This window comes from Epargyreus clarus, unplaced genomic scaffold (genome assembly GCF_041222505.1).
Source record: "Epargyreus clarus isolate Ecla_fem2 unplaced genomic scaffold, WU_Ecla_fem_2.2 ptg000004l, whole genome shotgun sequence".
In the NCBI taxonomy this organism is placed as follows: Eukaryota; Metazoa; Arthropoda; class Insecta; order Lepidoptera; family Hesperiidae; genus Epargyreus; species Epargyreus clarus.
In genome coordinates, this window is record NW_027332212.1 from 3,897,329 (window position 1) to 4,157,783 (window position 260,455).

The 260,455-nt window shown below is 35.3% G+C and overlaps 2 protein-coding genes across 2 annotated transcripts; one reads left to right on the forward strand and one right to left on the reverse strand.

The window, feature by feature from the left end:
- Positions 1–19,384: 19,384 nt before the first annotated feature.
- 128up (GTP-binding protein 128up) lies at positions 19,385–25,101 on the reverse strand. The gene is made up of 7 exons (XM_073092942.1): positions 24,895–25,101; positions 24,604–24,724; positions 23,879–24,054; positions 22,873–23,112; positions 22,059–22,227; positions 21,284–21,536; positions 19,385–20,694 (listed from the first exon to the last, which is right to left on the reverse strand). Exons 1-7 carry the CDS (start codon positions 24,934–24,936, stop codon positions 20,592–20,594), a joined length of 1,104 nt encoding a protein of 367 aa, XP_072949043.1. The 5' UTR covers positions 24,937–25,101; the 3' UTR covers positions 19,385–20,591.
- Positions 25,102–25,749: 648 nt separating this feature from the next.
- LOC140757303 (uncharacterized) lies at positions 25,750–205,178 on the forward strand. Its single transcript, XM_073092943.1, has 7 exons — positions 25,750–26,139; positions 29,597–29,999; positions 201,427–201,609; positions 202,008–202,195; positions 202,682–202,901; positions 203,757–203,985; positions 204,366–205,178. Exons 2-7 carry the CDS (start codon positions 29,765–29,767, stop codon positions 204,838–204,840), a joined length of 1,530 nt encoding a protein of 509 aa, XP_072949044.1. The 5' UTR covers positions 25,750–26,139; positions 29,597–29,764; the 3' UTR covers positions 204,841–205,178.
- Positions 205,179–260,455: the final 55,277 nt, after the last annotated feature.

Consider the following 260,455-nt stretch of genomic DNA (forward strand, 5'->3'; position numbering starts at 1 on the left):
TACATTGTAAGGTTTTGTATTTCAACTTCGACAAACAAAGCTAATTCTCGGATCCACATTTAAAGTAACTGGAAAAATATATGATAAGTAATGTAAAAAGTTGAAAAACTCAATTAAATTCGAACCAAAATACACAGTAAAAAGTATTCCACAAAGCGACGAGTCCTCTCAATCCTTTATGAAACGCCAAATTCGATATCGGATTTTTCTGGACTTAATCTTGTATTCAAATTTTAATTATATCATTCTGGCGTTTGAATAAAAACGAACTCATTTCGTGCCGTCGGTGAATAATAACGAGCTTTCGAATTATTACGCTGTGTGTTACACTGTGGTGTAACAGGGTGACGGCTGATTTTTTCTAGTCTGTAGATTTTTGTATAAAAATGGCAGATATCGCAAATAAATATGTTATACGTAGCAAACGAGTATGCTGTCCAACATGGTAATTATTGCTCATGGACATCTGTTTTCAACCTCACATAGAATTTATATTTGTCCTGCCAAATATCTCCCACATGCAAAGTTACTTCTGAGCTGGGCAAACGAACATGCTATACACCTAATGGTAAATGGGAACGCTCACTCAAGGATATCATATCTATAATTCACCCCTAAGAATATCTCACCTGAGGACGACAACAGATGCGTTGCTGCCCTTGAGGACTAAGTCGTAATGCGTACGAGACATTGCAAACCAAGGATAGCAAAGCAAGGGCTTGCGCTTGTTGTTGCCATGTTTTCAAGACCAACAAAGACAGTTGACAAGACAGACATACAGAAAACATCAAACTCAGCAACTTAACTAAGTGTAATAGTATTTTGCGTTATATAGTTTTCTTGATGACCAAAGACGATCTAATATTTTACAAAAAAAAGCAATTAATTATTTAGGTAGGTACGTAGACATTTGATGATTACTCGAACAACATTACGATTCGATGTAACACACATCCATGGTTATGGAGATCAACAATTAATTCCTATCTCTGTATCCGGAAAAGCACTTTCCATCAGCTCATATGCATATTAAAATTGTTCTTCGTGATTATTATGTTTAGGATATCTGAATATTTGAATCGAATTACAATAATAAGTGTATGAATTGTGCCTAAAATAAGATCTATGTGGAGCTAATATCAATTCAGTAATGCTGCAGGTATTTTGAATAAGATAAAGTGGCCGAAATTCTCCTGATAAAAAATACGCTTTCTACACATACTGAGGCAGTAGGAAAAACACAATAGGATTCCCTGTATCATGAGTAGCATGAAGTGCCATGTACACACATAGACAATAAAAATCTTAATTCATCATTTAGATATCCCCGCCTAGCCGCGGATTGAACTCGGGACCCTCTGCGCGTCAGACCGTTGTGACGCCCGTTCCGCCACGTGGGTCTTTGTTTAGATTGCGAAAACATAATGGACATATTTATACGGTGAAGCACTTCTTACGTTTCAGCAGAATTCTATAGATATTGGTAAGATTAGGCAGAGGCTACAGACTATGGAATATGGACTATTTAAATCCCCGGTCACACTACATTTTAATAACAACTGTTATGTTACTGTTACGGACAACAACTGTTACTGTAAAACAACTGTTATGTTACTGTTACGGACGTAGATGTGAAGTAATATATGAAAAAACTACATATGTCAAGCTAAAGTTTTGATACTAAACTACCGACCCCATCCTAACTGATATCGACTACAATTGTTCACAGACGGCAACGACTACTAACCAACAGGTAGACTACATGCCCATTCATATCAAAATTTCCTAAAATAGGAATCACAAAAAGACGTAAACCATCCATTCTCGCTAAAACCCTTTACTGACATAGTTAGCAGCTCTTAACAATACCAATAAAACTTGAAACGTCCGGCGAAATGGCGCTCGCAAGAAGAAGACGACATTACTAACGCAATCTGTACAAAGGGCACGCCCGCTTATAATAATACTCGTCAATAATAATTTCATTAAAATGTAGATCTAGTTAAAAGCATTTTTTCTGATTAATTTTCAGTCGCGGGCGCGCTCTTCTTTTTTTAATTGAATATCAGGCCACTTTGATGGCGCGTCGAGAGAAAAGGGTTGAAAAAAGTTCGCCCTCATTTGAATAAAATAACACCACTCGCACTTTGCATTTACGGAGATATTTCAAATTATATCTGGACTCTTTTTGTGTTTAATTTTTTTTTGTTCCTCGTATTTATTTTATTTTTCCATCTGCCTCCCTATCTAATTGAGTTAGGCTTCCAAATCGAAAATGTCGATCGAGTTGTAATTCAATTTATTTTTGTTTCTAATGGAGTTGGGAGCTTTTATTTTTTACGCTGTAATTTTAAATCATTTCTTGTTGGAGCTGTAAGTACGAATACTGTTGCGAAGTCTAGATTGAGTTGGTCTAAGTTTTTAATGTTTGGAGTTCGAAACACGTCAAGAACGACTCCTAGTCAATGTACTCGTAGGTAGGTTTAATACTCATTTGTAATTTGAAAAGTGTCACTAATACATTACTTTTTAATACATACTCGTATATAAAACATCACATGCAATTATCCACTTCAGAATTAACTACTTAAAATTGTGTGTTATGGCAAAGATAAGTGTGGAAATGTGACACCAATATAGAGAAAATAATCGTTGTAAAATTGAATATACGTATCGACTGATTGAAATAATTAAAAGCTTATCATGTAATATACAAATGCTACTACAACATACTAAAACATTAAAATTATTATAGCTGCCTATCCGAGATATGAACCCAGAACTAACACAGTCTAATACGTTGACACGTCTATTTACCATTAGGTACCTCCCAAGTCCCTATCATCACCCTTAACTAAAACATATATCTAAGTTAGCAAAATTTACGGAAAACTTGACAATCTCAAACAGGGAATTAACATAACTAAATCTTTCTTAACAATAGCTATAGTTTCCTTCAGAACAATTTACCTGTACACTAAACATAGCTTCAGTAAGTCGATTCCTCCCCGCAATTAAGCGAACGATAAAGCTATAGTAATTACGTATGCTAATCTTGGACTTAGTACTTCCACCGAGATATGCTGCCCTGGTACCTGTAATAAGAACCAGTTGTATTGAAAACACACCTTTTTTGTTTACATTGTATTATGTAACATGTATTTGATAATTAAGATATTGCATTGTTCAAATTCTAATCTCATTTATTCAAAATATTTGAACTTCAACAATCTACCGCCGCTTTAGAAGGTGCTTCGCTATGGAAAAGAGGCGTCGCAAGAAAATCCATTGTATTATAATATCTTGTTCTATCACCCAAAAGAAGAACAATGACTCTGTAATCATCAATCGGTCATCCCGGAGGGTGGTCAATTCTTTAGTGGTTCATCTTCGGAGGCACCAAAGCCCTTATATAGTCCTTCCTATACCATTATAATGCAGCACCTTATATAGTCCTTCCTATACCATTATAATGATATAATATATCCGCCTCATAACAGTTGTTACAGTACTGCTGCTACTGTGTTTTAGGATCTTGGCTCGTCAACCCATTACTGTCCCACTGTTGGGTCTCTTCTCTGAGTGAGAAGGGTTTAAGCCCTAGTCAACCGCACTAGCCAAGTGCAAAATGGTAGACTTCACACACCATTGAGAACTTTTTTTTTTAATTCTAAGTCTACCAGTCTGCGTCATTTTCTTAACCGTTCAAGCAAAAGATAATTCATTCCTAATTCGCACATAATTTTGAAAAATCAGAGGTGTGTGTCGGGTTCAAATCTCGTACGCCCCGATGAAGAGGCTGAGTAACAACCACTAAGCCACTTACATACTGCATGTAAACCTAAAGAAGTATAACTTAAAAATCCTCGTACTCATTATCAATGTTATATTGATACAGATCATAACGGCAAACCACCACGTTCATAGCAACGGAAATGACTACATGATTGTATCAATGAATACACGCACGGAGCCTGAATACTGATTAACTACCAGTTGCTATTCCTAATTGATTCTGTTAATGCTGTTTTTAGGATATTTATCGTAGTCTACTAGAAAAGTAGAACCAATATTCGAATGTGGTAGAACTTTGTGGTCCGACTCCGGCGGCACCATCGGCACACCTATTTCTGCCTCATAATAGCAACGTTAAGCGCTGCTGTGTTCTAGTCTGAAGGGTGTAATGGTAAGGGAGACATACTTTTCCGAGGCGTTCCAGCTTAGTCCTCAGGGGTAGCGGCGCATCTATGGCCGACCTCAGGTAGGAATATCTAATCCTATCTGGGGTTGATTACAGATGTCCATTAACGGCAGTAGCCACCAACAGGCAGTACCATCAGGTGGTCTGCTACTCCTATGTTATAAAAAAGTTTACTAGAAAGGTAGAACCATTATATTTCGACCGAGGAGGTACCAATACCACACCTTTTTCTAGATTGAAGCGGTTCCGCGTTTCGGTGGAAGGGTGTGGATGACGATTGACTTACATATGAAGTAACTGCTTTAGTTCTCAAGAGTAAAGAGTAACGCAGCTGTGATCGGCTTCAAGTAGAGCGAGTAGAGCAAGTTATAGATTCGCGATTGTGACTTTTTATTATCAGAAGGCTAGCTCGCTTGCCACTCCATTCTTATAAAAAGAGTATATTCGGTGGCGTCCATCGTCACACCTATTTGTGCTTTGTTAAATATTTTAGCGGTAACAACGAGGTGATGTTTGTGTTTGAAATGTGTATTAAGATAAAGACAAACAAGTTATTCTAGGTTTTTCATCAATAAGGTAAGGTAGAAACTACAATAGTATTAACGGAAAGGGACAGATGACCAGAGGTATAATCATCATCATCAACAACGCATTATTGTCCCACTGCTGAGCACGGGTCTCCTTTAGAGTGAGAAAGATTAGGTCATAGTCCACCGCGCTGGCCAAATGCGTATTGGTAGACTATACATACCTATGAGATATATATTTTTTTTAATAAATCTCAGGTGTACAGGTTTCCTCAAGATGTTTTCCTTCACCATTTAAGCAAGTGATAATTAATTTGAAACCAGAGGCGATATTGGCCATATACCACCAAACATTCGGCAGGAATAGAATCCACAGCCTGTATATGTCGTGACTACTACAGTATACAGAATAATTCGATAGTATCCGTTACACTGCACTAGTAACATTGTAACTATTTAATTTAATATCACTATGTCCTTTCTATTTAATTATACTGACACAAAATCAATAAAATTATTTCCATCAGAACTCAAGGTAATGCAACGATTCATACCACTTACTAGCTTAACCACGGCGCGACGCGTTGCGTTTCAATACGCGTACACAAATGAGCTGCGTATCGCGTGTGCAAATGAGCCGCGTATCGCATAAATACATTACGGCGTATGGTTAGTTGTCGGTAAGTGGCGAACACCGGAATCGCATCCGATCCATTGACGCCTGCTCAAAGAATTGATTATCTCTATTAGCTCGTCCACTCCAAATGTTTATTTCTGAACTATTTGCATATTTGACACTCGGTTCTCTTCGCGGTTTTATTTGAGCACTGATTTTCGAATGTGTCTCTCGATATTTTATTTCTGCCGAAATTATTGACAATAAGTGAAGTGTTAAAAATTTATTAAGACATTTAATCGAATGGAATGAGAAAGATTACTTATAAATAACAAAAAAGTACCTATCATAGCAAACCATTACTTATAAGAATAAAATGATGATTGATTGTAGAAAGACAAAAATATTTTCCTCAAGAAGTAACATTATGCTTTTGAACACATTTAAAATTGTGATTATTTCTAATGATAATAATACCTCAACAAAAACATTCCAAGCCAATAAATAAGGACCACGAAAGGTTTTTCCATCTTTTCTTATTATAGAAGGAGCGAATGTGCATGTAGGTAGTTGGTAAGTGGCAAGTGCGGCCCATGGACATCAATAATCCACCACGGGTAAGTTTAAAGTCTTACGTAGGTCGACCTCAAATGACTTGCGTCCCTCAAAGATAAACTTACAACGCCTCGTATAAGTCTCTCATTGAGTCCTTTACCACACCATTCAAACCAGACAGCAACGCAACACAGATAGCCGCATAAAAATAATATAATCCGTAATAAATCACAGCACGAGCATCCTATTAAAACGCGGACCGTTCATAAAAACGGGAGTGGCTATCGACCGCAAAAAACTATCTGTACACTGAATAGAAAAAATTACAAAAAAAAATTTGGTGCACTCAAAAAGAGCGTAGATTGTCGCGGTCGGGCCCAATGCCGTGCAGTTATTAATTCTTGGGCAGTCAGATCGGCCTGACCACAGACAATCGAAAAATAAAATAACTATCATTCATTTGCGTCCGATCATGTTTATAAATACGGTGAGTAGCTTTACTCGTTCAATATTGCGTAATAAACAAGGCCTTTGTATGATTTGGATAAAAAAATGTAAGTATTAGTTGATTTTTGTTTGTACAATTTGGATACAAAAATATCCAAAAACTTACTATTGTGTTAAATAAAGAATTTATTCGAATAAAAATAAACTATAATTATTAGTATTTAAGTATTTAGGTACTCATATCAAAATGTTAAGCAAAATAATTGATTTGAATAAATATTAAATTATTAGTTGTTTATTCAATAGTAACAGTTATAGTCATTTTTTATTTTTTTTATAACGGTATTTAGATACATCAAAATATCTGGCAAAAGGCATCGTAAGAATGCTTTCCTACTGCCGTTCGAAGTATGCAAAATGCTTATAAAACTCTTTTATAGTTACTTCAAGATCGTATTATGTGGTGCCATCTATTATCAAGTTCTGGGAACTAAGCATAAATCCACATTACCTCTCTGATTTTTACTAACTCCATCTAGCAGCAAAAGACATAATTTAGAGAAACAATGATATCTTATATGTATCAATGATATAATATCAATTATCATTGCAAGTGATAGTTAAAATGGGGTACTTGATTATAAAATACTGTTCCTGTTCCTGTTACATGTTCATATTTTTTAATTTGAACAGAAATATTCATATAAACACTTACCTATATTAACCTTTGTTGTTATTTTTATGAATAAACATAAACATAATTAACTTCGAATAGAATATGAGTACCACATGAAGTTAGTTTGGTAAAGAGGTAAGAGGTTGAGAATGGTGGATCTCTAAATATATATAACTCAAAGGACTGACTGACATAGTGATCTATCAACGCACAGCCCAAACCACTGAACGGATCGGGCTGAAATTTGGCATCCAGGTAGATGTTATGACGTATGCATCCGCTAAGAAAGGATTTTGATCAATTCTACCCCCAAAGGGATAATATTACTTCGTAACGCGAGCGAAGCCGCGGGCAAAAGCTCGTTGTGTAGGTATATCTCCCTTACCTTGTTCAAACAGAACACAATACCGATTAGAACTGAGGTAGAAATTGTTGTAGCAGTTTTGCTTTCGTAGTCGAATCTGGAAGGGACTTTTACCATGCATGCGTGCACATTTGCTTCTATTTACATAAAAATCCGAACGATGTAAGCTCGTTACCGTGTGTGGAGTTGTTGTTATAATTAGCATTGTTTTGTTTGTTTACATTCGACTAGATTTTAGATTTACTTTTTACATTTACATCCGATTTGACAGAGTAATTCGTGTTGGCGTGGATTGTAAACTTTTGGTATTAGGTACGCATACAAAACAAAAAAAACACACACACACACACACACACAATAATTATGATAAATTGGTTATCTTATCCTTATAAAGATGTATTACACAATATATATTATTTTGTTTATGGATAGTCCGCGCCAAATTGCTAGTCCGCTCTGAAGTTGTTGCGAGCAGGTGTAGTCATACAATTTACTATGGCGATTCATTTCTATAGTCAGAGAAGACTAACAGTTTTACGCGGAATATACTTATTTAACCTTTAGATTAATTCATAAAATCAAATTGTGATATTACACAATATTCAAAGTCTCTTTCTATTTTAATTTGTTTAACCGAAAATCGAACCCGCACTATTCGCCACCCACTCACTCCGCCGCTACTTTCCAGTAATGAAGTTCAAAACCAAAAACGTCAACAGCACGCGACGAGAGCGCCATCTGCGTTTTGAGATCGTTAATATTGTTTATCTGTGCTATGGCTGAGTAATCTTTATTTAATAGTCAGATTTATTCAGGTCATATAGCGAATGTACCTACAAGAAACGAAATAGCTCTGATTTTCATAGAGATTTAATTTGTTTCATAATATAGGAGTAGCAGACGAGCATGCAGTCCACCTGATGGTAAGTGGCTACTGCCGCCCATGGACATCTGAAATCAACACCAAATAGGATATTCCTACCTAACTTCAGCCACAGATGCGTCGCCACCTATGAGGACTAAGCTGGAACGCCTCGGAAAAGTATATCTCCCTTATCATACCCTTCAAACCAGACAAACCAACACAGCAGCGCCGCTGCTGTTATGAGGCAGATATAGGTGTGACGGTAGTGCCGCCGGAGTCGAACCACAATGGTTTCTACCACCTTCTAAAAGTTGTTTTTCACATTTTAACAGTGGTAGATCTTTATTGACCTGCATTGAAGGAGCATGGTAGAGAACAAGACCCATGCCCTGTAGTTATCTAACTAAATCTTTACAGTTAAAACTATTTGTAATTTGACTGCCAAAAACAATGTAGTGTGCCTGTTTTCTGATCAGAAGAATATGGTAAGGTATTTAACTTACATAAGGCGTTCTAGCTTAGTAGGTAACTTAGTCAGCTGTGTAGCGCGGCTGTGTTCTGGTGTGAAAGGCGATGAAAACACTTACAGTTACATGAGATGAAACTTAACTGGAGTGCTAACTTAGTGGTAGCGAAGAATTCAAGTTCAGGACAGGAGTCCCGTTTTGAAGTCAATGTCAATGACCGACATATTCGTGTTATTAGTGAGAAAATGGTAGTCTTAATTACAGCGATCATATCGAATGTCAATCAGTCCTGATTTGCAAGAAACATCGTATAACATCTTCACAAAAAAAACTAGATGATGATTCATCAGCATAACACATCTGATGATGTTCTTAAACTTAGAAGAGTTAATCAGTCACAAATTAAGGTACCTAACCATAATATACACTACTTATATATTTAAACATTGAACAAATTAAAAGATAATCCTTGCGAAGGAACTACAAAAATATAAATGTATAATGCAGCAAACAATATATCCGTGCAACAAACCTCATAAATAATAGAGTAGACAAAAAACCGTCGTGACTTATTCATACATCGCAAACAAGGTCCGTCTGTCAAGCAAATCCGTCACTTATTGCGGTGGGGCGACTCGCTTTCGCCGCATTAACATTTTATTAACATTTCCCGTGCGTCATTAGAGGTGAAATTTGAATATCTTTGGATCGGAAATGCACAAATTAAGCGAGTGATCTGTTGGCAGTGCTGTAATGAGCTGAAAGGTACGTAATGACGAGGAGCGAACAAAACAACACTTGCTTACCTCAGCGGGCTCGAGTAACGAACGGAGCGAGGTAGTGTGGAGACGGCTTCTGTTTTTGACTCGAATACTAGGGCCTTTGTGATTTGAAACGCGAAGAAACGAGAAAGCGATATTAAAAAGAGATACATACATCTATAGGTCTGCGATAAAATTGATAAATAATGCAATATACAGTAGCCTCACTCTCGTCGATTTCTTAAAAAAGTTTGTGTGAACTACATAATATATGGTTTCTTTCAAAATTAAATCATTTTTTTGGTATGTCATTATAGTTGTTGACGTGTTATTATCCCATTGCTGCTCTCTTTTTTATATTGATAATAAGTAGCCACTACCGCAATATGCGAGGTCTACTCCAGTTAGAAATTAAGTCCTACCAAAGATCTACCATAAATGTATTAGGACTGCTCCTGGAACAATGTTGGCTTTGTATAAGTGCCTTTCATTTACGACAACAAAGATTTTACTTCAATAGGTTAGAAATACTGGCTATAAAGTAATTAAAAGCGCATATCGCGAGTACCCGTTATAAAATGTCTCAATTCCGTGATAACAATAGTCTAAGGTCATAAAGAATAGGTGTGCCACAAATGTTTTTTATCAATGTATTCTGACCACGACTTCACCACAATTTTAGTTTGGTTACAGTAACTGCAACGGTTACAGTTACAGTTCTCTAATAGGTAAAGTGAAACCCCCTTCCCCTCTCTTTTGTTCTTCTTTATTCTGTATTATAACGGTCTTAACTGAGGAGTAGACTCCGACTCACTCAAGTCCCAACCAAAAGTTGAAGGCCAAACGTAAGTTCTCTCCACAGTAGCGTAGCCCCAATGCTCTTATTAATAAGAAACGGTAGCTCGGCGCAGACGGACACGCGGACGGAGCGACATTTGTAATGATACTAAATAGTTGCGCGCGGTAGGTGCCCTGCAAACGAGTAATGCGTTCCGAACCCGGACAGTGGTATGCAACATGTGATAATAAATTATTTTTATAATGTAAAAACTAGGTGTTTTTATTATTTGAAATGTGGTACAGTCAGTACGGTTTGATCGAGGAGGTGCCCCTACTACACTTATTTCTTTTTATTTTTACATTGAAGTAGCTAATAAGCATGTAGGCCACCTAATGGTAAGTGGCTTTTGCCACTTTCAGACATCTGTATTGAACTTCAGGTAAGATTAATTTCCTGAGGTTGGCCACAAACACTGAGGATTAAGATGAATCGGATAAGTCTCCTCTAACACAGCATCGATTAGCACTACTGTTATTAGACAGGAATAATTGTGGAGAAGGTATCTTCGGAATCAACTCCCAAAGGAATAGACACCAGCTGGCTAAGATCAGAACAGAGGATCAACATATTATGCAGTCCTCATGATTGACAATGCATCTGTTATCGGCTTCGGATTTCCTGTTATATATGGATTTAGTTACAGACATCGTACGATACGGTAACCACAATAAACATATTTACAATAATAAAAAATAAATTAAATTGAATAAATAATGTATTTTTTCATAGTAACACATTGCATAAAGCCACCCAGTCAAATATAACTACAATAAATACCTCAATAAACGACATTCTATAATTTTAATTTTTATTCTAAAAAATCCTAATACCAACACATTGCATAACGCCGTCCAGTCAATAAGTCAGAAGCAGCTATCGGCGTAATGCCTGCAACATTTACATATTTTAATGAGCCGCGCTATCTCGCAGCTCGCGCAGGTAGCCTAGATCGCCAGACCTAGGTTCGAGCTAAACTCGGGTCTATGTTCGTTCATTTGTCTCTAAATGTCAGAGTATTAGCCGAGTTGCGGAATTTACTTTGTTTTCTAACGATTTGGAGTTGTTTTGATTGAGGATTGTTTCATATTATTTTAATAAAATTGCATTATTTTGTCGATTATTTTCTGTAGAAAGAGCGTGCGGTCTTTTTTTAAGCTAGCAGGGCAAGTTTGATGAACGTAGAACCCTTTTTGTGGCTCGACTGGAGCCTGTCGTCTAATAACAGCAGTGTTCAGCGCGACTGTGCTCCAGTTTGAAGAGTGTGGGAAGAGAGACTTACTTAAGTGGGACTTTTATCTTATCTGGGCTTAGTTACGAATGTCCACGGGTAGCAGTAGCCACTTACCATCGGGTAGACTGCATCCTGGTTTACTATGTTTAAAATATGCCCGCGTCCGTAATCAACCAAAATAGTATCTATTGAAGTCCTGAGGTCCTGATTGAAGCCTAAGTTAATGTCTCATTCATGTCAAGATATCCGATACGGTTTGGCCACTGAGCTCTACCTTCCTTCCTTCTTGCAACAATACGTATTGAAACACGGCAATATTCAATATTCTCTGCTTCTCAAGTTCTCAAGTTGTGGAGAGTGACGTGACCACAGCAATGAGGCATAGAGTTTCATCCATAAATGCATTCTTATTTTCAAAACAATAAACTATCTAATCAGAATTAAATGTGGAACAAAGAATCGCGCACGGACTCGCAAAATCGCCAGCGCAATTAACGTTGCTTATATTAATTCAAACGATAAGCTTAATAAGCCGGAATTTGAATAAGGCAGTCTCACGGTAGGTTTACTGGTTCAGTCCATGTAAGATATATACGATGTTTGAATTATTCATTATAATCAGTGCACTTAGCCAGTTTTAGTCTTCCCACGCAAATGCTTAGCTTCGATAATATTATATTAATAAGTTAGGACCGCTAACGAAGTGCAGTTGCATTGAATTAGTAAGTAATAGGAGGCTAATGTAGGACGCGAGTCATAGGCCTAATAGGTACATTTGTTTATTTGTGAAGTAAATTATATCAGAAAAAGAAGATTTACTTGGTATCATAATTTAAAAATATTGTGCTGTTATAGCCTAGTGGTTAAGAAACTCGGCGTCTCGATCGAGGGGTCCGAAGTTCAAATCCCAGGCACCTCTGACTTTTCAAAGTTATGTGCGTATTAGAAATTAATTATCACTTGCTAAACGGTGAAGGAAAACATCGCGAGGAAACCTGCATACCGGGGAGATTTATAAAAAAATCTCAACAGTATGTGAAGTCTACCAATACGCACTTGGCCAGTGCGGTGGACTATGGCCTAATTCTTTTCAGGAGGACACCTGCGCCCAGCAGTGGGACAGTAATGGGTTGATGATGATAATTTAAAAATATTTGTAGAAGTTATGTATTTTTCTTTCATGATTCATTTTTAATTTATTAAGTTTTTTTTTTGCATCAAATACTAAAAGTGTTTGACAATAAACATTAAAATTCAATTAAATGTAATTTTAATAAGCATTTATTTTTCTAGATTTTTAGGAGCTTCTAAAACATTTTTTTTATTTCGTCTGTTTATGTTATTGTTGTAGGACTCGTCGGTTCTTAGTTAGATATATTATTTTGTTATTGTCAATGAAATTAATTATCTAATTCGACTTCATAATTAACAGTTATTACAACATACAGGTCTGTGATTACAACTCATCTCATATGCAACTCTATTGATGTTAAATTAAATAAATCATCAAAGACATGTCGTGGTAAAATAGGATGCAAGTCGTGGTAAAATAGGGTCGATCACCCGTCGACGCCTTCAAGAAGTAGATAGGTACCAACAATGTATGTCATGAGTTATATTTTTTTAAAACTAGATATAGGTAACAGAGGTATGAATCCTTTCTTATACTTTTTCACTTTTATTTTAGACTTTTAAGAAAGCTACGAGAAAATTTATAATCTGTACGTTTAAGATATATTCCATGTTATTATGTTATTATGTTCCATAGTTTTATTTTACCACATAACAAATGTGTTTTATAAAGATTTTTATTTTATAATATAAGAGTAGCAGACGAGCATGCAGTCCACCTGATGGTAACTGGCTACTGCCGCCCATGGATATGTGTAATCAACCCCAGATAGGATTAGATATTCCTACCTGAGGTCGGCCACAGATGCGCCGCTACCCTTGAGGACTAAGCTGGAACGCCTCGGAAAAGTATGTCTCCTTTACCACACCCTTCAAAACGGAACACAGCAGCGCCTAACACTGCTGTTATTAGGTAGAAATAGGTGTGGCGGTGGTGCCGCCGGAGTCGAACCACAAAGGGTTCTACCACCTTCAAAGTATATAATGGAAGTAAGTATAGAATGAAATGTCATTAACAAAGCAACCTAATAACTTCCCCTTGTGGGGGCCAGGGGGTCAGGGGGTCAGCCGGGGGTTGACACAGCCTGTAATGTGCTACTGTTGAATTGCAAAAATCTCATTATGCTCTAACTGTCGTTATAGGAGTAATTAACTGCTGCGGACAGAGAAATCGGTGGAGTAGAAATGTTAGATATTAGAACGAGTGTTTTGAATAGAATATGTAGGTACAATAAACTCTTTTTTTTTAGCACAAGTATAATGCACTCACTAAACCTTTGTAATCCATCCATATTCACTTTACCTAATTAGTGTTAGGTAATATTTTCAGAAGCATTAGTCTGTACCTACCTAGCTTAACCTTGTAACTTTTTTATTATGTATTTCCAGTGGCGGATTTACCAGCAGGCTGAGTAGGCTTCAGCCTAGGGCGGCAGATTTTTGGGGCGGCAAATTTGGGGACTGATTTTTTTTTTTTTTTTTGGTAATTAGGAAACTAGTTCGTTCATGCCGTAAACGTGTCATGAACTGGCGTGTCGAGCAAAAAAATAAAAAAACGGGAAACATGTTCTGGGCCGACGTGGCGAGCAAAAAATCCGCCACTGTGTATTTCGCTAAATACATAATAAAAAAGTAATGATACTAAAATATTAATTTAATTATGTAATAACTAAAGACAACTCATTATAATCATGGCTTATACTTGGACTTACTAAAATATTATATTACGTTAAAATTAGGTGAATTTTATGGTAAAAACAATCATGACTCAAATAAATTGCTGTTTCTATTGTATTATACCTACACAAATGATTCAACTGTTATGTCTTATATACCTAAGTCACGATAAATACTTTATTTTGTTTTCTAAACACCCTCTCCACACATGTCACTGTGCACGGATAATTGTGTTTCGTTATAACGAGTTTTTTGGCGGCGTCCCGCGGTCCGCGCTCCACACTGTGTTATCCGTGTTTAATATTGTTTATTTTCTATTACTTACATACCTAGCACATTTTTTGTGTTTAAATATAAGTAATTAATGTCACTAAAGTTGAAAAGATGAATATGATTGGTACCTATTTACATATTACAATCAAATTAGAAGTTGTGAAGGATTGGTCAAATACGAAAATAAAGGTTGGTATTTTTATTTTAATCGGATGGAAATAATGAGCATTTTAATCGTATTAAAGCTTTGAAGTAGATTTTAGTCTTGTAAACAAAATTAAGAAAACTTTAGAAATTAAAACACATAATTAAGTTGAAAGTTTTTTCTGTCATTCCCCAAAAATATACCTACCTACCTATTAAACTTAGTTTTAAAATGACTAATGTTATGATATGTCAGAAAATATTTACTCCTATTATATTCGGACTAGATAAACTCTATATTCCACATAGTTAGGTATCATTATATGAATGGGACTTTTTTAATATTTCTTGCAATTCACACTTAGTTTCATTTTCTGTGTAACCAATAATATGTTCAGTTATCAAAAATCAGACAGCACCACATGTAATCTACGAACGTAATATGTTTCAATTAGGTGTATCATGTGGCTAAATTCAGAACAGGAATTGCATAAATAATACTTCATCCCACGGTTAGTTAGTGATTCAGAATCGAATTTAAATTAAAATTGGTGTTAAAATGACCGGAATCCAATTCATTATTTCGGAATGCGTTGCGTGATGACGTCGTGCGAACACCTAATCATAATATTAAAGCGTAAATGAAATTGTTCATGGTGTGAGCTATGGATAATATGGTTGTTAAATGACGTTACATGCTTTTGAATTGATAAGAAAACTATTTATTGGGCAGGTGATTGATAAATAAGTACCTATTCTAGGTGGTTTATGGAGATGGTAGAAAATTTCGCTGAGAAGCTTACCGCCACAACTATTTCTGCTTAGGGGTAGCAATACACTTGTGAGTGACCTTAAGTAGACAGCTATACCTTCGATCACTTACCATCAAGCACTCCACAAGTTTATACAGTACCTAGTTCAAATGTACATTATGACGGTTATTAACATGGTATTAGCATTATTATTGTAGTAGGTAATTGGTATTGTGAGATGAGCGTAAATCACACGGGCACCGCGCTTAGATGACCGGCGCGTTGCGATGGAAATCCTGGGTTACCGAGCACTGACGGCCACCCCACATAATTTGGTGACGCTCCCACTACACCGGGTACATTTTAAAGCTTAATAGTATAAAATGTAAGAAGTCTGATAATCCGCACTTGTGCCGTTTGACCATGGCCTAATCCAGTTATTCTCAAAGTGGACGATATCGGTCATTGTGAGCATTAGCACCCTACAAGGGGGTGGTGAAAAAGCATAAGAAAATCGGGGTCGTTAAAGCGGTTTTCGAGGGCGATAGTTGTTTTGTGCTTTACTAAATAGTCTAAATGTGAATGACATTAAGGCCTCTTTTATTTCCCAGACAGAAACAAAAGGGCTTCGAAAATTGTCGACACTAGAAGTGGCCAATACACAAAAATGTTTGAGAACCTCTGGCCTTATCACTTGAAAAGAGACCCATCAGTGGAGCAGAAATGGATTGATATTGATGACTAATGAACAAATTATCAGTCGCTAAGGGTAAAAATCCGTGAAGCTGTTAAATCCTCACGCCTAACATATTTTTATATAAAAAAAACTATGGATTTATAACAAGTTTTTCCCATTATTAATGCTTATAATTAATGCTTATAATTAAATATTTTATTATATCTAGTAACTAGCCATTGCTGAGAACAAACGAAGTGACTAATAACTAATATATTGAGGATTAATTACAATTTGCGATGTAACAGCGCCCTCTGGTGACATGACTTCATTAACAGCCGATACCGAAAACTCAGAGGTGTTTATTTCAGTCTTTATTAAGAAGTAGGTAGTTACAAAATTATTGTGTTTGGTAAATCAAAGTTTAGATGAAAAACATTTTTGTTTTAGAAAGCGAGTGAGTTTTAGAGGCAAGCGAGACGGTGGTCAAACCATAGTAAAGCGCGTATACTATTTGGGGTTCTCTATACCTAACGGGACTTCTAACTTGGACTGAACAAAGCGTAGAAGTTAGAACTTCAGCTGAGGAACAATTAATTTGATGAAGTCAATGTGCCCTTCTGGCTTAAAGTAATGGCGCGAATTGGTTGGTAAACAACACCATCTAGTGCAATTACTTTGAATTATGGATAAGTTTGAGCACAACGCCATCTGTGTTCAACGTAAATAATCACCAAAAATAAAGGTACGTTTAAATGAATGCAATTTTTAAAGAACTTGTGTGTGCGGAACTTTTAATGGCGTTCAAGACTTGTTAGTATAATTACGGCTATGTCCATAATATAAATCCGAAAACTTTTTTTTAATAATATAAGATTTGCAGAGGATGGTAAGTGGCTACTGGACCATGGCCCATGGACATCTGTAATCAACCCCAGATAGGACTAGATATTCCTACCTGAGGTCGGCCACAGATGCGCCGCTACAGCTGAGGACTACGCTGGAATGCCTCGGAAAAATATGACTCCCTTACCACACCCTTAAAACCTGAACACAGCAGCGCTTAACACTGCTGTTATGAGGCAGAAATACGTGTGGCGGTGGTGTCGCCGGAGTCGAATCACAAAGGGTTCACCCACCCCCAAATATTTAAACATTCCATAGCACATATTTAAACGCCGTGAAAAATAAAACAACTTGATAATAATAATATAATTTATACTTAAATGAGCATTCTGTACAATATACTTTGAAACATCCCAGTTTTAACAATCATAGAATAACGTACCTAATTTTACGCAATACAACTTAGGATATTTTAGAACACTATGTTTGGCGTCTTAATTATACATACATAATTTACAATACACACAGTAGTTCTTAACGCCACATGCAAGTGATAAAATACTTGTACGTTTTATATAGATATATATATATATTACGAATTTCTTCAAAAGCAGAGAATTTATAGCTTATATAAATGCAATACATTTAACTGGGTTATTAACAAAGGTAAAAAATACAAAAACAAAGACAAATACAGTAAATTGTAATTCATACACAAACCACGCATCAACATTATGCTTTTTTCATTACAAAAGAATACTAGTCCATTGAAATGTTACAAATTTGGGATCCTTAGTATGAGTTTTTACGTTTGCTCGAAAACGTTCAACGTTACGAATTCACTCACACAGCGCTCCCGTGGAGCTTATCGGAACTAAATTTTCGCATTATGAGTTTTAAAAAATTGAATAATCAATTGTAACGACATTTATTGACGTGACAACGTCTTAAATTAGGTTGCGGCTGGGAGTCACTTATGAAAAAGTGTAACGCCCGGTAACGTTACGATGAGTCACCGAACGAGAGAGAGGCCCGCCGAATCCCTTGCGTCTCTCTCCCACTCAACTATGATCGGTCTGCCGCGCGCGCAGCACTAGAGACTAAACAAAATATATTTCTATAGTTAAAATTTGTGCAATTCTTATTTTCATTCAATTCCTTGTTCCTATTGTGCAATTTAATTATATTCATATCAATAAATATTCTACCGAGAAAAAGACGTTGTCACGTAAAATCTTCGCCCGTAAAACCGACTTTACAGGCAACCATTTTTTTTTACAAATATAAATAGAATGCATTTGTTTTTAAATTTTTAATTTAATTTTGATAGCGTTATATTTCCGTTTTTTAAACTTTTACTGCGGAATTTTAGTTCCGATACGCTCCACGGGAGCGCTGTGTGAGTGAATTCGTAAACGTTGAACGTTTTCGGGCAAACTTAAAAACGTACTAAGGGTACTGAACGTGCAAAAGTCAGAGGACGCAATTTTATTTTTTGAATGTCAAGTTTGTCGGGTCACAACTCTTGTCCCTCGGTAGCATCTTGAAAAAGGGTTTTCATGCTCTATCAGGCGAACTATTCGTCGCACAGAAAAATTGTAAGAACATTACGGTCTCAAATTAAATTATCTTCTACTGTGGTTTCGTAACATTTTGTTGTAAAACGAAAAATAACAAAGTTAATAACGATTGTTATTAAAACTTGTTCCCAAGTTTTGTAAAAAATATATTTATTTGTAACAAAAGTATATTTATTGGACTATGCTTGGGTACTTCGGATTATATGTATATACCTTCAAATATTGTAAGAGTTAAATATCGTTATATGAAAAGTGTGAGCATTAATATGAGTAATATCATATACACTGTATAAGTATTTGTAATATTGAAAAAAATCTTATAAATATAACTTTCACGCACTTTTACAATAAAGTGACAACTCAAAATTACGTTTTATTCATAAACTCGTATGATTTAAAATAGTGACACTTTTCATAGGCGATGAAAAGTGAAACATATTTTTGGTTACAGCTGCCTTATTAAGTTACAATTTCATAAAGCTAGCAATTTTATTCTTTGTAAAAATAAAACCAATGCATTCTAAAATAAGAGATGAGGTAAGTTGAAAGTACGACACTTTTTTTAACAGAAATGTATTGGGGTTAAAAAATAAACCTAATTCATAATACAACAAATACGTTTGCTGGGTATTCATCTTCCAAAAAGAAATTATTACGTTTTATATGCTACTTCCATCAATAGATAATTCATTTTGATTAGAATGTCGAAAAGGAAAAGCTAATTATATATTTTATTTTATGAATAAAACTATGGTTTAAAATATTCAGTTGTCACTTTAATTCTAATTATTATACATATAATAATTTCTTTACTTACATAGTATGTAGGCACATTAAAATTAAGCATACAGAACCTTGAAAACTTGCAACACTGATATGATCACTTGAATATTAAATAAGTCAACAATTTTGATAAATTTTGAAAATATTAATAAGTTTTTATACTGACAGTTTAAAAATCTCTGGGATATTAGGTATAACTCTAACACACAATGGCCTTAGGATTAAGAGATGCTATATAAACTATTAATGGGTGATTTATTATTACCAGACCAATAAATTATTCTCTGAAAGAGTATTAAAAATAAATTACAAAAATATATGTGTACTAGTTATTATTTTGATATTAAACAAAAACTCGACTGCTTAAAAATCATCAACATTCATGAAAAGTAATGTAGCCTATCTCATTAATATAATTTAGACGAATAGAACGACACCTCATAGGTAATAAACCGTCAAGCCGTTTGGGCTGTAGGGCTTGCCAAAGACAAAAATAGGGCTATGGTATCCTCTGCCTGTCGTAAAAGGCGACTAAAAGGGGGCTTCCGGGGTTGCGGACGGTAAGAGTGGGAGCTCGAACCGCCCGGCCAGCGACCCCGGGAAGGACGGTGTATGTGTGGTCGCATACCGTTGTGCACACCAGATGGTGTGGCAAGCGGCAAGCTCACGGGGCCCGACGGGGCACCGCGCTCAGAGGACTCCGGTTGCGTTCCGTTGGAGATCCCGGAGTCCTCTACGCAGCGCCGAGGACGGCCACCGGGGGGTTTTAGTGCGGTAAGAGTCCCACATAACCCTGTGGCGCTCCCACAGCACCGGGTACCTTTTGAAGGTTCCCCCTCGTTAACAAAAAAGGTGTTGGGTAATTTTTTTTCATAGATTTATGATATTGGCAGCTTAGATAACACACAAAAATATACAACACATTATTTTATGATATTTAATTTTCTTTTGTGATATGATTATTTTGACATTTCAACTCAACTTGTCATTTTTTCTTCATTTATCCCATTATATATTCAAAGTACCTGACCTGAACAGAACATGGAAATAAATAGGCACTTTACAATGATTATCTTTCATCCGTCATAATTATATACAATATATTGAGGCCATTGAGTGCTAAAGTTATTTTTGATGCATAAAAATATACTTGTATTTTGCACAAAGATGGTTAGTCGCTAAACTTTCTTCACAATTTGAACAACATCTTCATCAGCTAAAACATGATCTATTCCTACTTTTTGCGGTTGATGCTTCACAGAAGATCCCCACACTAAGGCACTGGAATAAAAAAAGTACAATGTTAGGAATTATATGGTTCGACTCTGGCGGCACCACCGCCACACCTATTTCTGCCTCATAAAGCTTCTGTTAGTTAAGCGCTGCTGTATTCTGGTTTGAAGGGTGTGGTAAGGGGAGTTTCCGAGGCGTTCCAGCTTAGTCCTCAGGGTAGCGGCGCATCTGTGGCCGATCAGGTAGGAATATCCTATCTGGGGTTGATTACGGATGTCCATGGGCGGCAGTAGCCACTTACCATCAGGTGGACTGCATGCTCGTTAGCTACTCCCATATTAAAAAGAACTAAAATTATATGGTTTTGAAAGTAAGTGTGTTATAAAATATAGATTATTTTTTGACAACAGCTGAACTATAGGGTACATTTAAAATTATTGCCAAATTAGCAATAAAATATCAGTCGTTAAAAACTTGAAATCATCTGTTATTACTTCAAAAGAAAAATATGAAATATTTATTTATAAATCAGATTTTTTTTTATTAATGTAACTTCAATGCAGATGAGAATCTTCTTATTACACGACAATATTACTGATTAATACCTTTTCAATAATTGTATTAATTATATACTTACTACTTAAACTCCTTAACAATAGACCTATGCAGCTTATTACAAAAGTCCTCAACCGACGTCTTGTCTGCATGCAGAACCACCGGTGAGTTGTAGTCTGGCAGTTGACCTTTGGGCTTTGTGTATATCCTGATGAGCTTGAGGTACTCCCACATCTTCTCTAACAGGTCGTCGAAGTTCCACTTGTGATGAGCGGAGATTGGTACGCAGTGTGGAATCTTGTAGATTACGTCCAATTCCTCTATGCTAATTTGGTCTGAAAATTAATATTTTTTATCATTAGTTACGTGATACCTTTGAATGTTAGGGTTAACCCTCACAATGGCGGACCCATGGAGTATACTATGACATGGCTTCAATTGAATTAAGTTAGAAATGAGTTAGCGACCAATCAAGTGAGGTAGTATTATAAGACTCAGCAATTTCTTTCTTATGCTAATGTCCAACCCCAATCATCTGATGACTTTCGATGCAACTAGTAAGCCATGCAACTGCTTGTTTTTTTAAATTTGTAGGTCAGTTGGGATCTACAAAGGTTGCGTAACATTTATTCACAAATTAGTTTTAAAAAGACTTTGTTATTCAGATAGAGAAAACACCATTGCTACCTTCTAGCATTGTTGTTGTATTCTGGTTTAAAGGGTGTAGAAAAGGATCCTTAATTACACTAGACATTTTAAATTAGCTCTCAGAGATTTTTTGATTCAACACTCATTTATGCCACTTACCATTACTTTCTTATTATCATCAGGAATTTTATTAATTTCAATTAACTCACCAATCTTATTAAGCAAGTAGATACAAGGTACGTATATCCTATTCCCTTCAATAACGTCGATCAAGTCGTCACTGTTAGCGTCGTATCGTAGCGTGATGTCAGCATTGTGGATTTTGTATTCAGAGAGAATTGTCTTCACAGTTTCTAGGTCTAATTCGCTTTGGGTACACTAGAAGTGAAAAAATGTGAGTATCATATAATTGTAATTTAAATGGTTATAATTGTTACAAACTTCCATATATGTGGTTAGTCATTAAAACTTAGTTTTATCTATACATATGAATATATATGGTACATACACCAAAATAAGTTTATTATTTTGTCGTTTGTTTGTTGAATTAAATTTTGTCTGTCTGTTTGTTTTGGCTAATCTCTGAAATGGCTGAACCGATTTTGACGGGACTTTTATTGGCAGGTTTTACTAGCTATGCCCCGCGGTTTTACCCGCATTATTTATTTTTAACACAGGTGAAACCATGGGGCACAGCTAGTTTTAAATAAATAATGATAACTTCATAAGCATTGGCATGCCATATCATGGCTTGCCACACATTAATGGCAATTTTTTTATAATGTAATATTAAAAGGTGATATCAAATAATACCGCTAAGGTTACTCCTACTCTTAAGAAATTCCTGCACAAAGTACCTAAATTTATTTTTTTTAAATTTGTAACATACAATTTTACATATTCAGTTCGTTTTCATTCTTAGAGGCAACCCAATTCTAATGGAACAACTTTACTGACAAAGATTAGATGATAATAGAAAACTTCTTGCAACAGTACATTAATTCCATAATCTGTTTTACTTACAGTTGTATTCAAATTGATTCCACCTTTGTCTTTTTTCCTAAAGTGTATGTTTGGTGGTTGTTTGTTCAACCTTAGCCCAAAGCCCTCCAATTCGTGTTCTAGCAGTTTCTTGTGTTGCAAGGGTTTCAGGACGTCTAGGACTATGAAAATCAAGCTGCAAGTACGCGCCACAGCTATAACTTGTCGACCTCGACCCTTGCCGTCCTTAGCGCCCTCTATGATACCCGGTAGATCTAATAACTGCAAAGGGTAAGTATTTCTTTAATAATGTCACTAGCACTTTTTGAGATATGTAATCAACCCCAGATCAATTTGGAACTCAAAAAAGTAGGTCTCCTAAGAGAAACTTATTTGAGGACCTTCAAACCATAACATTGCTGTGGTTGGGTAAAAACAGATGTGACGGTGGTGCCTGCAAATGTTTGCAATTTTTTTATCGGTTTTATTTACATAGATAATGAGAGCATACATTTAACACAAGTTGATTAACAAGTAATGAAAAGTAATATTTAAACAGTTGCTCACATCTTTAACATGCAAATGAGAGTAAAATTATAGATATTAATTATTTCAAGGTTCAGAGTGTTAAAAAGATGATGAAAGGAGATACATGCAATAATCTTTAATTTTTATCCATTCTGAAACAATGAATAAACTCATCATAATTTTCATTACATTCTATTTGTTGAGAAAATGTATATCAAAACAACCGCTCTTACATATAATGTCATAACTGCAAAATGACAACTTTACAGGAGAGCGTTTCAAAGTTTCGAATATGCTAAAATGCAAATAAAAACTGCATTTCTGCAGATATCTCTATAAAATTTAGTATATATGTTTTATTTTATATGCTTTATAATGAAACTTGTGTCGATAAAACATGTTATCATATGGCAATTTATAAAATAAAAACAAAAAAGTACTTTTGAGGGTTACAATATTATACATACGAGGGGTCGAAATAATGAAGAATAAATTAGTTCTTTAATAAGATATTACTAACCTGTATTTTAGCACCCTTATATTTAATACAACCAGGTACAGTAGTCAGTGTCGTGAACTCGTATGCTGCTACCTCAGAGTATACTCCGGCTAAATTGGATAGTAGGGTAGATTTACCCACGGAGGGGAAGCCTACAAAACCGATACGTGCGTCACCGGTTTTGGCGACGTCGAAACCTGAAAGAGATGGGAATTTGCATTATACTAAGAAGAAATCTAAACTAATAAAATTAAAATATCTGTTTTGAAATGTAAAAATAGCAGCTTTTTACTAATTCCATACAAAAGTATGTATGATACTTAAAATAAAAAACATTTATTAAAATTTTTGTCTGTAATTTGGTTAATTAGGACTGTGCAAAAATTGAAAACAAATGAAATCTCCATTATATTTATACTTTTAAATAAACGCAGATGAAACTGAGGGGAGCAGCTCAATAAAAAATAATCAAAACTACTTTCAACACATTTCAGTATTGGAAAACGTAACTATTTAACAACTAGTCGTAGGAATTCATATAATGGGATATAAAAACTGTATTGTAGCAATAAGTGCAGTAGCGGTGTGATATGCTACTAAAAAAATATTCAATGGATCGTTCTAGTATAGGGAAAAATTTAAGCTAAGCACGAAACTGGACTTACGGACAGTTCTACAACCAATATTTTTAAATATTTAAATTTCAAGATCTTGTTTTCAAAGTTCAAGTATTGGCCAAACCTTACCTTCGCCGGTAGCGGCGCCGCCACCTTTCGGTGTGATCAACTCACGCCTTAATTTAGCTAACCGAGCCTTTAGAATACCCAAATGAAGCGCTGTGGCCTTATTTTTTTGGGTCCGAGCCATCTGAAAATCATCCATAAAATTTTTGACTTTAAATCAATTTTAGGTGGTGTACCATGAATTGTAAGACCAGTGCATTGCAATAGGAGATACAAATGTATCATTTTTCAGGTGCTTATTACAGTTTTTAGCTCTAATTCAGCTAAGTATCAGTTATAACCTCATCTACAAACCTCGGACTCAATAGCGGCGATTTTCTCTAGTATTGTACTCATTTTTGCGGTTTTGTTTTAGGTTTATTGTAATTCACCAAGAAGCGGCGAAATATTATAAGAATAAATTACTTATTTAACTTAAAATTATTAGTTGAAAGCGTGTCAGTTGACTTTTTTTGGTGGATTCTTCCGTCAATTTCTTCCACAATACTCCACATCTGTAATTCTGTATACTCTGTGGAATAGAAATGTTACCAGATTCTCAAGTAGAATTTCAATGTCAATAAAAGTTTATTAAAAAAAAAACGAAACTTACTACACAGTATTTAAAAATACCTTAAATCACATTTTTTATTTAAAAACTGATTTAGTGAATTATATAAAATGTCTACATTTAAACTTTAAATGTTTTCCTTACATATAAATACCGTTATTTCATGAAAACGATATTATTTAATAAGTTATTTCAGTAATTAAAGAACTTGTTTTATAATATGAGACTAATATTACCACATAATTTGGGAAAGTTGTTTTATTTGGCAACTCTATAACAGATAATGAATAAATGCGTAGTAAAGGTTAAAAATACTTTATAGGTTATAATTTTTAGATATTTGTTATAAATAAATAATATTTTTATTGCTATTAATTTAAGTATCTACTTATAATATGTTTTTCATTATTAATTTTATAGGAAAGCTTATTTATAAAAAATAATAAACTTAATGTCATAATTAAGTACTCACATATTCAACAGATGTCGCTACTAAGAAAGTTACTTTACAAGTAACTAAAACAGTTTCAAGCTGAGGCAAAAGATGTCACTACTTGTGCTGTAAATAAATGAACAGAACTAAACCACGTGGAAATGCCTTCCCGCAGGTTTGCGCAACGTAAACTATAGCGGGGAAGAAATGGTGGAAAACCGTTGGGGTTTTCAAAAGCCTTCAGTACTACGTTGAACGTTGGAAGGGGTGGGTGTTCAACCCCTTTATCGTATGAACTATTTACGTACTTCGAAAATAGATTCTTGAACGGAGTGTTGTAAAAATGTATGAATTACTTGTGTTAGTTTTATATTACGCTAGTGCAAGTACTGTAGAGTTGTGTAAATAATTTAGCTCACATTTTAAAAATTTAAAAACTTCGGAGCCTTCTTGGCTACTTTAGTGCAAGTAAAAGTGTTCAAAATTAGAACATCTGGTCAAAGTAAGCACTCACGTACGGTTTATGCCTCCTACTTTTTAGTGCTTTTGAATTATGGTAAGTGTCTTGAGATATAACGCAGACGTGGGAGACTTTTTATTCCTTTTATGAACTTAAAATATATTACCTACACATCACATATTGTATGCTATAATTATATATGTTAAGTCTCTATGTTAAAAGTAATATTTAGGTACATCTTTTAACGAGGGGAAACCTTCAAAAGATACTCGGTGCCGCGGAAGTAAACCGGATTGTGTGGTATTTTACCCATAAAACTGCCTGGCCACATATTCACCGCTACGTGAAGAACTCTGGGACCTCCAATGGAACACAGCCAGAGTTCTCCGAGCGCGTTGCCCCTATCTCTGCCCAGTTGAACATTTGTTGTATTCCTTCCCTAAATCACCGGTTGGCTGGCGGTGTAAGCTGGCGCTCTTGCACCCTGCAATCCTGGAAACCTTGTTAGTCGTCCCGTGGGATTAGATTCCGTAGTTCTATTATAATATTTCTATTTATAGAAGGACGTTATAGTTTAATTAATAACTAATTCCTTTTTGTGCTTTTTTTTGTATCAACGTAAAATATTCTATAAATGATAGATATCCTAGTAATGGACACTTGTTATAAAATTAACCTGTAGGGAAAAAGTCTTAGACGGATATAGGTACGGTTTTTATGTAGGCGTTTCGACTTAGTCATCAGGAATGGGAATAGTTATTTTAGTCCTGCCGGAGGTTGATTAGGTATTTATAAAAGTAGGTATATGAGCCGCTTTTACCACTTACCGTCAAGTCATTATGAAAAATCACTAGATTGGTCAACCTTCGATCAGCGAGTGTGGGAAATAGACTACCAAAAGTATGTAGATACAAGGTTGAAAAAAAACCTAGGATAATTTTTCAAGATATGGAAAAAGAAGTCGGTTGACAGCTAACAGTTGATAAAGTGAAACGCGCGATGAGTAACGTTTTATCTAGTTCATAATCAATACAAATAAATAAAATTGACGTGTCTGTTTCTCTTTTTGTAATGTAAAAATAGCCTTTTAATAATCGCGTATGAAAATAAACGCGATATTTATAAAAAAAAAGAAACATCTATTTATTCCGGCTAATCTCAGGAACAGCGAAACTGATGTTGATGCCCGACTTTCTCTAACAAGTAGCTGATGTTATAAAGAGTAACTTAGGCTACTCTTACATTAGAAAAAGAAAAAGAATTAGGATTCGGTGGAAAAAATTAAAACCCATGAATTTTTTTGCGCGTTCACACTTAAACGCAGGTGAAACTGCGGGGCACGGCTTTATAAATAAAACGAAATCTAAAATAATTAGACATCCAATTAGGCTTTCACATTCTGGGAATTCCCGTTGAACATTATTTATGTAGTACATTCCCTGTCTGATTCTGTTTGAAAGTTTAGTAAGTGAATTTAGTAAACAAGGGAAAATTGCTCGTAGGAGCGAGTACCAGTTTGTGGGGGCACAGGCGCAAATCAGAGGAGAAGATGTGCCGGTTTTAAACTGGTCGAAATGGCGCAAAAGTGGGTGTTTTTTTATTATAGAAGTACCAAATGAATATGCACCTAATGGTAAGCAGCCATTGCCCACGGACATCTATAGTCAACTCCATATTTAGTCCAGTCTTAGTCCTCAGGGACGCTTCGTATGTGTATCTACCTTACCACACTCTTCAAACCGGAGCACAGCAGCGCTGAACCCTGCTGTTATTAGATAGAAATAGGTGTGGTGTTGGTGCCGCCGGAGTCGAACCACTAAGGGTTCTACCATCTTTAAATTGATGTTAGACTTCTAAATTCTTCGAAATTTGTCAGCTCAAGCTACAACTTCTGTATATAATCTTTTTGCAACCCTGTTCTGTATATATAGATCTCCTTTGTAAGATTAGGGAAGAACGAAAAACATAGGTGTTTTGTTTCCTAAGTTCCCATCATTTTTTCGTCGATATATCATTACGTGACATTTTCCCGTTAAATTATGATTTATTACGATAAACGGTCTAGTTCCTTCTTACTCTTCAAATTTTTTGTTATAAAATGTTTATTTCCAAAAGTAAGTAAACTTGTTATACAACTTGTTATACTTGTTATACGTATAGAAATATATTTTTATAAAATGTTGTTACTAAACTATTGCTAAGAATTTTTTCGTATATATTAAAATGTTAGTGCCTACTTAGTACCTTATATAATTTATGTATTTCTTCGTCTTCTATAACTTGTTTACATTTAGTTTTTACTTATCGTAACTTCAAACGTTGGTTGTACCTATATTTCTAGAATATGTTGCTTTCTCAAAAAAGGATCCACAATTTAAATTAAATTTTGTATTCAGGCAATGCTTTACTTTCGAATTGTACCTAATTAGGTATCATTTCTGAGAAAATTAAATAAAATGATTAAGATAAATTGAAACACTTAATTTCATTTTGTCACGGTGAATAATTCTATCTCGAGTTACTACTAATATAAATTATGTTATAACAGTCATCAAAATCTTTTATCATTAACCTACTTCTATCCCACTGCTGGGCTCGTATCTCCTCTTGAATTAGGTTTTGGCCTAGGCACGTCCACCAAGCAAACCAAGTGTCAATAAGTTAGACTTCACAAATCTTTGAGTTTTTTTACAAAACTAAGATGAAGGTTTCCTCAGGATGTTTTCCTTCGCCGATGAAACAAGTATTCTTTCTCAACCTCATCTCCATCCAGTAATGATGAAGACAAATATAGTTAGAAAAATCCCTTGATTCTCCGTGAATGTGGCGTTGACGCCGTCATAATCCAACCACATAGTATTTCCCTGCCAAAGGATACCTTTATCATAACATTTTAATTATACCTGAATTAAATGCGTACCTCCATGTCATGGTTACGACTCACTGAGCTGAATAAAGAATAGCAGTGCAGTGTTTTGGAAATAGGATGGTACATTAAAAAACTATGAAATCGTATACGTACATCTTCTGTGTGAATCTAATTTCTAATTGAATTTTGGATTTGTATGCAAGTTAACATTTATACTTCTGTTTTTCTTCTATTTCCTAAACTAATAACCTATGACGAAAAAGTTAAATAGGTACTACTTACTAGTTTACTTCTTTTGATCCTAATAGTATTTATGTTACGTATCTACGTATACAATATGAGTTATTAAAGTTTAAGTTAGATTGTTACAACAAGGATCGATAAAACTATAATATCTTCATAGTATAGAAAATGCCTATACATGAGAACCAAGACACGAATAAAAATAAAATGTAGGTTCCGCACTTAATACCTCCTACCGAAATGGACTGTTAAACAGGAAACGAATATCAAATTTCCAATTATGAAAAGTTATTGTTGCGGTAAAAGGTAATTTTACTGGCGTTCCTAAAACGACTATAAAACTCCAAGAAACCGTTCATTGCCCGAAAAAACTGTTCAAGATCCATTATTATTGAGTTACGACGCACTTTACTTAATTAACAGGTTTTCTCTTTGTTTCAGATAACCTATAATGGATAAAGTGTTATCGAATCTAATCCAGTGTAGAAAATAAAAGAAAATAGTGTCGAAAGATGTAATAAAAGCGAAATAAAAGAACATAATTTGTGTCGAAAGATGTAATAAAATAGTGTAAAATGTTAATAGATAAAAAGTAATTAATTTTTTACTATGTCGTCCGAAGTGTCGTTGGACGGGCGCGAACAGCCGGGCTTGTTCCGCCGCGCGCTGGCTGGTTGCGTCAAAGCTGCTTGTTCGCAAGTCGGGCTGGTGGCGCTAGTGGTCGTGTATGTGCTGCTTGGAGCCGTGCTGTTCGAGTATCTGGAGTCCGGCCCCGAAGTCCAGAAGCGGTCAGCAATACAGCGTTCGAGAGAGGAGTGTTTGAAAGAACTCTGGGCTATAACAGGTAAGTTTTATTATTTTATTAAATGTTATTAGCGTTTGAAGAGCTTGTCCGCTGTTTTATCAGCGTTTAAAGTGCCTGTAGATGGCAATCTTATAAAACATAACGTGCGAAGTAAAACCAGCAAGACATTTATGGTGTTTTCATGATCTATACATGGAGAATTGGTTTTAAAATAATACAGAATACTTGGAACCTAGTAGTACTGAATTTTCTTTAAGCTTTACCCAACATTTTATTTGTCCAAACCTACTGTATTACTGTATAACTTGTTTCAATTAAGACTTTATTGCAAAATGGTAACATATATATTAGTTCCCCCTCATTTTCTGTAACTTCAAAAATACAAAAGCAGAGATTTTGAATTACATTCTCTATTGAAACTTTATTCCACTGTCTTTTCATACTGACCTCAGCAAAGTTGTTTTAGGATGTTACATCCGAATGTTTTACATATGAAAAAGACCGCATAAAAAGTAGGGATGTTACGAATACAAAATTTCGGATCTGGAAGCGGATACGAATATATGAAAAATATTATATTGGTTTCGGATACTTTTATGGAATAATTTCGGATTATTCGGTAGTTTCAGTAACGAATATTAGAATTAAGGAATTGTAAAAGTAAATTAAATACAATTAGGTAATGATTTACCTAATCATTACCTAATGACTTGCAAACGGATTGAATGTGGTAGAACTCTTTGTGGTTCGACTCCGGCGGCACCACCGCCACTCCTATTTCTACCTAATAACAGCAGTGTTAGGCGCTGCTGTGTTCCGGTTTGAAGGGTGTGGTAAGGGAGACAGACTTTTCCGAGGCGTTCCAGCTTACTATTACGTATTTTTACGTATTTTTACGCTCCGCTTCTATCCGATTCGGTTACAGTTTCGGATTTTTCTTTTGGATCCGATAGTTTCGGTTAAAGTCAGCTCCATAACAACCCTAATAGAAAGGTATTTTATTCAATTCCGTGACTGTACTGTAGACTTCAAAGGATGTCTTGTGATGGATGTGGCTTATCTAACGTCACTCGTTATCGCCAGAAAGGTTGGTAATCTTTGACACTAATTATTATTTCAAAATGCGTTTTGTATGCTTTGGCCTCTTGCTTGAGTTCTCTTTTTTTATAATGTAAGAGTAGCAGACGAGCATGCAGTCCACCTGATGGTAAGTGGCTATTGCCGCCCATGGACATCTGTAATCAACCCCAGATAAGATAAGATATTCCTACCTGAGGTCGGCCTCAGATGCGCCGCTACTCCTGAGGACTAAGCTGGAACGCCTCGAAAAAGTCTGTCTGCCTTACCACACCCTTCAAACCGGAACACAGCAGCTCCTAACACTGCTGTTATTAGGTAGAAATAGGTGGGGGGGTGGTGCCGCCGGAGTCGAACCACAATTTAACGCTATTCGATTAAAAATGTTAATAAATATCGCTTGAAGTGCTTTAAATAACTTTGGAAAGTAAGTTTGACCTTTAATAAGTTGACGTGAAATCGTTATTCAAATCAAATATTGATTGTTGGATCCAATTAATTCTAATTTCCGACCTTGGTGACCTTTGTACTTCAAGGATTGAATTCGTCGGTTATAATATTTTACCGTAACGACTCGTCGACGAATCCGTTGGAATGAAAGGCGACGAAATAATTTCTTGCTATAAATATATTGGTTAGCTATTTTCGCTGTACAATACTCGTAATATCGACGCTTCACGTTGGAAATGCAAGGTTCAGAGTTCGATCTCCGGCCGAGTAAGCATAAAGGGATTATATTTATTATTTTGGGTTTTACATATAGGAGTAGCAGCTGGTCACTTCGTCCACCGGATAGTAAGTGGATACTGCCGTCCAGTGTCATCTTTAGGCAATCAACTTCAAGTATGGTTAGATTGCTATTTCCCATGACACCCTTATCAAATCCTTCAAAACAAAATACAGCAACGCAGAAATAGATGTTGCGGTGATGCCGTCGGAGTCGAATTACAAAGACTTTTAATCCATTCAAAAGTGTAAAATCGACATTATTTATTTTTTACTGAAAGTAATCAAGTGTTTTGAATCGAAATTCGAATGTGTGCGTAATTGGATAGGTAAAATCGGTATGTTTTAATTTTTTTAGCGACGAATTTTTGATACAATTTATTAAAATATTTTTAAGTCACGAGATAAAAGCATTCTTATGAAGCCTTAGTGATCATTCAGGATTTGTGACATTAGGATTGTCTCGGTTCTTCAATGTTTGATTGAATTTAGCTTTTCAGTTAATCTTCTAATGCGATTAGTTTTCTTTGGATAATGCCACTGTTTGTGGATTATAACTATTTTGCACGACTCATGATGCGAAGCATCAGAGAGTGCTTTACGATCGAAAAATTGTTTTCGCTTCATTTTGGCGGCTATTTTTATTATTATAGCCTTGATAGTTCACGGAATCAAGATATTTTGCATACTATTGTCGAGATAATTTAATGGAGATTTATTCCATACTTTTTAAAAATTGATTTACTGCAATAGAATTGGAAAAAAACACCAAAATAGGAAAAAAAAATTCCTGTCCGTCATGTGTGAAACCTGAAAACACTGTAACTTGTGAAAAAATCCATCATTTGAGTTATTTTTTTTTTTAAATTCTAATCGACGATTGTAGGTCACTGAATGCGAATGATTAATTAATTCAGTGTCGTTTAATTGCAATTAATAAAAAACGAAAACTACAAGACTGTATATCTATAGATATTATGTACATTTATTCCACCAGGGGCGCTTGTGCAGTACCTTCTTCCTTTTTTTTTTATATTTCATAATTAAATGAGCATTATGAGTCGTGCACTTTTGGATTTTCCAAACTTTTGCTACAATACTATTGACGAGATGTGTTATGTGAGTGAATACTTAGGAAATTTATGGGTTTTAGTGTTTTTGCGCAGAACCCCAATTTTCTATTTTTAAATGAAGATAGCTTAAGTTACTTCTTATAACATCAGCTCACTGCTAGTAAAAATCCCGTCAAAATCTGTCCAGCCGTTTCGGAGATAAACCGAAACAAACAGACAGACAGACATATTTTTATGGGTGTGGTGGCTCACTCTTAACATGGTGTTCTTAATCTTTAGGCGCAATGAAGCGATTGTGGTTGAACTCCGGTAAGACTTCAATCAGGGGTTTGATTAAAGTCTTCCGTGACAACTTACCATCAGGTGCAACATAGATATGGATATTGGATTAATTATCACTTGCTTAAACGGTGAAGAAAAACATCGCGAAGAAACCTGCATACCTGAGAGATTTATAAAAAAAATCTTAAAGGTATGTGAAGTCTACCAATACGCACTTGGCCAGCGCGGTGGACTATGGCCTAATTCTTCTCATTCTGAGAGGAGACCCGTGCCCAGCAGTGGGACAGTAATGGGTTGATGATGATGATGATGGAACATAGACTACACGTACATTTGCTATTTTAAGGTTAGCAAGTCCCAAAAAAATTTTTTCTTTATTTATCTTTTAAAAAATACAATATTCCACCGCAGAGCATTTTAGCACCTGAAAAATATTCCTGCTTATCCAGGCTTTGGGTTATTTAAAAGGCAAAATAAAGAGGTGGAATTGAATAGTTAAAAATGCAATAACAGGGCGGTGAAGGATTTACCGAGCAATTTCCTGGGCTGAGATAAGATTTTTTAATATTCACAACACATCACTTGGTGGGTGGGAATTATGTATGCCATTTCCTTATGCTGTGCCCTTAGATAAAAAAGAGTACGCCTTGCGGTAAAAAGTGTTTTTTTTATAATATAGAAATAGCAAATGAAGTAGTTAGTAAGTGGTTAATGTCGCCCATGAACATCTGTAACCAACCCCAGATAGATTAGATTCCTAACTAAAGTCGGTCATAGGTAGGTAGTTACCCCTGAGGACTAAGTTGGAACACTTCGGATAAGTATACCTTCCTTACTACACACCCTTTAAAGCGGAACACATCAAACCATATTGGTACCTCCACCTTCCTTGATCTTTAATCATCATCGACTTGGTAAAATTCTATTGACTAAAAGACACCGAGCAACTTACACTGGTGGATCAAGTAATGTGAAATTGATAATTAAGAAAAGATATTTGAAAATGATCTTTTAAAGTGGTTTAATGTATAAAAGCATGAAAGCTTTCAAATAAAGTACGAGTATTTCTTCCTCGACGTTGCGTAGTGGACTCCGGGATCTTCAGAGGAACGCTACCGGAGTCCTCTCAGCGCACTGCCCCGTCGGGCTCCGCCCAGGTGAGTTTGTATCACCACACCGTCTGGTGTACATGACGGAATGCGACCACACACCGCCGTCCTTCCCGCGGTCGCTAGCCGGGCAGTTCGAGCTCCCACTCTTGCTGCCCGCAACCCCGAAAGCCCCTTTTAGTCGCCTCTTACGACAGGCAGGGGATACCGTAGCCCTATTCTGGTCCCGGAACTACAGGGACAGAGTATTTGTTAACCTAACAAACAGGTACGCGAAATATTCCATTTAATATAAGACATTTACGAGTATTCTCCATACCCACGCCGACATTAACATTTCATAACGTATCCATCAAACGAAATATCTTCATTTGTAGGTGTTATTATTGTACATACACAATTTCAGAACGGAATATCAAATAACACGCCCGTCTTGCTCACAAGCTTTAATTTACTGAAACTTGATACGTCATTCAAAAACAAATAAACACCCACATACAACAAAATGTGACTCGAAACCTTAGCAGTTACGCGATGTATTTCCGAATGTGCTCCTATTTCGATATCCATTGCTGGTTTTAAACGTAATGTACTGAAAATGTTGTTATATGACATTGAGCAATGTATCGCGAACAGTTAGAAGGAATCGTGTTAATAGATTATCACAGTAAGGGCCGCCAAACGAAGGCTTCTGTGTCAATGCGTATTTGTTTAATATCTTGTAAATCTCTTTCGCTTCTCTTGAGCATTTTGCTGGATTTGTTTTGTTACAATTTGGCGCGGTATTCCCTTTGTGTTATTAAGAAAACAAATCGCCTGTAACTTGATATTCGTCGTTTTCCGTTCTGTTTAACGCCCGCAGGAATTTTTGTTTATTTGTTGGAAAGTTATACATTTCTCCTCTTTTAATATATTTGTCATTAATTTTAGACGTATGTAATCAAATAGAAATACAACGTTGTGTTTGATTAAAGTCTACATTTCCAATTCCTTCTTTAACGTCTGCAGGATGTCTGACGTTTTATAATGTGTCAAAGATTATTTAAAATAAACTTTGTGCTTTAACAGGGACAAATCAAAAACATATAAACAAAAACCCGACTGCTTTAAAATAACATATGACACTGCAATAATTTAGACGAAGCCACCTCACATGTTACATGTCGTCAAGCCGTTTTGGCTGTAGGTTGCGCCAAAGAATGACATACTCGTATAGGTACATTTAAACTTACCTGTATAAAAAATATGTGACGGTGGTGTCGTCATCGTCCAACCACGAAGAACCATCACATTTTGATTATGAGTAAAAAATGTATACGACACTCAGTGTCGACACTCACCGAGTGTATCGGTGTCTTATCTGTATATTTCAGTTACGTACGAGACCACTTCATCGGAACGAACAAACGAACTCGTTAAATCCACATAAATGGATACATTGTCTCATCTTGCTCAAGACAAAGGGACATGTTTACTGCTTTAAGGGCTCTTATATCACTCCTACAGAACCTTGGAGAAAAGGGTTTAATCTGTCTATACAAATAAATAAAATTGATGTGTCTGTTTATCACGTCTAAATAACAGCTTTTTATTGGATTTTAAATAGTTTTTGAAATAAATTTGTTTGAGTTAATATTGAAGAAATGTGTTTAATTTTTAAATACGAATAAATAAAATTCGAGTGTCTGTTTCTCATGTCAACAAACAGCTTTTTACAGAATTTTTAATACTTTTGAAATAAATATGTTTAGATTTTGTCATGTTACAAAAATAGCTTTATACAGAATTTTTAATACTTTAAATAAATATGTTCAGATGTAGAAATAAATCATTTTAACTAGCTTACAAACATTGACGTCATTCACAAAAGAAATTATAAGTAGTGGACTCTTAAATGGTCGCCATTCACGCACAAATTCTTTTTGTATTTCCTGTACAAAAAATACTATAAAGTGTTACTAGTTTGTGTTTAACGAGCCTTTATAATGGTCGTAAAATAAAGAATATTATTTACTACTACAAGTATTTTTGTACTGGTCAAGTTTTAAGGGTCAGTCACTTTAGTCCATAAACAATCCATACTAATTACACGCTTTATATTAGCTTCACTTGTATGTTTGTCAGTGAGTAACTCCGTTTTTCAGTAGAAAGAGCATGCTTCCCTGCATGTATGAAAGAATGAAATAGAATACCGAAAGCTTTTAGTTGATTTTATCATAAAAGCGTGTTTTTGAGTTTTTTGAACTATATTTATTTTATATATGAGGAGGTTATTTAGTTACTTTTTTCGGCTAAAACACTCAACTAAATTTGAAGAAATTTGAGGTAATTTAAGACCTGCGGAAGGATAGGGAAGGAAGGATGGCTATATTTTCAAAATAATATCCTGGAGAGCTGTAATAAAATGTCATTTGTTTTTAAACATACAATCATTAATAGTAATTAACACACATTTATAAAAAAAATAACATCCAAACTCAGAATATAATAATATATCTAAATTTTTTACCTGACCGGAAATCAAACCTTGCACATAAGTTCGCATAGTTGCCTTAAAGATGACTGAAGTTAAGAAGCTCCTATAATACCAAATTCTGCATATCAGGCTGGGTGCGCATGGAGATATAGTCAAAGACTACGTCTCCTGCGGGAATACTCTTTACTAAAGTTTGAGTTCAGGTACAGGTTGATAAATTCTGTTTAAACATATCATGCATTTTGTTCCTTAAGTCTCAAACAAAAGACTGAGAGAGCTTTCGTGTTTTTGTGACCACGCAGAAGCTACGTGAAGCGCGGGCGCAACTCTGACGCTCAAAGTATGTCTGCAATTCCTTATTCATACAGATGCGGCGCGCAACAGGTCGCCTTTGTACCGTTTGCTATGTAGGTTAAACAATTCGCATCGCAGTCATCCGCGTCTGACATGCCTTCCATTGGTTCGCGCCTCAGGTATCAAATTCCTAGGTTAAAACTTGAAATTGTACAAGTTTACATCTGTCGCACGGTAGTTCCAGCGCCTTGTGTCTAGTGTCAATATAGCTTTAGGCCAGAACACACGTGCGACTAAACGCGAGTGCGTAACTCCGACTTAAAGGCAGATGCTATGTTGACAAAAAACATTTATAGAACTGTTAATAAAATTAACAACTGTTTATGTAATATATATTTATAGAAATTTATACAAATTGATATAAATTATAATACGAGATTTTGACATATTAGATGTCGTTTGATTCGTCTAAATTGTTAGAGAGACAAAGACTATACAACTTCCGTTTTCGGTTAAATATTTTTAAGTAGTCTGTTTTTTTTTTGCTTTTATAATATTAGTAGTCAAAATATAAACTTAAAGAGTATACAGATGGCGTTACTGGTCCTTATTTGTGGGTAACTGTAACAAATAATACCCATGACAATTCGAGACATATTAGTGCCGTTTAAAAAACTACATGTCGTCAATGTGTTTCAGGTCTAATGTTTGCTAACGACGCCATCTTTGATAGCGACTAATTAAAACTGCTAGTTCAACAACCGAACTTGGTGAATCTACATCTAGGCTCTTGTTTGTGCCTTAGACATTCAGGATGGACTACTTGTGAACGTAACTTCAAATTTCTGTGATAATTTCTCTTGGATTTCTAAATTTGTACTTTTTACCCGACTGCGAAGGGTTTTGTTTTTCGAGCGTATGTATTTATGTATGTATGTATGCATGCATGTATGTATGTATGTAACTATGTCTTATTCTTTGGCACACCCTGCAGGTCTAACGGCTTAGCAAATTTTAACATATGAGGTGTCGTTGGATTCATTTTAGTTGTGAGAGTGACGTAAGATATATTTTAGAGCAGTCAGGGTTTTTCTTCTTATAATATTTCTGTAGTTATCAAGTGGTAGCAAAAACTGCAAGAAGTTTACGGTTGCGACACTTGAGTGTTGCGACTGTCACCACCACCTAGTGAATTATATTACAAGGATTTACTTAACATTAAATATTTTAACATAAAATTCATAAATAAAATCAATCATAGATTAAGTAAGTTATACTCGTAGTACCATACATACAACATATATTATGGAACCTTATATTTTATTGAGTTCTATAGACAATTGCTAACAAATGGCACGAAATACCCTAATAAATTTATAGTCGTAAGTAGAAATAAATTCAGCAATTTGCGATCCTTCTAAGCTCACAACTCGTAAGGGCCTAACAAACTGTAATGGTGGAGAAAACAAAGGAGTAATGGCATTTTTTCATTACTCCACCCCTTAGCTAGCTAGGCCACCCTGTTAAATCAGTACACACTGAATAAATAATGTGAGATGTCTCCGTCTAAAAATACAGGCGCATAAAGATGCATGCCGCGGCAACAATAAACTTAAATGGTATCTAAATATATATAACTCAAAGGTGGCTGACTGACATAGTGATCTATCAAGGCACAGCCCAAACCACTGGACGGATCGGGCTGAAATTTGGGATGCAGGTAGATATTATGACGTAGGCATCCGGTAAGAAAGTATTTTGATCAATTCTACTCCCAAGGGGATAAAATAGGGGATGAAAGTTTGTATACATCTTCTTGGTTAATTATATTACTTCGTAACGCGAACGAAGCCGCGGGCAAAAGCTCGTTAAACTATATAGTTTATTATACATATGTATATGGTAAGTTTTAAGCAGTAGAAGTATTTAATGGTCTGATTGCAAAGGCATTTGTTATAGTATTAAGTTAATTCCTTATAGCTAACCCACTTCTTTTAACAGTGATTGTGAGAAAATTACGTTCCGGGAGTACTTATGAATTATAGGTTAGGACCATAGATTAGTAAAGATTACTCACTCCTAACAAGAAAATGTAACCCGTTTTGAGAATTGAAATATTTGCGTAAATAAGTTTTGCCACATCTCCGTGCTAAAATGCCCCTAAAATATTTGAAATTGTTATTTATTTATTATGTAAATACAGTATTAGTTATTTATTCGTAATTTTTTTCTAAAATGTTTTTTATTTGTCAATCATTAAAAAATTATAACTGACAAATCAGCCTTTTGGCTTCATTCCATTTCAAGGCGGCGAAATATCTTTACTAATCTATGGTAAAAATAAAAATAAATTGATAGATATAATAGAGATTATAAAAAGATAGATATTGCTCAAATATATCACGAACATATAAAATTAACTAACATAGTTATTAATACTAAGTATTAATACTAAGGCTTATAGTAATGTGTTTCATATTACATTTGGAGACCAGCCAGAATTAGGTACTCATGCTATAATATGGATGCTTGTACATATATATATATAATATTGTTATAGTACGTCATTAATTATTACATTGTAATTAGTCACGATACATGAGCCATGATGTTAGATGTTCAGACATTTCTTATTACAGAATGTACTTACCTTTTTATTAATATACAGTTAATAGATAGTAGGTACTTAATAAACTTAATGGCAGTGATAGCCTAGTGGTTAAGAAACTCGGCCTCTCGATCGAGGGGTCCGAGGTTCCCAGGACGATCCCAGGCGCTTACCTCAGATTTATCAAAGTTATGTGGGTATTAGAAATTAAATATCACTTGCTAAACGATGAAGGAAAACATCGTGAGGAATCCTGCATACCTGAGAGATTTATAAAAATAAATCTCAAAGTTATGTGAAGTCTACCAATACGCACTTGGCCAGCGCGGTAGACTATGGCTTAATCCTTCTTCTAATTGTGAGAGGAGACCCGTGCCCAGAAGTGTGACAGTAATGGGTTGATGATGATGATTTAATTAAATGAATACCGGCTTACTAACATATGAAGCGGCCGTCCTTAGACTTCAGGATTGGCATTACACAGCCTTGCTTATTTCTTCTCCCTCGTAACCTTGTATTTGAAGGTGGTAGAAGTTTCTGCCAACCACCAGCACCGCTGCCACACGTATATAACGGTTTTAAGCGCTGCTGCGTTTTTGTTTGAGGGCTGTAGTCCTCAGGGGGAACGGCGCATCTGTGGCCGACCTCAAGTAGGAATCTAATCTCTAATCTAATGTAAGAAACCATTTCTTGTGAATCTGAGCCGATCTATAGGATTAAGTTCAATTCAATTACAACTTCAATTGTAAATAAGAAAAAATATTAAGAAATAGAAAAAAACAGTACATAATTAGAATGCGAGCTTCAATGTCGAAAATATTGTCATTTAACGTTTAAGTAAAGAAGTGAAAAGCCCATTATAAACTCCCGTGTGTTTACACTTTACGTATGGCTTCAGAGTAAAGTGAAACAGGATAAAATGAAATGGATAGATTAAATTATTATCTGAGGAGACCCACACGACCCTCGCAAGAGGTCAGAATCTTATTACCAGCCTCAAATTTCAAGGTTACCATGGTTTGTTAGGCAGGTCATTTATTATGGCTTACTTTACTTAGCGAAACCACGGTGGGTTCGCTTGCCATCTACGCTTTTTTATTTTTTCCTAAAATTGAATGTATTTTTAACCAACTTAAAAAATTTAAATATAATACAAGGCAAACACTTCACTTGAAATGTTTTATATCCATATAAAATATCACCAAAATTCCAAAAGTATTAATTCATATTACGTGAAATCTCATCGAAGGAAATCTCAATATATCTCACTGGATCACGACGTAAACAATGTGTTTAATATAAGCGCCGACAAGAATAATGTACTAAGCCAACAATTATTTAAAATATTTTCTTTATTTTTTTTTTTTTTTTTTTTTAATATAAGAGTAGCAGACGAGCATGCAGTCCACCTGATGGTAAGTGGCTACTGCCGCCCATGGACATCTGTAATCAACCCCAGATAGGATAAGATATTCCTACCTGAGGTCGGCCACAGATGCGCCGCTACCCCTCAGGACTAAGCTGGAACGACTCGGAAAAGTCTGTCTCCCTTAGGGTTGAAGGGTGTGGCCTTCAAACCGGAACACAGCAGCGCCTAACACTGCTGTTATTAGGCAGAAATAGGTGTGGCGGTGGTGCCGCCGGAGTCGAACCACAAAGGGTTCTACCACCTTTATGTTATGGAACACTGTTTTATTTCGCCATTTGTTTTAGTAAGTATTTCTTAATTTTATTTATATGGGAGACAGTAGTAAATGTATTATGAAAATTTATATTTCTATTATATATCAATAGTTAGTAAGAAAAATATCAAAGTACGGTATCTTGTATAGATCCTTCCTCTTATATTTAGCTTTTCATTTTTAGTATTTATTTTATAGAGGAACTTTATGCAAATTTAAAGTAGGTACCTATCTATCTATTACGTTTCAAGATAGAGCGCTGTGACAGTCGGAAAACAGCAGAGGCTTAGTAATAAGGTTCCGTTTGTACCCTTTTCGTACTGGACCCAAAAACATTATTCGATGATCGCGCAATTGTGTAAATAGAACTCTAGTTTATATTTTCTATTAACAAAATCAAATATACATTACGCACATTTAATAGCTTTTAGTTTGGCTCTTTATTGAAATATTCTATTCAGATATTGCGTAGTGAAATAGGCCCAGATTAATATTATTGTTTCTACCGTAATAGAAATTTAATTTAGCTGGAATATGTGCTTACACACTGTGAAATGTGATAGACATCTTTAATAAACCGTACGTATATACAATATTCGAATAAATGGTTGTTTATTAGGATTTGAGTGTAATGCTAGAATAGCTACGCTACTAATTTACAGTTAATAGAAGTAATAGCTAACTAATGGCTATCACTTTATGATGGTGGTAGAATAACCCTTTATCGTTCGACTCCGGCGGCACCACTATTTTTGCCTAACACCTGTGTTAGGGTTATGGTTATGGTTTGACGAATAGATAAAGATTGTAGATGTTTGGGCGGCGGTAGCAATATAATCTTTTTTTATAATATAGGAGTAGCAGACGTGCATGCAGACCACCTGATGGTAAGTGGCTACTGCCGTTCGTGAACATCTTGAGGTCGACCGCAGATGCGCCGATAACCCTGGGGACTAAGCTAGAACGCTTCGGCAAAGTATATCTCCCTTAACACACCCTTGAAACCAGAACACAATTATGAGGCAGAAATAGGTGTGGCGGTGGTGCCGCCGGAGTCGAACCACAAAGGGTTCTACCACCTTCATTATTATTATTGGAATAATTTGGGTAAGATTCCTAGACTTAATTTTCGTGGAAATGAAATATTATATTAATTTTCATTTAATAAGCACTTAATTTAACATTTCATATCTACACCATAAATCTTTATGAAAAATTGTATCTCTGATTTAGATATGTCGCAGAAGAGTATTCGTAGATTCCGGGAATATCACGGGACGCGGGATAACATTAATCATTTGTATAAGTCCGTAGAAATATTTTATTGGAAACAATTAATGCAAGTTTTCGTGTTTTAATCCACAATCAATTATTACTGTTTAAATGTTAATGGGATGAAATATGAAATGTTTTATGAGGTAATTTATTTTTGTCATATGTTATTTTTATTGTTATGTATATTTGTTTTTCTGTTAAAGAAGCAAACGCATGCAGCCTACACGGGGCCCACCTGTAACCAACCCCAGATAACATTAGATTCTTATCTGAGGTTAGCGACTGATTCATTGCTACCCTTGAAGACTAAATTGGAACGCCTCAAATAACTTTATCTCGTTTATCTTTTAAACCTTATGGCGGCAGTGCCTCCGGGGCCGAACCATAAAGGGTTCATCTTCAAACTCAACCCTCTTACTTAAATTTGAAAAGAAATTTTAAGATTTGTTATTTTAAATCTTAGATGATTGTTTGTTGATTTTAAATCTTAGAGTTCTACTTCTTGCTAAGCATCAGGCTAGGCATCATCTATAAAGGTAAACTTTAAGCTATGTATCCTGTCAATAAAACAATATGGCCGTTATTCCGCGTTTTATCATTCAATGCTCGTAATAGCTTTTAACGTAAATAGCAGTAAAATGTGTCTAAGTGTACCATTTCATGTTTGACTGAATGTTATGGAGGGCCATTACGAAATTATATCGATTTCAAGGAGACATGTAGGTTGCGTAGTAGGCTCATGCACCTATATCTACTATGTCCATTTTTACCGAGCTTAGGACCCCAATACACCGTCCGTGTTGTTCCGGGAGTATAATAGGACTACGGTATCTCCTGCCTGTCGTAAGAAGCGACTAAAAGGGGGCTTCCGGGGTTTGCCACAGAGTGGGAGCTCGAACCGCCCGTCAGCGACCCCTGGAAGGACGGCTGTATGTGTGGTCGCATACCGTTGTACACACCAGACGTTGTGGCGAGCGACAAGCTCACCTGGGTGGAGCAAGACGGGGCTATGCGCTAAGAGGACTCCGGTTGCGTTCCTTTGGAGATCCCGGAGTCCTCTACGCAGCGCCGAGGACGGCCACCGGGGGGATTTTAGTGCGGTAAAAGTCTCACATAACCCGGCGTCACTCCCATGACGTCGGGTACCTTTAGAAGGTTTCCCCGTCGGAAAAAAAAGGACCCCAGTACACGTGCTATTTTTAGCATCGACGGAAGCTCTTCGGGAGCTGGATGCAGCGATGAGACCACAGTTCTGTATTATAAAACGCTACACTGTGCGCCGGTTTTTTCTATGGGGAACCCCTTTTATTTTTATTCTTTTTCGTTAAAGCGGCCATAGCAATACTCATTACACACTTTGTAAAATTTTCAAGTGACTGTCTATTATGGTTCAAGAGGTTAAGCCAGTGGACATACAGCGAAGGCTTAATAAAGAGTTCTGTTTTTACCTTTTGTGAATGGAACCCTTAAAAATGTCATTTTTAAATTTTCAAAACATTTCAAAAATGTTATTACCAGTGAATAGTCTGTATTTGAATAGACAATAAATAAAATCTGCTATATAAACGTCGCAGAATGTTTCCATGGAACGCCAAACGTAATTTAATTTAAAAACTGAAGCATCAAACTTTTCAAATCTCTTTGTCACACGGAAAATGTACGGAAAACCAATTTCCATCCGCACAATACACATCAGAGTTGAGCCGTGACGAGAAATACATTGTGACGCTCAAACTTTGCAAAGTAAACAGTTGTGTACCCGGGTACACAAGAAAATTACACACGTGGAAAAGGATTATTTTGTTTGAAAATTAATGGAGCTCTATAATATTGGTTGTGGCAACCAATATTATAGAGCACCGACTTCAGAAATATGTACTAAACCAACATTTATTTGAATTATTTTTTACTTTGTAGTGACATAGAAGTCGGTTGTATTTTTTGTTAATTTTTTTTTTGTAAAGTCAAATAAGACACATTTCAACGACTTATTCACTAATCGGTGAAAAGAAATGTGTCACGAAAGGGCAATTAATCAGAGTCTAAACTAAAACAATTTGCATATGACGCCATTACCGTCGCGTGTGCGGCATCATTACCATAAACTATCTGCTTTTGAATTTTATTTAAATTCTCTTTTGGCTCATAATAAGGATCAGCACTCGATCCTCGATAGAGTCCTTCGACGCACATAAGTGCTCATATCATTTATGGAACACTTATTATAATTCATCTAAAATTCGCCATATTATGTATGGACTCACTTAACAGGTCGCTTGTCGTTCATAAAAGTCATTGTTACCCTGCCTTTTGCAGCACTAATGCATTGTAGCATAATTTTTACAACCTAAAATCATTTTCTCATAAAGTCAAATAAGACACATTTCGACGACTTATTCACTAATAGGTGAAAAGAAATGTGTCACGAAAGAGCGATTAATCAGTGTGTAAACAGGAACAATTTGCGTATGACGCCATTACCGTCGCGTGTGCGGCGTCATTACCACTGTCGTTACCATAAACTATCTGCTTTGGGATTTTTAATTCGCTTCTGACGTTTTTCAGTTTGCCTCATTACCTGTGCATTTGGCTACCTTCATATGGATTAAAACTACTGTGTATTTTTTCGATCTCATATGTTTTAAATATTAAAATTCCTAAAAATTAAAATTCCTTGTTTACTCCTTGTCATAATTTGGTATCATCATTCTTATAGGTACATATATTATTTTCTGGAATTCCTATAGGTACATATATGGAACAGTTAAATAAAAATTGATTTCTAAAATTTTGGGTACCTTTTGAAGATTTCACCCCAAACCAAAAAGTCGGAATAAATTTGAAAAAAATCTAAAACGATTTGGTTATTACTTCTAAGTAGAGATTGAGATTTCTCATGATTATTTTAACTATGCACATGTATTTTAAACTATTTAAAAGGTATTTAGAAACTAAATCGTAAATCAAATTTAAAAGGCCTATTTCTTTGAATACAAACTTCGTGTGAATATGTAATTTGAATTGGACCTATGAACACTGTGTAGCTCCAGGGGGCTATAACGATGTATAATTCATAATTTGGGTTGGTATCACACCTACGGGGTCTTATTTCATATTTCTAGCTGATTAAGTTGTTCAGGGGTGCCGCTTTTTAAAAATTAAACCTCTTTTACTTAGCAATTAACTAAGAAAATACTTAAAGAAGTTAAAATATTCGAAAACTTAGTGCAGGTATATGCGGTCTATGGGTATGTCAATACTTCAGCAATTTGATAAGCTTTACACAGAAGGTACATAATTATAATGCCCACAGAACTTTAAAAAAATTGCGTTTGGGATTCGAACCTCGATACCCTCAGGTAGAACCGACTTTCGAACTACTGGACTATCATTGCTAGTTATAAAATAAATATTTATCACTTGCGTAAACGGTGAAGGAAAACATTCTAAGGAAACCTATAGTCTTGAGAGTTCTTTATAAAAAGTTCTTAATGTGGCTAAACCCCTCTCATTCTGAGAGGAAATCCGTGCCCAGCATAGGGGCAGTAATGGATTGACGATTTATAAAGTACATATTTGATATACATACCGATATTATAAATGCGATAGTTCTATGTCTAAACTGAAACTCATTCTATATGGTACTGTTCCTGTCTCTTAAAATCGTCACAGGCGAAGTCGCGGACAGAGCTCGTAACATAAATGCTCCAATGTGTGCATTCTCACGTCATTCTCATATTCCGGTGAAACAATACACAAAATATTCAAAAGACGCTCCCAGCTGTAATGTTTTCATGTTTCAAAACCTATATCCTCCTCCTCTGGTTTCCATTTCCACTATTTGCAGCTTCTCTTTAAACCAAAATATATTATACTATTTTATTGCAAGATACAGGTATGGAGGTGGTACTGCAGAAGTATTTGGAGCCTATCACTCTTAAAGGAATCTACTACTTATTTACTTACAGGCTTACAGGCTTACTTATACATATTTTTACTTATATAGGCTTACAGGCAAACAGATACGTGAGTACCACCGTCCACAGACATTTGTAATCAATCACAAATAGGATTAGATTCCTACGAGGTCGCCCACAAATGGCTTACTCGACCGCTAAGGACACGTTGACACCCCTGTATCTCTTACATCACATTTCAAACTAGAACATAACAGAACACACGGATCTTACTTTTGTTATTTTTCTTTGTTCCCACAACAAAAACTATCCTTCCCAAATATATTCCGTCTGCACCAACCCTTACAGGTAATAAATGTGAGGACTTAAGTTAGGAAAAACTGCGTCGCGGGCAGTGTCGCGTGCGAATTATTTCCCCTGAATAATGTGGAAAGCGCGTACTGGTAATGTAAATGCGGACCTTTCGTGTAGGCGGGTTTCACACTGGGCGTATAACACGTTGCTACTTATCGAAGTAATACGAAATACGTATAACATAATGTTGTTATTATTAGCTATCGACATACGAGTTATGTACTCGTTACTTTATTACTTTTTGCCTATGCTTCTCATATTTCATCGTTTTCTACTTAGGGACTTATCCTAAATGGTGCATTTGTTTCCCATGAAAATCCCATTGAAATCGGTTTCATTGATTCCGAGTCGCTAACTAGCGACAATAACAAAATATGGTTAAAGTTTTTAACCGACTTCCCAAGGAAGAGAGGTTATTTCTTTTTATTTTGTCGTCATACAGTACAGTCATACTAAATATTTCACGTTTTAGTACCTACGACTTACATATAGACCAAATCGTCTTTATTGACAATATTTTATTTAATTCGCAGTGTATGCATGTATATCAAATCTTGCAAACTAAATTTGACTACCCACTATCCGAATGAGCTGATTTTCTTTTCTAATTTTATTTTTCACATATCTAACAACCGTACAGTGTGGTTACGCCTTAAGAGCGTTATGCTTCTGTGAATTAGACCTTTTAACGAAATAAGGCCTGTTTAAACTTACACATTCGTTTGACATTTTTATTAGGTTAACGGATTTGCTGTAGAAATTAAGCGGCGAGAATTTTAGTGTCTTTTTATGTGGTGGGGCTGAGTTTTATTTTTCTGTGGTTTTGCTCGAGGCCTAAATTAGTCCGAGTTTATACTTTTTATTTTTCGTTTGACATCTACTTTTTAAATGACAGACGATGACAATAAATGACAATAAATAAATGACAATAAATGACAGATGAGCAAATGATTAAATGAGAAATTACCTAGCGGTCATTCATCCCGATTATTATTCGACTACGGTAAAAGGTGGATTATGATTTTAAACGGTATGTGTATTTGAGTTTGGACGTTCATCTGTTCCCTTATAACTTCTGACTTATTTATCATAATTTGACAAATGAAATATTGTCTGAAGCTCTTTTTTATAATGTAGGAGTAGCATGACGAGCATGCAATCCACCTGTTGGTAAGTGGATACTGTCACTCATAGATACCTTGTTTTTTCGAGGGGGAAACCTTCGAAAGGTACCCGACGATGTGGGAGTGACGTCGGGTTATGTGAGATTTTACCGCACTAAAACCCCCTGGTGGCCGTCCTCAACGATTTTTGGATATCGTAACCCTATTCTGGTCCCGGTACTACCGGGACAAACGCATAGACACCTAAGCTAGACTAAGCTGGAATGCCTCAGAAAAGTGTCTCCTTTACCGCATCCTTACTATACGTATGAATTAAATTTAAGCAACAGATCTCAACTATACCAATGACTACAGCTATACTAATTACCTGAAGAGATCGAGCTTTAAAATGTACGTAGTAACAGACTATGCCCGGAAGACTCGTCTAGAAGTAAGTTTCTTGCCACTTCCCTTCACGGCCGGCAATCGTTGAATAATAAATTCACCTTCGCAGACTCTTTGTTAGAGTTTTTAGAGCAAAATGTAAGGTGGGAGCTATGAGGAACAATAGGATCAAAGTTTGGTCCCCAAGGACCCTGGTTGTGTGAATTTACACATTTTGTTAAGTAACGAGTAGTCAAGATAAGATTTTTTATATAGTACCTACTATATAAAGGGTGGTAGAAGCAGAACTCTTCGTGGCTTACCTTATAAGACCACCATCACATGCATTTTTGTCCTGCAACAGCAATGATAAGCAATGCTGTGTTTTGTGAAGGGTCTGTCATGAATAGGCATACACGAGGCGTTCTCAATTAGTCTCCAGAAGTACAAATGCAGCTATGATAAGCCATAAGTGTCATTGCTGTCCTAGTTTTTGAAATTTCGTTATATATCTTTTTCGATGCGTACCAGCTTAGTCCTCAGGGGTAGCGGCGCATTTGTGGCCGACCTCAGATAGGAATATCTAATCCTATCTGGGGTTGATTACAGATGTCCATGGGCGGCAGTAGCCACTTACCATCAGGTGGACTGCATGCCCGTCTGCTGCTCCTATGTTATAAATAAAAAAAAAAATATTCAGCAGCATCAGGAGGTCATGAGCGCTCCTGGCATTTAAATGTTTTCGCTCATGACAAGATTAGAAAGTACCACTGGCAAAATTTGAAGACTATCTCCTTGATAATTTGAAGCTTGCGCCCTGCAAAACGTTTTCTAGAAAAATACTTATCCTAAACAATCAAGGTTTTAAATGTTGATGAGTAGGCCTGTGGCAGCAACCACCAGCTGTTCTCAGGTTGCAGTGGATAATTGACATTAGATGATCTGGATTCCCATTTACTACTTCTATTACGCAAGGCTACCTGCTCTTTTGCATACAAGAAGATTCTGCTTAAAAATGAAATGTGTTTCGGTTTGATTTCAAAGAAAATTATGTTTATAACATTTTAACCCCTCATACATGTCGTTTAGTCAATATGTGTTATGCGCATTCAGTATGCTCAAAATCAATCTGGTATTTGAAAAGCCGATATTTCTCCAGCAGCCGTCCATTGTAATGAAATGTTCGAAATCGAATTGCGAATTCTTACAATGTAATATGTAAACGTAATGACGTAATCACGGCATAGGAAAATGTATTCCGTGGTATATAATTTAAATATGTCGCCTCCATGGTTGGCAATGTCATTTCAGTCTTTTCCGTTGAGTTTAAATGTCGAATGGTATATTAAATAAAGAAGATGGATGGGGTCTTAGAAAAAATTTCATTTCTGCTGACAACAAACGAGCCAAGTGCAATTCTAATATATTTGCCCAAATATTCTTAGCATTGGTAGATACATATACTGTATATAAACACTTTAAACCCTTTGAAGTGTTAAGGAAGCCATACGGCTGACATAAGACTGCCACAAAAGGTCTTGTTTAAGCTAATGACAGCGGCGCCAAAGAATGAATTTTTTAGCACAAGAATGAATTGTTTAGATTCTGTGGAGATACAAAACGATAGTCACACTGAATGCCACCGAAACAATGGCATTGATGTAAGCGTCTCAAATTTACCATGAAACACGTAGTGAAAGAGTTCTTCAAAGCTTGTCTCATTCCTTTCGGGAACGTGAGATTCTGCGCTACCTCAAAGTAAACGAATTCCTCCCTTCTCCTTTCCGTGATAAAGACCAATGTTGTGTAGAATTTTTGCGTACACAAATAATCTTTCAAGTATTACAACAAAGGGATTTTATGCGTAAAAGACATTCGCCGTAATGCGAGTTGTTTGAAGTGATTTCTTTTTCATGGCAAAGTGCTCTTTCCCATTACAGTTACAAAGCAGTTAACAGTTTAGGGGACACTAGATTAAATATGAGTTCCGCCTTATCCGTGGTTACTAAGAACCTTCATTAATTATTTGTAGAAGCACACCTTCCCGGGGTCAATTTACGAGGAACGATTATAAAAGGTTAATCTCAGATCTCTCGGAGAGTATTCAACTTGAAAATTATTTTAAAAAAGATATCTTAGAATTTTAGGATTAAGGATGTGTACGTATGCGTGTAAATAAAAGAATTGTTATAGCCAAAACTTTCCTAGAAACAAACAGATCGATTGACAGGCAGACAAAACTAGTTTTTATGACTTTCAAGTGAGATTGATGATGAGCATACAAAATACACAAACATGCACAGAAATGAGATAATTTTTACAAATACAAAAAACCTTAAAATATAGCATAATTATGTCACTCCTACAATTTAGACAAATTCAACTATACCTAATATTAAAATCTGTTACGCCATTTGGGCTGCAAGACGTGCCTAAGTCTGAGACACACACCACACTCAATAAACATTACCCTCCGTTGTCTGTTTATTAAAAAGCCGCATTTTTTCATTTACAGGAAGATATAAACGCTAAACGCTTTCTACACTCACAGCCCCACACTAGGATTCCCTGTGTCGTGGGTGCCATGGTCACACACATAAACAAATACACAAACACCCAGACCCAGAAACAGAAATCTAAATTCATCATTTAGACATCTGTCTGGCCGGGGATCGAACCCGGGACCCTTTGCGCGTCAGACCGGTATGGTGGCCGCTCCGCCACGCGGGTCGTCCCCCGAAGATATAACTTTTTTTATTTAAATATATCATGTCATTTTATTCATAGACCATACTGCACTCCACATAGCTAACCATAACAGCATACTGCACTCAACGGGCCACGTAGCTAACCATGTGTAGATCTTAGATACGCAAAAAACTACGCACAAATAAAATTATTGTTACTAAAACAATTTCAATCTAAAGTGTTATTTCATTTTCATAAACCCGTTAATAATATAACCTAAGGAACTGGTCGCGAAATTTAATTTCACGAGTATGAGTCCGGGTTTTATAAAATTCATGGCTCTCGGGATAATCTGTGGGATCGCGGATATGAAATATTTCTATTATTTAATTCAACTTGAGATCTTGCGGCCGCTTGTACAATCTTATCGGCTTTTCGCTTTTTGTTTCAGAATTTGGCTTATTAATGTTTGACTTATATTTCAATAAATAAATCTAGAACTCTCTTTCTGCATTTTTAATTTGTGGTGAATAAGATTGTTTTTTACAAGCGTTTCTTTAAGTTGCCTTTGGTTCGTATATGTTAAATAATAAAGGTAAAATCTTGCAACTGAATGTTAACAGTAACCGATTAAGCTTCAGTCAATAATCGTCGAATTTGGTAGAATCCTTTGTGGCTCGACTCCGGCGGCACCACCGCCACACCTATTTTTACCTAATAACAGCAGTGTTAGGCGCTGCTCTGTTCCGGTTCAGAGAGTGTGGTAAGGGAGACAGACTTTTCCGAGGCGTTCCAGCTTAGTCCTCGGGTAGCGACGCATCTGTGGCCCACCTCAGGTAGGAATATCTAATCCTATCTGGGGTTGATTACGGATGTCCATGGGCGGCAGTAGCCACTTACCATCAGGTGGACTGCATGCTCGTCTACTACGCTTATATTATAAAAACAAAAAAAAAACGTTCATTGACGTTTAATTTAGATGACGTTTAATTTAGATGAGAATGCAAGATTAACTAAACATAGCGGGCGCTCCATCATGGCGTCCATGGCATTTCTAATGTACAGTCACGAGCATAAATATATGACTATGGGTAGATCAGCAAAAATATGTGACCCAATAACGAGTTCAATAATATATGCCTGCACGAACGCAGCAAAAAAATCTGACATTTATAGGCAGCAAAAATATGTGATGATAACGTTTATCAAATAATTGTGACATGTGTTATGACATGTGACGTCAACTAAGGTGCAATAATATCTGACATAATTTATAAATATCTTTGATGTAAATATATCAACCTACCGGTCAAAGGGGCCAATGTATTTTTCCGGAGAATATGAGTAAAAAACACGTTATAAACATTTTCTCATATTTTTTTTTTATTTTAGTAAGAACAAATCAGGGTTAAAGACAAAGACAGGACAAGAAAACTAATACTGCATCATTAGTTTTTAGGGTATACTTATTTTTATAAAATAGTAAATATCTGGTGGCGAATTATTTAAAATATCCTATATACGGGAATCGAACGAGTTCATTTTGAAAAAAAAATACACACCTTATATTATTCCACTGTCGGATAGTGTCCCTTATACGGATTAAATTCTGGGAGTTAATGACAAATTATGGAAAAAGCTTCAATTTCGCTCTGTATACAACAATATTATATCCTTACTAATATTATAAATCCGAAAGTAACTCTGTCTGTCTGTCTGTCTGGTTGTCTCTTCTTCACGCCTAAACCACTGAACCGATTTTAATGAAATTTTGTACAAAGATAGTCTGAGACCCGAGAAAGTACATAGGATAGTTTTTATCCCGGAAATCCCACGGGAACTAGGGATGGCTATCTAAGATCGATTAATCGGAGAATCGATCTTTTGGACCCAAAACATCGATTATTTTAATCAATATTAGTAAGCATTGAATCGTAAACTAAGCATTTGATCAAGTGATGATCTTTAGAAAAGTTGAAGATACGAATTTTCAGTTTTATGTATGTTCGTATGTTATATTTATTAACGCGGGCGAAGCCGCGGGCGAAAACTAGTAGATTATATATTATTAAACTAAAATGGTTATGAATATTCTGATAAGACAAAAATATAAAAAAGAAGTTACCGCAACAGTTAATTTATACATGTAACTTTAATTATTTATATTAGCAATACCAAGTTCTACAATTAGCAATATTATCGGAGAAATAGGTTCTATCTGTTTGATATTGCTTTGATATATTTTTATCGTTAAAAAGTGGGTAGTAGATCTTTTTATCCAACGCTGCCGTGTAACGTTTCGGAATTGTTTGATAGTGTATTATTAGAAACCAATTCAATTTCTTTTTATTATAGTATTATTTTAATTAATTATTTTGTATTACTTTCATGATGTGGTATTTTTATAATAATAAGTTCTTATTTATAAAGTCACTGGCTGACACGATTTTATGACAGCATTAAAAAGAAAAAGAACGCGGTTTGACGTTCGAGTTGTATTTTTAGCCGGAATAACAAAAGTGAATAGATTAATATTGTCAGATATTTTTGCTTCGTAAGGTGGTCACAATTATTTGATCAACGTTATCATCACATATTTTTGCTGCCTATTAATGTCAGATATTTTTGCTGCGTTCTTGCAGGCAGATATTACTGAACTCGTTCTTGAGTCAGATATTTTTGCTAATCTGCCCATAGTCATATATTTATGCTCGTGACTGTACCTACATTCTTTCACCCCATTCACATGAGGAGTATATGAAAGGGATTTTTGGGTAAAATACGAAAAAGCTTGTTAAAAACATACATTTATTTCTCTACAGCATTTTTACCCAAAACTATAAATAAACTTACTGGAAGTTACTGATTTCGTAACGACACTCAAGTACTTCTTAATTGATAACATCATTAATATACATTTAAACACCTTAAAAAGATAACTACCAGAAAAATTAAACAACTGACAAATAATGATACTTTATTGGGCACCTGTCATATTACTACTTACTACGTGATTATTAAATCTTATATTTAAAATTCTTGTGTCACAATGTTAGTTACCGTACTCCTCCGAAACGGCTGTACCGATTTTCACCAAATTTTATTTGCATATTCAGTAGGTCTGAGAATCTGCTACTATCTATTTTACATACCCCTAATGGATAAGGGTTGTTCCCCCTAACATTTTTTTATCTATGTGGTAACACAACGTTTGCCGGGTCAGCTAGTATTATTGTATGATTGTATTAATCAATGTTATGCCTAACTACCTTTCAATAGAAACTATTATGTAATATTAATCAAATATTTAAATGTTATCCAAAAACATTATTAATACCATTTGCTATACCCTCGAGAATTCCTGGTGACCTGCCTCCTACAGGTCTGTTTCCCATAGGATTAAAACCCCCTTCCAATCCTATACCAAATCCTAACCCTCCCGTTGGTCTGTCTCCAGTACCTACAGGGTTATAATTTGGGTTCCTAAAACCTGGTCCGTTGTCTTTAAAGTGATTATTACCTACTCCGAGGTTTTCATCTGAGTCACTGTTAATACTAGGTTTTTTATTTAAATTGGTCAACATGCAACATTTTGACTTGTAATTTAACAAACAACAATCGTCCTCTACACTATACTCAGGGTAGAGGTCATCCTCGTTTGAAATGCTTCCTAGTAAACCATCATAATTGTTTGGTTTGTTACCAAAACCATCACCCATAACTGGATTTTTATTACTTGGACCACCACCCTTGTTTGGACCGATGCCTGTTGAGTCTTCATAGTTTACGTCTTGGTTAGGTGTATTAGACGAGCTATCATCCTCACCTGGCCTATTACCAGATAAACCGCTGTCATTGTTTTGCTTGTTATCAGATGAACCACTATCCTTGACTGGCTGATTATTTCCTGAGGTACCGTTCTTGTTTGGTTTCATAGCATTTGATACTGTGTCATCTATGTCTTGGGTAGGTTTATTAGGTGAATCTTCGTCCTCACCTGGCCTGCTATCTGATGAATCATTTTCCTTCAATGGACGACTACCAGATGAATCATCATTTTCGTTTGGTTTTGTAACAGATGTATCTCCGTAGCCTGTGTCTTCTTCTTCAGGTTCACTATCTGAGAAGCCACCGTCATTGATTGGTCTACTATCAGATAAATTATCGTCTTTATTTGGATCGATATTTGGTTCCTTGCTAGTCGAATTACTGTCGTTCTCCGAACTGCCTTCATTGTTTGGGCTATTACCAGATGACCCTTTGTTGTCGTCTACCTTGCTATCAGTTGTACCAACATCCTCGTCTGCTCCAATATGAGATGAATCATCGTCCTTATCTGCGTTTGGTCTGGTACCAGATGCGTGTTTGTTTGGTTTATTATTCGTTGTACTTGGGCCTTTGACGGCATTGTTATCAAGCATACTACTGTCCTTGTTTGGTTCATTACCGAAAGAACCATCTTTTTCTGGACAATTTGAATCGTTGTCTGGTCTCCCATCAGATAAACCGCTGTCTTTGTCGGGTCTAATAACAGACGAGTCTCCGTCACCTTTGTTTTGATCAGGTCTAATCTTTGATGAATCTTTACTTTGATCTGAGTTGCTATTAGATATATCACCCTCCTTATCTGGTTTTATTCCAGATAAACCACTACCTTTGTCTGGTTTGCTTGCAGATGATTCACCATCAGTCTCAGGCTTAGAATCAGATGTGGTGTCATCGTTTTCTAGACTATTGCTATTATAACCATCGTTAGTCTCTGGTTTGTTATCACTTAAATTACTATCCTTATTTGGACTGTTAGTATTAGGACTATTAACTTTGTCTTTATTTTTGTCTTTTTCAAGATTACTGTTTCCATTATTACTAAGTCCATTGGAGCCCGTTGAATTTGTATTCGACAAAGTACAATTCACGCCGTGGTTTGAAAAATGTTTGCATGGTACTTGTATAAAACCTGTTCCAGGTAATCCTAAACCAAGTCCGGTGTCCGGAAGGCTATTTCCATTTCCTATACCAATTGTCACATTTATGTTAATATTCGTTTCATAATCAAGAGGTGATCGATTGTAACCATCATTGGGTCTGTTATTGTTATTGTGATTGGGTTTATTTCCAAAAGATTTTTTGTCGTCACTGTTTTTATTAGGTTTTTTTGAACTCGGTGAGCGTTTCTCGTTATCGTTGTGATTGGGTTTACTTCCCAAATAATTTTTGTCTTCACTGTCTTTATTAGGTTTTTTGGAACCCGGCGGTCGTTTCTCATTATCGTTGTAATTGGGTTTACTTCCAAAAGAGTTTTTGTCGTCACTGTCTTTATTAGGTTTTTTGGAACTCGGTGGTCGTTTGTTGTTATTATTATTGTGATTGGGTTTATTTCCAAAAGATTTTTTGTCGTCACTGTTTTTATTAGGTTTTTTTGAACTCGGTGAGCGTTTCTCGTTATCGTTGTGATTGGGTTTACTTCCCAAATAATTTTTGTCTTCACTGTCTTTATTAGGTTTTTTGGAACCCGGCGGTCGTTTCTCATTATCGTTGTAATTGGGTTTACTTCCAAAAGAGTTTTTGTCGTCACTGTCTTTATTAGGTTTTTTGGAACCCGGCGGTCGTTTCTCATTATCGTTGTAATTGGGTTTACTTCCAAAAGAGTTTTTGTCGTCACTGTCTTTATTAGGTTTTTTGGAGCTCGGTGGTCGTTTGTTATTATTATTATCGTGATTGGGTTTATTTTCACAAGATTTTTTGTCTGTGCTGCCTTCATTGGGTTTTTTACTACTTGGAGGGTTTGTTTCACTGTCGTGACCTAAAGATGTTCCATCACTTTCACCTGATTGAAATTCGTTTCCATTGTAATCGGGGTTTTCACTAGGCAAGTTAGTTTCTACGTTTGGTTTTTCATTTATGGTGGGCTTACTGTTGTCATGTAACGTATCGTTTGGTTTCTTATTTGAAGAGGAAGGGTCTTCAGGTGTTGGGCGCGTCCCATGTTCTGTTTCTGGTTTATCATTTGATAAATTTTCATCCGAAACTTGTTCAGATGTATTTTCGTTTGATTTTTTATTTGAAGACGAATCATCAGATGCTGGAGTCGTATGTTGATCTGTCTCTTGTTGCTCACTTGATAAATCTTCATCAGCCTTCTGTTCAGATATGTTTTCTTTTGATTTAGTATTTGATGTTGTATGTTCTACTTCTAGTTCATCATTGGACAAATCTTCGTCACTGCCCTCCTCAGATATATTTCCGTTTGGTTTAGCATTGCACAGTGGCGAGAGTTGTACATTTTCACTTTCTTTAAGAACTTTAGGTATAGGTAGAGGTTTTGAACAACTTTTAGGCTTATTTTGTGTAGAAAATGTTGTACAAATCATTTTTAACGTATCTTTGGGCGTTCCGATTGTTATAACTTTTTTTCTATTTCGAAGTTGAATAGACGGTGTTTGTTTAATTTTTAATCTGTAGTATTCCTTATCGGCCGTTTTAACAAAATCTCTTACTTTCTTTTGGATGCATTTGGCTAATTCTCTTTTATTTATGGGTAAAGATTCCATACATGTTTCAGTTGAATTACCACTGGAGATACATTTCAAAAATGTCGCTTGAATGTAGTTATTTTTTCTTGTTTGTAAAAGAACACATTTCCTCGGTCCTGATAAGTTTGCACTATCCTTAAAGTGGTACTTGATTCTTAAATTAGACCCAATGTTTTCTATGATCCATGGGTATTGAGTTTTGAAAAATCTCAGGTCATCTTCATTGCAAAAGTCAGCAAAGATTTTAATTGTTTTAGTAGCACTTGTTGGTAATATTAGATTGATTGACACGAAAACTATTAGAAGCCACGGGTTCGCCATTTTAACTAACACGAGATGCAGTAACACCGTTTTATATATCAACGTATTGTGGTTTTATTTGATGACCAAAATCATTATTGCTTATAGGTTGTTATTACGACTCATTAGTGTAATTTCATTTTATGATAATAATAATTGATAGATAGATAAGTTCATAACACATTATCAATCAAATACTACTTAGCTAGTCTGCTGATGTTATTTAAATGTTAATTTTACAAAATTGAGTGATCGATATTGGTGAAGTTGGAAGGGTGATATAACACATATAATAATAAAAATCAAAAGTTATCCGTGTGGTTGTTTAATAGTTGTTTAATACGAAGCGTGTTATTGTAATCTACATTAGACAGTGCAATTGTATTTCTGAAATGTACTTACAGTAGTATACATTTCCACATATACAATCTTTTAAAACAATAACCTTTTATTTCCCACCTGACGCGTTTATTGGTTTTATGGTGGGAAAGAACTATGTTTCATTTTCTTAAAGGGTTTCGGGTGTCTTACGGGAGAAAATAAAGTGAGCTACATAATTCTTATCAACTACGATAATATATAAAGTATACATAATGGAAAATGATATTAGTACAATTTTTCTGCATACTAGTGTACAGTTTTTAAGACTACTTAGTATTGTTAATTTGGTAGCTCTTTAAAATTAAAAAAATAATTTGATCAAGTATTCTAAAACAGACAGCAATCAGCATACAATTATAAATGTTAACCGGAGACATGATTGTGTAAATGTTGTAATGTATTTTGTGGACTGCGGTCTAAAACTCTTCTCATTATGAGAGGGAATTCATATGAAGAAACGAGACAGCAATGCGTCGATGGTGAAAAACTCAAAAAGGAAAAAGATTTGATGAAAGGATTTCGTATTATGTGCATTATGATTTTTGAATAAACAAAAGAGTATGGTACAAGCTTCTCATTACTTCGGGGTAGGGTAACCATGATATTTTAAAATTAGGACAAAAATGACACATGTTTTTTACAATATTTAATTAACAAAAGAGTATGTCCACATGACAGTAAGTGGCTACTTCCACCACAAGGACATCTGCAGTTAATCCCGGATAAGATTAGATTCCTGAAAGACGTTGGCAACAGATCCGTTGCAAAGGATTAAGATGGAACGCCTTGGATAAATACCACCACACCACGCCTTTCAAACCGGAACACAGCAGCGCTGAACAATGTTCTTATTAGGCAGAAGCACAATGATTTCTGCCAATATAAAAAAAATATCTAAATATTTTTGAGTTGTGAGTCACTGAAAGTTACTTAATTGATAGCAGATTCCGCCATTGATTGATACGAGTACGTTGATAACATATAGTTCTCCAAGTGACATAAATTACTAAGCAAATCAAAAGTTACTAGACACACCAACTACTGAATGCACTTTAATTACCGTTGCAATTCGGAACACACGATTAAGTTCGTCAAACTAAAGTTTACTCTGGAGAGAATTATGATGGAGCTATGTGTGTGTGTTGTTGAAATTGGCACTATGAACCACTATATATGCTAAGTTAAGAGTGCAAACATTGCTATGAGAAGAATTAAAAGAAATACCTTTATGTTTTGAAGAATTGTTGAAGAACGTAAGAAGAAGTAAGAACAACTGTAACAATGTTTAGTGCTGTTTTTTTGGTTTGGAAAGTGTGGTAAGTTAGAAACATTTACATGACGCGTTTCAATTTAGTCCTAAAAAGTCTGTGGTAGATTTGAGTTGACGGAAGTGGTCCTATAGCACCGCGTGGACTACATCCTCATTTGCTATTTCATTTTTTTAAATAAAGAACGGTATTCTTATGTTTCCTCAAAAAAATTACGTAGAATTTTCTATCATTTAGTCCTACAAAAACATTTATGATAGTCACCCTAGCGTCAAGCATTTTTCTTTAGCATTTTTCAACGAAATTAGTGTGGCGAATCACGAAAGGAATCCCTTTGTTTTGTGGGGAATTATGATAATAAAGCCATTAAATGCAACCTCGTGGCATGACTGAGGCATATTTACAATTCCATAAATATCAAAATTATACGTAAATGGAATATAATTCCGGGCATAGGATGTTTAAGTTGGAGTCTCGATGTTAATCTTTGATAAATACCCCGTACTTAGTTATTAAAGGTGATAGAACCCTGTGGTTCGATTCCTGCGGCATCAGTTGTTCCTGCCTTATAACAAACGTGGCAGAACCCTCTGTGGTTCAACTGCGTCACTACCGCCACACCTATTTCTGCCTAATAACAGCAGTGTTAGACGCTGCTGTGTTTTGGTTTGAAGGATGTGGAAAGGGCGAATTCCTTTTTGAGGCATTCCAGTTTAGTCCTCAGGCGTAGCGGCGCATTTTCGGCCAACCTCAGGTCGGAATCTGGTCTTGTCGGGGGTTGATTATAGATGTCCATGGGCGACATCGTGATTCGAGCAAAAATTCGTTGCTTCCCCTAAGTTAGACTTAGTTGGAACGCCTCGGAAAAATATGTAACCCCTACCAAATCCTTTCAACCAGAACACTGTTAATGCTCTGCTGCTCTACACTTCTTTTATTAGGTAGAAAAGGTGCGATGAGGGTGCCTCCGAGCCATATAGGGTTCTACCATCTTTATCATTTAAATTACGTAACGTTAAAAAATTACCTGGGGTACCTGGGTACTGTCTCTTTCCGCTTCTAAAAATCTAAATGCAACTCTACGGTACCACTCTGAAAACATCAGTGACATACGAGTAGTTGTGGTAATTAAAAGTTTAGGTACCGCAGTGCCAAAGTGGCATAGACACTAACTTTACGTCCTTGTTAAGCCGTGTCCCTTACGTCCACACAATAAGGTACATTATTTACAGAGTCGCTCCGCCCTACATTTCTAATTGCACCCTTTCGTCCCACCTTAATGAGTTGCCCAATTTTCGGGATTTCATTTTAAAACGAACTCGCAAGTCTTTGTTGGAGTTGAGGTGATAAATATAATTTATGGACTTACGTCGACAACTTAACTTTAGGTGATTTAATTCTTACTGAGTAATTATACATTATTCATGATATCCTACTTCGTCTCGAGTTTAATGGAGATGGTGGTGGAACAGAAAAGTTTAATGTACCAGCATCTCTCAATCCTTAAGGTAAACATAATGTGTTATTCTTGCGATATTCTAAGAAACAGTTGATTTTTAGTCATAAAATAAATTATTGAAATATATTTTTTAAACAACTTGTTGCAATAAAATTTTTATAAGTGCCAATAAAGTCCTTCCGTTCCTCCTCTACTCGAATATTTTAATATACATAATCGCAATACGAAATTTATAATAACAGTATTTTCAAGAACTCGGAGACGACCTGTACCCTTACCATGAGTTTTGACGTTTTGACAAATATCACTGTTTTGGTATTTGTTAACGTATTGGCCCATACTATTTCCAAGTTCAGATACAATCCGCTAGGGGCGCTGATTGGAAATTGTATGGGCAAATACGTAAACAAATACCAAAACAGTCATATTTGTCAAAACGTAAAACTCCTGGTAAGGGTATTATGTAGACCCTAAACTCTATATATTATTGCATATTAGTTAGTTAATATTATCAGACGTTATGTTGCGGAAATCCATGTTAAAAAGTTAAATAAAAAATACGTGTGGCACTCGGAGACTGCCGCGGTAAAGCTATTGCATAGCATTTTTTATGTTATGAAAACGCTCAGAAGGAATTCCAGAAATACAATATATTCTTCCATAATCATCAACATTTACATTAATACATCTTTATCCACTATTTTATCATATCTCCATTATATAAGACATTGCAAATATTAGCTGACATTTCATAACTCCAAGCAAGACTGAACATTCTAAAATATAAAATAGAAAGTATTTAATAAGTGACATAAAGTATTAACAACCAGCAATATAAATGGATCAATGCGATGTGCCTGTGACATTTGGCCGAATGTTACAGGTACATCGCATTTTTCATTAATAAATGCACTTTGTTTATTCATATTTAAAACACTTTGTACACAAATTATTTGTACCATAAATCATAATGGCGTTTTGATTTTGTGCTGTCAAGTCTGTCAATTGTAATTGTACGTTTAAAAATAACAAACACTCTTTTACGTTATTTTATCAATCCAGAATTCAACATAGCTTATGTTGATAAAACATATTATTTGGATAATATGGTAATATAATTTTGAATTTTATAATGGGAATATAAAATATACTTCACGCAATTTTAAGATTTCTGCACGGATTATAAAAAAATGTGTATTACTGCCATCTGTGTTCAAGTTGACGAATTAAGGTTATCAAATAAAATTATAAGAAATGTAAAATAATACTTTATTCAATTATATCCATATTTTTCTATTGACAGTCAACAACTCGGTTGCCTGGAGACTTGATATCCAACAGTCCTCCACCGCTATTTTCACTTACACCACCAGGGGCGCCGGCAGCATTTGGTCAAGGTGACGGCGCACCAGTATGCCATTTTCAGTTCTGACTTCATAATGGAGTCTACCTAATCTTCGGATGACGACTCCGAACTCCCATTTAACTCTTGGGTTGGTGTAACTGCGGACTTGTACCTTATCACCTTGTCCGAACTCCTGCGTTGGCAGTGCATTGTAATGTAATCTGGATAGTGGGGCGGATTTCTTAAATAAGGCATGCATATAGGTTCTTACCTCTCTGCCGAACATTAACTGATAAGGTGATAACTCTTTTGTATTAGGTGTACGTCTCAAGCGTGCCTTGACAGTTAACAGTTTATCAAATAAACTTCCGCTCTTGCCGATATAAAAGAACATTCAGGTATTAGCCGATTATTTTCTTTTTGTACATTCAAAAATTTAAATTTTAGCTTTGTATATATTTCTTCAAATTCGTACCTGTATTTTATTTCCTCTTCTAAATTTTCTTCTTCTGTAAGCCATTCAATTTTTTCTTGAATCGCGTAGAATTTGTTCAAATTTTCTTGTAAAGAATTCAGTCGTATATTTATTTCTTCAATGTCAATTTTTTCTATTCCCGAAATGTAATTTTCGGTTCGTTTCATTAACCCACGTAATGTGGCTCGTATTTCCTTATTGTTTTTTAGTTCATTCGACATCTCGTCGCCAATATCAAATAAAATAATAAGGAATGTAAAATAATACTTTATTCAATTATATCCATATTTTTCTATTGACAGTCAACAACTCGGTTGCCTGGAGACTTGATAGTTGGATATCAAGTCTCCAGGCAACCGAGTTGTTGTAAGGTGTTACTTATTTTCGTTACGGAATTTCTCGATTCGGTCGCCGCGCTCAAAGCCCGCGATAAAAGCTATGCAATAGCTTAAAAAACTACTTCAAAACAATCGGGATCTAACGAGTATAATGTTATTATATTTTTGAGCACGTATCCTATGTAGGAGAGGGTGCATACTGCACAGTTTAAAATTTATTTTATACCATCGTACACGTCGGTAGAGGAGTGTTGGGAAGTAGTTTTCATCCTAACTTCACTTTGTATATTAAATTATTACGTTATTTAATAACAATGCTTTATTACGACCTATAGGTCTGTATATTGGTGTCCAGCAGTTCTGGGACCAGAATAGGGCTACGGCATCCTCTGCCCGTCGTAAGAGGCGACTAAAAGGGGGCTTTCGGGGTTGCGGCGGCAAGAGTGGGAACTCTAACCGCCCGGCTAGCGACCCCGGGAAGAACGATGGTATGTGTGACCTCATACCGTCGTACTTTCCACAAGGAGTGACGAACTTCATAATCATCTGGGCGAAGCCCGACGGGGCAACGCGCTAAAAGGACTCCGGTTGCGTTCTTTTGGAGATCCCGGAGTCCTCTACGCAGCGCTGAGGACGGTAACCGTGGGGGGGGTTAGTGCGGTAAAAGTCCCACTTAACCCGTCGTCGCTCCCACGGCATCGGGTACCCATTGAAGGTTTCCCCCTCGTCAACAAAAAAAAAGGTCTATATTGGATTCTATATACAGGTTTCGAGTGGAATCCTCGCCAGAAGAATTTTGATTTCTGTCCTGGGTTTGGGTTTTTATGTGCTTATCTGTGTGAGTACATGGCGCCCACAATTGAAGGTATCAGAGTGTCGTGTTAGATTTTAGTGATATAACCGTTAAAAACGTTAATAATGTATAGTGTATATTATAGAGGTAAAAAAGGTATTAGCATACGTATAGATTATATTTTAGTTTCCTTGTTAGACGTAATTAGCTCAGACTTGTGCGTATTTCTCGTTTGAAGTTAATAAGTTTGTAGTATACCTAAAAGTCATTTGTCCCTGTAGTTCCGCGACCAGAATAGGGCTACGGTATCCTCTGCCTGTCGTAAGAGGCGACCAAAAGGGGGCTTCCGGAGTTGCGGACGGCAAGAGTGGGAGCTCAAACCGCCCGGCCAGCGACCCCGGGAAGGACGGCGGTATGTGTGGTCGCATACCGTCGTGCACACCAGACGGTGTGGTGAGCATCAAGCTCACCTGCGCAGAGCCCGCCGGGGCACAGCGCTAAGAGGACTCCGGTTGCGTTCCGTTGGAGATCCCGGAGTCCTCTACGCAGCGCCGAGGACGGCCACCGGGGGGGTTTTAGTGCGGTAAGAGTCCCACATAACCCTGTGTCGCTCCCACGGCACCGGGTACCTTTTGAAGGTTTCCCCCTCGTTAAAAAAAAAATACGTGTGGCACTCGGAGACTGCCGCGGTAAAGCTATTGCATAGGATTTTTTATGCTATGAAAACGCTCAGAAGGAATTCCAGAAATACAATATATTCTTCCATAATCATCAACATTTACATTAATACATCTTTATCCACTATTTTATCATATCTCCATTATATAAGACATTGCAAATATCAGCTGACATTTCATAACTCCAAGCAAGACTGAACATTCTAAAATATAAAATAGAAAAGTATTTAATAAGTGACATAATAATTAACAACCAGCAATATAAATGGATCAATGCGATGTGCCTGTGACTTTGTTTCTCTGTGTCTTTGTTTATTCATATTTAAAACACTTTGTACACAAATTATTTGTACCATAAATCATAATGGCGTTTTGATTTTGTGCTGTCAAGTCTGTCAGTTGTAATTGTACGTTTAAAAATAACAAACACTCTTTTACGTTATTTTATCAATCCAGAATTCAACATAGCTTATGTTGATAAAACATATTATTTTGATAATATGGTAATATAATTTTGAATTTTATAATGGGAATACAAAATATACTTCACGCAATTTTAAGATTTCTGCACGGATTATAAAAAAATGTGTATTACTGCCATCTGTGTTCAAGTTGACGAATTAAGGTTATCAAATAAAATAATAAGGAATGTAAAATAATACTTTATTCAATTATATCCATATTTTTCTATTGACAGTCAACAACTCGGTTGCCTGGAGACTTGATATCCAACAGTCCTCCACCGCTATTTTCACTTACACCACCAGGGGCGCCGGCAGCATTTGGTCAAGGTGACGGCGCACCAGTATGCCATTTTCAGTTCTGACTTCATAATGGAGTCTACCTAATCTTCGGATGACGACTCCGAACTCCCATTTAACTCTTGGGTTGGTGTAACTGCGGACTTGTACCTTATCACCTTATCCGAACTCCTGCGTTGGCGGTGCATTGTAATGTAATCTGGATAGTGGGGCGGATTTCTTAAATAAGGCATGCATATAGGTTCTCACCTCTCTGCCGAACATTAACTGATAAGGTGATAACTCTTTTGTATTAGGTGTACGTCTCAAGCGTGCCTTGACAGTTAACAGTTTATCAAATAAACTTCCGCTCTTGCTGATATAAAAGAACATTCAGGTATTAGCCGATTATTTTCTTTTTGTACATTCAAAAATTTAAATTTTAGCTTTGTATATATTTCTTCAAATTCGTACCTGTATTTTATTTCCTTTTCTAAATTTTCTTCTTCTGTAAGCCATTCAATTTTTTCTTGAATCGCGTAGAATTTGTTCAAATTTTCTTGTAAAGAATTCAGTCGTATATTTATTTCTTCAATGTCAATTTTTTCTATTCCCGAAATGTAATTTTCGGTTCGTTTCATTAACCCACGTAATGTGGCTCGTATTTCCTTATTGTTTTTAAGTTCATTCGACATCTCGTCGCCAATATCAAATAAAATAATAAGGAATGTAAAATAATACTTTATTCAATTATATCCATATTTTTCTATTGACAGTCAACAACTCGGTTGCCTGGAGACTTGATAGTTGGATATCAAGTCTCCAGGCAACCGAGTTGTTGAAAGGTGTTACTTATTTTCGTTACGGAATTTCTCGATTCGGTCGCCGCGCTCAAAGCCCGCGATAAAAGCTATGCAATAGCTTAATAAAAGTGATAAAATATATTATCCGGATTGAATACAGGTTGTAGATTATAGTTTCCGAACTCCGTCAGTAGACGGTAACAAGTATGTTACGCATAATTAGCTCAGACTTTTGCGTAAAAATTCTCGTTTGAAGTTCAAGAGTTTGTAGGTTTGCGTAAAAAGTTCATCCTTTGTGCGAATACGCGGGAGAAGTGGTGTAATTATACCGGAACCGTTTTTTAACAGTTTTTTTAGTTTTTGATTTAGGTTTTTCGACGCGCTTTATTAAAATTATCTGATTTAATATATACGTACACTTAATTAAATTGAAATTATTTACGAAATAGCCTCCACTTCTTCAGAAAATAATGTTTTATTAAAGTGTTCATTATTGGAATGAGATTTTTTTTTTAAATATCGTGAATACTTAAAGAATGCAGTAATATTGGTATCAACTTATGTATTTTTATATTATTAGGTATAAGTAATTGAAAATGATTATTTATGTAACATAATTCACTATAAGCGCGCCCGTTTATAAATAATATATAGTAGGTATAATCATATACCATAGGCGGGAATACATTTTCGTATATGTCGTAATTCAAATTGTCATCAAAGTGTTGAACTTTGAAAGCCATTCATAATTCCCGATAAGCACACGTCTTGAGTTTCTAATCATAAAACAATATTACATTCAACATCTTTCATAAATACTGTTTCCCGCTAATAAACCAACGCAATGAGATCATATTCCCCCGTATTTTCCAATACTCAGGCTTCAAATACGACAAATAGCTTCATATCTTACGTATAAAACATTTTATATGTGAGCCATTCCACGTATTAAGTTTTGTACTTTCAGTGGTTTGCGTAGTCCTATGGGTAATACAGCGCTTAAATATTAAGAACAGTTCTGTGGAAATCGAAACCTAAAGGTTACTCCAAATTTGGATTAAGTATATTTTGTTTAAAATTATAATTTTGTATCATGTATTTATATTTGTATTTTTCTGCCGTGGCATTTCTGTTGAATTTATCTTGAAATTTAAGCCAATGATGATGACGTATTTTTTGTAATATTGAACATTTTTTTTGAAATATTTTATAAGCCAATCATAGCCAATAAGATGACGATGACTCCAGAAATCTTTGAGATAGTCTCAACTGCTTATTAATCAGGCCAATAAAGTCGAATTTCTATAGCTTTAGGGAAGGCGTTAGAAAGATTGATTGTAAAATAAAGTGTTCCCGGATTACGATGGTTTCCAGTGACGGAATACGATCATTTTATACCTCGAGCTTCAAATGGAATTTTGTGCGGTAACCGTGACGAGATTCGTGATAATAAATAATTATTATGACGATATTGGTGACTACTTGATTATGCGGTAAGCATGATGTTTTTAGTGATGATGATAAATAATTAATTATTGATATTGATGTTTATTAATTAAAACTTTTAACGACTAAAAGACTGCTTTATTTGGTGATGATGATTAACAATGATAATAAATAATTATTTAATAATTCGATTCGAGCGCGCGATCGCGATATTTTTTTGCGGTAAACGTGCAGTATTCGGTGATGATAAATAAATAATCATATAACCGCGGTTTTGCCATTTCAATTTTCAAACCAATACTGAATTATTGCTGTCGTGACAAATTCATTTCGTTATTTTGTGGTTTAAAAGGCTGCTATGCGATTAAATCAATAACAAATTTGTGAGAATTGTAAAATTTTTTTAGGGTTCTGAGGTCAAGTAACAAAAACCTATGTAATATAATAATATTACATAGGTGGATACAATATACCTGTGATACAATATATCTATTGGTATATTAATATAACAGCCACTTTATTAGAAGGTTGGTGATACCTTTTAAAATTTAAAATTTACAAACAACCTTGAAATATCATAGTGAAATTTATAAAACAATGAATCCATTAAATTTGGGGATAAAAACATTCGCTTTTTGCGATATGGAATATTTTCGTAACACATATTTAGTGTAGCTATCGCTAATTTGTAAGCAATTTAATTTTTTTATAGTTCCTTTGATAAATCCTATGAAAAGTAAACTTATAACTGGCGATTAAAATCATCCTGACTAAACCTTCCCTATGCCAGACACAAGACACGTGAATATTTGTAAGAAAATTATTTTTTCAGTTCCTTTGATTAATGGTATGAAAAGCTAACTTATAACTGGCGATAAATTCATCCTGACTAAACCTTGTATCAGAAAAGACTTGAATTGGAAGCGTGTCGCAGCGGTCGGTTTTATTGTCCACACGCGCTACTTTTTCATAAAGTTCGTAAAATTCTTCTGTGTGCCGCGAAATAAATTTAGCTAGGGTTGTCACTAGTTTCACTATTTGACTAAACTGTTTTTTTTTTATAATATAGGAGTAGCCGACGAGCATGCAGACCACCTGATGGTAAGTGGCTACTGCCGCCCATGGACATGTGTAATCGACCCCAGATAGGATTAGATATTCCTACCTGAGGTCGGCCACAGATGCGCCGCTACCTCTGAGGACTAAGCTGGAACGCCTCGGAAAAGTCTGTCTCCCTTACCACACCCTTCAAACGGGAACACAGCAGCGTCTAACACTGCTGTTATTAGGTAGAAATAGGTGTGGTGGCGGTGCCGCCGGAGTCGAACCACAAAGGGTACTACCACCTTCAAATGACTGTTTGATGGATCTTAACATATGAGGTGTCGTTGTATATTTGAAGGAGTCGGCATATTCGTTTGTACAATAATTCTCTGGTTATAATTTTAGAAGCAACTCGTATGCAGTCATCTAATTGATCGATGAAAAATGAATGACTCATGGGGACTAAATTAGAATGTATCGTATAACAACACCCTTCAAACGAGGACACGACAAGGCTTTAAAATCTGTTATAAGGTAGAATCGGGCGGAAGTAAACACACAAACACATACATTAATGAAAGTACTTATACATACATGAAAGTACTTATGAACTTATTTATCAATCTGTTTTACAAGTTACTGAAACAAGGACTTACAAATAGACCTTCATGCTATGTAACAAAAACTTTGTAGACGCTTGTAGACGTCTAGATAATAAATTATTCTTTTGTTTGTTCTTCCAGTACATTATCTATTGCGCAACAATATTAAACAACAGTAAGTAGCGCTTTGTTTATTATATTTCAACAAATTGGCAACAGATGGCGCACAACAGTCCGTAAAGATTGATTTATTGAAAGTGTTTTCGCACCTACTCTAAATTATATCCAAGTGCAAGCTGTGACAGCCCTGGATTATAAGGTTGACGCAAGTAGCTGTCGTACATACCGTGCTTTGAATTTACGTAACATTTTCGTATTAAATAACTGAAGAATTTTCGTGCTGTTGTTTTGCGAAATTCCATGATGGAGACAATATTTTCTACTATATGATTGCGTAAAAACAAATTAATAAGATCTTGATGTTATGAGTCCATTTGGCAAACTAAAGTAAGGTAAAGTTAGTAAAGTTGGATATAAAAGTTTTTGTAAAAAAATCTCAAATCGAATAACTTATTTGTTGCATTGCCTAATTACCACAAAGTCTCAAGAACGAGATTCCTACACATGTATGTACGTAATTTGTGTACTATACATACATGTGAGGTTAGTAGCAGTAGTTTACAAATTATAAACCGAAATAAAATTAGTGGACTCCGTTGGCTACTAAACCTAATGCGAGTATGTAACTTAGGCTTTCAGCGAATTAGTGTTTACTTTATTTACAGTTTATTTAATTTTGTTTTATTTGTCCATCGTACAGCTTTTTTATTTGTTCTCGATCTTGTTTCGGTTTTTTACCCGACTGCCAAGGAAGGGTTATGTTTTTCGCGCGTATCTTGTGTGTTTGTCTTTCTTTATTCGGTCGGATCTAACAAACGGCTGGATGAATTGCGACAGTTAAGGTGTCATTATATTTGTCTCAATGACCCAAGTGTCCTTAGATAGGTGTTAGAAAAAAAAACAAAATGGTGGATTTTTTGCGCGAAATTGTAACACATTTAAAAAAAAGTTAACTGAACCTATCCAGTAGGATATCAAATGAAAGGAAATTAAACGGAGAATATAAAAAAAATATTTGTATATGTATAAAACAGCAAGGTGACTGAAATTTTGTATTTATTGCATACATTATGTATTTGTCTCCAAAAGGTCTAAAAGGCTGTTTATAAAAGATTCCGTGCTATCACAAGTGAATACGTATTCTAGATACTCTTGCTCCAAACATCGTCCTATCGGAACTATGCTATTACCATACAAACCGTATCAGATCGCCCAAACGAGTGTCAACGGCACAAATATAATATTATTATGACCCAAATGTGAGAGTCACAGATACCTAACATCATACTTGGGTCTTGGCCGGCCGCCAAGCGATCAAGGAGTTTTTCAAATCAAATGCGCCCTAAATCTGAAATTGCTTATAGAAATGTCGACGCTGGCTTTGTATGCCAGAACAAGATACACATGTTATTGCTTGAATAAGAACGGATTTTCGATCTATCTTCAGAGTTTTCTAGATACAAATCTACTTAGGAATAATTCTGACAACAAAATCGTTTCTTAGCTGGACTATACTTTCTTGGCTTCTAGTAGGTAATAATGAAGGGGAGCTTACATACATTGCTTACCTACGCGTTGTGATATAAATTGGAGATTACTCGAAGTTTAATAAAATAAGACCTAAGCTATGAAACCCAGTTTATCTTTATTTATTTATTTTTGCTAATATTCACACTTATGGTTATTTCATTTACATCATTACCACCATAACCGTTTCTGCCTCCGCATAAGCAGTCAACCCTTGGCTGCTTACATTTCCATTACTAAAATTAATGTTAAGGTCGAGCTTGACAAAAGGTATTTCAACCGCCTAGGAGCATCTGCTCATCATAAGCCATAACACTAGAAGAGTCGCTAAGGAAGAAGGAATATTACTGTCTTTTTACAGAAAATAGTGCTTAACCTGTAATGTAATATAATGTAAGAAGTAACTAATTTATTAAAGAAGAAAATGAACTAGAAAGTGAAAAGGTAACAATAAAATTGTTCCCGCATTAAACATTTAAGACCTAACAAGGAATCAAGTACCTTATAAATGTAAACGGTAATTCAGCAAATGTACGTCACAATGAACTTGACGAGGGCAAGACTGGACGTGGGTTCGAATTCCCAGGCGTAATGGTTAAAAGCTGTATTATTCGCATCATTGGGAGTAAGCTACACCTGGTCTATTGAAGGGAAATAAAGTCGAATTGTAGAATTTAGTGGAAGACTTGTAAATGGTTATCGGATTTGCTAAATTCGAATAAAGATTTGCGAAAAAATGTTTGAAGATACCGTCAACAAAATATTTACATTGATACAAGTGCGTTTGTGGTGCATAGGTGAACTATTATTGCATATGTACCCATTGTAGCTCTTGTTTAAGACATTCTTGATTCTCTTAGTAGGTTTGTGCGTTAATTTGGAAATTAATTAAGTCTTTTACAATGCGTTGTAAGACCAGTAAAATTAAAAAAGTTCTTTTCGCACGAACGGCCCGCTCTACGAACTCTATTAAAATAAACAAACAATAAAAACAATAAATGAGAACAAACTAAGCAAACGGAACTATTAAAACTTACGCAAATGTTATTACAAAACCATTTAAAGTTCGGTCTGCGGAGTACGGAACCCGCAAAGTTGAAGAACAAAAAGAATCCTAAGAAGTGCCAGCAGATAACGAAGTGTTTGAAGTTCATCTTACTGTGAGGTGTACTTTGTTTTGCGATGTTTTATGGAGGAAAACATTAACTGAACAAGAAACTTGCTTAAGGAAATATTATATTACATTTTATATGTACTTAGGGCATGAGTGATTGTTTTACGCTTGTACGAAATTCTAGTCGCAAATGTGGATGGACATTTAGCGTCCATGTAATAAACATATGCTCAATTCATTATAAATAAGGAAATAACAACATTTATTGCTACTAAATATAACTTTTAAAATATTTAAAGGATTTAAGTCAATCTTATAGTACATAATAATAATATATTAAAACATACAAGAACTCGAAAATCTTCAGCTTGTATATCTTAAGTATAACGTTATTGCAACTTTCATTATATTTGACAAATCCGAAACTTGGTAGAATGGGCCATTTCTTTGATGTAACCTTTGTCTCACATTTTCCGTTACGTCTCTTATGGGTGTGCGTGGTAGCTCGTTCTTCATGTCTGCGCATTTCTTTTATTTTTGTTTAAGAATATCACCAGAATATGAATAATTTTCATAAAGACAATTTTCTTGAGGCGGATGATCGCATCATAAACTACCGACCAGCAAAAAGTTTTAATTCAGATCTTATACAATGTGAGATGTTTATAAAATTCGATACCGTGATTTAAGGTTTTGTGGCGACATCGCTTGTAAAGTTGATGACCTTATCAATTAAAGCTGAAAATTAGTTTTTTTGTTATTTTATCCAGTCAGATATTTAACGCATTCCTAAGAAAACGGAATATACCTCTTCCGAAATAACACTCGTGCTTCACAGATAAAATAGACCACACATGCAAAACTTTACGCAAAGGGACTATTTTCTTTGATATAACCTACTTTGTCCTAGTTTACGTTTACGCCCTACTAGACTTTGATGTTTAGTTGTTCGTATCCGTGCCTTTCCTTTGTCCGTCTGTTTGTTTCAGCTTTGGATCGCGTGCTAGTTCTAGCGTCACTTCACCATTTAAGTACGTGAAGGAAGGATTATTTTTGGGAAAAAAATCCACACATCGAAAAGGTAGAAAGTTAATCCGTATACACAAGTCAATATTAAGTTCTATGTTAAGTCACATTTGTCGATTTTCGATGCACCTATAATTATTTTTTTTCAGATATAATTTTAGACCAGTTCCCCAGTTCTGAAACTTCAAATAAGTATTAGCAGCCGTTGTGGAGAAAGAGTTTTTTGAGGTTATCATCCACAAACATATTGTGTGTTGAATCTCGCAAATAACAACTAAATTTAAAACGGTAGCTATTTCAAAATAATGGCCAGATACTTTAATCCTATTACTTGTATGAAATACTCTACAAATTTTCCGAAATCCGACAATATTCGTAAAAAGTGGTCGTTAAAATCTTACTCTTTTAACATGTGGCGACTCTCAGCGTTAATGACATCGTTGAACATGAAAGAAAAGGCTAAAAATAGCTCAGTCTTCGCTGGAAAAGATTGAGGCTTATATTATCTTACGGTATCTGAACTTGCGTTATAACCTTTATATTTTTCTTGATCATTATACGTGGTGCAACCCAAGATCCGAGGTCCGAGATTCCGTGGTAAGAGGGGTCTCTGATTTTTCAAAGTTATGTGCGTATTAGAAATTAATTATCACTTCCTAAACGGTGAAGTGAGGTGAAAACATCGTGAGGAAACCTGTACAATATATAAATAAATAAATAAATATAAAAATATGTGAAGTCTACCAATACGCACTTGGCCAGCGCGGTAGACTATGGCCTAATCTTTCTCATTATAAGAGGAGACCCATGCCCAGCAGTGCGGCAGTAATGGGATGATGATGATGAACCCAAGATGGGTTGCACCAACCCAAGGCAGATGGTGGCCTGGGGGTGATCACTACTACGCTGATTCAATACAGACTGTTGACTCGTCTGACTCGTCGACTCGTCAGACCGGTATGGTGACCGTTCAGCTACGCGGGTCGTCGTCGGGATTCTCTTGTATTCGTTAGTTTCATGTATTTTATAATATGGTCTACGATAGGTGACAATAATCATGCAGAAAAGATTCTTTGAGTTATCAAACTTTGACAAAGCCACTCTTATCTCTTGGTAGATCTTTGACCATCCAAAGTATACACACCGAGGTTACAGTACCTTCAGAATTAGCCCAAGAATTCATCACATCCACCCTGGAGGGCTCTCCACGCCCCAGTCACCTTGGCGTCACAACCTTGCTGTACAACCTTGTCTTGTCTTCCAGTTTTTAGAACATAGTCTTGAGGGTTGAGTAGCGCGCTAATTGAAAGAAAATGACCTTAAAAATGACACATTTTTGTGAAAGCGTATTTTGTTATTTTATTTCAGTTAAGTGCCGAGCGCTCTGTCAACGGATACACACAAACATATCACTTGTCGCTAAGTGTGTAAGTCACGGCCGTTCGTGGACCGTATTCAACCTTAAATAAGATTGTTGTAGGTATTCGAAACCTACTACAAATGCTTTCCTTAAGACCAGTTGGTATGCCTCTATTGTCTGTTTTATCCTCCTTTATAGAAATAGCGTGTCACGTACGCTGTATGTTTGTTTGGGTGTGTGTGATAAAAGAGGCATACTTTACCGAGGAATTGCACCTTAGCCCTCAGGGAAAGTGGCGCATCTGTGGCCAAACTGAGGTAAGAATATAATCTTATCTGGGGTTGATTACGGATGTCAACCATGAGGATTTCATGCTTATCTACTACTTCAATATTATATACAAAATCTCTTTGTAGAGAGCACAAAAATATTTAATGAAAGAACTTACAGAAAACTCAAGTATCTTTATCACCTTTAAATACAATATTATCTACTATCTACTATACAACAAATAGACAACAAATACACCAGTGTTTAGATACCTACAACAAACTTTCTTTGTGATACTCGTACATGTTAAGACTCAACTAATAGATGTGAATATGTAGATCAAAACATGTTTCCGTAGGGAGATGCGATATATTATCAATTTGTATCCCCAAAGCCCGAACTTTAAATTGATTGATACCTTCCCTGTTTTGAAATATGGCGCACCAGATGTTACTTAAACTTATTTATGTACTGACTTAGACGAAAGTACAACATAGACATCTAATGCAATAATTTTTATTCGCATTTTTATTTAATAAAATAACAAATAAGCATGCGGCTTAGACGAAATAACGAAATAGACCCTTAATTTTATAATTTATATCTAAATTTCTATACAAGTCACATACCAAATGAGCATTCGGTCTTTTAGTTATTAATTTTAGAACGAGAAATCAGGCTACTGCCGCGTATAGACATCTATAATCAACCCCACATAAGATTAACTCCTACTTAAGCTCGGTCACACATGTGTTGCTATACCTGAGTTATGTGAACGCCACGGATAAGTGTTTCGACTTTACAACGAAATGTCACATTTAAATTGTGTGCCCCACGCCTTGCCCACGCCAGGAAGTTGTCAGTGATACATTAAAACATAAATTATGAGTATTTTCCTTATTCTTACATCAAACCATGAAAATTTAATATTGCTTCTACAGTCAATAGAGTCCATTTGAACATTTGAACGTTAAATACGTAATTGAGTTATTGAGTTTCATTATTTCGAAGCAAGAGCTCAATTTGCTTTATTTCCAACAATAATAAGTCACAAAAAGCAAGCCCCTTTGATAGTTGAACCATTGTTCAGTTGTATACAGTCATTGCATATTTATTGTTTTCTAACAAGAGGAAAACTGCTATTATACACGAGAAATAAAATACAATTGCTGACGTTAAGGTACTTGTATGATCGCTGATGGTAAAAGATACGCGAAGGACAAGCGATGTTATTTTTAGGTTTAAACTCTTTTCGGATTAAGAAATAATATTGAGTTGGAAATCGAACTATACGTAAGGTAGATAGATACACTAGGAGATGCATACATAGGAGATGCATGATTAAACGTGTTATCAGTTAATCTCGCTATAAAATTATGTCAAATATCTTAGAAAGCACACTAGTTGCAATGATATGTATCATTGACTGGTTAGCAACTCCATTTCAGCTTTTTTATAGCATTTTCAAATTTGACATAAGCATCAGCATGACGCGAAGTTTGTCGATCACGGTACTCATTATGTAGATTTTTTAAATATTGCCATTGGGGTACTTACAGCAATTAGGGTTACAACCTGGAAAGTATATAAAACCTAATTTATTTAATGCGTAATATCACCTGGATGAAAAAATATTCGCGTATCGCACACAAGTGAGGAGTAGTAACCGACATTGTACAGGAGGGCCGGAAAATGCGAATGATTCAAAGAAACTTGCGTCAGAAGGGGTGTTCAATTGCCCCTAACATTTGATTGATGGGGACAACTTCTCGTGGAAAAAATGTGCAATAAACCATTCCTATTCTGCTTAGCTGTCCCATCTACTTGTCGGCTTTCCTGATATGGCTCCAGGCTCTTGGGTCTTCTTGGGTCGTCTTTGTAGGTCCTCTTAGTCCTCTGTTTAGCAAAGCGTTTGTGATAGAGTTCAAGTAGGACTTTAATCGTATGATTAGGTAGAGTGTATGCTCGTCTGCATCTTTGATAAGAACAGAATCAAAATGGGTTTCCGCGACCTTAGGATTTTTGCTCATCTCTAATAGTTTAACGATCATAACCAAATACAACTTACTCTTATTCATTTGAATACATTTCGTTTTGTCATAAGAAGTGTTGTCACTTCCCTTAAATAAGTTTATCTAGTTTTACCCGACTGCGGAGGGGAATGTTTTTCGAGTCTATTTATTTCTATGAATATCTTATTATTTGGCAAAGCCTTTATTCTCAACGGCTTGTCGGACTTTTACATATGAGGTGTCATAACATTAATCTAAATTCAATGAGAGATATTAGCTATACAGGGTGAATCTCCATAAAGTGCACATATTGAAACAGGTAAAATTAAACCGCATTTTATCGACAAAAAAAATAATAAAAAATTTTTTTTTTGGGTTTTACGACCTTTTGAAGTTTTTTTTTGGAATTGTGCACCTAAAGTAAATAAATCGCTATAACTTTTGAACTAAAAGATTTATCATGTTCAAACAAAAATTACAATGAATGCCAATTATAGGTCGTACTGATCCGTGAAAAAAAAAAAACAAAAAAGTTTATCTTCCCAGAAAAAAATAGTCAGATTAGTGTGAAGAAAGCAATTTTTTTAGGTTAAATTTCAGTAATCGTGAATTTCCTCAAAATAATCTAGGCTTTTTATTTTGTTTTTATTATATAATGTAATTCTACGTCGTATTAGCTTTCAAACACTAAAAAAAGCATGCCTCTAACTTAAGTATAAAGTTTCCTACGAGCGCTTAAACAAAGACAGTTCTTAAGGGTGTTGGTAATAAATAACATTTTTAATACAAACTAGTGTTTTTTTTTTTAATTATTAAAGATTTATTTTATTACTGTTTTATCACTTTAATATCTCAAAAATAAGAAACTACCATGAATTTACCATTGAAACATATTTTTGATAGTTTCCTTTGTTTATATTTTGGACATCTAATTATGGGTCGGACTATACCAGTTTTATTAGGGCGCACGTGCGTCGCGTCTTTTTTGAAACGTTCCTAGCAAACTTTATACTTGAGTTAGAGGCGTGGTTTTTTTAGTGTTTGAAAGCTAATACGACGTAGAATTGCATTAAATAATAATAAAAAAATAAAATGCCTAGATTATTTTGAGGAAATTGATGATTACTGAAAATTTTACCTAAAAAAAGTGCTTTTTTGCACTAATCTGACACTTTTTACCTGGGAAGATGATATTTTTTTGTTTTCTTTTTTCATGGATCAGTACGGCCTATCATTGGTATTATTTTTGTTTGAACCTGATAACCCTCTTAGTTTAAAAGTAATAGCGATTTATTTACTTCAGGTGTACAATTCCCAAAAAAAAATTCAAAAGGTCGTAAAACCCAAAAAAAAATTTTTTTTATTTTTTTTATATTTTTTTTTGTCGACAAAATGCGGTTTAATTTTACCTGTTTCAATATGTGCACTTTATGGAGATTCACCCTGTATAGTAGCTATGTAGTAGTCGCGTTTTTTGTTCTTATAATAATTCCCTAGTTGTAGTGTGTGGTTACTTTAGAAATATATAATCCCATTCTCACTTCACAATGCCGTTATAAAAACTGGATAAAACTAAATAATCAGAACGAGCACGAAACATACAGTCGCGCTGGCCATTGTTTGCGCTGCGTTTAAACAAACCGTGCGGGAATTGTAAACGACATTCTAGTGATATTTTAAAGAAATAGTGCATGGAATTTTTAAAATCTATTCCATTGTTTTGTGAGGTTTTATTTTTTGTAAACTGTGCGAATAAATCGAACGTGCGAATCTTACTCTAGGAAATATTAAAAAGCGCCGCTGCGCGTTGGACATTTTTTATGAACTTTTCCTAAATATAGGCAAGAATGCGAGTGTAACAAAATATATAATAATAATCTCCAGTCACAGCTGCATCGGATTATATTTTACGCTTATAAATAATTTTAGTTGTAGAAATAAAAAAGGTAGATAATCTTTTTGAAAACTGCCCCATTTTTGGCACATCCCAAATACTCGTAGTATCCTCGAGAATTTGCGTTTACGTTTATTGCTTTACAAATCTTATGGATGAAACTCTTAGCCTTTTTTAATATAAATACTATAATTTTTATCTGTCATAATCTATAATTCTAAAAATCTACGAAAACGAAAAGGTCTTTTTATTTTACAAACAGACACTATCAGTTTTAATTTCTTTTATTATCAGTTACATTCATCCAACACTAAAGCACAACTTTATAAAATAATAACTATTATCAATGGCTATGGTCTGGCTGATAGTCCAAAATCTTGAAAAATATGTTCTACAAACAGTAGTGTCGACCGAGTTCTAAATTTTTAAACAATTCAGGTGCTACCAGAATAGGTACGGAAAATATTGAGCGATTATTATTTGTGGCGTGACGCCGATCACACAAACTCGAGAATAGTAAACGAATTTCTAGGGCTTTAATATTCGCTATGCTAGATTGATATTAGGTTCCGTACCCAAAGTGTAAAAATGGAAGCCTAATACTAAGACTCCGCTTTCGGTCTGTCTGTTGCCGAGCTCTATTTCTGGAAATGTATTAGACACTTGAAATTTTCACAGAATTTATAGAGTCACCATTACTGGCCATACAATATGGTGTTCACCATACAATAAACCGATATTTTACGGCCTTATCGTATTGAACCATATAAATCAATCCCAAACAGAATTAGAGCACTATCTGAGATCTAATGATGCTGCCATCTTTGAACACTCACGTCTTTTTTTAATAATCAATCGATACATTTTTTCCTTCCAAAGATCTACATTTAAAATCTACATAGTATTAAGGGAATGTCAAAAGTCGATCTTTCGAGTTTTGGAAAAATGTTGAATAGATTGGTTACTATAACGAACTTGTGAAGAATTTGTCAAAGGCCGATTTTTGGAAAGCATTGGATAATTTGTTTCCTTAATAAAGGACGTAAATTGGTACACCCTTTGAGTGTTTCTCCCTTACCACACCCTTCAAACATAACTTTATGACATTTAACATTTTATTATTTAAATGCAGTTTTTACAGCGATTAACACGTTCGGTGGACAATGAAATCTTTTTAAATATACAGCTGTTGTGGGTTTTTAACACGTCCGGAGCGAAAACAATTTGTAGGGATTATGTTCTGAGGTTATTTCAATGCTTGTATTTTATCATTATTCAGGGCAATATTACTTTGTTACAATTTCTGAACGAAAATAAAAATGCCAAGTTTAAAAGGCATTGATTGGTGTGTTAGATTAGTAAATCAAAATTCTTAGAATTTCTTGTCAAGTATTCTTGTATTCGAATAACAAAAAATATGAAAGCAAAGTTGTAATTCTGGACCGTTTGCCGTAGCTCTACCAGCTTCTAAATAGCAAATCCTTAGCATTGCTGTGTTCAATTGTGAAGAGAATTCGGGTAGTCATACCTTTTCATAGCTTTTCATGCGCTTGTTATTTTTTTCGCAAATTTCCACATCCGATACTAACAATAAGGGCCCATTTACATTAGGTCGGCCAAATATGAAGCCTTAGTGTCAACATTAGATCGGTTTAACAGTTTGACCGTTCGTCGACTAATGAATCATGCTATTCACGTTCACGACTATCAATTTGTTGGTATGACCTAATATGGGTAAATCCCTTTCTTGTGTAACAACTGTCATTCGGCGAAGGGTAACACTGTCAGGCCGTAATAATGTGAATTGACGTTATGAGTAGTTATAGGTATTTGGGATTAATATAAGCCAACTTATTGGAAGCCGTAATCACAATAATATATTTATTGCCTATTGACGAAATGTATGTGATACCTTAATCAATTCGTGATTTTATTGATAGCATTCAATGTTTGATTTAATTTACTACTGATGTGAAGGATATCTCCTAAGAAAATTAATTTAAGTGCCATTCACTTGAGCGTTAGAGGGAAAAGTTTTTGGGTAGCGGCTAAATTGGTCCCTAAAACTAGACCACGACACGATCGATTTCATTACTTTTATATAACTTGAAGTTATCCTGTCCTTTTAGATATTTATATAGTTTTTAGATATTTAGATAGTTCGTTCTTTGGCTTTCTTTGTGACGATATGATGGTTGTGGATATTCACCGTAAAACTCACACTTTTTGTTTTTCGGTGTCATCCACCGTTCCATCAAATAATGGATGGATGGAACAATGGAACCAATGGAGGATTTGGTGGATGGTAATTTTTTTTTTATAATATAGGAATAGCAGACGAGCATGCAGTCCACCTGATGGAATGTGGCTACTACAGCCCATGGACATCTGTAATCAACTCCAGATAAGATTAGATATTCCTACCTGAGGTTGGCCACAGATGCGCTGCTACCCCTGAGAAGTAAGCTGGCACGCTTCGGAAAAGTCTGTCTCCCTTACTACACCCTTCAAACCGGAACACAGCAGTGCCTAACACTGCTGTTATTAGGTAGAAATAGGCGTGGCGTGGTGCTGCCGGAGTCGAACCACAAAAGGTTCTACCACCTTCAAGTTTGATTGCGATGTTACCACCGTTTACCATATTGCCAACAGTGATGTCACAAAATAATAAAAATGTGACGATAGTGCTGCTTAAAATATAAACAGTTGTTTGTTTGGTATTATGGTTTTTACCCTAAAAATTACATTTTGTCTTAATATGCGAAATAAATGGTTTATTACTTAATTCTTTATAGATCAAATCCTTGGAATTCGAATAGATGATAGAATAGAAAACTATTTTGACAATAATAAGTTAAATTACTAATCCTAACTAAAATATATTTATGTGACAGATAAATCTTTTCAGTAAATAGCGGAATAGCTAACTAATTTAAGTAGTCAACCGTTACTCCAATTTTAATAACACAAATAACGAAATCACAATTTCAATTACAAACATTTCACAGCAAATAATCAAAGTTAAATCTGACAACAACTCATTGCCCGAAATATTCCTATTTAATGCCAGGTAACCCAATTAATTTCGCAACATCCCGCTGTAATAAATCAGATTAAGCTTTGGGTAGTGTAAAATATCTGTTTCGTCTTACGGATCGTAAGGTTTAAGCTACACAATTCCGTTTAGAGGGAGTTACGAGTTCGATAATTAATCAACAGAAATGCCAGAACAGTAAAACATACGGGGCGGTTTTGCGACCGGTTCTGTATCTGTTGCTTTTTTGTTTTGATGTAAGGGAGGTAAAACACGAACGATTGTAAAGCTGGCTACAGACTCACGCGAGAAGTCTCGCAGAGAAATCTCTCCGAGAAATTGCGCTAGAATCGAGAAGGCATCTACGCACTTGCGACCTTCTCATTCGCATTCTCAACCGTTATCCAGAACAACGCAGCGGCTCTACCCACACAACAACATACAATGTCATGGTCGCCCTGAGACCGAAGAAGAATGATGCTGATCTCCTTTTCTCGCCCGAGAAACCCTTGGAAGCGGGCAAAAATACTGAAGATTGGAGAACAAGCGAGCGCGAGAACGAGAACGCGAGAAAGCTATCACATTCACGGATTCTCGGGTGTTCTGGGGGTTCTCGGCGTGAGTCTGTAGCAGGGGTAACATAATTTACAAACGCCAGCCCGCGGTCAGCGACCACGGTCGCTGTTCGCTGACGACGATGGTCGGCAGCAATTGCCGGCAGTTGTCGGCAAAGCTGTCACTCGTATATTATTCAACTAACGTTAAATTGTCATAGCTTGGAAATCTGTAACTACCGAGCTCCTACATATGAAGCTATCATCTTAATCCTTAGGAGTCACCAGTTATAATGGTTCTGTGGATACCAGGACTCCTAGATTCCTACCGTAAATGGATTAAGATATAATATACTAAAAATCCGAGGCAGGTTTACATTGTTTACCTAACGGTCACTCATCCAACTGCTGACCGCATCCGAAATTTCTGATTAGATTTTATGATCTACACAAAATATTTTTTCCCACCGCAACTGAACCAGAGAGGTTTCTAGCACCAATCTTTATTACAAATTCCTGTTCCTTACAGCGGGAACGGGTCCCGTTTGTGCAAACAGAAGGGATTCCGTTTTTTAACAGCCAATTGTATTAAATCTGTTTGTTTTCACTTTTATGCCTCCTGGCTCCACTTCGGCAAGGCATTCACAATCTGTTGAACAAACTTTAATTAAAATCATAACGAACGAGTATTTATTTATATTTTTGTTTATTTATCGTTGTATGAACGGAAATGTTAAAATGAGATAAACAGTTAAAATGAAATAAAGATTTCGACGAAATATTAATATGGGTATATTTTAACTTTTTGGGATAACGCATAAATGTGTTTACGAGGAAAGCACAGTTATGCCTGTATTTAACAATCAATCGACATTTGACAATATCTGCCTACTACCGTAGATTTTATGGGTGTGTTAAAATATTCAATGGGGGCTGCCCAGTTGCCCACTATTTGTAAATTATTCCTTCTTATTTATTCGTCCATGAAATGCCGTACACCTATATCAAGTCGGCATCGTTAGAAACCACTTGTGGCTATTAATATTAATATGGATGGCACACCGTCTTTAGGCCTACAATAGGCCAAACAATATTTAGTCTTCCTGTTTGAGTTTACGCTTGGACAAGCTTGTGATGAACATTACACATTCACTTAGATCGTCCTCACAGTAAATAATATACATCGATTAGTATTCAAGGCACTTAGGAGCTCACAAAGGCTATTAACACTTCGTTAAGCCTTAAACTATGTGTTCCGCATGAGTTTAAACGTATCCAAACTCTACGTGAATGAGATTTAACATCCAATAACGGTTAAGCCCTGGAAGCTCGAAACAGTCCTCTAACTTCGAGATTCAATAAAGATGAGATCGCAGAATTAATTGAATTTGCACGTAAACAGTCATGTGATGCTGCCGATACTGATGTGGAATCGTCTTTACAAATCAGTCAACCGAATCGAATTCATTACGAAGATCATTGATGTATTGATACAAATGTTCCAATGCCAATATTTGAATAGTGGTAGTATGGTACGATTAGGAAGGTACCACCGTCACACCTATTTCTAGCGTGGAGCAGTTCTTGCCTTTCGATGACCCGTAGAGAAGGACGACGATGACAAGTTGTTCCAACAATGGAATAAATATGTACAATGCCTTTTGATGTGATAAAATTATGCAAAAATAAAAGTGAAAAATAAAGCAAGGATTTAACTGTTCCAAACTCAGTTAAAATTAAATGACTCACATGGGAGACAGTCATCATAGGTCTGACGCGCAGAGGGATCCGGGTTCGAACCCCGGGCAGAAAGATATCTGAATGACGAATTAAGATTTTTGTTCTGGATCTGGGTGTTAGTGAATTCGTATCACGTATGTGTACATGACACTCACGACACAGAATCACTATCATTACTTAAGGCTAGTTTAAAAGCGTCTATAAGATTGCAAATTAAAATGTTATATCTGATTAAGCTGAAATATGTAATATATTTTGTGAGTAGCGTCTTCATTATGTCGCTTCAGCTCCAGAGCACCAAATTCATTGTTCATTCCAGATTTAAGGCACCGTTTTTGAAGTTGTTTAATTAATTTTCCAGATTAAAATCTATTAAAACCTAAATTTACAATTTAGCTGTGCTAAGAACTTGTCAAATTTTGTAACCAGGTGTTGAAGTCACAAAGTATATTTTATAACTTGAGGTTTTATTAAAGTGACTCCTTACACTGAATTAATTTCAATTTTTATTGTTTTGTAATTTTGTTTCTATGTACTCACTTTTATTTATTTTTTTATAAATGCCACTTATTTCTGTGTATTTGATGTTTAAGCGAGTATATTTAATAACTAAGTATTCATAGTTTAGTTTCCTATCCATAATACATTTTGTATTTGTATATTTTCTTCAATTTAATCGTGTTAACAATATGTTTCAAGATTGTTAATATGTACATTAATTTATTTCGCCACCAGAATAAAGTATAGTCAGATTTAGACTTCAGCACAACACTAGCTGTTAAGTAACATAGATTTCGACAAAAATACCTGATACGTAACAAAGGTACGATAGATTCTGAAGCCAGAAACCTTACAGCCTTACTTTGAACGGCTTCCGAACAAAACGAAACAAAATTTAAAAGTCTCTTCGGGTCTAATCATCCGTGTTATTTCATTCCTGAGTCCCAGATAATCCAGCGGGAAGCAGGCTTGTTATTTTTCACTCACTTACCCCTTGTATGCGTGAGGTGATTTTTTATGATATAGAAGTGATGATGCTTAATCACTGCCTTAAGTAGACGTACGTATTAAAACCAGATAGGATTGGAGTTAGGACTCCTCAGGTATGCCTGAAGTCAGCTATAGAGATGTTACTAAGGACTAAGTTATAATGTCTTTGCAATTCCAAGTACCGAGGGCAACGCTATTGTAAAGGAAAGAAATGAAAGACAGTAAAAGCATGTCCAAGTCATGAGTGAAGCACCGTAATGTTTTAACTGATAGAGTCCGGCATAAACCTCCATTGCCTTCTGTAATAGAAGATTATCTATGACAGTTTCCTCACTCAAAAAATCGAAATCCTCTAGTCTTTTCCTTTTGCCATTTAATCAAAACACAGCACTTTACACTCCTGTTATCAGGTAGAAATAGCTGTAGCGGTGGTGCCACCGGAGTGTATCCAAAAAGAGATTTGCCACCTAAAAGTGCTCAAATGAAAAGATTAAGTTGGCCAATTCTTGTTTGAATTCCAAATTGGATTGATGTCACGTTCGTAGAGATTTAGGGTCTACAAATTATATTTCTGGACACTTCGAGATCCCTTCTGCGTCAATGAATATTGAAAGGACAAATGGTTGTTTAGTTGTTTCAATTGTTTGACAGATTTGAGCTCGATTGTATTTGGTATGATCGATTGCTCTTTTATTGATGTTGGGATTGATGGGAAGATGTGTAGATTATTTGAAAACGTGAAGGATAGCTAAAATTTGATTATATTTATAAAAGCGTACCGAAAATCTCTTAGTCTGTGATTTCGACATACTTTATCTCCTTTTTTTGACAATATGACAATTTATTGTATGAAGAAATTGTTAAATGTCGATTTCGAATTCGATTTTCGAATTTCACTGGATAGATTAGTTATCAAATACGAGTACCGGTGTGAATGTATTTAACATTTGACAATAGTTTCCCGACTTGGTTGGATTCAATTACCTAATACTAAAGTACATATAATTATGAAATTAAATAAACTTACTTTTTTACCGTTTTTACTTAATTCACTTTATTCGACCCACTTGTTATAATTACATAACAGTAGTTAAATCTTTTCGGAAGCCTAAAGGAGAGACTAAAGCTCAGACGTATAAAAAAGGTTTTTAACCAGTTGCCAGAAGTCTGACTTCTTAGACGTTGGACGCATATGTCTTCGTAATAAAACTTGAAATATTCGTAATATGTTTGCAGACTATTTGTCTTTCTCTCCACGCATCTATCACGAAGTTCTGTTTGAAGTTGCCAAATATTGGTCTTGAAATTGAATAGCGTAAAGTTTGTGACTGTCGAAGTAAACTCATTGAATATATTGACATCATTTAAGTTTTTATTTGGTTACGTTTGGGATTGCCGGCTTTCGAGAGAACGATTCAAAATGAAGTTGGTAGAACCAAGAGTATTGTTTGACTGCAGAGGTATCGCCGTAAAATTCTAACGTGTAGCAATTCTTGCGTTTCAGTGTGGAATGTGGATGATGACTGATTTATATTCGAGGCGACTATCTTAGTCCTATCCTGTGGTATGTCAACGCGTCTGTGATAGCACCCCAGGCAACCCCTGTTCTAACAAGAGTTCTGCCTGAAGCCTGTTAGAACAGGGGTTTTGCCTAAATCTTAGCACAGGGCTTCTGCGTGTAGATATGGGCTTAGTTACCGTTTTCTATGGGCAGGAATGGCCTCTTACCATCAGATAAATTGCATACTTGTTTGCTAGTATATTATAAAAAATACACGTGTCCCGGAATAAACCAGTAATGAATTTATGATGATATTTCGATGTTCGTTATAGAATAGGTATCGGTTGATCAAGCATTTAACAGCCCATTTGATAATTAGGTCACAGCTGCGAGCGGTCAATAGAGAAGTCACTTAAAATTCACTTTTTCCATCGCAGACGGACGGCCAGTATCATTTTACTATGCTAATAAGACATAAGGTATGATTAAATTATGTAAATATAATAAATGTTTATTTGTAAATATATTAAAACACAAATGTCATGTTCTTTTTTATTTTTTTGCAAAAAAAAACGTTTTTATTCGATATCACGGGGGGCGTGGGGGTGTACAAAAAATAATTGGACAACCATATTGGGGAGTCTGCCAAATTGTCCCTAGAATAATGCCACTAATCTAACCATATATTGTCATCAAAACCAAACGCATATGCAAAATATCAGTTCAAACGGCAGGGATCAACTATTTAAGATTTGAATTACATTCTCACAACACTGCAATAAGGCCTTAATCTTAAATATAAAATTCTCGTGTCACAATGTTAGTTACCGTACTCCTCCGAAACGGGCTTACTGATTTTTACTAAATTTTATATGCATATTCAGTAGGTATGAGAATCGGCTACTATCTATTTTTCATACCCCTAAGTGATAAGGGTTGTTCACCCTTAATATTTTTTTATTTATATGGCAACACAACGTTTGCCGGGTCAGCTAGTTATTTATAAATGGGTACGAGTATTTTAAATATGAGAATTACAAATATCAATTTATTTTGGACCTCAGTAAGCTGGTATGCTGTAAATACAAATTTATCAGGAACCACGCCTGCGCTCGACATCAATGGGCGCGGATATAAATACAGAAAGGCACCCTTAAGGGCGCGTTAAACAATAGCTGCGTGTTTTTGAATTGTTCAGCTCGTTTTGAGGAGTTTTTGGGTTAAGAGTCTGATTTTAAAGGTGGTAAAACACCACGTCATTTAAATTCTGCCACCCACATTAATATATTGTAGCAGCAGTGTGGTACTGTGGTACAATTAATTATTTAGAATGTCAGTATGCAATTATGCATAGTAAAGGCAACACTATGCGACCGTTAAGTCTTTGTCATTGACTTAAGGCACGGTACAGATACTATTACCGTGTTTAAGGTGACCGCTTACTATGAATGATTGTTTCGTTTTCCATTACGTAAAAAGACTTGTGTTAGTATTGTAGTGGCAGCATTAAGTGAATGAGGAACTGTTTTACATTTAATTGTTCTTCTAAGACGACACGTTCAATTTCTGAAACAACTTGAAGGTGGTAGAACCCTTTGTGGTTCGACTCCGGCTGCACCACCGCCACACCTATTTCTACCTAATAACAGCAGTGTTAGGCGCTGCTGTGTTCCGTTTTGAAGGGTGTTGTAAGGAAGACATGATTTTCCGAGGCGTTCCAGCTTAGTCTTCAGGGGTAGCGGCGCATCTGTGGCCGACCTCAAGTAGGAATATTTAATCATATCTGGGGTTGATTACAGATGTCCATTGGCGGCAGTGGCCACTTACCATCAGATTATAAAAAAAAACTACCTTCAAATTTAATAGACCCATACCTGGCACTGAGTAAAGGTTCAAATGTGACATTCATACTTACCACACAAACAATAGGCTTAAGTATGCACTTAACTTGTATACACTGTTCTTCACAAACATGGCCTGCAAACCCAAATACCTTCACAACGGTACAAACACAATTACAAACAAATTTCACCCAAATTCCTACTTTATTCAAACCACCTCAAGAATTCAAGCATGAAAATGAATTTGAATGCCTAATCTAAAGATTTTGAAACTTCATTCCCTTTTCAATATCTAGACATAATAGAATAAAGGTGAAAAACTTGCTCGGAGTCCTCTTTGTCGCTATTCCAACGAAAGGTAAAGGCCTATTATACGCTGATACTGAATAAAGGGCTCTTATAAAGGGCTCAAACCTGCGGCATTAGATTTAATTCTAGTATACTCGGCTGGATTTCTTTGGCCTACGAAGTCTTGGAAGGAATTATTAATGTCCGCGGTAGGCGTGACTAACAAAATATTAAATGGGGACCAGTTTGAAGGTAGTTGAACTCTTGGATTGGATTCTCGGTTTGAAGACTTTGCAGCAGTGTTTTGTCTATGAAATTCGGAATTCAGATACGTTCAAAAGTAAATACGGAATTATCTTTTCCGACTCGGTTTGAAATCATAATTTAACAGCTAACCGCGACTCGCTGGTCATTTTGATGATGGTGAGGGTCTTGGTCATCTAATAGTAAATGGTATCCGCAATCCATGAACATCTATAATCAACCCCAGGGAGGATTAAAGTTCTACCTAAGGTTGGCTACCTTGAGCAAATATGGGTCATAAAATGTATCTCCCTTACTAAAATTCGTCAAATTTATAAGAAATGCGTGGCATTGGTCCCTCCGAATTGTAAATACAGTGATATCAAGTTGTCTGCTTATTTTGCTCCTTCGAAAAAGTACTGTAATTCCACAGAGCTCAAAGCTACAAAGCTTAGCACACACTGCTTAAAAAGACAAGTAATCAGCAACAGAGTGATTGGGACGAGGCTTTCCAATTATGCACTTGAAAATGACAACGCCGGTGCGTTGTAGTCCTCAGGTGAGATTGGATGCTGTGCGATATGTTTTCTTGCTCGTATGTTGGTAACATATAGATATTTCTGTGAGACACAAAAATAATAAACAAGAAAAATATATAATTGATTTAGATGTTATTTCAGATGATCGCAGCCAAATGTGTCGTATAAGGTAATACACCTTATACGACACATTTAGCTGCGATCAAGCGTAGTGGCTACACAGGATACTTGTTTTCTGGACATATATATAAAGTCGATTACACAGACGTAAATTCTGGAATAATAATCTTAATTTATTGTCTTGTCGGGGAATGAATCTAGAGCCCGTACGAATCAGATATGATCAGTTCTATACACTACAGTATCGAAAGCTGGTCACCACGCAGAAATCATCAACTAACTCCATATAGCGCAGGGATTCTACCTAAAGTCGACAATAGAAGCGTTGCTGCTCCTAAGTACTATAATAGTAACGTCATTTGTAAGTCATGAAAAAACCATCCACCGAAACGCATGACTGTTTCACGCTAGGAATAGATGTAGCGATGTCGCCTTACCGTTTCAATCATACTTATTCTTTCACCTTTCGAAAAGTACATAGACACATACAATTATGGACAAAAATACTCTTATATACTCGTATATGTCACAACCTGAATAGCAAACACGTCGCCGTCTGAAGTGAGCTCTTTCAAAGAATTTTTTCCTTAACCTCATCTAATTTAGTAAGAACGTAGCCAAAGTGCACTTACCCACCTCAAGAGTAATACTTCTGAGCTTAGTTTACCAAATGCTCATTTGCGTAATAGTATAAGCAGGTTATTTTCTTACTTAAACCCTGAGATAAATAAATGAATTGGAGGTGGTAGAACCCTTCGTGGTTTGACTTGCGCGTCATCACCGCCACACCTATTTCTGCGTTAACCACCGTTAATTTCCCACAGCGTTAAGCGCTGTTGTGTTCTGGTTTGAAGAATGAGGTAAGAGAACCATACTTTTCCGAGGCATTTCAGCTTAGTCATACGGGTTATGGCGCACTTGTGGCCGACCTCAGGTAGGAATCAGGTAGGAATTCAAAGGTGGTAGAACCCTTTGTGGTTCGACTCCCGCGGCACCACCGCCACACCTATTTCTACCTAATAACGGCAGTGTTAAGCGCTGCTGTGTTCCGGTTTGAAGGGTGTGGTAAGGGAGACAGACTTTTCCGAGGCGTTCCAGCTTAGTCCTCAGGGGTAGCGGCGCATCTGTGGCCGACCTCAGGTAGAAATATCTAATCCTATCTGGGGTTGATTACAGATGTCCATGGGCGGCAGTAGCCACTTACCATCAGGTGGACTGCATGCTCGTCTGCTACTCTTATATTATAAATAATAATAATAATAATAAGTACTGTGATTTTCACCGTAACTGCATTTTAGTAGTCTCAGTGTTATGTTTGTACGAAACACCAAAACAAAATAATCGATACCTTTGTCAAATTTAATTTTTGATTTTACTATTATTATCTAATTGTTATAGTATTCTTATTCTTGTCGTTTTTTTCATTACTGAAGGTCGTGCCCGTTCTGTAGTTACTTTAGTTCTGATATAATTCGCTAGGGGCGCTGATTGGAAATAGTATGGGCAAATACGTAAACAAATACCAAAACAGTCATATTTGTCAAAACGTAAAAACTCATGGTAAGGGTACTGATAAGCCTCGGTGGATGATCGAGGAGCTGCTTCCATGGCACCCAATCTTCAGCTTGTCTAAGAGCAGTTGCTATTGTATATTAATTATAAATGGACCAAATTCAAAAGCAAAACATCAAGCGGATTTATTTTCAAATATACTTATTAACACTTATCTTAGCTGTCCAATGCTTAATACTATATTAGTGATATTTTTATTTCCAGACATAACCCAACGACTTCACTTATTATATTATATATGAAGTCGTCGTAAGCTGTTGTATATCCAGTCATTCCTTACAATTTCCTCAGTTTCACGTCTTATCTGTGGGTTTTGGTTCAAGTTATACGATAAAGCGAGAAAATTTCTTGTCTGGCGATGGTTCATGATAAGCAAGAATCCTTCAACTAAAGTATTATACGCCTTACATAAAGGCAAGCAAAGCCAAGCATTCAGTTAAAGGTGGTAGAACACTTTATGGTTCGACTCCGGCGGCACCACCGCCACACCTATTTCTACTTAATAACAGCAGCGTTAGGCGCTGCTGTGTTCCGTTTTTGAAGGGTGTGGTAAGGGAGACAGACTAAGGCGTTCCAGCCGCGTCCTCAGGGGTAGCGGCGCATCCGTGGCCGACCTCAGGTAGGAATATCTAATCCTATCTAGGGTTGATTACAGATGTCCATGGGCGGCAGTAGCCATTTACCGTCAGGTGGACTGCATGCTTGTATGCTACTCCTATATTATAAAAAAGCTATGTATGTATGCTCTACAAAGAACCAAACAAGCTTTGAAAAAGAAAGAAACGCAAAGAAAGTGTAAATTATTTTTTTTGTCTGCTCAGATTAACAACAATTATATTGTATTTCTTATGAAAAAAAATTGAAAAGTTTATTACTCTTAATTAAGTATTTAATGTATACCAATTGTTTGCATATTATTATCGTCACCAAATATCCACGTTTGTAAGACGGCGATATATTGTAAGACTGCCAAATAAGTAATAATGACGTTTTGAAATTTATAGAACTGGAGTGCAGTTCTATAAATTTGAAACGGTCAATACAAATTTCACTTAAATATTACAATTACAAGTACGAAACGTATCCCACAACCCGAAACTGCGAGTCAGTATGTTTCAGAGCGCGCTAATCCGACGGGACTTAACACGGCACTCGCCATTTATCACAACTGTTGACGGATTATAAGCACGACTACGGACGATGTTGTCGTGTGAAACGCCAGGTGGACCGACGTTTTGCGGTGAAATAGGTCGCTACGGCTATTTCTTGATAAACTATATCATTAGTATTGGGTAGTATAAAGTTACCTATAATTATAAAATTTAAAGTGACTGAACAATCTACAAAATGTAAAAGAATTTTCTTCGGTATTTACCCATTAGCTAATGTTTGTGAAACATCCAATACTCCCATGTAATTTAAAAATAATCAATAACTTCATTTAAAACATGAAATGTATAAATTTTATTTTCACAATATATTGGTTTACAATTGACAAAAAAATAAAGAAAAATAATTTGGATTTCTTTATATAAAATTACTATTTACTAAACAATATAAAATATATCTCAATAAGTATTAAAAGTACATTTGCGCAACTTGCCCCACGATCCCAAACTATGAGTCAGTATGTTTCAGAGCGCGCTAATCCATGGGACTTAACACGGCACTCGCCATTTATCACAACTGTCGACGGATTATAAGCACGGCCATGGACGATGTTGTCGTGTGAAACGCCAGGTGGACCGAGGTTTTGCGGTGAAATGGGTCGCTGTGGTTATTGCTTGATAAACTATATCATTAGTGTTGGGTAGTATAAAGTTGCTACCTACTTATATACTGATCCACTTTTAAGCGACTCAACAATCTAATCCGTGTTTCCTGTTTTGCTAATATTTTTTAATCAAATATCCAACACTCACATGTTATTTCAACTTATCGATACTTAAATTTAAAACATAATAGGTGTACTATTTATTTAATCACAATATATCGGTGTATAATTTAACAAATACAAAAAACAATAATTTGGAAGTTTGTTTTTAAAAGTTTTATTCACTGAACAATATAAAATATTTCTTAATCAGTACTAAAATACATTCGTCCAACTTGTCCCACGATCCCAAACTACGAGTATGAGTCAGTATGTTTCAGAGCGCGCTAATCCATGGGACTTAACACGGCACTCGCCATTTATCACAACTGTCGACGGATTATAAGCACGGCCACGGACGATGTTGTCGTGTGATACGCCAGGTGGACCGACGTTTTGCGGTGAAATAGGTCGCTACGGCTATTTCTTAATACATTTTATCACTAATATTGATGCACTATCGCTACAATTTAAACACTTACAAATGAAGATAAAACATTACAAGCACAGGTTTGTGGAGGTTTTGGTTTGCAATTATAAATTATTGTCAAACAAAAATTCCCCATTACTCACTTGAATTTTAAAAATATTCTCAATGTGTACACTCACTCACCTATATATTTTATTGGTACAGTTCGTTAGTAATAATGAATATTTATAGTACTAAAAATAATGTCTGTAATTATTTTACTTGAATAGTTGCAATGAATATTTTTTTTTTTATGATATAGGAGTAGCAGACGAACATACAGTCCACCTGATGGTAACTGGCTACTTCCGCCTGTGGACATCTGTAATCAACCCCAGATAGGATTAGATATTCCTACCTGAGGTCGGCCACAGATGTGCCGCTACCCCTGAGGACTAAGCTGGAACGCCTCGGAAAAGTCTGTTTCCCATACCACACCCTTCAAACCGGAACACAGCAGCGTTTAATACTGCTGTTATTGGGTAGAAATAGGTGTGGCGGTGGTGCCGCCGGAGTCGTACCACAAAGGGTTTCATATATTACTTCGGTATAAACGATGCGTCGGATATTTATTAAACAATTCTTTTGTAAACAAAGTTTATCTTAGTAGGGGGAGGTAATAAAGATATGTGCGTAATTCACCCCATGACCCCGAACTATGAGTCAGTATGTTTCAGAGCGCGCTAATCCATGGGACTTAACACGGCACTCGTCATTTATCACAACTGTCGACGGATTATAAGCACGGCCACGGACGATGTTGTCGTGTGATACGCCAGGTGGACCAACGTTTTGCGGTGAAATGGGTCGCTAGGGCTATTTCTTAATACATTTTATCACCAATATTGATGCACTATTGCTACAATTTAAAGACTTACCAATTCAGACAAAACATTACAAGCACAGGTTTATGGAGGTTTTGGTTTGCAATAATAAATTATTGTCAAACAAAAATTTCGCCGTCACTCACTTGAATTTTAAAAATATTGTCAATGTGTACACTCACTCACCTAACAAGTATATATTTTATTATAATTTTATTGATATAGTTCGTTAGTAATAATGAACATTTATAGTAATAATAATAATGAATAATAAAAATAATGTCAGTAATTATTTTACTTGAATACTTGTAATGAATATTAATATATTACTTCGGTATAAACGATGCGTCGGCTATTTATTAAACAATTCTTTTATAAACAAAGTCTATCTTAGTAGGGGTAGGTAATAAAGATATGTGCGTAATTCACCCCATGACCCCGAACTATGAGTCAGTATGTTTCACGATAATCTAAGGGATTTAACACGGCACTCGCCATTTATCACAACTGTCGACGGATTATAAGCACGGCCATGGACGATGTTGTCGTGTGAAACGCCAGGTGGATTCTATTTTGCAAATTGAGCGGCACTCATTCCTAGATTAGTGGTTTTACTCAAGTATATTGAGATTAACTATTCAAGGCTTAGCCTGCATGCATGCTTGCGTGCTTGTCATTTGTGGAAATTTTATTTCGCTCCCAATATTTGTAATTGTTTTGGCTTTAAAAACTGCCAAGAGAAGTCATGTTTCGTGGTGACACATCTTCTTATAGAATAGAGCCGAGATTCGCTTTTTGAATGAAGAACAGCTTCACTTCACAGCCTCTCCTTATACCTCGATTCCTACTCATTGTTATGCTGGGATTCTTTTTCAAGTTTAACGGTACTCATCTGGCAGGATGAAACATTGTTAAAATACCACGCAAAATGTAACTCCCCATCACTTTGACTACCATCTTACAATAATAATTTGCCAAGTACGAGTCGAACTCGCACATGAAGGTTTCCGTTCCACCAAGTGTTCATTATTTGGGAGTAGGGTTGGTAGTGATTAATATTCGGCATTGGGGTGATGATGAATTATACGTAAATAACGTATAATAAAATTTAAATAACTATATTAAAATATGTTTTATGGTTCTTATTTGTATTTATTATAATACCAGTTATAGTTGTAAACTGATTGTAAACATTTTGAACCGTTTCCTTAGTGCGGTATAACAGTTAGATCGAAAAATGCCGAAAAATACCGGATTGTTGTATGGAGACCCCCTTTAATATTCAACTTTATTTTATTTTTCGTATTTGTTGTTATAACGGCCATCGTTATGCATCCTCTGTAAATTTTATTCATTTCATTGTGTCTATCTATTACGGTTCCGGAGATATAGCCCTGTGACAGACGGACAGACAGCGAAGTCTTAGTAATAGGGTTCCGTTTTACCCTTTGGGTACGGAACCTTAAAAACATTTTACAAGTCTGTTGCTAAAGCCAAAATCGGATTGAATATAATACGAAGCAATATCATTGTTTCGGGGTCAAATTATATTAATTAAAAGTTATTAAGTTAAATTTGCGTTCTATTGTGAGTGACATACTTTATATTATTACATTTTCTGCTACTAACGATATTGTTTTTGTTTTCGTTATACTAAAATTGTTAACATTTCCATACGGGCTACGTAACTTTTTACCCAACACCTACACAAGTTTCCCAGACCTTCAAGCTTGACGTGTTTCGAACTACAAATTGGGAGAACTCCTTAATGTGTCACCGGGAATATTCCCGGCGTGATTTCCTTTTAGTGCTCATTCGGAATTCTTGAACACGCACGTCTGAGGCCACGGGAATTTTGCCTAAATGAAAACTGTCGTTCGTACTTACACGGCCGTAGCGCGCAGAATACTTTACTACAGAGCTTGCACACCTTATATATAAAATTCTCGTGTCACAATGTTAGTTTCCGTACTCTTCCGGAACAGTTTTACCGATTTTCACCAAATTTTATACGCATATTCAGTAGGTCTGAGAATCGGCTACTATCTATTTTTCATACCCCTAAGTGATAAGGGTTGTTCACCCTTAACATTTTTTTATTTATATGGCAACACAACGTTTGCTGGGTAAGCTAGTAATAATATTATATCACTTCTTGTAAGCTTGTCAGAAGTACTCAGATATAATACTTGTGATTTCTAGCTTACTGTTCTTTACTATTATATGGTGAAATTGATGAAATGATTGAAATTGAAATTAAATAATTGAAATCATAGTTAAAATAAATTGTTAATTCAACTTCATAATTTTACTCGTTTAACTATGTTCACTATTAAGTAGGTAAGTCAGGTATTTTTTATTTATATAATATTTTTCTATTAAATAGGTGTATTGGCATAATTTTACAATAACAAGGTAGAATTTAACTAAAATCTCACGGTTCCACAGGATTTTTCTTAATGTTCCCAAAATTATGGTAAAGAAAAGCCTATTTTGGAATATGAAAGTTTATTACAAACTCTTATGAAAACTGGTTTTGATATTACTAGTGATTTATACAATCGATAAACTAGCTGACCCGGCAAACGTTGTGTTGCCATATAAATAAAAAAATGTTCAGGTGAACAACCCTTATCACTTAAAATAGATAGTAGCCGATTAGCAGACCTACTGAATATGTACCTGTAGTTCCGGGACCACAATATGGTCATGGATATGCATATGGACCCCCCCTTGGGGGGGTTTTAGTGCGGTAAGAATCCCACATAACCCTGTGCCGCTCCCACGGCATAGGGTACCTTTTCCCCCTCGTAAACAAAAAAAAGACCTAATGAATATGCATATAAAATTTGGTGAAAATCGGTAAAGCCGTTTCGGAGGAGTACGGTCACTAACATTGTGACACGAGAATTTTATATATAAGACAAGCCTGTGAAACAATTTTGAATTTCCATACTGTGATCTCTCTATGTTATTATTACTCTGTACACTACCTTTTAACTTCGGAGAGGATTACTGTTCGCGTCTTGAGGGAGAATTTGCGAATATTTAAGCTTTACAATTAGTTTGGCTTATCTAATTAGTTGTTAAGCAATATCACACAGGTTATATTCTTGTATAGATAAAATAAAAGATAAAATATATATAAAAGAGAAATAATATTTTTATAGTACAGTCTGTTTATTAAGTATTCTATGTTAACATTTTTTAGATATTAATATTAACATTATCTTTCCAGGTAAAATCGAAGATGGGTCGCAAGTTGCACGGATTAGGTAAAATATAATATAAGTAGTTAAGACTATTATTAATTATAATATTAACATACGTTCTTTAAAATATTTTATCTTATATATAAAATTATCTAGCTAGCTAGTTATTAATAATAAAACAAATATCTTTCGGCTAAAAGAAATCACTTATATTGGTCAAAATCATTCTTCTATCTCAATCTCAAAATCTTTTTTGTCATAAATGTCAAACCTCTACAAACATTTGACTTAATGTGTATCATTAGTATGAGTTTTTTTATATTTTGACAAAAATGTCTGTTTTTGTTTACGTACGAGTATTTACAATCAGTTCTGATACAAACTGCTAGGGGCGCTGATTGGAAATGTATGGGCAAATACGTAAACAAATATCAAAACAGTCATTTTTGTAAAAACGTCAAAACTCATACTAAGGGTACTGTTTGGTACAATTTATTACACAAACATCAAGTATTCTATCCACACGTTTAAATATATGACGGTTCGTTAAAGTTTGGCAAGCATGTGAACGCGGCTGCACAAATATCATATTGCCAGATTAAACAGTTAGGCTACAACATAAAATTAAACCCCTTTAAAGTATCGTAGTGGATCTGTTAAGCATCTAGAGGGCGCTAAGTGTTAAAGCTTAGCAATTAGTTCAAATGCTAATAAGATAAGACACCCTTACGGCTCCACTTGGATTTACGTTACGCTTGAGGGATGTGCACTTGGGAACTAAATTAGGCACTTAAACTAAATGCCTATGTTGATACCATATTATAAAATACTAAAAATAAGATTCCAGGGTGTGTTTGTTCATAGTTCTCCTCTTAAAGGGCTTAAAGTTATTTGATTTTGATAGTTCTTTTTTGTATATTTTGGCTTGCGTGGAAAATCCTAGCTAAAATTGGACCCAAGAGGTGACCAAACACGCAAATCAAGAACAGATATTTAAATTCGTTCAAGTAGTGTGGCCGGTGATCGAACCCGGGTACCCTTTGCACGTCAGGCTGGTGTTGTGACCGCCGAGCCACATGGTTTGTTTTAAGGATTCCGTACCCAAAGGGTAAAATCGGAACTTTATAACTATTTGATTTTATAGCTCTGAGATTCGGCTAATATCTATTTTTCATACCCGTAAGTGATAAGGGTTGTTCACCCTTAACATTTTTTTTATTTGTATGGCAACACAACGTTTGCCGGGTCAGCTAGTATTTTATATTCGTGATATATTAATGTATGTATAGATTTTTATATTCTGTAGTTTTTTATTCACTGACCGATCGACTGATTTATCAGGTATACTGTGATTTCACGGTTGTTAAGCAGAACAGTTCATACATGCTCTTGACCAGTCAAGGAATAGTAATACGCCATTAGTCGCTCATGAGGCGAATTCTATTCATATCCGCATATTGGATATGTACGAACCTAGGTACAAGGTAAGATTTAATAGGCATTTTATGATATGGAAGTAGCAAACGAGCACGTACTTCATCTGACGGTTATAACCACTACTTCACATGGATATCTGAAAACAAGGCCGTTAAGAATAAGATTAAAGTCCTACCTGAGGTCGTCCATAAATGCGTGACTGAGTTGGATTACTTCGGATAAGTATGTTTCCCTTATCACACCCTTCAAACCGGGACACTGCAGTATATAACTTCTGTTATTAGGCATGGCAGAGGAATCTTCTGAGTCAAACCACAAGGGATTCTAGCACCTATATTCCAATTTCTATTTACTTGCCTTTTAAACAATTACGAAAAACATACATACGTAAAACTTTCTTACACGCATATAATATTTAAGTAAAGAACTCTTGAGGAATTCAAATCGTACCTACCACGAACGTGAGCTCAAAAATTCCCTTTTGTTTAACAGGTCCTTAGCCGCGCCCTTTTTGTATTTATTCCTCAGGCCATTGATGTCGGGCGCAGACGTTGCTTCTGGAGTGGCGGAAATAAAATATGTGTAACTCGTAGCACTAAGGGATGTAATCGAGAATGGCTGTAAAAAATTTAATAATACTAAGTAATGCTGGGCACGGATCTATTACTATAACTAGGGAAAAGCCTGAGTCCTGAGTACCATGCTGCTCCAATGCGTGGTGAACGAAATTTGTGTTCGTATAGACCACTTCTACGCACGGGCCCTTCTAAGGTCTGTTATTTTAATATTTTTTCATATACTACCTATTATTGGATAGGAACGTGACCTAAACTGAGAAGATCTGACAAAAAGTTTTTGGATTTGTCTTTCCTTTTTTTATTTTTCCCTATTGTTTTGGTACTTATACTTATATCTAACAGTTATAAAAAACTCCAATACATCTATATTATCTCGCTTACAGTACGAGCACAAAATGTAAACTATATTTTGTGCTACGAGCGAGAGAAACCAAATGGCGCCATATTTCATTACATTATTTATTGAGGCAGGTTATATCTACAACACCGTTTGCATTCGGAACATACTTTTTGGAATCTTTTATGAAAATCTGGTGAAGCATACACGGCAATACGATTTTTGAGGTCAGTGCAAATATAATCTTGTATTAAAATAAAATTATTCGAGGTGCGGTCACCACACAGGTATGATGTGCAGCCAGTTCTGCATTCAATCCTCGATCAGACAAATATTCGGTTGATGAATTTAGATCTCTGTTTGTGTCTGGGTTTGTTGTACCCGTCTTGTGTGTGTCCCCTATTATGTGGCTGAAAATGTAGAAAGTCTTTTGAAAGTTCGATGGATCTGTGTCAAATATAACATTTACCACTTTATGCTAAGAGTTTGACTTACCGACATAAAAGCATGAATTTTATTCTAGTCATGTGTGCACTTATCTTACAAAAGTACGAAAAAGATTGAATAGTGAACAGAATTTATGAAACGGAAAGACAGTCTTTTGAAAGGAAGTTTTATAACAGTTTTAGTAAAACTTTCAGTTTTCAATAAGTTTAAGATATTCTAGACTAAACATAGAAGTATAGATAGTTGGGGACTAAACATAGACGACTAATCAATCAAGTTATTTAGAACTTAATTCAATTATAATCAACTGTACTACTCAAATCAAACGACTAAGCCATTTGTTTGCGTTTCAAACCAATTGCCCTGAAGGGATCTTGAATCATCCCATAATATAATTTGTACGCCCTAATTCCATATGGAACGTGATATCAGCCGATTTGATATTCAAATAAGGGTTCTGGTCACCTTAATCTTTTCATTTAGGCGGCGCACACATAAGTGGGTAAGGTAACAAGCCTACCTTCAGGATTATCTTTGGTAGGCTCAGAAGTGAAATAACGGATGTTTAGGATGGGGACTTTTATTTTAAGCTCGTGAGAGCACCTGTTACGTTTACATTTCGACACGTACTTCCTTGTCAATTTTATTTTTGACACAGATTTGATTTTAACGGGTTTAATAGAAATATAATATATTAATATTTGGTTATTATAGAAATATAATATTCGTTTAGACATCAAAACTTATCCAAGCAAAATATACAAGTTCTATCTAGATTTTAGCTAGGAAATATAAATTCCTAGTGTGTTGAAATTTCTGTTCAAAATCTAGATCTCGGCAATTATTCCGTGTTCCGTAGCAGAAACAACATAACGAAGGCAAATCGCAATGTTCAATTATCTGTAGTGTCAGGGCATCCATTAGTGTATGATTTGATCCAGCGACCCCAAGGTTCGAGGGATTACATTTTACGAAGCACACTATGTGCTTCGTATCATGTAATGAATTTGATTTGCAGAAATGTTGTAGGAAGGATTGTACGTTGGCAGCCTATCACATTATTGGATCGTAATCAAATCAGAATGAAATGATAGCTTAGTGGTATGAAATTTGGCCTCTGCCAAACCTCTGGCATTTTGGTCCAAAAAAATCAGACGTGCGATTTTTTTTGGACCAAAATCCGCCAAAAACACCTAGTATCAGTGAAAGAAAAAATCGATTTCGCAGTTCTTAATAGTGTTCTCAATTATATATGACGTCAACAAATTCGCTTTTCGTCGTCAGTTGAACTATAATAAGGCAGTGATAAACTCAACGATATTAAAAGTAAGGAAGAATAGGCATCCTATGCTTTCGTAGGTTTGCCATCATTGTTCAAGGAGTTATTTAGATATTCAAGTGAGTCTAAAAGGTACAGTAGCATTACCATGAGTTGGCATAGAAACGCCACTATAGAAATGGTAAATAGAAAACTATTGTCATTTTGCTAGTGAATAACATAACTACTATCGTTACGGTATTTCTTGACAACGTCTGTCAAATTAATGACTCATGGGACCGAATTTGTATGGCAATAGATCATAATGACATTCGCTAGCGATTTGATTTCGATAGGTTTTTTACGTATCGAGTTACGTCACTACGGATTTTAGTTCTACGAGTAACCACCAGAGGCGCTGTACAATTTTTCATACATTTATTTTACGCAGTCGCTAGCGAGTAATACTTTTGTAAACTCATGGTAGTCCTACTGTTTACCAAAAAGATGACGACCGTAAATTTTCAGATAGTTAATATATCAGAATTAACCTTGAAATCCTAGCTTGTAAAATATTGCTGACAATTGGAAAGTAACAATTTACCAATTACATTGTTACAAGGTTTACTATTTTAATGAGTGCATATTTTGAAAATAGCATGTAGGTTCTACGTATTAATATGTATAGTAGTAGTACATACAGTGTACAGAATATGTTCTAAAAGAAATACCATTAAAAGTAAAACCTATACTCCACCTTAATCTCAGTTGCAAAGTTTCATCCAAACTTCATAATGATGTTTTCCTTTGAAACCATATGTATACCGACTATTCAAAGTATGTACTGACGCTTCTTACTAAACTTCAATACTGAGAGTTTCCTATAAGATTCACAAAGGTGTTTTACACACCTGTATTATACATATAAGCTGTTATGGCATGATAATTGGGTTGCATTGCTTTAGAAGTTTAATTGGCCATAATGTCGCTCGTCCGAGAGATTTAAAACTAATTTCCATTTATACGTTACTATTTTAATTTGCACGGTGACGGTGCAAATATTTTTTCCAGCTATCTGAACTAGCCTTTATACCTACTTCTGATCTTATAGTTCTTGTTCTAGAAGTTCTTGAATTTTGAAGTGAAGAATTTTGAGTTAAGTAATTCGTTTTTAGGAACTAGAGAAGTTAATGAAAGTAAAGAAGGTAAAGGTAAGGTAGGAAAGAATAACCGTTTGATAGATGTTATTATTCTGATTATGTCGGATGAAGCAAGGGTGCTATTAGAATGGTCGACTTAAGGTTTAGGTAAAAAGTAATTTGGTCTTCTTTGTATTGTTTTATATTGTGGTTTTACGGGACGATATGTTTGCCCAGCGACAAAGTCCTTTTATATATTTAAGTAAAAAAATAATATTACGGTTACTATCTTGATGTTCATGTTTTCATGCCACTGGCACTAACCCGAGAACTTCTTATATAATTTACAAGAATTTCGTAAACATTTCTGTGTCTATCACATTTATGCTGAAATACGTATTCGTATGGATATTCATTTAATTTGCCTATCACATCTTTATTGGCTTCTAAAGTTGGAAGCGTATACCGAGATTCAAGGGCTTTTCCAAAGTTTATAGGACGCAGGATTCATGAACTAAGGCTAAGTGACTTAAACTTCGTAGCAAAACACTGATAGTTCCAGAAGCTCTAGCTTATCTTAATAGCCGAAGCTAGAGCTTATAAGAAGTATTCTTTCTCTCAATAGTGTAAAATGTATTCACAATTTAAGTTACTTTAACTTAACAAGAATGTGTCCATTGAGGTTACTATTTCTGTGTCTGATGCTTTTAAGTTTTCAGCGGTTTATATTTGATTCATTTGTTACATATGGTAATACGTTTGTCATAAATAATTACCACATTTCGTCACTTCTAGATTTAGGACTCATTTTCTTTCCTTTGCAATTTAAAATTTAAGCAGTGGAAGTCTGTGGGAAGATCTGTGACCAAAAGTGCATCATAAAATGCTTTGCAACTAAGGCCACTCTAATAAGCTACATTGAAAAATCTTTCGCTGTTAAAGAAAGTAATACCTTTAAGTAATCCAATCCTAATAGTAATCCAAAATTTGATTTCGAAAAGTCAGATTTACCTAGACTGATATCCTCTGACCTATGTTACTGTAAATGAATCCATGCTGTCAATGAAATTGGGAATCCTTATCGTGGAGGTGAACGCTGAACGTACGGTAATTTTAGCAATTAAACTTCAGCGCCGTCTTCGTAATTGGATTTCATTTCCTCTGTTTTGGTACCTAAGCATTTGTAATTTGAAACGTTGATATCATCGGTATTTGCTGAATTTGAAATGGTTCAATCAAATATAGAGAGAATTTTGTAAAAGCATCGTGGCCAGTCGGAAACAAACGAAGTCTATTTTTTAAGGTGGTGGTAGTTAGACATTAGAATCACCAGTACGACGCCTATTTCTGCCTCAAAATTTTAATAATTCTGGAATGTTGTAGTCGATTTTTAGTCTTCAGAGTATGCTATGCGTCGATGGGTTACATTTTTTTCTTGCTCTGTTCACTTAAAAAGTAAATCGATATAAAGTCAAACGTGTTTGACATTAATTTTGATTCTGTCAATTAAATGGCACTATCTAGCACACATACCTACTTGCCGTTCAAAGTTCAACATAAATAATGAATGAAGCTATTCTGGGTTCATTATATTTCAGAAACTGCTATTTTAAACTCACGGGCTCACAGTTATAACAATTTAAAACCATTTAACACCTCGTCTGCTAATTTACGTAATAGAATTTATCTACTGAGATAATAAAGATTTCACAAATTGTCTATTTCACGGTATTCGGTTATATTGTTCACTAAGTTATACGTCCTCACACCATGACGTATCTATAGAAGAAAATCAATGAAAAGTTCCTTCCATGATTCACGGTTTTAAACGCGGCAGTAAAGCACTGTGCTATCGAAAACTGAATATCGATATGGAAATACGTCCATTATTCAAATGATGCCTAAAACTTTACATCGATTATTTATTGTGGTCGTGGCTGTTACATACCTAAATATGGTTTTGTGAGTAAATTATTCGAATTAGTGTATAATTAAATTTGAAAGTACATAAATAATAGTAATCGTGTTATATTTGACGACCCGCATTGCGGACTGGTCGTCCAATCTCTGTGGCACTCAAAAGTTCCCTGGTTCGATCCCCGACCAACCAGAAATCTATATTGATTTATATGATTAAACCTAGCGATAAAACGAATGGGCTCACTGATGGAAAGCAGTCACAGTCTTCTATGAACAATTCATCATCAGGGAAGCCGCTAATGCATCGGTCTTTTCGCACCTTTCGCATCTTTCTTGAAGTACCCCATGCGAATGTGGGTATTTGCGTATTAGTCTTTGTGTTACCCATGACATGGGAAATACTAATGTAAAATTATGAATGTCAAGAGCGTTTTTTTACTTGTGAATTTTCCAAGATTTTCGTGTTGACATATTTTTAACATCAGAACGTATCTAACAATTTTAGGTCTGTGTAGTACACCATGGCGTGTTAACCATATATTATGACGAAAATGGGAGAAAAACAATTTTTATACCGCGTTTAGAATATGTAGTTTCAGGTCACCAACCTTTTGACACAGTCTGTGGCATTAACTATGCAAAGTATCGAGTGTGTTCCGATCTAAGTAGGTAAAAAGGTTTTGTGTATTTGGCCTGATATATTATGTCCAGCGACTTCAGATTAAATCAACTCTTACTTTTTCACCAGAGATATATGAGGTAACTACTTATTATTTATTTATTGTAACAAAAACACAAGGTTAAGATACAACAGGGAAAACAGTCAACCCTTGATGAGTGGAGAATTTGCGAATTAATGGTTTGCGAGGTCAAAGCTTAGCTAAACCAATTATAATAAGTCTAGCAGTTTTTCACGTTTTATGTCCACGCAGGCAAACAAATAAACATTATATAACTGTTGTTTTTGGTTTTATTATAGTGAAAATATCCATATAAATAAAGGTAAATTTAATAGCTAATTGCTAATATGCTATTTTTAATAACTAATAGCTAATAGAATAATGTTTAGATTTTGTTTTTAAAAGATTTGAGAAAGTGATCGTAATGTCAAAGACACAATATTTTTGACCACAAACTATGTACACAAACATAATTAGTGGCGTTCAATGATCAATCATGTTCAATCATTACTATAGTGATTAATAGATACTTATTAGTGATGCTCTAGATAATAACTTATATTATCATCTTCTCAAAATCATCCCAAGTCTGTGTTTGCGGAAATGTTAAAGTGAATTTAATCGCTCCGAGATTAGTTTCGCAAACAGAGATATTGCGGTTTAACTTTAAGCACAACTATTTGTTATTGAAGACCCTAAAGTTATGGCTATTACTCGTATAGCCTCACCGAATTCCATGCCAACGTAAATAGGCGTTTGTATAATTTTCAATTTGTGTGAAAACCACAGATGCCAATTAATTTCCATCTGTTTATAATAAAATTAACTGAAACTACCATTTAAAAATATTAAAATAATTGTTAAGGTGTTAGAAACTTTTGTCGTTCGATTTCATCACAACCACCCCTTTTTGTCCCTTATAACAGCATTGATAAGCGCTGCTGTATTATGATTTAGGTACAGGGTGTGATAAGGGAGACATATGTATGTAATTTCCCTTTAATTGAAGTTGAAGGTGGTAGAACCCTTTATGGTTCGACTCCGGCGGCACCACCGCCACACCTATTTCTACTTAATAACAGCAGTGTTAGGCGCTGCTGTGTTCCGGTTTGAAGGGTGTGGTAAGGGAGATAAACTTTTCCGAGGCGTTCCAGCTTAGTCCTCAGGGGTAGCGGCGCATCTGTGGCCGACCTTGGGTGGGAATATCTAATCCTATCTGGAGTTGATTACAGATGTCCATGGGCGGCAGTAGCCACTTACCATCAGGTGGACTGTACGCTCGTCTGCTACTCTTATATATTATAAAAAAAAAAAAAAAATATTAAGTCCTCAAAGGTAGCAACGCATCTGTGTCCGACCTGAGATAGGGGCCTAATCGTATCTGGGGTTTATTACAGATGTCTATAGAACGCAGTTAGTACCGGTGTAATCTAACCACAAAGAGTTTTACTTTCGATTAAATTTATTGCAGTTTCTATAATATCAGCCAGTCCGTATGGCCGTTCGTCATCTAATTTTCATTAAAACTACCGGAATCATCGTGTCGAGAGCACTGACCCCGTTTCAGCCACTTATACGATTGCCTTCGTTATACTGTGAAGATTCTTGCTCGGAAACTTATACGACGATTTTATATTCGCGTTAAAATAAAGAAGGGAAGGTGATATTTTGTTTTCGATTTCGTTTTAATTTTATCGCCGAATAATGACACTAGTAACATCAAACAGTTTTTAACGAAAATAAAATAATAAAACATGAAGTTTTTTATAAAAATATTGAATTATAAAAAAGGCAATAAAATAAAACTATAGTTAAAATATTGTATTCTTCGCGTTAACAATATTATTTTAGTCGTTTCTCTTTCACGAAAGAAAATAAAATGATAATAGGTAATAACATTTTTGTCAAGGTATAAAAAAAATAGATAATGAACAACTTCGAAGTCGGAGATTGGCTGCAACAATATATATAAATGATTTATGTCATTATTATATATGAAATATTATTTTTTGTCCAGAATGCTACATATTGCCTAATATAAATTCAATAAAATAAACGTCTAATATTAAGTTAAATTTGTTCACATTCCGCAGTGCGACGGAACAATTTATTGGCCAAAATATCAATGATGAACAGTACCCTTACCATGAGTTTTCAAAACATCCCACAATTTTACGTTGCGTTTACTCAACCCATTATTCTGTTCAGTTTGCTTAGTAGACTGAGTAAACGTAATGATAAGTAAGTGCTCAAGTCTGTCTGCCTCACATGTTCGCAAAAAAGAGAGACAAAACATAAAGCGCCATTTTGTCAAATTAGGCATTTAATGTTAGGTTACTGACACTATAGTTCTGATACAATCCGCTAGGGGCTCTGATTGGACTTTGTATGGGCAAATACGTAAACAAATACCAAAACAGTCATATTTGTCAAAACGTAAAAACTCATGGTAAGGGTACAGTACGCTTGACTTTTACAAGATGGAGGCTAAATGTGAATTTCCCTTGCAAAATACCGCGGATGTTTCGTTCCAGAAGCGCGTTATTCAATCAAATAAATTAGATTCAGTTAAATGTTTCGGGTGAACCGCACAAATTTTGTTTATTTGTTTTGCATAATGGTCGATTTGTTTTGTGTTACTTTGATTAAATTGATTTATAATTTAATCTATTTAGAATTATTAGAAGCAAACGTGTAGTGCAAGTGTCCAACTGTTTGACACATTTTCCTCAGGTTAAGAAAAGCTCAAGACATTATCCACTACATTAAAATAAACTCCTCGTTGTTCAATCAAAGTCACCACCGCTACACCTTATCATTACCTAACTAAGGTATGCCATGAGCGCTCAAGGGTTTAGTATGACGTAACCCGCTTTAATATTCCGTGTCAATCTACCATGCAAACAGGGAATACAAGATGGACATGATTATTGTCTAATCTCAATTGATTACTCAGCGCATTTCAGATTATGCAGTTTGGTGTCAAGAGTATAACTATTATGTATTCAGTTGCTTGTCCTGTCATATTCAATAGATTTTGATTAAGATTATGTTGGTATAGAGCACTCCTACTGAAAGCAAGCAAGCAAGCAAGCTGAAAACCTACTCTGGCGTTTTGCTTAGCAGGGGTTTCCTCTAAGAGTAAAGCCAAGTGGGGATGGGTAGACTTCGCATACTTTTTACTCCTTTTGCCTACACATGTAGGTTACCTCAGGTTTTCCTTTACGATTGAATGAAATGATAATTAATTTCCTATATTTACGCACTTCATCGTTTAAGCGTGGAATAGCTCATTAGCTATTAGACATTTCTAATTCGCGCGTAACTTTGATAAATCAATATTGCCTGAAACCGGACTATGGAATGCTAACATAAAGCAAAATTTTGCCGCTCACTAGATTCTACGCTACCGTTTAACCAACAAATAGAACGTACACGTGCCTATGGAAATAAATATTCATCGCATGTTTAATCATGGTACAGATTTGCGAGCACGCGGTATTATTTCATCGTATTTTCGGAGGCTTTTGTGCTACACTCTCGTCGCAACCGAACGGAAGATTTGTGGGCTGTATTTTTCACGTACCCTTTTTGTTAGTAAAATGAAACTATATATTTTAGTGGTTCGACTATTTTTTGCAAAAAGCAATTTAGCGTAGTTTGGCGTCACGTGACCGTGGAATATTGTGGGTTATACTGTCGCTTAATATAGGGGTGAACGAAGAACGTCTTCAGGAGTCGGGCCAGTCTCTGTATTTTAAATTATTTGAACAAGTTGAAATACCCTACGTCTTACCACTAGAATGCTTTACACTGCAATGATGATGATGTTCGAGCTGTGTTCGAACCATGAACAGATTTTCTACTTCAAAGTTTTCTCTATCTCTATCGGCAAGAGCAACTGTCATCGAGTGAAGAACGCAACAACCTAGGTTCAGATACAATTTTTAAGAGCTAATATTAAACTTCCAAGCCTTCTGACAAACGTACGCTGCGACAATCCGTGGCTTGTCGACAGTGTGAGCCCAGCATTACGTCCAATGAGCGTTCAGTGACACATAAATGTCAGTTTTGCGTGTTCCCTACCGTGGCTCCGACAGCGGATTATCAGATTTGATATATTGCGTCTGTTATGTTTATTTTTATATTATTTACTGTAATCTAGCTTAATATTACTAGCTTAAACGGTACATTTGTTTTTATATAAGGCTACCTGAATCGCTGTGCAGAATTGTACCCAAGTTGTCATTTGTTTAAATCATTATAAAACGAAGTAAGAAATATAAAAAGTAAAAAATAATATGATTCATGTTAGAAGTAATTATTATTATTCGTTTCACAAAACTTGAAAATTCTGTTTTCCGTTTGGACTTAAAATTCAATGTTGTGTTAAAGTTTTTAGTCAATTTGTCGACTACTTTTGAGTTATGTTACAAACTTATGGAAGATATTTATTTTAATTTAAAAAGTCCATGGGAGACGGTAAACATATGCTTTTGACTATGGTCTTTCTTTGCCTTCTACTTTTTTTTTTAATTAGTGCCTACCTGGACTAGGTTGGAACACCTTATGTGACTGTCACTCTCATACACAGCTGCAGTGCCCCCGGATTTTTATATACTTAGAAATATAAATATCAAACATAGTTATTATATTCCCATAAACACTTTGTTATTCTTACAAAATAATTAGTTTATACTATATAAATTACGAGGCAACACGACGTTTCGTCACTACGTAAACAAATCATTAACTTGAAAAATGTGCCCTTAGGCCCACTTAATGGCGTGTTTACCCTTCAATGTAAATTCTGTGAAAGCAATCTTATAGAAATAATTCGTTAAACGCTACTTTCAAACATAATATTTTCAAAGTAAAGTCGAAAAATACTAAGAAGCGAACTATTTATTATGAGACTAACTTTATTCATTACGAGCTTTTGCCCGCGGCTTCGCTCGTGTTACGAAGTAATATTATCATCCCCTATTTTATCCCCTTGGGGGTAGAATGGATCAAAATCCTTTCTTAGCGGATGCCTACGTCATAACATCTACCTGCATGCCAAATTTCAGCCCGATCCGTCCAGTGGTTTGGCCTGTGCGTTGATAGATCACTATGTCAGTCAGTCCTTTGAGATATATATCTTTAGATGTAGCTATTTTCAATCTCTGTAAACAAGTCATTAAGTTGAAAAACGTCCCCTCTATAATCTAAAGTACGTAATAGGGTCGTCGGCCTTCACCGCAATTTCAGAGCATCAAGTCATTTTATAAAATGCTTTTTATTTTTACTAAAAAGGGTGGTTGGAAATTGTCACTGCTATAATTAAGAAAAATAAAATATTTTATATCTAGAATGCATAAGTGATTTATATCCAAATTTTGAGATGGCATACGTTATAAATTATGTATAAATATTCTCCACACTAGAATTCTACATACATACATTTATTATCAATCAATCAATCGATCAATCAATCAATCAGTGGGTAGTGTGTCAATAGTGTAGTAGTATGGTAACATTATTTAACAAGATATCAAAAAGTCACCCAATTCTATAATCAACCCAGAATATGATAAGAGTCCTTCTTAATGTCAGACGCGTTGCTACCCCCCAAGGACTAAGTTGAAAGCCTTCTAACATCGTAACAGAGAGCTTAACACTGCTGTTAGAGAAATAAATATATAACCATCTTAACATTTACTGTAGTGTATAGATTGTATTATTTGACAACATTAGGATTTTATCATTCATCATCCTCATCAACTCAATACTGTCCCACTGCTGGGAACGAGTCTCCTGTGAGAGTGAGAAGGATTAGGCCATAGTCCACCGCGCTGGCCAAGTGCGAATCGGTAGACTTCACATACCTGTGAAAACTTTTTTTTTAAATTTCTCAGGTATGCAGGTTTCCTCACGATATTTTCCTTCACCGTTTAATCAAGTGATAATTAATTTCTAGAACACACATAACTTTGAAAAATCACAGGAGCGTGCCTGGGATTTGAACCTCAGACCCCTCGATCAAGAGGTCGAGTTTCTTCACCACTATCACTGCCTGCATGATTTCATCATTATCGTCATCAGATTAATCTAAAAACTGAGGTTACCCGCTGGCCCAGAGCATATCATCATAGAAACTAACTTTCAAACTAAACTAAAACAATCAAGCAAGGGCTCTTGGGTATAATGAAGGGGCAACAAAGGCACGTCATTGATTGATCCCGAGGGAGCATTGCATTAATCATGTCTAAACGCGGTGGCTAATTGCATCTCCAGTACACAACCACTTCGCCTCGTGATGGATGTGTGCTGGACGTGTATAATTACAGATTAGTAGCATGTTACCAGGTGTAATTAGTGCATTATGCAAATTAAGTGTTTGTGTGCGTTTGGTTCTGGAGATTGTGATATCTGAGAGACTTGTCCTGTGGCTATGGGTGTGAATTATTAGTTAAATTGTGAAATAAACCATTTATTAAGGTCGTCGATCCAACAATACTGAGGATAGCCTATAGTAAATATGCCAATTCATGGTATACATTGGAGAACTCATCTGGCCCATCGGCCGTCGGTGCTGTGATATATGTGGTCACATATGCTGTAGTACCGATGACTTCCTAATAACAATTCAAGCTAATTTCTCAAGCTGTGTTGAATATCTTGTTTCTTTGCCGGATCACTAGATTTCCAACTTTATCCAACAAAGAACCTCTAATCAAATTATCCGTGATTGAGGTACAGTTAACTTATGTACTAATTCTACTGTTAGAGTCTATGCTATTTTTTATATATTGATCCCGAGGGAGCATTGCATTAATCATGTCTAAACGCGGTGGCTAATTGCATCTCCAGTACACAACCACTTCGCTGTGATGGATGTGTGCTGGACGTGTATAATTACAGATTAGTAGCATGTTACCAGGTGTAATTAGTGCATTATGCAAATTAAGTGCTTGTGTACAGAATTACAAGAACGTTTCAAGCTAGAAATAGGTGTGAATTAGCATAAATTGTGAAATAAACCATTTCTTTAAATCGTCGTCGATGGGAGGCACCGTGCTGTAAATTTTCCAGTACGTTTTTTATATAATATCAGAGTAGCAGACGAGCATGCAGTTCACCTGATGGTAAGTGACTACTGCCACCATATGGTGTTTATCCGAGAACTCACCTATTCTATTGGTTGTCGGTCCTGCGACATATATGACCAGCCTACTGCCACGTTATGCTAATTCTTCGAGCTGTGTCGGCTATCTTAGTTATTTGCAGGATCCCTACATTTCCAACTATCCAACAAAGAACCTCCAATCATATAACAATAGTTTGTTCCGTGGCTTTTACTTGTGAACGTATAACTATAAACGTTGGAACTAATCATCAAAGTCTTTGTATTATATTAAAGTAGCATACGAGTATGCACTCCACCTGATGATAAGAGGCTACAAGAGACTACAGGCGGAGCCCTTGGACATCTGTAATCAACCCATGTTAAGATGAGATTTTGATCTGAAATTGGCCATAGATGCGTTGTTTACCCTGAGTAAATTGGAAAGCCTCGCATAAGTATGTATCCGTAGAACACAGCAGCGCGTAGCACTGCTGTTATTAGGTAGAAATGGGTGTGGCGATTGTGTTTCCGGAGTTAAACCTTGAAAGATTTTTTAACTTTGAATATTATAGCACTGTACTATATTACATTTCTGGAAAATAAAACAAAAGCGTCGGTTCCTAGAAAATAATTTACATACTTTTAGATCCTTAAATGTCCTCAAACAAAAATCTTCTACAAAATATTGTGTAAAAATAAAAATGTTTTATTTATCCCAGTTATACAAAAAATAATTTCCGGGAACCTTTTCAGTGGGCAGTCTTGAGCATAAACATTTTATAAAATGACTTGAAACCCTCAAATTACGGCCGTCGACCCTGTAGGGACCTTCGATTACGTTGTAGGGACATTTTTCAAGTTAATGACTTGTTTACAGGGATTGACGAAACCTTTGATATTTATAGGGTTAATTTTTTATTATAATTTGACTTGGTTTAATCATTTTGCATATGATTTTAAAATGTGTTTAGAAGAGATAATCAAAGATTTTGACTACTCGCGTCGCATTGCGGTCACCATATCATTTTGACGCACAGTGAGTTCCTGGTTTGAGCCTCATGCAGATATCTAAATGATGAATGTTTATGTTTGTTCGGGGTCTAGATTTTTGCATATTTTCCTGCACCCACGGTGCAAGAAAATATCTAGGTACAAATATACATCCTATATAGTCTGTAAATTCTTAACCCAATATGGGAGTCGCAAGATGGCGGATTAATAATTTTTCATGCACCTCCAATCTCCATGTTGTGAATATCAAATGAGAACATTTTCTGACAAGAACAGGAAACAAAACGATGTTCCTAAAAAGTTATTTTTTAACTTGCTTTAAATAATTTAATTTGCTCCGTCGTCGTTACCGTTTATTCTCAGGATGGGGTTTACCTATTTGTCGACCTTGTTTCAAACCTTTGTTAAATTTAATATTGATGACTGTTTTTCTTATTGTGAACGTCCCACGTTATCTAGACTACTTTAGAACGTAGAATACATTATTCCACTAAAACACTTGGTTACCTAAAAGGCTTTCACTAAACTGAAAAGCCTTATTTGCAATTTTCTCACCCGTCCCTTAGGAGGCTTCACCTATCAAGTCGTAATGAAATTCAGGTTCTATAAGTGGATGTGACGTTGTTTTAGGTACGATAAAACTATGGTTTTCCATCCTTCAACCGTATCTACATATACCGTATATGTACGCCTAGAGAAATTTTCATCTAAAATTTAAGAGCCTCTTAGTGGTGAGCTGTGTTCTGTACCCTAAATAAGAGTTTTTTCCGTTTTTATAAAAAATACTGTTTTTGTATTTGTTTACGTATTTCCCACACATTTCCAATTAGTTCTGATACAGTCCACTAGGGATGCTAACTGGAAATGTATGGGCAAATACAAACAAATACAAAAACGGTATTTTTTGTAAAAACGTAAAAACTTATAATAAGGGTACTGGTTCGAGGTGCGGTGAGGAAGAAACTCTTAGAGATATATAATGAGGAGGCATTCCAACTTAGTACTCACTAAGTTAGTTGGCCAACATTAGATATGATTTCAAATGCATCTCCATGATGATCTATACGTCCTTGGATGCCAGTGGACCCTTACCATATTTTGGATTAATTATTTTGTCGTCATCTTTACATTCAAGAGAAGAAAAACGTTTAGATAATGGCAAAATTAAGAATTGAAGAAAAAAAGAAACATTTATTTCAAAGTGGCACTACAAAAAATAAATATATGTGCATAATTTAGTATGTCATTAAACTAAAAAACTCTTGTCTTAAACTAAAAAGAACTTCTGACACTAATACAAAATTTTAGCTCACAGAATTTTACAATTAATTTAACAACGCCATACAAGATGCTGGTGTGAATCTCGAATTGTATACCTACAACGAAGTACACGTGTAGCACTTTGTTATACAAATTGTAATACGTTGCTTACTTAGCGCTCGTTGCGAATTTCAATATCGGGGCCAATCAATCAAGGCTGCCATTTATCGAGCCCCTGGAAATGCCACATTAAGCCACATAAATAAATATTACTTCCGTGTAGAAGTTAAACTTCTCTACACTTTAAAATATTGTAATATCAGATTAGAAGCTGTTTGGTGCGTAATGCTTACTTGTTTGAAGTTATACTTCTTTAAGCCTTAGTCTTAGATTAGTTTCGCCTTAAAATATACATAAAAATTGTTATTAATCCTACATTATTCTACTGAGGCTTTGTATGTAAATTTCATATTTTAATTAATTTTAATATTACAAGCACAGTTTTGATTTAATATTGTGTATAATTGTTTCCTTTGAAACAAATTTTTACTTGCATTTCACTATTAATAGTTTTCACCTATGTCGTTGTTTTGATACTTTAAATTATGTTTTATGAAATAAAAATAACCATACAGCTCCGTGCTCAAAAGCACACAAGGAAAACATTGCGAACCGCATTTCTCATCGAACGTACGAATTCTGGATTCTATACTAACAGAGCCTCGAGCACGTACAAATTGTAATATGTTGCTTACTCAGAGCTGTGAATTTCAATATCGGTGCTAATCAATCAAGACGCTCGTTTATCAAGCCCCTGGAAGCTTGAGCTGAATTTTGTTCCTTATGATGAACATTGTCTTCATATAGTTTCTACCAGATACTGTAATATTTCTATAGGAAGCGTGTGTGCTATTTACAGTTATTATTGTAATTTACGTAGTTTTTACAGTTTATAACTCAGCGGCGTATGCGTTCATGCGTGTAAAGGCATATATACACGCTTGTGTGTGTGGATCTATTAATTTTCAAAGTATCAAAAAAGGATAAATATTAGTAGTTCGACATAATATTTTGAAGAATTATTACATCAAAAAAACTGTTCTTGACACGAGACCAATGTTTTAATGAATCCTTATAAAATCTGTATTTGATAAAGATAACAAATGTTATAATTACTTACACATTGGAGAAAAAAAATATTGCGAAGCGCATTTTTCGTCGAACGTACGAATTCTGGATTCTGTACTAACTGAGCCTCGTGTAGCACGTACAAATTGTAATATGTTGCTTACTCAGAGCTGTGAATTTCAATATCGGTGCTAATCAATCAAGACGCTCGTTTATCAAGCCCCTGGAAGCTTGAGCTGAATTTTGTTCCTTATGATGAACGTATTATCTTAATATAGTTTCAATATGAAAATTATTTCCATTGAATTTTTGTAGGAAGGATTTGAATCAATATTAAATGTAACATGCTATCATATTTTTACTATCATTATGGTCATTTACCTGGTGCTTACAATTCATTTACCGTTGTATATGTGTGTCTATCCATTAATGTTTCAAATACCAAACGGGATAATCTTTAATTTAATTATATCTCTATGTATTTATTTAAAACGTTGTAAGTAAGACATTACGTTTTGTATAAGTACTATAAATTAATGAATTATTACACGACACAGAAAATATTTACAGTTCTTGACATGATCAAAAGTCATATTTGACAAAAAAAAACATATAAAATTTTGTATGACCTCAGGTAAGGATAAAAAAATCACAAATGCTTATTTCATACCACGTGAATTTTAATATCGGGACTAATCAATCAAGAAGCTCGTTTATCAAGCCCCTGGAAATGGGGCTAGAGCTGAATTTTGTTGGTTATGATGAAGTGTTAATGAAGTTATTGTCTTAATGAGGTTTTTATCGGGTTTTATGATTAGGGACTAAGAAGATTTCTGTGCTTATCTTTGTGCCTGTGTAACTTTGTAGACGATGAGAAAGCCTTTCAAAATATGTAGGCAGTCCCCGGTAGAGGTCGTAGGAGTGACACCGTTTACTATGGGATTTTTAGCCACTAAAATTCCTCTAACAAAACACAACCGGTGCCCAGAGGCCCAGTAGTGTAAGTCGAACAGTTAATATATGAAAAAGTTCCAAAAGCTACCGAAAATGGTTAAAACATAGTTGCCACATTTTTGATTGATCAAAGTAAAATACTGCACAAAAATCCACAGGCAAAAATCTTCTGTTCTACGGGTATTCTAGGACTACTTTATTATTGCCTACAGATATTCTGTCCGTCTAGCCGACTTCGAAAAATTAAGGGTTTTAATTCGTTGGAATCCTTTTATTTAATAAGTACATATGTAAATAAATAAAAAATAATGATAAATAACGCATTCTACACCCTCCGTCACGAACCATTGATATAAAGACAAGTAATCACTTAAACACTCAAATCTATATTAAAATATAAATTCATTTCAGTCATTCATATTATTCATTTAAATGGCAGCCTGATCGCTGTTTGTACCCGGAACCCTCTATATATCAAACAAGTACGTACCTATGGTGGCTGCACTACCACGCTTATGACCAACTTTATTACTCATCTGTATAATTTGGTTCAATAAGCTCCGAAACGAAAACATTTCATGTTATTGCTATATAAATATTATTATTTACAGGAAAAAAATACATTATAATCCCTGCTTCAACCAAGCTATAAATATATCAAAAGTTTAAATACAACATCAAATCCCTTAAAAATGGAACTGCTTGCAAAGTGTAATAAAATTAACATGTAAAGAGCATTATCTAGTTTTGAACGTTGTTCTAACGGACCTATTGTTCCTGGAATCCGGCCCTAAGGACCTGTTCAGGACGTTTCCATAAATGGAAAGATCCTATCTTGCTTTTAACTGGTTAGAATACGTAGGAGGATTTTAGCTCTAATATAATATAATATCTTAAATACATAATTGGAATGTTAAACATACTACAATGACAAACGAATTGACAGATCTAAACTACATACGATTATTAATTCAAATGAGTATCTCATCGGAAATCAAACCCAGAACAGGCTTTACTTTTAAAGTACGTATTTATCATGCAAACGGTTAAACCGTTTTTGGCAAAACGTAATTACCAAAACACAGTTGTAACGTTATCTAATTGCAGTTTTCAATCCGAAATTATTTTTTATTTTCTTCAATCATTTTGTAGAAACACAAGCTTTTGCCCCCGTCTTTATCCATCGTGATAATGCCTATTAGACTTAATAAGTAGTGTAGTGTAATCAATCAATCAGTGATGATGATGCTGCTATTGATTTGTAAATACATATTCGACTTACGGGGGCATTTCCGTGCCTTCAATTTAATTGGTGATTACATTGTTAGCATAAACAATTCAATTACTAATGTATAAATAAAATTCCACGTTCACATTTATTTTTATTAAATACATTACTTCATTTGTATCATAAATGAATAATGTTTTAAACTAAACTAAGTTTAACATAGAAATACGAACACTATAAAAATAATTAATACCTTATTGATTACATCGAGCTTCCCAATTTTTTCAAACCACTGGCAACATTACCCCGATAATAATTCATCTTTATTATTCCATCATTTAATATGTTTTGTTTATTATTCAAACGTTAATGTAATATTAGTGTTACAGTTACTCTTATGATTTCAATATGTTAATGTAATACTCTATTACTCATAAAGCTAGATTCACATCTATCGACAAAAAGGTTACAGGCGCATGACTAATGATATGCGTATGACATTTATGCAGGGAATGATAGACGGCGATCGCGCGATGGCATGGATTTACCAGTGCATTTTAGCAGATTTCGTTACCTCGAGACATATTTTAGACAAATTTCACCATGTTTTCTTTAAGATTTTTAATTTTTGATACACACAAAAATAAAAATATTATATATAATATTTGACCATTTGCAATATACTTTTTGACATATTTAATTTGATATTTCATTGATTCATCGATTTCATCGAAATCGAAACTTTTCATCGATTAAGCAGCTTGGTGAAGGTCGTCTTATATCGGGATCTTCTACCAATAGATAAACTACGTCATATTTTAAATTTTATGTGTCTTCCTCGTACGAAATCTGCAGATGTGAATCGAGCTTAAACGCTACATGGTTGTTGCTCGTTGAAAAACCATTATCCCGTCTCCCGATCCGCTCCCATCGTGCCCAGAGGAGCTGTTCGGACGTTTTCCTAAATGAAAAGATGCTATCGCCACTACGCTGGACTGTTCACGGGTAATCTTTTGAAGTTTCGTTTGAGCTCAAATACGTAATATTGGGTAAGTACCGTAGTATTTACGTTGGTTTTCTATCTAACGCTTTCGGATTTTTCCTAAATTTAAATCTGTGACTTAATTACTGTGTGATTTATTGAACTAATTCGTTTTTTTTTTAAATTTATATCCAAAACCTTTCGATTATTCAAATTTTAAAAATGTCTATCATTGTAGCTTAATAGCATAATTATAATCGAAGGAATGAATGTTACTTTCGTCATTTAATACCTGAATGCTTACTTTTACACTAGTTTAACGACAATATCAGTCTCATCCTTGTGTTATATAAATTTCATTTGAAGTCACTACTTTATTGGTTAGTTATTAACTTAATTTAAGGTGGTAGTACTCTTTTGGCTCAATGTTCTCATCGTATCGTTATCTCATACAAGCGCTGCTGTTTTGAAGGGTTAAGAGACACATTTCCATGAGACATCAACTTATCGTATGAAGATGGTAGAACCTTCCGTAGTTCGACTCGGACGGTACGGCCGCTACTTCTATTTCTGCCTATTAACAGGTCGTTTAAAGCTCTGCTGTGTTTTGCTTTGATTGGTGTGGTAAGGGTGGCACTATTTTCCGAAGCATAGCATCTTACTCCATGGGAGGCAGTAACCACATACCAGTAAATACATGCTATTCTTCCTTAATTTCGTGAAAAAACTGCAAAACAAGAAAATGCTTAGTCACGAGCAAACAATATAAGGTATAAGATTTTCCAGCAGATAAGATTAGACCGCAAATTGATTTCTATTATCAGGTCCGCCCACACCGCCGGCCCGGAAACACGTGGTTTGAGCACGTGATCAAAAACTTTTTCCTTTATGTCATGTTCACCTTGAAATACCTTTTTGGTTGTATGTAAAAAGGTAAAAGACTAGTTTAATATAAAACTTATGTAGTACAATGTGTGCTTTACTAGTTTGTCGTGTTTCGGGTTTAATCCCCAATTAGGTAGACATCTAATTAGTTCTAGGGTTTAGATATGGTCTGGGTCGTGGTCTTTGTATCTATGACACTTACTAAAGGTACAATAGAGGATAATCTGTGGGATTGTATGTAAAGTTATAGTTAATTCAATGAATTAATTACGTTGTTGTGACTAATTTATCAAAAATGTAGCACCTACAGATCAGACTACATCAGATTGGTTAATCTCTCAAACTTGCACATGTGTTTTACATTTACTCAAGTGACTTGTGTTTTCATTCGATTGAACGCTATGATCCGCAAGTTTTAGGAGTACATTCTTTTACACCGTATTCTTTTATATGAAAATGTCGTATTTATAGGTATTTTTAGATCTCACAATATACTGTAAATAATAACAAGGAATAACATGTCTTATTTTTCTGGCCGAGATTTGATATGATGTGTCAATCACATCATATCAAATCTTAACTTAGTTATCACTTGAATATGAAGTCATGAACTATGAAGAAGAATACCTAAGAACATTGATTGATTCCACACAATAGTTATTACTTATTCCCTATAGATTTTCTCTCGGGAAAATACTTCGACCTTGTCTGTTACATAATTCGCCTAATTCTCGTTCTAAAAATGTCGAAGTAGGATTCCTTTAAGATTACCCGACGTCAAAGCCTGTCTACATGTTAGCACAAACATGTTTTCAGCAAAATTAATGACGTAACGTCACTCAAACAAGTGCGAACGGGTTTATAGGTCAGATACTCTGTGGTACAAAGGAGAATGACGGAGCATTTTGGTTTTTCTGATGAAGCGTTCTAGGTTTTGCGCGAGGATTTTTATTTCTTTATAGTCTTGAAAGGTTTTGACACTAAATCAGGGATCAAATTTTCGCTTATTTTATATATAAAATTCTCGTGTCACAATGTTAGTTATCGTACTCCTCCGAAACGGTTTTACCGATTTTCACCAAATTTTATATGCATATTCAGTAGATATGAGAGTCGGCTATTATGTATTTTTCATACCCCTAAGTGTTGTTTGGGTTGTTCACCCTTAACATTTCGGATTTATATGGCAACACAACGTTTGCCGAGTCAGCTAATAATAGATAAAATTTGGTCTCATGGCTCATCGAAAATCACATAACTTGCTTGCAGTAAAGTGGAGGGGACGAGAGCCCTTGGCCGATCTCCTACCTAACGCTGTGACCAAGTAGGTACATGGTAAATGGTTTCCTACTGCGAATGTCTTGAGACAAGCCGAAACCCGGAAGAGATACACGCTAAGACATAAACTTACTAAGGAATTTAAATTTAATTAAGTAGAATGAATACAAATTAAGAGTTTAAAATTTTGTAGTTTCAAAGTGGCCTGGCATTGAATTTTATGAAATTGAAGTGATAAGTTGATGGTGAGTTGTCAACCACGGACTGACCACTGGGCTTCTGTAATTGTCCACAAATAGTACTGAAATCCTACCTAAGGATGCCCACAGATGCTTTGCTTCTCGGAATATATTAAGATGCTTATTGTAAGTGTCTCTCGTTTACCATACTATTCAGTTACAGTTATTATCGAGTTAACACGGTTATTAATAGGTTGAACTTTTTCAATCCAATCGTTATTTCAATAGCTGCAAGTCGTTAACATGAAATGCATTATTCAATAACAAATTGTTCAAACAATGTTTAATTCAGATGAATTCATAACTTCAATCCTTAACACTTTATCAGTGAACTACTTTGATTTTAATACTTTCTATAAGAAAAGTTCTTAATTTGTCCCTTATATTAGGTCTTATAGGTCTCGATTGTAGTCTATTTGTATTAAGCAATTTTACGGTACAAATTTACATTAGAATAAATGTCAGTAGTTTTATTAATTTCTTTGCCTAGTTTATTCGTGAGTTTATTTATAGCAGCGTCTTAGCTATCAAATGGCTTTTATCTTTCGATTTCTATTGTCAAGGTCTAGGCATAGAAAATAATAGTTTAAACTCGTTTATGACTAAGAGATGGATTAGTTGCATAAGGTGGAATAACCCTTTGTAGTTCGAATTCTGAGTCACCACCGACACCGGCTTCTGCCTAATAGCTGCAATGTGAAGCGCTGCTGTGTACTGTATTGAAGGATGTGGTGAGGGGACGTACTTCTCCGAGACATTCCAACATAATCCTCATGGATAGAAATGCATTTGTGACCGACCTCAGGTAGGACTCAATACCTTTCTGGGATTGATTACAAATGTCCATAGGGGGCAGGAGCTAACCAGTTCGGCTTCCGGCAGCGGCGTTCGACGGTGGACGCCATCCTCAGAGTAAGAACGCTCTCAGAGCAGGCCATATCCCAGGGTAGAGTAGTCTTGGCAGTAAGCCTTGACATTGTTAACGCTTTTAACTCTCTACCCTGGAGTGCGATCATGGAGGGCCTGTCTGTGCATCAAGTGCCTTCCTATTTACAGGAGGTTTTGAAGGCCTACTTGTCGGACAGGTATATCCGTTTCCCAGGTCGCTATGGGAGCGTTCACGAGAGGAACGTCATGCGCGGGGTGCCGCAAGGATCGGTACTGGGCCCACTACTGTGGAATATTGCATATGACGCGGTGCTGAGAACGGTGCTCCCACCAGGAGTGAGCATCGTCTGTTACGCCGATGACACCCTCGTTCTCACCGAAGGGGTGTCTTTTACGAGAACGGTTCGGCTAGCAGAGCTCGGGATAGCATGCGTCGTAGCAAAGATCCGCGGGTTGGGCCTACAGGTAGCGCCCCAGAAAACCGAGGCGATATGGTTCCACGGCCGTAGGCCGAGAATTGAGCCAGTTGAGACCTCAGTGCGTGTCGGTGAAGCGGATGTCCGGATAGGCAGGTTCATGAAGTACCTTGGCCTAACACTGGACAGCCGCTGGTGCTTCGACGAGCACTTCGACCGTCTCGTCCCTCGAATTCATAAGGTAGCGGGTGCTTTGCACAGACTGCTGCCGAATCTCGGGGGACCAAGGGAAGAAGTCCGCCGCCTCTACGCGGGTGTGATACGCTCGATTGCGCTCTACGGTGCGCCGGTATGGTCGGACAAGTTGTCTGCCAGCCGGCGTCGTGCGCGGAAACTGAATTCCGCGCAACGTACGATCGCAATCAGAGTCGCCCGAGGTTATCGTACCATATCGTATGAGGCGGCGACAGTCCTGGGGCGGTTTCCGCCCCTGGACATTCTGGCGGATATGGACGCACGGGTCTTCTATAAGATCCGCGACCTCCGTCAGAGGACTGAACCCTTCGACGAAGAGACGATCGGAGCGCTTCGGAGGAGAGCCAGATGGCGCGCTCTGAGGTGCTGGCGCGAACGGCTCCAGGAGCCTCGGAACATACGCCAAAGGGTGGTTGACGCTATCCTACCAAACTTGCGGGCCTGGCTGAAGAGTAGGGGTAGAGTGACCTACCGTCTTACTCAGATACTCACCGGACATGGCTGTTTCGGTGAGTATCTGAATAGGATACAAAGAGAGGAGACGGCCCATTGCCATCACTGCGGACACGACGAGGACTCCGCACAGCACACGCTGCAGTACTGCCCAGCGTGGGAGTCGCAGCGGCGGATCCTCGTCGAAAAAGTGGGACCGGATCTGTCTCCGTCGGCCATCGTCGGAGCGATGGTTCAGCGCAGCGAGGCCTGGAACGGCATGATCACCTTCTGCGACGTGGTCATGTCTGCGAAGGAAGACGCCGAACGAGCCAGGGAGCGCGCTGAACCCGCTCGGAGGAGGAGCCGCCGCGGCCGTAGGTAAGGGCCCCCGGCGCGGTGTCCCTGTAGTTCCGGGACTAGAATAGGGCTACGGTATCTCCTGCCTGTCGTAAGAGGCGACTAAAAGGGGGCTTCCGGGGTTGCGGGCGGCAAGAGTGGGAGCTCGAACCGCCCGGCCAGCGGCCCCGGGAAGGACGACGGTATGTGTGGTCGCATACCGTCGTATACACCAGATGGTGTGGCGAGCGTCAAGCTCACCTGGGCGGAGCCCGACGGGGCAACGCGCTTAGAGGACTCCGGTTGCGTTCCTTTGGAGATCCCGGAGCCCTTCAACGCAGCGCAGAGGACGGCCACCGGGGGGGTTTTAGTGCGGTAAAAATCCCACATAACTCGGCGTCGCTCCCACGTTGTCGGGTACCTTTTGAAGGTTTCCCCCTCGACAAAAAAAAAAAAAAAAAAAAAGGAGGCAGGAGCTACTTACCAGCAGATGGACTACATCTTCGTTTGCTGCTACATTATCAAAAAGAACTGCAAATTTTACTTCTTATCCCCTTTGATATTAATAATAACCTATCGAATTCCATCTTGATATATATTTATAAAATTTATTCAATCTCACAGTCCTATCTTTGTCAACTGTTTGCCTAGTCTTGTATAGAATTCAATTTGTGAGCTACGATTAATCTAGTAACCTCGCTTACCTAAGACCTTGTCTTGTAATCCTGGAGCGAGTTGATCCCGTTAACAGGGAATAATGGGGCTAGCTTTGTGATAAGGATCTTACTAATGAGGCTTAGGTAGCTGAAGGCTCATAGATCAACATTAAAGTATTGTTTTAGTGTAAGCCTTGTTATTCATGAACCTTTGGTAATAATACATAAGATGTTAGTACAATTCTCTAGTTACTTAATTTTCAATACACATAATATTAAAATTCCTGGTGCCAGGTATTTAAAACGAACCTCCAGTGTGAAGGGCCATATTTCGAAAATATCATCATTGCCGTAGTAAAAATGTAAACAACGTAAATATTGCATTTTATGTTCGTGTAGAAAATATAGCTAGCTAGCTATAGCAGTGATAGTCTAGTGATTAAGAAACTCGACCTCTCAACCCAGGGGCCCGAGGTTCAATTATAGACACCTTTGATCTTTAAAGTTATATGCGTATTAGAAATTAATTATTAGTTGCTTAAACTGTGAAGGAAAACATCGTGGTATAAACCTGCATACCTGAGAGATTTAAAAAAAGAAACTCAAATTATGTGAAGTCTACAATACTCACTTGGCCAGCGCGGTGGACTATAGCCTAATCCTTCTCATTCTGAGAGGAAACTTGAGAGGAAACGTCCAGTGGGACAGTAATGGGTTGATGATGAAGTTACAAAAATAAATATAAACTCTAAAAAGGTTTCGACTGTCGTACTCTGGACTGGTGTATAGGGTCGTGTATGAGACGATTAATCTAACTCGTCTGACCTGTGGACGCTGACCTGTGACTAGTGCTAGTTACTGACTGAGACAAATTGTAATCACTTTATGTCAAATAAACCAAGTATCCTTAGGTGTCATATAAGTTGACAAACTTATAAGAATCAGACGGTTAATCTGATTATGACGACTAATTTGTAAAGCCAGCGAATTCGCCAATGCAACGTCGAATTTTATTTGACTTTTTAGTTAAACTTCTCTATCTATAATTTTTTGGTTCGGTTTATTTGGTTCGGTTGGTTGGTCGGCTAGATCGATTTTAAACGGATCTTTTTTAAAATTAAGTTAATGTTAATAATATACCTTTCGATGCAAATCTAGCGTTCTCTAGGATCAATATTCTAAAATTAACAATGTCTTTAATTCCTGTATATTCCTGTTTTTACTAAAAATCATTCATTTGTAGTTTGAAGTTAAGATCCCTTTTTGAAAAAATCGGGGATGTTAAATATATACTATTTGACCCGGCAAACGTCGTGTTGCCATATAAATAAAAAAATGTTAAGAATGAACAACCCTATCACTTAGGGGTATGAAAAATAGATACTGAATATGCACATAAAATTTGGTGAAAATCGGTAAAGTCGTTTCGAAGGAGTACGGTAACTAACATTATGACACGAGAATTTTATATATAAGATTACTATTAACAGTAATTTACTTGTGGGGTAACAAATCGGTGGATGTCAATAACAGGCGGAAAATCGATCTGTCACTTCACAGTATTCGAGTGGCAAAAATATGAATATCAATAAAGTGCCGGCCGTGTGCGAAACAGTTTTAAAATCGGTGTTCTGTACCTTTTAATAGGAGATTATTGAAAGTGAATTTGTATTTTATTTTTAGTTTCATCAAATTTAATGTTTTTCCCGAGAAATCGTGGGAACGGCTGACTCAATTTTGATCAGATTTTCAAGGATATTTATGTGCGTTGTCCTGAATACAACCTAATGTTAACCTTTTCTGACTCTGTTATCTCGAAATCGCACACCAAATTACAGTACAGGGTTTCAAATGAAAATATAAATTCACCAAACAAATTATTTAAAAGTGTAATTCATCATGGCTAGGCACTTATTACAAGTATATTTTATCCTTTTATCTTTAAGTCTGATATTTTCATTTATAACAATTTCTGAATGAAATGTATTTTGAAGTGATTTTAGTACCTACTTCGTTTTGCTTTTTTCTGAACGGAACACTAAAAATTGTATTGGCGCGAATACAATGACGAATATTTAACGAGCTGTCAACGAGAACCTATTTTTGACACTTTTTTCACTGGCGTCCATTGTGTAGACCAAATCGGGAGATAAATGGGACCAGAGAATTAATGAAGTTTGCAGTTGACACGGCGACATCTGTGGCCTTCTAGTTTGTCCTGTTTTATTTTATTGGTTACAAGACCATGGGCAGAAGTGAACGCTTAGCATCAGGTACTTATTCGTCAGGTCAGGATGAAGAGACGTTACAGGACCAGGGGTAACCAAAATGGTAAAAATGGTAGTTGTTTTTTTAATTCGAATCCCTGACACAACTTCTGGTTTTTCCGTGACGTCACCACAGACATAATTTGAAGGGCTCGACGCTTATTTAATAAATTAATTCTGAGAGGGTCTCCACCTATAACGATGTCTATACTCCTACTCTCACTCTACATTTCGCAGAACCTAAACTTAAGCATCCTCTATATATCTACGAGAATTGAACCCAGTACCTTTGGTATTTGACCATGACCGCTATGCACCGCGAGTCACACAGCATAATAGCTCATTTTTTAACTTATTTTTATCACTGCCTTTCATTGTCCACTTCGGAATCAGAATGATTAATGATAGCGTTGAATTAATGATCATCTGCTCGCGACAGCTCGCCTGATAAATGTTTAGAATTTGTTAGCTCTATTCAACCTATGATAATAGATGCCGTATAAGGTTTGGACCTCAGTTACTGTATTTTTGCATATTTTTAAGCAGAGAAGTATTATAAAACCGTAAAACCCGACTGCTTAAAATAATGCCCATGGCGATAGCACAATTCATACGAATCCAATGATATCTCTTACACTAAAATCCGTTATGCCATTTGGGCTGCAGGGCGTGTCAAAGACGAGACATTGCAATTAAGTAAAAGTCCGTTTCTACCAGTCAAACACTAGGATTTCATACGGTAGATGTCGTGATATAAACATAAATATACAAACATGCCCACGCCGGAGAGAAATATAGATTAAATGCCTCTCTGGCCCTAGATTGATCCCAAAGCTTTCGCGTAGTAGACGGATGCTATATACCACTAAGCCACGAAGGTTATTAATTATTCAGTTGTGTTAAAATAAATAAGTTATATTGAAGTTTACAAATAAGTAATTTTATTCCAGTATTTGTGATTCCAGATAAATTTCATTTTCTACTCAAGTGAAAAATCCTTTTTAGGGTTCCGTACATCCGTTAAACAACGAAATCCTTGAAGTCACTCTCGTGCCCATCTAATCGTCAGTCATAACCTATGTCCTAAGAAACTAGCAAAACTGAACATTATACTAAATTTTCCAAAGTTTTCAGATTCATACCACTTTTTCCCAACATATGGGGAGGAACAAATTGAACGGCGGGCAAGTTATTTGAATCGCCTCAGAAAGTCCGGTTCAGCTTAACTTAAAGGTTCCACATCAAACTTCCAAGAAAGTAATTTGCAGTAAATTCCTTTAACAAGTCACGTTTACTTACTAGTAAAAGAAAATTGATCACACGTAAATTCGAATTTTACTTGGTTAAAGTTTAAGGACGATGTTCCAATTTATTTAAGTAGATGATGAGAAATTATTATTATTATTTTAAATAAATCATAGGGTTTGCTCTCACTATTTCTGCCTTTATACAGTCTTAACAGTTGTTGAATCAATATTTGTATAAAGGCTAGGTACCTATGGTAAGAGAGTGGCACTTATACGAGGCATTTCTTGTCAGGGATAGTAAGGCATCTGTGGTTGACCTTAGGCAAGACTTCGACTCTATTTGTGCCAATAGGTAAGTTTCCCACTCGTTTGCTACCTCCATTTATACAAAAAACAAAGTTTTTTTTTAAATAAAAAAATTGTAAAATTACGCCAGTTAAACTACAGATCACGCTCATGTACTCACAACTCGACAAGAAATTAGTTAAACAACAGAAAACGTCGCCAACCCTATTCAATTCCTTAAGAAAACACCTTTCGTCAAACACCTCGCCGGACCTTTTCTAAATCGAAAGATGTAATCTCGTCCATTTAATCCGTAGACCAAGTAAGGGTCCTTCACCAAACAAACGCGGCTCAAATCATCTGCAAACGTGACTTGTAAGGGGGATTTACTGCAAATTACTTTGGCAATTTCATCCTTTCGCCTTTTTGATTTTCACCTTTAAAAGTCACGTAGGAATAGTGATTGTATGAAAGTGAAGTAGAAGTTCACGTGGCAAGTACGACTGTGCACTGACTTCTTTATAATTAATTTGTAAAAGGATTGGCGTTTCGGCTAAAATTAGTGAGTCCGAAGTTGGAACTCATGTACCTAAGTGACGTGATACAGAAATACATGGGGGTGTGTTGCCGATGAGAAGGTCTTTTACCTTTAATTAAGCGTTTGAATCCTGTTCGCCTATTTTTGTGCGATGGTTGGTTTAGGCATCAAAATTAATGTCTAATCAAAGAATACAAATAGTGAAGATTATGTATAATTTTTGACCCATAGACATGTTCATCTTATATTTGCTTTTATTCTTTCTTAATCTCTTTTCCACTTAAGACAAGAATAAGAACCTTGAAGATGTTGATAATCCTCAGGAAGTTTCACCCTTGGTATTCTTAAAGATATAAACGTAAGATACGAATAGTTCCACGTAGAAGAAATCCGTCAAATACATCATAGGACAGCTCATAATACTTCGTACGTATCTCATATTACATATTACAGGCATTTGTTACCATGGGGTGAATACAGGGAACAAATTCTATACATTTATCAGACGGGCTGCCACAAGCAGAGTATCATTAATTTGGTGCTATCATATATTTCTCTGATTTGAAAATTGTATGCATTGACAAAAAGGGTGTTGAAATTGGTTTTTTGGATGTTGACAATTAGGCGTAGGATTCAATAGATAAACATTTCATTCTACATTCTTATGTAAAGAATTACTTATATATTTTGATGGATAGGAAATAGCAAACGACTATTCATCTCACGGTTAGTGGTCTCTACCTCCCTTACGAATTATTTTCAGGTGCATACCCGTTTGTGCCATAGTGCGTATTATCGAATTGGTCTATCATAGTTCGAATGGTGCGCACCCCCTTGCAGCCCCCTGCCGGCGCCCACGACCCTTGATAGGATTCGAAACTGGCCACAGGGTGGTTGCTCCCTTAAAGGTTAAGTTCAGACTTCGGTTGAGTGACTTTAGCTTACCGCACTCTTCAAACAAGAACGTATCACAATTGTTATTAACGGCCCCTCAACGTGGTATTTTCATCGTGAGGTAGAAATAAGTACGGTGAACTCGACTCAATGAACTAATTTATAGGAGTAGATACTGTATAATTTTCTATTTGGCTTTCTGAATAATACAAATCCTATTTTACCGCTTTTGGAAAACCGTGGTTGGTTTCAGGGGTGTAAGATAGGGCTTTAGTTTTTCAGTTCCATTGCAAAACCATCTATTTTAAAAAAACACTATGAAATTTCACATTTGGCTTTTTGGATAAAAATATTGAACCGCTTATTTCACTGTTTTTGAAAATTCTTCTTCGACATTTCTAATGCAACTGGGTTTTAGATTTTTTTATCATATTATTATATAATCATTGCATGCCATGACATAGCTGATTGTGAGATTCCTAGCAACTATTGTGAACATCTTATTGTACCACTATTACCGCAAATAAAATATTTCATTTCATTTCATTTCATTTAAATTCATTTCAATCAATTCAATTCAATTCAATAAGCTGTACATACATACACTATTTAAAAAAAATACTTATTAGTCTTAAAGATTACTTGTTGAATATCATTTGATAAACTCTTTTGTTTTTTTCGTAGACAATAAAAACTAAACGTCATATATACAAGACACCGAGTTCCTAAACATGACCCTATTAAACCAGGAAAAAGGTTTTACCGTTTCATGTTTGTTGATATCCTGTTAACATTAACGGAAGGCTGTCTGTCCGAACGTCATTTACTCTGATATTCCCAAGCGGAAGGAAATAAACGCGAACATTTTTCCGTTTTGACGTTTTATATACTTTCACTATGTTGTTAGAAATCTATTTAAATTATTTTATTATTAGTGTTTTTTTAAATTACTCGTAATTATTTTGTGTTATTTTCATGATGTTTTATTTTTATAATATTAAGTTCTTATTTATATAATCACTGGCAGGTCGATTGTATGAGTTAGCATAAAAAAATCTTTTGACGTCCGAGTTGTATTTTGGGCGGGAATAAAAATAGTTGTAAATTGGATGAAGAAATAGTTTTATTCTTTAATATACCTTCACTTTTTATTTGGAAAATGAAAGCCGATCTATGGTTTGTGTAACTTAGGTACATTTTGAGGGAAAGTAGTATATCAATGTTGGTAAAGTTCTGTCAAAATAAGCTCAGTCTTTTCTTATTTATTTCAGACAGTTCCTGGTTTTTGGGGTTCCGTACGCGTAAACAAACAAGCGCGGAACCCGTTACTTCTATAATTAATTTTTATTTTCACGTAATGAACCCTTCGTGTGCAACTACGACACGCACTTAGCCAGTTTTTTGCATCTACAGAGAAGCACTCGACAAATTATTAAATTTGTTAAATTTGTATAGTTAGTTCTAACTTGAAAGACAAGAGGCATAAATGGCGCTTTTAGCAGATGAACGTGTACATGGACCCAAAAATAGGTAAATAAATAAAAAACAGAATACATTCGATGCTCTAAAGACAATATGACGTCACTGGATCGTAACCACAATCCAGGTTAAACAGTCACGGGCATTATTCCAATAAAACAAAGGATAGATGTAGATATTTCTGTTGTAGGGTCTTTGTTGAGTCGAGCCCGGCGTATGAAAGGTTCGCACAATACCATATTATTCCAATTGGAAATATACGGGGCCGTATCTCGTTTCGTTTAGCTTTGAAACATATATTAATTTACTCGATTGCATCAAGTTATTTTTATCTGCGTAGGGTAAAGTTTTTATAGCGTATGTATGTTTGTATGTATGTCTTATTATTTGGCACGCCTTGTGGCTAAAACGGCTTAATGGAGTTTAACATTTTTTTTTATAATATAGGAGTAGCAGATGAGCATGCAGTCCACCTGATGGTAAGTGGGTACTGCCGCCCATGGACATCTGTAATCAACCCCAGATAGGATTAGATATTCCTACCTGAGGTCGGCCACCCATGCGCCGCTACACCTGAGGACTAAGCTGGAACGCCTCGGAAAAGTATGTCTCCCTTAACGTAACATAACATAATAATGAGGTGTCGTTGGATTCGTCTAAATTATGGGAGTGACATAGTATTGGCTATATTTTAAAGCAATGTTTCTTTCTTTTTACAATACCTATTTATTTTGGCAATTTTAACAAATTTTATAACAGGTACAATATATTATTTAAACCTATGTTTAGCAAACTCTTTTGTGTCATGGCGTTTATTTGATTTCAATTAGTTACGTTTACATAAATTACACTAATCAACACGACATTTAGCAAATGCTAGTTACGATATTAATAAGGTAAACATACTTAATTTAAATTAATAATGGGATACTAATCAAAATTAACCAATGACAATAATGATGAATTGTCTATATTAAAGCAAAGTTTATCTGTGAAAATGTTTATTATTCGTCAAGCTTGTTAAACATAATAATAGATACTAAAAGTAGATGGTTAAATATATGCTCTTTTTTGTAATCACCTTTATTGTTAATGTATTTTAAAGTTTGGTACAGATATCCATATCAAACAGAACCGTCATCAAATAATATTAGAAATTTTCAAAATGCGCTCCTTTTTAGTTTAACCTCGACCGATATAAAATGTATCCAACACACAAAGAGTATAATACGTAATACACGTCAAAAATCGCCATTGTGACTTTTAAGCTCTCTGAACCACACACAAAATTATGCTGGCCGAAACGTGATCTCGATGTATATTCCAGAAGCATTCAATACGAATCATTTGTAGGCACTTGAGAAATAAGGGTTGCTCAACAAAGGTAGCCCGCACATCGCTCAGACGGCAAACGAGCTACGACAATGGAAACGATCAGTTATGTATTCGCGGGAATATCAAAATATGGCGTTCTTCCTCATTTAATAAATTGCAGAGTTTTTCCTCCATAGATACGTAGAGGTGATGTAGGTATGTGTAGGAGTATTTATTTTTCGATTGTATTTTAAATAACTGATCATTAATTCATATTATGTTGTTTTGCTTAAGGAATAAGTTTGAATGTTTCATTTTACTATTTAGGACACCCTACAAAGCTGGATACAGAAGCTTGTGTCACTATTATTAGGTAGAATTCAATTGTTCTGTCATCTGGAGGCACGGCAGTGCCTCCGCCAAGTCGAGCCAAAAGAAGCGGCACGGCCGTACCATACTTTTCCCGAAGCAATTCGGCCCATTTTTGACCCCCTGTAACTTCGTTGCATATGAAGCTAGAATACATTTATTCTATAGGTCTAATCACCATATCGATTCGCGTGTGCACAAAGGCTTCCTTAATCAGTTCTCGAAGTTACCAATGCAAGTATGATGACTTTACAACTAAAACTAAAACATGCGGGAATAAGTGGCAATTTTTAACGATGTCTCATAATTAATGCAGCGACGGATTTCTGTAACTAATACCCTATAGAAGAGGGTGTCGGCCAATTCTGTGGACTAAGAAGGTTGTCTCATAATGTAAGTCCGCGATAATCCATGCCTTTCCACCAACACGCAAGAACTGAATAGTGTGCCCCTTATCCTCCCTTATCATCCTCCCGGGAGCGGCACGGGGATATGTAGAGTCTTACCGAATTCAAACCCCCCCGGTGGCCGCCCTCGGCGCTGCGTAGAGGACTCCGGGATCTCCAAAGGAACGCAACCGGAATCCTCCATCGGGCTCCGCCCAGATGAGCTTGACGCTCGCCACACCGTCTGGTAGGCAAGACTGTATGCGACCACACATACCCCTGTCCTTCCCGGGGTCACTAGCCGGGCGGTTCGAGCTCCCACTCTTGATGCCTGCAACCCCGGAAGCCCCTTTAGTCGCCTCTTACGACAGGCAGGAGATACCGTAGCCCTATTCTGGTCCCGGAACTACCTACAGGGACAGAATAGTGTGCCCCTGTTGAACCACCTCCGGTTGGACTATACCACCTTTCATATATTCACATTATTAGATATCAAATAAATTACACATCACTTGTAACTTCTATTTAATTAAAACAGGTAAAGAAATAATTTCATAAAGATTTTGTCAGTTAAAAAAGACTCATTTAATTTTCCGCCAAAACGAAATAATGACCATCAAGTCCCTGTAATAAGACGGGATTCTCTCCAGATTTTATTACCCTCTTCTGGACTCTTGGGAGTAAATCGCTCGTTACAACTAACGATACGCGATTTGGAGATCTTTTATGTCTTGCCTTTAAACATTTAAGCTTTACCTTAATACAATACAATGAAATAAAATACCTACGATATATTTGTAAATGCATTTTTATATGTAGTTCATTCTAAATTGAAAAACATGTAAATCATATAGATGTCCTGTAAATTGTTTCTTTTGGTACACTTAGGGCTTCTTTCAAAGTAAATTTAGTAATGTTGAGTTCATCCTTAATTAGTTGTGTGACATTTTCGTAACTTGCTAAAATTGTTTTTCTGAACCAAATATTAGAGGAGCAAAAATGATCGTAAAATGTATAATTTATATCAAAAGATTCCTCACAATGTTTTGCTTGAAGACTATACACATATCCATATTTTAATAAGTAAGGTCATTAACGTAAATTAATTGTTAATTTACTTAATACTTCATTTTAAATTTACTTAATTTTTAATTAACCATTATTATGTTGAGAGGTGAAGTTACAAAGCATTACTAAATTCAAAGCTTCTTACCTACTTAATTTAATTACGTATTTCTTTTAATGTAAGTGCGTAATTCTCGTTAACATAAGCTTAACAATGTGGTAAACATTAATATCGCATTTACATAAGAAATGTTGTAATGTTTTCTAGATTCCAGACCTCCACATTTTTCATTAAAAGAAGATGACTCACAAGTTACATTTAACAATACTTATATATTATATGTTTTACTGTCTGGTCATTTTAAAATGAGATTTTGTTAAAGTTTTGAAATCAACAGTCTATTCATTTTATTTTGTGCCCTTCAAAAAATTTGTAGTCAATCGGTTTAAAGTTGTAACATTATGCTAAGCGTCGTTACGAGGTATTTGAAAAAATCTTAACTACCAAAAGATTCGCGATAAAAGTAATAGCGCAGACGAATCAATTCCATCTCAGTTCGGAATAACCTTTCTTAAGCCGTTGCCAAAGTTATTTTCTATAAACATCCCGCGGGAGACACGTTGGGCGGGCCGATACACATTCGGACACGCGCGCAAATAAAATCCATTCGAACCGTTATATCGGATAAGTAGGGTCGACAGAAAAGTTCAGACCCGACCCTTTGGATTCTTTGGACCATTTGACACACAATTTTATGAGCACATTTCAATAAAGAGGAATTCATGACTGCTGCATTGTTGGATATACCGATCCTAAAGATATAAAGCCTTTGATGTATCACTAAGTGACATGAAAAGGAGTATCGGTATTTTATCTTTGAGCCGAGAGCCTTTAAAGCTCCTTTTGCAAGACCTTTATAGGTTGCGATATTTTAGGCGCGTAGCTATCTGCGTATATTACCCTTTAAAATGGTAGGTAAAAACGCGTACGTTTGTATATCCAATATAAAATTGAACCCGTTATAATAATACTACTGCTGACGTTGTATCTTCCTAGGAATCCTTCGTTCGTTCGTACCTTGGGGCTCTTCAAAAAGGTGCAAAAAGAGCTTTCATACAAAGCCGGCGATGCATTGGCGACTCCTCTAGTGTTGCAAATGTCCATAGGCGGCGTTGACTACTTTCCATCAGGTAGCAGGCCTGCCTAATCGTTAGGTTAAACTATAAAAAAGACCTAAAAATAAGTCGTGTTTAGGCAATATACATGCAATACGCCAGTATCGTTGGTTGTCACGTTCTAGATTTTTTATCAAGGTGGACAAAGGCCCAAAGTCTAAACCAGCGATCGGCAACCCGCATGTAACCTGCGACCCTTCCGACCCACGGTTGAGGAATACAAATTTTATTCTATCCATGTAGTTTTGGTATGATTTAAAGGAGGAAGTAACTAAATTATTACGGTAATTGATTATTCTTTAGTAACTTATTTAAATTATTGTTCAAAGGTTTTGCACTAATACATAGATTAGTAAAGATTATTCACTCCTAACAAGAAAATGTAACCAGTTTTGAAAATTGACATAGTTACGTAAAAAAGTTTTGCCACGTCTCCGTGCTAAAATGTCCCTAAAATATTTATTTATTACTCGTATGTAAATAACGCAGTATTAGTCATTTATTCGTAATGTTTTCTAAAAATGATTTCTATTTGTCAAGAATTCTAAAAAAATAAGTAACAAATCAGCCATTCTTCATCATCTTTACTAACCTATGCACTATTAATACACTTACTAAAGTGTGATAATAAGAGCAAAATCTATTCGTACGCAATTTGACAATTATTGCCTAGAAAATTTGGCAGATTCCGATCATTGGTAGGCAAAAATTGGTTAATATATTACTAACTGATGTAAATATACTGAACGACAGTATGACTCCAGCTTCTTTCACATTTTATTCGTATTCAGTTTTATTTTTCTAATAACGTCGAGTGACCCGTGGGGCGGCAATAAAAGATAAAGGTAGGTAAGCATTACGAAGCTTTTTATACACTGGCTTCTGCCATTTGGCCAAAATGATACTTATTTTAAAGACGAGGCTAAGCTTCAGTTAGAGAAATAATGGAAGTACTGGGAAACTAAATAAAAGAATTATTTGTAAAGGTAGAGCTGCCTAGCATTAAATACCCACGAAATACTAAGTGGAGGATGTATGAATCTAGAAAACATAACAGTATTTCTTATGTAAATTCGATGTAAAGGTTAACATTGTTAAGTTTATGTTAACGAGAATTACGCACTTACATTAAAAGAAGTATGTACAGAAATGTAGTAAGGAGCTTCTCAATGTTTTGTAACTTTAGTACCTTTCAACGAATTCCTACTCGTGAGAAAACATAAATTTCTTATACATTAGGTTTTACTTTACTCGTACTCGTACTTTTATATTTCTTAATATTGAGAAAAAGTATTTTTATTAGTGAACCGATATGAATATACTAACCATACGAAATTAATGTTACATATGCATGTTGCCTGATCACATCTGCCGTCATCTATCATAGATGTGGTAAGGGTAAATAACACGAGGCATTCCAATTTAGTCCTCAAGTCGGCCGCAGATCCATTACGCATATGACGTCCATTTTCTTATTCGTGGACAAAACCCTGAGATACTCATGGGCAGTGACTACTAACCCAAGTAGGTCTGAATGCTCCTTTTCCAATTCTATTTTATAAATGGCTAGGCATTTTAGTAAATAACCTAAATCTAGATAGATTAAAACTACTTACCAAATAACGAGATATCTTCACAATTCAGGCGATCCGCTCTTTTTATAATGAAACGTAAACATTTACCGGCTAAATTTTATAGGATTTACTTGTTGAGAGAGATTTTTGTGGGGAAAAGAAAGTGGTTTTTGCTAACGGTATTAGGTTAAGAGATTGTGATGTAATATCTTGAAGAGAATTTGCTAGAGAAATTTAAGATTTTGTTCCTTTAAATTTTCCTACCTATGGTTATAACTCGTAATGTTTCACTGCTTTGTAAGGGACTTTCCCCAGGATTGGAATGATTTAGAACATACTTTGATGGTGATAGAACCCTTTGTGGTTCAACTCCGACGGCACCACCGCCGCACCTATTTCAACCTAATAACAGTGTTAAGCGCTACTGTGTTACAGTTTGAAGGGTATGGTAACTGAAACATACTATGCAGAAGGGTTCCAGCTTAGTTGTCAGGGGTAGAGGCACGTCTGTAGCAGACTTCTGGTTGGAATATAAACTTATCCTTACAGTTGACCATGGACGGCAGTGTCTACCCACCATCAGGTGGATTACATGATCGTCTTCTACTATTTTATATCTATAGATCGATTATATAGATCGACTCCTATATTATAAAAAACTGGAGCACACTCCACCATGCTGCTCCATCGGTACGGTTGAAGTAAGCACAGTGACTGCAGTTCTACGATGAACTAATGAACAAAATATGGATCGTAATTAAACAGTGTTATGTAAGTAAGTCTAACTGCAAAATGCATGCAAGAAACCTGGATTATTTGTACGTATTTTTATGTTTCTACACAAACATTTATATTGTACCTAAAACAATCCTACCTTCAGAACTTCAGTCGTTACCACACGAAACTTTGTTGGGTCCCTCCGTAACAAGTTTCAGTTCAATTTTTACCTCGTCAGCCCTGGGTTAATTGAATGTCCCTCTGTAATTAACTGGCAGGGATAATATGACATAATAATTATACGTTAATAATCTCGGTGATTCAGCTGTGATAGCGTAGTAGTGTGAACATCGTTGTCTCATATTGAAAGTCAATGGTTCGAAGCTAAGTCACACACATGTGAATTTTTAGTTGTGTGCACATTAGCACTTAATTATTGAATTAAATGGTAACAGAAAATATTGTGTGGAAATCTCACGTGGGTAGAAAGATAACGGTAGAAATCGGGAGAGGTCTCTACCAAATTCACAAAGGTGTACCGAAGTCTAATTACCTGTATTATTTTTTATTTATGATATAGGAATACCAAGCGAGTGTTTAATCCGCCTTATGATAAGTGGGAAGACATCTCCGCTAATTATAGCAGTTACTAGCAGTTACAGAGATAGTTGTGACGGTGGTGTCTCCGGCGTCGATCCACACCATCACCTACACATTTAGTCATGGTGAATATGGTATAAACCCTTGTTATTCAGAAAGTAGACTCACAAGTAGGTATAAACAGGTTGATGGTATTCTCAAAATAACTAACGGATTCTCTAAGGCCTGTCGTAACCATAAAACTTCGTCAAGTCCCGTCGTTTTCCTAACAAGTTTAAGTTTTTTCCCTCATCAACTTGAGTTAATTGATTGTCCCCTTCTAATTAAACAGGTCCGGGGATAATGATGTGTCATAATCATGATAATTGCTAGTAGGTACTCGGTTCCTTTAAAGTTGTGGTTCTATTGGCAGACTACTATAAATGTAGATGAAAAATTATAATGAGGCTTATTTTTATAACTACCATAGACTTATTCTTGCAGGTACTACACCTGGTCATTGGTACCTTGATCAGTATCAATAGTACTGTTCCAAAGCAGACTTAATATGCTAAGTCGGAAGAAGCTCTGTTATATAGCTTACATTAGAATTAGAATATCTACTAGAGAATAAGTATAAGAACCAGAAAAACTAATTTAGTCCCACAATTTAGATGAATCCAATGATACCTTAAATGTTAAATCCGTTAAGTCGTTTAAGTTGCAGGATGTGCCAAAGAAAGAGACATAAATCCGCTCGAAAAAGTGCAGTCGGATAAATACAAATTAATAATTAAAGCTCAATATCAAGATATCCTTCGAATCATAATTCAAATTTAATTTGAAGTGCATGAAAGAACAACAAGAATCTCTTAAGTTATCTTAACTTTAATATATCTCTTCTTCAAACAATGAGTGTATACATGCGCTCTTTTTTCATATTTTGTAGCGAAACTTATGAAAATCGTGATGTAATTTTATTAAAAGATGCTGTCATGTACCTACTCGCCAACATGTAAGTTTCTGCATTATTACTCGTATCTATGTTTGTACTTGGATATAACTTTTATCTATATTACATCAGATACGAGTAAGTTAGGGATTTGTAACAATATTAGGTTTTACATAACATATTGCTGACGTAAATTTTGATCTGCAATTTATATAATAAAATAGTTTATAAAGTTTATAAAACAGGTCATTTTTTGTTGAAAAATATAATTAAGTTTTGTTTTAAGTACCGTGTGTAAGATTATTGTACGAGTATGTATACAGCTGTTACTAGACAATGCAGAAAATAAACGTTAAACCCACGACAATACTCATAGTTATAAAAAATAAGAGTGGGTTGCACCATATAACTTTAACGTTAACAAAAGCTCTACATCTAAACTAGATATTGGGCAATTCATGGGTTGCTCCATTTTAATTGACTCTGGATAACTTGACTCCATAACTAACACTTAACGTTAAACGATCGACTTCGGTTGGTTAAAGTTATTGTTTTTGTCGACTTCCGTATCTGTTAAAGACTAAAAATTGTGGTAACGGAGTCACAAATGACGTTAATGACAAATAACTTGGTGCAACACAGAATTATATTATTACTAGCTGAAGCGGCAAACGTTGTGTTGCCATATAAATAAAAAAAATGTTAAGGGTGAACAAACCTTATCACTTAGGGGTATGAAAAATAGATAGTAGCCGATTCTCAGACCTACTGAATATGCATATAAAATTTGGTGAAAATCGGTAAAGCCGTTTCGGAGGAGTACGGTTACTAACATTGTGACACGAGAATTTTATTTATAAGATAGTTAATTTTAACGCAAACTTTAAGCCGCCCTACGGTAACCTAAAATAGCATATATAATGTTTACTTAAATGCAATAAACTACAACTCCTATTTCCTATGGTATGATAATGATTCGTAAGCTCGTTCCTTATATTTCCAAAAAATGTAAGTCTTAATCACCATTTGTTTTTTACCACGTAATCCTTCAAAAGTGGAGCTTTTCCTAAGTAAAGCTTTGTTAACAAGTAAATCCGTTAAGCGTTTACTGGCAAATATTTGTCTTTCATTAGACGCGTTCCGAAGAAAGCTTTTTAAAAAGATTATTTTACATAAAACATTATTGAGACTGATAATTATTTAATGGGTAATAAACACGAGATATTACTCCTATATTATATATATATAATACTAACGTCAGTAGGATAATATATCTATGGTGATATTAATATTTTTAATGATGGTATACAAATTAGAATTGGGAAGCCAGCAATGAGGTATAACTGCACCCACGCTATGCAAATTGCCCATAAATTGTCTACCGTTCTCAGGAGCGGAGTGATTAATGTTTTGCGAAAACATACATTCGTATTAGATGTGTAACTTTGATAAATATGTTTGTTAGAACTTAAGATATATTTTGATGCCATATTTTGGTGCCAAGTAACGAAATTTATTTATCGTTTTTATCGTAGCAAGTAGTAGAATGCTTCATTGTTCATGTGCATGTGCATGAAGATTTCGGAGTTGGGGTTGTTATTCCGACGGCTCAACATTTTAGGCTTTCCATATATATGTATATATATAAATGTTCATATTTATATTGAAGACATAAACTAGCGGTATATCGATACTGTTATAAAATTGACACGATATAATCAATAATTAAAAACTTCCCAAATGATGTAGGAAGTCCTGTTTCGTCGCCAATACATTTCAAAATTGATTGAAGTCATTTTTTTACGGACCTCTTCGAATTACTATTCAAACTACAGGGACAAAGTCAAGGAGGCCTAGAGTGCTCTCCTCCCCGCTGCTTTAATGCGGATTGGAAGCTAAGTATTTTTGGAGGTTAGTTTTCAAACGACACAATATCTGTGACAAGGTTTAACGACTTTTATTGAAATTTCAACAGCGGACGACGGCTTACCACGTCCTTCAAAGCTGGGAAGCCCGCATGAAACTTAGCCACCTAACGAACTCCCGACCGCATCCAATGTTGCTTTGTAGAAGTTACGTTGTGCCAATTTTAGAAATAAAAGCTTCTTTAGCGGCGTTGTACACTTTTTGGTATGGGTGAAAAATGCTAAGTCGCGTCAGGATCACGTGTCCTGATCGAAAATTCGTAAGAGGGCAAAGCAAGATAAGGCATCCAAAGTTTTCATTTCTGCCGACACTCCCGGAGTGCAACCCGTTCATTTTTTTTATGACATTGAATTAGCAAGTGAACAGTGCTATATTTGACGGTAAGTGCCTCCTGCCGCCCATGGACAACGGTAATCAATACCAGATAACATTATATTTCTACATGAGGTTGGTCACAGATGCTACCCCTGAGGACTAAGTTGGAATGGTTCAAATAAGTATATCTCCCTAATACGTAGCATTGTACCAGAAGTGTACGTGTTTCAGTTTTCAAATAGCGTTCTATAAAATCAAATTATCATAAAAAATCAATACGGAATAAATCTTCGGATTGAATGCAATCACGACCATAGAGAGAATTGTGCTGGAACGAAGCGCAATCTTGCATTCTGATTTCATTGAATGTATTGATTCGCAATATAGCTTATATTTCCTCGATTTTATAGCGAACATCATTACGATTGTTGTAAACATATATTTTATGCCTTACATAAAAAATGCTTCTTTTTTTAACGAGTGGGAAATTTCAAAAGGTACTCGGTACTGTGGGAGCGTTATTAGGTTATATGGGAGTTTACCCATTAAACCCTCTGGTGGGAATCCTCAGCTAAATCCTCATCTTAAGCCAACTTGGAGGACTTTGGGATGTTTAACGAAACACAATCGAAGTCCTCTGATCGCGGGGCCTCCCAAGTGGGGATTTACGTTCACCACACCTTCAGATGTTTAGGCCATACATACTTTGGTCCGTTCCCGGGGTTGCTGGTTGTTTGATTGGTTGCTCCCACTCTTGCCATCTGACACTTCGGAAACCCCATTAAAATGGGGTCCCCAAAATGGTGTAAATGGTGTTTTTAGACATTTACCCCATTAAAATGGGGTAAATGTCTAAAGACGACTCTTACATTAAATAGAGAATTCGTGATGTAATGTATGCTTTAAGAAACACATATATCTACCTGTATATATCATAGAAAACTAGCGTTCCAATAGTTCAAATAGTTCCAATAGTGTGATTGTTCAACCCGATATTGCAATACGATGCATTTCGGCGTCCAACCGTCATGTGCTGGAACCTTTATTACACGAAAATGGGTGCAACGTTCTGTCTGTCTGTTATGACAGTTTATCTCTCAGTATTATCTCCGTACTTGCACCTGCTCACTACGACACGTACATAAAATATACATTCATCAGAACTAAAATGCACCTGCTTCTGCATATTAATATGTCATCTTTGTTATTTGTCTAGATAAATGTATATGCACGTTTAGCTATTAAATATTGATATGAATTCATAAACGACCTTTCATTCTTACGAGATTGAATTTTTCTAAAATATTTCTTATTTATGGTTAGGTAATGTATCAATTGCCGTCACCATATCAATGCACTACAAAATAATCCATTCAACTAGATGGAAATATCCAAAATATTCGTTTCTGGGCCTGACTGATTGTGTATTCCTTTGATGTATGGACCTCATGTATTTGTATGGACACCGTGTTACAAAATCTGATAAACTACTAGCTGACCCGGCAAACGTTGTGTTGCCATATAAATAAAAAAATGTTAAGGATGAACAAGCCCTATCACTTAGGAGTATATATAGTACAGTAGTCGATTCTCAGACCTACTGAATATGCATATAAAATTTGGTGAAAATCGGTAAAGCCGTTTCGGAGGAGTACGGTAACTAATATTGTGACAATGAGAATTTTATATATAAGATTAACATTACCTATTTAACATTTATTTTGGCACCGTTAGTTCTATATCTGTATGTATTAATTTATTTTAATAGAAATCGATTAAGGTACTCAGAAACTTTTCAAAATATTTCTTTGTTCACAAATTCATTTAATTAAAAATAAGCCACAGGAAATTCTATTACCTGGCAACAAACACGAGGTTTTTGCAACACATTAAAAAGGATCGCACTTATTTATTTACCCTTGAAAAAAACTGGGACATTTTAACGAGGAACCCTTTTCAGAAAGGTTTTGGTTAGACGCCCTTTATGAGAATATCTTTGTTGAGTTGTATCTGGTAACAAACGCTAGTTTACAATGGTGGGAATATCCGGTGTTACTTTTGAATCGTTTTACAAAGAGCTACCGACTTCACAGCGTTTACTCATTCTTTACTTATAAATGACAATAGTTTATGTTGCTACCTACAAAACCTTAAGGGTGCCGTACTTTTCAAAATGAGTCAGCATTTTCTTAGTTAATCCGTACAAGTAACTAGGGAGAAATAAAACCATAATAAACAGTTACAGTGCGTGCTTGGGATGAACCTCGGACCCCTCGATCGAGAGGCCGAGTTTCTTAACCACTAGGCTATCACTGCCACTGCCTATCATTTATAATATTACTTAGAATTCGTATTGAGATCCTGGACAATGTGACGTTTGAAACGGCACGTTGAAATACCTTGTTGTCTCAGCTGTAACTGTGTTTTGAGTTATTGCAATAATCTTCGACAACTTCCTACTGCTTTCTGGTAATATCAGCTTTAGAAATAGAAACGTTTAATAAGCGGCCGAAATAATTGCTCTCTGATCGATACATTTGTGTTAAATTCCCCATAAGCCATCTATTGCTTATAGGGGAATCAAAACAATTAATAATACTGATGGTACTATATAGGAAAGTAAATTTAGGCTTTTACGTAGAATCTTCTATTTACACATTTGCATACCTACTACAAAGATTTCTATGTAATGTTATTATTATATTTGTAGTTTTAGAAGCATTTACGTTTTACTTTTGCATTAATTTTTCACAATTTTCTGCAAAACCAATTCTAGAGTAGAATCCTTAGTACGGTTTTATGAAAATTTACTTTATTTTCGAAGCAAAATACAAAATACAAAGTCGATTAAACAGCGCTGGCGGGTTGCCATCTCGCTGATTGAGTCCGACGTGCAAACAGCCTCCTTAGTGTTGTCTGGCTGTCCATAAAGAATACTGTTTATACACTGTTATATACATTTTGAGTTTGTTATTTTTTATCATATATTCGCTGGAAAGATTAATACGAAAAGTGTACCCTTTCCAGGGCAAACAAGCATGCTGTTTCCCTATTGGTAAGTTGATCTTACCGCCCATGATCATCTTTAATCAATTCCAGATAAGATAAAATTCCTGCCCTAGTTCGGCTACGCATAAATATGTCTCCGTTGTCAACACTTAAAAGCAGAACGGCAGCGCTTAACACCACTATTAATAAGCAGAAATAAGTGTGGTGAGGGTGATTACAAAGCCGAATGATGAAGGCTTTTAACACTTTCAAATATATTTTTCAGTTAGAAATATCTTTTTGAGTCTAATACACGTTCATTTCAAATAGAGCGATATATGTAGGTAAGCGAGTGCATATTCTGCAACAAATTATATATAGTCATATTCTGCAACAAATTATATATTCAGTTAAATAGGAAGAGTTCATAATAAAAAAAATCTATTTTTGTTTCACCGCTTCTTCAAGGAATCGTGATCAGAGCTTTGAACAAAGCTGTGCAGTTTGATATTCTCGCTCCAGTTTGTAAGCTTCCTCAGCGCGATACCATTGATAGAGCGCTTAAGCGACGAAAGTTTAAATGAATTGGAAACTTTTTATTGAGTTAACTATCAGTGGAATACTTTAAAACACTTTTAGGTATTTTAATTTGACCAAAATTTTTAAATTTTAATATTTCAACAATGTCACGCAGATACACAAGTACCTATTCCTTTCGGTTGATCTACTAACTAGTAGTTAGATTTTAGTTGCAAAAGACAACTAATATATGTATATTTTTTGAGTTTTTAAGAACAAGATCTCGTATTCTTCTTAATACTTTATACCCGTTATGGTGGTGCATTAAATATAATTGGTCCGCCCTATTCGAGTAAAAATGATGCCAACCAAATGAGTTTCAACTAGTTTAGAATCTACACAGCAAAGCTAGTTAACACTAGTCTTCGGAAAAGGTTGATAAAGAAATAACTAAAGGGGGAAGAACCTTCTATGCTTCGACTCTCTTGTGGCACCACCTCTACACCTATTTATTCTAATAACAGCTATATTTAGCGCTGCTGTATTCTGGTTTGAAGGGTGTGGTAAGGGAGACCTACTTATTCGAGGCATTCCAGCTTAGTCCTCAGGGGTAGCGGCGCATCTGTGTGCGAGGTCAAGGAGAAATCTAACCTTATCTGCGGTTGATTACAGTTGTCCACGGCAGTAGTTACAATCAAGTACATGCTCGTCTGCTACTCCTATATTATAAATACTCGTAACAAAAAATCTATATATCTCTGTACCAACACAGATATCAAACAATACAAATCTACATCTCGGTTTATACAAGAAACGATCCTTCGTAGCTCAAAAACGGAAGGCATCCATTTGCGAATTGACCCGCGAAGTTGAAACCTACAACCGCACTTCAGTCATTAACTTGAAAGGATTGGAAGGGTCTAAAAAGCCACTGACTGTTCAAAAACGAAAACAAAAGTGCAGGATCCTTTTATAGTGATACCTAGATATAGGTAATGTTAGGGAAAGATGGGAAACGTCTATGTGAGATTAAAGTCGTTTTGTTATAGATATTAATATTGTTATGTTATGAAAGGTGTACGGGGTACGGGTAAGAAATAGTGTACGGGGGAGTTGTTATACCGAACATATTATGGTACTTCTCGCATAGGTATCGCTTTATTATAGTACAACTAAGGTTTTATACAGAAATATTTCTATTTTGCGGTTCTAGAAAGGAGTGCATGTCAGCTGACTTATACTCGTATATCAAGCGACCGCTTTTGAGCTAAGAACTAGTAACGCATCCGTGATAGATTTCAGGAAGAACTACTGTTATACAGTGTAAGTTTGGGTAGATTATGAAATGAAAATGAAATTTATACCGGGCACTGAAATTAATTCATTCATCTAGTTAGGACTGAGTGTTTTATTGCACTTCTCTCAGAACTACGTGAAGAGTAGATTTAGCTCAAATTTTAAGACCTCGTCACCCGGACATTCGTCATAATTGCTATATGCATTATGTTTACTCCAATAAGTTTTCATTACATTTTTTTTAGCATTTCTTCATTTTTTTCTATCAATTTCTATAGATAGAAATATAATTTATGTCCATCACGCCTCATGCCCTTTAGCGCCGAAATTTGGTAATGCACTCCGTGCTTATTGATTGTGTACTAACACTTAAATTAAACACTTTCAAATTTAGGAATGTATTTCTTTACATACATTATAGACGTCCATATATTGTATGTATAGATCCAAATAGTGTCCTGACATACTTACACACGGAATGTCCACATGTGAGGAATGCTGGAAGTTTGTCATCACTACTCGAACAGATTGAATCCGTCGGAAATGCGCCGTGGAGTTATTCTAAATAGTTTTTGAAATAGACTCAGGAAAAAATGTTACGATATATCAACAGTACTCATTTAGAGTACTTTAATATATTTTCAAGGGAGATCAAAACGAACGGCGTTAATAATATAATGTGTTAATTATTCATATATTTTTTTAAGTTTATGTGCGGTTAGTGACTTTGACGAAATCCGATTTTATAACCAATCCGTAATGGTCCACCATTATAATAATACTTTCTACATTGATAGCCTCACAATAGTATTTTTCTTCGCTGTGGGTGTTATGGCCGTACACAAACAACCAGACTCAGGACAGAAATCTAAATTCATCATTTAGATACCTGATTTGGGGTCGAACTCAGAACCAGTTGCGGGTCAACTTTGATACTTGGTAGAGCATGTCCATGCCCTCCCACACACACAACACACACAAGAATTGTAGTCCTGAAAACACTTGAACACGTCAAAGGACACGAAATCCGGGAATATGAGGAACGTTGTGAGAGTTTGTCAATCGACACTCCAATAGAAATTGAATTCGGATCGGAAACCCGTCGTCCGATGACTCGCGATTTTGTGTAAACGATTTTGAAATCTTTAAATCTGTGGAGAATAATATGATTTATTTATATTTTCCCTATGTATGCTTAAGAGTATTTTAAATACTCGATAGCTCTTTGTGGTGTAGGTGCAACGAAACATTATGAAAATTTGTATTTGAATTCCTCATTAAAAGTAATTACATACCTGTTTCATTTTTTTGAAAACCAACGGAAGTATCTTAAGTCGGAAAATAGCATATATAGCATAATTCACACGTACAAAGTCTCGGGCAAAAGCTAGTAAGTTATAATCGTATGTAGCGTAAACAAATAGATAAAACAGGAAATTTCTTCACAAGTATCCATCACTTGGAACCAGTGAAAGCGGCGCAAATACTGAATAACACGACAGGTGGAGAATACTGAATAGAACTGAGAATTGGAGAATGTTGGATTCGTGAAAATTCCTCATTCACGCTCGCTCTTCAGACGTACTCTCAATAGATTGGATTCGGTTCGGAAGCTGTCGAGTGACACAACGGTGTTATTTTTCTATCAAGGCTTTTCGATTTCTGAGGAACCCTAGATATTTTCGGTGCAGCCTGTTCCCTGTGAAGTGCTGTATCTTTCTGTGAAAGCCTGTTGTCTATCCTTCAGTCGCTTTCAAAGTAGTCTTCCAATTGAATACATACTTCGTAAAGAAATGGGTATTTACTAGAAAACACAAATGGGCACATTATTTATTTTTATTTCTTAACGCTCACGGAATAGAAAAAACTAGTTAACGCCAGTAGTTGATTGATCATTAACGGCTAGACATATTATTATCATTAGAGACTTACTTTCGATTAGAAAAATATATACTAAATCTTTAATTATTAAAGTGCTTCTTTTTATTATAGGTCAGCCATTTCCAAGATTAGTAAAAAAGGTAAACGAATGTTGATCGATTTAAAAAGTGTACAAATAAATGTTTTGACTAAAATCAGATGAACAATTCATAAATAGAGCAGACATTTTTCTTGTATTGAGAAGAATAGATTCAATTTTAAAGAACTCTACTCAAGAGTTACTTCTCGTTAAGAGAATTTGTTTCTGTTTTCTCTAAATTAATGCAAACAAAACGAGAATCTACATTTTTAAGTCTCGTCCAGAATATTAAAGCCAAATTAAAATATTCACTGACTCTACCTGTCGGGGTAACAGTGAATAATATTGCACTCCCGTTAACCCCGACTTAACTTATAATTTGCATTTTCATATTTTGGTAATTCTTTAGCTGCAAAGAGAATGGCGCATTAAGACGAACATTTAGGATGTACGATACGACACCGACACGATCGTCGAAGACCATCGTAGTTGAAAGGGTACCTCGCTTTGTCAAGTTATTGTTATATGTACGTAAAAATATTTTTATATTGGTTTCACGTATAGGTTTTAAAAACGCTTGTTAATAAATACTTTTCATTTCTTTCTATGTTCATACATACATATAAGCACACTGTATGCGGTTAGAACAGACATATAAATAACACCTTAACAAATACCCTGACTTATTACTCATATATTTCATAGATCACTATATTATTATTATGTTATGATTTAGTTCCTGTTATTGTTAGAAATTATGGTCTTTCTTTGTTATGTGTTGACTAAACGCATGACTCTTTAGTCGTAAGCTTTGAAGTTATAAGTGCCTCTATTTTTGCGAAGCGCATCGGCTAATGACGTTGTTTTGCGAGAACGGAGTAGATGAGGGTATGTTGAAAAGCATCGTGTGTTAAACATGGACTATACTTAAATATACACAAATACAATACATAAATATATCTTCCCACTATGTACGGCGTCTCTATAAATGGGGGACATATTCAGCCTATTTTGGCTTATAAATTTTGCATATTCCTCTTTTTCGAATTTTTATTAATATCTATAACGTATTTGTTTTGATTTATCGCCGGACAGCATAACTTGTAATCTTAAAAGCGACAAAAATGTAAGTATGCATATGTTACAGTCAAAGTGATCAAATAGCTGTTATACATAATGACTGGTTATTATGTATAATAACTAATTTGTCCAAAGGGCTCTACCACCTTCAAAAAGTTTGTATAAATTTTCTTATTATATAAATGTACCTATAAGTTTCGTAACATTAAAGCTTAATTAACCTCCCACGTTATTTAACGTTGCCAAAACATGAAAGTGCTTACGAAAATGTGCCATTAGTGGTGCGAGCTGACCACACGGTATAGTCTCATTTGGGTAATTCGCTAGGTATAGAGTTGTGTTGTCTTTATTATGATGAGCAAACCGATAGTCTACTAGAAACCATAAGTACCTTCCATCAAACTCAAATTCTTATTTCAATAACACTGAACATACCGTCTACCTGATGGTAAGTGAATACTGCAAAATGAAAATGTCATCCACCCCAGACAAGATAAGAGTCCTAACTATGGTCGGCCACAGATGCACTGCTACGCATCTGGACTTAGTTGAAACAGATAAGTATGTCTCCTTTTCCACTCCGTTTAAACCAGAGCCCAGCAATATTGAACACTTCTATTACGGGGCGGTATAAAGTCATAGCATTTGTATGCGTTTTATTTATATAGTTCACCAATCGCACTTAGCTTATGCGGTGGACTATTGCCTAATCTTTCTTATTCTGTGAGGAGATTGCGCCTCATAGTGGTTGATAATGATGTTTTATATGTATATTTATACACCGCGGCAGCGGCCAAGAGGCATTAAAGTTGCGGCCGCGGCAGCAGCAACACAACGCCGTAGAGCCTATGTAAACAACCCAAGTCAGTTCATATCAACGCAAAAATATCAAATGTATTAAACACCTTTAAAAGGTGCCATAAAATAAATCATCACCGTAACATTAAACGCATCAAAATTGAGTATCCACTAACCAATTTCCGATAAAAATCCTCGCAGCGTGCAAAGTTCTCAATTATTCGCGCTCTCAAAAAAAGATCTCTAACCATTATTCAAACATCGAACACGAGCTATCTCAATAATTAAATCAACGATTCATGCCATCCGATACTCGAGCTCATGAAAAATGCAACGCGGCAATTTGCGAAATGGTCCCAACAGTGTATAATTTCAGTCTTTTAACGCTAACGTCACTATGCGGTGGTATTATACTATTCTGATGCTGAGGTCTAGCGAGATCATAGTTGGTGACTGATGAGTTTGATTGAGATAATTTATTATTAATTTATGAAAATGTCATGAGAAATGACGTCATTATTCATTGCCCCGAGCGACAGTGAAATGTATTATATTAAACAATTATTGTCTTACTAAAATCTTAAGTGAAAATAAAAGAGACTAAGCTCTGTATAAAGTTACACCAATAATAATTATAGCTGTAGCTTAAATGAAAATAAATATATTAACTGTATTGTATACATTTGATATTTTTGTTGACATATTGTTAATGATGCCAAGAGATTCTTACCATTGTATTCTTAATTCTGATGATATGGCAAAATCAATATAATAACAATTGTTAACAATTACTACGGGATTTTTTACGATATTTTCATACATTAAGGCATTTTAAAGTTTACTTCACAATACATCACTTTATTTATTGTAATGGTATACTCATTCCATAACAGAATTTCTTCTAACTAAAGAACTCAATAAACTATAATAATTCTTTGCAACTATAGCTTATGACTTTGGTACCAATAGTCTGTATCTAGCATAAAAAAGCTTCACCACGGGCGTATAAACCGCAATAAACGCTTGCAGCATTGTTCCGATGTCCGATAAAACTAGGGCTGTCGTACTCAAAACTCTATTTTTGGACTCTTTCAGTACATTTAGCAAGCAAACTGTTCGTGGCGTAAAAGCTGCGTATATTTTAATAAAGCAAAAATTCATTTTAATTACATTATTTCTTATCAGTTAAATGGCATGGTTTAATGGCATATCCTGCTTAGCAAAAATGCTTACAAAGCAGAAGCAGTTACACACAGCAGATGAAAATACTGATGTAAAATAACTTTAACCGCACAATCCAAGTGGCAACCCTAGATGCATCGTATAGCAGATTATCGTGTTATGAGCGATTCTGGGTTCGATTAAAAATCGAACAATGGAATAATTCTGATTTGGAATATCGAATTGCAGTTAGCTGCATGAATTAGGTGTGACGAATCAATATATTGTATTTCTCTATACTAGGCATGTATATTTTATGTACGCATCATGTGGAAAATAAATGTATTAATTTTACATTCTAGTATAACCTTATAAAATAAAGATTAAGGTTAAAACTTGACCACATAGAACCGCAGATTTAACACATAAAATATATTAAACAGAAACCTTTTTAGGCAGTTAAAAATATATTTAAAACCTTGTAAGGCAGACGCGAAAACCAGTTTAGCGATAAATTCTCACCTGTCAGCGCACGATGGGCGGGCGCGAACTCTACGATATTAATGTATGAACCACGATGTATAAGACACATTTATTATCATTTGGATACGGTATATTTTTTTATTTATTCTCATCTATTTATCTTAAATATAAAGATTGGCAGTACCTACTAAACAATCTTGGTTGATGGTGAGCAAAGACATTTAATTATTATACCTAATTATATATTATATGGAATACACCGGACATGAGAAGAAAAGTGTTATTCACGGGCGTATAAACCGCAATAAACGCTTGCAGCATTGTTCCGATGTCCGATAAAACTAGGGCTGTCATACTCAAAACTCTATTTTTGGACTCTTTCAGTACATTTAGGAACCAAACTGTTTGTGGCGTAAAAGCCGCGTATATTTTAATAAACAAAAAAATCATTTTGAATTAAATTATTTCTTAGCAGTTAACAAAGCAGAAGCAGTTACACAGAGCAGATGAAAATACTATAAGATGAATATACAATAAATATAAGTCGTTTTGAAATATATGCCAAACGTTAATCAATCCGAATTGCTGTCAGGGTAAAGGGACATACTTTTTGTATGAAAATCTTGACAATGTCTATTTTACAGTCCTATAAATTTAATCTATTTGGTATTGAGTAATATCGCTTAATTGCTCGCTTCATAGCTGAAGTGTGGCACTTCCGAATTCTTATTAAACGGATCTAAATAATAAAATTTTGCATATATTACAGGCGACTAAAAGAGAATTTAGAAAATATCTTCCTTTTAAATCTCTAATATAAATCCAATAAATTAATTTTATTAAGAACTGAGAACAATAGAGCATATAATGTCACAAATATATATTCAAATCCGGCAAAACAACTACGACCAACACAGCTTGCTAATGGCGAAGTAAACTTGCCAACAAACAACATTGTTGATACACCGCGAGTTCGCGCCCGTGTGTCCACAGGGAATTTATGACTAAACTGGCTTACTGTTGCTGAAACTGACATTATATGGAATTCTAGGAAGCTTTGTAAAAAAGAATATCCAAAATATACGTATATTATATTAGTAAGTTAATTCCACGTTTTATTGTTCCGTGGTTAATACTAACTAGAAAATGATTATGACTAAAAATAAACATGTATGTATGCTTCATGCCTTCTTTGGCAGTAAGGAAAGTCTCAGGAGTGAATTATATGAAGGGTTGTGGTAAAGTATTAAGTATAAAGTAGCGACCAGGTGGACTTACGTTGTAGATTGGTAATTGCTGAATGCACAGGTCACAGATTCGGTTAGCGTGGCACCAATTAGGAAAAGTCTAATGCATTGCTTCATTACATTTTCAGCGCATCTGTCCCACAGCTTCTACATTTTGTCCTACAAAAAGTCTTCATTTCATTGTACTCATATGTATTGTAATTATGTTTGTATTTTGAGCTGTTATTCCAAAATAGCGTAACGTTGGTCTACCGATCGATGTATTTACTGACGTATCTAGATCGAGTAAACGTTGTTGCTAAACATAGCACAAGCTTGTCAAAGGCACTAGAATAACAGATTAGGAATTTGAAGGAAAGGTAGAAATAATTTTATTTGCTAATATGTTTGCAATGTAAACATGTTACACTAACAAACATTTTCTTTATAATATTTTAACAAGCGAACAAATGATAAGCAATGATAAATAGCTACTGCCGCCTATGGACATCTGTTATCAAACCCAGGCATGGTATCGTTTCTACTTGGGGGTGATGATAGATGCGTAGCTACCCCAGTTACGTAGTAACTATTTATTAACTGTGCCCCAGTGGACCACGCTGAACGCCTCGGAGAAGTATGTCTCCTTTACCACACTCTTCAAATCAGAAAACGAAGTGATCCACACTGCTATTGTTAAATAGAAATCGCTACGATAGTGATACCTCCCCAGTTCAACCGTTCCACGTTTTGGATACGTAATGTTTTAAAATATATAATTTTTTGTTTCAGGTACAATTCACATCTAAGCAACTGTACAACCGTAAGCGTAAAGCATTTAAATATTTCCATTATAATCCTAAGTAAGACCTCACAAGGCTCACATAGAGGTAATACAGCTTAGGTATCATATGGAAAAACACATATATAAAAGCCGTAAAGAACTTGACGTGAAAAATTTTACGGGCCAGAATTTAAATTACGATATTAAAACATACGCAGTACGCACCTACAACGAGCGTATTTAGCATGAGTGGAGCGGAAATTGCTTTGCGGTGTTCGAGTGATTTATTGTGGCGGGCGCACTGTTTTTTAACTAAAACAGAATTAGGTATTTGTACCTGCTGTGTGCGTTTGTACCTGGAGTTTTAACGAGTTAAACTTATTTTACTATTTTTTTACCCGACTGCCAAGGAAGGGTTATGTTTTTCGCGCGTATCTTGTATGTTTGTCTTTCTTTATTTGATCCGATCTTACAAACGGCTGGATGAATTTCGACGGTTAATGTGCCATTACATTCGTCTCAATGACCCGAGTGTCCTTAGATAGGTGTTAGAAAAAAAAAATCAAAAGGGTGAATTTTTGGCGCGAAATAGTAACAAATTTAAAAAAAAAAGGTAACCGAACCTATCGAGTGGGATATGAAATGAAAGTAAATTAAACGTAGATTATAAAAATATATTTGTATATGTATAAAACAGCAAGATGGCTGACTGACTGACTAATTAAATGACTTTTTCATTTTTCAGAAATCAACGTACAGCCAAAATCGCTCAACTTAGAGTTCTGAAATTTTGCACATGAGTTTGCTATATAGCGTAAATAAATACTAAGAAAAGCTTTTTGGAAATTCCGCCCCTAAGAGGGTAAAATAGGGAAAAACAGTTTTTTTGAAATCCTTTAATTTTGAAGCAACTACTATAAAATTTAGTATTTGGCTTTCTGGGTAGGAACAAGAACACACCTCCCCATCCCCTCCCGAAAAATCAACCCCGTAGAAGGTAAAATAAGGGTTAAAAGTTCATTTGAACAACCGTCAATTTTGAAGCAAACACTTAAAATGTTGTATCAGGCTTGTTCGATAAAAATAATGAAATTCTACCCCAACGAGGTACTATAACCACCGGATAGATCTTTTATAGATCGTAAATGGTGGATATTTTTTTGCAAAATAGTAACACGTTTTAAAAAAAATCCAAACCTATCGAGTAGGGTATCAAAAAAAAAGGAACTTAAAAGATATTACACATACATTATATAATATATACATATATAAAACATATTGAGATGACTGTCTGACTAAATGAGTAGTGCTGCTGTGATAAAGATAAACGCAAAGGAAAACCGCTGTACTTTAGAGTGCTCGAAATTTACTCATAGGGTATTTATATAGCGTAAATGAGCTCTGCGAGGATAAAACAGGATAATATTGTTTGAAGATCTTTTGATTTTTAAGCAGATACCTTCTATAAAACTATGTATTTGGCTTTCTGGATAAAAATAATAAAACGCCTATTTCACAGTTTTTGGAAATTCGACTTTAGCTTTATAGTGCAGTCGGGTTTTTTGATTTTTTAATTAATTACTTGTTAATAATTTGTATTCCGCTGGGGCGGTAAGTGGATGCTGCCACCCAAGGACATAACCTACTCAATAAAGAGCAAGGGTTCTACCAGAAGTCTATTACAGATGCTTTGCCACTTGTCACTTCCAAAGTATAAGACGATTGCCTCATATTTAAGTTATCCGACATCGACATCACTACCAAAATACAGATCTGCTTCACGGTAAACATACATGTGGCGATGGTATTTCATGATTGAACCATACATTTGGATTCCCAAACTCTAATTTGACTTTGCTGTATACATTGTGACCTCGCCTTCGTATATCTGTTAAATAAATAATAATTTCATAAGTTGATAAAAAATGCTATGCAATAGCTTTACCGCGGCAGTTCCCGAGTGCCGCACGTTTTTATTTTTACAATAATAAAGATTCATAGTTCGTGGTTAATCAACTAATAATCAAATATTTGCAACTAGGGATTTTTTAAAGATAAGTTTATTATATAGCTTATTCTATTTTGGATCTCGTAAAAGGTCGATCAAATATGTTACAAAATAAATTAAATGGACGTCAGCACACAGGGTCTAAGAGCATGTTAACAGCAATAGACTTTAATGAGATCATTCGCCAGATGTCTCCGAGGCATTTGCACCGGAATCCTATTGAATTTCAGACAAAGCGTAATGAATTAAATTACGATTAAGCTCATCTGATGTGTGCCGATCAAGGATCAACCCATGCGTATTGATTTCATTGACCAAATATTACAACAAAGGTTTTTAGCATTGATTAATGTCATTGAACTTTTATTTCTACTAGAAGTGATTGAATCACCGTTGACACACCTATTTTTTGATATTATTTATCAGGGCTCCTATTCTATTTTGATTTGAAAGGGAAAAACACTTAAGCAGGCATTCCAACTTAGTCTTCAGGGATAGCAAAGTATCTGTTGCTCATCTTGGTAGGATCCTGTTATGTTCACAGTTAATTATAAGTACGGTAACTATACCATCAATCGGAGTGCATGTTCATTTGCTTCCTCAATGACGTAAACATGTATTAACTAAAACCGACACAATCTATGAAATCAACTTCTATTGGGCGTTATCATAGTTAGTAATTAAGTTACAAATTCTCTTTTTGATTCACTGGCATAATACATTCTCATGGTCATCTAAACGATCACTAAATCGGCCGCGAACGGATCTTCGCCTGTTCAGATTTCTTTTAGACCATTCTATTCTTGGATTTTTCGCTCCATTTCGTTAAGCCCAAAATTTTCATGTCATGTTCGATTCCTAGCTCATTCTAGCCACTACCGTCCGTCTGATTTACCATTCATAATACGTTTGGATACTCTGATGTCGTAATCTATGTCGCTTAAAATAATTTGGTTCATTCCAAGTTCGTCTTTGTTTAATTCATCTCCGCTGATAATATTCGGATATCTATTTTCGTATCAATGGATTTGTGTGTGGGCGGGATTTGTAACCTCGAATCGGAACTTTCAGAATTTGGGCAAGTCTTTGATGTTACGCTTGGTGTGATTCAGGAAGTAAACAGTATTGGCCTATTTCTGTTAGCATTTGGGATGGCTCGCGGTTTTACTTGCCTGCATGTTTTAAATAAAGATCCTGATTTAATCATTCATATGAAAGTAAATTTTAAATTAGCTTTATTTTACGTGTTCTGTGACTTTTGTGATTGTTCCTCTGACGAGCGTCCTTAAGTTTAGCTCTCCAAAAGAAGTATGCGTGGTTCAGACGTTAGATACCAACGATTCTGAAACACGTGATGTAGGTAGTAATAAGAAAATGGATCGTAGATAAGTTTTGATCCTATGTTCACACCACAAGTAATTTCTTAGAGGGATCAGACGAAACGACGTATGTCTTAAACCAGCTATTTTCCCTTTATTCGATTAACTGCAAGTTTTTTTATGTCCCTCTGATGGGCACGAGTCCGCAATAAAAATGTAATCCGCATGGAATGGTCGAAAATAGTATAGAAACCAAATTATATACAGACGTGTACAGAATGGTATATATGTATATATACCATTCTGTACACGTCTGTATATAATTACGACGTCGGTACCACTTCGGTATATATTGTATGCAGTCATCATATTTTGTATAGAAATTTTCAGGCTCACAATGACGATTTATGGCGATTTAACTCGATTATATTACACCAAAGCTCGAATCAAGAGTTTAACGGAATAATGGAGTCATTAAAATAATTTCAAAAAGCTCTCAAACCCATTATTATGGAAATGGTCGCGATTTGATTAAGCTATTATATTTCTCTTTAACTAGAAATTACTGTTATTAACCGCTCTATGAATTAGTGATATTATGGCTTGATATTTCAAAATTTCATTTCACGTTGAGTGATAACTCAAAATAAATGTGCTACCTATTTCAGAAGACGAGGTACTTAGACTAGCATTGGTATTATAAACTTGTTTTACTCGTATTATTCAATTATTTTTTATTTTATTTATATTAATTATATCAATTATACTGATTTTATTACTTCTTTATTCAATTATACTATTTTATTCAAAATTTACTATATTATTCATAAATGCGTAAAGACGTTTATCAAAAAGAAAATTTGGTTTCATTTATACTATTACAGTATTTTCTTCATACTTCATATCTAACACTGACTTACTGACAAACTTCGCTTAACGTAAATCCATACTCGTATATTATATAGAAATACACAAAAATACACAGAACAATCTCATATATAAAAAGTTTTGCTCAAAAGTTCCTCATACAATGTAGATAAACTCTGAAGAAAAAATGTTGACAACTCTTTCCCTAAGGGGTAAAAAGAATTACAGTCTATCCCGCATAATAATCCTATCACAGTTTATATTTTCAACTATTTATTTCACATAAACTTAACATTGTATAATGTTATTTAAATATTCTCTAACGAACACTTTAGATTTTACATTACATATTCTAAGCTTCTTATAAAGAGCTTCCGTTAAAACATGAAAATGACGTAAATAATGTTCCTTGTATAACAACTTGTAATAGCCGCAGTGGAGATGACAATATAATCGCTTTGCCGATGTGCTTGGAGCTTGTAAACCGTTTTGCAAAATGATCGCGACATTATATTTCTGAAGTATATTAATAACTTATGGCCACGACTTTGTCTTACAATATCTGACACTATAATTGAAGGTAGAACCCTTGATTTCAAAGATTTATTCATTATCATATACATATATACATACAAGCAAACTTAATATCGTATACATCTGCTATGGTTATAAAACTGTGTTGCAGCTATATGCGGCCTGTCCCTGTAGTTCCGGGACCAGAATAGGGCTACGGTATCCCCTGCCTATCGTAAGAGGCGACTAAAAGGGGCTTCCGGGGTTGCGGGCGGCAAGAGTGGGAGCTCGAACCGCCCGGCTAGTGACCCCGGGAAGGACGGCGGTATGTGTGGTCGCATACCGTCGTGCCCACCAGACGGTGTGGCGAACATCAAGCTCACCTGGGCAGAGCCCGATGGGGCAACGCGCTAAGAGGACTCCGGTTGCGTTCCTTTGGAGATCCCGGAGTCCTCTACGCAGCGCCGAGGACGGCCACCGGGGGGGTTTTAGTGCGGTAAGAATCCCACATAACTCCGTGCCGCTCCCACGGTATAGGGTACCTTTTGAAGGTTTCCCCCTCGTAAACAAAAAAAAAAAAAAAAAGCTATATGCGGCCACCGCAGAAGTACATATATACTAGTAAAATATTTAATGATTACGTGATTTTATACAATTGATGATGATTCCACTCCGTAGGTTTCCATCACACTTATTCCTGTCAAATAATAGCAGTGGTAAGCGCTACTGTGTTCTGGTTTGAAGGGTGTGTCAAAGAAGACATACTTTTCCGAGACGTTCCAGCTTAGTCATCAGGGGCATTGGCGCATCTGTAGCCGACCTCAGGTAGGGATTTAATGTCATCCGACGTTGATTACAGGTGTCCATGGGCCGTAAGTAGTTGCATTCACCATCAGGTGAACTACATGCTCGTCCGCTCATCCTACAGTATAAAAATTATCGTAAAAACATAATAAAAATACCTCACATCACAATTTTTTAGTCAACAGAAACAATAAATAATAACGACGGAGAATTTAATTTCTTGAACGTAACAGAAATAAATAACAATATGTAAATTGCATGCATTGTTGGTCCGTCGGTCCACACTTGCATAATTACTGCGCGCGTTTAGCAAATGACTTCCTACTATTTACTGCCCGAAGATAAGTATGGGGCTTCCTGTGTGAAATTATTTCTAAGCAGTTATTTTAAATGGAGGTGTCTGTTTTTTTATTGTAAATTAATTGTCTTTTTGGTCAGTTTATTTTGTTTACTCTTGTACGAAACCAGTGGCAAGAAGATTTTTTAATTCTTTAGCCGTCAAGAATAATTGTATGAATTTATGTACGTTTACGGCATAGTAGGTTTGTTTCAAAACTCATGCACCGCAGTTTTGTGTGGTTACTTAGCCGCCTTTATATTATGGAAGCGCCCGCAAAATGATCGTAATACTATCGTTAGTCGGTTACAGCATAAACAGCAGACAACCGTGCCTTAAAAGCAGCAACTGTCATCAATTTAAATATTCATATTTATAAGCGTTTTGCGGTTTCGTGTCCGCAGCGGTGGCGGAAGAAAAGCGCTCCATTCGTAAGCAAAATTTAAAACCCAAATCAAATTGAAACGTTATTATTTTATCTTGTAGCCAGTTTAGCATAGAAACTCGGTAGCTATTTTAAAATCACAAACCGTTTATTTTTACAGATAAAAAAGGAATTTGCGGGCTTATGTAAAATGTAGTGTCATGCCGGTTACGGGTTCGATTACAATTTCAAATGCGATCCGTTATGCAGTTCGCTTGAAATTCAGATTTGTGTAGCAGCCCTTGTTGAATAGGCAATGATAGGTGTTGAATCGGGATTTTTGTGGTTGTTTTATGGCAATGGAATATATTTTATCTGCTATATATGTTCAGTAGTAAACTATGTTGAAAATATTTTTAACCGACTGCCAATTGTAATGTTTTTCGAGCGTATGCATGTATGTCCCATACTTTGGCATGCCCTATAACGCAAACGGATTGAAGGATTTTAACATTTGAGGTGGTGTTGGATTCATTTTAATTGTGAGAGTGTCATAGGGTACATTTTTTCTCTTTTTTCAGTTTATGATTTTTAAGCGATTGGATTTTTTATTTTTAATATAATTAAAAATGCTGTATTATTGCTGTATTTACTTCTGTCACAATAGGAATTGGCACTAAAAACTTAACTTAAAAAATCTGTTAACACCTAAGTAAATAATATCAGGATAAGAACATGTATAGAAATACGATAATTTATCGTTATAATAACCGCCCACATTAACACAAAACTTTCTTAACAAAACTCCAATACTAAGAAAATTGCTCAACTTTGATTGACAGCAAACAATGTAAGTTAGATCGCGACTTTATTACATACCGTTCCATTGCTGACGCGGGAAAATAAATGTCCCAGTTGTATTCATTTGCATTGAAGTGTTGCGGGACGTTACATGATCTAGTACCGCGATGTACATCGATGAGTTTTGTCCCGTTTGGAATGGCGGTTCCAGTTTATTAATATGCAGCAAACGTCATTACGTTCAGCCAGAACGCTCACTACATTTAGTGAGCGTTCTGGCTAAACTTTGACGTTGGAAATTTATCGTATGAAAAGCGGCTATTATAGTACAGAGGGGATTTGTGATACTTTTTGATGGACAGAAAACAATGAGCGTAGTAAGTTATAGTCCGCGCCAAACTGCTCGTCCGCTCTGAAATTTTTGCAGGTGTAGTTCAGAGCGGACTAGCAGTTTTACGCGGACTATACACTTGTAACTTACTTACATTTCCATGTTATTTCATATACATTTCAACTTTGTTTTCATTTACAGTGGAAAGTCATCGTGGTGTATGTTAGAAAGGATTATTAATATATTCATAGGAGATTGAGACAAACGAAGTCCGAGCTTCTAAGAATATTACATTGTTACATTGTAACAGGAATAGTTTGAACAGTCGGACCAAACGCAGCCAATCACAGTGACAAAGACGCTTTCATTGCTCATATTGTTGCTAACGCCGTGACGACAATAAGCGTTCTATTTTCATGTTCATTTGCGTTGAAGTGTCGCCGGTACAAAGAACGATGAGTTTTGTACCGCGGCGCCGTCCATCGGCGGGCTTTCATCCCGTTCAGAATGACGCTCGTACTGACAGCACAATGGATGGTGTGCTATTGTGATCGTGCCAATCATGTGACTGCATTCTCATTTAATATTGCATCAATGTGATGTCGTCAGAAGATAATGGAAAGTTGGATGATTTTTCTTAGAGGTAACAAACGGGCAGTTCTCAAGTCAAATCGCAAAATTAAATAAGTAATGTGTGTGATGTGTAAGTAAGACTTAACTCTAATCACACTAAAATCCTATATGAAGTTTGTTAATATTTACTGCTACCGAAACATTTTGAAAACGAAGGAAATAAGTATTTCCAAATCATTGGTATTATTTAAGTAGAAAATTTCCTTTTTCATTACGTGGATGTAATGAAATTTAATCAGCAACTACTCTTTCATCTAACATTAGTAAATGCCGTGTATAGTTAGCATTACGTCGTTAAGACCTATTTCAATCTCTGTCTTATCATACCAATCTGATCTTCTTTATAACAGCGCTTAAGACTGCTGTTATAAAGCAGAAATATATTATGCGGTGGTATCACCGGATCACCATATCATCATTAACGGTTATAATACTTTCACATAATATATTTATCGTTACTTATTCAGAAACTACGTACTATAAATCCAATATTGAATTACGTATGAAAATTGAAGCATAGGTATGTAAAACAGGCAATATTTCCCACAGTGCCATGTGCCATGTGCAGCGCCGCAAGAGATAATACGATACGGGATAAATGGGACTCGGATGCTGCGATTGTGTTGCTCTCAGTGGCTGTGGTCGGGTGGGATATTGATGTTTTTGCTATATCATTTGTGACTTAGAAAATATCTTTGAAATTGTATAAGACCTAACTTTTGTGATTGTGTTTTGTGAAAATACCTTTGAAATTTTATAAGACCTAATTTTTGTAATCGGATTCATATAACCTAATCTATACAAAGTTACATACGTCCATAGGCAGTTATTACCTACCTTTATATAAGGTCCTGCGGATTAAAATGATAGTCTTATGCGTAAATCAGCCGGCATCCGAACCCTTCCACCGAATCACTTCACACTAGTAAAAAATGTACCGGTGATACTTTCCCGATCAATCTATACTGATTCTACCACATTTCAAAATATTTTCGTCTTCATCAATAGCTAATTTAAAGTGTCTATCCAGTACGCTATCTATCAAGTCCATTATCCGCAACGCTGAAGACCGCAATAAGTGGAGGCGCATCGCAAGGGCGGCATCGTCCACAACTGATGCAACATCGTGAAACCACGACCACTCTGTCAAGCGTGAACGACTAAACAGAGAGATCCAGTACGCAACATTGTATTCGACGCACGACATTTCGGTAATTTGCATTTAACTCGCAGTGGTTTCAGACTAATAACAGTGTTTAAATGATGCTGTGTTTTGGTTTGAACGATGTGGCAAGGAAAACATACTTTTCCGAGGCATTCCAGCATAGTCTTCAGAGATAGCGACGCATCTGTCTTGTCGTTGTAGGAACCTAATTTTATCTACATTACAGATGTCCATGGGCGGCAGTAGCCACTTACCATCAGAATACTGTATCTCATCGGCTACTCGAGTATTATAAAAAGTCTTTCAATATTTATTTTATAATTGGTATTATTCGAAATATAAACGATACTTTGTCAACTAATTCGAACAATTCGCTTTATTACATTTCACTTTCACTTAAATAATTTCAAGAAGATTATCTTCTAATTAACAGCTCCAGCTCAAGAATAATTAACTGAAATTGTTCCCACAAGCTTACTAACGAACCGCGTGAAACATTCGGTGCGTTTAATAACTTAACATCTGGTGCTATTACTTAACACTGTTAACAATGTGTTGAGTTATTTATTTATATAATCTTTCCGAACTTTACAGAAATTGTTAGGAATAAAGATAGATTTATTGTTGAAAATATTATTTACCAGTCTGAAAAGATAAAAATGGTTGTTACTGACTTCGTTGAGGATTAAACCCGGAATCCTCTTTATGCTCCGTACAATAACTTCTAAATCACGGGAATAGTGAAAGGAGAAACTTATCTATGTCTTTATATATATCAAGATAGTACTTACTCTAACTCCTATCTTAAAGCCCATGTAGGATTAGAGTACATTACTACATATAATTGGCTACAGATGCGCCACAGCTTGTGTGTGCTAAAATGTAATGCTTCAAAGAAGTGTTTATCCCTTAGCACCAGAACTTTACACTGCTGATATTATGCAGAAATAGATGTAGTGTTCACTTTGAAGGGTGTAAAAAGGTAGACTGATCTTTTAGTGATTTTAAGATAAATTGATACTTATCTGAAGCGTTCCAAACTCCGGGGTAGCACTAACAGCGTATGTGTGGCTGATCTCAGACAGGACTCTAATTTTATCTGGGGTTGGTTACAGATATCCATAGGTGGGACTGGTCCCTTACCATCAGATGGACTGCATGCTTCTTCGTTACTTTCAATATTATAAAAAAGAAACAAGTGCTAAGAAATTCAAACGATTTCCGGAATCACAGCTCTAAATCCAAAGCATTAAAATGTTTGTAAAATAATCATTTGTATCGGCCATTTACAGTCACGATGTCTTCCTTAACGCCAGGTTAAGTATTTCCGAGTCGTAATCTCCGGTTTCCACTCGAACGAGTTAACTGTAAATTAGCGGGAAGTTAGCAATACCTACGGAACTTAACGATAATATTTGCTCGTAAACAATTTAAAGTAATTTAAGTGAATTTGTTATCATTTTTGGAGATTAACGCGACTTGGTTTTATATTACTTTAAGGAAATTGTAAATTTTGCACTTAAGTATTGTGTATTATTTCTTTTCATTTTTTTTACAACTTTAATGAATACTGTTTTTAATTTTTCTAGGAAATTCAGGGAGAATAAGGCTAGAGTATTAATATTGTAATTAGCGATCTACATTAAGTAGCTGTTTTAATGTATTTCTCATTGAGTAAATAGGTATATGCTATTATGGTTTCTATGGGTTCATATTGATAATTTCTCGACCTCGACCTGTTAGGATGCTCAGACTAAAACACGAAGACTAACCCACGTGGAACGTGACATTAAAGTAAAACTTATAATAATTGTGTGAATGACTACGATTCAGTTTTTGCAAACGTTACGATTGTTACGAATCAGACCAGTTTACTTGCCTTCGAAATAAATTTACTCACATTTTGTTTTATATTTTGTCCAGATATTACATAATTTATATCAGATATTTCACGACTCATTCCATATTTCATAGTACCGTTGGTGCAAATGGACAAAATTTGATACGGGATACTTTATTTGGTTGAATATTTTTTCGTGGGGACTTAGTCTATGTTTTTGATCTGAGGTTTCATGACACAACTGTTCGCCTAGTGCTTGTTATTCCACCGGCCACCGATATACTGGCAGATATGTCGATAGAGCGATCATGCAGGCAACAGTGATAGGGCTGACGATATGCAATTTTTAGCGCATTTCATTCTTTTAAACCGACTTCAAAAAAGGAGGAGGTTTCTCAATTCGACCGTATATGTTTTTTTAAGGTACACTTCTTTACTAACTAAAAACCACGCTAATTAGTTTGTGGTAAGTGCTCCAAATTCTGAATAAATCTGACCGTTTAAACAAAATTTAAGTTAATGTTATCTTGAAATTTGAAAACTCAATCGCGATTTCGTAGTGGATTTGCTAACAGCTTGAATAGATTTTAGAGTAAGTTGTCTTTGAGATACGGTACCTAAACGCTCATATAGTCCAACTGATATTATGTCGACAATACCGCGTATGGACATCTCTTTGTAACTTAAGAAATCTTTTCAGCTTTTTAACTGAAATCGATCATATATGCGATTTGTTCCTGAGGAAAAAAATCGAAATGTGTAGTTTCGCGTAAGAAATAGGTGTGGTAGTTTTCTGTCCATACATGTTATACTACATTTCCAGTGGACTAAAGCGGAATCAGCAGCCCTAGGTTCCATACAGGTAACTGTAGGTACAGTTTTACGGACCAGTGACGCAGAACTTCGGCTTAGCGACCTCGGTGCGACAACTGGAGTGAGGTCTTTAGCTGTTTGCATTCAAAATTGTTATTCCTTATGTCACCTTTTACAGTCAATCAATTTAAAGATTTAAAGATTTTATTGAACAAAAACACGTTACAAAAAATACAGTAATTCGTAAACATCTGCAATAGTAAGAAACTGTGTCGCAGGTGTTTACGCCCATCCCGGGTAACACAGTAATGATATGTTCAATACACATTAATTTTCTTATTTCATATGTATGTACATTCTGAATATTTATAATAATATATGCAAAGTAAGCTATTTTGTAAATATATACATTATAATCGTACATTGATATAAGTTATAAGTTAAATAGGGTAAATTGTGGAATGGATTGTGTATGCGAGTGTTTGTGTGTGTGTGTGTGTGTGTGTGTGTGTGTGTGTGTGTGTGTGTGTGTGTGTGTGTGTGTGTGCATGTGTGTGTGTGTGTGTGTTTAAGTTTAATAAATGCTAGTGTATTAGTTTTTTAGAAGTGCTTCAGTCTCTTCGTATGTTCGATTTAATAAGTAGTTACTAATTTTTTTCTCGCATTCCCAATACGTGAGTGGATGAATTTTTAATATTTTATTTAGTCTAATGTAAATTAAGGAAGCTAAGTACTCATAGCTCTGTTTTCCGAGTGCAGTACGACTACGTGTTTGTTCGCAGATTTTATCAGGCCGACGACTAGTGAGGTTTTTGTTTACGTAGGGTAGAGTTAAGTGTTTTCGTAATATCAATTTGCGGATGAACAACTGTCTGACGGTTAAGACTTTAGCGACTTTAAAGAGTTCCGAGGTAGGAAAAAGAATAGGCTTGTAAAGCATCACTTTAAGAACTGCCCTTTGAGCTCGCTCTAGACGAAGAAATCTCGTTTTAACTGAGCCGCCCCACACTGTTATACAGTAGGATAAAACTGATTGTACGAGTGAGAAATAAACTAATTTTAGGGTTTGGTGATCTATGACAGCTCTTAAGGTCTTAAAGATGTATATTAGTTTCCTTACTCTGGTAACTAAGGCTTCAATTTGGTCTTTCCACGTTAAAAGGCAGTCTATGTGGACTCCTAAATATTTTATATTATATGTATGTGTTAATATTGAACATGAACATGAGATTTCATTTGCATTACAACGATGCGCAACAATAGAGAATGGGAGTCGGGGCATGGCACTTGTGTTTAACGCAAAAGTGGTGTAGACAGTTTTGTCGAGGTTTAATGTAAGTAAATTTTTTGTCAACCACTCCATAACAGTACGCATAGCAGTTTCTGCGCAATTACGAGCCTCAGCCCATGTGGGAGCCTGAAGCAGGAGAGCCGTGTCATCAGCGTAGGTTAGTATTTTACAGTTGGTAATGTTTAAATTGCAGAGTTCATTTACGTAAACAAGAAATAGGGTAGGCCCAAGTACACTACCTTGCGGAAGGCCGCATGTTAAAGTTCGGGGGAGACTAAGGTAACCGCCAACTTTCACACGTTGTGTACGATTACTAAGGTAGCTTTTGAATAAATCGTGAACAACTCCTCGTACACCAATATGCTCCAATTTGTTTAAAAGAATGGGGATAGAGACTGTGTCAAACGCTTTGGAAAGATCTAAAAAGATACCAATAGTTTTTAATTTGTTGTTAATATTTCTCACGACAGTATTTGTTAGTTCTAGAACAGCATCTTCCGTGGACTTCCCGCTCCGAAAGCCAAACTGTCGATCGGAGAGGATATTGTACTTATTAAGATAATTTATTAGTCTATTGTTTAGTATTTTTTCTATTATTTTAGATAAAGTCGACAGAATAGAAATGGGCCGGTAATTGTTGACACTGCCTCTATCTCCACTCTTGTAAATTGGAAGCACTAATGCTTTTTTAAACACAATAGGAAAAATGCCAGATATGAAACAGAGGTTGAAAATATGGGTCATGACAGGGGTTAATATGTGACGGGCAGCTCTTAGCAATGATACCGTTATATTATCCCAGCCTGTCGCGCTTACCTTGAGTCCCATTAGTATTGACCCAACTTCTTGGATGTCAGTTAATATGAGGGCCATGGAATGTGATTGTGGTGTACTTGTGAAAGAGCCAGAGTCATCAGAATTGCGTTTTTTATTCAATTTGGAGGCTAACTCGTGTCCAATATTGCTAAAATACTCATTGAATAAATTAACAGATTGTTCAGGAGTGGGAGATATTTGTAATAAATCTGAATTCACATCCGACTTATTGTTTAAGTTTGCTATATTTTTAATAAATTTCCAAGTCGTCCTGGGGTTATTTTTAGCTTTCATAAATTCCATCCGTTCATAGGCTTGTTTGATCTTTTTTAAAAGATTCCTGCAGTAGTTCCGGTATCGCTTATATGTTAACCTAGCAATATTATTGTCAGGGTCTCTTTTAGATAATTTATGTAAGCGATCGCGATTACGTATGCAACGCAAGAGACCAGGGGTCATCCATGGTTTTAATACTCGTTTTTTGCTAGATATTATAATGGTGCGTGAGTGCATGGTCATTATAGTTATTATTATGTTAACAAACGCGTCAGCTGCAACCTCGGCATCCGTCATAGCCATTATAGAGGAAAAATTTGTAAGTTCTAAGTCCCTTACACATGCAGTTTCATCAGTGATAAGTTTAGTCCGTTCCGCTCTACAAATTTTTAATTTTTTACTACAGCAAAAAATTACCGGGGCATGGTCCGTTATATAGGTATCAAGGACAAGAGTGACGGAGGGTGCTTTAGTCTTTACTATAACATGGTCCAAGCAGCTGTTATTCCTTGTTGGAAGGACATGAGCGGGTAGCATAGCATGTACGGCGAGTAAGGTTAAATACGGATCAGCATGTGGGTCGCCACTCCCAGGCAGTATGTTGATGTTGATATCACCTATTAAGGAAATAGTTTGAAATTGCATTAACGATTTAAGTATACTATCTAGAGATGTTAAAAAATTTGTAACATCTCTAACTGAGGGAGAGCGATAAACTGCGACTATTGCTAATTCATTGGAGAATTTTAGAACAAGGCAATTGGCGTCATCTAAGGTTGGTTTATGTACTGTGCATGCAAGACCAGCGCGGACAAATGCCACAACTCCATCATTTTGGTTAGTAAAAGCGCTTTTAAAAGCAATATACCCAGGCATGGTGGGAAAGTAGTGACATTTGCTCAGCCAGCATTCGCTTAATATTAGTACATCGAATACAGTGTTTATCCGTTTTAGGAGAACTTGAAACTCGTGGAAGTTGCACCCAATACTTCTAATATTAAGATGAATAATAGTTAGTGAATCATTGATGCTTGTAATGACTTCCGAGCAACATTCTGGAGAGCAGCTGACTGACTGGGATACGTTAATATTCTCAATATCATTTGTGATTTGAAGTGTACTATCCATATTGGAAGGAAAAATAAACAATTTGCAAGACAGAATTTGTTGACTGGTATAGCACCGTTATAAAAAGGACATGAATATTGGAATGAGATGGCTGATAGCACTTAATGTTGTTTGTGTAAGTGTACAAAGGAAGTGTGAAACAAACGTGAAATTGTAGATGATGAGTATGTCTGTGTGTAAATGTGTGTAGAATATTTGTGTAAAAAATATATATATTTGAAAACAAAATGATAAAAACATATGAACTTAAAATTTTGTAGCCATTACACATCAGTCCTATTAGTCACAAGGCACTTATTTTATTAAGATCTGACTCACATCTAATAGGGATAGCAGCAGAACCTTCTTTTTTCCGCAGAAATATTCTTCCATGAGATACCCAGCAGTGGTCGTATGAGTTGGATCTAGAATATTCTTTGGTTAAGTAGAGCAGTCTTTTCATTTTGGGTGATAAATTTTCAGATATAATCTATCAATCAATATAATCTTACTAACGTTGGTCAGAAGTTCGCCTGATATTAATGCATATCAATATTATGAACATATTGTTGTTTTTACGTATCTTATTTACGAAATTGCAGCTTATTAAAAATGTTATAATTTGTTTTTTTTTATTTATTTGATAAATCGGAATCACGATAGGTTTAACATGAATCACACTTATGGAATCGTTGTGTTTTTGTGATTTTTATTTTTTCAGAACTACTAAATCAAACCATGAACCACGTAGACTAAAAAAAAATGTAAGTTTTTTTTATAAGAGGGAGGGATACTGAATATCTGTTACCAACTGAATACAGAACAAAAGTCAATGTGAAGTAGACAACATAAGGCGAATTCAAGATATTTGTGATATAATATCTTGAAAGTATGTAACCTTTCAAAAAACAAAAACTCCATCGAAATTGAATCCGTTGTATTTGTGAAAATCGCGGACATACATACTTACACACACACATAGCGGTCGAATACACAACCTCTTTTTTGAAATCGGTTAAAAATGTCGGTACATTGGTTAATATCTGAAACTAATCAATTTATTTGAACAATCAAACTTTCAATCAAATACAGAGGATTATTTGGGGCTATAAATAGGCATTGACTATGAAATAAAAATAGTTGAGGCAAATCTGATGCCTAAAATATAAATAAGGAAATTGAGATGCTATTTATTTTGTGTAAATAAAACATGGCTTATTTTTATAGTAGATACGTCTAAATAAGTATTACGTTAAGGTCTAAATGTGTTATTTATTTACGAATATTATGCTATAGGCATTTAATATTCGATGTATTTGTTCGGTATTTAACGGAATCAATTTGAATATCTATCGCTATTTGATTTGGATTTGAGCTCACTGATCGTAAAATTTTGTAAGCCTCCATACATTTAGAGAATAAAATTTAAAATCCTGTATACGAATCGAGATTAATAAATTGTAAATAATTTCCATTTTATTGTCTGGATATCCCAATCAGGATACAAGCGATAAGAGTACTCATAGCATCATACCTCATACCTCATAGACTCTGATTTGCACTTGAATATAGTTTTACATGGATTTGATACTGTTGTCCAATAATAACAACCGGATTCGACGAGTTTACCTGCCCTACGAGACGTGTAACCAAGGGCATACACTCGAGGTTCAACCCGTGCCGGCCGCTTGTCGCGACTTTTAGCGACAGTCGCCGACAGTCGTCAGTGCGGTCTATCGCTCGCATGTTACTTCCCTAGACCCGTAGCAATCAACCACATCCGATATTTATAGTACGGTCAATAATAAGGGATCTAAAATATATAAACCTTATTAAGTACTAATTTTAGATAATGTCCACTTGGACCCACCTTTTAAATCCAAATCGAGGACCCTCCGGTGCCAAGATTATTTCCAAACGTAACATTAGGGTCGAAAATCGCAATTTTATATTATTTATTGCCGTTTTTATTAGCATCCCTATCATATTCTCTCGTTTGGACAAAGGATTGGATCATAAAGGTGAATTTAAATGCAAGAGAGAATTACATTCCAGTTACCGGGCTTTTGATCATTGTTAAAATCTGCATGATAAAAATGAGAATGTTTTGCCGCTTTTAAACAGAGGTTATGATACTGGTTTAAAACTTTGTTAATGGACATAATATGCCTGGCGGTTAAGCTAGTATAGATGCCTATTGGATTTTTTAAAAGTTTTGTTGATCTCTTTGTGATTCAACTCCCACAAAACAGCAGTGCTTAGTGCTGTTGTGTTCCGGTTTTATGGATGTGATAAGAGAGGCATAGTTATCTGAGGCGTTCCAACTTAGGCCTCAGGTGTAGCAAAGCATTTTGATGTCGATCTCGGGCACGACTATCATCTTATCAAGGGCTGATTATACATGTAATGAGCGGCAGCGGGTCATTTGCTGCTTTTAATAAAAAAAACTCAGTGGTAGTAGACGTACAAGACTTTAAATACAAAAATACAAAATCATGATTGGTAAGTACACCTAAGTACTCTGATTACGATCCAATGAGCTGGTAAATCGAGCCGAGAAATTCCTTAACAGCGAATCGATCCCAAACAAAGTGAGGTGGAAAAAAGCCCTTGACAAAACATATGAAAGAACAACAAGAATTTTCCATTAAGTTCAATGGATGTACGTTATTTTTTAGAAGCTTTTTTATTCGTTTACGTTTTTTGTAGATTATTTATTGAATTGAAAATAGTTTGATGGATTTGAAACTATTGCACGAGTTACCATTAAACGTGTTTCCAAAAATTTACGATCTCTTTTTAATCTGCATTTTAATTAGTCTTTCTGTTTTCTTTAATAAGTCTTTTCATCTTGTCTTTCTGTGTGTTTCTTTAATTAGTCTTTTCATCTATAATAAACGACTTTTTCTTTTAATAATTGAATCTAGTGATAAGGCAAACTTTATCTGAGGGAAAGTTGTCGCCGTTTCTTATGAATATTTGCAAGATCAGATGAGTCGGCAATGCATTGGCGACTTGTTTCTAAGAGCTCCTTTTCAGCGTTCCGGTATATCACTCCCTTCCCTCAATCTTCCCTTTTTGAGTCTCTTAAAACGAAGAAACCTACAAAAACAGTAGATTGACCTTTATGCCTATTTATCCTTTTTAACAGGAGTGTATGCGCTGTTGTTATAAAGCAGAAACCTCCTTTCTCTAAACTGGTAATAAATAAATACAAATAAGCAAACAGCAGGATAAAGCTGTAATGTAAATATACAGCAAAAGCAAATGTAACTACTGTTTAATATGGTAAGTTTAATTCAATCGTCAGGTTTCTCAACAACAATAACAACAATTAACTGTTAATCGGTGTAAATCTACATACACGCCGTGTAATTACAAGTATACTGTTACAAACAGATTAACTAGCTATCTGGTAAATTGTTTATCATGTTTCGAAGGGAATATAGCACGGTGCTTATGTTGTTGTAACCGGTCTACAAAGTAAAGCAACATCAGGCGTGGTCAGGAATTGGATGGGTGACCACTAGTGGCTACTCATGCGCAGTTTCGAGTTCGAAAAGGCACTACAGGCTGACTGACTGTAGGTTGGTTTGAAATTCAACACGGGAAGGACAATAACTTGTCCATTACCCCAGATGAAATAAGCGTCCTATCTGAGATCGGACACAGATACATTGCTACCCTTGTGGACTTTGTTAAGGAAAAGACACTGTAGAACTTGGAACAAATCGTTAAGTGACTCTCCATTACGATAATCTTCCAATCAAAATATCGTAGCAGCACTTCTGCTATTACTCGTACAAGGATGAACGGCAGCGTTTAACACAAATTTGATGAAGGAGAAATAGGCAAAAATCTTGTATTACAAGTATATTGTTACAAAATAGATTAGGTACCTGGTAATTGATGGGCCTCGCATCATATTACCCCACAGTACCCTATGAGGATATTGTTTCATCGATTATGGCCAAACTTTTGGGTCGAGGGAATTGGGTTAATTTGCTTATGATGATAATATTAGGAGTCAGATGGGCCCGACAATATGAATACTAATTTAACCACCGTAAAACTAAATTTTACCCGTAATAACCCACTTTATGGTTTTGTAAATTTGTGTACGTTAAAATAAATAAAGTAAATAACAGTGCTTATAGTGTAAATTCTAAAGTATTTAATTATTGGGTAATTTTTCACCACGCTTCTCCACACGTTGGAGTATGCTCTGAATGTAGCCCACATTACTATCCTACACCACACCCATTAATTACTGTCCCACTGCTGGGCACGGGTCTCCTTTCAGAATGAGAAGTATTAGGTGCAAGGCAAAGTGCGTATGCAGGTTTTCGCACAATAGTATCTTTACCGTTAAAGCAAGTAAAGATTTATTTCTAATATGCACTTAACTTTGAAATATTATTGGTGCGTGCCTTTCGAATTCGAATTCGGGCTTACACCCCTTGAGAGGCACAGTCTCAACCACTAGGCTATTATCGCCAGGCTATAGAACCCCTTGTGGTTCGACTCCGGCGGCACCACCACCACACCTATTTCTACCGAATAACAGCAGTGTTAGGCGCTGCTGTGTTCCGGTTTGAAGGGTGTGGTAAGGGAGACAGACTTTTTCGAGGCGTTCCAGCTTAGTCCTCAGGGGTAGCGGCGCATCTGTGGCCGACCTCAGGAAGGAATATCTAATCCTATCTGGGGTTGATTACTGATGTTCATGAACGGCAGTAGCCACTTACCATCAGGTGGACTGCATGCTCGTCTGCTACTCCTATATTTAAAAAAAAATCATTAGCACACAACTTACTTTGGTTATCTACTAACTAGAAAATATAGATCGAGGGAATAAATACTAACTCGATTTTCTTTACACAAAAACTTAATTAATATTCATAAGGAATTCGCTTTGTTTATTTAATCGTCCTTTGTTGACTAATTATATTTTTGTTGGGGCAATAAATTTGCTGATAAGCAAACTGTAACACTGTTTTACGTAGTAAAGGTTAAAAATACCAGCTTCTGTTGGTTTTACCACGTTGTTCGAGTTATGCTTTAGAATTTTAGATTTTTATCATTCTATAAAGCTAGTTAGTGGATTAGTCTCTGACACTTTGGTATTCGCAGGTGGTAGAACCCTTTGTGGTTCGTTATTAGGGGCACCACCGCCACACCTATTTCTGCGTTATAATAGTTGTGTTAAGCGCTGTTAAGTTCCTGTTTGAAGGGTGTGGTAAAGGAGACATATTTGTTTGAAGGATGTGGTAAAGGAGACATATTTATCCGAGGCGTTTCAACTTAGCCCTTAGGATTAGCAACGCATCAGTGCTCTACTTCCGGTACGCCTTTATTCTTATCTCAGGTTGATTAAAGAGTCTACCAATACGCACTTAGCCAGCGCGATAGATTGTGGCCTTATCCTTTGTAATTCTAAAAGGACTCACCAAATCTCCGGTAAAGGTCTGAAGAGCATCAAATTCTCCTCAGACCACTGGGGGCCCGTCACGGCACTAGAAGGGGTCCGATACGTTAAATACCTACTACTTATATTTACATTGAATATTAGTATACGGTTAGTGTCATAATGCATCAATATTAATCACTCCTACAAATAAACTCGAAGTATTAAATTTTCAATCCATGCCTTATATTTCAATATTAATTTGCATTCCACAAACAATTTACTGTTATTTGAACGATCCATCAAAATTTTGTAAATATTGATAGCCAGTAAGCGGTAAACCAATTTCATATGAGCATTTTAATTAAAAGTATTAAAAATGTACGTACCTATAGCTACAATGTATACATTACTTAATTCTTAAACATCATAATTAACCGCCATGTTTTTTCAGCAAATTGAATTAACTGCACCGCTTATAGGGTTAACATTATATAAAATTTTAAAATGAGGTGATTTACGTTAAATTGGTAATTTTATCAGTATTTGGTTTTCAGGTGGTTAATTTAGTAGATTAATGAGAGACCAGACAGTACCATTTTTTGTTTACGAGGGCGAAACCTTCCAAAGGCATCCGACGTTTGGTTATATGGGATTTTTACCGTATTAAAAAGTGGCCGTCCTCGGCTCTTGGTGGAGAACTCCGGGATACAACCGGAGTCCGACGGAATACAACCGGAGTCCTCCATCCGCGATGACCCGATCGGGCTTTTTCAGACAGTACCTATCAAAGACTCAATTTACCACGCCGATAAAATGCGAGTTCATATACTTTGGAAATTATTAATATCGTCATAACTTTACGTTTACGTTTTTTTTTTCAATAACAGAAGCTCCATTTTTAGGACGGTACTTATGTATGTAGCATCATACATAAAAACTCAATAATAGACTATTACTGTCTGATTATTTTATGTAAATCTATCAGCATCAACATTTAGCGAGCAATGTTGCTTTGCACAACAGTGTACTTGATGTTCAGTTGCGATTCTAGTTCAAGTTATTCACTAAATCTATTGGCTGAGGGTGCTCAACAAAAGACGCTCACAATCCAATTGTCCTATGTAAACCGAGAAATGCTGTGAGCAATGTTGACTTGCATAACATTGTATTTGTATCCAGTTGTCCATTGAAGTATTGTGGTTCGACTCCAGCGGGACCACCGCCACAAGTTAAGTGCTGCTATGTTCTGGTTTGAAGGATGTGGTAAGAGAGACATACTTTTCCGAGACATTCCAGATTAGACCTCTGGGGTAGCTCCTTCTCTGTGACCGATCTCAGGTTGGAATCTAATCTTATCTGGGGTTGGTTATATATGTCCATAGGCGGTATTAAGCTCTTACCATCAGATGGACTACATGCTCCTCTGCTACTCCTATAATAAATAAAAAAATATATGGATACATGTATATTAATTGAAAGCGCTTAAATAAAGTTGCTTACAATCTGTTGGGCGATGCAAATCGAGAAATGCAATGAGCAATATAGTGTGCAACATTGCTCGCGCACTTGTTCAACGCGATATGTTTAATTGAAAGGGAGATGCTACAACTAAACAACTATGTCTTCTGCCGAGTTTATAGTAATTTGGTGTTCAAGCTAGGGTTGTTTGTAAGTGGTAGACCTCTTCTTATTTTGCAGCCACTGCTATTCCTACATCATAGCGATATCGTAGCTTTAATTATCTTGTGAGCAGGTTGTGTTGAGAACTGAACCGATGTGATCTAAAAAAATCAAATCAGAATGTAAACGGAACAGATAAGTGTCTAGTTTAAAATTCCTTATAAAATTTAACCGCTAGAACGGTTGTCCTGATCTTGAATAGTATTGGATTATATGGAATTGTTAAACCAAAGATCGCTGCAGTGAGCAAGTTAAATTCAATATCGGTTTAGACACTTGATTTACAGTTCCAATTTGCAATCAACTTGAACTATTTACCGAGATGTGCTAGCATAATACTTTGCTCCTTGAAATCTAAATTTATATTTTTCATTGGAAGATGCGATACTTAGTACATTTAATATACTTTTGGTACATGTACATTATATTATGTACGAAAGTTTATTATTCAGTGGCGAATATTAAGTTGATGGAATTAAAATCACTAATTCTATTATTGATACTTAACTAAATCTGAAAGTTGACCCTTATCCGAGTAGATGCTTTTGGATAGTTTTATATTTCCTCTAGTCCTATGTCCTCAGAATCATCACTAGTTAATTATAATTATAGTTCCGTTCATTCATTTTAAAAGCAAACAAAATCATTTTTAGAAAGTCACAAAATGAGCCTTTGTAATCCAATCATCATCATCAAACTGTCATCAGCGTTTCTAATAGCTTTATAAACTATAGGTACTTTTTCAAATCAGATTATTTCTACCATTATTGAAACGTAAAACGCTCAATCACAATCTACCTTTCATTCAGTTGAAAAGTTCAGCGTCTGTTCTGACGACTGACAAGCGGTGGATCGATATCGCTAAACTAGGATTGTACCGGATCTAATTTATTTGGTACTCCTGCATAATTGACTACTGATCGATAAACAAATGGATCCATTCTAAGTTTTCAGTTGTCTGCAGTCTGTCAGTTTATTGACGAAGTAATAAGAGCATGTCTGACTAGTAAACTACCTGTAATTATACCGATCTGTTTACCTTATTGGCAGAAAAGGTAGAACCGATTGGTAAATTGCAAGAAATGAATGCTATTTGAATTTGTTAATCTTAAACCTACAATGTCATTTCAACATACAAGTCTTATATTACGTCTTGACCTTGATTTATAATCACTATCTAGTTACGAGTATGTAATATAGATTCAAAAGTCAACTTATAATTCATCATAAAATGCAATTATGAATTATGCAATATTAAATTGCACTGACATTGAACATGATAGTACAATTGAATATTTACGTTCCAATGAATAATATCTGTACTTCATTGCTTTATATACTTTTGTTACGCTTGTACTCAAGTGACCCTAAATGGTATTAGTTTATACATACTCTCATGCCAATGTCAACAGTTTTCATCACCAAAGAGAAAACTGCGCGGGCGATATTGATTTTTCCGTGACTACAAATTTAACACAACAATTTTAGAATCTAAACATCTCTATAAAATATAAGCTAATTTTATGGAAATATATTTCATGATTAAACCCATTAAAATGCAGGCCTCCTTGTCGCGTTACTCAAATAAATCAAACGTTAATTATGGATCGTGCCAGAGATAACGAAAGTTTTATGACGTTTTCTAGCGATATTGCCGCGTTTCACGTTATTTGGATGACCAATGGCTCTATTACTGTTTTAGTCTTAAGTTTACACTCAGGAGTGTATATTGTGTAAAATAATAGGGCTATTAATTGTACATCGTGTTTATAAGAGGTTTATTGACATTTTAACGCCCTTCAAGAATACAAAAACAAAGAAACTGAATGTACCTAATGTAAAAACACACGCGATTAATTTTTAAAAAGGCATTTCTTTGTTTAAACAATGTTTTAAATGTTTGTATGTTTCTGTCTAGTACTGGCATGATTAATTAATTTGGTATTTATGTTTTGTACCTATAGTACAGTAGTACCTAAGGTCACTCTTAATCACTCATATTATGTTGAAATGCGTTAATATGTAAACAACTCTATTTATTTTTCGATTTTAGATCAATTATAAAACGTTTGATGGATAAATTGATATACGTTGTAAACATCGAGTTTTATTACAGGATCAAATTTACGTCCGTTTATTTAAAAATCAAGGCATTTTATTCTCACATCAAAGCAATTTCACATACCCATCCGTAATCAAGCTCGATCCCATGGTATTTTATAAATAAATACAGAACACCCCTTTTAATTATTTCATCACATATTAAAAGCTGAAATTTATCGGGACCCGATCCTAATTACATTGCAAAATTACACGATCCATAGATTTTTCGATCGTTATTATTTTTCTTTCCCTCTGCAACAGCTGGTGGACGCTCAGACTTAGAAGCTTTAAAGTTGATTATCTTTAAATTGTAGACTTTTCACATGTTTTAGTACATTATAAATAGATATTAAGGATTTAAGTTTTCTCAGAATAATATCATTTGAAATAGCGCAAATGTTTCTGGAGTCCGTGGTAGTGGTTAGACACAGATCCAAATTAGTTTCCGGGCCTCTATTAGTAGAGGCCCGGAAACTTCTTTATAAAGGCCTAGAGAAGGGAAAACTAACACCAAATTGGAGCATGACTGAGAAGATCGGCAAGAAAGCGGTTATGTCTTTTTAGAGTTCCATACCCTATTTTTCCGTTTGTCACAGGGCTGTTCATCTGTTGAATCGTAACGGTAATTTCTATGTTATGCGACTTATTCATTATTATTTTTCCATACCATTTTATTTCGTACATAAAAAAACAGATCTAGCAACTTGCTTTACAGGGGCGACAGATAAATGAATTTATAATTAAAACACGATTTAACTGTTAATGTTTGGCTCTCAGATTAATGTGTTAATTGGATTTGCAGAAGTGCGCGTAATGCGTTCAATTTGGTGTCGTTTCACGCTTGTCGCTCCCGGACTGAGAAACTTGAATGGATTTATTTCCAATTAGCTTCATTTTGTGACAACTATCACATATTTACAGGGCATCATGGAACGATTGTACTTATCAATTTACGTATTAATTACGTTTGATGTAAATAATATTCTATTTGTGCGTAAAGTATAATTATTTGTGAAAATCTTCTCGTAATGTGACAGGTACGGTGCGGTAATACAAAGTATTTCAACATAAACCTCCACAATATACCTAATAACAAATAAGATGTTAGAGCCACTAGTAAAGCTGCATAAAAACTATCTCTATTCCATTTTATTGGACCCTGATCACTAAGAGAAGCAACAGTCTGTCGTCAGCAACTGACAGTAACAACTGGCGATGGTCACATACATGATCTTTGTCTCATATGTTAAATAAATTAATTAATGACATGCTACCATCCATCCATCGCTAGTTACACGATAAACAACTGAACAGTAGTTATTGTTCAGTTACAATCTTTCAGAGATCTCTTTCAGTACAAATTTTACACTGTAAAATCATTACCACAAAGTTTTCACCACAATAATTGTAAAAAGCCTACAATTTTTAAACATTTCAAGAAATGGCGGTCGCTTTCCTTCCGTGTTCAAATGCAACAAATGCGGAAAAGTCAATTGTTGAATGTTTTGAGTGAAAATATTAAAACGGGCAAAGAGCGGACAGAAATAGGTTAGTGGAACGCCGACATTTCCGTGTCAAATTATGTACTTGTTTGTAATGTGACAGAAATGGGAAACGAGCATGTATTCCACCTGTAAGTGGTCAATGCGACTTTTTTTATATATTATAGGAGTAGCAGACGAGCATGCAGTCCACCTGATGGTAAGTGGCTACTGCCGCCCATGGACATGTGTAATCATTCCCAAATAGGATTAGATATTCCTACCTGAGGTCAGCCACAGATGCGCTGCTACCCCTGAGGACTAAGCTGCGACGCCTCGGAAAAGTCTGTCTCCCTTACCACACCCTTCAAACCGGAACACAGCAGCGCCTAACACTGCTGTTATTAGGTAGAAATAGGTGTGGCGGTGGTGCCGCCGGAGTCGACCCACAAAGGGTTCTACCACCTTCAAAACAACATCTCAGGACATAGAAATTGGACAAGGAACGAAACGTAGGTACGACTTCCACTTCAAATTGGTCTTAGATGTTAAAGTTAAATATAAGGTATTAGAAAACACCGGATATTTCTTGTGTGAAGCAGTTGCGTTGAGGATAGGTATGTGCTGACTTACGTATGGCGACCGCCTTAATCATCAGAAGTTGTAACGCTTCTGTGATCGGCTCTAGACAGAACCCCTGCTTTATATGGAGTTGGTTACTGTACCCTTACCATGAGTTTTCGTTTTGACAAATATAACTGTTTTGGTATTTGTTTACGTATTTGCCCATATAATTTCCAATCAGCGCCCCTAGAGGATTGTATCAAAACTATAGTGTCAGTAACGTTACATTAAATGTCTGAATTGATAAAATGGCGCTTTATGTTTTGTCTTTCTTTTTGCCAACATGTGAGGCAGACAAAAAGACTTGAGCACGTACTTATTGTTACGATTACTCAGTCTACTGAAGCAAACGGAACAGAATATTGGATTGAGTAAACGTAACGTAAAATTGTGGGATGTTTTGATAACTCATGGGAAGGGTACTGATATTCATGGACGGCAGTGACCACTTACAATAACGTGGACAGTATGCTCATTTGCTACTTCAAGTATATTTAATTTATAAAAGCATATTCGTATTATGATTATGAAGAGTTCTTCAAACTTCAAGTACAACGATTAGGGTACAAAGAATTCTTAACACAACTTCTTTTGCTACTAACCAAAGTTGTCAAGGGCACTTACGTTAAATTTAAAACCGTGCAAAAAGCGACACGTGTAAGCTTATCAAACAAACTTTTTGACTCCAACCAGGTTTAATTTATACATAATTAATTACAATTTTATCCAATTACACTCCCGACTGTTGAATTAGGACTTGCCCAAATCCACCAGAAAAATAAATTAGAGGTGAATTAAATTTGACAAAATTATATCAGGTACGGCGAAGCAAATTTTCATCGTAATAATATTTAGGTCGCCACCCTAAACCGACCTTCCAATTAAATCGAGATGTGCGGAGTAATGAAACTAACGGAGTGATATTGAATCAAATATGAGTATTGTGTTAAGTTTTATAGGAGAGCAAAACAATATTGTATATAGTAGATAGCCTAGTGGTTAAGAAACTCGACTTCTTGATCGAGGGGTCCGAGTTTCAAATTTAAGGCACGCACCTCTGATTTTTAAAAGTTATGTGCGTATTAGAAATTAATTATCACTCAAAACATCGTGAGGAGATTTATAAAAAAATCTCAAAGGTATGTGAAGTCTACCCATACGCATTTGGCCAGCGCGGTGGACTATGGCCTAATCCTTCTGCGAGGAGACTTGGACGATGGACGATGGACTTAAGCTTTGAAAAGATAGTACAATATTTAATGGTTCTATTCCGGCGGCATCTCCGCCACATCTATTTCTGCCTATAACGACAGTGATCAACGCTGCTGTGTTTTGGTTTGATGGGTGTGTTTAAAAAGAAGAAGTTATCTTATCCATTTAAATCATGTATTCAGATTCCTATTCTGGGTCTGGGTGTTTGTGTATTTGTCTTTATTTATATCCATCATAGTGTGGTGCTATGAGTGTAGAATGCATTATTTATTTATTATTTATCTGTGATCAGGAATCACCAAGGTCCACCGTACATGCCTTGCTACTCCTAAGAATTAAGAACTCCACAACTCCACAAAAAACAGGCAATTGGTGTCGCCACCGTAGAATCACGATAAGTCCTACTACTTTTACATAAATTGAAACGCGAACTTCGGTAAACAAAATCGATTACCACTACGCTTGTACCACTTATCATAAACGACTACACTACTTTTTCTACTCCTTCTGCTACTTTTAATACTAGTACTACTATACTTTAGAAATACTAGTAGTAGTAATAAAACAAGTTGCCGTGAACTTATCAAAGTTATTCCAACGCGGTTCAGATCGCCAACCGGCTTGATTGCACAAGTTGTGAACTTGTAACCGTGAATATTACTCTTCCGCAAACATTTGCCATCGCTGCAAGCTGAGCCCTAGATTTGTGACGTCATTGCTTACGTCATGAGAAAAGCTACATACGTTAATATCAGAAGTAATTTTTACTCGACTGTGGAGGGTAATGTTTTTTGAGCATAATAATATGTACTCGTATGTGCGTAGGGTTCTGCACGCCCTACTCTCCAGGTTGATAGATTTTAACATACATTCGTCTAAGTTGTGCGAGCGACACGTCAAGCATATATTTTAAACAGTCGAATTATTTTGTGTTTTTAATAATATACAAGCAGCATGAAGTCTATCTGTAGTAAATGGTCACTGAAATGGGATGCATACGTCACTGCTGTCATAAGGTGAGTGGCCGTGAGTCAGTCTATAAGCGACCGCCGGCCCGAACGGACGTGGTACTGAGTTGGCGCGCCAAATCATATTACTATCCGTATTAGTGACAATACACTAAGAAAGGAGAAATATGTATGGCGGTAGACCCACCATAGTCGAAATAGGAAACTTTCTATTATTCCTTCTCTAAAAAAACGATGGCATTGGCATCGTCCCTAAATTAAGTACATTTCATTATTATTATCATTCTTTTGTACGTTTAAACAAATGAAATACATTTTAACTCCCCTGTTCTCTACAAGTCAATAAGTCTATACTCGCCTTTACAATTTCATCAAGTCATTTTCATACCCTGAGCAGACCTATTGTTATCTATACAATTAGTTTTCTTTTGATGCGACTTTCGTTGTCAAAAAACTTTTCATTTCGTCCAATAAGTAATGAATACAAAAAATGTAATCAAATTAAAAGCTTGATGAATACGAAATTAACAAAGGAAAATGAAAATTGACATGTTGTTTAAAATAGGTTTGTTTGGAATAATAACAAGAGGCGAGAATAGTTTCTAATGTGTTTGCTTAATTAAGATTGACTTCACAAATAAATACCATTATAAAATGAATTTTATAAAAATATTATTTGTATTGTCTATCTATGTACAGCTAGACTGTAGAGTACAAACCTTCATTTCATAAAAGTAATAGAATCAAACGAGTACCTATGCTACTCACTCTTTTATAATATAGGGGTAGCAGACGAGCACGCAGTCCATCTGATGGTAAATGGCTACTGCAGCCCCTGGACATCTGTATTCAACCCCAGATAGGATCAGATATTCCTACCTGAGGTCGGCCACAGATGCGTCGCTGATTCTGAGGAGTAAGCAGGAACGTTTCGAGAAACAATATGTTGTTAAGTGGCTATTGCAACCCATGGATACTGTCTGCCTGTACTTACGACTGTAATTTTCGAAAAAAATATATAAAATTTGAGTAATATTCTCACGAAAAGAAATAAAGAAGTTAATTTATGCCTCAAAAATGTTATAGTATTCCTTTCTTTATTTCTATAACACGAGTAAACGTCAATAGAATTTGAAAAATGCCTTACTTGGTTTGTGGCGTCACTTAGATCTGTACCCAAGATTAGTGTCATATAACGGTATATCGCCTAACGTGCTATAGAAATACCGGTGTAAGGCTTGGGATTTAAGGCTTTAGGAATACGGGCTTTTTGTGCGAGTTCATCAATTCCCAAAAAAGCCTAAACATCGTCCCGTCAAACGCAAAACGTTTTTATTATGGGTATTTACAGGGTCGTCCCTATAATAAAATGCCTATAATAGATACCAATTTTTCGTAGAAACCTATTATTCATACAAATAAATGGTTGAAAGGTTTCGTTTGTAATGTAAAGTAAGAAGCTTGGTTTTAAGATCATAATATTCTTGTTTCTATCGTATAGTAAAAATATTTAAAAATAGACCTGGGAATACATGAATTTTAAATCGGACTTTTCCTAATAATAATAATTGATGATTAGTGTCCTGGGCATAACACTTTATGCCTCCGAAATATCTGGAGATTTTAGGTTAAAAATAAAAATAACAATGGTCTAGTTTAAGCAGTGCACACAATTGATGATTTGAATAAATGAATAAATAATAAATATAAATCAAAAATAATATGTATTAGAGTTGTTTTCTAAAAAATAATTTATTTATTTGATTCACTATAAGACCCGAATGTAATTTCTCATCGTCTTTTCGTCCAATAGTCGTAGCATTAAATCAAAGTCCAAGTTTTAATACAACATCGAGTTGTAAAAGTCACAAGTCATTAAAATGATAACTTTGTGAGACTTTCAGAATCACGCCAATATACCTAACTCTCAAGCGGGGGAAAATTTTGATTAGGTGGGTCGCAATAAAAACTTATTTTTAGGGATCCGTAACATAATTCGTAGAACCGAAAAATATTTTAAGGATTCGATTGACATAAAAGAAACGTCGATAGTAAGTATAGATTTACTCATGTTTTCTTTCTATTTTTATGGGTTGAAGCTAAGTAATATTAACTGGAAATTTTTGAAAATATGCTACCTGACGTCTGAAAATAAATAGAACACTTTAGGGTTGGACATCTTGTTCTTGGTCGTATCATAACTAATTCAGCGTTTGGTATGGGTTAGTCTAGCTGTAAAAACATGTATCATATTTTTAATTTTTTACTCGACTTAATCTTTAAATCATTTTTTTCCTACAACTATTTGTTCTTTATAGTTTTACTCTTTACATGAGGCTTCCCAACTTGTACTTTTTAGTATATGCCCTACACCCCCCTAACTCCGAGAGGAGAAACGAGTCCAGCAGTGAGACAGCAATGGATTGACAATGAAAATGAAAATGAAAAATGAAAAAATGATTTATTGATTCACAGATACATTACAAAACGTTGCCAGGGCCCCTGTACTGAGTACAACTCGTATTACTGGGTACCCCGCTCAAACCTCCTAGAATACAATTGAATCAACTTATAATATATTATGTAGAAAACAATAACAAAGTTTGATATATCCACTGTGCGTTTGTGATGTTTGAATGTGCGTGTGTGAGTGTATGTGTGGTGTGTGTGTGTGTGTATGAGGATGTGTGTTTGAGTGATGTGTTTTGTGTGTATGGGTGTGTGTGTGTAAGATTGTGTACCTAACGTTAACTAATTTGTTGCCGTTTCTTATTAGTAGATAGTGATTATTTTATATCATTATATATAGTTAATAAATTAGATTTTCAGTTTCACTGTAATTTAAACTTAGTAGATATTTTGTTATATAGTGTCTTAATTTTATACGTGTCAGTGGGTAAACGTTGAGTCTGCTATTCAGAGAGTTATAAAGATGACTAGATTGGGATGTAAATTGTATATGCCTAAATTTAGTTTTCTTGTTTTGTGCGCTACAGATTGCGAATTTTCTACGTTTAGATGCAAGTTGAGGAGTATACGGTAATTGTTGATGTGTTTTCATAATACAATTTAAGATATACATTTGGCGTGTCGTAAGCAGTTCTAGCGAGTTATAAAGTTCAAACGTCGGGTAACGAATGGGTTTGAAAAACATTACTTTTAGTAGTGCTCTTTGAGCTCTTTCAAGAATAATTAGGTGTGATTTAGCTGCTCCACCCCACACCGGTATACCATAGCTACACACAACCGGTATACAATGGAATATTGTTTTATTGGACGTCTCTATAAATACAAACTAAAGTACCTACGGAACCATTAATGCAACACAACTCGCTCCTGGTCGATTTTTATACTTTCCCCAAATCCAATTAAAGAATATTCTTGACTCAAAATGACAAATTAATTATACATCTCATTTGTAAAAGCGAAGAAATTGTTATTTATCTAAATTTGAGGGTGCTAATTTGATAAATGGTTGAATGTTTTAGTCGAAGTGCTGTTTTAGTTGATTATAGCGTTTGATTTGCCAATAAATTATAGTACAAAATACCCACATGTAAATCCTTCTTAGTTTGTAAAATCGTTTTCAATACATTAATGCATTAATTATGTAAGTATCGATTTATAAATAAACTGAAGTGTCTAATGCTGTAAAATTTATAGCTTTTACTGAAGTAGAAATTGCTTTTAAAAAAATTACCTGTGTATCCTTTTCACTTAGAGACACGGATTTGTTTGTAAAACTATCAAAATTATTGTTACTTTGAATACATTTTGGTTTTTTGTAGGAACATATTTTTATTTTGTTTTTAAAAACTGAAACTTGGTTATTATTCCGTAACAGTATTGTAAACCTGAATATAATGTTGCCTTACAGCGCACCCCTTATTCTACACGAACCATACTAATAGAATTGGCAAAGAACAAAACATCAAAAAACCAAACGCAATCATACCAGCATGTCTAATGTTTTATTACTCTGTAATCATTGTATTGGCTGATCGCTTTATAACTGTAAGGGAAAATCCCCCATATCGTCCTGTAATAAAGGCTATATTCGCTTGTCAGGTGTGTTCTTGTATTTCAGAGTATTCGTGTTTGTACGGAAATTGTTGTTTTCGTTGTGAGGTAATGGGCACACGTCCGGTGTGGACCGACTCTACGTAGCCTGTTGAGTTGCATTTATTTATGTAAAAAACAGTGTAAATATCTGTTTTTTATAAGATCTCATCCTCGCTTTAGCTTTTTTAATATTGAAGTACGAAACTGGCATACAGTCTCAGCTGATAATAAGCAGCCACTTCAGCCCTTATATAATCAACTCCAGATAAGATTAGAATTTTACCTGAAGCCAGGCACCGATGCTTAGTTAGCCTTAAAGACTAAGCTGGAATGCCTCGAAAAAGTATGTCCTCTTACCACGCTTGAAACCAAAACGCAGCAACGCACTGCTGTTATAAGGCGGAAATACGTGTAACAGTGATGCCTTCGTAATCGAATCGCAAAGAGTTCTACCTCCTCAGATGTGGTTGTAAGTGTGTTTTTGTATGTCGGGCTATATTCGTGTTTGTACGGAAATTGTGTTCGTCGTGAGATAATGAGCACACGTCCGGTGTGGACCGACACTACGTAGCCTGTTGAGTTGCATTTATTTATGTGAAAAACAGTGTAAATATCTGTACGAACGAGTATGCAGTACATCTAAAGACGTACACGGTACTGCTGTTCATTGACATCTGTAATCAACTAGATAGATTAAATGCTACTTCTGAGAACTAAACTGTATGTGTTTATTACCATATCCTAGAAATCGGAACAACAACGCTTAACACTGTTGTTATTAGGTACAAAAAGGTGTAGCGTAGGTACCTCCAGTGCAGCACCACAGCGGGTTCTACCATTTAATCAAAGAAATCTAATGGCTGCGTACTGCGTTTTTCCCCAAACTTGGGGGAGAACTTGAGTATACTTCACGTGAAACAAGCGTTCAAATATTCCTCGCTTAAAAAAAATACATAAATTGCTTACAGAAACCAACCATTTCGTTTATACAAATTCTATTTACATGGAATATATATATTTCAAAACACGATCTATCTGGTCGGTATGCAGCTTCCGGCTTCCATTCAAGGCGTCTCGGAGGCAATCGGGCATAATATTATTCGATCGAGAAATGCAATGCGAATTTGAAAAATATCGTCCTACATAATAAATAACACTTGCTGTGATTTATAGATCTTCTTCAATAACTGAAGTAAGTGATGGTTTTGATTTATGACTAGTTATGACTATGATTATGACGATAAATTGTTAAAAGTAATGAAACCCTCGTCGTCAACCCAAGAATTGCCTTACTTACGAGCACTGGTCTTCCATCAGATAGAGAGGGGTACCATAGTACACCGCGATGTCCAAGTACGTACGAACAGACTTCAAACACCTTTGTGAACTTTTTTTCACTGTTAGTTTCTCAATGTTTTCCTTTAGGACTTAAATTTTAATAAACGCATAATTTTCGAAAGTTTAGAGATGCGTGCTATTAATTTGAACCTGGATCCCCCGATTTTGTGGTTAAGCTTCTAATTATTAGGCTATCAGTGCTCCATTTTATGCTTATTAGAAGTTTATTATATGATGATGATGAGACTTAAGAAAGGGATTTTGAAAATAACTACTAAAGAAGCTAAATAGGGGATGAAACCTTATGAAAAAATCCTATAAGCTTAAGAATAATATTACCTTAGTATAAAGGCAGTCTTTACCCATCAGTAGGAACATGGCTGGTGGCATCATTCACTACAAACCTGTGTTGGCGTCTTGCCAAGTACTAATTAGTCGTGTAATGAAAACGCACTGATTCACATATATCAGGTGCTTAGATGGAATTGGATGTGTATGGAAAATAGTTTGCTTTCGTTTTCGCTTTATTATTCAACGGAATTTGTTTTTGTTTATCATATCATGAATAGTGGATTCCTATAATGTTTTTATTCGCGACTCAAGCATTAATTAATTAATTTCTATACGTTTTCCCTTTACAGTCGAAGTGAGTGATTATTAATTTTAATTGGGGTATGACCTCAATTAGAGATAAGTGTCTTTTTCTATATACGGGGTAATTTGAAAAGTCAGATGTTGTTTTGTCCAGTTATATCTAATGTTTGTTTTTATTTCATAAATGTATAAGGACCAATTTATTTTATGTAAATTTATATAATAGAGCAGTTATATATTAATTGATGACTTTCTATGAAGTTGAAATGGCAAGCGAGTGTATAGATATTTAATGATATTGAAATAGCGATCCAACATAGCAAGATGGTAACTAGGCAATGCGGAAATCTGAAATCAACAAAAGTTACCTTTATGGAATCGATCCTGTATTCTATCACGGATGCGCTGCTACATCTTAGCTCGTTTATTACTATATTATGAAGAATGTACCGGTACCTAGTGCTCAGTCTATCACATTTGAAGGTGGTAGAAACCATTATGGTTCGACTCCGGAGGCACCACCGCCACACGTATTTCTGCCTCATAACAGCAGCAATCGCTGTTGTGTTCTGGTTTGAAGGAAGTGGTAAGGGAGACTTACTTTTCGGAGGCGTTCCAGCTTTGTAGCGGTAGCGGCGCATCTTTTGCCGACCTCAGGTAGGAATATCTAATGCTAGCTGAGGTTGGTAACAGATGTCTATGGGTGGCAGTAGCCACTTACCATCAGGTGGACTGCTTGCTAGTTTACTACTCATATATTATAAAAAAAAATCTTAAATGACTACAAAAAACCAGGTTCTCAATTCTTTTTTTTTAACAATTGTATTTAAAATTTACGTTTATTTAATTCCCAATGGAAAATCCGGTTTAAAACGTTTGTCTATGTCTGAACATATATTTACATTCACCCACGTCACATCAATTTATGTAGGGACGCCATACGTACCAAGGGGGAATCGAATGTGGGACAGCTAAATTGTTCTATATCTTAAACGGAATGCCAATAGCAAAACGTATGTTTTTATGTAGGCATAGACATGTGGATCTATGGTAGTGTGTGTAAGTCTTAAAAATATTTAAATCTGAAATGTAAATAAAACTGATTGATAAAATAAGTAACGTTGGGTGCGGTCCGCCGTTAGTTGGATTACAGCTAAAGGTTTTCGTAAATGTGCCCATTTGGGAGCCATTAAAAGATTTACAGCTGTAAACAAATAAAACATACTTCTCTGACATGTCGTCCATCGTGCCGCCACAGTCCATCGTGCCGCCCAAATGCGTATTCACACACCCTTGCGAACTTTATTTTACAAGTCTACGCAGATTTCCACACCGTATAAGCCAGTGATTAATTCAGAAGTGATGCTTTCTAATCCCTCGGTTCTAATAAAGATCAGAGGTCCATGCCTCGGATTTGAACCTCGGTCCCTTAGAATGAGAAGCCGAGTTTCTAATCACTAGGCTGGTAGTTGCCTGCCTAACCAATCTAACCATATAGGATATATAAAAATCCATCTAAATATGCAACATGTTATGCCCAAGAAAAACCTTACATGTTTGCTTTTGTTATGTTTTAATCCTGTCCTGTCTGTGCTATTGTCCTGTAAGATCCGTCCTGATTAAAACTCACGCTGTGGCCACAGTAATCACGATACAAAACATACGCATTGTCGTGCTTTATATATTCTTAGTCGGGACGAGTTTTTGCTAGAAAATTGCGGCTGTAAAGTATGTGGATTTTAATAGAAATGGCCTGACGTGTATCATGTACACATATAATTTTTAGGGTTCCCTGCCCTATTGATAAACGGAATTTTATTGCCAAATCTCTATTGTCTGTCCGACTATCACAGGGATCTCTTGAATCGTAATAGACAGACAAGATCAATTTTTTAACCGACTTCAAAAAGGAGGTGTTATCAATTCGGCCGGTATCTTTTTTTTTATGTATGTACATCAATTACTCCGCCGTTAGTGGACCGATTTTAATAATTCTTTTTTTATTGTGTAGAGACGAGCTGGAAATTGGTCCCATTTAAATATGGTTAGGATTCATCAATTTAGTACATATTTCTGAAGTCGGCGCTCATATTAGACACGCCGTTTACATCGTTATCCAACGAAATATATTGATCGCCGACTTCAGAAATATGTACTAAACCAACATTTATTTGAATTATTTTTTACTTTGTAGTGACATAGAAGTCGGTTGTATTTTTTGTTAAAAAATTTTTACTACGTCTTTTACTATGGTAACAATAAGTACTAAAAATAAAGTTTAAAATAAAGTGCGGGTGCTGTGTGTATGAAAAAGCTGTATTTTTGGCGTGTTTGGTCTATCAATTGAGCCGTAATAAATAGTCACTTTAAATTTTCACAATTCACAATTTCTCCAAATTATTCACGTATATAAAACTTATTGGACATACCGAGTATTCGTATGTCCAAATAGTTAAAATAAATCTGAAAAGTAGACAAATAGTAATTCTACTACGATACTAACTGCTTTACTACGTCCTACTACACTCATCTAAAGAGTCATTCAGAGACTAACCAATGACGACTGACCAATTCGTTGTTGATTGTTGTATGTGTATCGATGAGTCAGTTTCTTAATGTGTATTCTAAGAGTCAAGAAGCTCAAAGCTAACTGCAATCGTCAGCGCTCAGCAACTCAAAGATAACCGAACAGAATGCGGTTGAATGTACTCAGTTTTGTGACGTCAGCAACCAGCAACCGTTCATTAGAGACGGACGCTCCGAATTGACTAACGGTTTCTGAAATACTAGTAGTTAAGATTTGAAGTATTGTGTTTCGGTTGAATAAATAGGAATTAAACGAAATTAAAAAATGACTTACAATTAGAAAATGTTACCTATCAAAAATAAAAACATTTTATTTCATAAACGCACCAGATAATAACCAACCTGGTCCATGACACCATTATTTTTTTATTTTCTGGATTTTATATCATTTGGATGGAAGGTAGTCAAGCCATAATCTATACAATATACGACTACAAAATTGTAGTGTGTATATCAAGTATTCTGGATTCATTTCTCGATTTCACTTATATTTAAATGTATATTACGTGAGGCAGATACGATAAAACGAGGCGTTTAAACGTTATCCTCAGAAGAAGCATTTGTCGCCGATGTCTGATAACACTCGAATTTTAATAGGAAGTGTTTGCAAACTTCCATCCACCCTAGACCACATATCATGTATACTGTAAGCTCGTTAGCTACTTCAAATTCGCGAAAAATCCAGAAAACTGTAGAGGGAATCCTATTTCGAGAATCTGTCAAAGTTCCTGATAGCTCCGAAAATCGGACTCACTGGATCATCACTTCAAACTCTGTACGTACAAACAAATGTAACACGTCGAACCAGCAAAGCTGTTTGCTTTGTGTCCAACTTTTAATTGAGAAATGGAAATACCGTATCTTTGCCTTCGGTATACTTGCGAGTTTTATGGTATTACGTTACGTCATCAATATGTACGCCATCAATTTTATAAATTGTCTGTAGAAAAATAAATTGTGTAATTTCATCCGTTCGTCATTTTGTGTACGTAATTATTCTTGATGACTGTACCAAAATCATAATAATTAGGTATTATGTTAAAAGTATTTTTTTCTTACGGCTACATGAAGGTTTTCTAAATAACTATGTTTCTCAAAACACTTTACCTATAAAAGCATTTTATTTGTAAAAACGAAGTCTTGTAATTAATTGATTACGAAACACCATGCCCAAATCAGAGAAATCTTTAATTTAAATATATAAGTTATTTAATATCCGTGATTTTCCATACTTCCGTACTTGTTTTTTATTGTACAATTTGATATTATCATCGAATACCTGTTTGCATTACTAGTGTTTACATAATTGCTCGAAACCCCAAAGCGTACAAGCAAATGTAACATGACGTCGAACCAGCCCAACTGTTTGTTGCGTGTCAAACTTTCAATTGAGAAATGGAAATACGTTGCTGCGTTTCATATGCACTGATACAAAATTGGATATATTTTTTACTTGATTGCTGAGGGTAATGTTTTTCGAGCATATGTATGTCTAACTCTATGCCACGCCTTACAACACCACTCAAACGGCTTGACGGATTTTAAATTGTGAGGTGATGTTGGTATGGTCTAAATTGTGGGCGTGATAGGTATAGGCATAGATAAGTATTGATATCTCACCGGATTGTAATTGAAGGAAGCCATTAAATGGCTGACACATAATTAAAATGGCTGACTGTTTTCCCATTACGTCTCCGACTGTCATGGTGTGATTTACTCGGAACAATGCCGACATGTACAGGTAAGTGGTGCAAAAACAACACGAAATCGAAGAAAAAGTGCGGAGAACTATCGTTTCATTCGTAAATGCTCTAAAAACTACATTTTTTTCCAAACACGAAAACAGCCGACAGTGACAATTTCGATCGTCAAAATTGGAAAAAAAATCTTGTTAGGAGTGAGTAATCTTCACTAATCTTTGGTACAGGCTATATTGTTAAGCAGGCGGGTTTATTGATTCTTATAACAATTCTTTTATTTAAATAAGAATGCAGGTTTAACGTCGCCAACGGTAAATTAAAATAAGTGGTATTTCCAATAGCCACTTAAATAACATTTTTTCAGAAGTACAATACTGATTTCGTGATTTTCAATTACATTTTTACGTTTTTGATGTTAAGAGAACTCAATGTAATAGGAATAATGATAAGAATGCTGATGATTCGTTGATTACTCGTTATAAACAGTTCAATCTAATGTAACCAGCGGTTCGAGTAGCGGAACCTATGTAACTGTATCCGACGGACAGCTGTTTACTGTGTGTCAAACTTTTAATTGAGAAGTGGAAAAAGTACTGCGCTTGATGTACGTCGGAGATTTAATCAGTTTCGTGCCCAATCGTACGTGATGGCTGATTGATGCAATTCTTTTTTATTCACTCGTTCCATTTAAAAAATTAATACAACTGACAACTGCGATTGTGTTCTGTTTTCAACTGGCAGTTGACATTTAATGGAATGGATATGTACTATCGCTAAATCATAGATTGAAGTTATACTTCTTTTTGAGCGTTTTGGTAAAATGATATTTTTTTTTTATAAACACCGACACATAAAAATCGGCACCATAAAGTTTCCTAATAAATTATACAAGTTTTGCAGAAGAACATGTTACATACGTTAAATAACGTGTCGTGTCGTATATTATTACGACATTAAATTAATATTTTGTGTCAATCATTTTATCTTTTTGCTAAAGTTTCAAGTCTTGCCTTTTCAATACACAAAAAGACAAAGTTAAATACACAAAGTATAAAGAAGAATAACTTCTTACGTACATATAAGTACACACACACTTTTTTAATATTTGATCTTTTTATGGATAGGGTATATGTTATCAATGTTACTGCATTTTTATTCACTCATTCCATTTAATACACCTGACAATGATACTGATATTCTTGTTGCAACTGACAGTTAACATGTTTGATGGACAGACTAAGTGGGCGCTACGTGTGGTTAATGCACTGTGGTTATACTGTATTCAAAGGTAGAACGTATGGTTCAATAGTAGAATGCTGCTTATAGATGCTATTATTATAAACGTGAGAGTGAGTCGGCCTCATGGCTAAATGAACCTACAGCATAAGCTTTGAAGATAAACGTCAATTGTATCTGAATCAGTTATTAAATTATTAATAAATAAGACAGCTACCGTCCTCAGCGATAGTCGCCGCCTGTTGTTAGCCAGTATAGACAACAATCGTCGAATTGAACTGTTTCTTGTGTATCCACCTTTATGATATATTTTGTAATAGAAACTTCCTTTTAACTAAAACATAAATAGCTATCATATGAATTATATAAATAACAGTTTGAAAGCTATCGACATTTCAAAACAAAAACAAAACAATACAGTTTGAAAAATAACAAAGTTTCAGCAAAACAAGACGGAGCGGAGTTTCGCGTGACCGTAAAATGACATAGTTTATACAATAAAAGCAATCGGTGCTTTAGTTACCAGGACATATAGCCATGAATAAATATACTATTAATGTTAACTAAATATTAGTTACTTGTGTAACAGCAATGATTTATTTATTTATTATCAAATAGAATAGCGGTTTCGCAGAACCAATTATACTAATTGACACACACATTTTTTATATTATAAAAACAATTCGATGTCCACATAAATAATAAATAAAAATACAAATAATAATAATGCATCTCTAATTGATAAAGAATGAACAATTGCAAAAATAAATATTAATCTTAGGGAATAAATAATAATTGTAACAATGACGATAAAATTAATAATATTATGTAAGTAAGTGATCCTTGCAGTTGTTTCTGATGGTCTAGAATAGTATAATATCCTACCTTCCCATGTAAGTGTGTCTCTGTGTAAAGACTAAAGTATAGGAACAGGAGTTTCTTCTTATGAAGATGTTTATCGACCGTGACAAACACACGACGGTACGTCGTGACCAGGCAGACAGTATAAGGGAGTTTTAAAATGTTCAATGACTACTGTGTCTAGTTTATAAAAGGATCAATAAGCCATGAAAATTCAGTCCCATTAATTTCGGCTGTCATTTATTATTGTGAAGGTCGAAAGAAATTAAAAAAACCGGTTATTTTTAATGATGTAACATTTTCCTGATATCAAACTCAATTAAGAAAAGAAAGTTCGAATTTTTGGAAATTCTATTCGAACAAACCGAAACGACTCGCGATATTTTGGCATACGAAAAATCCATAGGGAAGCGAAAAATGCGAAATTGATTTTTTCAGAAGTACAAAACCATTGATTGGAATTCTGATAACGAAAGATTTAACTGCTTTTACTGTCTATTATTTTGAGGGATTTTTTAGGAGAAATGATCATCTGCTTTTTTAGGGATTTATTCTAGGAATGAATAGAATTTCCCATATATATTTATTTTATATTATACGTTTTATCATTTTTGTTTACTTTAGTAATTTCAACCCGAATTATTTGACTAGAAATTATAAAATGTTTTACGCAATGCTCTCATCAATTTCGCCCAACAAGATACGAATCTTTATTTATCACTCGATTTATTTGAGTCTGCGCCATAATTTCTACGCATTTATACTAACGCTTCTCCATTTAATCATAATTTAAAATTAACCGTTACCTACCTAAGGTAAACATTTCAAGTTATACATGTTTTATGTTATCACGTGATAAAGGCTATTCAATAACAGCAAAAATGATGGCACTGTCATTTGTCATGAAGGTTTGTATTCGTAGGTTTATTAAAGACTTAAAGCCTTATCGCCCTTAAAGACAAGACGACACCTAGCACAAACCTAGACGTCATATACCATATAAAAATACCAAGTTCGTAAAAATACATCCTCGACTGAAGTTTCCGCTCCTGAACCTACTATAACGACTGAAAATATCGAAGAAGTTTAAATACGATTTCTGGGAGCGGAATGCTCGTGTTGAGCTCTTTTCTCGATACCGGCTCGATTTTATTTCCAATTCACTCGACCATGCTGCCGAGATAGCGCTGGGAATTTAAGTAAAATACCGCTAAGCGATCCATTGAAGTATTCACCTGCGGGAATTTTTGATTGGGAAATTCAATTTTATTGTGATTTTTGTTTATGTAAAACTATAAAATTGAAAGGAGTTAAAAACTTAGATTTTTGAAGTGGCACGTTAGCGTTAAAGGCAAAACTTACAAATAAATTTTAAGGATCAAAGGAATGATGTAAATTAACTTTTGGGGAAACCTTTCACAAAAGTTTATCTTGGGAAGATGTAATAAATGGGTAACTTAAAATCGTGTACCACTTTAATCAAAGTTAGGTTTAATTTAGAGTCTAATAAATAATAAATGTCAATGTTTCTAAAACTTTCGCTAATAAATCCTCCATCAAAAATACTACTCAAGGAAGGTAAAATGGACCAAAATATATGCATATAAATATTTTCTCAAAACATATCGGCAATAAAGAAGAGAAGCAATTTGTCGACGGCGAACTAAAGTATTCTAGTGATCCGTTTATGTCTAAAAATATATTTCCTTATTTCTTCCGGGAGAAAATTTTCATCGTCATTATTTTACATGACGTGATTTACCTGACAAAGCATGATAAAAATTCCTCCAAAAAACGATAGGAAGAGTTATTCTTCCAATATATAGACAGCGTTTGTCTTCTTACTTGTTGTTCGTGCTAACCTCCTGTTCAGAGGAGATATCGACTGCTGGAAGTATTTTATTAACTACATGTCTTAGAGATCCCAGCTGACTTTATTTTTCAACCATGTTGCTGTTGAAAACTCTTCTCGTAACTTGGATAACATCGAAGCAATCCACTCATTTTAAAGCAGCTTAAAATCGGAGGGCAGATTCATATCGCTTATCTTAAAGGCTCTGGAATCCTTCGACTACAACCTAAAAAGGTTATAATCAAAGTAGAATGAAAATAACCGGTTAACACAACTTTATATGGTAATGGACCAACTAAATTCAATCCATATTAAATATCAACAGAGATTGCAGAGTCAATGTAAACATATTAAATGGAGGAGTAACGATACAAGAAGAAATATTTAATATTTAATGAAATGGCATCGATGTTTTCGACGTACATCCAATCTTCAATAAAGATCCACTTTAGTTAAAAACTGTTAGAAGCTTGCAATCTGGACAGTTTCGACGTAAATGTGAATTGAGTTCGTGTTCCCGCATTAAGCGCCACGTGACGTCACGATGCCAGTCCCGATATGTGGGTAGTTTGCATAAACAACCCTTTGTTATAATGTGCTAGCTTGTTGATTTTATCTGGGCACACAATGTTTTACAACCTGTTGTGAATAAGCTTTAATACAAAAAGCTTTTATGGAACGGCCTGTTTATCGTGTTTCCTGGGATATTTTAAAAATTAGATGTTACGTATACGTTGTTATTTATAGCTTATAGCGTTCGGGATAAGCTGAATTTCACAGATATTAATCGTCATAAGGGCTCATAGGTTTTCGAAATTTATGAATTTTGTCAGTTTGCTTAACCTCAGATATTGGGTTAACAGTTTGCAAAACAAGGGTAGTTCTTTATCCGGAATATATATTTTTTTATAATAAAGAAGTAAGCAACGAACATAATTGATGGTAAGATCGAAAGCAAACCTTATTCTTAATATAAAATTGAACCCCCATCAAACATCATATAGGATCGATAGCATGAACCAATTCACGTATAAAATTAATTTCTCCGCAATTTTTTGGGCATCGTTAAACCGATTTTTGGTTTACGAGTGCGCGCGTAAACTCCAAATTTTACTTCTGTTCGCAAACTTTGTGAACGACCTATAAATTTGTAATACTTTATGGGCTTTAAAATGTTAATGTTCCGTTATGATTTGAAATTGCAGTCGTTATTATATTTCTAGAAACAACCCGTCAAAGTGAAAACGGTAATGCATCAATCCGTTGCACGCTAAGAAACAATTAGAAAGGGTTCGTGTAAAGCATGGAATGGTCGATAAAATCGTAATGGTAAGTGTAGGTCAAATATCAATGTTTGTTCGGGTTTATTTGCGGGTTTGATTGCCGCAAACGTTTATACTTACGTGGTAGTTCATATTAAAAATTCAAACATACCATAACAACGTTAAAATGTAAACTGGAGAATTATTATAAAAAAATATATACCCAACCCCACACTGTAAATCCATTAGGCCATTTGCAGGACGTGCCACAGAATGAGACCAAATGCAATATAGACTACAAAAATATTACCCTCCATTGTAGGGTAAAATAAGAGAAAGGTAAAATGTTGACAGGTTAGAGAAAGAATGATTTGATAGGGGTGGTATCACTGCCACATTTATTTTTAGCATGCAGCTGTTCTTGGATTTCGGTGGAAGGAGATCTTAGTTCTCAAGAGAGGCAACTTATTTGTGGAATTCGGAGAAGAATCTTCTATTTGGTTTGGTTACAAATGCCCTTAGGCGGCAGTGACTTATCAGGAGCACGGCTCTTTTAGGCGAAGCCCATTTGCTACTTTAATGTCATAAATATATGTTATGTAGCTTATGTTAATCGACATAATTATATACATTTAGTATACCAATTACATAGAACCAAGTACATCATTGTCTGTTTAAGCCCATTCAAGATGCCATTGATCTAAGAAATCATTATTAATAATTTAATGACTCTCAAACATACTTTGTATATAAGTACGTACTTATTACATTAATGCCCTTAATTAGGAACGGAAGTGACGATCAATTAGCTGGAAGTATTTAAATAAGTGATACCTACTCGTTTATGAATGGAGAATTTCAATGAAATTCTCAAAGGACGGTATCGAAAATACTTTAACAGTTGAAGCTCTGTGAAAATCGTAGAATTTGTGGTTCTTAAAGTATTCACGATACTAGCTGCCGGTTTATAAGGTTCTAGGTTCAATCCCCGAAGACATGTATCTAGATAATGAAAATAGGCTTTTTTTCCGGGTTTTTTATGTGTGTGTGTTTATAGTACCAACGATATAGGGAATTGTAGTTTAAGCTCCCAGTATAAATCCTTACTAATATTATAAATCCGAAAGTAACTCTGTCTGTCTGTCTGTCTGTCTGTCTGGTTGTCTCTTCTTCACGCCCAAACTATTGAACCGATTTTAATGAAATTTTGTACAAAGATAGTCTGAGAACCGAGAAAGGACATAGGATAGATTTTATCCCGGAAATCCCACGGGAACTAGGGATGGTGATCTAAGATCGATTAATCGGAGAATCGATCTTTTGGACCCAAAACATCGATTATTTTAATCGATATTAGTAAGGATTGAATCGTAAACAATGCATTTGATCAAGTGATAATCTTTAGCAAAGTTAAGGTACGAAATTTTTGTTTTATGTATGTTAGTATGTTATATTATTTTCTTTTAAACGCGGGCGAAGCCGCGGGCAAAAACTAGTATAAAATACGCTTATTAAATTATAAGAAACATTGGTCATTATTAGATTTTAAGGTACACGCACGTACATAAAGCGTTCCATTTAGTCTTTAGAGGCCCGATAATAAATTTCACATAAATGTGACTGACTTTAGAAAGGAACTCAATTCTATTCGCGTAGACTACGTATTCCTATATCCACAGGTGCTATTCTAGATATTTAGTAGTGGTAATGAGAGTAGTTTAAATTGTATACTAACCAAATTACTTGTCTTAAAGTGGTCAAAAAATTTTTAACAAAAAAATTCAACCGACTTCTATGTCACTACAAAGTAAAAAATAATTCAAATAAATGTTGGTTTAGTACATACATGTTTCTGAAGTCGGCGCTCTATATATTTCGTTGGATAACGATGTAAACAGCGTGTCTAATATGAGCGCGCACTTCAGAAATATGTACTAAACCAACATTTATTTGAATTATTTTTTACTTTGTAGTGACATAGAAGTCGGTTGTATTTTTTTGTTAAATTTTTTTTTCACTCTTTTTAGTGATGACATAATAACATTTATATTAATACAATATAAAATGTATAAACGTGATCATGAATTAAGGTAAGGTCTGAATTTACATTGATTGGAACCGCCTGCTCGCAAGGCGCTGCCGCGCCCTGCTCGCTTAGTATTATATTGTCTTATATGTTCCAACCTAACCTAACTAAATAGTCAATGATGAACTGGCTTTGCAATTTCATTAGAACCAACACCCAATATCTTCAAACACAACTCAATTATTCCCATCAGTTGAGGAGTTACATATTTTGTCTCCGAGCCACATTATCAGACCCTTAAATAGTCAATGATAAACTGGCTTTGCAATTTCATTAGGACCTACACCAAATATCTTGAAACACAACTCAATTATTCCCATCGGTTGAGGAGTAACATATTTTATCTCCAGAACCCACTCTGATCCTCATCATATATAAATGGGACCAACTTGTAGCAATTGTCCACACACGTAATTAAAGGCATTAAAATAGGTTCATAAACGGCGAAGTTATGGCTATTATATTTACATGGGTGGAGGAGTTCCCCTCATTTTCTCCAGAACCCATCGATGGATCCTAACTATATTTAAGTAGGACCAACTTCCAGCTCGTCTCTACACATTAAAAAATGAATTATTAAAATCGGTTCACTAACGACGGAGTAATTCGTGTACATACATACAAAAAAGATACCGGCCGAATTGATAACCACCTCCATTTTGAAGTCGGTTAAAAATTGTAATAAGTTTTATTTAATTTTAACTTCACAATTCCGTAACAGAGAATTTTACGGAAGTGCGAATAAGAATTGATATTAATTTCATACTTAAATTCGGAAATTAGTATTACATTTTAGGACTTAGCACCAAACTTCGGAATTCAATGCAAAAGCTGGAATAAATCCGATTGTTAAGGACGAGGGCACTGCACGTCAAATATATTTGAGAAAGGTTTCAACCTCTTAAAAGTTAAATGGCTCTTTTCAGTTTTGATTAAACTAAACAGGCGCCAGTGACTGGGGCTCATTAATCTGAGCGGCCTCATCGAAGTTATAATAGGCTCTTAAGAAACTGGCTCATTGCGATTTTTTCCTTTTGCTTCTTGCTGAGTTTTATTTATTTATTTAAAGTTCGTGTTACGTATAAATTACAGAGGCGGACTTATGTTAAGTATATCTGCCTTAGATCTTAAGTTAAAGTAATAGTAAGTAAGCAAAAGCGAGTAGTCCGAATGAATATTTGTTTGATTTCTTCTTTTACTAGTAATAACGTGGTTATTTCTTTCATTTATTCAAAGTAATTCTCTTTGATATCACGCTATTTTCTACTATCTTATTTTTTCAGAGATCAAAATTAAATTGAAAATTAAAAACAGTAAGTGTAAAACCTTAAGGTATACCTTTTGAGCTCGTATGCCTGCGTGATCGAGATTTTTTCATCTATTCCCACATTATTAGCGATTGCGACTAACAATGCGAATGTTTCAAATTCAAAAGCTCTGGTCCTGATTATAAATACGTAAAATTTCCTTAGTATCTTAAATTGTGATCTGGAAATTCACTACATATCCTTGTTCCAGAGCGCCTCAACGTTCTCTACGAGCGGAACTGGACTCGGCTGGTCCACGAGCAACTCCGCAAGTTCGAGTCATCCATAGTGGCGGCTGCGAGGCAGTCGGAGGTGCCTCCCGAGCTGGCGATGGACACCAAGTGGACCTTCTCCGGCGCTGTGATATACTGCATTACTTTGATCACTACTATAGGTTAGTTAAAACTGTGATAGACTAGGCCCAAACTTAAAATCTCAGCCACTTACCTCCGATATTTCGAAATTATTCATTGTAAGCGTATTAACGGGGAATTATGACGTGCTGTAACGAAATATAGCGATATACCTACGCACTTGAAGTTTCCAATCTTTAGAAAGATTCTAAAAGTTTGATTATCGTGTAGGATTGAAATAAAACGCGTTATCTACATTTTTTCCTGGAAACATGACAATTTGGGTCCATAACAACTAACTAATATAAAAGAGGAAAATAAATATAAGACCCTGAGAAAATACGAAATGAGTCTTCGAGTGAGCGAGAAAGAAGTATTAATTAAAGAAGTATTCTTAAATAAGATATTCATCTTGAATGTTTCATCTTGAAATTTTCAGGATATGGTAACGTATCACCTCGTACAGCAGCAGGGCGTGCTGCAACGGTAGCATATGCAGCAGCCGGGGTGCCTTTAACCCTCGCGTGCTTAGCAGGCTTAGGGGCCTCACTAGCCCGCCTGGCCAGGCTAGGCTGGTTGAGAGCCACGAAGAACAAAGTGCCAAATACTTGGAGAAAGGATGGTGAGGTGAGGAATTTTTGAAAATTACTTTTTTCTATGTTCTATTAATTTTAAAATCCTAACTGTACATTACGTATCGTAGTTGTAAATTATATAGGTCATGAACAGTTCGTGACCTCAGTAAAATAATTATATAAAGTAACAATGACAGTGACAGAAATAATCTGGAATATGCTCGTTGTGAAACTAGGTTCCAAATTATTTTGTTTTATTTCGAAGTAAATGCTCTATTATAAGCGAATGTTGACGTTATTTAGGCCAAACTGGGTTAAATGACGGTAGATTTTCTTTCTGTACAGGATAATCTTGGAAACGACTTAATCTATTTTGATAGGACATCTAAAAAGGGTTTCACAAAGTGTTTTCAAATATGAAGCAAAAATTTAAAAATTGCATAAAGATACATAAGTGGAATCTCAAGAAATACAGCAACATTCTTAGTGTGTGATATAATATTATCGTTAATTTTATTATCATTATTGTTCCACACAGCTCGAGAACCACTTCCAGCTACATGAGCAGCAACGTCTCCTTCCTCAGCCAGCTGAACACAATCAGTACACGTCATTCCCACCACGAACTCATAGATCACCTGGCACTGTTCGGGCAAGAGCGGGTGACAGAGGACAATATTCTCAAGTCTTTGAACGCGCCCCAGCCAGTCCTAGAGCAGCGACACTTGGTCGGTTAAAACGGAGTGCCTTGGCTAGTGGTAAGTTATTTTACAGATCAGTACACTTCTGGCAACATCCAGATATAAGCAAATGACAGTGTACGGGCCACGACCGCACATTTTGTAGCATTAGCAGTTTACGCTACATTGCTGCATTTAAGTTAGTGCGCTAATGGGCTCTATCAATATCGGTCGCGTGCTCCTCTATCATTCACTATCATCCTAGTAATAGGAGTTTATAATAAATCAGTTATTTCTATAAATCTCTGTCATTTTCTATCATCTAAATATTGTATTGGGTTACGTGTCAACCCATAAGGTCACAGTTAACCTCAGGTTGTAACCCTTAGAGGGGTTAACCGCAATAACGTGGTTAGTTGCAAATTCTTTCACATCTATCAATTGACTTCTGGAAACATTCAAACAAAATCGCTTGACAGAATATTCTGCAGTATTTAAACATGTCACATCTAGCCTTAGGGTAGCAATGTTCGGTGTAAACGTGTCTTAGTGAACCGCGAGTCTAAGTTTACATCATCCGTCAATGGAACCCATTTAAAAAGCTAATTCACAGCTTGTAAAGATTTCGTACTTAGCGGTGCTACCTTGGAATCTTAAGTAAGAGCGGGCGCTCATTCACATTTTGTAAACGTTCCCTTAGTTGAAGATCGTCCGATAGTATGAGTAGTTTTGCTTAAAAAAGATTGAGGTGGCTCATAATATTCTGGATCTAAAAAATATAAAGGTTCTAAATTCATTTAAAAGGCTGAGTGACTACTTTAAGCAAGTACTGGACAATCACATTAATTATATGAGTAAGATTTTTTATTCGCAAAATACTGTAGAATGTTTTTTATTTAATAGAGTCATAATTTATACTTTTGTATTCCACAGAACCTCATTCATCATCAGCTCTTCAAACACAAACGCTAGATCGGAAGAGGGGTATGGGTAACATGAAGTGCCTCGCCACAGTCCACGGTCCGGGACGGGGAAGAGGTCGTGGGACTATCCAGAGGCCTCGAGGTCCTGCAATAGAACAACTTATAGCTGAGGAATGCGGTGAAGTTATATTGAACAGGAGTCAAGAGGAGCTAGATGATTCTGAAGATCCTGATGAAACGTAAGTATTTGTCTTCATGCTTCGTAATATAGAAGGATATTTAGGTATGCTGTGGTAATTTTTAAAATAACTAAAACTATTTATTAGCGATTATTGTGAGATTTCGTTTCTTTAATTACATCTAAATTTAACATTCTTCTAAAGTTATAAGATAAAAGAATCGAAAAATCTGGAGTTAAACTATGTAGGTTCATAACATTGTTAGAGAGTTGTATGCATTTTGTCTTAAATAATATTCTTAAAGTTCCTTAAAATTCATTTTTTTTCTATTGAAACTTATTTCTTTATTATTCGAGCAAAAAAATTTCCTTTCTTCCTTTTGTCTTATGTGTTTTTGATATATTCTGAAAACACAACTCACTTTTTTTTTCTTTTCGCAGAGTGTGTCCTCACGACACCCCATCACGAGTGCCTTTGATCTGGAACGAGGAGACCCGGAAGGCAAAGAGCTGTGCGGTCCCCAGCAGCAGCGCTTCCACCAGCGTTCAGCACCACAGCCACACTATCGAGCACTGCCACGTTCCAGTCGGGATTGTCCTGTTCCTACTTTTAGCGTATATCTGCGTTGGCGCCGCTATCTTCTCTGCGTGGGAAAACTGGAGCTTCCTAGACGCTGCCTACTTTTGCTTCATCGCCTTAGCAACGATTGGCTTCGGAGACTTTGTGCCTACTAGTTTCTTGACTTCAAAACAAACGACAGAGAATTCTAGAAGCGAGTATATACAAATGATTGCTTGCTGTGCATATCTCGTCTTCGGACTTATATTGATAGCAATGGCGTTCAGTCTTTTACAAGATGAGGTAGTGGCTCGATGTTCGCAACTAGCCAATAGTTTGGGCCTATCGCGACAATGACAGTACGAGAAAAGTGATTGCAGTTCAACTGACAATCATTTGAGAATGTTATGATCGTTGTTCCAAATCCTAGTAGGTTTGGACGACCTCGGTCGTTCTGTAGGTCGCCTATGTAACTCGTATATCATAGTGAATTTCACAGTATCATTGTACAATAAATATCATTATTTTCTCATATCCGCGTAAATGAAATGTATTATTAATTTAATGGTGAATTTGAAACTTTTTACGGATTTGTACTCAAGAGTAAGAGGTGTGATGTAAATAATGTATAAAGAAACTATATTTAAAAGCAAGGCTGACATTGTAATGAAACAATAAAATTGTGTGAATTGTAATATTGACTTTTATTTAATTACTTAAAATAATAGTTACCCCCAAGATTTACGCTACACATAGGTAATGTATAGGTTCCTAATTAATGGTAACACATATTGGATCGAGAACTTCATTTTTGAAAAAGAGACAAACAATGAGATAACACTGCAAACACATTCACAAGCAATTAATTAAGTTAAAATATAAGTCTAATGTCTAAAATAATAGCTGTCTTTATAACTGCCTAAAACAAATAAAAATATACTTAAGTATAGGCTTGTGGTAAAACCTACAAAGCTACCTACATAAAGCAGTAATGAGTTGTATTCCCAATACCGCGCAGGATTACAATAATCCGCTCGACAGGACGCCAGACTCCGTTACGATCCCTGCCATCCCTAAATCCACGCATTAGGGACTTATTACGAAAAAAGGTGGTAGATCTTACTTGGTTCGACTGTTTTCAGCCTTATAACATCAGTTTCAAATGATATGTGTTCTAGATTGCCCTGCTAAATGGTAAGAGACGTAACGTCCTGACTATGTCCTTAGAAATCATACACATAATATACAGAGCTAGAATAATAAATCTAGAAGCAAGAAAGTTTGTACAAAAGTCCTTTATATACATTACTAATGTTCTTTATATACATTACTTGACGAAATTTATTTAAAAATTGAAAACATACACATAAAGTTACACAAAATATAAGCGACAAGTATCTAGTGTATAAATTTTACCTCACTGCTTAATATGAACGATAATTTCGATTACCTAAATATAATATCGCACGTCTTCACGTGCTATACTTAGCGACCAGTCAACCTAATGCACTTCACTAATGTTTCCCGTTTCAGTGGCCAACAATAATATAAATATATATCCGAGTTATGTCTTTGAGTGTAATATCTGAAAACATCAAATTGAAATTTTGAATTCATTACGTTATACTTTTATCACTCTGAAATACTAAACAATTAGTCTGTCAACTGTTTCTTTCCACTATAACAATTTCGCGACAACGCTCTATACAAGTGGGATCGAAATAACACCACATTTAAAACGTTTTCAGAATACGCGTAAGGGAACAAAATGCACATTTTTACTATGAAAATGTATTTTTTAAGTTCACCGTCTAACATTACGCTGCAAACCCATTATTTTAACGGCTTTAACAGCTTCTGTTGAAAAACATTTTAAGATACGTAGAAACGTCAGGAATAACATTTTTGTTTCAACCTGCTTTTGAATATGTATTTCACTTAAAGCTAGATTTCTCTGCAAATATAAAATAAGTGCATCAAGAAACTATGCTATTTAAATTGTTAATGGCTTTAAACCTTTCCAAATACGCCTATAACCTTACGTTTAAACTTGCTCAAATAGCCAAAGAACAAATTTGATTTTACAACAAAGAAGGTAGTATAAGAAATTATATTAAAAAGTCAAATAAAACACGGTTTTCATTTAAGCAATTAATAAAGCTATTACTACTAATCTATGGCTATTACAATCAGCAAATAATAGTCCCTTTGATATTAAGCACTGATCGTTTGCGTCTTCATATGTTTAGGAACAAAAACTTTATAGCACTTGATAAATCTCATACATCAATGTCAAATTTTAAAGTAGAAGAATCAGTTTCTCGCTAAGTGATGATCATTAGTATTAATTCAGCCGTTCAGACTCGACTACCGTTCCAGGGAATATTCACAGGGATATGTGTAAGTACTTAAATTGTTAACTAACTTAATTTTAATAGTATTTATAAACATAAAGATGAAATATCAGTGAAAATTTCCATTACAGTTGTCTATACGTGGCGACGTAATTATTTAAGTATATGGTGTTTAAATATATTATACTTGATAATTATAAAGATTTTAATGGTCACTTTAGAACAGCAATTAGGTGTACTATTAAATTGAGGATATTGTAAACATGTCTCCGAGCTTAAGTCCTACGAGTGACAGCTTACTAAAGACGATTGTAGTATGCTATTATAATTTACCTTTTTACCATAAAACAATATAACAATACATGTTAATTTAAATTTATCTCTACAATGTCTTCCTGTATTTTCCATGTATTAAATCGTGTGTAGGTACTTCGCATTCTGTTTACATTCACTTAACCACAAAACCACTTAAATTTCCCTCAGAAAACCTTTCATTACCTTAAAGTTGCTGACCCAGTCATCCGCAGGTAGCGACAAAACACTCAACCCAGACAAAAATCGAAACGGCCATTTACCGTGGCCCTCATGGTTAATTCCGCCGGGTCATTCCGGCCGAGGTGCGCAAAATCACAATTAACATATAAATGTACACACGACCCACTGTCCCTTTTAGCGAAATTACAAAAGACATCGTGTAACGAGAACTTATACGTCCTGGATAAATGACATGAAGTTTTTATGTAAACGGCTCCCTTGAAGGCAAAAGGAGTCGGATAAAAGTTCGGCGGACATTTCTATGTTTCTTTGAATACCAAATTTCGGTAGAATAGTCTTGGAAAGTATCGTATTTGTAAAATGTGCTGAATTAAGATTTTTATAGTGTACTATCCAACTGAGTCGCAATGTGATACATAATTTATTAGAATTATTTACTGGAGATATTTATTTTAGATTAAGTACCTATAGTGTTTAAATTTAGTTCTTTGATAAGTATAGTATGTATTGCATTAGGCGTGTGTTACATATATTTCCTTAGAGATTAAATGTATAGTTTGCATAATCCAATAATAAGTCCCCCCTAAATTTAGGTGAGGATAGGAGCATACTGTCAGTGGGGTTGTTGAGAGACACACGAGACGTTATACGTAATTCGAGTCGTCAAGAATAGCAACACATTTGAGATAAATCGTTGCTAAGTATTCATACTATTTGCAGTTGATTTGTTTATCTAGAGTTCTATCTTGTTTATCTAGATGATGGATCATCATCACCCCATTACTGTCCCACTGCTGGGCACGGGTCTCCTCTCATTGTGTAGGATTACGTAGTAGTAGGATTAGACCATAGTCTACCGCGCTGGCCAAGTGCGTATTGGTAGACTTCACATACCATTGAGATTTTTTTTTACAAATCTCTCAGGTTTCCTCACTATTTTTTCCTTCACCGTTTAGCAAGTGATAATTAATTTGTAATACGCACATAACTTTGAAAAATCAGAGGTGCGTGCCTGGGATTTGATCCTCGGACCCCTCGATCGAGAGGCCGAGTTTCTTAGCCACCACTTACCATCTTGTGAACTAAATATTTTTTTCTTCTTAAAATTGAAATAAATTAGTATTCCGTACGTGTTCATTAGAAATAAGTTGAGAATCGGGTTAGTGAAAACTATTGGATGAAAACAACAAACAACAACTGTAAACGCTCATAAAACCCACTGGTTGTCATTCAAGGATCGTCCTCGCTCGGTATTGCTTAACTTTGGATCGCTTGCAATTTGCCAGTGCGAAGCGCTCATGCTTCTATGTAGGAACTTGTGCTACAACAAAAGAATACATGATCATGCCCTACGGTCAGCATACATGACGCTGTAACTCGCTGTCGTTTAGTTAGCTCCTACTGTATAGGTCAATTGTCAATAGAACACCTTTATACAGTCACACATCTAACAAACAGGCTATATTACATGACATTCAGTCTACTGTACTTCTGGATCGCAATCCAGATTTTACCATTTAATGTAGAATTGCTGTACATTTTTGCTATTAAAAGTATAATGTCGCCTTATTTTATTTTTTATAAAGGTCTTTGCCCTAAAATGCTGTCCAAATGGATTCAGCTATATTCAAAGACATATTTTGGTATGACGCAAATAAAAATACTTTATTGGCATAACATTTTTACGTCCTACTGTTGGGTACTCGCGCCTGGAGCATTCTGGTGGCCACCAGAACTATGTGGATTGATAAAATATAAACTTATTCATTACCGGTTAAATATCTTAAAGCTAAATGTATCGGAATACGATTGTAGGAATTACCGTAAGCTTTCCCTAAAGGATTGAGTTATTATTCGAACCGATTCCATTGTGTTATGGTATTTCGTTAATAGCTTCCATGCCGAAATATATCGCTAGATTGCGTTCATGGATTGTGGATCGTTGTTGCCATTCGCGCAATAGAATACATTTTGTAGTAAATATTCTAAATTACGACTGTACCTACATTATTTACATAGTGTAATGCTTGTGGTATAAATAATAATGAATGATCGCAAAACATAAAGTATATATTTTTATATAAATGGTACGTTTGTAATTATATAATAAGATCTTTAAATATTATCTTATGTGAAATGATAAAACTTGTGTTGCTCTGAAAATATAGAGAAACAACAGTTAAGCTAACAATACACAAACTATCAAATTGATATTTTTTTCTATAACATGTTACATTACATAATTATATTTTGTCATGAAAAACTTTAATATTATATTAAACCTATATGCTAAATAAGCGAAGGTACTTCGCTTACATTTTTTTTACCTATTTTTATAAATTTTAAGCATTAAAAAATCATGGAGTCCATCTTATAGTAGTCCGGCACTATCACACATGATCTCTGAAGTCGACCACATAATTATGCATTACTATTCCTGTAGCATTACCATGAGTTGGCATAGAAACGCCACTATAGAAATGGTAAATAGAAAACTATTGTCATTTTGCTAGTGAATAACATAACTACTATCGTTACGGTATTTCTTGACAACGTCTGTCAAATTAATGACTCATGGGACCGAATTTATATGGCAATAGATCATAATGACATTCGCTAGCGATTTGATTTCGATAGGTTTTTTACGTATCGAGTTACGTGACTACGGGTTTTAGTTCTACGAGTAACCACCAGAGGCGCTGTACAATTTTTCATACATTTATTTTACGCAGTCGCTAGCGAGTAATACTTTTGTAAACTCATGGTAGTCCTACTGGTGACAAAGTTGAAAAGCCTCATATAAGTGCTTAACCACCCATGTTTATTTTCACAATTACCCAATAAACCAGCAGCGTTATTCCTAAAAACAACATGCCGATTATACTTAGTCCGGGCCGAACAAAGTACTGTCAGTGACAATTTGAGATATTAGTATTTCAAATGGCATTCGCTAAGCCCATTGTTGCCAAACGCATTCGCAATGTAATTAGTCCACGCAATATATTACGTTCTCGTGGAATTTTGACAAGGGGAATTGGGAAACAAGTTGTGTAGTTCAGCTGCCTTTGAAGTATGTTTGTGTATATTTTATAGTGCCCTAATCTGCAATTGACCAACCGACCAAGTTCTTCTCTGTGTAACTAGATTTCCGAAAATTCTTAAATGTTACTCAATTTTGCTATGTACGGTAGATTTTAATCCCCAATAACATTATTGTTTCTAGCTTTATTAGTATTTGGGATTTGGATGGGGAATTCTCGGATAAAATCCAAAGTTTCTCCAAGTTTTTGAAATGGTGAGCAAAAAATGGTAAGAGAGGTAGTCAGGAAGTGTGCGCCAGTATCACTCCATTCGTATTACCGTGCTTTTAATAGCTCTCTTCTCGTAGTTTAAAGCGTGCAGTTCGGCATCCCTCACGCTGGTCAAACAAGGACAGTACTATGTTATCAAATGTTCTTGATAACTTTTTTGGATTATTTGGAACGGCATGGGAAACACTATGTAAGCCTAAAAGCGGAGAGTGGCTCGTATTCGGCAACAATGCAAAAAAAAGTTATAGCCATTCTTATCCGAACTAACAACAACAACAAAAAGCCGGAGCTTGACAAATGATCTATAATTAGTTGCTCCTCTCACAAAACAGGCGTGAAAAACTTCAAGGTTAACAGGTGTTTGAAACGCATCGATCAGTTACGCGTTCAAGACAAATGAAACTTCCCCTCGGCCCATCCATCTTGTGTTACATACGATAATTTAGCACTCTTGACACTCTGTTTTCCATAGAAATAACACGAAAAACACAAAAGATTTAAGCTTTTTTTAACATGCTTTGATTAACTTGGGTTGTATCTATGTATGTATGTATGTAACGGAATCTTTGAGCTTAATTTTCACCCGTTTCTAGAAGCTTGATAATTTTCCCATTATCCTTATTAAATTAATTATTTCCCCAATTTATGAGTTAGCCACAGACTAAAATATGAAAAATAAATGATAAGCGTGGGTTGCTTAATATTTTAAGTATTACAATCATTCTATTGGCAATCTATGAGATAATAGTATGAACCGCAGTAAAATGTACATCGCGCTTTTTACTCTGAATTGAATTATTATTTTAATAACTTGAATTTTATTATAATTTTATTTTGAGGCGATTCATTATAATTGATTGATTTATTTTCCAGTTTTTAGTTCGATTAGCAATAAAAGCGTATTTTTTAGTTTTTTTTTTTAACTTCTATTTTTTAATTTGCCGTTATTTTCTTTTGACGATGTTCATTATTTCCATGAAATTTGTACCTAGTTTTGACAGGGCTAAGCTTGGATAGACGACTGACCAACCGACCGACGAGGTCTCAATGTATGGGTTTCTTGAGCGAACCGTCTTCACAGTAAGTGAAATATCTGCAGTATATTCATAATTGCCCTCTCTCATCATAGTGTATCCTGTTTTATCACAGACATACACGAACAGTATATATAAGGCAAAAAATATTGAGTTGTATTTACGACTTTAATGTTTAGTAGTCATTCGTGCTTTTATGATATTTTGTACACGTACAGTTCAATTAACAGTCAATGAAATATAATATATATTACGTATACGCTCTTGAACGGAAAAATATTTTCTCCTGGAAAAGAAAAACAACCGTGATGTAAATAAAACATTCCAATATATTTACAACTTTCTTCAAAAATCATATTTTAAAATGTTATCTAGAACTAGGTCGTCGCGAAGTTCCAAACTTGAGTCCAACAAACTCTTGATTGAGGATTCGTTTATCGTCGAATACCAATTTCATTTGTGAGACATTGTCAGGGCATAAGCCGTCATATTTCTTTAAAGTATGTTAACTATAAGCGATAAGAGATAAATAAAAATGAAACGATAGAAGAGAGAGAAAAATCTAATGTTTTATATAATAAAACCTCTCTTGTAAAATATGCTTTCAAATAACCAAAACCCCGTGGACATACAAACTTCCATACATAGCGGACGAATACAGAAGAGAATTGGTAGAAGATAAAAATGTGCCATCTTTCTTAAGTTATTTTGTAACAAAAATAATCAGACTAATATACTTTTAAAGGTCTTACATTACCTCTTAATTGAGTGTTACAGCACCATAGTGTCTTGACAATATTAATATTCATGTTACAGGATCTATGCATATTCATCATCCTTTGCATTATAGTGTTTACCTATCGTCTTAGTTAGCTCATTACCCCTCCTTTCACAGCAAAAAATAGTTTAAAGTACACTTTCTCGCTCTCTCCATCTATCGCTGCCATATCTGTCTCTTTTGTCTTCCTAAATGTCTTTTCTTTCATCTGCTAATAATTTGCTACTCAAAATAATACAATTATTCTTTACATCGCTTTCCGGTACGCCACAGTTGGAGCAAGTCCCTAACCGGTCGATTCCTCTCCGCAGAGAAACTTCGTGTCACTAAAGGTTGCATTCAAAAGTTTTATTAAGTTTGCCCCGTCAAAGACGTGGAAACAGGTGAGGGTTGACTGTAATATTTCGCTATTCGCCATTCCCTATTCAGAACTAGTTTGAATAAGCAACTCCGGCCTCGAACGATTGAAGTGACGTGACTTCATTTATGGCCGCTATGTTGTTCATTTATTCGTGCTTTGATAAAAGGCCAATTGAAACTATTCAGAGTGCGGCCCTGTCTTCTTTTGCATTAAATGCCGCATTATTTCTTTCAAGCCTCAATCGGCTTGAAATTATTGCAGGAATTATTGCACCGAAGACAGCAAAATTGAAATCGTTTTCGGAGTTTATGAATTCAGTTTTTGTATTCGTTGGTTTGAATTCGCTTGTCGAGGCAGAAATGGATTCCAATAAAATAAATGTCACATTGATTTGTTAGTGAGATAAAACTATTTGAGTATATAATGTTCCTAAATGCTTTTATTTTATTACTTGTTGTGATATACCTGTAATAATATAAATAAATCCTATTTTTATATTGTAGATACAAGCATATTTCATATTATACTTGGACATAAAACTTACACACATTGAATAACGGTTCACAGTAAAGGCATAGAAAATAGTCGATGTAGCTATGACCAGGTATATTTGATGACCAAGTGAGTAGTCATTCTGCACTTGTGTATTTTTAAATGGACCTTTCGTACATTCGTGAACCGAACCAGTGAAGATTTTATTCTCTCGTGGAAGAAGAATGATAGATTAGCCGTATGAAGTTTGACTTCTTAACGACTTCAGCGTTGTTTCAGAAAATACCAAAGAGTCTTCCAATAAAAAGCTCAAAGTTGTATGGCATATTCCTATGTCTAAAAAATCTCATTCCACTAGGACGAAAGCCACATTTATTGATTTATCCCCTTTTCTTATATTAGATACTTTTAAGGTTTTAATATTTCTTAGTAAATATTTACATTCCAAGCTTAAAAGTGTTATTTTCAGAAATATGTGTAGAAATCTACGCAATGAAAAAAAATTGAAAAACTCATATTTACGAAACAACGTAGTCAAAGCGTCGTGTTTCAAACAAGCTAAAGCTAATGGCATATTTATATGACATAACGAGGAAAATATTAGCTCGAAATAGGTGTGAATATTCCCTGGGGATGCAGTGGAGTTTAACGAGAGAGAACGCTGCGTTATTAATACTAATGATACCGTCTTTGCGCCAGTAGTTTTGAAGTTTAAAACTGGACTTCATTCTACTGGACTATTTATCCATCTTAAATTTTATTGAAGTGTCTGTCTGTAATTCTAAATAAGCTTGTTTCAATATAGCACTAGGTTATATAAAAGGTTAGTTTAGAAAAGAATGTATTAGGTTAGAATCGGTCTCGGGCATTTCCAAACCGCTCATAAGGAGTCTGACAATCCTTCACGATTGCTACCCTATGATAACGATTAAAACTTAGAACCAAGTGGTCATCCATCCAATTTTAGACCGCTTCCGACATTGCTTATATTTGTAGATCAGATATTGTATACAAGCCTATGTGTGCTTCAGTACACTGTCCTATGCTATCCACTAAACCTATGAGACAATTATGGTGAATGATGATAGCGCTATAGGGGAATGACCAATTTCTACCACTTTTTAGGTCCTCAAATTGCAATAGAGGTAACTCTTTAAATCACTTACAGAGATTTTTACTTAAAAAAAATGTGAGCCGTCACGGGACGCCTGGCAGATGTGAAACATCGACATTATTTTGTAAAAGTAATATGCAGAAAAGAACATATTGTGATAGGAACTAAATATGTCATAATGATAAAATAAAATATTACGATTTTTTTCCAGATAACGATGACTATTTATTGAATAGACATTTATTTTCATTAAATACAAAAATTTTCGAATTTATTTCAAATCGTGACTACTTAATTCGTTTAATCAGTGACTTCGGTAATAGTTATATTCGATGTTGCCTCTGAGGACGGTATTACTGTGACAATTGGTCGATGGTAACTGAAGTATGTTACAAAAGTATTGGACATAACATTATCAAGATAGTCAGATACTCAAGAATCTTAGCTAGTTATTTCAATATATTACTAAAATCGTAAATTATAAGTATCAATAATGAATGTTTCACAATAAATGCCACTATGATTAGAAAAAATAATTATTTTTTTAATGTTCATATTTATAACAAATAAGAAAAAACTTTCGTGCGCTGCACGCCATCAGCTGATTTTGAAATACAATTCTGTCAGTCTTAATAAATTTATTCTCTGAGAAGAATGAAATTAAAATTAATTAATAATTTAAAAACATTGTATGCAATGAAATTTATGTGAATTTTATCTACCAAGGTAGTAGATTTTACATTTGCTGGCGCTCAAAACACACCAAATATACGCGTGCTTAATGCACAGATAAATGCATACTTTAATTATAAAAAAATAATTAACTTACTGATGACTTGATGGTGTGTCATAGTGTGATTTTGCTTTCTTTGCAGGAGGCTGATCACTTTCACTCTCTAAATTATCACGGTCAGACATTTTATTATTAGAAAAATAATTTGTTTTCAAGCATTGATCTATAACCTGAAGTTACGCCGCAAGCGGGCAAAACTTGAAACATACAAAATACGTCAAGTGGTGTAAAACGAGTTAAAACGACTCCAGTCGCTCTCGCGCGGCGTAGTAATACACACTAATGTCACTGAACACGTTAAACGTCATTATTTTGAATTTTAAGCCTCAAAATGCCTTCTTGTGCAATGCGTAAATGCAAAAATTATGCTCGAAAAAGAAACAAGCTTCATGGAATCACCTATCACACGTAAATAAAGAGAAATTATTAAATTTTGTTTATTTTTCGTGTTCGATCCGCCATGATTACGTGAGTAACCAGAAAGAGACAAAGTATGTTTTTGTCAATGAAAGTGATAAAGACGCAAAATGCATGGTCATAGATCAACAGAACAGAAGTGACATTTTATTGAAGCTCACGATGTTCATATGTCGTATGTTATAGTTTAAGATCCCACTGCTTAATTTTTATATTAGTATGTTTTTAGTCAAAATATAACTTTTTATAGTTTATTTTAATAAAATAAAAGCGATATATGGGAAATTCTGTATCCTAATCTCTAAATTTTCTTCGATACCTGTGGTAAATAATAAAAAATATTACCATAAAATTTATATAGGATAGTATACGGTATTTTAAAATTTCTTTAATTGAATAAATTAACCTAAACATAATTTAATAAACAATCTTTGTATAGCCAGAAATTAATCCTCAAAAAGACCACGGTAAGATTCGAATCTTATATATAAAATTCGCATGTCACGATGTTAGTTACTTTACTCCTGCGAAACGGCTTTACTGATTTTCATCAAAATTTATATGCATATTCAGTAAGTCTGAGAATTGGCTACTATCTATTTTTCATATCTCTTAAGTGATAAGGGTTGTTCACCCGTAACATTTTTTTTATTTATATGGCAACACAATGTTTGCTGGGTCAGCTAGTACATAACATTTATAAAATGTACACAACTTTGCAATTAATGGTCGTGTGTAAAATAAAACTGAAAATAATAAACATAAATTAGTAAAGATACTTCGCCGCCTTGAAATTGAATGAAGCCACAAACGGCTTATTAGTAAGTTCTTTTTTTTAATTCTTGACAAATAAAAACATTTTTAGAGAAAATTTACAAATAAATAACTAATACTGCGTAATTTACATAATAAATAAATAATTATTTCAAATATTTTAGGGACATTTTAGCACGGAGACGTGGCAAAACTTTTTTACGCAACTATTTCAATTCTCAAAACTGGGTACATTTTCTTGTTAGGAGTGAGTAATCTTTACTAATCTATGATAATAAATATAAACAATTTTTAAATCGTATATTTTAAACCAGTCGATACATCTGTATAGATACATTCTTTCAAATTATATATTTATATAATAATAATTTATTTAGTTAAACTGTACTATAACATTTCTACGTAAACGATGTACTAAAACTATTATCGACAGTTTTGGACATTTTTTACCTTCTGTTCCATTATTTCATTGTCTTTGACAAGCATGCGTATCAATGGGAAAACCACCATACGTCCCGTTTTTAACGGGACAGTCCCTTTTTTCGATGCTTCGTGCCGTTGTCTCCGAAATGAACCGTTGCCATTGTCAATTAAGTAACAGTAAATATTATAATTATGAAAAAAACATGGGGTGCTCCATTTATCAGTTTTCATAAAGCGCCCCACATTTTTTGCACAATTATACTATTTACTTTTCCTTAAATGATTCCTAGATTGAAAATTATTTTCTACTTTTTAGTTAATTTTATCATAAAATCGTGTTTTTTATTATTTTTAACTATATTTTTTCAAGTAAAAAGTATTTGACATAAAAAAATCGATGTCCCGTTTTGACTGAAGTAATCATTGGTCACTATATTCCATTGTCAATATTTACGTTTGCGTACACTTGAAACGCAAGGTCAAACACTAGTTGTCTTTTTTTATCACATTGTTCTAATAGCTCTGTCCCTTATAGAACATTTGTCTATGTAGTTAAAGGTAAGCGTCGCCACGCCAGAAATCTTTTTTACGTGCGGCTATAGATGTTTCACATCAAAAATATTTTATCTGCACGTGATTGACGTTCAAAGGTTTTTAGATGATCTCAAAAATTACGAAGACTGTCGAAATTTTTATTTTCGGGGTTTTTTGCCTTAGGCAATACGAATTTTGAGGCATTTTTTTAGTTGACAAGAGTATGTCTAGGGATAACCTTGATTGATATAACATTACGACTTCATACAAAATTTAAAATGTAAAACAATTCGTTTGGCTTTTGTATTTTCTTAGCAAAATATTCGTATCAAAGGCTTGTATGCCAGACGTTGTAAATATGTTGAGGCTATGAAATATAGAATTTACTTTGAAATATTTTCAAACATGTTCGAGGGTTTGACGCAATCAAATATTTGAAGAAGCATTCTTCGCCAGCGTGCGTCTTTTTGTTCGGTTTTATAATTTGTTTAAAGGTTTTTTAGTTAGATTTATTAGAAAGCTCTAATATGGAATTAATTCTTCACTTAAAAACCCACTCAAAATTGACTAGATTTTATTACATGAACCCATCGTTTATCTGAAAAAGTCGTCAGTATTTTTCATAAATACACTAATTTTAAGCAATTATCTATCTGCTCTAATTATTTAAGTAAAATACGTATTATAGATTATCTTGAACGGTTAAGGAAAATATCGTGACGAAACCTACCCATCTGATAGTTCTTAAAAACGTTCTCAAAGCTGTTGAAGTTTACTAATTGGCCAGCGCGTTAGACATATTCTAATAGAAGAACCGAATCTGGACATGAATGTCGTTAAATCATGTATTTATGGTCTACCCAACATTGATGCAGATAAGTTAGAAATAGTAGAAACCCAGTAAAGCGTTACAACGTGAGCGTAGAGTTATGACCGTCGATTGCACAGCGACGCTATCTGCAATGGAGCATTTTACAGAATATTGCGCAATAGAAATATGAAGGCAAACAAATAACCAGAACGTTAGAAATATGAGCTATTTCAATTGCCGTTTTTACTTTTGCTGGATTTTATGTACCTATGTTTCAAAAATTGAGGATTTGCTTGGTTTTTGGGTAGTAATACCTTCATTGTCATGTAGACTCGTAAATAAAGACAGTTATTTAGTTATGTCTATTGAAACAATATTATTGAAGTACATAAATAATGTTCAAAATTATATTTGAAAAATATAGTCTTCACATCTTTAACTCTTTACTAACTTGTATAGATACATTATTATTTTTAATAAGATGTAGCAAACAAGCATGCAGTTCATCTGATGGTAAGTGGTAACTGACGCTCATGGACAGCTGTGACTAACTCCATGCGAAATACTAGTATTTTTTTTATATAATACAGTAGTAGCAGACGAGCATGCAGTCCACCTCATGTAAGTGACTCCTGCCACCCATGACATCTGTAATCAACCCCAGATAGGATTAGATATTCCTATCTGAGTCGGCCGCAGACGCGCCGCTACCCCTGAGGACTAAGCTGGAACGCCTCGGAAAAGTATGTCTCCCTTACCACACCCTTCAAACCGGAACACAGCAGCGCCTAACACTGCTGTTATTAGGTAGAAATAGGTGTGGCGGTGGTGTCGCCGGAGTCGAACCACAAAGGGTTCTACCACCTTCAAAGTATTAGTATGTTTTGCCTGACGCCAATCGCAGATATACATTGCCATACCTAAGCACTATTCGCCTCATATGTAAGTCTAACAACTTTTATGATTGCGTGGCATATACCCTATTTAACTTTCGTTGTATTTTTGGGTATTTTATCACTCTGATTTAGAGCTTGTGTACATAAAAGGGGGTCAGTAAAGTGGCCTCATAAAATAATAATTAGCACTGCGGCACATAAACCATTACAAGTCCACTACACACATAAATCCGCGCATTAATTTTATAACAAAAACAACAGCAATTAGTTGTTAACGAACTGGCCATATTAGCTACTACTAGTGATGTACCTTTTGTTACCCTGATTAGATGCTACATTAGATCGAGTTGTATCGTTACTTAATTCGTTGCTTTGTAATGCTTGAGATGATGATTACTTGGAAGAAGAATAAAAAACTGTTTGGATAACTAAGAACTAGAGATGCGCCGAATATTCGTTTGGTATTCGGTATTCGGCGTATTCGGCATCTTTTTTGCTATTTGTATTCGGCCGAATTATTCGGTTTTGGTGCCGAATATATTCGGTTCGAGTAGGTATGTCTATTTTCGTTTATACACGACACGGTACATAACTAAAACACAAAACTTCTTGTGTAAGATTTATGTTATATTATAAGTCAAAGAAATCCTATGACAAATTGAATAACATAAAGCAATTAAACATCAAATCAACATTTATTTTGAAACCTCAAACGAACATATTTATTACTTACGAGCTGTGCCCCGCGGTTTCACCAGTGTTAAAAGTGTAAATACTCTGAAGTTTTCATGGGATTTTAACTTTTTTGCGCTTATCCCTTATTCTTTTTCCAAAATTAATGTAGCCTATGTTACTGTCTATAACATCAGCTAACTAACAGTGAAAGTCCCGTCACGATCAGTACAGCCATTTTGAAGATTAGCCGGAACAAACCAAATTTTAAATAATATTTTTTTCGTTATAAGTACCATAATTATATCCTTTTATTTTATATTTTCCTATATTTTATATTTTCCTTTTTTATGTTATATGCTATTAGTAAAATGTTGTTATTTTGACATTAGAAACAGACACTTAAATTTTAATTATTTGTATAAATTCTATAGTTAGTATGTATAGTCAACATTTATTTTAAAACTTAAATCAACATTTTAAAGTTTTAATGAACACAGGTAACTGCCAAATTGACAATAACGGACACTATAAAAGAAATATTAGAACCTGTTTACGCGGCAAAACAATGAATTGGTAAACCGAATAATTCGGCCGAATATCCGGTTCGGTAAAAGTTAAACCGAATAATATTCGGTATTCGGTTATTCGGTGAAACCACTATTCGGCGCATCTCTACTAAGAACCAATATCGATTTAAGATTTTATCTAAAAGTTCCTATATGAAAAATATTTCATGAAAAACTTACACTTTGAGTGTTATAGGTGATAGGCATGTAAAAACGTAGGGGTTAGTGGAATTTGAGGAACATTAATAGGAAAAGCCAGAAGTACCGATGAAAATTTAATGACAAGGTTTGAACGAAGCAATGACATAGAAAAAACAATATACATAAGAACGTAATAAAAGAAATATACATTAAAACCTTCTGCGCTAAAATAATAAAATAAATAAGCAAATAGTGCGTCGCCTACAAGTGTAATAAAGTACTTTTGTCATTATGACCATTCCTTTTAACAGATTGAAGACTATTTGTAATACTTCTTTCTTATATAGGTACATATTATATAGAACGTTATGATTGGATTAGAAAAAATTTGCAATGTTAATTAAAACGTTCAATCATATGATTCGTTACAAAAATTCTTGTATCTCCACTGACTCGAACACGCATCAGAGTGTCCCATCCCTACACGCCACCATCACAGTTGTTTAATTATTTCCCGCGAGCCGCCGGTCGCACATTTCATGTTTAGATGGTTACGAGCCGATTTGAGGTTTTTACGGAAAGCAATTAGTTGTGAACGTTTCGATCCCGATTATGAGGTACGGGTAATAAGTTATGGGGATATGAGGCTATGGTAAGGTATTGCTTGATTTGTAATTTTTATTTCTAATGTTTCACTTGCGTTAAGGAAGAATTAATGATGCTGTTTTTTGCGTCAAAGGATGTAGTATACAGAAGCTATGAACCTTTTAGAACGTAGAAAAAAACAAAATAAAGAATTAGGTATGTAGTGGATTAGATTGCCGAAATTGGTAACTCCGTGCTTATTGATTAGTTAGTCGTTGGGTGATTATAATATTTTTATTGTCTAATAATAACGAGTGACTTATAAAAGTCACTTATAAATGTTAGTTTGAAAAAGAGTATTTTAATTGCATAATTTTATGCAATTAAAATAATCTTTTTCAAACTAACGTTATAGATACAATTTCAAACGGCACATATGATCTTTTATAATATAGGAGTATTAGGAGTAGCAGACGAGCATGCAGTTCACCTGATGGTAAGTGGCTACTGCCGCCCATAGAAACAACCCCAACACAACCCCAACAACCCCAGACACAACCCCATGGAAACAACCCCAGATAGAACTAGATATTCCTATTAATGTACTTGCGCACGAAATAAATAAAAAGCCCGTTGTCCGTTTAATATTTAAAACAGACGGATTCAATGTCCGGTGCAACAGATATCTAAATGATGTATCCCTATTCCGGGTTGCGTGTTTGTGTTTATATTATGTTTATAGTAGTGTGTGTGTAAATACTTTAAATTTTATATGGGATTAGGACGTGACCGTAGTTTTACGACTGGTCTTTCATGTGAGGTCTTGCTGAAAGGGTTGTGTAACACTAAGATAACTACACTTCACAGACAAAATATTATGATGAAAACATTTACACTTTTAACTAAGAAGACGAAATAATAGACTAAAATTTAAACTTAATTAAAAAATTATGTGTAACTTCGTTTACATCAGTCTGTTTCACTTGTTAGTAAGTGCTCCCTACGCTAAAGACACACTCGGATCTGTTTTTTCAAAGGCGCCAAAATAAGCAAAACTTCTGAAAATATATTTGCCTGTAGAATCCTAAAAATAGCATCAATAAAAACCTTCCTATTTGAACTTTAAAAATGTCACACACACTATCCACAATGCAATTTCTAGTTTCCGATATATCTTCACACTCACATTTTGATAGCAACTGTCCAATATGTGTGTGACAGGTTCTAGTAAACAGAATTTAATCAAACTTTGGACGCTTGAATGCATAGTACATATAACACATTCATGTGTTGTAGAATCGTGAATAGAAAATAAATTGTGAAATGTTGTTAGTGACATTTTTAATTTTGTAGTAGTGCCCGCGGATTCGCCACGTTTAAAAAATAGACCATGACATACATATAACTGAAAATGTGTGCCTTCATTGGAATGGCAGTGGCGCCATCTGACGAAAATTGGTCGTACCAACGTAGAAACCTTCGTGGTCTCATGCACTACAACTTTGCTAAAAACATCGTCATGAGCATAGTTTACGATTCTATAAAGGACAAACATTCATTCTTATATTTATAGATATAATCATTTATCACGATTAGACACTAAACTTCTATCCATGATTGATCTTTAATAAGTGTTTTATGACCCATACTGTCTGTCTCCCTTACCACACCCTTCAAATCGGAACACAGCAGCGCCTAAAACTGCTGTTATTAGGTAGAAATAGGTGTGGCGGTGGTGCCGCCGGAGTCGAACTACAAAGGGTTCTACCACCTTCAATTCGGTTAGGTTAGGTTAGGAATAGAACATGTGTCATTGGTGCGTGCTTGGTGTGTGTCTTGTTGTCTACATTAAAATGAAAAAATATTACGTCTTTGTTTAATTTGTTATGCGGCCCATGCAACTTACCATCATATTTGGATTTCTCGATTGGATCGATTTTGGATTCAAAATATTACAAGATAAAATTCAATTTTAAAATATTGTGATCATCAAAACTGGATGCTGAAGAATTGGACTCTTATTAAAAATGCGAAATTGTTAATTTCAAAAATCAAATAATACTTATGTCTTCAAATGTCAAACAATATTTTAATACAACGGCAACTTCCAGAACATTTGCTAGTGACGTTCCGTCCACGAATGCCGAGATTTATCGATGTTTTTCATACAAACTTGTAACAATAACGTCACTTTGTAACGTCGGCTTCGGCAGGCGGAAGTCGGCAGCGGGTGAAGAATTCTCGCCAATAAATAATTCAGTTGCAGACTATAGGGAAATGGTGATGTGGGGAAAGTTACAGGAGAGGTAGATTTCATTATTTGATTTTTAGGTTAGGTTTATTTATTTATTTATTAGGTTAGTTATTTTTCAAACCCTTGTTGATCAATCAAAGTTTTTTAAAGGGTTTAATCAAAGGGTGAGAAACTGCATATAGAGTTGGAGTAAGGTTAAAACTTATGGTTGGAAAAGACATGAGAGAAATAAATTATATTTTTAGGTCCATAAGATGTCTATATTTATGAAGGCTAAAATTTTACTTTGGAATTTATATTTATATCATGAAGTAGCGCAACAAGTTGTTGAAACCCCATATAAGTAATTTATATATTGAAATTAAAATTTATAAGATAAATTCGGATAATGTATGTAGTCAGGAGAGTCAAAATTCTGAATTTAGAATTTTGCATTTAATCTAGACATTTTCCGCTGTTGCTTACACTTTAAAACTATCATTTTCGCATCGGTGTATGTTCGTAAATAATATCGAAGCCTTTTACGAACACAGTGCTCTCGTCAATAAATGATTTGTAGGGAATAATGGGATTAAAATATTTCTTATAACAGAAAAAAAATGTAATGAAACTAATAAATAACAAATAGTTAACACGGTTTTATAAACTCGGTTTGGGTTTGTCATTTTGGGTACAGAATGTACGAAATTGTTCACTTGATTCGGATGACAATACTAAAATATTGAAAAGAAATCTTAAAAAAATCCCACATAACAAAAAGCATACAATGATTATTTAAGAATCAATGAAGAACGAAGGTTTCCTGTACGTTATATAAGAATATTTTCTATACATTTTCCAACGGTTATACAAATAGAAAATAATTTAGCCGAAAACCGTGTGGCAGACTGTAAGGCGTCTTTCTTTAGTCTGTCTAGTACTAAATCTCTCTCACACGAACAGTGTTAGTCGATTCCCGTTCTATTCTAGGCCACAATCTCCCCGATCACGTACGCCTCGGATTGTGCACGTGAGAAAACACACTATCTAATGTGGAAATATTGGTAGCTATTTTGGATAAATGAGCGTTATCACTAACTTTATCGGTCGGATCGATGACTTGGTAGTTTGCTAGTAATGTAGATTCCTAGCATTACGAGTTTGAATTCGTTGGTCTAAAAAACGAATAATTATGAAATCGTGACTTAACAAATAAAAACTATAAAATAGGCTAAGTGCGACTTGGGAGCCTTCACACACCTTTGAGAACTACTTTTTTATGATCTGTGTGTAACTTTCACCATTTTCTTATTTACCAATATGGCAAGGGATAATCAACTTCCAATATGCACATAACTTGCGGCACCGAGTTTCAACTAGGCTATCATTGATGTCAAGTATAGTACCTAAACTTATAAAATTAATTATTTTGAACATATAAAGCGTATTATTTTCTAAATATATTACACATAATAAAACAAATAGATTGATTAAATCAGCTTTACAGTGACTAATAAGGAAAATAATCACAAAGAGCTCAGCTCCTAAGTGCCGTTACTCCTCTTTCGAAGCAGTAAAGCATCTTTAAAGTACAGACACCCTTTCTGCAAAAGTGCTATAAAAACCTTTATTTTTCACAATATAACACCCTCGCGTTGCGTAGCGCCGACAATTTTTACTTCCACCCCTTGAGTTTATCCTTTAATTTCATTAGCACCCTTTGTCAAAGTTCACTAAAGAATAAAGTTGTTTATTCATATTTTACGAGTTTCGTAGCCCACGGTCTGAGTTTTGGTTTTCTTAATTACGTAATTTATTTACTTGAAGTTATGCCAAAAATGTGGATTTTTTCATAGAAGAAACAACGAACTTGCAGTATGCGTGATTTTTTAAAGGCTGTCCATGAATGTCTGTAACTAAATCCACTTAAGATTAGAGTCCTACCTGTACCCTTACCATGAGTCAAAATTAATTTTAAGCCCCCCTCTGTCCTGGTTACTCTACCCTGGGGTTTTAAAGCCCGAAATTTTGTATACGAGTCCCAAAATACATTGATACCAAGAAAGTATTTTTAGAAATATGCTCCCTAAAGGGCTGAATAAGAAATAAGGAGTAATCTCGGTACTCATATATATCTGGTTTAACCAATCTCACGCTGTTTTCTCTCAAGCTTGAAAAAAATGATAAAAAACCTGTAATAACTTATAAAATTGAAGGTGGTAGAAACCTTTGTGGTTCACCTATTTCTGCCTCATTACCGCAGTGTAAAATTCTAGTTTGAAAGTGTGGTAAGGGAGTCATACTTTTACGAGGCGTTCCAGCTTAGTCGGCCGTGACCGACCTCAGGCCGAACTCAGGTAGGAATATCTAATCCTATCTGGGGTTGATTACAGATGTCCATGGGCGGTAGTAGCCACTTACCGTCAGGTGATGATATTAAAAAAAATATTAGGCTATTATACTCGTAATATAAAAAACGTGTCTTCAAATGTAATCGTAATCCGCTGTGGCTAAGTTAACTTTATTCACATTAATTTTCAAAGTCATGTTGAGTGGCGATAATTATCTGACAACTTGATGAAACCTTTGACACGTCTTTACAAAGAAAAGCTTCGTCGCTATGAAAGTAAAATAAATAAAATAATAAAGTTACTTATTCCCTTCACTACTAAGTGAGATCTACGAATGTTGTTTTTTCATCGTCATTATTTATTATAGTGGCCAGTGCTGCTTGTATCTGTTGTCAAACTTATATATAGTCTGATTCATAATTAGGTGTCCAAAATGTAAACAAAGATGTTGACCTATCAAGAAAATACGTTTCAAATGGTAGTTTCTTATTTTTGACAATATTAAATTAATACAACAATAATAAAATAATAATCTAAATAAATTAAGATACATTCAAATTTTCTAATATTTATATTACCTCAATTTCGTTCCATATAGTAATAATAATACAAAACAAGGTTTATGGTAGAAAATTAAAATGTGATAATGGTAACACAATCGGAACCCAAGACATTTCTTGTGCCGTCATTTTTAAGTTTCGTAGCTGATGTTATTCATTTTTGTGATTGTAATCGAACTCAAATGTATTATCGTTTTCATAGCGCGTTCGATAAATTGTGAATAATTGTAAAGTTTTCGTTTTTTGTTGAGTTTGTTAAAGTTTTTGTTTCTTGTTAATTTTGACAGTGACATTTGTTTGTTTACATTTTGGACACCTAATTATGAATCAGACTATAGGATAGAAGTGCACCCTAAAGTCGGTCACATACACTAGTCTCATGTAATACTATTGTTTTGACCTCAGCAGCTCATGATACTGCTCTTATAAGAAATGTACATGTAAATAAAATGTAAGTTCTTACAAATTAACTTATAGGAACTTATATTTTATAATAACTTATATCAGTTCAAAACTGGACTTGGAATCATTTAAAACACCTGTTGTGTCATTTGCCTACCACAAATTTCCCAGAACACTATATTCCATTTGTAACGCAAAGCGAAAGAAAATACTATTCGTAGGCGCTACGGTGCTACATTGTCGTAGAGGGTCTACTAACACGCTACGAGATCGCTACAAACATTTCTTACTGTACTATGTATTCTGTGCACGTCTTGGCAGAATACATTTTAGGACCTATACTTTACAAGTATATGGTAAAAGTCATGTAAAACATTGAAGCCATTATAAATTAATCCAGGCAAATAATTACTTGAAAGTCGTTACTAATAATACTTAAGTAATATTTGCTATTAAATGTGACGACATAGTGACTTAAATTGTAATTAGAAATGGGTAAGAATTAAAAGTACCAAAACACAATGTCCAGATTATTTACAATTAACTACACAAGACTTGATTAACCGAGCCAACTTACCCCAGACAGAAATCAACGCCAGAACATGATTACATTACAAACTTTGTACGAACCAACGTCTCGAATGGTCGACAGGCAATGTTGAATGCAAATTGCGTCTCCCTTTTGACGAAGGCATAGTAACGGGTACCGCAAACTTTTTCTCCACAATCACTTGGTTTGTCGTATTCGTTATGAATTTAGTTCGTCGGGTGTCCGAAGTTTTCTCATATGCTACTGATGTAGTTGGGAACTAGAATTAAGTTAGGAAGTGTGTGTGACGCCTAACTGTGTAAATATGTACTGTGATGAGTTACACTGCGTGTATAAGTTAAAACTTATGGTGCCAATTTAAAATTTCTGAGCGTTAAGTAACGCCCCCGCATGTATAATATATAAAAACTAGCTGACCCGGCAAACGTTGTGTTGCCATATAAATAAAAAAATGTTAAGGGTGAACCTTATCACTTAGAGGTATGAAAAATAAATAGTAGCCAATTCTCAGACTTACTGAATATGCATATAAATTTGGTGAAAATCGGTAAAGCCTTTTTGGAGGAGTACGGTAACATTGTGACACGGAATTTTATATATAAGATATAACGGAGAGCAAGTTTAGGTACTCTTTTTTCATTTCAAATGGTTTGCAGATATCAATTTTATTGACCACTTAAAGTCAGCTGGGTACATCACCGCTTATGTATATATTTAATGTCATGAAAATAAAAACAATGTATACAACTTGGAAAGAAAGCCAAAATAATACTTGGTAATATACATTGAACTGAAATACACTGAATACATTTCCTAATTATCTCATTTTAATTACTCATAAATATTAATGTTTCATGTCAATATATGTATAAATAAAATAATAATAAATAAGAAGTAAATACATTTACAAGCTTATTACACATATGCCCATTGCACATTTACTCAAAGGAAATGAAAAGGGAAATGTTTCGCGTATTTTTCCCTTTTATCCTATCTTTGCTTTGTGCTTCTTTCTTATTAACATATTGTTACATATGTATTATACATATACATACATTATCTTGTGGATAAGTATGCGCTCTTTTTATATATGTACTTTTTTGGACCTTTTTAATTCTAATTGAAATATATGTCTTATCTTCATATTTAGCGAAAGGTGTTTAAATAATTATGTATTTGGGTTATCATCTGTTTAGTTTTACCATATACAAGAACTATTAATAGTTTATTAACTATGTATAATCTGAGACTATTCGTGGCATAAGACTATATTTAATAGCTTTTATTAATTTTTAAAAATTAAATGGTCTGTGAAGAATTGTGAAATTCTAACTCTCTTTTAAATATCAAAGTTATTTGTTTTTAATTCCTATATGTAGTATTTTACTATGAAAACGTAACATAACATAATATTTTACATTGTCACTAATTTATAGTCTCAACCCCACACAAAGGTAATAAAATAGGCAAAAAGAAACAAAGAAACTGGATGTAATTTCTCACGTTAAATGTATCGATAACACATTAATTTGCCGGATCTTTGTAAGAAATGCGAGTGTATCCTGCGGAGAGACAGATCGCAATCAAGGAGCAATCACTTGTGAACTTCCGCGGACAAATGCCGCAATTACTTCTATTGAATAAAGATTTGTTTTACGGTATAAATGTTATAAACTATTAAATAGATATGTGTAATCTTAAATTATTCACGAATATGAAGACAATAATCAACCTTTTATAATTGGTATATCGCCACAAGTTAACTCATACAAATATATAACTAATATTAAGACTTTAACAAATATATAAACCAGTAATATAATATTTAGCAACTTTTTCAAATTGCTGCTAAAGCTCGGTGAAGTTAAAAGTATATCCTACAGAGCTTCAATGCAACCAAGAAGGTGGTAGAACCTTTGTGGTTCGACTCCGGCAGCACCACCGCAACACCTATTTCTGCCTAATAACAGCTGTGTTAAGCGCTGCTGTGTTCCGTTTTGAAGGGTGTGGTAAGGGAGACATACGTTTCCGAGGCGTTTCAGCTTAGTCCTCAGGGGTAGCGCATCTGTTGCCGACCTCAGGTAGGAAAATCTAATCCCATCTGGGGTTGATTACAGATGTCCATGGGCGACAGTAGCCACTTACCATCAGGTGGGCTGCATGCTCGTTGCTGCTCCTATACTATAATAAAAAAAAGAAATACCTAAACATTTTGACTTCTCGCTAACAAATGACTGCGATTTTATTGGGGCATACGTCGTTAAAAAAGATTCAGTGTCAATCAGCGATTCAAGAATTCTTCGCTTAGTAAAGCAAAGTAGTAATGTCTTAGTAAAGTATCTATCATTATTAAATAGTAAAATTGAATAATTTGTAACTGAAATATGATGAAAAGTTAGTAGTAGCAAATAATTTAAAGTAAATAATACTTTTAATATTCATAGAAATTATAAAATTCCTAGAAATGATAATTCCTAGAAATATATAAATTACCTAAGTTAGCATACAATTTTCGCAAAATCAAGTTGTAATATCTGTTTCCAAATAAACAAATGGAAACGAAAACACGAGATGGAATTCAAAACACGAGATGGAATCCAAAACAGCAAATAGGATGCTTCACGCCTCGCTTCCACAGATGCTATCATTCTGTCCGAACGAGTCCGCCATGTTTGTCATTTCGGGATTAGGGCATGTGCAGACTGTTTTACGCAGTCGAGATCTGCCACTAACACTAAAGTTTTAATTATGCATGTACTACTTACAAAAAGGTAAAAGGCAAAGTTCGTTTAAATAAGAATAGTAAGAAATTAAACCAACCGTAAAGTGGAATATAGTGGAGACTGTCTCATAGAAATCTTAAACCTTAAGTACAGTACAAAATATATTAATTTACTTTAAATCCATTAGTGAATTAGAAGAAGGTGACATTACTTGAAATATTACATATTAAGGCACACCGTTACTGCCTATTTAACGACACTATCCGTATTTTATATTAGTAAAATTACACAATCACATGAAACTGTCAAACTTTTAAATATTAAAATATGGCGCAACGTGGGATCACATAGATAAAAACGGAGAGTATTTTCTTTCTAAATCCATTCGAATAATGAATAAAGATTTATTTTACGAACATATAAACGGTGCGAACATTTGAACACATATGACAACATTTAGAAACAGTGTGTAAAAGCGTTTATACAATCATATACGTGTCAAACATCAGCGCGCCATAATTAGCTCTGACTCCAATCATACGTAAATACGTCTAGTCGGGTGCAAACTTGATTTGAAACAGCCTGCGATTTTCAAAATGACGATTTTGATGTCACAATTTCAGTGGCATTTTGGAAACGTGCTTCCCTGAAAGTGAACTTATCTTCTATACCGACTTAAGGTCCCGTGTTTAAATTGCTATTGCTTTTTTGTCTCATTGCTAGGTAGGGGTCCTTTCCAACAACTGAGGGTCTGGAGATTTGTCTCCATGGTTCTCTCATCCAGAGTGCCAAATCATGAGGTCAAAGTTTGACGTTTCTCCAAAACATGAGCTCGCATAAATTTATTTACTAGGGGTCAAAAATTCGATTACAGACCGCACTCCACTTTGTTTAGCTTTGTAGATCAATTAACATCTATGTTTGGACATTACCATTACCGTTTATGAAGCCCCATGCGCGTTTTTGCATGGGCGCACACGACCATACTATTTACACACACGCATGTAAATACATGCGCACGCACACATACGATACATACCAAACTCTGTACACATTATTTTTTGTTTATAATTCCTGGTGACATATAGTATTGAGAAAAATATAGTTATCCGAAAAAATCTTTAGCAAAGTTGCCCTCGTTTCAAGAGCTTCAATCCGGTAGAGCTTAGTGAAGGAAACAATAATCCCTTAATCGCAGGATAACGGAAGAACGACTTCGCGTAATACCCCATTATCTTCTCTCCTTCGCGAGCGCCGAATGGGTTCAATTAATTTGCCTTTGATGGGTTGTTTTCCGATACGGAATTAATTTTGGATGTCTCTCTATTTTGGATGTTTAACTTGAATGTATATACATATACATCATACTGTATATTCACAATAAGAAATATCCGACATACTATCGAAAGACCCTATTTCAAAGGTACCCTTTTGTAAAGATGCCCTCGTTTCCCGAAGCTTTAAGAACGAAACAATAATCCCTTAATCGCAGGATAACGGAAGAACGACTTCGCGTAATACCCCATTATCTTCTCTCCTTCGCGAGCGCCGAATGGGTTCAATTAATTTGCCTTTGATGAGTTGTTTTCCGATACAAAATTAGAGGTCGTTTGGTATATATTGGTGTAACTAAATGTGTTTATTCTTATAAACTATACTATACTTTTTTTAGCTTACTAAAAACACTTTTTGTTATTTAATAAATTCAAAACATGAAATTAAATACTAATTAAAATAAATTAAAATATATATAAATAATTAAAGTACCTAAACATAACCTACAATTTTAAATTAAAATATAAATAATAACAAAATTAAACTCTCCTACTTAGATTTTAAATATCTTCTACTTGGGAAAGTTAGCTGAAAATACCTAGTATCGTATTGGTAGGTAGGTAAGTAAGAAGAAGTTACTTTACAACTGTTGTCTGCATTTCATCAACGTGTACATAATTCGAGCTTCAAGATTCTTTTTTCTTTTTTCAAGAGCTTCAAGGTTTTGGAAGCAGAATCAAGCAGTGAGACAGTAATGGGTTATGGCGATAATTTTTTTTTTATCGTATTGTACGATTACGTTTGACTGCAACCTTACCTGATGTTGAGCAAGATGCAGTCTTAGACAAAACACGCTTGCCTAGAAGTAGCCTATTCACCCTTGTTTTGAACAATCCCAGATCATATGTATCGGGAAACAACGAAGGCGGGAGTGAGTTCCATTCTTTGGCGGTTCGCAGTAGGAATGAGTTACTAAAACGCTTAGTCCGCAGAAAGGGAACATCAACCGAATATTGGTGGTATCCCGCGGTTCGTCTAGAAGTCCGATGATGGAAGGGGGCAGCAGGAATTAAATTATGAAGTTAATAATACTCAACTAAGTTTATTTGCGACTACACATCTATTTAGTCACATAATTTACTTATTTAAACACATTAACTTATAGTAAACGTAATCAGACCGCACAAAGCAATGGGGACTCTGTTTTAATTAAATTTGTATCGGTAAACAACTATATCTTAACAATATATACAACTTAGGATGTGAACATGTCGCCATGGGGAACAGTTACCAATTGCTTTGTATACCTCGTTTGATCTCGCACAATGGAACATTCTGCCTAATAATTAATACCGAATAATCGATTCAGTTGTCATATTCAGGATTAGAGTACCAAAGGTACAAAGTAACTGTAGATGCGAAATCAGTTACAATGCTAGTGACAATGTATTGTTCGTAATTTTGAAGGTTTTTGAAGGTGGTAGAACCCTTTGTGGTTCAACATCGGCGGCACCACCGCCACACCTATTTCTGCCTAATAACAGCAGTGTTAAGCGCTGCTGTGTTCCGTTTTGAAGGATGTGGTAAGGGAGACATACTTTTCCGAGGCGTTCCAGCTTAGTCCTCAGGGGTAGCGGCACATCTGTGGCCGACCTCAGGTAGGAATATCTAATCCTATCTGGGGTTGATTGCAGATGTCCATGGGCGGCAGTAGCCACTTATCATCAGGTGGACTGCATGATCGTCTGTTACTCCTATGTTAAAAAAGATAACAGTGTGTGACAAATAGAAAGCTATATAACGGACTTAAGCCAAGTATATACAAGTCGTCATATGCCATCGAGGGTAAAAGGACAAAGCCCTGTCTCGGTAACGGCGATATATTGCGGGAATAATTAATGCCATTTTGCATTAGCATTAATGCGAGAGCAATCGAATTACACGTCGCTTACAGAAGGAAGGATATGGGACCTAATGTGATACGTTTTCTTTTAAGCTTTCTTGTTGTAATAACCCTTAAATTGAATTAGTTATTGCAAGTTAAGTAAGTAGTTACTTAGTGTAATTGTATTTACACCTTATCTACATTATTTTTTTGGAACTAAATTTTTTTGGAACATACTCTTGGAGACAGTAGCCAAATAACAATTGGTGTCGGGCCTGGGTAGGAACATACCGGGATAGAAATCTATGGCCTAGAAACAAAACCATTTTCCCGTACATCGGATTTCTAAGCTGAGCCATTACAGTAGGGAGGCATGCCTTTGACGCAAACTCTACTATAATTTGGAAACTTGAACTGTCCAACTCAATTTAAATTAAAATTGCGAACTTATATATAAAGTATGAATAAGTGTTTACGCCACATGTGTATACGCGTATAGACCCGTGGATTGTTTTAAAGCCTGACCGATATACATACTTAGTATCTATCGGTCGGGAGTTGGAAGGATGACCGTTAGTGGCACTTTGTAGAGGATGTTCAATAGATACCGGTTACCATATTATCATTGGACATCAGTCAAGTCTTGTAACGTACTGAAATACCACATTTTGGTGAGATATGTCCAACAGCTGAATATATAACGGGTTTTATGTGTATAAAACAGTTGAACTATCTTATCTACAGGCATGGAGTGCAGTCTGTCGCGTACTCGTTATCTATGCCACTAACACTTCCCATACGTGTTGGAACTTTGTTCGCAGTTAGTGGCTGGCTTTTTGTCTGCGCTTTGCAATGCAATGTGCTTTTGATGACCAACTGTGTAGTTGTAGACTAGAGGTATATATAGGTATATAGACTAGAGGAACGGCATAGGTTCTAAGTTCGAATCACCTTTTATCTAGCTCCCTAGTATACTCGTTCAGGTGATATTAAGAACTACATTTTGAAATTTCTAGCTTCTAAGTCCATCTATTTAAGCTATGCGTTATCTTTCAGTCATCTATATAAAAAAGTGAAATCTATCAAGTCACACTTGGTCAGCGCGGTAGATTCTAGCAACCCTTGACATTTTAAGAGGAGAGGAGGAAGCCCAGCAATGGGGCAATAATGATTTGATGAGCAAATTCCTACTATAGTTAAGGGTAACTTGAATTTAGAGAGCACTATATGAATACTTTTCTTTCTTAAGTTAATTTATGTTTAGCTAGACTTTTTGTTTTCATTGTCGACTTTATAGTCGACATGGTATGTTTTTCCTTTTATTTTTAATCCAATGGAACTTATCTCGGCTGTTTCACATGTTTTATGGGTGGCGATATCTTTGCTCATGAGTTTCCCGAACTTGAGTTTACGATGGGATTCCGTTGTAACCTTGTAAACTGTGAACCTAAACGCTATACTCTAGATATTTTTATAATATAGGAGTACCAAACGACCATGCATTCCACCAGATAGTAAGTGGCTATCTCCGCCCACCCCAGAGCTAAAATAAAATAAAAGCCCCAGCACGAGGTCGGCCACACATCTATTTTTACTCCTGAGGACTAGATTAGAACGCCTCGAATAAGTGTGTCTCTCTTGACCCTTCAACAAGGTGAGGCGATGGTGTTCTTCAGAGTCAAACCACAAAGAGTTCTACCACCTTGAAATCTTTACTACTCGGTTTACGTTATCTTTTCGAATTATTATTTATATCAGGTTTTGATACACGATATGCTTTTATGATATGACGTACACGTTAATTGCTTTTTATAATTTTAAATATATTTACAAATTTTTGAACAAGTCTCTAGTTTTCGTGGTCCCCCATACATCATAACGCTGTGGTCGGAGTGTTCACGGATCATTAGGTCCTTCCCGGCGTCCACTTTACCGGACACCAAATAATACCTACTTCTTTTAGGGTCTCGCGTCTAAAAGGTTGGGAAGGAAACCCATTTCTCCGATTGGCTGGCTTGGATCTGCTTTGTTGTAAAAGGAGTTATTTCATTGACATGTATGAAAATAATATTTGTTTTAATTATTATTTTGCTAACAAGCACTATTACTCATAAACCCAATTAAAAAAAGTGACGAATCCAAGAAATTATCTTTTGAAATTCACTATTTATGACTTTTAAGATTTTTTTAATATTCGGGACATTAAAAATATTATTAATTTTTTCATTAAATTTTCTCATTTTATCTACAAAAATTCAGATAACTATTCGTTATGTAACCATTCTTCATTGAAATTGTAATATTCTTTTGAAATTATGATCAGTCTCTACTAAAGTTATATCAATTTAAGCATTTATCCATATTACTATATATCATTCTTTTTTAATTATGAATTGAATACGTGATCGTAATATGGCTTTTTTTTATTATAATAATTAGGTATAGGTACGTTTTATTTACTGTTAAATCATCTGACAATTCATTTTAATACACACATAATATGTTAAAAAAATCGCAACTTAAGACACCTCACAATAAAAAGAAAATTTTAAAATTGTACGCACATTTTTCATATTTGCACATTGTACAAAGGTATATCATTTAACTGCAAGCCGTCCTAACCACGGGCATTTACAAAGCAAAAGCCTTGCAATACTATCGTAAGCTAAATGTGACTCAAAGAAAATTCCTTGCCTTGTATTTTACCTGAATGCAAACGTAATATTCCATTTCTAATGCTACCACGACTCATTATTTAGACTTTTTTCAAACGTGTGTTAGTTCTCCCATACGGTACTCGGGACCCTAGCCGTAACAGGTTATTGCTCCCACTTGTTAAATGCAACTAGAATTATTAACGTATGTATGAGAACATACGTCGCATACCTAAATTGTTTAGTACATTTACGTGTTATGTGTGAAAGTTGAAAGAGCACGTCGTAATAATATTAAAATGATTGTAAAAATATATTTCATTCCACATAAAAATTTAACAAGACATGTCGGTTTCTTTGAACGATACATTTATTTCTATATTTTGGTGATTAAAGCCCGTTATTAATAGTAAATCTATCCAATGTTGACCTACCAATTTTTTGATCGAAATAGGGGAATAATTTGTGAAGATATTGTCAAATGTCCAATTTTGGTAGACAAAACTTGGATAGATCAAATATTGATAACAGGCGTAAATCTATCCAATTGCGGCAAATACCACTTAGTATTAGATATCGTATTTCATGCTTGTTTACTATCTCGATTTTATAAAAAAAAATCGATACAAAAGTTTGCACTACCATGCAAAATAAACACATTTAAGACCATGCATGGGTCCATTATTATTTTAATGAAGTCTGCATAGCATCGCTTGTTAGCAAAAACGCAGTGTAAGCTACGCTACACGGTTGATTAAATTTTAATCAGACTTTATTGGAGTAACGCCCGGGAACGTCAAATGCCGAGATTGGGAGACGTTTGAAATGTAAAGCTTCGGGAACACTGGGTGGGAATTGTGATAAAATGAAACCGCTACGAAATCGCACTGTGGTAATTCGATATTCTACCTAGTTATTAGTTATTACACAATATAAATAATAATAAAAAACAAAAACAACATTGAAACACGATCAAGGGTGTATGTAAGTTTTTTTGCATTGTATGCGATTTTTTATTTATAGTGTAAGTAAATTTTAAAAATTCAAACAATCAAACAATAATGAATAATTGATAACATTTAAAACAATTGAAGCATCTAATATGTCTTTTTTACATATAAAAAAGAATTTACTGAAATTCCTTATTCTGAAAAAAATATGTCTATTTAACCGCAAAATTATATATTTAACATTTTTATTAAGTGTCAAAAAATCTGATGCCTCGAGATGTCAAAAAATCTGATGCCATGAGATCTATGCTGTGATGCGCCTTAAGCCGGCATACAAACATATAAGAAAATAAAAAATATATGAATACAATATTGAAATAAAAACGCTTAAAATAAGGATCCGTCATAAACGTGCCTTTATCTATTCTGATGAGACTCCACTGAGAGATAACCGTATTAAAGCGCGTTCCTGATTTTTCCCCGGCGCAAACACTTTAAGGGCACTTGGGAAGAGAGATTTTAATTTACAAGGGTTTTTTATATCTCACAGGTTGGGTTCTTGAGGCAATTGTTGTTTTCATTGTGGTTTTGAAATTAGAAGGTGATTTCTTTAACTGATTTTTGCTTGTTTCGGTTCTATAGTTTTGATAGACGTTATTGTTGGTAGAACATATTTATTGACAGTAATAACGACGTGTTTACCTACTCCTAAAATTACAAAACGTGTCTGAAGGAAATATATGAAAAAATATGATTTTTCTTTATAACTCAACCGTTATGAGACTAATTAGACACTGATTATAATTAAGAGAAGTATAAGTAGATAGATAAGGTAGATACACGAGGAATATTAACTTAGACGCGACACATTTGTGGCTGATCTTAAGTAGAGTATATTTATTTATTTTTTAAGTTCACGAGTTGCTTATTATTTGGAGGTTGATTGCATGATTGGAGATACGAGCAGCAACGATCGAAACTGGATTTCGTTTGTTCGATCGCAACGATCAATGATCGTCAAATCAAAGAAGAAAGAAAGAAAGAAACCATTTATTTAACATGCTATACAAGTTACAACATACAACAGACATACATACAAAAGAAAATAATAACAATGGAAGGGATACAATAAAAAATAAATGAAAAAACACGTGACGTAAACAATACAGTTTAGCAGCAAAATGGTCGCACTCAGTGTCTGCCGATGCCTGTGAGAAATAACAGACTGGAGCGACTGGTTTTCAGTGCGGCCCTGTACAGCGTGCAACTCTGAGCAACGATCCCACACCAATCACACTATACTAAATGTATTATCAACAGTAAATAACTAAAAAAACAAACAGTAAATAATTAAAAAAGTAAATAACAGTAAAGTGAGAAAGACGTATACGTAATACCTCCTGAATAATGTAATAAATCCTTTATAAATGTACGTACAAACATAAATAACATTAAGTGTTATTTGTGTTAAATGCCACATGACCTTCAATCTCGTTTGCTATTTCAATATCATAAATCAAAAACGACCTTTAAAATTTCATAAATCGCTTATTACTAATTTTACTTAAACATAAAATACAAAATTAATTGCCATCCAATTTAATTCTCATTAGCTTAGTTAATTTTATAAATCCTTTAAATAACACGAGGAAAATAATATTTCTTTGAAAAATTTCGGTCGTAGCCCTAACTCCTTTATTTCTTTAGCGGCGCTCAAGAATTTAATTTGCAAAATAACTTACTGAATTTGCAACCCAAAATATTCAAATACTCTTTAAGTTAAAAGCTTATACTTAACGCTGTCATGAATAAAAATCATGGTGAATTGAAGGTCAAGAAATCAGGTTTTAATACCATAAAAGGATATTGGTTGCGTTTTTGAATTTTTAAGGCGACGCAGTCGAACCACGTATTTACCACCATTACATAATCTTTTTGATCCCAATACAACTTTACAGTACAGACAGATACTTTATTTTATTTGTTTGTATACCGATTTTTTAATTTATAAGTAACAGTAGATTAAAGTATGTTTTAGTACGTAACAAAAATATATCACTTAAAACATTGTTTGAAGGTTTAAAAAAATACTTCTTTACAATTTTAGTTTAATAAACATGGGTATCATAAAATCGACGCTTGAATTGAATTACTAATGAATTCCTACCTTTTGAAAAGCAAAGCGATCATGCTATCTTGTGTTCTAAAGAAGTCGCCATGTTTCATTAAAAGTACCTCATTACACCAAAAATGATCTAGCCAAGGCAATTCAGCCCTCGTAAAGAAACTCCCTTAATTAATTTTTAATCAGGAGCTAGAGGGCGGTCGTTCTAAGAAATTTTACGAAACTTCACCTCGATGGACGTAAGTAACTTTATATTTTAGATAAGTTTGATATTACTGGCACCTTTTTGTGTGTACTTTATAAGTTGAGTAAGTAGTAGGTAATCTTTTTATCCACCTGTTCGCAAAAGATTTTTTGTAGATAACTATTCCTTAATGGGATCTCGTACTATTAGATACTACTTTAGTAATATTAATTCATCGTATGTAAAACGAGAGTTGAATGATACAATTAGAAATTATTATAGGTAGAGGAAAAAAGAAAAATATGCTTATATATATTTTTTACAAACATAAATGCACTTTTTATGCGAAGTTTAAGAAATCTAACAATGGAATGAAATGGTAACAACCTGGGCCGCCTGGTTAACCGTGACCTTCGAAGTACTTAAGCCTTATATATTTTCTTTTCTTTTTTTCCAAGGAAAGAAAATATATGATAGGATAGGGATAGTAAGGGAAGATAAAAATACATATATTTCAGTTAAAACAAAGTTAAAAACAGAAATTAAAAAGAGATTGTATAAACTACAGTACTTTAATTTCATTCTGTACGCTTCCAAGTAGAAAAACAAAGGGCGTTGGATTCTTAATAGCTTTATCTGGTAATAACGTAATCTGGCTAATGGTATCCCCCCTACTATGTCACAGTGACGAATCAAAGGAAAAGGACTAAGCGTAAAATGGGCCTCTAGAAATGGTTCCGTAAATTTTTAATTTTTACGCATAAACTGCTGTGGGCATTGAATTAAATCTTCTGTAACACGAGTCATTACGTAAAATTCTGTCAAAATTGCATCAACTGTTATCAAAATTAACCAGTAGAGTCACCTAAAGAATAAATTTAGTTACTCTTGTTTCAAAATTGTTTTATTTAAAGTCAGACGGCAGTTTAAAAAGTGGTATTTTATTTTAGATATGTACTAAAAAACAATTATGAGCTACTAATATTATTATGAGCTACTTACGAAAAACACATTTGTAGTATTAATGTAGTCGAATGACACTGCCGTTTCTACGCTGTTCCAGGGAACCCTATTATATCTCTCAGTTTCCGGCATCCACTACCGGGACAAGTGGAATGTTGCGATATTTTTCCCGGGTTTTTACGCTTCAATCCGGGACACGACAACAAACAAGCCTGTTCGCCGGAAATAGGTAAACCAGATTTCCTGGTGAATCTTACATACAAAATGTACTTTGACTATACGTGAACTTGTGTGCTTTAGGAAGACATTCATTTTTTTATTTCGCTTAAGAACATGCCTTAATGCAATAAACCTATAGTGTTAGAAATATGTTCAAATTATTTTATTCTAGTATCATTTTAATTAATTATTTCGTGTTATTTTATAATAATACGTTCTCATTTATATTGTCACTGGCTGGTATGGTTGTATATCATAAAATAGGAAAAGAACGCTCTTGACGTTGAAGTTGAATTTTGCATGGGAATTAAAAAGTTGTTAATTGGATCAAGAAATAATTTTATTCCATTAATTCAGATTAATTCCATTAATAGAAAGAAAATATTTTTTTAATTTTCCAAGAAAATATTTTTTTAATTTTAGTGGACGTAAACTTTTTATAAATCTAGAACTAAAGCTGAACGTATTTGTCTGTCTGTATCCACAGATTGCAAAATTTCCCATAAATAAAAAAAAAACAAAAGTCGCAAATATGTGATTCAATTTACAAAAAATATTTAAATTTTACAAAAGAATAACGTTAGCACAGTCATAGCAATATTTTTGTTTTATCGTCTCAATACAGATTGTGTTACAGCTTACATAAAACTGCCAAATTACCTAGCAATACAATCTGAGTTAATTACTCATTAGCTCTAAAATTGCCACTTCTACAAGGTTCGAAATTTATTATTATTGCTTAATTAGTAATAACAAGGTGTACATATTTTTGGCAAGAAACAACATAAAAAATAGTTATGTATATTGAATGCAGGAGTTCAAAGTATTATTTAGCTAGGACATTGAATAAGTTGATAAAATACATATTGGTTGAAGACATTGTATGCCTAAATCATAGATTAGTAAAGATACTTCGCCGCCTTGAAATTGAATGAAGCCACAAACGGCTTGTTAATAAGTTCTTTTTTTGAATTCTTGACAAATAAAAACATTTTTAGAGAAAATTTACGAATAAATAACTAATAATGCGTAATTTACATCATAAATAAATAATTATTTCAAATATTTTAGAGACATTTTAGCACGGAGACGTGGCAAAACTTTTTTACGTAACTATTTCAGTTCTCAAATCTGGGTACATTTTCTTGTTAGGAGTGAGTATTCTTTACTAATCTATGGCCTAAATAATATGTTAGCCATGTAGGATGTGACGAATTTAAATTATTTTCTTTGTCTTCTGCTTATTTGCTTAATTCCTTCCTTTTTTTCTTATTTTCTTTTTCAATAGATTTGATAGCATTTACCGGATTTAATTTGGTTTATATTTTTACATAAATATCCATATTAAATCCATCTTTTCATACGTAACATTTAACGTACACATGACTAACTTGCATGCACTAGCTAGCGTTATAACTCATAAAAGTTTTAATTGCTTTTGGTTATGTAACATTTGTATGTAACATGATATTTTTGTTGTAACATATTCAGTTTTATACTGGATTCGTGTGGGGCTGCATGTTTACCGTTTAGTACTTCAGACATAAAACTCTTGCTAGCAAATAAAATAGGAATATTAGTGGCAAGGGAGAGAAGACATTTCCAGGCATTTTTCGTTTTAGTCTGGCTGTAAATTCCTGTAAATAAATAATGGTTTAAAGTTGCAATCCTTTATGTCCAATGTTGGGTAGGGGACTCTCTTTACAGCTGGGTAAGGCTACTTCTATGGCAGATGAAAATAAGTAAGATGATAATAGTAAGTTTGTATGCAACCTTTGCTACACCAGCCGAATGTCCAGAGGATTCTAAAATCGATTTATTGCTAAACATATATACGATAAATTTAAATTATTTGTAGCGTCTCAGTCTGGTCTTTGTTTGTTCATGACATCCACACAAGCACAGGGTATTCTAATGTGGAACCATAAGTGTTATCTCATAAAATACCCATTCTGCTTCATGACCTGCCCGAACATAAACTGCCCGTATACGAAAGGGCGCTTGAAAAAAAGGGCTATATTTTTTATAATACCGAGTATACGGTCCACCTGATGGTAAGTGGTCACAACCCCCAATGGAGATCAGCAATCAACTCCTGATAAGATTAGATTTCTACCTGAGGGCGCCTACATAAGCATTGCTACCAATTAGGACTAAGTTGGAACGTATCGGATAAGTATGTCTCCCTTTAAAATGGAACGCAGCAGCTTATCACTTATCACTGCTGTTACTAGGCAGAAATAGGCGTTGCGATGATGCCTCTATCGAACCACAAATGATTCTATCACCTTCAAGGACTATATACGCTTCAACAAAATAAGTAAACACTAAACTAACACTTACGTAGGCACTCCTCGCTCTATTTGGAAGCGGAGCAATTTATTTGCTCATAAAAGAGGTGTTATTCCATAGTCATACCCTAGTTTTATGGACACAGCCTCATAAAAATGCGTGTTGTTTATTTTGAGCTGTCAGAACTCGGCTCGTATGAATGTTTATTAGGTGTGGTGAAGCATAAAAACTTAGTTACTATTTTAGGTACAGTATAGTTTGAATGATACTACTGATGTGTCCATTAGTATTGTGTTTGCGCCACTGTTTCCTAGTGGACTAAATTGCACTGCCTTATGTAAGGCAAGTCTTCTTTCTTATTCATTTGTGTCTTGTGTTTGCGCGACTTTTTCTGATAGTCTAATTTGGACTACGTTATGTCAGGCGTCTGTTTCTTCGTTACTTCTGTGTTCTACCTTATAATAGCAATGTTTAGCGTTGATCTGTTCCGGTTTGAAGGGTGTAAGGGAGACGTACTTAGCCGAGACGTTCCAGCTAAGTCCTTAGATTGCAACACATCTGTAGCCGACCTCTGATAGAACTTCAGTCTTATTTAGGCTTGATTTTCTAGATGTTCATGAACGGCAGTACCCACTTACCATTGTATAAAATTGCAAGATAGTCGAAAATTAATTTTATAAAAGGTAGATTGTCGTTTTACTTTTACCATACCATAATTCTAATTAAAACAAGTTTTGAAATATTATTAAAACCAATTAAAAGCATATGAAGAGAAGAGTGGGTTAAATGTTATTAATTTATATTCACCCGGGACAGACTGCAAAGTTTGCCACCGACCCACATAATGAAGCCACGACCACAAGGTAACCTTTTGTCAACAGTAAACAATAGAAAGGATTTATTTCTCTTCAGGCTGTACTTAAATATATGCCCTTAATCATCCATTCTCGTTGGAAAACAATGCGTCATGCTAATTAAAAAGTTACAATAAGCGTCCTGTATATATTCCATTGTGCGGGACAATGGACCTTATTATAACGGAATAGCAGCGAGTTTTGAATCGCAACTGTAACTTCCTCGACGTTCATATGAAACAAAAGGCTAGGACCAATTAGTAAAAATTGTTAACTGAGTTGTTTTGCTTGTTCTAGACTGGAAGGGAATATCAGTATTTTGGATGAAACCGTAAGTAGGTCCTTTTTTGTTCAAGAGGAGGAATCCTTCAAAAGGTGCCGTGGAAGCGATACGGGGTTATGTGGGATTCTTACCGCTCTAAAACCCGCCTGGTGACCGTCCTTGAAGTTGCGCTAAGGATTCCGGGATCTCCAAAGGTTAATCGATCGATCGATTGCGTTAATCGGAGTCCTCTAAGCGCGTTGTCCCATCGACTCTACCCCTGAGCGTAAAGCTCGCCACACCATCTGGTGTGTACCAGATGGTGTGGCGTAAAATATGAATTTAGGTGTTCAATGTATGTGACTTAGGGGTTTGTTCCAAAATGAGAAGTTTAAAGGTAAGTCAATACTTTATTCCCTCAAAACTCTTTTTAACACTAAAACATAAATTTCATCTGTAAAAATTGACAAAATATCTGACTTTTCTCAGTTTAGTCAAGGACTCAATCTGTCGTAAACGTTTTATCGTGTACCACTAGTAGTCACGTGGTACTAGTAAGCTTAGAGGCCCATAAACCTAGTGAGGTGACACCCTCGTAAAATATACTTATCGTAGAATGAGGTGAGGTTCAAGGTACTGTCAAACTTATGACATAGTTAATAAAGAACACGTGACCGGCCATTGTGAGGTAATTGACGAAGTTTACGATCTACAATGGCGACTTAAATGCTTTTGAAGTGTAAGAACTAGCGTATACTGAGTCTATGGTAAAAACTGAAGTCAGAAGTACGACAGCTAAAATGATCATACGGAACAAAAATAATGATGATATTACAAAAATATATTTTTTGTAATTTTCGCCCCTAAAAATGTTTAATTTCGGCATAGATTAGTAAAGATACTTCGCCGCCTTGAAATTGAATGAAGCCCCAAAAGGCTTATTTTAGTAAGTTCTTTTTTTGAATTCTTGACAAATAAAAACATTTTTAGAGAAAATTTACGAATAAATAACTAATTTACGTAATAATTACGTAATTTACGTAATAAATAAATAATTAATTCAAATATTTTAGGGACATTTAAGCACGGAGACGTGGCAAAACTTTTTTACGCAACTATTTCATTTCTCCAAACTGGGTACATTTTCTTGTTAGGAGTGAGTCATCTTTACTAATCTATGAATTTCGGTATCATTATTATTTCATTACCTACTAACTGTCCTGTTTGGCACAAAACGTGTAATGAGAAGTTTTTTGTCATAGTCTACCGCAAGCTATGTGTAATTATATAGACTTGAAACACATTTAAAAACTTTATGTACTTAATACAATTTTCATATACAGATTTTAGGGACCGTTAAGAAAATGATAAAATTAACTTGTATATAAACTTTACATTCTTCATTTATGGAAAATGAGTATACATTTTAGGAATTTAAAAAGCAACATTTTCATTTCACGCGTTAGAACATTGAAGAACGTATACAAATTGGCCAAAGATTTCAAACGGAATTCAATAAGAACTAGACAAACTAGACAAAAAGAAAAGACGATCTCCAGGACCATAATCCAGTCAAGCCTTCACGATCCATCAATCCCCTGTCAATTGTCATAAAAACACTTTGGCTTTTTCTTTACGATCGTTACGATCCATTGATAAAATATCGCACAAAAGTGGTTGTAAGTTATCGTGATCGACTTCAGACAGCCCACTTACTCCGTAAAAGATATCTTACTAAAAGATATCTTACGCGTAAGTCGATAAGGGAATAGGTAATAGGATTTGATCTAGAATGTCTTGAAATGTGTACGTTGAATATGAGCTTAGGTATCTCGTGAGAAATTTATGAAAAAATTCTTAGTATGAACACCTCTTCAAGATGTTTCTTGGCCATTACAGGAAGAATTTATTTGTATTCAGAACTATTTGGAATGCCCTTTAGGGTGGAACACACGAGCGACAATAAGGTTCTACATTTAGCAACAGTAAGCTTATACTCGTATAGTAGCTCTCCAATGCTTAAAATCTAACTTGTAAAATGAAAGATAGATTAAGAAGTTGTCAACTTTGACATATTGCATTCATGCTATTGAACCATCACTGGGATTACTTACAAAGTGCGAAAACCGTGCCATCTGAACTGAGAACATAATTGGCTATCGTTTATTAATTTATTTATTTCCTACTATCCATCCATCAGCCTTTTGAGCTCCACTGCTGGACATAGACCTCCCCTAATTGGCGCCACTCCAACTGGTCCCGAGCCCTTTGAATCCAGCGGTTTCCCGCCGTCTTCTTTTTTATATAGTTATTTATTTATTTACACTTTATTGACAAATAGAATAAAAAGTATGTAATACTACGTAGCATTTATTACATATATCATAAAATTATATCTGTATATCACCCGTATACAAGTCACAAATATTTAAGTTAAGTATTAAGTAAATTAAAGTGTCTATCTGGTATTTTATTTGCTTTTTACAAGAAACCAAACTATTCCAGTAGTACCTAGACCCAACCTTAGATCAAATATTAAATCTTTAAATTAGGTAGCTTAACTACCACTTGACATTCATAATAAATGAATTATCTATATCTCAGCTTTATTAAAGATTTAATAAGACTCAATCAAATCCGCTTATTATGATCCATGAATTGAATAAGTCTCTTCGTGCAGACTAATTAATATTTTCCCGTAAAATGTATTTCTTGGACAGTAAGATTTGTTGGAAGATAAGCCAATAATTTAAAAGTATTAAAGACTGTGTTAATTCTAATAATATTATTATATTTAAGGTATAACACCGTTAATAAATAAAAATACGTCAAGAAAATTATCCAACGCATTTTCTAAAAAATCTTAAGACTATTTTTGCGTTATAATAGCAATTATAGCCGTTGCGGTGTTCTGGTTTGGAAGGCGTGGTAGTTGAGCGATACTTACAGAGCGCATTCCAAATTAACCCTCAAGGGAACTGAAGCAGTAGCAAGTATCTACTTCTTGAGTCCCTTTCGCGATTGGTTACAATGACTAGGTGGTGATGGTAAGTACCATCAGGTGGACTGAATGGCCGTCTGCTATTTTATTAAACTAAAGAATAGTTCTTTAAACAAAATCAATTGACTGCTTAAAAATATCTATTATTTTAACGACACCTTATATGTAAAAATTCCTCGATTGAACTGCAGCACCGTTGGAACATCTCCGTTGGAACTGCAGCACGTGCCAACGAATGAGAGTTCCATACAAAAGCTGAAAAACATCATAAATGAAAATTATTTCAACTTAAGTACTAGAATTTTCATAAATGCCAAAATTTCAACTTTAATATTTTGTTACAAATATTATATAGTACTTAGTAAATAAATTTCGACTCCACTGATAAATATTAGAGCATTACGTGCCCAGTAGTGTGCCATTTGAATTCCATTAGGGTTAGAACATTTAAATAGCAGGCATTCCATGATGATTTTTTGTTACTTACGGCCTAATTAAAAATTAATAATCACTTTCTTTAATAACTCACCGTACGCAGTCGAACAATTCTGGTATAATGAAGATTCTTCATCTTTCGTAGTGATTTTCGTATTAAGCTGAAAAGATTAACACTCAAAACAAAATTAATTGAAAAGTGGTGCTGGCATCATTCGGATTTTGTTACTTTGTCTTAAAGAATTAAATTTTCTAGACTTAATCAGCTTTATAAGCGCTCACAAAGGAACCCAATTAACAGTTATGTAATTTGCTAAGTTAGTGTAAATAGTAAAATTACGAGAATTTGTATACAAATTGGGTTTGATTTGTGGTACTATTTTGTAAGATATAAGTACCTAGCAAAAGAGGATACAGAGCACCTGATTTTAAGAGATCCTGCCGCCCATGGCAATATGTAAGCAACTGCAAATAGACTTGGGGTTTCCTTGCAGCATCAGATATACAATGCCACTTCCGAGGATTGAGATAGTGGCTTCATATGTGATTATAGTAACCTGTAACTATAGTAAGACACCCTTACCCTTCCACCAAATTGCATAAATTAGAAATAGGAAAACTTCAAGTCAGAAATAGGGGTAGCGTTGGTAACTACAATAATATTGGTTTACCACCTCTAACACTCTATAGTTAATCACAATTTTATTTTATTACGATTCTTTATGACCTAGCATACTAGGGCAAAATAATTAAATTCCCAATTGATTAATTAATTTAATTCTAATAGGCACAGCTTGTTTTTGAGAATTGTAATCCTCTTAGCAATTCTGTACCCCATTTATCAAGATTTTATTGTTGACTAAATGAGTGTAAAATTAAATAATATACGAAGCGTGTGCATTGAGTAGTTTCTTAATTAAAAAATATGGCTCACTATTGCTCGTAGAGTACAGACAAAGTTTGAAAGCACTCGGTCTAGACAAACGCAAGTCTGAGTGGTTTGTACACAGAGATATGGCAATGATCTCTGTTGATCAAATAATGCTTATTAGTCTGTTTAAAGCACTTTGAAGTACGTTCGGTCTTCCATTCGAAGATCCGGATTCAAACCTCAGGAATGATTGCTGATTAACGTACGCGCTTGTTACTATTTCTGTACCCCTATGGTCTATATGTACTCACATTATGTTAGACCTCGAGTTTACACCACCACGCAATTTAGGTCCAATTATGCCACGTGATAAAACACTGTTAATTGCGAAAAGAGAACCAATTTTAGTCGCAAATTTTATTGGTAAACGGATTCTTATACAGACACAAACAACACGTACACATGATACCATTGTATCAGCCAAGTCAATATTTGGGTAATAGAATCATTATCATAACGCAATATTGTAAGTAATAAAGAAAAGCTATAAAAAGTACATAATTTTCTTTTCTATGCCTCGTTGGCAGTGAAGGCGTCCTATAAAGAGACTCAATATTTCAAATTATGTATTGATATCAACGAGAGCCTTGACAAACGGAAACATGAACCCACATTAAAACAAAACGAAGGTGGTAGAACCCTTTGTGGTTCAACTCCGGCGGCACTACCGCCACACCTATTTCTGCCTCATAACAGCAATGTTGGTCGCTGCTGTATTCTGGTTTGACGGGTGTGGTAAGGGAGACATACTTTTTCGAGGCATTCCAGCTTAGTCCTCAGGGGTAGCGGCGCATCTGTGGCCGATCTCAGGTAGGGATATCTAATCCTATCTGGGGTTGATAACAGATGTCCATGGGCGGCAGTAGCCACTTACCATCAGGTGGACTCAGGTGGATCAGACCTACAGCTCATATCTGATTATAAACTAGTGATTTAAATGGGAATCGAACTCTGTTTACGGCTAACATAGTGTCTATTTTGGTACAAGGGTTATTAATATTATCGATATTTCGGTAAGTACGTAAGAAAATCGTTAAAATATCGCATAATAATGAAGACAAGGTATAAAAAGAACATCATTCCCGTTTCTACGGCGCGTTGACGATGAAGCGTCCTATAGAGAGAACGCTATTACTTTTTCAAATTGAGTGCTCGGTGCCGGCGACAGCATCTACAAACTCTTATTTAAATTCATTGTTAGTTTTTGTGTGATCTCGCAAACTAATTATGGTTGTGACTAAAATAATATACTTGAATATTTATGATGAATCTGTTCTACTTTATTCGCTAATTAGTAGAATGGATGCGTCTTTGTTATTTTATAATTTTCGAAATAACTGTTGTCAGCTTATGTTCACCAGTATTTGTACAGTACTAGAGTATACACGGGACACTATTATACGAGTAACTACCTTTATCCTGTCACGAGGGTCACATGTTCCATTCACAGGATGATTTAATCCGCTGCAATTATATCGCGACACACGTTATTATATCACGCATGATAGAAAAAGTTACTATGCAACAATAGGATGCAAGTTACATATGTGTACCAGACAACACACATACAGAAGCCTGCATGGCACGAGTAATGCCCTCATAGCATAAGGGGTTACATTTCCATTTTCTATTGATATTTTGAAGTAATCTGTGTATTACATAATAATCAAGTGTTTTAATAGTCGTAAATTGACAGTTCCTTTTCCATAATAGTAATTACAGTCGAAACTTGTTAGGGGCATTCGGCAGTTAATTTTATACAGAAGCAGTATAACGAAGCATGCTTTCCCATCGGTTTTCATTTCCGTTTTCTGTAGGACTTTAATTAGTTACAATCAAGTTTATATTTTTGTACGGAAGCAGAAAACCAGCGACAATATAAAAGCACCCTCATTTTGTTTTAGTCATCTGGAAAACTAGCGAATTCCCTTTTTGGTGTCTTTCGCACGTTTTTGTCATTTGTTTCGGGAACAAGTTGCTCCATTTTTAAACCGCTCTTTCACTTTGACTTCTATTTTTCGTAGCCATGTTGCACCGTGGTCCCGTTTACATTTTTTGTCATTTTATGTATGTCTATATTACATATGTAAGTATGTTTGCACGCAGGTAGGTAAATCACATATGTTTATAGTTTACATAGGGTAAGGGTTAGAAGAGGAAGAATGAGATCTTCACGATAAGTAGTAAGTAGGTAAAAATAATAAGAAGGTAGTAGCAGTAGAAGGTAAGAAGAAGTAAGCAAATGTGTTAATGAACTTTGACCAGCGGATTGGATTTTCACTAAATGTTTCTTTTTTATTACGAGAGGTTATTTACAGACAATCTTACTCTCTTACTGTTTGTTCGAAGACGCTAACATTAATTTAATCTAAGCATTGAATACAGATACGAGTATAAGTGATATTACAATTTGATACTTCATATGTTTATATATTTCGAAAATGTAATTAAATTTACAGAATTTACTGGTGGAATATAAATTACGAAATGTCCTCCTCGCTACTTTAATCAAAGAATTAATGTTGTAGGTGAAAGAGACTTTTGTGCTGCCAATATACTGACGGAAATATGGTCTAGAATTTTTATGCACTTTCATTGGCTTCGAAATTGAGACGTTAAAATTCAGTGGTCCGCTCAAGACTTTTATGAAATTGGAAACCGGACACCGTAGTGGGCTACCGGAACCAATTATATTCACTTGGAAACTTCACGGAAATATAACCGGACGGAAAAAGGATGCAATGAAGGAGTATTTTCGGGAAAAAGACACATTTTATCATGTTTATAGAGAAAATAAATGAACAATGTGAAAATAACGCGTTAAATTGACGTCATTCCTTTTTTATTATGCAGAATTCTTTATTTTAGTCTACTACCTCACTTTTTAAGCAAGTGATATATACACGGTAATTAGACCAATATCGTATGGAAATGTGAAGGCCAGGCAAAGTCACCAGCAACATAACCCACGCATACTCAAATGATTCGCACGGAAACCTGTTTTGTTGTCAGGTAAGTCAATTTCAATTGCAAGTCAGTTTTTCGTACTGCACCCATATGGGTTAGTGGAAATAGCTATAGTTTAGTAGCAATCATTTGTCGGTAGTTTTATTAAAAGATCAGACGTTTGTAGCCAGTAACCGTGTCTAATTAGGTCTCTGGCAAGCTTTAAAGACTTATCCAATACTTAATCATGGTTCAAGGATTATTGTGCTCTCTGAAGCATGTTATCTACTACCGGTCACTCATGCAAAAGTGCGACGGCGGACGACGTTGCTTTTTTTAGTTACAATTACAACTACAATGATGACGAACTACCTGATGGGAAGCAGTCACCGTCGCTTGCCTTTGCTTACGCTTACGCTTTGCAACGCCGTTCTTGAAGAGCCATATCATAGTGCCCCGGTTTAACTTCGGGATAAAGTTCATTCCACATCTTGCATGTTCGTGGCGAGAACCGATACCATTCCAATTGATGTAGATGGAACTTCGTCCCTCAGTGCGTTATATGATGGAGAAAGGATAACCAGATCAAATAGTTCCTCAGAACATTCACTATTGTAAGCGCCCTACGTTCCCTAAATAAGGTTCTCACCGATCGGAGATCCTCGGACCTTACCGTTTATTATCTATACGGGTTAAAGTTTTAATGTTAATGTGTTAATATAAGAATATCGGTTACGATCCAATTTAAATGAATATACAAAACATCTAGATACAGACAAGTGTATGTAATATACCTAGGTACCTACAGGTACAATTCCATCGCAACAAAACCACTCAGTTTCGCGGCACGAGTATTAATGTATAATTTAGAGATCGTCTCTCGCGGGACTACACTAAGTAATTCTTTGTGTAACTCCCTTGTTTTGAAACGTACTGGATCTACTTCAATGATTTATTAATGTTGAGGCTCGCCGGTCTTATCTTCAGCCTTTGTGTGGGTAATAGGATAATTTGATGGTGGCAATGTTGGGTTCGTGTGGTTTGTGGTTAATCAAATCGGGTTGTGGATTGAATGTGTTATTCGTTATTTTGTGATGGCTTTCGCATTCTTCGAGCCATTAAGTCTCCCATATCGTGGAATTGTGAATGCCACAGACATTGGACATATTGTATAATGACACGTACAGAAGGACCCAGACCTTTTTTTTGGTTGACGAGGGGGAAACCTTCAAAAGGTACCTGACGCCGTGAGAGTGACGCCGAGTTATGTGGGACTTTTACCGCACTAACCGGTGGTCCTCTTCGTCGTGTGGTGGGAAACTCCGGGATGTCCAATGGAACACAACCAGAGTCGTCCTAACGCGATGTCCTTCTATCCGGCTCTACCCTGGGGGGAGCAATTTACGCTCCTCCCTCATCCCCTGGTGATTACAGCGATATGCAACCACACAAACAGATGTCCTTCCCGGGGTCGCTTGCTGGACGGTCTGAGCTCCCACAACCCCGGAAGCCCCTTTTAGTCGATTCTTACGACAGGTAGGGGATACCGTATCCCAATTCTGGTCCAGAGACAACAGGGACAAGAAGGACCCAGACTTAGGACTTCCTTTTTATATTCCATCAGACACTGGTATTTGCTTTACTTTAAATATACAATTTTCCTTTCCAAAACTTTCCTCCAAATATACAATTAAATTTATTTATTAAGATGTTACACAAAGCGTGGATCAAATTACCCTGTGTTAACATTATTTCCATTTATTTTTTGAAAACCTTGTAATTATTCAATTAACTGCAATGTTATGAGGATAACAGTCTACTACAAACCAAACTGTGGCGAAGTTTTAATTGAAACCCGAAACTATGACCGAACGTAAAATGGACGACTGCAATATTCCAACTCGTTATTATAATTGCATTTAAATTAGTTTATTTCATCTTTATTTAATAAGATAGGCTTTGGAAATAAGATATAAGGGTATTGAAGATTCAAACGAGCCACTTGAATGGTCCACTGATGATATTTTATCCCCGCTGGTTGTGATACATCTGTAATGGAGAATTGGTAGAATCTGTAAACGCTAAAACCGCTGTCAGATCTATTTCTAGCGTAATGCAGTTCTTGCGTTTTAGTGGAAGTATGTGTCTGACTTTAAAGTCTAATATACGAGCGACATCCCGTGCCCGTAACCGCTGCCGGTAGTCGGCTTACGACAGACGGTGAGAGTCAGCGGTAATTGTCGACCGTAAGTGGTAGTCACCGGCGCAGGCTGAAACTCGTAGGTATGTAAATCCCTGAAACATAACTCGATTATCCATCTTATTCCTCAAGAATGGCTATGCATCTGTGATTTAGTTTAGGTAGAACCTGCGTTCACCCCAAACCCAAAAATCAGAAAAAGACCGCTAGGTACAACAGTGTCACAACCATAAGATGACATAACATTGGCACAGTATCGCCCTACGACTAAGTTTAAATTGAATTGTACGAACAGTGACCCAGAGTTGACGACGGTCCACAGTCGTTGAATCAAGGAATAGTGTTGAATAGTTGCATGTTTAATTTGCGACAAATATTACAAAGATTTGTTTTGTGAAGAGAGGAAATAACGAATGTATAAGTCCTAAAATAAACTTTGATTTATATTGGTTCATAATTGATATTTTTAAATGCTATTGCAACTTAACAAATAATCAAATAAAAGTTTATCTCTATTAGATCACCGGAATAAGTGGAACAGCTTCATCTAAAATCTACATAGATCCAATCTAAATAAAAAAATATATATGGTTCCATACCATTTAATCAGCCTTATGTTTTAGTTTAAAATGTCATTTGCTCCTAAAGTGGTTTACAATTTTCTACATTGCTGTCACATATTTATATCATCTTCAGCCCACGTTGGTCTACTGCTAGACATAGGCCTCTCCCAAGGCACGCCACTGAGCCCGGCGCAGATCTTTGATTAGACAAACACTATGTTTGCCTAGACGCGCTCTCCACTCCAAGACCCGTCTACTCCAGCGGTTGTCGGCCCTTCGACAGATGTGGCCAGTCCATTGCCACTTCAACTTGCTAGCCTTCAGAGCTATGTCGGCGACTTTGGTCGTCATGCGAATTTCATCATTGCAGATCTTGTCTCTCAAAGATACATCGAGCATAGCTTTCTACATAGCGCGTTGAGCGACTTTTAACGTATTTATATAAAACAACATAATGTGATACCGTCACTATATATAGTAGTCCCAAAATCATAGATGCGCTTACACAGTGAGATCCACTCCTTATAGTTGAATTAACGGAATAATTAAATAAATGAATAAAAAAGAAAGTTGTGGCTAAAGTCCACCATTAAAACAGAAGTAGAACTTCACGATAAAACAAGAGATAATAACCGCTGGCCTAGTATTGAGAGCGCAAACATAGGTTAAATTAAACAACTTTGTTCCCAGTTGCTAAATCTGAGAGCATATGCACAATGCTGATAACAATCGAGTCTGGTCTGCTGATCGTATTAATTGGATATCAAATTCCTTACTTAAATCGCATTGTTAAATTTATTGCTTTTTATTTATTAAGGAGTACATAAAATCGCAGCACGATACTTCGGTACGTGTAATATTTTTGAGTAAAAAACATTATTTATGAAATTATTCCATTTAATTTTTTTTTGGCCAAGGTCGCCCATTGACATCTGTAATCAACACCAGATAGGATTATATATTCCTACCTAAGGTCGGTCACAGTGACGCCGCTACCCCTGAGGACTAAGCTGGATCGCCTCAGAAACGTACCACTATTACCACACCCTTCAAACCAGAAGACAACAGCGCTTAACATTTCTGAATAGGTGTGGCGATGGTGCCGCTGGAGTCGAATCACATACGATTCTACCACCTTCAATATTATTCATTTTGCCAAAGTAATGCTCAAGTAACTCGAATATCAGTTTCTAACATAAATATTAGTTAAGTATGTATTATGTACATAGAACTTTAGTTGGTAACTTAAAATGTTACCAAATTACTTATAACCTCAGTATCTTTCAATTTCATAGTTATAATACAAATACGGTGTAAAGTCCCGATAATCAATTTTAATTACATTTCACAAATCTATCGCCGGACCCCACTCGAAACTGCAATTTGGCTTTATCTAAATCTACTTGGAGCTGAAACACGATGAAAAGCAATCACAAGCACGGGAAACTGAAACTTAGTTCCCTGCAACTTTGGAGTTAAGTCGATAATTGCTTAAGTGGAGTTCACCTAGTCCTTCATCTGAACTGTTAATTATGTAACGAAAGTGAATATGTTTAAATATTTTTGTCCCGCGAGTATACTCGTACGTCTTCAAGCGCGTGTCACTCACATGCGTGCCACGTGTATGCAATATATAGTATGCACGTAGATTTGATTTTACACCATCTAAATTTTCAAAAACAAAATACTTAGTAAAAAAAATTAAAAAACTGTGGAGGCTTATAGCCATCGTCTATTAAAATATAGCGGAAAATACGGTTTACCACAAAAAAAAATCATGTATTAAAATATTATTTCAATATTTTCAACAAACGATTAACTTAATATAATCAGTTTAAATAAATTATAGTACCTAACTTATTTATGAAAACCGTTTAAAACGAACCTAACATAATTATCCATATCTTATTATTCCGTTAGATCTATGACTTCATACTTGTATCTAGATGTTTAAAGGATTTACAATCGTCAAAATATATAAAAGTAAGAAATAGGACATAACATTTGAATTAATCTCTTGCTTTTGTAGTATGTCTATAAAACTTAGACCCCGATAACAACTTTGACGACAAGGCGTTGATTGCATAAGTAGCGTTCCCAAGCGCGGTATCCTATTACCTTTACAGAATTTTCGAACGCAGTGCTCTCTTATCTTTACGTTACTATATAATCTTAGCGATAAGGCAGTGAGCACACCTGAAGGTAGGTAAATAACTCACGAGAATTCTTTGTACACTTTTTTTTCAAAAACTTAGGCTGTTGGTGGACCGCATATTTACAAATGCCAACAGCACATGAAACTTAATATTTGAAGTTGAGAGAGTATGTGCATCCAAACTCGTTCACCTAGTTTACTCATTTAACTTCTGAACTAAAAAATCTCTGTCCGTCAAACGTAACTCAGATTTTAGTTAAACATAATGACCGTTATATAAGCGGGGTAATGCATTACCGAGGGTTGTAGACCCCTTAGAATGTCCTGTGTAAATCGACACTCCTCAAAGGCCCGAAGGCCCGTAGACCAACATCACGATAAACGTTGAAATAAAATATAGGGTGGCGCAAAATTAATCACACTATTTTGTTTTTGAATAACTTCTGTTCTGAATAAATTTGCAAATTTGGCGCAAATTTGTATCAACGCTGGTGGATGGTGACAGATATCATATTTTCTAATAGGCAAAAAAAAGTTACAGGTCCTGGTAAAGTACTCTATTACTCAAAATCACTTTTTTTATTCAGAACAAAAGTTATTCAAAAACAAAATAGGGTGATTAATTTTGCGCCACCCTGTATGTAAATCATTTAATGCCAATAGTACTCTAAACTAAGTATTTACGAATAATTTTGCAAGGATTATACCATTCCAGCTAATAAATATTATACCACCCGTATCATGTTTTGCGGTTCATAGTATTGAATGTTTGCGGTAAATGAAACTGGAGAACTAACACTTATTTCCCCGCAACCTCTAATGGTCGGTTAACTGGGTAGTTTGCGCGGTTACCCAACTATAACTTTTTTCAAGCTCTACCTCGGTAAACAGTGAAACATTTGAACTCAGCGCTCACCGTGACAAACGATGTAGAGCACGATGTAGAGTGGAGTATAATGGTGGAGTAATGTGGAAACATACTGGATGGATTAATGGCTAGCTCAAGTTACACTAAAAATAGCGAATAATACCCTTAATACCGAAAGATACATTTATATTAAAAGAGTAATGTCAATTTAACGGAAACGTACACAAACACTGACTTGATTAAACGAATACATATCATATGTGTAACTGACCGTAGCTCGAAATGCTTTTTTTCTAATCAGTATAGGTAATAATTTCCTATTAACTCACAGCAAGGTCCAAATTTGAAGTTTTAAGATTTTTTTTTCAAATTGTAAAGGCCACAGTTTTTAATAACATTGTTTACTGTGCAACTTCTTAATTCTGAAACCAGTCTGCGTTGAACTGCATAATGAACTTAGCCTTACACGTCTTCAGCAGTGAGACATAGAAAGGATTGTACATATATGAAAATTTAGCAATGATATCTACAGATAGTATAGTCCGCGTAAAACTGCTAGTCCGCTCTGAATATAGAAATGAATGGCGTCGCCATAGCAAATTGTATGACTACGCCTGCTCGCAACAACTTCAGAGCGGACTAGCAGTTTGGCGCGGACTATACTACATTAAGGCGTTAATCGAAACAGTTGCTAAAATGTACTGGTATTTTATTTAAAATAAGTATTGTATTTAACCAGTATGATTCTACCTTAAGAATGATGTATCAAGTTTCATAACTTTTCATTTGAGTAGCGTTAATAGATGTCATTTTTCTCAGTTCCCTTCAGTTGTGCTGCGAAGGTGTTTTCCACGTAATGATATAAAACAATGAGGATTTATCTAGTAAGCATAAGTGTAAGCTCATTTGTTTCTGTATTACGTAGGTAGTCAGTAATGTATATTTTTTTTCTTAGATTAGTATACTCCGTCATGTCTACTCTAATATATTGTTTTCTCTTATCAATCTTATATATAAAATTCTCGTGTCACAATGTCTGTTACCGTACTGCTCCGAAACGGCTTTACCGATTTTCACCTAATTTTATATGCATATTCAGTAGGTCTGAAAATCGGCTACTATCTAATTTTCATACCCCTAAGTAATAAGGGTTGTTAACATTTTTTTATTCATATGGCAACATAACGTTTGCCGGGTCAGCTAGTAATCTTATAAAATTATACAGAAAACTTTAATCTTGATCGATCAACATGTAACTTGTAATGCCTCAGCGTTTATCACTGAGGTTTTTTTACAATCCATTTTAGTTTAAGGTATTAGGTAAGGTATCCATTTAGTTGAAGGTGGTAGAACCCTTTGTGGTTCGACTCCGGCGGCACCACCGCCACACCTATTTCTACCTAATAACAGCAGTGTTAAGCGCTGCTGTGTTCCGGTTTGAAGGGTGTGGTAAGGGAGACAGACTTTTCCAAGGCATTCCAGCTTAGTCCTCAGGGGTAGCGGCGCATCTGTGGCCGACCTCAGGTAGGAATATCTAATCCTATCTGGGGTTGATTACAGATGTCCATGGGCGGCAGTAGCCACTTACCATCAGGTGGACTGCATGCTCGTCTGCTACTCTTATATTATAAAAAAAAAAAAAAAAAAAGTTTAACTGGGCATATTATGGCCAATTAATACATCCTAAAACTCATGGGAAAAAGAATCGTCCGAAATAGTAGTGCATAAATGAAAAAGGACAAATGTAAATTAATCGGTAATCAATCAATCATACATTTTCATACAAACAAAACATAGTATGTAAAATTTCAGGGGAACACTGGCTTAAAATACATTTACGACATGTGTCCCCCACATATATAGGAACTAACAAGACAAGTTAAATAGTAGACTTGTAATAATAAAAAAAAAAATTGTACAGTACCCTTACCATGAATTTTTACGTTTTGAGAAATATGACTGTTTCGGTATTTGTTTACGTATTTGCCCGTACAAATTCCAATCAGCGCCCCTAGCGGATTGTATCAGAACTATAGTGTCAGTAACGTAACATTAAATGTCTAAATTGACAAAATGACGCTTTATGTTTTGTCTCTCTTTTTTGCGAACATGTGAGGCAGACAAAAAGACTTGAGCGCTTACTTATTGTTATGTTTACTCAGTCTGAAGCAAACGGAACAGAATAATGGATTGAGTAAACGTAACGTAAAATTGTGGGATGTTTTGAAAACTCATGGTAGGGGTACAGGACATAAAAATGGTGAATACACATTTCGCGCCATTCATTTCTCGTTGGCTAACGTTTCAATATTCGCAATCAAAGCGAATTCAGGCTCAATATTAAAAGAACGGAAAACGTGACTCCGATAAAAATATCGAATTAACAACAAGGAATTGCAGATTTCTGAATAAATAGGTCTATGTAGAATTAGTTTTGTTAAAGAAGAAGCAATGAACGTGCTTTACTTGTTTTAAATGAATGTTTTGTAGTTTAGCTCAAAATGGAAACATATAAATTAAATTAGTATAAAAAATCTATAAATATAATTAATTGACAATAGAAAAGGTGTTTTTTTGTTTTGCAACAATAAAAAGAAATATTTTATGGTATTGCACATGGTGACCATGTGGTGACAAACAAAATTTCTAGTAGTGTTTTTCATAATTTGTATTTGTCTTAAACCGTTTTTAGGGATCCGTACCCAAAGGGTAAAAATGGAACCCTATTACTAAGACTTCGCTGTCTATCCGTCTGTTCGTCTGTCACAGAGCTATATCTCCGGAACCGAAATATTTCATGTGTCTATCACATGAAATTTTTACTATTACTTAATTCAATATAGGAATTAGGATTTAATACATACAAACTTTAATACATTTTCCTCGTTTACATTTATAGATGACGAGCAGGGAGTAAAAAGAGCCGTCAATGCTATGATTAAAATCCCCATTAAACCAGGTTATATAAACCATGAGACGTAAACCATAACCAAATCAAATGACATCGAGTAATTAAATGTCAATTTACCCGAATTGAAATTATTATCTGTGGTCACGAATTCCATTACGAGTTATAATTTAACAAACAGAACGTATTTACCTGAATTAATAACTAGGTATGTATTGTTTTATAAGCGACAATTCCGTGACGATCAATAAAGGGTAATCGCACATTACATTTTATTAAGAGCCTTCTTAATAAAATGCATCACCGCCACCGCCATCTATTTATAACAGTAGTGTTAAGTGATGCTGTATTTTTGTTTGAAGATTGTAGTATTCGTTGTTATTAAGTTATGTTCTGGGTGTGTGGATACAAAGACTCCTCGTAACGTGGTAATGAAGGTGGATCCATTCAGTATTTGACTGGGGAGGTACCACTGCCTCTCCTACTTTTAGCGTAAATCGTTTCTTGCGCTGTAGATGTAGTTTAAAGATCCCGGCAAAGAAGTATGTAATACTTAGTCCTCGGGAGTTCCAACAGATCTTTTTTTTCACGAGGGGGAAACCTTCTAAAGGTACCCGATGCCGTGGGAGCGACACAGTGTTATGTGGGACTCTTACCGCACTAAAACCCCCCCGGTGGCAGTCCTCAGCGCTGCCTAGAAGACTCCGGGATCTCCAAAGGAACGCAACCGGAGTCCTCTTAGCGCGTTGCCCTGTCGGGCTCCACCCAGGTGAGCTTAACGCTCGCCGCACCGTCTGACTATTGACTTCAAGGAAAATTCCTTTTTATATGATTTTGGTTACAGATATCCATGTGAGGCAGTAACCTAAGATCAAAAAAGCCTATTAAAATTCTATGTATGATCAATCCTCTATTTTCTTTCGTGTTTT

What these genes read in the sequence shown, in the direction of transcription:
- LOC140757303 (XM_073092943.1), top strand. Translation starts at nt 29,765, where the DNA reads ATGTCGTCCGAAGTGTCGTTGGACGGGCGCGAACAGCCGGGCTTGTTC. An exon ending in TACTTTGATCACTACTATAG is followed by an intron (nt 201,610 to 202,007) that starts GTTAGTTAAAAC and finishes TGAAATTTTCAG; the next exon opens with GATATGGTAACGTATCACCT. An exon ending in ACGGAGTGCCTTGGCTAGTG is followed by an intron (nt 202,902 to 203,756) that starts GTAAGTTATTTT and finishes TGTATTCCACAG; the next exon opens with AACCTCATTCATCATCAGCT.
- 128up (XM_073092942.1), bottom strand. Translation starts at nt 24,936, where the DNA reads ATGAGTACAATACTAGAGAAAATCGCCGCTATTGAGTCCGAG. An exon ending in CGGCGCCGCTACCGGCGAAG is followed by an intron (nt 24,055 to 24,603) that starts GTAAGGTTTGGC and finishes CATCTCTTTCAG; the next exon opens with GTTTCGACGTCGCCAAAACC. An exon ending in GAATCAATTTGAATACAACT is followed by an intron (nt 22,228 to 22,872) that starts GTAAGTAAAACA and finishes TTTCACTTCTAG; the next exon opens with TGTACCCAAAGCGAATTAGA.